Source organism: Macrotis lagotis, chromosome 4 (assembly GCF_037893015.1).
Source record: "Macrotis lagotis isolate mMagLag1 chromosome 4, bilby.v1.9.chrom.fasta, whole genome shotgun sequence".
NCBI classification, from domain to species: Eukaryota; Metazoa; Chordata; class Mammalia; order Peramelemorphia; family Peramelidae; genus Macrotis; species Macrotis lagotis.
This window is the reverse complement of record NC_133661.1, coordinates 11,715,649-12,004,006: the sequence shown is the minus strand read 5'-3', so window position 1 is coordinate 12,004,006 and position 288,358 is coordinate 11,715,649. Positions and strand designations below refer to the sequence as shown.

Below are 288,358 nucleotides of genomic sequence, written 5' to 3'. Positions count from 1 at the left end.
AAAGCAAGAACTCCTGCTCTCAGGGAGCTCCCACTCTAAGGCTGGGGGGGGGGTACAAGGGATACAGGAAGGTGTAGTGGCGAGTCAGTTGGAAAGGTCTGGGGAGGTCTCCAGGGTTCAGCAGCAGAGGGCACGGCCAGGCCTCTTCCTTAGGGTCAATGGCATGGATAAAATCATTCAGGTTGCTGAGACTGAACCATTTGGCAGCATCTAGGACTTTCCTTTCTGGGTCTCAGGAGCAGTGCAGTGGCCCCTGTGGGAGCCTGGCTCCCTCCCAAGGTCTTGGGGTCTGAGGGGAGGTGGGGTGGTGAGGGCCTGTCTGATCCATTTGTCTCTCCTCAGGGTCTCTCTACCTTAAGTGGTCTGGCTTGCTTCCCCAGTGGGTGGCAGTTGCCAGTCGGTGGTGATGACTGGACTCTTTGCCACAATTGCTTTTGCCCTGATGATGCCTCTAAGGGCTGGGCAGGTCCAGTGGTCTGGGCCTCTCCTCACAGCTTCCTCTGCTTATCTTCTGTTGGTGCATTTGTCCAGTCAGGAGGTCTGGCCCTCTATTCGCTACAATGATGGGCAGAGGGGCTGCCATAGAAGCAGGTGTGCTGGTTTGGAGGACATTGCTATTCCAAGGACTTTAGATCTGGGAGATGGAACCCTGGCCCTCTCCTGTTTTCCCATGAGGGTTGACTCTCACCTTATTTCTCATGGGGTCCTCAGCCATGTCAGAGCCCACTGCCAACTCCTCTGTGGCTGTGAAAGGGCATTCTGACTTTGACCTTCACCTCCATCAGTGGCATTGCCATCCCTCCATGGTCACCAGGTTTTAGGGAACAATTTCCCACAGTGAGGCTAGTCCCCACATTGGGATGGGGAGCCCTCCCTGGGAGGCCTGTAAGCTAGGCTGCCTGGCCATTGGTGGGCATGATGGGGTGGGCATGTCCTTAGGGGGCTGGGCTGGATTCGCCAGCCACTGAAGTCCTTTTGATTTTAAAGTTCTGTGCTAATCCTGAGGGGTGCCAGGGACATCGGCAGGATTTGGAGTCTGTGGGTCTGGGTTAGGATGCTGCCTCTGAGGGAGGCCTTGGGGAGTCTCACTGAACTTTACTTTCCGGTGACACTCTGTGATTTTGTGACTCACTGCAGATTGGCACTTACAGAGTTCTTCTATGCCAGGCATCCTGTGAGGGGCTGCAGATGCAAAGACAAACAGTCCCTGGCCCCATGGGAGACCTGCGTTCAGATGCTCCCTCCTTGGGTCCAAATTAGCTGTGCTTCTAGACAGATCACCCAACCTTTCTGGGTCCTGGGTAACTCCATAGGATGAAGTGGCAGTGAAGATGCCAACTATCTTGGTAAAGGGGTTTTTCTTATATACTGATGAAATCTCAGGTTCACCCCAGGTTTTAATGCTTAGGGAGGACGTCCATGGTGAATTGAGAACTAATGACTGACCCAGGTTAAGGCCAAGCTTGAATTCTGGACTGTGACTCAGCTTCGGCTCTACTAAGCAGAGGACCAAGGTACTCTCCTCAACTTTGTGTTCTGCTGAAAGTGAAGGCTTCTGGGAGAGCCCTGTCCTGGTCCCCCTCCTCAGTTACCCAGAGTCAAGGGGAAGCTTAGACTGGGAGGGTGGGCTCCTTTTGGCCTCTCCTCAGGTGCCCTCCCCGCCAGAACCTCGCTGCCCCATGCCCTTGGCTGGCACTTGCCTCCTGCTCCCAGAAGTCTTCATATAGATTTTCTATCATAGGCAACCATGTTGTTCCTCTCCTCTCAATAAATTTTGTTTTTTATAACCTTGGGGCCTATGCTATTGATGTTTATGTAATGAAGGAGTGAAAAAAAGTTGGGGGTGGTCTTGGAGTCTCTCAGCCTTTCTAGTTTGGACTCAAAGATGACTCCTCTTTTCAAGGGAAGAACTGAGAAGTCAGACAGTAAGCACCTACTGTATGCTGGGCCCAGGAGAGGTGATTGTCTCTTGTTAATATAACAAACCCCAGGCCTTTTAGGAGAGCCAAATGGAGGTTCTTAGTCAGCCCGAGAAAGCAGGAGGTGGAAGAGAACAAGGATTAATCCTCAGAGAGCTGGAATACCAATTATCTTAGATACTTCAGCTGGTTGGACACAGTGGGGGATGGGGAGAGTTTTAATGCATTTAGGTTTTTTTTTTTTTACTTTTTTTTTGGAGAGAGCCCCTTCCCTCCTATACTGGAGTCCTGGAACAAGAGACTGGGGGCTGAGGCTGCCCAGAGCCACTGATGGGGGGGGGGGGGTGGCCTGGTGTCTTGTAGTGGCTCTAAGGATGGGAGGGCCAAGGGTGCCCGAAGTCACTAATGGGGGATGGCCTGGTGTCCTGTAGTGGTCCTAAGGATGGGGGGGGCAAGACTGCCCAGAGCCACTGATGAGGGAGGGTCTGGTCTCCTGCGGTCCCCGGGGGAGTTGGGGGCCAAGGTTGCCTGGAGCCATTGAAGGGGGTTTGGCCTGGTCTCCTTTCAGTCCCCAGGGAGTCAGGCTGGGGGTCTTGGCAGCAGCCCCAGGGCCCCCAGATTTCAAGGAGAGCTCACTCCAGGCTGGCCTCCCCCTCTGCAACGGATGTTGGCTAAGTCAGCCCACACTGGGCCTGTCAAAATAGAAGCAGAGTGTGGCAAATGGGATTAGGGAGGGATAATGGAACCTTAGAAATTTCCAAGAAAAGCTAATAAAATCAGACTAGGCCGGGCCCTGTCTGCATCTCATTAGCCACTCTCTCTCCCGGCCCATGGGGGGGGAATGGGGAGGGGGGGAGCAGAGCCTGCGGGCTCCAGATGGGAAGCAGCCTTTCCTGGGGTTTTCTTTTCATTCTCCAGGCAGCAGCCCCACACCAAAAACATGCATTTCCTGGCCCAGCTGAGATTTGGGACCTTGGTTTTCAATCCTCTCTTTTGCTACTTTAGTCTGGTTGGATCCTGAATATTCCAACAGGGGAGAGTCAACGTCTGGGTTGACTCTGAGCTCACTGCCTTTTGCTTCGCCTGGATGGTGCAGTGGATACAACCCGGAGTTCAAATCCAGCCTCAGACACTTCTGGGCATCGCTTATCCTTTGTCTGTCTCAGTTTCTTCATCTGTAAAATGGGGATGATAAAGGGGCACCTGCCTCCTGGGTCACATAAAAAGTGTTTATAAATGCCAGTGCTGCTTATTGCTATGGCCTCTTCCTAGGCTTCTGGATGAAGGCGTCCTGATGGATATTCTCCAGTCTCTCCTCCAGTGTGTGCTGACTCTTATGTAATTCTCTTAAAAATGGTTTTTATGATAAATTGATAGATTTAGAGTTGGGAGGGACCTTAGAAGTCACCCAATCCAAGCCTTTTGTTCTACAGGAGGGAACTGGGACACAGAATAGTTAAGGGACTTGCCCCAGGTCACACAATCTGAGGGTTGTTGTCTTTTATTTTTAGGATAAAGTATAAACTCATTAGTCTAGCTTCAAAGCTTTCCACAATCTTCTTCTCAAGTCTTATCTCCTCCAACTTCACAAACCCCCAATTTTCCTCCTCCAGGTACCATTAAAGATGGGTGCAAATCTAGCTGCAGCCTCTGGGGAAGTCACTTAATCTGTACTGGCTTCAGTTTCTTCATCTATAAAATAGTGTGTATCTTTCAGGGTTGTTGTGAGGAGTAAATGAAGGAATATTTGAAATATTACCAAAATGTTTATATTATTATTATTTCTTACTCCCTAGCAATAGAATCATGCCCTCATTTACCACCTCCACACCTGTGCTCATACAGACTCCTAGGAGAGGCCTGGATTCCCGTTTCACCTCTTTTCCAGGTCCTAAGAGGAGCTGGAAGTTCCCTCAGCAGCTAGAAGAGTGAATTGACACAGGAGGCTTCGAATGACATCATTGAGAAGAATATAAATGTGGGTCTTGACTCCTCCTGGAGGACAGGTCTCATTGATGTAGGCCAGCTCCAGGGTGAGCTAGTAAACTAAGAATCTTATTGGGGGTGACTCTTATGGGCTCCCATCTTTTTGTGTTGGCCTAGAAAAAGAAATCTCCACTGGGGAGTGGGGGAAGTGAAATTTTTCTTTTTTCCATCTTTTTCTGGCAAAATTCTGAGATACAGTAGGTGAGGGGGAAGAAGGGGCAGGTTTCACAATCATGAAAATGAATAAAAAGGAAAAACTGTGTCAGAAGTTGACCTGGACAGATACACACTTACCCATTCAGTCCAAATTCCAACTTTTGCCTTCTTCCTGCCCTTCTGTTTCCTTCCACCTCCAGCAAAGGTCCAAGACCAAAGACCTGAGACCATCTATCACTATCTAGGGCTTTAGATTTGGAGTTAGAAGGACCTGAGTTCAATTCCTGCCTTAGACACTTACTAGCTATCTAATCCTGGGCTAGTTTTTTAAAGCATTTATGCCCCAGTTTCCTCATTTATGAAATGAAATGGTTGAACTTGATGACTAAGGTCCCTTCTAGTTCAAATTCTGGGATTTGAGAGTGGACTTTTCTTTTGATTTATGCAAACCAATAGGGTTAATGACTTACTCAAGGTCACACAGCTAGGCAATTATTAAGTGTTTGAGACTGAATTTGAACTCGGGTCCTCTTGACTCTCTACCCACTGTGCCACCTAGAGAGTGGACTTTCTAATCCAACAAGATGGCAGCTGCTGGCTCTATCCACTGTGTCACCTAGACTCTGAAGATGGAGATCCACTGGATGGCCAAGGCCTATATCACGGTCAGTGAGGCTGTCTCTCCACCAGTGGAAACTGTGACTGACATGGGTGATAGAACTGGACATGATTGATAGGGAGAAGAGAAGATTTGTTTCTAAGCAATAGAAGAACCATCATGTAAGAGATGGATTGGCTTGGTTCTCTTTGACTCCAATGGGAAGAATCTTGAGTGGGGGGAGGAGGTTGCAGTTTTAATATTGGGTCAAATCATCCTCATAATGAGAGCCATCCAAAAGCAGATGAATCATTTGGAGATGAGCTCCTTGGAGGTCTTTCAAGTACAGCCTGGTGAGCATTTATTCTGGGGAAGGGTTGGAACAGAGGGCCTCTGAGACCCTTTGAGGCCCTACTCATTCTCTGATTCTGGGAATCTAGGAAGGGCCAGCAGGGCTTCTCTTTGGATCCCAGTGGCTGCTGTATCGAGGTGGAATGCTCTCTATCTCTGGGATTTGGAATTATGCTCAGCTCCATTCTGAGACCATCTGTCTGTCTTCATTAATTAATTAATTAGTTTGTTAATTAATAAATAAATTCATGCATTCACCCCACAAACATCTGCTCTCTGTTGGCTTGCTGGTTCAGGCTGTAGGGATATGCTGAATTTGATAAGGAGATCCTTGCGTTCTTGGAGCTTCAAGGCCATCAAAGGATAAAGCACCCAACAGGAGCCAATGTGCCATGATAATCAGGACATTAGAAAGGTATGAGCCAAAGTGTTTTGGGAGGCCTGGAGGTAGGGAAGGGAAGGCTGTTACTGCCCCTGGCAGGATTAGCCCATCTCCATTTGCTCCATCTCTCTGAGTCTTATTGAGCCTACTATTAAAAGAAAGGAGGAAATGAATTTCCTCAAAATGGAGGCAGCGAATCCCTTCCCCTTAGGATCGTTGCCTAGGGTAGGGATGAAACTCAGAGCTCTTGTTTCATAGATAAAGAAACCAAAGGTCAGAAAAGCAATGATTTGCCCAGTGTCTCATTGTGAGAGGTGTAGCTGGGGCTTGATATACTATTGCCCAGCTGGTCCAACCTCCACACCGAGAGAGTCCTTTTTGGACAACCTCAGGCTCTGGCTGAAGATCTCCAAGGAGGGGAGTCCACCAACTCTCAAGGTCACCTATCCCATGCTGGGATGAGACTTATTAAGAAGCTTTTTTTTTGTTGTTAAGCCTCAGTTGTTCTCTGGAGAATTTCTGTCCAGGTTCTGCCCTCTGGGGCTACGAAGAATGAAGCAGCTCCCTCCTTCTCATTGGTGTCCGCCTTCTCAATTTCCATGTATGTTCCTGCCGGCACCTCCATCTCTTCCCTCACTCCGCTGCCCAGACTCTGGCCTGGGTCTCCTAGCTCTGAAAGGGAAGCTTGCATCTGATTTTGCTGGAACCTGCCTTCACATCTTTTCTTAGTCACCTCCACACTGTGTCCCATCCATACTCCCTTTCTAGTTCCCCATTATGAGATGTCTTCTTCTTGAAGGCGGGGGCCGTTTTCCTTGTTTGTATTTGTAACTCCAATAGGTGGTGCAGTGGATAGAGCACTGGCCTCGGATTCGGGAGGACAGGAGTTTGAATCCAGCCTCAGACACTTGCCACTTTCTAACCATGTGACCTTGGGTGAGTCACTCAACCCTGATTGCCCCATGTTCAGGGCCATCTCCAGTCATCTTGATTCTTATCTGATCTCTGGACCCAGTGCCTAGCACCCCCCCCCCCACTCAAAACCAATTCACATACTTGTCATGGCATCATCTCTCTGATGTCATGGTCTTATTCAAAAAATGAAGGACAAGCATTATTATTGAACACAGTGCCTTTATAGAGCAACTACTAAATAATGCTCTCTTTATCTCTCTTTATCTACTCTTCTGTTCATCCAGCTATCTATTGATATCAATCACCTCCCTGTCCTTCTATACATTGATGTTTCTATCTATTGCTTAATCTATCAACTCATCTCTATCTCTGATCCTCCATCTAGCCACTCAACCACCCATCTATCTATGCTTCTATCACTCTATCTGCTCATCTCAATCTCTGGTCAACCATCCGACTACTCACCTACCCATCCATCTATCCAATTATTAATCTGTCTATTCACCTCCATCTCTATCTATTTGTCTTCTATCTCTTTCCAACTATTCATCTATCTCTCCATCTATAAATCTATTTATCACAGCCCATCAATTCATCTGTCTTTATCCATGGATTCATTTTTATATCCATTCATGTATTCATCAACCTATCACTTCTATGTCTATCTGGCTCTGTCTACCTCTTTGTCCAAACTGGTTCATCTGCCCTCAAATACAGTAGTCTTTCCATTTGCCTTGATCTTCCTTTGCTAACTAGATGAGAGTTGAATGCTAAGCGCGGTGGTTTCTATGGTACCAAAGGACTGCCTGTTCTGGGAGCATCCTGAAGCAAAGGCTGGACACTCTGCCCCATTATGGCTATGGCTATTGTGATTGCAGATGTGGAATTTGACTCAAGTATCGATGGAGTTGGTTGGTTTGTGTCTTAAAATGCTTTACTCAACTTTTCCCTTGGAGTCTTTACCCAGCTGAATGACTTCATGGCCCAATGGAAGCAGCAAAGGGGATGTGGTGATGCCAAGGATGCTGTTGACAGAGGCTGATGTAGCCACTAATGAGTTAGCAGGAAGTCCCTGGGGCAACTGGGTCATTATTGTCATCTTTATTTCACAGGTGAGGGAGCTGAAAGCCCAGAGAGGTGACGTGGCCTCTCCAAAGGCACCAGCAACTTAGGCAAAAAGTTGAGACTGAGATGAATCACCATTTATGCCTGTTCTTAACAGATCTCTGCCCCTGCCACCCACCCCCATCTTTGGTTTACAGAGCCTTAGCCTTGCAGGGGTGGAGAGCAATTAGTCTTCCCAAGAAATCTTCCCAAGAGGAAAGTGATGCTAGACATGGAGGAGAGACAGAGAGAGAGAGAGAGACAGACAGACAGACAGAGAGATAAAGACAGATCAGAGACAGACAGAGAGAGACAGACAGAGAGATAAAGACAGATCAGAGAGAGACAGAGAGAGGAACAGAGAGAGGGAAACACACACAAACACAGACACACAGAGAGAGAGATGAGAGAGAAAGAGAGAGAGAGAGAGAGAGAGAGAGAGAGAGAGAGAGAGAGAGAGAGAGAGAGAGAGAGAGAGAGAGAGAGAGAGAGAGAATGAGAGAATCACATCTAGGGATGGGGGTGAAGAGCCAAAGAACCAAGATGGCAACTGAGGTCTTCTGTCCATGACCTCATGACTGCCTGGCTTCTTTGGGTCTGTGTTGGCTTGTGCCTAGTCCCAGGAGGGCATGACCACAGCATGGTTGTTAGCCCAGGGATGTACATAGGCTTGGCATGTGGCCCTCTTGGGGAGGCGAGGTATGGGTATGAGCCCAGCTAGGGGCCAGTGAGTCCCAGCTTTGACAGCACCACTAATGGCATGACATCATGCCCCAGAGGGTCTTGTTATCCAGACTGCTCAGCTACAGTCCCTCTGGGCACCTTTTCCTTGGAGATTAAGGCACAGCAGAGTCAGTTCTGGGAACTCCACGGTCCTGGTCTCTGATTAGGGCCCCAGCTCCTCTGACTATGCACCCAGGTTTCCTGGCCAGCCAGAATCCTTCCTGCGTATCCAGGAACAGTTAGTGCTCACATTTCTGGGAAAGTTTACTCAGTGGTTCCCTTCCAACAACCCTGGAAGAGAAAGAGGACAGGTATTCCCCCCTCCCCATTTTACAAATAAGGAAACTGAGAAGGGGCTTGTCTATAGGTACCTAACTAGTAAATGTCAGAGTCAGGACTCAGGTATGAGGCATGTAGCTCATTGTTCTGGGAGACCAGCATTTATTAGAGTGCCCTTATTCCCCAGGATGACCTTGCTCCTCCCTTCTCTGTGCTCTCCTGATGAAGGCAAGGACTTCAACGCCCATGACTCAAGTAGGTCTAACTCATCTTCGTACAGAAATTATACAGACAGACTCTTAGAGCTGGAAAGGACTTCACGGCAGAAACAGATTTATGATTTATGGCTAAAACCATGTACTTTTCAAAACTTTTCCATGCTTAGAACATTACTGGATATTGGACCTTAGGATTCAGAGCTGCCTGAGACCTTAGAGACATTCCAGTTCATTGTCCCCATTGCCCAGAAAGGACAAAAGAGATTTTGGAGAGACAAGCTATGTATATATTCGATGGGAAGTAATCTCAGAGGAAAGGGACTCATAGTGGCGGTGGGGAGGCCTGAAAAAGCCTCCAGCTGAAGGTGGGACATGAGATGGCTCTTTAAGGAAGCCAGGGAAGCCTGGAGGGTTATAAGTGGCAAAGCTCTCTTCAGTTGCCAGCTGTATTATTATTTGACTCGCCCATGGTCACATAGGCAGGTTTTACTCTTGCATCTCTTGCTCTTCAGTGTCCGTCCTTGCCTTTGTTTCTAAGAATCTTGAGTTTCCCATCAGGAAAAAGAAAGGAAAGTTTTGTGTTTAAAAACCTAGTCAAGGGAAAGCATTGTATTCCCAACAGCCCTGTCCCCAAACTGTCCTCCCCCTTGAACTTCAGCCCTGGGTATCTAAGACCCTTTTAAAGCCAGCACTGAGGCTTTCATTGAAACATAATCTCTAGGAACATTAAACCCAAAATGTTCCCTCCACAAACCTGCATGGGGATACTGTAGTGGATAGAGAACCAAAATGGTCTAGTTTCAAGCCCTGACTCTGACACCAATTGACTTTGTGACCCTGGACAAGTCACTTACTTAACTTTGAAGTGCCTGAAGTTGCCAGGCGTTAATTTGGGTGGGCAGAGGGGGGGGGTCCTTGACCAGGATCTTTGTCCTAGGAAATTGGGGAAGAATTTTCATAAAGATGTACAATTTGGAGCTCTCCATGGTACACCTACTGTACCCACTGTGTGCCCCCCCCGCCAATTAAATAGGGATTGGCACAAAGCCAGAGCCAACTGGCAAATATTGTTACCGTGTCCGGGAGCCAGGGGTGGGGTTAGAGGAGGCAAGGTGTTAAGCTGTTTTTCACTTCTGTCGGACTCTTTGTAACACCATTTGTTTGTTTTTAATGGACTAGGAACTGAGACAAACAGGGTTAAGTGACTTTTTCAGGGTCACATAGCCAGTGAATGTCTGAGACTGAATTTCAACTCAGGTCCTTCTGATGCCAGGCCTGATGTTCTATCCTGCTCTGAAGAAGCACAGAGGAGGGCAAAGATGAGGAATAGCACCAAAGCCGACTCAGCCATTCTACCCCAGCACAATCAGACTTACTGACCATCAGAACAGGAAGTGACCTGGACAGGAATTCTTAGTCTGGGATACACTGCTCTCTGCCAAGTCTGTGGGTAGATATTGGGGCATCCATGAACTTGAAAGGGATAAAAAACCTCAAAAAAACCCAAGCCTCCCCCCCAAACCCAACCCAATGCATCTTGGTGTTCATTAACCTCTAACAGAAATCTAGCATTTCCTTCAATAATGTAAAAACATGATCTTAGAAAACCATAGGTTTCACTCTAATATCAAAGGGGTCCATGACCCAGAAGACAATTCAGACCCCCTCCTTGAACTTCCAAGAGATCTTTCAGGCCAGCCTCATCATTTTTATATGGGAAGAAACTAAGGTTTGAGGAAAGGCAGTGACTTGACCAAGATCATACAGCTCTTAGGTTGCAGAGTCAATTAAAGTCCTCCAATGCTAAGTGCATATGCTTTCCACAACACTGGACCAGAGCAGACAGCAGGGAGCCAGGATGACCTGCCTGCCAGTTGGCATACCCCACAAATGAGAGCTCGTCTCCTCATTGTATGATGGCACTGAGCCCCTGGGCATATTTTATCATCTATTATGTAGCAGAGACTTAGAACCAAACAAAAAACCCTGCCTGGCAAATTACCATCCTCTGATGGAACCTGGATTCGATCCCTATTTAGAGGCTACAAAGAGATGAAGTCCCTATCTCATGTCATTACCCTGCACCAATGCCCCATTTAGCTTGTAGGGATCTAGGGCATCCCTGATAGTTTTCTAAATTCAGGGGCTCTGAGACAAACACAAGTGGCCCGGGACCCCAGAGCTGCTTACTTTTTCCAGCTCAGAAGTAGGTTTGTTTTTTAAATCTATCATTCATTCTTTTATTTCTAACTGGATTTCCTTTATTTATTTATCTACCTATCAATTAATTTATTTGTTTGTTTATTCTATGTCACTTGTGGTCTCCCAACCTCCAGGGGCCAGGGACCTGGCGAGCTGGTTTTTCATGAAATCTCTCCATATTAAGGGATACAGGCAGGCAGGATGGACAGAAAGGTATATGGTTCATAGCTCTAATAATGACTGGAATCAATGTCCAATCAAAGGTGAACTAATTGCATGTCTTGCTTTTTGGGTATTGGATGGACAAGATGTCCCCAAGAGGTTCCCATTCAGTTTGAAAATCCAGTGATTCTGTTTTCTTTCTTCATCCCTCAAAGAACAGACATAGAGCTGGGAAGTGAAGAAGAGAGTGTCACGGTGGAGTTGACATTCTTTTAAAAGGTTCACTAAATCACAGTTAGTACTGCCCAGCCACCAATTAATGTGTATGTGTTTTTGTATGTGTGTTTGTGTGTGTGGTGTGTGTCTGTGTATATGTGTATGTCTGTGTGTGTATGTGTGCGCATATGGGAGTGGATTTCATTATCTCAGAGTTCAAGCCCTTTGGTGCTGAGTCACACATGGTTAGAAGCACCCAAGGGCTCGCCATCTAGGTCTCAGCTAGGTCACTTGTAGTCAGTCTGCTCAGGAAGCTTTGTGCTTGCCAACCAACCTCCACTTAGAGGAAAACCTGAGAATCCTACCCCCTCCCCAAACCATCTTCCTGCTATCCATCCTGTTGATGTGCCCTCCAGACCACTGGACTGCCAGGGGTCATGTTCCCCTCACTAGAAGCTTATCCCATTCAGTTTTAGAACCTAAGCCTTGGGATCTTCACTTGTCCTGGTGGGTTCATGAAGGTGCAAGGGCCAGTCCCAGATGGGATGCACAGTCCACTTCAGACATCTTCCTACCTTCTCTCTGGCTTTTTATTTCTTCATCTGGGAACTGTAAGCAAATAAATATTGGCATTGCTCCTGAATTAGACCTGTTAGTATGTGACTTTTTAGATCAAAACATTTTTATCTGGTCAACACTTCCCTGTGTTTGCTGTCTGGTTTTATTAGATATAAGTCTCTTGAATTCCGGAATGTCTTCCCTTTGGTATATATATTCCTAGGATATAGGAATCAATTTCTATAGAAATATCCTTCCTAACTCCCTCCCTCCCTCCCTCCCTTCTCTCTTTTCTTTCTTCCTTCCTCCCTCCCTCCTTCCTTCCTTCCTTCCTTCCTTCCTTCCTTCCTTCCTCCCTCCCTCCCTCCCTCCCTCCCTCCCTCCCTTCCTTCCTTCCTTCCTTCCTTCCTTCCTTCCTTCCTTCCTTCCTTCCTCCCTCCCTCCCTCCCTTCCTTCTTTCTTTCCTTCCTTCCTTCCTAGATCATAAAATATGAAAGGCCTATTAGAAGACATCTAGCCCTTATTTTTACAGAACTTATTTTACTCACTCATTTTACAGAAGAGAAAACTGAGGTCCTGAGAAGCTCCATGATTTGCTCAGGGTTACACACCCCAGAATTGTCAGAGACAGGACATGAATCCCAGAGTAAGAATGGTTTCATGAGGATCCACAGTCACTACATGAAAGGAAGTTCCTGGTACCAAGATTACACTAAGTCAGAAACTTGCCACAGCTTAGGCTTTGAATCACAGAGGCCTCCATGGTCAACAAATTCAACCCACACCTGAAAAATAATCCTCTATGTCCTCAGACCACAAATGACAAGATGATAAAGAGAAGAAATGACTTTTTCCTTCAAATATGTTACTAAGAATCTTGGGACAAATTGAACAGAAAATGAAGTCATGTCTGATTTTAACCTTTGGCTTCTGGAGTGATGGTCAGAAAATCTATTTTTACTCTACATTTCTTATAATTGGTTTAGCAGCTGGGTCAGTCAGTTTTAAAAAGAAAACACTGAATTGGTGGGCCAGTATATTTTTCTCATTTTTAACCCTTTGCATAGCATCCAGGATTAAGGAGATGCCTTTCCACTGAACCCAACTCTGCTCAGACCACATGTGAAACCTTATGTTCACTTATGGGCACAACAGACTTGAAGGACATTGATATACTGAGGAAGGTTCAGAGGATGGTAATAGACTGGGAAAGAGCCCTGAACCCATGTCCTATGAGAACTGATTGAAACATCCAGATATAGTTACCCTGGAGAAGACTTGAGGGAAATGCCTTCAAGTATTTGAAGGGTTGGCATCCGGAAGAAGGATTAACCTTGTTTAGATTGGCACCAAAGAATAGAACAAGGAACAATAGGTGGGGAGTTGTGGAAAGTCACATTTGGGCTCAATGTAAAGAAAAAGTGTTAAACATTAAGAACCAGCCCAAAGTGATCCAGACCATCCTCAGAGACAGCATCTCCCAATCCCATTATGGATTGTGCATTAGAGGAAAGATAACCATTTGTTCATAACAGTGCAGAGAGAATTGCTGTTCAGGCATGGGCTGCAGTTCCTTTCATCTCTGAGATCCTATGAGTCTGATTCTCTCTTCTTATGTCTTTGTGTCCAAATTCAAGATGTGACTTTGTTGAAGAAAAAATGTCAGAGAGGATCTAAGCAGTAACAGTGTCAAATTTTCTTCCCTTCCCTTCCCTTCCCTCCTCTTCCCTCCCCTCCTCTTCCTTTCCCTTTCCCTCTCTCCTCTTCTCTCCTACATTCTTTCTTTTTCATCCTTTCTCATCTCATTTGATCTTGTTTTACCATCTCATCTTGTCATTTTGGTTCAACATCTCATCTCGTCTTGTTTGTCTCATTTCTTATCTTGTTTCATCTTAATCTAACACCTCTCCAAGCATGAACTGATATTAACTTTTATCTCACCAGCTCACTGAAAGCCTTCCTGTCTAAAGCCCTCCTGTGAAATCATAGTTGAAGCCAAAGAAAACTTTATCTTGGGTTCAGTTTGTGGCCCATCTGCAGATATGCGTCATACTGACACTGAGGGGAAGGTCCACCCAAGTGCTTCCAAATGTCTACCTCTTAGAGACAGAACTTTAGAATGGTTAACTGCCTAATGAAAAGGAAACTACTTGTGGATGCATCTGAATGAGGCTATAGAAATAGTAATGAACTTAATCTATTCTTGTGGCTTGCTAGAACTCTATTGAATAAAAATATGCAAAATCACGGTTGACCCCAGACTCTTCTGCTTGGGGAAGCCAACTGGGAATCAAGGTTCCTTCTTGAGAGCAGATGTGGAACTCCACATTCCCCAGTAGTGCATTCCCACTGAGAGGGGGCCAACAGTATGGCTCTGCCAGGGGACCAGCATTAGTCCTTTAGAAAGTTAGAAGACAGTTCATTCAGCTCTTAATAAATGAGGTTTGAGGGAAATGGACTAGGGGCCAGGGTCAGTGGGTTTAAAAAATTTCTTTAAATTTTATTTTTTCAACAATTGAGAATTTATTTTTTTCTCTCTCTTATGCTGGCCTCTATCACCCCATTTGAAAAACAAAGGAAAACAAAACCTTTATAATTAATTTATCTAGTCAAGCAAGCAAATGCCATCATTGACCCTGGCAAAATACATGCCTCATCCTACATCTTGAATCCATCACCCCTGGATCCCTGTCGATTCTCTGGAATCAAGATGAGTCATTGGACTGATCAGAGACATAAGTCTTTCAAAAGGGTTTGTCTTTACAGTGCTGTCATTGTATAAATTGTTCTCCTGGTTCCATTGATTTCACTCTGTATTCGTTCATACCAGTCTTCCTAAGTTTCTCTGAGACCATTATATTTGATCATTTCTTATGTCTCAATACATTTATATGCTATAATTTGTTCAACCACATCTCAATTTATAAGCAGTCCTTTAGTCTCATTCTTTGTTGCTTTGATAGAAACCATGTGAACGCTTCCTGCCATTTCCTTTGGCTTTTGGACTCATGGGAATTTCTTTGGGAAGGAGTCGAAACAAGTGCCAAGTTGTTTTTCTCCCATCCTCTCAATTCATAGAACCGCAGGATGTGAGCAATGGAAGGGGCTTTAGAGCTTATAAGCATCTAGAACTGGGACATTTAGCCAATATTACCCAAATTGCCCAGTGTTGGGACACTTCCTTAGGAGAGTGGCTAGAGCTCCATCTCTGGAGTCCGAAGGACCTAAGTTCAATTCTGGCCTCAGATACTTGCCACTTACTTAAGTGACCTAGGGCAAGTCACTTAACCCTGATTGCCTGGCATCCAGAGCCATCTCCAGTCATTCTGATCTACATCTGGCACTGGACCCAGATGACTCCAGAGGACAACATGAGGCTGGTGCCCTAGCACAGCAGCCCCTCACTCACATCCCATTCTCGGGTATGTCATGATATTCCCTGGTGTCCCAGTCTTCTTTGGGAATGAAACTCAAATAACACCATCATCATTATCATTATTTCAGAATCAGAACTTGTACTCAGGTATTTTAAACTGTATTTATAACACTGTATATTACTGCCTCCTCATATTATATTATGGTGTTTCATCGCATAAATTACCATTATTTGTTTAATCATAACCCATTTGTGGACATTTAGAATTTGGGGCGGTTATTGTATGGAATGCTGCTATAAAAATCTTTGAACATAGCTTTCAGGGTGCATCACAAACAATACTGAAGCAAAAGATAAGGCTATTTTTGTAAATGTTCTATGCTTTTCCCCTCAAAAAATTCTATCCTTTTGCAAGGATAAAAACCATGAGTTTGCCTATTCTACAACCTTGTCCACATTAAGTTACATTGCTTTTAAATGTGGTTTTGGGCATTATTTTTTACTAATTTGACAGGTGTAAAGTGAGAACTCCTGGTTTCTTGATTTGTACTCTTTGGTTATTAGTGAGTTTGAGAACTTTAAAAAGTAGTCATCAACAATGCACACTTCCTCTTCTGAAAGTTGTCTGGTGCCTTTCATCATTTTCCTATTATGGACCTAACTGCGAATCAAATGCTCTCTCTATTTGCATCGCTCTGGCGACCATCCATGTGGTATCCAACCATGCTTATTTTCTGTCCTTTTCTTGATTAAATCCTCGCCCGTCTAAAGATCTGAACAGTTGCCTAGCCATTCCCTCTGCACATGTTCAGAACCATCTCAAGGACACTCACTGTCTGACTTGGGTAGGGTCTTTGCCAAGGTTGAAGAAGTGGATGGGATCCAGGAGTGCCCTTAGGCTGCTTAGGAGTAAAGACTTGCAGGGCTCCTCCCTGGATGCATACTAGTGGAAACAGCCATTGCATCTCAAAGCCTCCGCTTTGGTCAGGCCCAGACCTGGGCCCCACATGGAAGCCTGCAAGCTGACCATAAAGAACAGATGGACGCCCCCTTGGATTCCAACCTGCAAGCAATTAGCAAAGACAGGACTCTAGGAAGCCTTTGAGAAATAGGACCAAATTGGGGGAGAATGGGTCTTAAAGGGACAAAGTTTTTGCTGCAGGTTAGACTTGGGGGAGCAGCTTCTCCCCAGCTGATGAGTAGAAAGAGGATGCTGCCTGGGTGTTCTTTCTCCTGTTTTTTTTTTTTTTTATTACAGTGAACTCATACTCTAGGGAAAACTCAGGGTCTGAATTGAAATGTTGTCTAAAGTCATTCAGTTAAGAGTTTAAAGAAACTTTTGTTCATGGAAATTGCTCTGCTGTCCTGCCCCACTGGCCTCCACAGACATTGCCGGTGCTCTCCCTTCCCCAGATCAGAATCAGAGTGAAATCTAATCTCAGTAGATGGATTGTTTAGCAATTTTGAAGGAACCAGGCATCATCTGGAAGCTGCACACTCTAGTGTTAAGTTTCTCTTCACTTTAACAATGCTGTTTTATATTCTGGCTTCATAAATCAAAAAAGAAAATACTTGTCATTGCAGCTTCTAGAAGATTTGTCAGTCACACAGGAAACAAAACCCAACTCACCTTCCTGGAAACAGTTGAATACAAGTGGTGTTTAATAAAGAGAAGCATCTTTTGTAAGCAGCACCCCGGCCCCACAGGAGACTGGGAAGCGGCCGTGAACTAGCTGGAGCAGGGCTCCATGTGAGGGAGGACTCCATGCAGAACCAAAGGATTTTTCAAAGGAGGGGAGGAAGGTTCAAGGAGGACAGGCTGGATACTGGAGGACGAAGGGAGGAAAGGAGGGAGAGAGATGGGACTCAGGGAGGAAAGACTGAGAGTCAGAGGAGGAAAAGAAGGGAGGAGAGTATGAGAAGTAGAGACATGGAGGAGGAGAAGGAAAATGAAGAAGAAAAGAAAAGGAATGGAACCTAAGGAGGAGAGCTGGGGGTACTGGTGGTTAGAGATAGAGGAAGATACCCCAGGGGAGACCATTCTCATAATTTCCTAAGCCATCATGACGTCTCTCTCACAATTAGACCCAAATGGGACCTAGGCTTCTTCTTTTGTATTTGAGACAATTTCTCCCAAAATATCTTCTTTTCTTAGTCCTTAGTAAGATGGAAGAGATGATTTTCATGGAATTGATGCAGTAACAATTCTTAATAGCTCCATGATGTTTTTCCATCTTCGAAATGCTTTACGGCAATGAGCAATTCTTACTGGGAGAGGGACTCCAGTCATCATTAATTTAGAAAAGGGAAACTGGGATAGACAATTGTTCTAAGTGTTTGAGTATACGTGGGCCAGAGTATCCCCTATGAAGAATGTGTAGACATACTGGACACAGCACCTTGGAGAGCACCCTGTGCCAGTTTACCATGCATAGGCTAAGATTTCAGGTGGTTCCTTGTTCCAGAATTCCTGAAGGGAGGGGCCAATTTGCTATCTAACCGGCATTTATTCGTCACCTGCTATACTAAAACGCTCCATCTGCCCCCCTGGTGTCTCTACAGCCACACCTCGAACTCTCTTTCAAAGCCCTTGCAGTTTAAACTTTGACCTCCTCACTTAAAGGAAACTGCTCTCTCTGAGTTTTCCACACCTACCTAATCACACATCTAATGACCCCATCCTTTCCCTCCTATGGCTGCATTGGTTGTGGTTGGCTGCCTGCTCTTTCTTAGTTACCCTCCTCTCTCTGGATTTTCACAGTGCTTACTCTTTTGGGGTTCTCCTCCTCCCTGTCTCACCTCTCCTTTTTAGTTTCCTTTGCTGACTGTTCAACTCATATCACTTGTGGGTGACCCTCCAGGCTTTTCCTCTTTCTCCACCATTCCTTGGCGATTGCATCAATTTTCATGGTCTCAGTGATCATCTTTATGCACTTTATGGTCCCCAGATATTACGAAGCAATCGATCAAAGAGCAATTATTTAAAACCTACTATGTGTCAGATATAAAGTATGACTAATCCTGCTTTAGAGGAATTTATATTCTATTCTTGACTTGCTTATTGTCACCAGAGGCAGGAGGTAGAAACTGCAGGGTTGGGGAGGAGGAGGGGAGGCTTCCTTAGGTGTGGTAGTGTAAACAGCATCATGCCCAGGGTTGATGGTTGGTGGCGTGATTTGGACCAAGATCCAGTGTGTTGAACACTTCCTCACTCCTTAGTAATGACTGCTTGGACCCAGGGCAGAATTCTAGGGCTGACTCAATTAACTGGAGGATGGGAGAATGGGCATGGTCTGGTCTGGGCTCTGGAGAGCACAGTTCAGGGGAAGAGACACAGTTCCATGTGTCCATGGAAGGAGACCTCAGATGGATGAAATCTTAAGGGATTTGGCCATTCACCACTTAATCTTATTCTCTATCACTCTCCAATACATTGGACACAACTGGGTCAAGAGACAAGATAGTGTCAAATCCACACAAAGCAGGATGCCATGGAATGAATCCTGGATCTGATGTGAGAGCACCTGGGACCGAATCTTGCCTTTGATTCTTATTAGAATGACGGGAGTCATTTAATCTCTATACTTCAAAGTACTCATCCATAAATTGAGGAGGTTGGATGAGGTGGGTTCTACTTTCCTTTCAGTTCTCAATCTATAATCACTTCATTTTCTGGGCTTCAATTTTATCTTCTTTAAAATGGTGATAAGACTCATTGCAACACTTACCTCCCAGGGATAACATAAGGTTTAGAAAGTCTATAAAGTTCTCTGCAGACTTTGAAGGGCTCTAGACATGTCAAAAGATGTGCCTGGCCTTAATCCTGAGCTCCCAAGGGTGGCCTGGATTTGAATGGACCTTTGGCTGAAACAGAGGGATTGAGCAGCACCCATTCTCCCAGGGAGGTGCACTCCGACTGCCATGGCTCCTTCCAGGCTAGAATGTTGGTGACTCCTTTCAGCATTTGTTTCTGATTTAGGAACTTTAATAAGTCTGGAAACATCTGTGTTGGATACTTGAGGACAGATTTGCAGCCTCTGGGAGGCTCTGGGAAGACTCCAGCCCAGCTCCTTGGGGGGCTGCTGAGCCTGTGCATCTGGCCCTGGCTCTCAGATGGGGAGATTTCCATGGTGGGGATGGGACAGGGGCCTGGTCAGGAAGCTTACAATGGAGATGCAAAGCAGAATTTCAGGGGAACTGGCCTGGGGGTGGGGTGGGGAGGGGGATAACTGAGTCTGAGCCTGGTGTGGTTGTAGATAATGAAGCCTTCTTTCCTTAAAACTCTAAGTAGGAAGAAGACCCTGGATGAGGGCATGGGGATATGTCTCTTTATCTCCCTTCCCTCCCTTGCCTTCTTTCTTTCCCTTCTTCCCTCCTCTCCTTGTCTGTGTGTCTCTATCTCTCTGTCTCTGACTCTCTCTCTGTGTCTGTCTGTCTGTCTGTCTCTGTCTCTCTCTTTCTCTGTCTCTCTCTCCTCTCTCTCTCTCTCTCTCTCTCTCTCTCTCTCTCTCTGTCTGTGTCTGTCTCTCTAATCTCTTCCACCCTCCCTGAAGAGAATAGAACCCATCCCACCAGTAACTGTGAAAGTAAAACTGAGAGATGCCCAACACATCACAAATTCCCAACTCAATGAAAGTCAAACCAGAAGGCCCAGTTAGCAGGGAACACAGAGCAAAGAGATCTTGGGGTCACAGAACTATCCCTTAAACCAAGTGTTATGGGTGACAGAGAAAGATTGTTGGAAATTAGTTCTCACTGATTCCTAGAAGTGACTTGAATGCATTTTAGTCCTGAAGAGAAAAAAACCAATCAACAAAAACTCCTGAATAAGTGTCCAAAGTGGGTGAAGGTGTATGGTCTGGGACATGAATGTGAGAGTTGTCAGAGTCAACATAGGACATAGAATGTCAGAGCTGGTGTGAAGGGGTGGGGAGAACTGGTGGGAATGTGGCCATTTAGATGTTCAAGCATATGGTGTCAGAACTGAAAGGGCCCTAAGACAGAACATGTGAGAAGGTAGAATGGTCGAGGTAGAAGGGACCTCAGAATGTGGAATGAGTGAGAACTCGAGGGCCCCACTCAGCAGCCGAACCCTTACTTTGAGTTGGTCACTCGACTATGTACTGAGTCTATGACCTCTAGGAGCATGGATTCTGTTGAGGACCAACAGCATGGATACAGGCTACAGATGCAAAATATGGATCTGCTAATTTGGGGCAAGGACCAGGTGCCAAGGACCTGGTACCAAGTCTTTCATCCATCACTTGCTACCTGCCCATGTGGCCTTGGGCTCATTCCCTTTGGACTTGGCTTCCTCATCTCTCAGATAAGAGGATAGATCTCTGTAGGGGTCTTCACCTGGGGTCTGTGAACAGATTTGAAAAATAGTTTGAGAGCTGAATTTCAGTAAAGTTGGTTTCTTCTTCAATGCTGTGTATTTTATTTTATTACTGTGACCCACTGCTCTGAGGAGGGGGTCCATAAGCTTCACCAGAGTGACTGGCCAAGGTTGTCTGTGATACAAAAAAGGTAAAGAACCCTTGTTTTAAGGTTCTTCTCAGCTCTAAGTCTACAAGTCTTATTTTCCAACTAAGGAAACTGAAGACCTCTGCCCCAAGCCCCCAAGTCATACAGCTAGACCAGAACTTTAGAGTTCTGGACTCTGGGCTGGTTTGGGACTCTCTCCTCCTCTGTCCTTTCCCCGACTTCTTGGTGGATTTTTATGTGGAGAAGATCTAGGTAAAGAGTGAGACCTAGACCCGACATCAAGTGGGTTCCCTCCTCCCCCAGGACTTTGGAATTGGGTCAGGGATCCCTCTGGCTGCTTCTCTGAAGGCCAGCTAGCAGCAGAGCCTCCATAGCCTAATGATTTTCATGAGGGTCTTGGTTTTCCCGGCATGGAGCTCTCCTCCTGATGTGTTTGATCTGGGAAGTGGGAGGCTGCTCCCCAAATGGCCAGCACATGTTCAGCCTGGCTGTCCTCTGGGGTACAGGAAGAGGCCTCTCTGGAGTTAACCACAGTAAAGCTCATCTCTTTTCAAGTCCCTTTCAAAAGTTCCTTTGTCCTCCAGGAGACTTCCTGGGGAAGGATTCTTGGGGGTGCTGGGGGCAGATACCTTGAGGATGCTATCAGCAATAAGGAAAGGTAGAGGCTGGTGTAAAAATCCTACCAAGCAGGTAGGGGCTGCTGCTCTTGGGGGCCTGTCTATTTTTTCCAAAGGTCTTGCTTCAGAATAAATTTCTTTAATCAATACACATTTATTGTCTGCTCTTCTGTGAAGGGCAATAGGTTTGAGCAGAGAACCAAGGAGAGACTTCAGAGAACAAGATCAAGGAATAGACATTTATTAAGTGCCTACTATGGACCAGGAAGTATACTAAGCTCTGGGCAAACAAAGAAGGAATATAAGATGTGACCAGGGCAGCACTGGGGCTCTTAGGGGCCTAAGTGGACAGAGCACTGGATTGGAGGCAAGAAGATCTGAGTTCAGGTCCAACTTCAAATGTACTAGCTGTGTGACTCTGGGCAAGTCCTGCCTCAGTTTCCTGATCTGCAAAAGGGGGATAATAATATCTCCCTCCCAGCATTGTTGTGAGGATCAAATGAGGGAATATTTGTAAACCCTCATATAAATGATATTATAATGATAATATGTGATAAGCATGGTAAGGATAAAAATGTTTGAAAGGAAGGGAAGATGGCTTGATCTCTGGTGAGGTATGGGTGAGCAGATAGAAGGACACCATGTTTCCCTAATATTCACATGATGTCAAGAGAAACCAGGGCATATTGGCAGCATTGCTGGAGGGAACATCCAGATTGATAAATTCAAAGATCCGTTAGATCTTATAAGTGGCAAATTATGAGGTCTTATAATGAAAGGATACAAAAATGAAAGCTGTAATAATACCTGGCTTCAGGAAGCTTACATTTAAAGTCCATGGAGGGGTTATTGGAGCAGGAAATAGGGATTCTGGCTGCTTCCAGAAGGCTTAGTTCCTTGAGGGAGGGGACTGTATTTTTAACTTTTTTGTGTATCCCCGCTATACAGTAAAAGCTTAATAAATGATAATTGCCTATTTTACACTCAGGTTGCTACAGGCAGTCAGCCATAACTTACTACTCTGGGATCTCATTTGCTGCCTTCTCTTTTTTTTCTTATTTTATTTTCTCTTTGCAAGGTAGTATGTGACTTGCCTAAGGTCACACAACTAAGTAAGTATTAAGTGTCTGAGGCTAGATTTAAACTCAGGTCCTCTTGATTCCAGGGCCGCTGTTCTATCCACTGTATCACCCAACTGCCTCTGCCTTCACTTTCTTTTTTTTTTAAATTTATTTTTATTAAAGATATTATTTGAGTTTTACAATTTTCCCCCAATCTTGCTTCCCTCCCCCCACCCCCACCCCACAGATAGCACTCTGTCAATCTTTACTTTGTTTCCATGTTGTACCTTGATCCAAATTGGGTGTGAAGAGAGAGAAATCATAACCTTAAAGAGAACAGAATTCTAAGAGGCAACAATATCAGACAATAAGCTATCTGGTTTTTTTTTCTAAATTAAAGGGAATAGTCCTTGCACTTTGTTCAAACTCCACAGCTCCTTATCTGGATACAGATGGCACTCTCCTTTGCAGACAGCCCAAAATTGTTCCCAATTGTTGCACTGATGGAATGAGCGAATCCATCAAGGTTGATCATCACCCCTATGTTGCTGTTAGGGTGTACAGTGTTTTTCTGGTTCTGCTCATCTCACTCAGCATCAGTTCATGCAAATCCCTCCAGGCTTCCCTGAAATCCCGTCCCTCCTGGTTTCTAACAGAACAATAGTGTTCCATGACATACATATACCACAGTTTGCTAAACCATTCCCCAATGGAAGGACATTTACTGGATTTCCAATTCTTTGCCACCACAAACAGGGCTGCTATAAATATTTTTGTACAAGTAATGTTTTTACCCTTTTTCCTCATCTCTTCGGGGTATAGACCCAGTAGTGGTATTGCTGGGTCAAAGGGTATGCACATTTTTGTTGCCCTTTGGGCATAGTTCCAAATAGCTCTCCAGAAGGGTTGGATGAGTTCACAGCTCCACCAACAGTGTAATAGTGTCCCAGATTTCCCACATCCCTTCCAACAATGATCATTATCCTTCCTGGTCATACTGGCCAATCTGAGAGGTATGAGGTGGTACCTCAGAGAAGCTTTAATTTGCATTTCTCTAATAATTAATGATTTAGAGCATTTTTTTCATATGGCTATGGATTGCTTTGATCTCCTCATCTGTAAATTGCCTTTGCATATCCTTTGACCATTTGTCGATTGGGGAATGGCTTTTTGTTTTAAAAATATGACTTAGTTCTCTGTATATTTTAGAAATGAGTCCTTTGTCAGAATCATTAGTTGTAAAGATTGTTTCCCAATTTACTACTTTTCTTTTGATTTTGATTACATTGGTTTTACCTGTGCAAAACCTTTTTAATTTAATGTAATCGAAATCATCTAATTGGTTTTTAGTGATGTTCTCCAGCTCTTCCTTAGTCATAAACTGTTCCCCTTTCCATAGATCTGACAGGTAGACTAGTCCTTGATCTTCTAGTTTGCTTATAGTATTGTTTTTTATGTCTAAATCCTGTAGCCATTTGGATCTTATCTTGGTAAAGGGTGTGAGGTGTTGGGCTAATCCAAGTTTCTTCCATACTAACTTCCAATTTTCCCAACAGTTTTTTATAAAAAGAGGGAGTTTTTATCCCAATGGCCGGACTCTTTAGGTTTATCAAACAGCAGATTACTATAATCCTCTCCTGCTTTTACACCTAGTCTATTCCACTGGTCCACCACTCTATTTCTTAGCCAATACCAAACAGTTTTGATGACTGATGCTTTATAATATAATTTCTGATCGGGTAGTGCTAAGCCACCTTCGTTTGTACTTTTTTTCATTAAGCTCCTGGCAATTCTTGACTTTTTATTTCTCCATATGAATTTACTTACAATTTTTCTAACTCATTAAAGTAATTTTTTGGAATTTTGATTGGTAGGGCACTAAACAGGTAGTTTAGTGTTGGTAGAATTGTCATTTTTATTATATTAGCTCTCCCTGTCCATGAGCAGTTGATGTTTGCCCAGTTATTTAAATCTGATTTAATTTGTGTGAGAAGTGTTTTATAATTGTTTTCAAAAAAGATTCTGAGTCTGTCTTGGCAAATAGACTCCCAAATATTTTACACTGTCTGAGGTTACTTTGAATGGGATTTCTCTTTCTAGCTCTTCCTGCTGTTTCTTGCTAGACATATATAGAAAAGTTGAGGATTTATGAGGGTTTATTTTATCACCTGCAACTTTGCTAAAATTGCTCATTGTTTCCAGTAGTTTCTTGGATGATTTCTTGGGATTCTCTAGGTAGACCATCATGTCATCTGCGAAGAGTGAGAGTTTTGTCTCTTCCTTCCCAATTCTAATTCCTTCAATTTCTTTTTCTTCTCTAATTGCTGATGCTAACATTTCTAATACAATATTGAATAGTAGTGGAGATAATGGGCACCCTTGTTTCACCCCTGATCTTATTGGGAATGCCTCTAGCCTCTCCCCATTGAGTATAATGCTTGTTGATGGTTTCAGATAGATACTGCTAATTATTTTAAGGAACAGTCCATTTATTCCTACACTCTCTAGTGTTTTTAATAGGAATGGATGCTGTATTTTGTCAAAAGCTTTTCCAGCATCTATTGATATCATCATATGATTTCTGATAGGTTTGTTGTTGATATAATTAAGTATACTAACAGTTTTCCTAATATTGAACCAACCCTGCATTTGCTAAGATTTTATTTAGGATTTTTGCATCTATATTCATCAGGGAAATAGGTCTATAATTTTCTTTCTCTGTTTTAACTCTTCCTGGTTTAGGTAACAGTACCATATTGGTTTCATAGAAAGAGTTAGGCAGAGTTCCATCTTTCCCTATTTTTCCAAAGAGTTTATATAGGATTGGAACCAATTGTTCCTTAAATGTTTGGTAGAATTCACTTGTGAATCCATCAGGCCCTGGAGATTTTTTTAAGGGAGTTCAATAATGGCTTGTTGAATTTCTTTTTCTGAGATAGGGTTGTTTAGGTATTTACTCTTCTTCATTTAACCTGGGCAACTTATATTTTTGTAAATATTCATCCATTTCACTGCCTTCACTTTCTTGATGCTCTGCCTGTAAATGTTCACTTGGAGCCTCCTGAGGCTATGACTGGACATAACCAGGCACCTCTGGCTTCCCACACACATCCAGGGGAAAAAATACATTTCAATTTAATCTAGGCAGCATTTATTTAGGACCTCCTATACTAAAGGCAGAAGGAATATTAAGTATTGCTATATAAACCCTGTCATCATGAGGCTTATATTTTTTCTCCTTTTAAGATTTTATTTATTTTGAATTTTACAATTATTCCCTCCCCCGCAACAGAAGGGATTTTTGTCTTTACTTTGTTTCCATGTTGTACATTGATCCAAATTGAGTGTGATGAGAGAGAAATCATGTCCTTAAGGAAGAAATATAAAGTATAAGAGATAGTAAGATCAGACAATAAGATAGCAGGTTTTTTCTAAATTTAAGGTAATAGTCCTTGGTCTTTGTTCAAACTCCAGAGTTCTTTCTCTGAATACAGATGGGATTCTCCATCGCAGACAGCCCCCAAATTGTCCCTGACTATTGCACTGATGGAATGAGTGTGTCCATCGAGGTTGATCATCGCTCCCATGTTGCTGTTAGGGTATACAGTGTTCCTCTGGTTCTGCTCATCTCACTCAGCATCAGTTCATGCAAATCCCTCCAGGCTTCCCTGAATTCCCATCCCTCTGGGTTTCTAACAGAACAATAGTGTTCCATGACATACATATACCGCAATTTGTTAAGCCATTCCTCAATTGAAGGACATTTACCCAGTTTCCAATTCTTTGCCACCACAAACAGAGCTGCTATGAATATTTTTGTACAAGTGATGTTTTTACCCTTTTCACAATCTCTTCAGGGTATAGACCCAGTAGTCGTATTTCTGGATCAAAGGGGTTGCACATTTTTGTTACCCTTTGGGCATAATTCCAAATTTCTCTCCAGAAAGGTTGGATGAGTTCACAGCTCCACCAATAATATATTAGTGTCCCAGATTTCCCACATCCCTTCCAACATTGATTATTGTCCTTTATGGTCATATTGGACAGTCTGAGAGGTGTGAGATGGTACCTCAGAGATGCTTTAATTTGCATTTCTCTAATAAGTAGTGATTTAGAGCAATTTTTCATATAACTATGGATCGCTTTGATTTCAAGAGGCTTACATTTAATGGGGACAAAGACAGGTATCTAAATAAATGGGAAGCAAAGCCTTGTATTGTCTCCAAATTATTATTCCAATGCCTCCCTCTCCTCATGGTGTGCAAGTGACACTGCATTCTTGAAAGCTGTCTGAAGAGTTCATAGCCGGGTTCTACCATATTGGAAAGCCTGGACCTGCTATTAGACTGACACTGTTTCTCTAGAACCAATAACTGAAGGGAGGTACCTCACCAGTAGACTGGGCAAAGTTATTTTGGTACTTGGCATCTCTTAAGGCAAAGAAAACTTAACAATGGCCCCAATCTTATGTGGTCACCTGTCTCTTTTGCAGTGATACTGATGGCGCTTCACAAAGGAGACTAGAAATGCCAAGACCCAAACGGAAAACTATGATCACATTTCAGTCGGAAGGTTGTTACTCTAGAAGTGATATACACGTCCAATGACGAAAGGCTCGACATACTGTTGAAGTTGTATACTATCAGTCTTCCTGTTCTTCCGATAAACAAAACCAGCCAGAGGGATCATAGCTGAATGAAAGATAGCTCAGAGGCTCGCCTTTGAGAAGCCGAGAAAGGAGCTGGTAGAGTGAGTTTGGTTGCCCTCCCAGAGGCCATGAGAAGCAATATTGCGTAACGTATTTGCTTTTTGCACATTGCAGTACTATATAATACTAATAAGTATAATAAGTACCCTACTAACGAGTATGATAATGATAATACTAGGGATAAGACCTGCAAGAAAATATCTGCAACCCATCTATGCATCAATATTAGTTCCTGGGGATGAAGTGACAGGGAAGTTCTCTGGTTAAGATCCTCCAAATCAAATCAATTTACACTCATTCAGTGACTTCAAATGACAACTGGGAGAAGATGAGGTTGAGGAGAAATATGTAGAAAAGTTAGATCATCAGACCAACGACTCATCAGGTTGTGAGGTTCTTGGGGACAGGGACTCTGTTTAGCTTTCTTTCTATTCCCCAAGTTTCAAACACAGTAGTGTCATTTTGGTCTTCCGTGATAATGAAGGACAAAAACCAACTAACTGTCCCCAAAGTTAAGCTGAATGTGTGTCAAACAGTAATCACTTAATAAATTATTGTTGATTTGGTTATGAGAAGTCACTCTTTTTTTTAGGCTTTTGCAAGGCAAATGGGGTTAAGTGGCTTGCCCAAGGCCACACGGCTAGGTAATTATTAAGTGTCTGAGACCGGATTTGAACCCAGGTACTCCTGACTTCAGGGCCGGTGCTTTATCCACTGTGCCACCTAGCCGCCCCAAGAAGTCACTCTTAGAAATTACACAGAAACTTCCTGCTGTGATATAACATACACATCTCCTTTAAGACAAGGAAACAAGCCAACTCCTAGGTACAAGACGTGAAAAGTGCCAAATAATATCATATAGAATGAAACAGGTTTTCGCAGACAGAAGAAGACTTGCTATCAACGTCCACACATGATCCCTGAGGTATCTGTCAGTATGCAATCAGACCACCAACATGTCAGAGCTACTATCAAAATTTATAAAAACAAGAAGGAATAATAACAATAATGATAAAAAAGACATAAAGTACAAGTAAAATAATAGACCACTGAATATTTTATTCAAATAATTGAAATTTTAAAATGGGGAAATGGACAACAGAACTGATATCATTATTCGTTTTAATGATGATAATGATGATAAATAATTTAACCAATGTAAATTAGCTTTTTCAAAGAGACCAAAAGAGCTTAGAAAAAGGTTTGATCCATAAACATATGACTTATATGGAGAGATGAGTTCCAGAGGCGCTGCCAGGTTGGAATATAAACTTGTCTTTAAAATCTTTTGGAGAAGCATGATTGATGATTATGACCAGCATGGTGTAATAAATCAGAGAAGCAGTGAAGAGTAAAGCAATCTCAAGAAAGCTTGGAGAGACATCCAACTACACAAAGTCATCCCAAGGGCATTCAAGTCCAAGGCAGTAGCTAGCCAGATGCTGCTCAGCTGAGGCCATGGGACCAGTAAACTGTGTCCATCTTTGTCCTCCAGTTTGCTGAGATTTAGTTAAGGATGCTGAACTCTGAACAAGGAAGTAGGCTCCACATTCCCACAGTGACTGGTTCATGCACCCACTCTAGCATGCTCCAAGGGCAATTCTCTTTTTGATTTATAGGGTCTCCAAAGCAAGGGAGGAATGGGGGGCACAAAGTACAAATACGTACCAGGTTTGGAGCAAGAGGTTTCATTTTTATCTAGGAAAAAAGATGAATAGAACAGGACCTAGTAACATGCTATTAGTAAAATTATATTAGCATGTTTCCATCAGGCTAGAATTGAAGCAAGTTTCACACTTCCTATTAAACTTAAAATGCAGAATGAGACATATATATATATATATATACATATATATATATATGTATATATATTTTAGGTTTTTGTTAAGTAGCTTGCCCAAGGCCACACAGCTAGGTAATTATTAAGTGTCTGAGGTCAGATTTGAACCCAGGTACTCCTGACTCCAAGGCTGGTGCTTTATCCACTACGCCACCTAGCCGCCCTGGACATATATTTTTAAATGTGGCCAAAGTAGAATTTGTTTTGTTTTATTGCATATTTTTGTTAAGAGAATTTTCATTGTTTTTGCTCACTGTGGGATGAATGGGAGAAAAAAATATATGTTTGTTAAATGGAAATTAGTAAAAAAGAAATTTAGAGGTTAAGATTTAAATCCTGTTGAGACATTTGTGACTAGTTTCCTTTTCAGAGTTGCAAATTAGCCGTTTTACATTTTACTTCTTCTAAACACTGTCTTGACCACACCAAGTGGGTTCCTTCTTTCTGATGGCTTTTCTTTGTATGGGCACTCCTTTTGGGCTTCAGGAATTCTGATTGTGCTGTTGGACACTTGAGATGGGGAAGATGCCAGCTGCCATTTAGATCTCTCAAGTTTCTGTACCTAAGGAAAGACAACAGAACTAGGTGGAGGCCCCATTCTAGGCGTAGGCTTGCCAAGGAGTTCATGGTTCAGTAGGAATTGTAGTTTGTCCTTCATTTTTTTTGCAAGGCAATGGGGTTAAGTGGCTTGCCCAAGACCACACAACTATGTGATTATTAAGTGTCTGAGGCCAGATTTAAACTCAGATCCTCCTGACTCCCAGAGCTGATGCTCTATCCACTGCACCACCTAGCTGTCCCTTGTCCTTCATTCTTGAATAGGACCAATGACATCACAAGGCTGATGATCTGCCCATGAATTACATTTTAAAGAGGCAGAGCTATGCGAAGTTGTCAGCCTCACTCTCATACTGCACCCAACCCTCTGGATGGATGCCTCAGGGTTCTCATACTTTGAAGCCAGCAGGAGGAAGAAGTCCAAGGCACAATGATCACCTCTATTGAGTTCCAACATAGCAGTCAATTAAAAGACTGTCACTAGACAGGACAAATTCTTGGATCAGGAAGAAGCTGGAGGATAAAGTATGTGTGTGTGTGTGTGGGGGGGTGAAGAATGGACTATGCAACCTCATACATGCCCAGAAACAGACCCACTTTACTACACTTCCATTTTAGTGCCTAAAGTTCTGACTGTGCCCTAAGGGAATCTCTAAAAGGGGAACAAAAGAGTATGGAAGCAGAAGGAGGACCAACTGAAGAAAAATAGGAAAAGGTGTGTAGAAGTCATTTTAATAAATTATTTTCTCCATCAGCCTTGGATCCAACATCACCATTCATTAAATGCTTAGGCAGGAGGAGGAAACATCACTCATGAGACTAAGGACAAGAAAAGCAGCTGTACTGGGCCAATGTTAGACAGAGGAGGAGATATAATTGTGGAGGCATTGAAGGATCAATTATACAAAGTATTTGATGGAGGGGAAGATGGAAAAAGTCATGGAAAACATCTTAGACCTTATTCATTCTCCAGAAGGGTGAGTCTGAGAATGTCAATAACTCCTGATCAACAGGGTTATTCTCATCTCTGCACACCAGTAACTGATACATGGATTGGGATAATCTCAATGAGGATGGATATCAGTCGGAAACAAACCAGATTCTTCACTTGATGTACACAAAGGGGGATGTCTTTACCATCTCAACCTAACTGAAAAGAACACAGAACATCCAATCCCATATATCAGTAACCAGTAAGTGTTTGTTAAGGACCTGCTACATTTTTCTCACTCTCAGAGAACCTCATGTTCTCTGTCATTACCCACACCAAATGGGCTCATTCTTGCCTGGGTAAATAATATGTAAATAAATGATTAGGTACACATAAGGTGTATTAGTGTAAGGGGAAGGAAGTCTTAGAGGGGATGTTCCAGCAGCTGGGAAAGACTAGGAAAGGTCTTCTGCAGAAGGTGAGGTTTGGGGTGAAAACTGGAGAATCCAAGAAGCAGAAGTGAGGAAAGAGAGAATTGCCAGCACAAGAGACAGTCAATGAAGAGATATAGAGTTGGGAGATAGAGAGATGGTCAGGAGGAGGCCTGTATAGCTGGATCATCATGGACTTGGAGGAGAGGAGGAATAAGCTGACACAGACTGTTCATAAGATGGTCACTTTGGCAGCTGAGTGGTGGAGACAAACCAGAAGACACTCCACAGTAGTGTTACAGAAGGAGGGATGGATGAGAGGCATTGTGAATGCAAAATGACAAGCCTTTACAACAGATTGGATATAGAGCACAGGTTTGAGAGAGGAACAGCAAAGTTTGCAAGCCAGGTGATGATAGCTTTGTCTTCAATGGCAAAAGAAGCTCTCAGAAAAGAGGAGTATTTGCAGGTGGGGGGAAGATAAGAAGTTCTGTTTGGTGTGTGTTGAGTTTGAGATACCTATGGGATGTCCCATTTGAGATGTCCAAAAAGGATTTACTAATATGAATCTGGATATCAGGACAGAGGTTAGGAGTGTGTGTGTGTAGATCTGAGAATTAACTGCACAGAGCTGATAATTGAATGGGAGATGACGAGATCACCAAGGGAAATGGTTCTGAGAAGAGTAGGAAAGAGTCCAGGACAGAACCTTGGGGGACACTCCTAGCTAGGGGGCATGCCCTAGATGAAGATTCAGCAAAGTAGCCTGAGATGGAGAGGTCAAGCAGGTAGAAGGAGGACCAGGAGAGAACAATGGCATAAAAATAAAAAAATTCAATCTGAAGGGGGAGAGAGGATCCAAGAAAAGGTAACTGACAATGTCAAATGATGCAAAGAGTTTGAGAATGAAAATCAAGAAAAGGAGATAATTAGATAATTAAGAGATCATTGAAAATAGTTTCAGCTCAATGGGAATGGGTCTTTGAATCAGCCACATCTGGATTCAAATTGTCTCCCAAAGTGTTCATGGTGTGACCTTAGTAGGTCACTTAACTCTATGGGTGTCCACATTTATAGGTGACCTAAGTCATTCCCTCCACCTAGGACACATGCATTGGAATATAATTTCCACTGGCAAGACTAGAATTCTTGGCTTCTTCCCGGGTCATGAGGATGATTCTCCAAGAGGCCAGGGGCACAGGGACAGTAAAGTAGTGTAATGGACAGAGTACTGGCCTTGGAATCAGGAGGACCTGAGATCAAATCTGGCCTCAGATACTTGATACTAGCTGTGTCATCTTGGGCAAGTTACTTAACCCCACTGTCTCGCAAAAAATAAAAAAAAAAAACCCAACAACCAAAATGAAACCAAGAGACCAGAGGCAGTGAGGAGCTAGAAAGCAGGCAAGCACAGAGGAGTCCGGGTGACCCAGGCCACCAGGGCAGTCCCAAAGCAGGACCACAGAGAGCTGATCAATGATTTGACTGAGAAAATGGAGAGGAGAGGAGATGGGTGCTGGCGATTCAGAGTAAAGACAGGAGAATGGGGATACAACTGATTGTGAGTGGGATTTGACTCCATCATTGGTGCTACTGTTAACATCAGTGACCACAGTGTCCAGTCAGGTTAACTGGAACCTGAAGCTGGAAGCCAAGTCTGATTGGTGGTACATTGCTCCTGGACTCATAATTCAGACAGATAATACTGTATCTCTTCCTCTTTTACCTTTCCCCTTTTACCTGAGGGGCATAAGGCTAACTCAGTTTTAAAATTCTATAAATTGTTCATAATTCCTCATAACACGAGCATTTTAATGGCAGCTTCCTCTAAATAAAATGACTAATCCTGTTGATTATTTGGGTAAATCATAATCTGGGAAAAGGGAGTTGCAAAGGAGAAGAACAGACAGTACACCATTCATTAAAGACCTTCTATGTTATAGAGAGTGGATACAAAGAGACTTGAGATAGCGTCTGCTTTTGAGGAGTTTACAATCTCATGAGGGAGGCAATATTAAGCAATTACCTATAATCAAACTCTACACAGGATAGAGGGGAAATAATCAACGGCAGGAAGGTAGGGTTTTAGATGGGATTTGAGGGTGAGCCTTCCCAGCATGAGGACCAGCCTGGGAGAATGTCCGGAGTCAGAAGAGGGAAAGATGGCTCATGGAATACCTGTGGTTGTGAACCCTCAGTAAATCATGATAGACTGGGGACTTGATTGTACAATGAAAGGAAATTATGTTGATTTTTTAAATTGAATAAATGTTCCCACCCTTTGGGTAGAAATGCCATGCTACTGGAATGGAGGTTCAACTGGCAGGTTATCGTTTTCATTGCTTTGTTCCTCCTGCTGGAACCATTTTTCTCCTGAAGAGGTAGAGTTGAGGGTGGTGATTAGAGGGTGGGTCAGCCCCGGTGGAAGGAGAAAGGTGGTGTCTTGACCAGGTCAGGAATATCCACCATCCAAGGTTGGGTGCCAGAGGAGGCTCTCATTCTCAACCAAATAGAGCTCCAAAGTGAACCTTCTCAGATAAAGGCTACCTGGAACATGAGGGGGCTGAACTAGAGGGTCTCTTGAGCTTTTTCCAGCTCTGGCTATGATCTATGCTCTGCAGTATTTGGGGGAGGAAATTTTAAGACCTGCCAACACAAGGGATTTCTGCATCTAAAGGTGGGTGGACCTGTTAATATTTAATTACATGAGCTGTGGAAAGAAAATGTTATATAACAGAAATAACTAACACTTGTTAGTGTTTTGAAGTTTGCAAAGAACTTTTTATACATTATCTCTCTTGAACTTCACAAAAACACTGGGAGATTGGTACCATGAGTATTCCTGCCCCTTTTGATGGATGAGAAAAACTTAGTCTTAGAGACTAAGAGACCTGTCTTAAGTGCCAAATGTGGGATTCAAACAAAGGCCTGTTAGATGGATTGCTTGACTGACCAATCATGCCCTAATTGATGATGAGGAGTGGATCACGAGAGGAAGTAATGAATGCCTGATATTTTATACTGACCTATTTGAACAAGCTATACTTTGGGGTAACCCCTTGGTGGGTCACCCACTGAGTTGCAAACAGAAGTGTATCTAATACTCCTGCATGTGGCCACAAGGGTCAGAGGACTGACAGATATCCCTTAGGTTTCTGTCCTGCATGGCTAGGAAGATGGAGGCTTACTTGCCTGAGCTCATACACAATGCTTGATCTACCCCTTCCAAGTCTGGCCCTGGAATATTTCTCCTGTGCCCATCTCCCTCACCTTTGCCTTATGGAATCCGTTATTTCCTTCAAGAATCAGTTTAATGGCCATCCACCCTCTCCCCATCCCCACCCACACTCCTATCAGCTGCTTCTTCTTCCTTTCTCTCTAAGGATACTTTTTATCTATGATCTATCTATTTTGTGTCTCTGTGTATCTCTCTCTCTCTCACTCTCTCTCTCTCTCTCTCTCTCTATCTATCTATCTATCTATCTATCTATCTATCTATCTATCTATCTATCTATATCTATCTGTATGTCTAGCATCTATCTTCTATCTATCTCTATTTCTCTATCTAGCAATGCATCTCTCTCTCTCTCTCTATCTCTATCTCTCTCTCTACATACATACATAGACAAGGCCCCCTTCTCTCACTAGAATGCTAGTTCATTGGCGATAGGGACATTTTCTTTTTCTTTGTATATCATCGATGGACTGGCATACGGGGGCAAGTCCTTGAAGCATGTGCAGATATTCCTTGCCCGGCTCCAATTCAAACAACCACATGGAAATTTGAGGGGAGCTGGTTTCTGGACATGCGTGACTGAGAGGGCTTGGACTGTGTGATGATGATCTCTTGTAATTGTCTACAGAGGAGAACTGATGATTCAAGATTGCTGAGCTGAACCTTGTGTGCATGCAAAAGGGACATTCCGCCCATCTGTTTTTCTTTCTGTCTCTGTCTCCCTCTCTGTCTGTCTCTGTTTGGTTGTCTGTCTGTTGCTGTCACTCTCTTTCTCAACTTAGAAACTGGAAATCCATCTTAAGCTGCCTTCCCAAGAACCATGTGAAGGAAAGGTGGCTGGCTGTCCCTGCCTTCCATCAGAGCCATGGCACCTGTGAGCATATGGCTACTTTTGTCCCTTTGTGTTTGCTTGTTTTTTTAAATCTTGAGGAAATGATACTCTTGACCTGAATGGCAACAGACCTCGCAGTGCCCACCAGGGAGACAGTAGCTAGTGTCAGTGCCAACCTTGGGAGCAAAAGGGCCCAAGGAGAACAAACAAATACAGAGCAACAGACTTTGCTGAGGAAATATAGCTTAAGAGAACATCATCTCTCATGGTGGAGAGATGTGGACTTTTGGAGTCCACAAAGAAATACATTTAAGGGCAACCTCATGAGGACCCTTTAAAAACAAGTATTCTGTTGGAAGAAATATGAATGCTTGGCCAGTTTTGTTCTCTCCACATGTGCCATTGCACTATGATTTAGCACAGGCTTGCCTCATGAATATTGAATGGGGGAATAGTATATGCTAGATTTGGGGGTGAAATGGTTTGCATCATCTCCTTTCTACATATCCTTTCTTTGTGAATATCTTTTCTAGAAGCTAATTAAACTGGCCGTCAGATTGTTGATGAGGAGCACACTAGTGGGGGCTCAAGAGTGGGTGTGCCAGAAACTCAGTTAGTCAGCATTTATTAAGTGCCTGTTTTTGCCAAGAATTGTGATAAGTGCTAAGAGTACAAAGAAAGGCAAAACAGAGATGCTTATGGTTATTCTAGACCCTGAGAGAAGAAAGTAACAAACAGTGCAAGCTCCCAACTGGGGAGGGGGAATAAGCCCCTGGGGGGACTAGCTTTGAATCCTCAGGGTTTAACACAGTGCTTGGGAAGGGATTAATACATGCTTGATGATGAATTGATTAGAGGGCTTTGTACCACTTGGGATGCTATGGAAATGGTGGCTGTTATGAATATGGAGAGCTTTATAAAGACAGTCCTTTGCATTGGGTCCCAGGGGGAGCGGTTAGGCGTGGGCCCAAGGGTTTGTCATTTTCACAGGCCTAGACAGCTAAGGGTAGAAATAATTGCCCAGGATTCAAACACTGGGGATTTTTCTATAAAAACGAACCCTCGAAGACCATATGTTGTCATTTTTATCATGTCCCATCTGGGGACCACATTTAGGAAGGACATTGATGAGCACCAGAACATCTAAGGGAGGGCAATTAGGAGAAGAAGGGGCAGAGAGCATGTCAATTCAAGGACTGCTGATGGAATGGGGGATCATTAGCTTAGAGAAGAGGAGGCTCAGTGGGGGGACACGAGGATCCCTTCAGGTATCTGAAGAAGGCTTATCAAGTGGGAAAGAATTGGACCCCAGAGAACAGATGAGTGGGGACTGTAAAAAGGCAGATTGAGGCTGGATGTCAGGAAAATGTTAGCAATTAGAGCTAGCTACAGTGGGAGGATTTGAGTTACTGGAATGCACGGATGCCACTGAGCATTCCCCATTTTCAAGGATTTTCTATATGTTCTACACTGCGCTGGGGATTTGTCATTATTCAGTTGGGCCTGACTCTTCATGAATCCATTTGGGGTTTTCTTGACAAAGATATGGGAAAAGTTAGCCATTTATTTCTCTAGCTCATTATACAGATTTGGAGACTGAGACCAACAGGGTGAAGTGACTTGCCCAGGGTCACAAAGCTTGTAAGTGTCTGAGGTCAGATTTGTATTTAGGAAGAGGAGTCTAGACACTAGATATTTAAATGTGCCTAGTTATGTGTTAGACTAGATATCCTATGAGATTCCCTCAAAACACTATTGTTATATAAATCAATTCAGTGATTATCAGTTTCAGACATGTTAATAGCACCATACAATATGGAACAAAATTTGAAATAAAAACTCGATGTAAACTGATGCCCTTGGTCATTAGTGTGTCACTGATGAGTTCAACTTTTCTCAATGGCTGCTTAATGAAATCTCGGCTCTCCTTTTCACTCTTAGGAAAACTTAGACTGTTCTTGAACCTCCCTTTTTCAAGGCTCCCAGGCTTTTAACAATCCAAACCCTTGACCTAGCCATGAATTTTTTTTTAGGTTTTTGCAAGGCAATGGGGTTAAGTGGCTTGCCCAAGGCCACACAGCTAGGTAATTATTAAGTGTCTGAGGCTGGATTTGAACTCAGGTGCTCCTGACTCCAGGGCCAATGCTCTATCCACTGTGCCACCTAGCTGCCCCAGCTGTGAATTCTTGAACTTGTTCTTTGGATATTCTTGAATCTTTTGAATTAATTCATTGGATTTTAGTAAGTCCACAAGCACCTATCAAATGCTTCCTATAGGCTACACACCAAGCTCCTGGAGCTGAGAAAGCTCTGGGTTCAAAATATCCTTTTAATGCTTCCTAGATGGGTGACCCTTGGCAAATCACCCTTAGAACTTGCTTGATATATTGTCTTTCCGAGGATATTGATGGAAAAACACTTGGTTACCCTTAAAAGAGTCCCTGAACTTCAAATCTTTCCCTTTATCTTTCCCTTTTAGTGATCTCTAAGCATTAGGACCCTCTCCCAGAAGAATTAACTTGATTCTAACTCTTTTACCCTATTCCTTTTGCTCTTAGCTCTTTCCTCTTCTAGGTCAGAAGAGGATGGAAAAAAGATAATCCCACATCTCCCTTCTTGCCAATTTATGAAAGGGCTATTTCCAAACTTGTAATGATTTCCTTTCAGTCAGGAAAAAGTGATCTTAGCCACAAAATTACCAATGACTCAAATGCCCTTCTCTTTCCTTTATCAATATGGAAGGAGCCTGGAACTGTCACTTGGCTAAGGCCCAGGATTCCCTCTAAATCTTTGGACACTTAAAGCTTTCTTAAAGGACTGGTGGCTCTCTGAATATTCATAGTGCATTTCAAAAGAACAAAATACAGTAGATTTTAGATAGGCTATACCATAGGTGCATAATGGTACATTTACATGACATTTAAGGCTGACAATACACTTTTCAAATGTTATCCAAAAGGGAAATAGGTTGCCTCAAGAGAGATAGTGAGTTCCCATGCACTGGAGGCTTTCACAGTGTCCTACAACCATGGAGTTAGAATTTGGAGGGACTTTAGAGACAAAATAGTCCAACATTCTCATTTTAGAGATGAGAAACTCAAGACTTCAGAGGTGAAGGGTCACCCAATGTCTAAGGTCACCCACATAATAAAAGTGACCCAGGCCCACTGACTCCAAATTCATTCTATCATGCCATACTTCCTCCCAAGTACGTGCTGCATGGTCACCTTTGGGATACTTGTAGAGAAAATTCCCGTTTTAATTGTCACATCCCCAGTGTCTGGGATGCAGTGATGTATTTTGAATTAATTGAGTTGAATGGAATATAATTAAATTAAGTCAAATCAGTTGGGTCTAGGTTGGTGAGGCTGCCTGGTAAAATAGATTCTGAATGAGGAAGATATGGGTTCAAAGCCTCCCTCAGACACTTAGTGGTTGTGTGAACTTGGGAAAGTCACTTGTTTCCTTATTTGTAAGATGAAAGGGTTGAGTTCCTTTCAGTTCTAAGTCTATGATTCTATGACTAGCCGGCCTCTGAGGTCCCTTCCAATTAGAAAAGGTTCTAGCACTTTTTATAGTATTTTGAGATTGGCAAAGCACCTCACCAACATCATCTCATTTGATCCATACAACCTCAGGAGGTGGGTGTTATCATCAAATAAGGAAACTGAGGCAGATAAAGGTTAAGTGACTTGTTCAGGGCCACCTAGATAATTGGAAGCTGGATTTGAACTTAGATCTTCCTGATTCTAGGTCTACGACCTACCCCTGTACCATCCAGCTGCCCTAACTCATGAAATCTGAGATCTTGAAGTTTTGAATCCTTAAGCTCATCAGGATGGGTTTTTCCTTCACTGGTTTAGAGCATTAGCCATCCACCTCTTCTCATTTCATCTCATATTCTTCTCTCTATTCTTCCTTCAATTCTACCCAGAGGACTTCCTTCCTTTCCAGAGGAATCATTTTCTGGGTTCGCAGTGCCCTGCTGCTCAACTGACTCCCCACTCTCCTATTCTGTGCTTGGGGTTCACCCCTTTTCTCCATCATTTATATCTTTTCTAAACTCACAGATGGTTTAAAATAGCTCACCTTTCAGGCTCACACCTCTAGGTTTTGACCCCTTGCTTCTCAGCATATCTTGAACCAAATCGAAAGACATCTTGGCATGAGGTTGCAGTGCCAATGAGATCCCTCCTATTTTTAAGATATCATATTTCCATTCCATGGAAGCCATTGGTACTGGACCTTAGAGTTGGCGAGTGGGCCAGCCATTGCAAGTTTAGACAGTCAGGAAAGAGCCCCGAGGCAATAGTTGGCTGATCTGAGTTTGAATTCCAGCTGGGTCACTCACTAGTTGTGGCACCTTGGGAAGGTCACTACTTACCACTTTGCTGTAGTCCCTAGCTATAAAATGAGGTGTTTGGACTATGTCTAAGCTTTGAATGATAAAGCAATCCTGTGATGGCTACTGGGAAAGGGGTGGTACTCTACTCCTCCATAGCCTCACTCATTCTCCTTGCAACTTTCTGAACCAAAGACTTTCTCTGGCTACTCTTTCCCTCTTTGGGCTGCTGTTGAAAAATAAACTTCCCAATGGTAGAGACTTTCTCAATTTCGTTTTTATGTCCTGAGGAATTGGCCAGGGGGCAGTGAATGGAGCATTGGACCTGGAGTCAGGAAGATCTGAGTTTAAATCTGACCTCAGATACTTATAAGTAGTGTGACCTTGGGCAAGTCCTTTCATAGTTTTCTCCTCCATAAAATGGGGAGAAGGAAATGGCAAGCCACTAGTATCTTTGCCAAACAAAGGCTGGTGAGGCTGCCTGGTAGAATAGATTTGGAATGAGGAAGATCTGGGTTCAAAGCCTCCCTCAGACACTTAGTGGTTGTGTGAACTTCGGAAAGTCACTTAATTTCTCTAGGTTTCAGACAGAGTCAGACATGACTAAAAATAATAAAAGTTTAAGCGTGCCTCAAGCTTCTATTCTCTACTCATTATCCATTATCTATTCTCTACTCATTTATCTTCCTATAGCCATGTTACCCCATCCTATTCAATAACCTCCAGGAATTCCCTATCACCTCTGATGATGAGGATGAGGATGATGATCATGAAGGGCCATCTCCAGTCATACTGATCCATATCTAGTCACTGAACTCACCTGACTCTGGAGGAGAAAGTGAGACTGGTGGCCTAGCATAGCATGCTTTCACTCAAATTTAATTCATTTGAAGTCATGATCTCCTTTGAGAACAAAGGACATATATCATCATCATCATCATCACCTATAGGATCAAATGTCAAAATGCTCTATTATTGTTCAAAAGCCCCTCACCACTTGGCTCTGCCTATGTTACATCTTTTTTCCCTTCTAACCAGGGATGATTAGACCCTCCATTTCCAGACTCAGGCATTTCTTTGGGGTGTCTCCCAGTCTTGGGATTCTCTTCCTCTCCTTCTCTATCCCTTGACTTCCCTGTTTTCCTTCAAGTCTCAGCTAAAAGCCTTTCCCAATTGTTATTCATTTAGAGTCTTCCCTCTTTTGATTATTTTTGATTTATTCTATGTTGTGACTGTACCTGTGAGGATGGAAGAGTTGTCTTCTTGGTTGGGGTGCATACTTGCCTAGACTGGACCTGGGGATGATTCATTCCCTTGGTGAATAGGGTAGTGGGTGGGGTTGGCAGCTGCCATAGGACAGGTGTGAAGTGTACAATTGGACTCAGTTGGTGCCAGAATTTTCCAAATCTGCCAAGGGATGAAGAAATGGAAATACCAAGCAGCCCCTAGCCCTAATTTTAATGGCAGGGATGGAAGGTGAAGGATCATGGGTGGGGTTCTCAGAGCCAGTGTAAGTAGTACCAGACAAAGTCAGGAGTTAGATGGGAAGAGGGCTCCTGAGCCCCAGGATGCCATATAGGCTACCATCACAGGATGAACTTAGAGATATAGTAGGAAAAAAAATTCATGTTCCATGATACTGATTGATCTATGTAGCCATAGACTGTGAGACTAATCTTATGTCACCCACAAAGACTTCACCTTCATGTTTAAGAGTTCCCAGATCTCTTTATCTGAGCCCAATCTGTTGACTTTCCCTCTCTCTCTCTCTCTGGTCCCCCTTGCCAAACTCTGCTCCTCATTCATGTCATGACCCCCCTTTCCAACCCCTCCATCTCTCCTGGGCCATCTCCCTAGCCCCTCTTCCCATCTTGAGCCTTTGGTGAACCACTTCAGCTCTACATTGTCCTCTTATCATGGTGCTGACCCAGGCTCCGCTGAGCCCCATCATGAATCACTCTCACTGTTCATCACCTTCACTGCTCTACAGTTTCTACTGAGCAAAGGTGGAGAAAATCACACAACTGATCTGCCTGGGTCTGCTACAACTTATATCACATGCCCTCAACTGGTCCTTGCTACAGTCCTCCCATACCTCCCTTCTCACCTCACTCTCCATAGTAGCTCTTCCAAAGCTTTCCATGCTTCCTCAAACCTTTCATGGCTCCCCCTTGCCCTACTCTCTCATTTGAGAACCTTGTTTCACATTTTACAGAAAAATTTTAGACCATTTGCTTTTAGTTCCTTCTTGTCCCCTTTTCTTCATCTCCCTTCTCTCAGATGCCTTTTGCCCTTCTCTCCTTCCCTCCTGTTTCACCCTTACTCTTAACCAAAATCAATCCTTCCACCTGCTCATCTATCCCATCTCTTCCAACAGCAAGATTGTCCCTCAAACATCTTTTACTTACCTTCAATCTTTCCCTATCTATTGGCTCCTTCCCTACTCCCTACAAATATGTCCATATTTCCCCCATCCTGAAAAATCCTCACGTGATCCTTGCATCTCTGCTATCATCCTGTATCTCTTCTCCCCTTTGTGGCTAAACTTTTCTTAATGCCTCCACTGTGTCTTCTCTTACTCTCTTTTTTTACCCCTTACAATCAGAATTTGGATCTATTGTTCCACCAATTCTACCCTCTCCAAAATTACCAAAGGCATCATCTTAATTGCCAAATCAATGACCTTTTTTCAACTCAATATTCATTAGCCTTGACCTCTCCCCATCTCTGCTTACTTTCCCCTATCATCCTCCCCTTCCCTCTTCCTCCCTCCCTTTCTCCTTCCTTCCCTCCCTTTCTCTCTCTCTCTCTCTCTCTCTCTCTCTCTCTCTCTCTCTCTCTCTCTCTCTCTCTTTCCCTCCTCCTTTCTCTCTGAGTTCTTTGAGGGTGCAGTCTACTGTTTTCCCTCTTTGTGTCACAAGTTCTTAGCATAGGCCCTTTTAAAAAATGAAGGACAAACAGCAACAAAATGCTTAATAAATGTGTGTTGACTAACTATGTAAGACACAGAGGGTCTGAGAGGGACAATCACTGAGTGTGAGCCAAAGTTTCCAATGTGGAAACTTTCTACCAGTGTTCATCAGCACCTTTTCTGTAGTTAAGGGTCTCAGAGAACCAGCTGACACACTAAGCAGGAGATGGGCCAGAGAAAAGATCTGAGACTCCCAGATCTGGTGCCATCCATTTTTTCATCCACTTCCTACAAAGCCCCATCATCATCTCTCCTGGTCCATAGAGGCTTGTCATTAGTGTTGGGTTTGTGGATTCTTCATGGAAAGTAGATTATAATAATAATAATCACCATCCCAATAGAGAAAAGTGTGTTCTAACTCATCAGGAACATGCAATTCCTGGTCAGCTCACTTCCCTGTACTTCCCTGCCTGCATTAGATGAGGAGAGGAAGAATCCAGGCCACATTTTAGCTGATAACTTTTGAAAGAAATAATCTCTTCCTGGGGCCAACAGCCTTTTAACTGCTAGCTCATTGAACTGCTGCCAGAGGATGATTGCTGGGCTCAGCTACCACTGGGGACTGCAAGCCCTTCTGTTTTCTCCTGTAAAGAAAGGCAGATACTCACATGTATCCTCTTCCCCTCAATGACTGAAGTCAGTGCCTGGAGCCTTGCTACTGGGCACTGCCACCTGGCTGAGACCCCTGACCTTAAGCGGATTTGATCCTAGGCCTGGGGGATTCCATCTCACTCTATCCACTCAGAACTTGGCAGTGTTTGGAAGCAGTTTGGGAAACCCCAGCAACATGACCTTCACCCCCTTAGGGCTTCAGCATCCCCATGGGCAAAATGAAGGGGGTCAGCCTGGATCCCTTCCAGATCTGGATCACAGATAAATGAATGAATGACAAAGCTTTCATGAAATGTCTATTAATCATTATTTAACTATCTGTGTATCTATCTGTAGATCTCTCTATCCTTCCATCCGTCCATCCATCATCCATCCATCCACCCACCCATCCATCCATCCATCATCCATCCATCCATCCATCATCCACCCATCCATCCATCCATCCATCCATCCATCATCCATCTATCCATCATCCATCCATCCATCCATCCATCCATCCATCCATCATCCATCTATCCATCATCCATCATCCATCCATCCATCCATCATCCACCCATCCATCCATCCATCCATCCATCCATCCATCCATCCATCATCCATCTATCCATTCATCCATCCATCATCCATCTATCCATCATCCATCCATCATCCATCCATCCATCATCCATCTATCCATCATCCATCCATCCATCTATCATCCACCCATCCATCCAGTCATCCATCCATCCATCCATTCATCCATGAGAACTTTATTGGGCTAATGGGAAGATGGCTTGAGGGGATATGAATGTGATGATGTCCAGGATTCCAGTCCAGTAAGTGGATGGAATGGGCTAAGAAGGCTGGCTTGCACTCTGAAGGTCACCAGTTCACAGTTGCTCAAATGAGTGGATTCATTTCCCAAATGAGAGAGGGCATGGATTCTGGAGGTCCAGGTTGCTATGACTTACATCCACTGAAGAAGGCTCTGGTTAGGCTGGTGAAGGAGGTCAGGAGGAGGAGGGGGTAGTTGCATGGGATATGAAGATGAAGCATAGAGTTAGAGAGTTGGTGCCTGAAGAAGTCTTAGAAATCAGCCTCCTCATTGGACAAGAAATTGAACTGACTCTAGCTCTTGTCCTTCTATCCTTTCCACTGAATGACACAGCCTCCAATCCCATGATTCTATCCTATGATTCGATTCTCACTTTGGGCCTTCATTTTTCTCCACCACCTGGTTGACCATTCATGATCATGACATCTTTCTGGAGGGAAGCATTGAGTCTGGTCAATGACACAGGCCACACACTTTCCATTTCCAGGGGATCTTTCAGCATGAACTGATCTAAGTTCTAGTAATAGACACCAAGTCGGAGGAGACTGTTTCTGCCCAGCGTCCACCCCACCCCCAGCTTTCTTGCCTGGTTCCCAGACCAATGGAGGCTACATGCTGGGGTTGAGCATCTGTTCTCCCAAATGTTCTGGTGTCAGACTGACTGGAGAGGGTTTCTCAGGAGGAGGGCTTCTCCATTCTAGGAGGACCAAGGGGGAAGGAGAGGAACTGAATGGGTTGGAGAAAGTCCTCTTGATGGTTTTTCTCAAGGCAATTTCCTCCCAGCCTTTGTTTTCTGTCTCTCTGCCTGCCTCCCTTCACTGTGGGCAGATGGCAGGATACTGGAGGTGTTAACCAGCTACAAGAAACAAGATGAGCCAAACAGAAGGAACATGTATAAACATTGCTGGGGCTTCTCTCTATTCACCAAGAGGCAGTTTTCTCCCTTACAGGATGTTTAAAGTTTCCATGCATTTAAGCTGAGAGAGAGAGACAGACAGAGACAGAGAGGGATAGAGACAGAGAGAGTGAAAAGGAGAAGAAGAAGAAGAAGAAGAAGAAGAAGAAGAAGAAGAAGAAGAAGAAGAAGAAGAAGGAGGAGGAGGAGGAGGAGGAGGAGGAGGAGGAGGAGGAGGAGGAGGAAGAGGAGGAGGAGGAGGAGAAGGAGAAGAAGAGGAAAAAGAGAAGAGGAAGAAGAAGAAAGGAGGAGGAGGAGGAGGAGGAAAGAGAGAGGGAGAGAGAGAGAGAAAAGAAGAAGATGGAGAAGGAAGAGAAGGAGAAGGAGAAAGGAGAAGGGAAGGAGGGGAGAAGGAGAAGGAAGGAACGTGCAGTGTTCTTCCTCTTGACTGGGTCCAGGATCCCATGGGAATTCTATTTCAGATAAGAACCCAAGTGAAGGTCTTCGAGTTGCTCCCCAGCTGCTGTGGGTTCACCAAGGAGGTGGGTGCTACCCCCTGGCACTGCCAGTCAACACGGCAGGGACTGGGTTCAGAAAGATCATTTCAAGTGGAGCTGTGGCTAACCACAGTGGCCTCGTGATCTGCCGGGCAGTCAGATGTCAGGGGTGACTGCAAACAAGTTCATTTTCCCACAGTCAAGACACAGAAGAAAAGGGGCCCAGAACCGCCCGTCTGAAGAGATCCCAGTTCCCCTGTCAGTCTCCTCTCCTTGTGACTTTCTTCCAGAGTCCCTAAGAAGCAGGCCTGGCTGATTTGTTATTTCATTGGCCTCACCTCTCCTCTCCTATGGTTTTTCATAAACACAAGGGCCTCAATCCATTAGCCCATTATTTTAACCCAGCTCACTTCTGAGAGAGAGAGAGAGAGAGAGAGAGAGAGAGAGAGAGAGAGAGAGAGAGAGAGAGAGAGAGAGAAAGGGAGGAAGAAAGGAAGGAAGGAAGGGAAAAAAAGAGCATGAAGGAAAGAGAAAGAGGGAAAAAGAGAGAGATAGAGAGACAGAGGAGGGAGAGATTCAGTTGCCCACACATACATACACCACATAAAAAGTTAACTCCAGAAAGGCATCAAGAACCCCAGAATTTGAGCCATCATCAGGTTATTCCTCCAGGAGGCCATCTGGGTCCTGGTTTTAGGCTGGTAGGCCTGGAGCTGTCTTTGCCTTCTCTGTCTTTGTCTGTCTGTTGGTTTATCTGTCTCTCCTCCTTCTCCTCTCAGTCTCTCAGTCTCTCTTGTCTCTCTCTTAGATGACTATGTTTCCCTTCCTGATCTAAAGTGAGGTGACCTTGTTCTCTCCCTTGTAATGACAGTTCTTCTTCCACCCCCAATGGGGACCTGTGGGAAACAGAGGGAAGGCCAGAGAAGCCCGGGGTCTCAGATAAGAACATATGATTTGGAGGACTGAAGATCCAAGATAAAGGGTGGGCCAGCAGTCCCCAATCAAGCTATCTTCTCCCCCTCCCCATCTTCTCTTTGCTTTACCATCTCCTACCTCTCAGGATGTGGTTTGGATCTGACTTTTCTGAGGGTTCTTGGGCATCCTTGTGGCAGCCAAGCCCTCCTGCTGACCTTGCCTGGGTAGCATGATGCTTCAGTCCTGGGGGGCCCATGGTGGACTCTGCATGGCTTGGGGCTATGTGGTAGAGAGAGGTGACATCACCCATCCTGGAGGGTCTGCTCTGGAGACAGCTCACACTCTGCACGTCCGAGGTGGAACCTGGCTGGGAGACAAGAACAACTCTGGCTTCTCATAAATATCTGCTCCCGGTCCCCTGGGACTCCCATACTGGGGGCTCCGAGTCCACCCTTGGCCCATGGAGACTCATCTGTGTTTCCCAATCTGATCACTCACATTTTACGGCAGCTCCTGAGCCTCCCAGCTCATGATCTCATAGTCAAGACATGTGGTCGGTGAGGAAGGGAATGGAGGAGGGAATGACCCAGCCGGCCCTGGGGGAGAGTCTGCACTAATCAATCAGCCCCCCTGCTGGTCTCCAGGAGCAGGAATCTGGCTCTCCAATCACAGGCAGTGACTTGTCCTGGGTCACTGAAATCAAGGGGGTTTCATCAAATCCCCAGTGTGAATGGTAGACTATAGAAGAGATTTATCCTGTTTATCCAAACCTCTCTCTCCCTCCCCTTCTTCCCCCCACCCTCTGCTTCCAAGGATGTAGTGATAAATGTGCAGAGACTAATGGAGTCTGGAATCCCAGCATCCCAGAACAAAAAGCTCCACTGGCCCTGGCCTAGAAGGCCAAATAAGAATGAAAATGAAAACGATGAGAATAGAATCTGTCCAGTTCATTTCTCTTCTCTTTTTTTATGTTTTTTTTTGTAAGTCACTGGGGTTAAGTGACTTACCCAAGGCCACACAGCTAGGTAATGATTAAGTGTCTGAGTCTGGATTTGAACTCAGGTCCTCCTGACTCCAGGGCCAGTGCTCTATCTACTGCACCATCTAGCTGTCCCTGTCCAATTCATTTCTGCAGCACCTCTGGAAGAGCCCCCGTCTGTCCTCTGCCATGGCCCCCACCCAGGGGCAGACCCTCATCACCTCATATTTGGACCATTGTAGTAGCTGCCAGGAGAATCATCTCTCCCTACTCTCCAGCTCTGACCATGTCACCTCCCCTAGTCAATAAACTCCAAAGATCTCCTATCACTTCCAGGATCAGACAAAATCCTCTGTCATTCCAAAGCCCTTCATTTCCTGGCCCCCTCCTCCTTTCCAACTTTCCAACACCTTATTGCCCTCACTGACAGCCGCTCTTCAAAGGGGATACCTCCTCCTCCTCCTCCATCTCTTGGCTCTGGGAGTGTTCTCTGGAACCCTCTCCCTCCTCATCTCCATGTTTGACCATCCTTCAAGTCCCAGCTAAAACCTGCCTTTCCCAATCCCTCTTCATGCTGGTGCCTTCCTCTCTAGATTGTTTCCTATCTTTCCTCTAGATGCTTATTTGTACAGAGTCATTTGCATCTTGTTTCCCCTTCCCCTTCCCCAATGACCGTGAGCACCTCATGGATGAGGGGATGTTTTCACCTTTTGTGTATTTTCCAGCTCTTGTCTCAGGGCTGAATGACCTGACTAGTAAGAATGATAGCATTAATGGTGACCATTTCTATGGATTTGAAAAGGAAGGGGTTTATGTGGAGGTCCTCCTCTCAGGTGGTCCCTTCTTTTATCTTCTGGACATCAAGGGCCAAGTGCGAGAATTCTCTAGAAAGTAATTTTCAGAACTTCCAGAACATGACACCAGCTACGCCATCTACTTTAGCTGTCTTGGGGGACACACCTAATTGTTAGGAGTTTCCCCTCATCAGTTCTGATTTATCTTTTGTAAGTTCCATTATTTGCTCTTGGTTATCTTTTGGGACCTGGACATCATTCCAGGATCCAGTGCTCTGAGGGACTTCCAACCTCCTCAGTTTTGTTAGATGAGGAGACTGAGACTCAGAAAGGTGAATTTCATACAATGGCAAACACCAGCAGAAGGATTTGAACCCAGGACCTCAAACCACTGAGCCAATTGTACTGTTCCCCTCCAAGGCAGCTGCAGATAGTCTTGAAATGCAATATTCATGTTGCCCCTAATTCTGTTGGCATCCAGGCTCCCCATGCCTAGTACCTTCATCTAGGCCTCAGGTGGCATGAGATTTTGCACACACACACACACACACACATAAATATAAATATATAAATTCCACACTTTTTCTTATTTTGTTAAATCCAATCCAGAGGACTTTTTCTGAAACTTGTCTTGGCCAGGGTTTCCCCTTGTTCCTTCCCATCACCTGCATGAGTGATGCCCAGGGTTGGCTGCTCTTAAGCCGATGGGTTGGTGATGGAACCCAACTCCCACCAAAGCTCTGCCTGTGCCCCTGTACTCCAGTACTATTGCCAATGGCCAACAGCCGATGTAAGTGCCCCTAAGAAGTGTGACATGGCACAGCCAGACCTACTCCATGGACTCTCTTGGCTCTGTGAGCACACCCGACTCTACCAAGAGCATTGGTCCCCAGGGTCTCTCCTGAGGCTGCTTTCATGTTCATCTTCATCTTCTGCAGCTCACTCTGCCCAGTACTTGGAACCCTCCTCACGAGTCATGGTGCCCTTCCTTCTCATGGCCCTTTGCTGGGCACTCTCCAGCTTCTCCTTGTCCCTCAGTGGTCAGAATTGAACTCTCCAGACTCCCCAAGGCAGAGAACTGAAGGGCTCTTGTGCCCTTCCCAGAACCTGCATCCTCTTTGTGCCAGTCTCCCTTCCCCCCAGGTCACAGGAGCTTTTTCAGTGGCCACATCACATTGCTGACTCATGGAGCTTGCCATCTACTCTAACCCCCAGATCTTTTTCAGAACCACTGCTTTGACGTCATGAAGGTGATTTTTGCTACTTAGGTGGGAGGTTTTTGCATTTATCCTCCCATATCCTCATCCCATGACTCTAGGAATCCCCAACTTCCTTTAAGACTTAACTTCTGGGGGCAGCTAGGTGACACAAGCCTTGGAATCAGGAGGACCTAAGTTCAAATCTGACCTCAGACACTTCATAAATGCCTAGCTGTGTGACCTTGAACAAGTCACTTAACCCCTTAAATAAATAAAATTGCTTTTTTTTTTAAATAAAAGACAGCTTCTTTCTTGGTCCCCACAGTTACTGAAGCCTTTTTCTCAAAGGTTACTCCATGTATCTAATTATAAACAAGGTGACTCTATCCTTATAATGGGGACTCCTGGGGGGTGGCAGGGCTACCCTTCTTTGTATTCCCAAGGTCCTGGGGCTTGTGTGGCACAGTGACTGTTTAATCAGTGTTTGTTCATTGACTGATCACCCCTATTGAAACTAATCTTATTAGTTGGAACCCTCTGGATCTTGGCTTTTGACTTCCACTGTTTTCAGTCTTTCTCCTAGCTCTGTGTATCATCTTCAGATTTCATGAACAAGCTAACTACATCCTTATCCAAATCACTAATAAACATGTTAAATTATGTGGAACAAGCACAGACGCAAGGGACCGCCACTGGAGGCCTCCTGCCACGCTGACACTGTACCGCCGACATCTCCAATATGAGTATGGTTGTCCAATTCCTTCTGAACCCATTAGGTTCATCTAGCTGTCCTGTTCCACAAGGAGGAGACACTTTATCCAAAGATTGCTACAAATCCAGGTAAATTTGGTCTGGAGCATTTTCATCTTTACTTGTTTGTAATCTTTTTAAAAAATGAGTTTAGTCTGGCACCATCTGTTTTTTTTTTTTTTTTTTTTTGCAAGACAATGGGGTTAAGTGGCTTGCCCAAGGCCACACAGCTAGGTAATATTAAGTGTCTGAGGCCGGATTTGAACTCAGGCCCTCCTGACTCCAGGGCCAGTGCTCTATCCACTGTGCCACCTAGCCGCCCCTCATGATCTGTTCTTAATGATAATATGAGCGACACTTTATACTCTCTGGCTCTAGAAATAGGAGCATCACCTTGTTTGACAAACATAATCTCATTTGGGCCCCATAATATCAAGGAGCTCATATTATTCTCATTTTACAGAAGAGGAAACTGAGGCAGGCATCAGTCAAGCAACTCAACTGAGGCCACGTAGCTGGTAAGCGTCTGAGGCAGAATTTGGACTTGGGTCTTCCAGCCTCCCGGCTCAGTGCTCCATCCACTGTTCCACGGAGCTGCCTTCTTGTCAAAGTCAGACCAACTCTTGGGAATTACTGTTTGCCTTGTCCATGTTCACCAGTCCCTGCAGTGATTCACCCGAGAGTTTTTCTTGGAATTCAAGTCATTGGTCTATTGTTTGCAGACTGTTCTCAGCCCTTTTCTGAAAACTGGGACACTGTTTTGCCGACCCCAATGTCACAGAGCCTCTCCGACCTTCCATGATTCGTCGACCTTCGCTGACTGAGGCTCAACAGTACCATCTGTTCTTTCTTTCAGAACTCGGGGAAGAGTTCAGTTAGTCCAGGGTCCTTGTCTAAAGCCACAAAGTGACTCGGGGCAGAATCAGGATGGGAAGCCAGGGCCTCTGACCCAGCGGTCTTGAACCTTTACTCTCTCACCTAAGGCTTGGCCCATGGAGTCTACAGAACATATGTTAAGGGAGGAGAAGTTTGAAACATCAAAATGAACATGAGCAGCCTGAGGTCAATTAGCTGAGAAGACAAGCCCAGTGGAAAGATTCCCCGGCCTCTCTCTGGTCTGCAGCTGGCTTCTGAGCAGGCCCAAATGTTGAGTCAATGTTGGCCGACTCCCCCAAGGGCTTTTAGGGGAAGAGAATCTTCCTAATGGTACAATGTGGTCCGATTTCTGATTCTTGCCATTCCTTGGGAGAGGAAGAAGCTGAGAATCCCTTCCCAACGGACCTACAAAGGAACGGTAATCCTCTGAGCTAAAAATATCATTGCAGAGATAAATGCACTGTTTATGAACAAATCTAATTGTTCCTTTCCAAATGACCCTGGCTCAGCCTGAGACCCTCCACTCCTTTCCTTCCATAAGTCTGCTCTGCTATCCTCCAGGCCTGGAAGGCTCTCTGGGAATTCCCAGGTTTCTCCTAGACCCAGCCCAAGGCTGGTCTTCAACATGAGTCTTGCTTGCCCCCATCAGTGCACCTTCCCAAAATGGCTCATTTTGCATGTTACACAAAGCTCTTACATCACATGCTGTCCCTGCCATTAGAATGTTCCAGAATGCCAAGAGACGCTTTCCATTTTCTCTTTAATTGGCACCATTTAGCTTCATGCCTAAGCAAGTCCTGCTTGTTGATAACCTTGGACCCTCTAGTACCCCTCCCCCCCCCAGTTTATAAAGGAGGCATCCAAGGTCCAGAGAGGGGAAGGAATTTGCCCAAAGGGCTCTTCCCACTGTGCCCTTCTGTGGGGGACAGACAAGACTGTATGTGTTCTCTCTTGGGACAGACCCAGAACTTATCAACTAAAACCACAAACATTTATTCAACAATCATTTATCAAGTACCTAAGATGAGGCAGGCATGAAGTTTTGGGCTGAGTCCACAGAGATTAAAAAAGAGATGGTACCTGCCCTCAAGGAGCTTATATTCTAATAGGGGAAATTATCTTCCCTATACAGGAGAGAGGCAAGGGGAGAGAGTTTGAGTCTAGAGAGGTAGAAAGGGGCAGGAATGCATGTGCTGGGATGGTCTGTGGAAGAAAGGTAGATGGATGGCTATTTGGGAGGGCAGGCTGAAGCAGGCTCTGGGGTCTAGGAGCCGCCAGTAGACAGAGTGGGCAGAGGGAGCTGGTGTCCCAGTTACCAATTCATTTGATCAGAGCTTTGAAGATGAATGGATAATTGAGTGCCTTGGATGATTGGAATGGTCTCGCTGACCATTTTACCATTTAGGTAGAAATCGTGAGGGGTCATCACTGGCTTCTGAATAAGTTGGAGTGCCTCTCCTGGGTGTCAGAGGGAGAATGGACATCCAGATTGCCACCCACATGACTTGGCTAGAGCTGATGGGGAGAGGGGTAGCGGTGAACTTGGAGAAGTCAAAGGGAACCCACAACCTATAAAAAACACAAGAATTGTAATCCACTGAGTTGAAAATCTCTGGGTGGAGATACATACATTGCTCATGGCCAAATTCAATGTGTTTTTAAAATTATCCCTCACCATCCTGGGTGAGTTTCAGTGAAATCAGAAAGCAACTGGGAGAAGGATGGAAAGGAATAATCTCAGGGAGAAGAAGGCCTAATTCTGGTCCAAAGGAAAGAAACTTTGGAGGTCCTCACTATGGGGTGGAGACATTGCAGCAACTGAGAGTCAGTTTCGAAGGCTGTTAAGAGATCAGGGAGGGTCTGAGATGCCTTCAAAGAAGGAGGAAACTGAGTCTGAAGGTTGGAAATATCTCCTGTGATCTTGGGACACACATTGATCTCTCTGAGACCACCTGACAAGCTCTTGGCACCCACCTGGTCCACAATAGGCTCTTTGTACATGTTCATTGGTGGATCACACGGGGTTGCACCGTGATCATGGAACCACCAAACCTCACAAGGAGACTTGCTATGAGTGTGATTGATTTTTCTCAAGGGGTATGGCTGCTCCATCCTTGGACAAATATCACCTGGTAGGAATCACTGATGATGTTTCTGTGGATCAGGGAATGGATCGGAGCTGGGTTCCCACTGGGAAACTTTCCCCATCCATGCAAATAAGCAACTTGTCTTGTAATTTAGGGACTTAAAGAATGGGAATCCCAACAATTAAAGAGTGTGTGTGGACAATGTAGGAATTATGTTATTCTTAACCACCCTGGGCTCCTTTTGAGTCACTCTACCCTCACCATGAGAAGCATGCAAGGCAATGGGGGATGTGAGGGATAGTTCATCAAATCAGGACTCAGAGGTCTTGCATTCAAATTCCAGCTTGATCTTATACTCTCTGTGAACCCTTGGAGGAGTCACATTTCATCCCTCAGTTCTTTTCATTTATCTAATGGGAGGGAAGAGGTTCTATGACTTCTGGGCTGTCTTCCAGCTTCAAACCCACTCTGATCACATCAGAGGCCCTCCAGTTCCTGAACAAGAATCTCTTTATAATAGTGTGGACATATATCCTCCCCATGTACAACCTAAAGATGCCTCCTTTTGCCCTCCTTCCTCTCTTCTTCTAGTGTCCATCATTTCTCACACTTCCCTTTGTTTTAGCTGAAAAACTCCCATCCTCTAGGATGGCTTCTTTGGCCCAAATCCACATTTCTAGTCCTTCTTCCCATTGTTTCTGGCTGTATCCCCAGTCCTCTGGGATCAAGAAGAACCTGTTTGGGGGGCAGCTAGGTGGCACAGTGGATAGATAGAGCACCAGCTCTGGGGTCAGGAGGGCCCGAGTTTGAATTTGACACCAGACACTTAATAACTACCTAGTGGTGTGACCTTGGGCAAGTCACTTAACTCCATTGCCTTAAATAGCTAAATAAACAAACAAACAAACAAACAAACAAACAAATAAAGAGCAACCTGAGGGGCAGCTAGGTGGCGCAGTGGATAGAGCACTGGCCATGAAGTCAGGAATACCTGAGTTCAAATGCAGCCTCAGACACTTAATAACGACCTAGTAGTGTGGCCTTGGGCAAGTCACTTAACCTCATTGCCTTGGAAATTAAAAAAAAAAGAGCAAAATAGAATTAGGTTAAAATATACACATTTAAGAACAACTTGATTGGTCCTTCCTCCATATGACAGCCCTCTTTGGACACTGGGAGGATGGCCTATGCCTTCCCTGTACCCCATCTTATCTTTTTCAGCAACAAAGAGCAAAAGTGATACAAGGGATTGGCATAAATGACTTGGGGTTGACTTAGGAATGGACCCTGAGGGACTGATCAGTTCCTCAATGTCCTTCTGAAAATGGGAGCTAACCCAATCCATCCCCAGAGTGGTCCAGCACAACTGGGTCTACACTGGTAACTCTGGCCCTCTCCTCCACCCCCTACCCCCCAACTAGTAGAGATGAATGAGAGGCTCAGGAGATCAATACCTGGAACATCCATTGAACCCAACATGTTGCTCCTCAGGAAGAGGCTGCTATTCTTTTCTCTTTCACTAGGTTCTCCCTCATTATATTTGTTTTCCTAGGACATGGTGGAACGGAAGCTCTTAGAGGAGAATAGGGGCCAGGCTTCCATGGCCCCAGATTTCCTGGGTGGATGCTGGGAGAAAGACAAGGTCCCTGAGGATCAGAAGGGGCTAGTCTGAGGGTGATCCCAGGACACTGCACAGAATCAGGGATCAAGGGTCCAGGAGGAAAGAATCTGGTTGTTCCCCCATCAGACATTTATGAAATACCCATTGTATACAGCATATACAAGCATTGTCCTTAGCCATGGGGGCTCAAATAAAGGCAAAAACACAGTTTCCCATGTGTCCCTCAAGCAGAGGAGAATCAAATGATTTTTCAATCTAGTTCTAATTCAGAGATGGAAAAGGCACCTCCCTCCATCACCCCAAATGTTGAAAAGTAGCCTTGTCATCCAGAAAGCCTTCCTTCCATCTATGGGGATCTCCCAAGCTCTCCTTTGGGTCTCGGAGGGGGCCCTGGGTCTAAGCAGAGAACATCTTGTTCCTGATTGCAGGACCCCCAATCCTTCACACACCAGAGGGTCCCTCTCTACCAAGTCACTCACTTTTCAGACTTGTCTTGAGAGGCTGATGAAGCCCAGGGCCAGACTCTTCCCTCCCAAGACTTCTCTCAATAGCTTTGAAACTTTTCTAGAAAAACCTCTAGAAATCGTCCCTCCCTCTCTCATCCTCCTTCCTTTCCTGCCCTGTCCTGCCTTTTTCTCTCTCTCTCTGTCTCTCCTCTTCTTTCTCTTCTTTTTATGTCTGTCTCTGTTCATCTCTTCTCCCTACTCTCCTCTTCTCTCTCCCTCTTCCTCTGTTTCCTGTCCTCCCCCCACTCTTTCTCTGTCTGCATGTTTCTGTCTCTGTCTCTGTCTATCTCTGTCTCTCTCCTTTCTCTCTGTCTGTCTCTTCTTTCTCTTTCTCTGTCTCTCTCACTTCTCTGTTTGTCTTTCTCTGTCTCTCTGCCTCTATCTCTGTTCCTGTCTGTCTGTCTTTCTCTGTCTTTGTCTGTCTCTCTCTCTGTATCTCTCTGTCTTTGCCTCTCTATCTGTATCTCTCTCTCCTTTCTCTCTCTTTCCTCTATCCTCTCTTTCTCTGTCTGTCTCTGTCACTGTCTGTCTCTCTCTCTGTCTCTTGCTGTCTCTCTCTGTCTGTCTCTGTCTGTCTCTTGCTGTCTCTCTCTGTCTCTCTCTGTCTCTGTCTCTGTCTCTGTCTCTCTCTCTCTCTCTCTCTCTCTCTCTCTCTCTCTCTCCCCCCCCCCGGCCCTACTCTTCCCTACTAGAACATTCTGCTCCATCTTCTCGCCCCAGTACCACATGTTCCTCTCCCCTTGTGTTGCTGCTCGGAAGCTGCCATCCTCCAAGATGGCATCTTTGGCCCAAATCTGTCTCTCTGGTGCTTCTTGGCACTGTTCCTGGTTGTCCCCACGGGGGCCAGAACTAGATTAATGCTCCCCCTCCACTGGACATCCCTTCAAACCCTTGGGGGCTGCTCTCCTCCCTTGTGAGGCTTCTCTGTTGCAGACTCTCTCCATTCCTTCAACCAATTCAATGGAATGCTGTGCTATTTGTGAAGCAGGCACAGCAGTGGCTGGTGCCTCATGAGCCCTTAATAAAGGACTGAATAAATACATTAGATGCTTGTCCCCCCCCCCCCCCACCAAGTGCCTGAGGTCTGATCCTCTGCCCTGGTCCTGGGCCCTCCTTGAGATGCTCTCCACTTTGTCCAAGGTCTCTCTAAAACGGGGTTCTTTGAACTGAGCACACACCTCACCATGGGCTGGTTGGGACTCACCCAGCCCAGAGGTCACAGAACCTCTCCTCTTTTGCACTGGAAGCTCCTCCCTCTGTGTGTGTGTGTGTGTGTGTGTGTGTGTGTGTGTGTGTGGTTCAAGCTCCCATGGGCTGCCCGCTGCACAGCCCTGTCTTACAAGTGTATTTTACATGTGTATTTACCTTACATCCCCATTTGGACCACAAGGTCCTTGAAGGCCAGACCCAACAACACTTTCCTAGCAGAGCACATCACGCAATCTGTGCTTTCTAAATGAAAGAAGGGAAAGTCCAGAAATGACTCCTAGGATTGATTCCTAATCAGACCCCCCAAAGCGTTTCTGTCATGAGCAGATAGACCCCCACCCTTGTCCTGGTTTGTCATGTCCCCCTGTTGAGGTACTTTGGTTAGATAGCTCAGTATTTGGGGGTACATCAAAAGGATTTGGTTTTTGTCTTTTTCTTTTTTAGTGCCTGGGGGGAGAGGAAAATAAATATTTTCTAGTGGAAAAAAATAGAATTTAATAAAACAATGAGAATGGTCAGATTTTAATTATGGAGATCATTGAATATACTTGCATCCTTTTGGGGGGCTTCAGGTGGGGTCCAAGGAGGGCTGTATTGGTTGATTTTTGAAAAACTTTTTCTTTGTTAAAGAGAAAGAAAGGAGTTGCTTCTTGAGGGTGGGGTGTGAGGGCCTATCGGGAAATGACTATGATGTAGAAACAAAAGGCACCAATCAAACTTATTTTTTTTTAAATGTATAAAAGAAAGGAAATAGCCGCCCTTTCCCTTTACATAATATTTGTCAATTTTGCAGCCAAATGGAATGTCTTGGTGATGAAATTCAGAACCATTGTGGGCCTGGCTTGTGGGTTCCCTTTGGTTCTCCATCAAGGGTCCCCCCATCCACAGGATGTTCCCAAGCACCCAGTGTGGTTCTGGGAGTTAGCTGCCAGATGTTAAGAATCACAGTGAATTAGACATCTCCCCAGGGAGGACCAGGCTCCAGATGTGGAAGGGCGCTAGTGATTCCAGTGAAGGTCGGCAAGAACTCAAGTTTGACATGTTCCTTCTCTTGATCTGCCTTCTCTGGACAGGATGCTGTGGGCCCAGGCTTGTTTTCCTGTCTGTTCAGTCCATCTTTGGTCAAAGCTCACCCTGTCTGGGCCATGATGGACCTGGGAGAGCTGGACAGAACTGCCTTTTGTGGGGATGGGAAAGCATGTCCCACTGGCCAGTCTTAGGGATGGCAGGCCCCTGGAGCAGTGCTGGGGTCAAACTCAAATGGAAATTAGGAAAATGGGAAAATATACATAAAGATCCCTGGGGACCACATATTGACTTAGAAAACTACATATTATTTATATCCTTTTGTATTTTTATTTATTCTGTTAGAGGTTTCCCAACTACACTTTAATCTGGTTTGGATGCTGAGGAATGGGCTGTCCTCTGGCCTGGAGGATAGCCATATGAGAACAGGAGCAAAGAAAGTGGAAAACTCCCTCATGCCTGCCATTCAGTGGCTTCCTAAGGCCTGGGAAGCCTGCATACCTGGACCTCATAAGATGCCAAAGTTCAGAGAGGCCCTGAGTTGGAATCACAAAGCCTGGGCTGGTGGTCCTGCTCCTACCATGTGGTTCCCATGGGATCTTGGATGAGTCCTCTCTGCTTCATCTTGCAATGGGGTACTTGGCCCGAAGTATCTCTAAGGCCCACTTCAGCTCTGACCCGCAAGCTTAGGGAGCTTGGAACTCTTTGTCATTTCTCTCAACCTCAGTTTCCTGCTGTTAAATCAAGATGCTAACCTAGACTCTTCCAGACCTTCGTTTGTGATTCTGTGATCCTCTTTGATGGACTGAGCAGGTCCTACTTGAGGGCCTGCCAAGGGGCAGAGTTGTCCTCACTGCTATTCCTGTGACAGTGGCTTCCGAAGGTCTCTGATCAAACGCAGCTCCCAACTTCCCACATCTTCCACCACTCACAAGAGGCCTTCAGTCAAAAATAAATATGTATCAAATGCCTACTATATGCCAGAATCCCACAAAGAACTAGGGGTGCAAAAAGAGGCAAAAGACAGTCCCTACCCTCAAGCAGTCTGGAGTTTAACACACAAATATATACATCTATAGACAGGACAAAGAGGAAATAAGGAGCAGAGAGAAGACCCTAAAAGAGAGGAGTTGGGAAAGGCTTCCTGTAAATGATGGGGATTTAGGTAGGACGCCAGGGAGGTCAGGAGGCAGAGATGAGAAGGGAGAGTTTTCCAGGCACGGTGGATGGCCAGAGAGCTGGCCTGGACTGAGAGGAGGGTCTCGTTCATGGACCAGTCAGGAGATCAGTCACTGGACTGTAGAAGATGTGTTGTATAAGGAGGTTGGAAAAGGAGAAGGGGACTAGGTTGTGACGGCTTTGATGCCAAACACATTGTTTCCTATTAGCTCCTGGAGGTAATAGGGAGCCTCTGGCGTTTACTGAGTAGGGGGGTGACATGGTAGAATTGCACTTTTGGAAAATCCCTTTGGTGACTGAATGGAGGAAGAATGGGAGTGAGGAGAGACCTGAGGCTCCCCAGCAGGTTATGACAATACTCCAGAGATGTGATGATGAGGACCTGGACCAGGGGTAGTGTGAGAGCAGAGAAAGGAGCAGATTCAAAAGCTGATGCAAAGGCAGAATCAACAGGCCCTGATTCCAGGATGACTGATAGGTTGTGAGCCTGAAGACTGAGAAGATGGTGGTGTTGCCTTTGATAGTAATAGAGAAGGTCAATGGAGGCAGCAGGGTGGAGGGTGTGATAGGGAGGGCTCGCAAGGTGCTTTACCAATAGTATCTCCTTTGATTCTCACAACAACCCTGGGAGGTAGATACTCTTATCCTCATTTTACAGATGAGGAAACTGAGGCAGACAGAAGATGTAACTTGACCTACGTCACACAGCTATGAAAAATCTGAGATTAGAGGTCTTACTGACTCAATGGCCAGGAGTCTGTCCATAGAGTCATCATAGATTTAGAACTGAAAGATGATCCAGAGACAAATGAATTCAACCCCTTCTTTTTGTAGATAGGCAATAGACCCAGAAAGGTTAAAGGACTTGGCCGGAGACACCCAGGTGTCCATATGTGTGCACTGCATTGGTGATCCTGAGCACTGTGATTTAAGACAAGCAGAAATAGTAACTTTTTTTATTTTGAATATATATGCTTTAATAATATAGCAGTTACATTTATAAAGAAGTTCAATTTTTTATTTAATATTTATTTATTCTCATTTTGTACAAACAATGTTTTTATACATTAATAAAATATTCTTGTTTAAGAGTAAATTAAATACCCCCTCCCCCCCCAAATTATAGACTTGCTTGAGCGATAAAAGTACAGGGGAGAGAAAAAAATTAAAATTAAAATAAAAGATAATAGTAATAATTGTAGGTATGGCCAGGTGGCGCAATGGACAGAGCACCAGCCCTGGAGCCAGGAGTACCTGAGCGCACATCCAGCCCCATACACCCAACAATCACCCAGCCATGTGACATGCAAGCCACCCCAACCCCACTGCCCTGCAAAAACCAAAAAAAAAAAAGGGGGGAAAAAGACCCAAAATAAAATAAAATAGTAATAATAGTAGGGGGCAGCTGGGTGGCAGACAGAGCACTGGCCCTTTAGCCAGGAGCACCCTGGTCCAAATCTGGCCTCAGACACCCAAGGATCACCCTGCTATGAGGCCCCAGGCAGGCCACCCAGCTCCATTTGCCCTGCACCCCCCCCCCCAAAAATAATAAAAAAAATAAAAAATGTGCTTCATTCTGTGTTCCAATACCACCAGCTCTGTCGCAGGTGGATCACATTCTTTATGATAAGTCCATCACAAAAGTTACTTCCATATTTTTCCACTGTTGCCATTGCTGATCACAACTCCCTCCTTTCTTATTTCTCCACCACCATGTACTATATTTTCTCTCTCCTTTCACTCTGACTCTGCTGTAGGGCAGCTGAGTGGCGCAGCAGACAGATCCCTGGCCCTGGGGCCAGGAGGCCCTGAGCTCCCCACCCCACCCCTTAGGCCCAGCATCCACCTGGCGCTATGGTCCAGGACAGGCCATCCAATCCCAGCCCCTTGCAAGAAAAAAGAAAATGTGTTATATCTGACCACTCTCCCACCATGGTCCATCCTCTCCTCCATCACTCACATCCCCCACTTCCTCCTGTCCCCCCATCTCCTTCTTACTCCAGATGTCTATACCCCATTGAGTATATTTGCTGTTTCTCTCCTAGCCATCTCTGATGAGAGCAAAGGTTCCCTCATTCCCCCTTGCCTCCCCCCTTCCATATCATTGCAATAGCTCATTGTAATAAAGAAAAATCTTGTTATATGAAATATCTTGGCTTATTCCCCCTCTCCTTTTTCTTTCTCCCATTACATTTCCCTTTTTTAGAAATAGTAACTTTTAAAGAGGCACATGATATTCTTGTAAACAAAGTGGCCAACTCCACCCATCTGGGCAAGATTCTTGTAGGTCTTTCATAGAACAACGTGACCTTGGATTTTCCATTTGGATGTGAGTTTTTTGTTTTTGTCTTTGTATTCCCAGAACTTAGCACATGGCCTTGTACATGGGAGGTGCCAAATACATGTTTGTTGACTTTTTTGACTATCTTTAGATAGCTGCTCTTCCCAGTTCACTCATACCAGGCAAACTATCTTTACTTTCAAATAAAGATCCATCAGGTTGTCAAGAGGGTGAATGATGTCTATCAAAAGAAAGCTTACCTACCATTCTGTAGGATCTGCAGGTATTTTGGGATAGTCTAGCCCTTGTCCATTCCTCCCTTTTATATCCCTTCAAGGAAGCATTCTCAGGAGGTGGTGGGGCAAGGGGATAGGACACTGTTCTGGGAGGCCAGGTGGTCTGGTTTTAGACATTTAATTGCTCTATCATCCAGGCAAATTGCCTAACCTTTGTGAGTCTCTTTCCCCACTTGTAAAATGGCTTTTCCAACTTTTAAAGCCTGCCCTGGGTCTGTCCAAACTACGAGAATGGATGGATTGGTTCTATGGGTGGTCCATTCAGCTGAACTCCCTCATCTGAGTAATAACTTTTCATCTGCTTGGCTTCTCCATGTGTATAGTTGGGTGATCATGAGTTCTGGTTAGAAGACTCTGCAGTTATCCAGGACTTGGTTCAATTAATGTGGTGTCTTCCACTGACAGAAACATCTGGAGACCCTCATTCCTACAGTCAGCTGCAAGGATGCCCACCAATTGTAGAACGGTTGAACAAGTTGTGTATATAATTGTGATGGGATGGTTCTGATTTTAGAAAAAAGGGAAGGACTTGGATGAAATAATGAAGAGCAAAATGAGCAGAAGCAAGAGAACATTGTATACAGTATCAGCCATATCATTTTAAGAATGATTTTGAGTGAATATTAGAATTGAATATTAGAAATGCCCAAGTTAACTATAAAGCACATATGAAGAAAGGTGATCTCTGCATCTAGTGAAAGAACTGATAAATATAAGTATATAAAAATAATTTTACATATACCTATTTGATCTCGAAGGTGGGGTGGGAGAGAAGAAAAAAAACTTTATAGAATAATTTTGTCCCATATTTGAAGGGAATAGAAAGTTGTACATAGTTTTTTATTGTACCATGGAAATACTTTTATTTCATAAATTAAAAGAAGAAACATTTAAGAGTCTGAGTGGTTAAGCCCTTAGCTGAAGGCTAGGCAATTCTTTGAACATGATGTGACCAGAACAGAGTAAAATGAGACCTTTACCACCCTGGTAACCGTACAATATCACCCCTTTCTATACTGCCTAAGATGTCATGCACTTCTCCGGTTTCCATATCACACCCTTACAATACAACTGAAACCCTAGATCTTTATTCAGATAAATCAGAGCCTGACAACACTCTACCCCACACATCCTGAACTTTGTGAAATGAGTGAACTTAGTGAACTTTTTGACCCCAAATGACTTTCTATTTACCCTCATTAAGTTTCATCTTCTTTGATTCTGCTTGTTATCTAGACTGTTATCTAGACTTTTGGACCCTGACTCTGTGTTCAGGTGTGTTAGCTCCTTCCAACAAAAATGGATGAACGTACTCTTTATGTTTTTTAATCCAATCACTGGTAAGAATGTTGGATGCTTCCCAGATCAGGATCAATCACATATCCTTAGAGCTCTCTGTAGCAATACCCTCCCTTCTCCCCCCCCCCCAAGAACCTTACTCATTGCATGACTCTGTATGTCACTTCACCTCTGCCTACCTCAGCTTCTTCTTCTGTAAAATGGATATAATAACAGTATCTATTTCCCATGGTTGTTGTTGAAGATCTAATGAGATAATATTGACAAAGCACTTTGCAAAGCTCAAAATGTTCTACAAATGTTAGCTATCTTTATTTTGAGTGACATCCTTTCTCTGTGCATCAGTTTCCTCGACTATAAAATGAGGGTTTGGACTCAATGATTCTGAAGTCTCTTCCAAGTCTAAATCAACAGTTCTGTGCAATATCTATTAAGCATCTTGAACACAATGGTGGTCAGCGACCATGTTGATGATTTAATATTCTGAGGCCTCAAAGGATGTAACCAGAGAAGGGTCTCCCCAAGGTCATGATTATCTTGTTATTTCTCTTTGGCTTGTGGCATTTAATTTTCCTCGATTGGAAAGACTTTGCTTCCCACAGGTATTCCAGTGAAGACTGAAGCCTTCCTATTGACATTGAAAAGAAGGCAGTGAGCATGTGGGAGTCCATCCAGTTCTACCCTTCTCTGATGAAACTCATTCCTTCTTGGGCACTTTCCTACTAGCTAGGTGTTCCTCAGACCTGGGACTGGAGTGACTGTATTGTAGTTTGGACAATTCTATTTCTGACTCCAGCAGATCCTAGCAGGAGAACATGGAGGTCACTGAATTGGGAAACAGACTGGTCAAGTAACTTGGCCCAGGCTACATTCCTGGTGAGCCACACAAGCAGGATTCATATCTGGAAGGGACCTGAGAGGCACTGGTGTCCAAGCCTTCCATTTTGTTGGGTAGGCTAATGAGTGTTTGAGGCAGTATTGCAACTCAGACCTTTCTGGCTCTTAGTTCAGGGTCCCATCCATGAACATGGAGATTTCAGAAGCTGCTGCTGCTGAGATCTCTTCCCACCCTCTACCTCCAGGGGCCAGGATGTGATGAGCAAGCTTTGGGACTTTGGGGCTGTCACAAAACCTTCAACTAGACTGTTTGAGGGAACCACAGGACTCGTCTGGGCTGTTGGAAGAATTGAGTCACGGCTTTGACTCCTGAGGAATTGAGCCCCCCACCTCGACTCTTCAGGTTTCACTTTGAGTTGGGACTTCACTCTCATTCTTGAATCCACCCCCTCCCTCTGTTTGTTTCTATGACCCTGAACTCTTGGATCTCCTCCCTTTTGGGTCCTTCCTCTGTCTCTCTGTCTTCCTGTCCTTTGCATGGTGCTATTGAGGATTAAGCAGTGAACCTTGAGAACCACTTGCCATTTTTGTCCATGGCTGTAAATGGTTTTGAAATCCTTGAGAATAGATGATTTTCAATTCTCTCTGAACCCCCAGTATGCCTATCACCTGAGAGAGCTTGAACAGGCTTCACATCCTCTCTGGGCCTTAGTTTCCTCATCTGTAAAATGAGGGAGACCCTGGGACAGCGAATGTTCCCTCAGACTCCATCTTGAGTCTTCCATCACCTTGTAACCAACTAAGAATGGGGACTTGCCCTTTTTTTTAGGTTTTTGCAAGGCAAATGGGGTTAAGTGGCTTGCCCAAGGCCACACAGCTAGGTAATTATTAAGTGTCTGAGACTGGATTTGAACCCAGGTACTCCTGACTCCAGGTCAGGTGCTTTATCCACTACACTACCTAGCCGCCCCAGGACTTGCCCTTTTGTCTTTATCTCCAACACCCTAGTGCACTGCCTGGAGTTTAGGGAACCCCTGGGACCAGGGCAAAGCAGAAGCTGCTAGAAATCTAAGTGTTTACTGGTGGGAGAAAATGAGTCCAAGGTTTTAGAGGTTCCCAGAGCTACCTTAGTCTCTATATCTGAGCTTGGCAGGCTTCTGGAGACTGGAGAGGCTCTGGGATGACAATATTTGAGTTTAAGGACCCTAGCTCCTTTCAATGTCTATTCTCTTGATAAGGACCACTCTGTGATGAGCAGTGACAGAGAAGAGAGAAGTCATGAGCCACAGCATCAGCCAGCTACATGTTGGCCAAGCTCCAATGATCTTCTCCCATCAAAGGGCAAACAGGGCCCTTATAATTGACTGTCTGCTTTGCTGTGAGTTGAATGGTTTCTCATCTGGTTGAGCCCTAGCTTTTGACTTCTGCTCCTTCAATGGGAATTCTTTTTGAAGGCATTGTCCAGGTTTTCTTTTTGTTTCCAATTGAATTGTCAGTCAGAATCAGAGGAGGATTCTGAGTTGGATGGCATCATCTAATGGAGCCCTGCTATTTCATGGATGGGGAAGTCAAGGCTCTTAAAAGGAGCCTCTCAAAGTCACAAAAATATTAGGCAGTACAGATAGCTAGGATTGGAACCCAGGTCCTCTCATGAATACACCCACAGAGCAGTGAATATACCCATCTGCTCATCAATTTTCATCCCATTTGCTCTTGCCCACATCCTTGTCTGGTCAGAGATCTCTGAGAACCTTTTTCCACTGGTCTTTTTGAATTGTTCTTCATCAATCATATATAGCAGCTGATTTAGACTATTCCCTTGAAAGGATGAAAGAATGAAAGACAACTCCAGTTCTTCATAGACTTGGATACTAGCCGACTTTAAAAAGTTACTTATTTACAAAACATTAATCTCTCTTCAAGAACGGGTTTGCGGTCACTAAAAGTATTGAAAAATTTCCCAAAGGTCATCCATTTTGCTCTCTGTTTCCTGTTGAATTCTGGACCCAGATCGGTATGTCCACCTCAGCATCTATAAATCAGGGATTCGGTAAAATGAAACTGAAAACCAAGAATCCTGAGATTGCGTCTCCTTAGTTTCTCATACTATCATCTTCAGTCATTGTCATTTGGAATGTGATGAGGAATTGCATGTAAACTCTTAAATCATAGGATGACAGAGGATCTGAGAAGTCCTTGAGGTCAATTCTAGAATTTAGTAGAGAAAGAAACTGAGGTTTGGAGAAGTTATATGACCTCCTGAAGATTATAAAACTCTCCCCTGTACCTCTTGTTATAGAGGTGGCTGCTGGAGGTTCAGAATGGGGCACATGTCAACATGTTGGTTTGCTTGGCTTAACATATTTCTTGAAACAAGAGTGATTCTAGGAGTTATGGGGAAGGAATGGTGATGTCATAAAGGACAGCCATTAAACATCAGAAAGATCCTTCACTAAGGGACAGGTGGGCTCAGATGCCAGTTTCCTGACCCAGATTCCAAAACTCTTTCCATGATGATGCCATCTTTACTCCATGTGGTTTCAATTTTGTTCACCATCATCTATTCTGCACCCCTGTGATAGTAAAACAACAAGAAGAGAAACTTCTGGATAAGTACTTTATGGAAGATCCAGAGAAAAACACAAGATGATGATGCTAATGATGATGCTAATGATGATCTAGAAGGATTATCAACAATCTGGCTGTTCCGATGTAACCATGCCATTTTTCTGCTCAGTACACTTCTCTGTCTCCCTATTGCTGCTGAGATGAAGTAATGCTAATAACAACCACTTAGCCAGCATTTGAAGATTTATAAAATGCTTTAGTACATTATCCTATCTGGTCTTCATAACAACATTGGGAGGTAAGAGTTATTATCACCCTCCCTTCTTTTTTTTTAGTTTTTGCAAGGCAATGGGGTTAAGTGGCTTGATCAAGGTCACATAGCCCTTTTTTAAATATGGGAACTAAAGCTGAGAAAGTTGGTATCATTTACACAAGGTTACACAGGTAGCAATGGCACACACACACTCATTCACTTACATATAGGCTTTCCCCAGTAGAGTATAAACTCCTTATGAACAAGGATTATTTCAATTTTGTCTTTTTATTCCCAGCACCCAGGATAGTGCCTGGAACATAGTAGGACCTAATGTAGGCTAGCTTACTAATTAGAGTGAAAATTACTTTCTATCATATGTTAAATAATAATTTGATTATATATTATGCTTTTTCATTTCTTTCCATTGACCTTGATTGAACTCTGATTTCATGAATATTTACATTCTGCACTGATTCATGGCCCAGGGGATAGAGCTTGAGTCTGGAATCAGAAAGACCTGAGTTCAAATTTGACTGTATACTCTTATAAGCTGTATGACCTTGGGTAAATCACTTAACCTCAGTTTCCTCATCTGTATAAGAAGGATAATAAAATCACTTACCTCCCAGGGTTGTTTTGAAGATAAAATGAAATAATATTTATAAAACATTTTGCCAATCTTATAAAACCTATATAGGTAATATCATCACCATCATTACCACCACTACCATCATCATCAACAACAATCATCACCACCACCATCATCATCATCATCATCATCTTTTTTTGGTTTTTGCAAGGTAATGGAGTTAAGTGGCTTGCCCAAGGCCACACAGCTTAGTAATTATTAAGTGTCTGAGGATGGATTTGAACTCAGGTCCTCCTGACTCCAGGGCTAGTGCTCTATCCACTGTGCACCTAGCTGCCCCCATCATCATCATCATCTGGTATTTATCTCTCAATCTTCTATAGAGTATTTATCTGGAAGTCTCTCCTTGTTGCTTTAATACCTCATGGGTGCCAAGTACTGAATTGATTTGTCTATCTCTTGTTCTTCATCTTTGGTACATGACAAATCAACTTTTCCATTTCCACATCTCTTTGGTAATTTATTTCATGCCTCTCCTTCTGGGGTGGCATGTCACAGTCTTCTTCCACCCATTAAACTCTTACATTGCTTATTGTGTTATTATTTTAACTCATCACAGGTCATGAGGTCCCATGAGCTTCAGTCAAATAATGGAAATGGGAGAAGATTAATGGGAGAAAGGGAGACTAAACAGAGAACCTATTGAACAGGTGAGAAGTGTGAGATCATTGATAGAAATTTCCCAAGCCAGAATGCTTCCTTCCAGGAATACGCTTATGTCTTTGTTGTGTTTTCAGTTTTATGATAATTCTTTTTCTAATACAACATAGTTGCAGATACTTAAATTATTTTGTTTAGTAAGATTTAATTAAGAATTTGATGAATAAGAAAATTGATTTTTTCCTCTCATTGTGAATCCATTGGAGAAAAAAAGAAAAAAAATTCTTGTTAGAAATGCATATAGTAACATAAAATGAATTCCCATATGGGTCATGTAAAATTATTTATCTTATTCTGCACATCAAATCCATTATTTCTGTGTCAGGAGGTAGCAACCTTGTGTTGTCATTTGTCACCTGTAGCTGTGTTTGGTTTTTGTGCTGATCAGAGTCGCTGTGCCTTTCCAAGTTTGTCTTTTAAATGATGTTGTTATCATAGAAATCCTTCTGGTCTTGCTCACTTCATTCTATGTAGGAATCTTCTCAGGAACACCGATCCTTCCATCACTTCTCATAGTATTCTATTACATTCATCGATACTCTCCATTTGTTCAGCCATTCCGTGAAGGGTCCCTTTCAGTTCCCAGTTCTTCACTGCTAAATGTTTGCTCTTCTTTCATGAAGAAGACAATGACATCGGGGAAGTGATGCCACGACAAGCTTGTGAATCAGATTGGGTGGAGGAAGGGGTGCTGTGCTAAGTCACCAGCCTCATTTTCCCCTTCAGTGACCACCTAGGTCCAGTGGCCAGAGAGGAATCAAGATATCCCGGATTTGAGGCAGTCAGGTTAAATGACTGCCCAAGTTTACACAGCTACTAAGTATCAGAGGCTGGATTTGAACTCCTGTCCTGATTCCAAGGCCAGTGCTCTATCCACTGTGCCATCTAGCTGCTGAACATATTTTTGTACATAGATATTCTTTTCTTTTCTTTGATTTCTTTGGGTCATAGGCCCAGTAATGGTGCTGCTGGTATTTAGTAACTTTACTTTAGCATATTTCTAGTTTACTTTGTAGAATGGCTAGAACACAAGTTCCACACATTAGTGTCTGTTTTCCTGTAGTCCCTCCAATATTTGTCATTTACCATTTTTTCCAACTTTGCCAGTTTGATGGATGTGAGGTGGAATCTTAGAGTTGCTTTAACTTGTATTTCTCCAGTTATTAGTGATTTGGAACTTGATTTCCTGTGAAAACTGCCCAATTTACAATAATCAGCTAGGAATGACTAAGCAATTCTTTACAATACAATGATCCAAGACAATTCTGAAGGCTTTACAGTGAAAAAATACAGTACAACCTCCAGAGAAAGATCTTGTGCACCCTAAAGTAGATCAAACAATACTTAAAAACATTTATTTTTCTTCTTTTTTTTGGTCTGCATTTTCCTTGGAGATATGGGAAAATATGTTTTTAATGACTGTGTATGCATGATCTATATAAAATTGCTTGCCCCCTCAAAGCAGGGGAAAGGGAGGAAAAAGGCAGAAATTTTGAAAGGCACAATTAAAAAAATAATGTTAACAGTTTTTGTTTACATGTATTTGAGAAAAAATAAAATGAAAATTAAACAAACAGCCCCCCCATAGTCTTTGATTGTTATTAGTTGGGGAATAGTCCTGGGAAACTTTTAAGATGCACATTAGCGAAGTAGGTGAAGCCCACACACGTGCCTCGTTGCCTACTTGCTCAAGTACGTTTGGCGGTCCAGTAGAATGTGAGCCTTGCCTCGTGAGATCAAGAATGATTTTGTTTTTATATTACCAAATACTTAGCCCAATTACTTAATGATTAGTCACTTAAGGAATCCATGTTGAGTTGAACTGAGGGGAATTTTCCAACTCAGTCACTGAAATGAGTAGGTAAAAGTGGGAACGAGTGAAACAAAGATAATTATTTACCTGCCAGGGCTGAATAAATGGAAAGGGAACTCTCTGAATAAAAATGTCACTGGAGCAGATGACTGGTGATTCTTTGTGATTTCATGACAAAGCCAGTTTATCCTGAATAAAAACACTGCTTTATCCCTTTTCACTGCTCACAAGTCTTCATTTCCCATGTCTTACCTAATTCCCCCAGTAGAGCTTCATCCCCACCAAAACAGCCACCATTTATACAGCAAACAAAGGTTTGTAAAATGCTTTGCGTGTTAACTCAGTTCTCACCACAGCTTTGGAATGTTTATTCTACTATTACAGATGAAGAAACTGAGACTGAGGGAGCTTAAGAAACTTGCCAAGGGTCACAGCTAGTAAAAACTGGAATGGAAATTTGAATGAAGGTGTTCCTGACTTCAAGTCTGGTGCTACCCAGCATTCTCCTCTACATGTCGAATCTATCCTACTGGAGGCTTTGTATCTCCAGTTCTTTGTACATAGAAAGAACCTCATAAAGGCCTGGTGAATTGGCTTGAGTTCATAGTGGGAAGATCATGTTGGAACTGTGGCCCAATAGTTAATGAATCCAGGAGTTAGATTGGAAGTCAGGACCCTAGGTTCAGATTTATGAAAAGAGATGCCTTTTGTTTTGATCTGGAGCTTGTAGGTGTGACCCCTAGAAGTAAGATGGCAGCTAGTTCTGGGTGGCACAGTGTAGTGGGTACTCTGGAAAGGAGAGTCGAAGGGGTCCAGGGTCTCAAGTCATACTGGGGCAGTACCAGAAACAACATGCTAGGGAAATCTGAAGGAAGATTATATTAACCAAGCACATTGGTTCTCTGTCAGTAAGCTTTGAAAAAGTGTAATTGTTTTCACTTGCAGTGGGCGCATTGCAGTCTTTGTAGACAAAGCAAATAACACTCAAGAGGAAGATGGTGTGGGTGGGTGATGCATTTCAAGGAAGGCCAGCCCTTCTCAGACAGGGGAGGGGGTGAAACCTGGGTGGTGGTGAGCAGGGCTGTGATTTCGCACCCTCTTCCCCTGGGGAAGGGACTCCAAGGATCTTTTTACAAAAGAGTTGCTCTTCTGCAAACACACGGAGCATTACAGAGCAGTCGAGTCCATAGCCGATCCCAGGAAGAAATGACCCCCAGGACACTGGGCGATCTGAAGAGGGCTGGGCCAGCACTCACCAACTCCAGGTGAACTTCTTTGTCCAGTGGAAGAGCTGCACTCTTCTATTGCGGATGACAATTTTCCTTCACTTGAAAGAAAGGCAGGGCAAGTATGAGCACTCAGATTATTGAGAGTGAAGCAGGCTCCCAGAAAGAGTTGGTAGCTAACCTTTAGCTAGGCTTTTTAGATTTACAAAGCACTCTACAGGGATTATCTCTGCTGAACCTCACAGCAACCTTTGTGGTAGGAAGGTGCTATTATTGCTCCCATTTAAGTGAGGGGGAAATTGAGGCAAACTTAGGGAACTTGCCCAGAGTCACACAACTAAGAAGTGTCTGAGGCAGGATTTGAACTCCAAGTTTTCCTGACTCCAAGCCTGGCACTCTGTCTACTATATTAATTAGCTACATCATCAATCCATCCATCCATTCATCATCCTTCAATCATCCTTCCATCATCCATCCACTCATTATCCATCCATCCATCATCCACCCATGCATCCATTCATCATCCTTCCATCATCCATCCATCCATCCATCATCCATCCATCTATCCATCCATCCATCCATCATCCATCCATCCATCATCCATCCATCCATCCATCCATCCATCCATCCATCCATCCATCCATCATCCATTCATCATCCTTCCACCATCCATCCATCCATCATCCATCCATCCATTCATCATCCTTCCACCATCCATTCATTCATCATCCATCTATCCATCCATCCATCCATTTCCCCCATTAGTCTGTAAACTCTTTACAGTCTGCCTTTGCCTTTGTATCCCTAGTGATTAGACCCAGTACAATTGGGTGCTTAAGTGTTTTGATTTGACTCTTCTTGTGCCCCCCAAAACTGTGTTTGGTGTTGCATGTAGTAAGGATAGCCTTGGCCACAGTGCTGTGGGTCTGAGTTCTGTCTCTGACATAGTCTTGGTCATCTGCTTGGGGCAGTATATAGAGTGACTCTTACAATGATGTGATTGGGCATCCTGAGGTTGCCATTGATTCTCTAAGAATGTGCCCCAGTAGAAGGAAAGAAACTGAACCATGTAAGTTAACTGAAGCAGGGATCATTCTCCAGTCACCAAAGTGTGGGTTGGCATTATTTTGGATGTGGGCGTTAGGGCGATAGCTTGGAGGTCTAAATTTACAGATTCACAAAACAGAAAATCATAGAATTTTAGAGCTGGAAAAGACTAACTTTTTGGAGAGCTTCTTGTTCATGCCTTAGGCTGCACGATTAATTCTTCCTTTGTTTTTGCTGTTTCCCAGGAAGACAGCAGAGTTAGGAGACTTGGGTTCCTCTTGTCTTGTTTCTAGGGTAGTGGCAGGCTTGAAGTCAGAGGACCTGGGGCCAATTTCAATTCTTCCACATGAGTTGAGTGACTGATCAAATCACTTCCTTTCAGACCCTCGGTTTCTTCAGGTGTCAAATGAGGACACCAGAACAGCCACAGATGCTAAGGTCCCTTTTATTTCCAAATCTACAATTCTAAGGTGTTGATCTGTTCCATGGGGAGAGCTTCCAGTAAGGGATCAGTCACCACCACTACTACTACTACTACTACTACTACTACTCTACTACTACTACTACTGCTGCTATTACTACTATTCCTCCTCCTCCTCCTTCTATCACCAGCACCACTACTACTATTACTCTTACTACTGCTACTACTCTATTACTATTACTACTCCTCCTCCTATCACCACCACCACTGACTACTACTACTACTACTACTACTACTACTACTACTACTACTACTACTACTACTACTACTACTGTAGACCCCATTCATCTGTAAGCCTTTAGTGATACACTTTGGCCATGCCCTCCCATAAATTCACCATGGGACATCTACCCAATATGCTAAAGGTCTTCCTCCCCTTCCCTGACATCCTAAGAACAACATCTCCTTTGCTCTCAGGATGTGACAAGCTCATTTTCCTTATCAGTAATAGGTTTCTCTGATGACATCTTTAATTGAACGTCTCTGTGAAGCTCCCCATTTGTGTTGGGCCTCAGTCACCCCCGCCCATCGTGGGCCTCTCTTTCCTCTGCCCTTTGGGTGAGCCTTGACTTCATTTCTTCACAGATGGTGGTGTTCCATGACTCATAGGCATCCAACGTCATCGGGAGAATATTGGGGCTTGAAGGGAGGGGTGGGCGTTTGTTTCAGGGAAAAGCTTGGGGTCATTAAATGCACTTGGGGAAAGGATGTAAACGTTAACGATCCCTCTCCTGGCTGAGGGGTTGGACCTCACTCTTTGCAGTTAACAAGGTGGTGGGTGGTTATGGGATGGGAAAGATGGCATTTCGTGGATGGCGGGATGACTCAATGGAGTATTGGGGTTTTTTTTGGCACAGGAAATTATCTGGCCTGGTTTTACAACTGTTTTTTTTTTCTATTTTTTTTAAAACCACTTTCTCCTTTCAGAAATGTCAAAGGTGAAAAAAAGTCACCCTCCTGCCATAACACATGTGTCACCCTCTTGGCCTATGCAAGTCATGGAGATCACCAAGGTCACTGTGTTCTTTCTCCCTCGTCTCAAAGTTTGATGCTAGCAGAGGCCAATAGCCCCATTGACCAAGGCTAGCTGGGCAAACCTCTACCACAGAATATTTGTGTGATCATTAACCACTTGACCTTTCAGGGGTCCAGGAAACTCTCAAGTTGGAGATCTTCACCTTTAGTTCTCATGGACTTCTCTGTTTGGGGAAGTCTATGGATCCTTTTTGGAATGATTTTTGAATCCATAAGTCTCACAGAATTACAAAAGAAACCAAACATATTAGAATTCAGCTATTAAAATAGCAAAAGAAAAGCCACAGGCTCTGGGTTAAGAGGTACAGATCATAGAACAGAAGTTCCCAAGGCGCTGCTAGGTTTCATTATTAGACATAATTTGCCTGTCTGGGAATCCCAAATGACCCAAATGGCAGGAATCAATTGGTCAATAAGCTTTGGAAGAGTACTTACTGTATTTCACTTGCTATGCTAAGGGTTGAAATCATAGAGAAATTGCCTCCATCCCCTCTTCCCTAATGAATAAAACATTTATTTAGCCCTTTTTTTGTGAGGGGTGGTTCAGGAGTAAGGCACACCTGCATCTGTCCCAGTGGGTCCTGATCCGGATGCCACAAAACACCACAACTTTGATGCTGCTCCTGAGAGCTGTTTTAGTTACCCTGATCAATGAGGAAGCCCCCCACCCCTGAGATTTCTTCTAGGGCTATGGATCTGCACATTCACGTTCATATCCAGTGGGCAGAGGCCGGCACCCTCGGGTCAGGACTCAGGAGCAAGGAGTCCAGGCTGCACTGAAGCTTCTTACTTCAGTTTCAGGGAATTTTGCTGTCCTTCATGTGAGGGGGTCAGCTACAAGGCCAAAAAGGAGGATAGGGAGGAAAGAGATGCCGTGTGTGAAGATGATGTCATTAGAAGCGGAACCCAATTTCCTTTTTCCCTTTTGGCAGATCATTATCATTGACACAAAACAGGTGTGGAGGTTCCTTCCGGATATTCAGTTATCGCAAGGATGACTTGGTGGGTCCCTGGTTAAAGAGGCAGGCTTAGCACTGACTCTCATTTCACTCCCCAGCCACCCCTCTCTCCAGTGTTGCTGGGAATGAGCAAACATCCCAAACCCCTTACACACAAGCTAGGATCCAGCCAAAAGTCCATAAATGACACTCCATCTCTAATCTTCATACCTCTGCCCAGGGTAGCCCCCATGTCTGAAATAAACTTATTTCTTCTCCATTTCCCCTTGTGGGAGCCCTAGCGACCAAGGCTCAGCTTGGGTACCAAGTCCTTTCCCACCCCAGAAGCTTTTGTTTCCTGTCAGTAGAACGCAAGCCAGTTGAGAGCAGGGATTGTTTACTTTCATCCTTATACGCACAGTGCCTAGGCAAGTTCCCACCCTAACTAGCAGCCTAATGAATGCTTTCTGAATTGCACTCCATCAGATGACTAAATGGCCATGTTCTCTATCTAAACCAATCAATTAATAAAGCACCCAATATGTGCCAAATCCCGTGGGTACAGAGAACGAAACAATTTCTGCTCACATAGAGTTTATATTAAAATGTAATACATTTATAACCAGATGCAAAATAAAGCACGCACATGTGTGTGCAATGTAGACTAGACAGTTGGGGGGTGGGGTTCTTGGAGCTGGAAGATGAGGAAAGGCTTCATGAAGAAGGGTGGTATCTGAGCTACACCCTAAAGGAAGAGAGGGAAGGAGGGAAGGAATTCCAGATCTGGGGGATGGTCTGTGGAGACATGAAGACGGCCTGGATCAGGAGCAGAGGGAAGGCCGGTCTGACCTGAGACACTGGAAGGATGCTCTTTGACACCATGAAGAGGGCAGGGGTTCTCAGCAAAGACTCCATGTCTGTGTTAGGGAGTTATGAACTTGGATGGGAACAATTACATCTTTATTGTGATAGAATTGTTTCTTTTGGTCATCCTCTGTACTTTATTTTAGCCATTTACAAGCATTATTTCAGGAACAGTTGTGTTAGACTGCCAGAGGGGTTCATGGTACACAATGTGGACTTCAGGGGGAAGGAGGATGAGGTTCAGTTCTGGACATGGTGAGTTTAAGATGTCTTTGGGACTGCCATTTTGAAAGGTTAAATAGATAATTGTTGATCTGGGACTATAGCGTGTCTGGGAACGACATGTGGATGTGGGGGTTATTAGCAATGGGAATCGACATTGTAGAGGGCTCAGGACAGCACCCTGGAGAATACCCACAGCTGTTGTGCTTGTTTGTCCTTCCTTAGGTTTATCTGGCATTTATATTGCACTTTGGGGCAGCTAGGTAGTGTAGTAGATAGACCCTAGGGCCTGGAATTAGGAAGGCCTGATTTCAAATCTAACTAGGCAACCTTGGTTTAGTCACTTCACTCTGCTTTCCTCAGTTTCTCATCTGTAAAATGGGCTGGAGAAGGAAATGAGGAACCACTCCAGTATCTCTGTCAAGAAAACGCTAGAAGGGGGTCACAAAGAGTCAGACACAACTGAATGACAACAACATTTTAAGGTTTGCAAAGAGTTTTATAAATATTTATTTGATCCTCACAACATCCCTAGGAGGTAGGGATAGTACAGATGGGGAAACTGAGGCAAACAGAAATTGAGTAACATGCCCAGGGTCAGTCACCCAACCAGTAAGTACCTGAGGTAGGATTTGAACTCAGGTCTTCCTGATTCCAGACCCTGTGCTTTATCTTTTGTGATTCTACCACCCACTGATTCTCCCTGTTGCAGGGAGAAAGGAACTAACAGGATGACTCTAAATCACTGTTACTGATCCCTTACATTACAAAACAACTCGAAAGGAGTCATCAAAATCATTTATTTTTGGATATGTTCTTATGAATCATAATGTAATAAGTTATCCCAATATCCACCAAACAAGAAAGAATGGCGTAGAGAGGGCTCAGCAGATAGGGTGGTGTTGAAAGACCCTGGGCTCATCACTTGTCTGTGTCTTGGCCTCTTCCCTAAGAACTATTTGTCATTGATAACATCTGTTAAAATCAACTGTTTTATGGTGAGGAAGGGGTTCCCATATCAGGACTTTTTCACACTGATGAAATCACAGATATCCTCATTCACTAAATATGCAGCAAAATACTTAAGCCTTCCTGTTTTCATCGTTCCATCCTGTTGAATATATTAAATTTCCATTTTTTCAGCATGTGGGAAAAGCTATTTTTATCAAGAAGGTACCATGATAAATTTACACAGACTAGTTGTTAAAATAACCCATCCAAGGCCCTGTAGGATGGACTTCATGGCAGACAAGTTTTAGTGCCCAGTCACGGCATACCTTGCCACAGGTTACTTATATGTTATCATGAGCTCTCCAAAGAAGAGAAACTCCTTCAAGTCTGACTCTTGGTGACTTTGGGTTTTTCTTGGCACAGATACTGAAGGGATTTGCAATTTCCTTCTCCAGCTCATTTTACAGGTGAGGAAACAGAGGAAAACAGGTGAAGATCAGGGTCACACAGTAAGTGTCTTCCTGAGCTCAGGAAGGCGAGTCTTACAGTCTCTAGGACCAGCTTTCTTTCAATTGTGCCAACTATCGAATGTATTGAAATTAATGAAAATTTAAAATTATCTAAAATTTATTAAACGTGTAAAATTCATTACATGCTATATAACCATTCATTGTGCAGCATTGATGGGAGTCATCTTTGGGGCAATAATCTTGTTTAAAAGGAGATATATAAAAATGCACAAAACCACAGATTTTCCTTTAATTTTTTCCATTTTATAGTCAGGTTTAATTATTTCCCAGGCTACAATTCTGTGGGACTTGAAAAGAAGAATTAAAATGTAATGTGTCTGTACGTTTTAGACCAAAGGAAAAAATCATGGTATTTTGAGCCACAACCAGGAAAGACTTCAATGTCCCCACCCCAGACAGGCTCACAAAGTGAACCTGAAAAGCAGCTATATCCAAAGGAGTGCAGACTTAGGGGTCTCACCGGTTTCTAAACCAAAGTATTACGAGAAGAAAGTCTGGGGCTGGAATAAATTCCTGCTAAGGTTTTCCTTTTTCTCATTGAAGACAATTCTATGGTTATGGAGAGACCCCCCATCTCTGTTCCGCTTGGTTGCTATCTTGTCACCCCCAAGTAGCCACCTTGGTCATTGAGAGAAACAATGAAATATGAAAGATGGGAGCAGCTTCCCTTCCAACAGAGTAGTTAAAATACTTATGCCATTTTCTATTCAACATGGGAAATGGGAATAAATGAAAAACAACTTTCTTGTAATTTTTATTTTATAAAGAAGAATATATAATGAGGAACAAAGAATAGGCTCAAATTTTTTGGGGTAAAATTATCTCCCAACTAGAGGAAAAAAAGTCAAAGTGATGTGAGCACTACAGATGAGGTTTTAGGGCCTCCATGACGCATAGGGCGGACTCTAGGCACCCATCAAAGTTGGACCGAGTGAAGCTGTCACCTCCACACACAAGCAAGGGGCTGTGATGAAGAGTCATTTGTCCTGGACAGTTGGGGATGGACTTTATCACCTACCAAAACAGAGCAGACAGAAGAGAGAAAGAAGATAAAGGCCAAGCCAATGGGTGCCAAAATGGGAGTGAAAGGGAGTCCTTTCTTGTGACTTCCCATTCTACCTACCATGAGCCGGGAGCTTGAGATATGATGATGGAAAAGGATTCTCACAACGTATGGGGCTGTTCATTCATTCATCCATGCATAGATTTCTATTCACGTTTAGATTTTCCCCATCCTTAAACATCCTTTATTTGATCCTGCCATCTTCTCAAATTATCGGCAACATCTCGCTTCCCTTTTTTGTCTTAATCAATAAAAGCATAAATGAAGCACCTACTCACAGTCTTAATGGGGGACCCTCAGTGGGGAGTCACTTCATTTTACTGAGGGGGAGGGGAACATGCTCAGATTTGTGCTTTAGCATAGAACGGAAAGGGGAGAGTCCTGAGGTAGACCTACCCAACAGCAGCTACTGGGGTGGCCCAAAAGCAGAGTGGTGGGGGTCGATGCTAGGTCTATGCTAGGAAGGGGCTGCAACAGAGGGGAGAGGGGGCATGTTCAGGGGCACTGCAGGGGGTGAAACCCACCGGAGGTAAAACCTGCCAGAGGTGAAACCCCCAGAGGTGCTGCAGGTGACACTGGGGCCTTGGCACCAGGTTAGACGTGGGAGTCGGAAAGGTGGAAGCACCCGGGGGACCCCTCTAAGAGAAATGGGTTGAACTAAAGAGTCTTTTAGTCTCCTCCAGCCCTAAATCTACTGTGACTTGAACCCAGCTCTCAAGAAGGGCACCGTGGTACAGGGGAAGAATTACTGGCTTCAGGATCAAATAGCCCGGCACCTGCCTCTGATGCAGATGACCACGCTGGCCAGGCTGCGAGGTCGCTGTGTGACCCAGTCGTCTTCTGTTCTGATCAGCCACCCACCACTTTGATGATGTGGCTGGTGGCCACCGCTGGCCATGTTTCACCATTGCCTTTTGACACTGTTCTTCTGTGACTCTGGGCAGGTCCCCGAACTCCCTGAACTTGTCAAGAGCTGTGGCGTGTAGAACAGCACCACGTGGCACTGACAGAGAGCTCAAGAGTTCATGAAGCAGTCGACTCATATGGATCTGACACAGGACAATGGACGCAGAAATCCATCTGCCTAGATCCCTCCTTAGCTACTTCTTATCTGGGAGACCTGATGATCTGCTGTGTGACTTGGTATCCGTAGCTGTAAGAGGAAGAGGAGGTTGAATTGGTCTTGAAGTTCCTTCCAGCTCTGGCTCTGTGGTTCTCTAAGATATTTCAGGCTTGATTAGTCTACTTTTACAGATGGGAAAACTTGAGCCTCAGGGAGGCAAGGGACTTGTCCAAGGTCATACAACCTACATTTGAATCTTGCTCTCTCCTCATTCTTAGCCCAGAAGTCTTCTTACTAAGGTGGTACAGTAACTGGCACACTGGGCCTGGAGTTGGGAATACCTGGGCTCAAATGTGGTTTCACACTTCACTTACCTGGACAAAGCACTTCACCTCTGCTTTCCTCATCTTCATATTTAAAATGGGAATAACGATAATATCTGGGTTGCTGTGAGCACCGAGTACGTAACAAACTTTAAGGTGAAATATGATGCTGGTTCTTTTGATTGATCACAATCATCATGCTCATTGTCACACTGACTCCCAGATACAAGCAAGGTTCAGAGGATGAAAACATTGAACTTTGGGTTCCAGAAGGGCCATGTCATAGGACCAGGGGTCTGGAGCTGGGAGGGGACTCAAGGTGAGGAAACCAAGGACAAAGGGGGGAGTCACTTGCCAAGTTCCACAGGTAGCAGCACATAGCTGAGCTGGGACTTGAAGCAAGATCCCCAGTGAGCATCCAGGGTTCTTTCCCCTCTACTGAATGGAAGACTTTTTCATGCTTTGCTCAGAGGAAGAAGCTCCATCACTCCACTGCTTCCAGAAGCCCAAAGATGAAGTGCCTCCAAGTGATAGAAAACTTAAAAAGACCAGACCAGCTCCTGAGCTGTCCCTGGACTCGAGTGCAGAAGTGACTACTGGTTCCCACCTCCGGTAACCTCGGACTGTGTTGGTGGCCACTCATCCAGCAACCTCAACTATGTAAAACACATCAGAGTATTTGGACAAGCAGAGCAGGCACAATTTATATTCAGAAGTAAACAGAATGCAAAAATAGTGCATGGAAGTGAGTGTGAGAAATCAGGGCAACCAAGCCCCAAGTACACAAGAATGTGCTCAGGTTTTCTCGGAATTTCAGAGTTGGAAGGGGGAGCCCTCCCAGGTTGAGTTGTTCAACTCCTGACCCCAAAGGAGGCTCCAATAAGTGGTCATCTGGTCTTGGCCTGAAGACGCCCAGGAATGGGAAATCCATCCGATGAGCTGGCGGAGGATGACATCAAACTACACCAGTCCCTGAAGAGTCTGTCCAGGCTTGGGCTTCACTTGTTGGACTTTTGGAGGAGTTGTCCCTCAGGAAGTGAAGAGAAAGTGGAGGAGAGTAGAGGGAAGGCTGTGATTGCAGCCCGGCCCCAGATCAACCTATACGTCACAAAGCCACAGTTTTTCATGATAACACAGTTCTGGACCCTATGTTCAACCACAGTGATGAGACACAGACTGAAAACTGTTGGCTTAAGAGAGATGTCCGAAGGAAAAAAAAAACCTATAGGAATCCTGCTTGCCCTGGCTGACCTGGGCTCCCACCAGTACTGTCCAGGAATGGTTCTGGATTGGAGAAGACCCTGAGAAGGGGCTCCCTGGTGGACAGTTGGGGGAGAAGCAAGATGACTGGGCTGATGACTGTCTTTTTCAGCTCTGTACCTAGCAAACAACAGACACCTCACAAATCCCAGGGGCCTTCAGGGGACAAAGGGGCTCCTCCCTGTCCTGCAGGCTTGTCTCTCTGTGAAGAGGCCCTGATGGAATTCCCAAGGTATTTATTCTTACTTCTGGTATATGCCTGTTTACAAAAAAGGGGAGTAATGTAAATCTGCAGAGCAGGGAGCAGAGCAGATGCTGATGTCAATGTGTGTTTACATGTTTAGAGATAGGGAATGGAGCCTGTCTCTGGAAGAGGATGGAGCCACAGATTCATGTCAACAGTGCCAACAAGGCTACCAGGGAGCAGACTCCCCAGACAGGAAGCAGGGCCAGGGAGGCCAGAGGAAGGAGTGCTGGGGAATTCAGCCTTTTAAAGAGTGGAAAGCCTATCTTATAATCATTTGAGGTCAGACAGTTATAATGCCCCTTGCCCTGGGGGCATGTTGCCCATGTCCTGTTGCCCCTTGTTTGGAATCCTTCTGGGCTGGAAGGAAATGGAATCTGAATGGCCCCAGCTCACTTAACTCATCCAAATGCAGTTTGCTGAGAGACAGCTGATGGTCAGAAAGCTTGCAGAGTTTAACTCTGAACTCCTTCCCCATCTCTTTCCAACAGGAAGCTGCATGTTGGCAGCTAAAAGATGTAGGAGAGGGGATTCACACCCTCTGACTTTCAAGGTCCCTGATAGCTGGCTCCTCAGGCCAGTAGGAGTGGGCTTCTCTCACATCTCAAAGTCTCCCATGTTCACTTGTCAAAGGAATTCTAATGTTCCCCTTGTCCAGAGGCAGCCGGGCTTCCTGCAGCCACCTCTGCCACATCCTGCCAGCTGGGCTCTGGGGCCAGGTGCCAGGTTCAAATTGTGCCTTTGGCACTCTTTTCCAGTGGGACACTGGACAAGTCCTTATTCCCCCAGGTCTCAGTTTTCTCATGTGTGAAATAAGAAGGCTGCACCAGATGGTCTATGAGGTCCCTTCCCCCAAAGATCTGCATTCATAGGCCTGGCCCCATCAAGCGAAGTCTTCCTGAACACTTCCTTTTTTCCCTTTGAATGGGGCTAGAATGGAGGATGAGAGAGGGAGAGGATGCTGCCCACACACTTGCAAGTTTTCTTGGAGAAACATCAGCCCTAACTTTGTTTTTCTATTTTCAAATCATTTTTCTTTCTTTCTTTCTCTCTCTTTCTTTCTTTCTTTCTTTCTTTCTTTCTTTCTTTCTTTCTTTCTTTCTTTCTTTCTTTCTTTCTTTCTTTCTCCTTCTCTCTTTCTCTTTCTTTCTCTCTTTAAATGGGGTTAACTGACTTGCCAAAGATTACACAGCTAGATAATTATAAAGTGTCTGAGGTGAGATTTGAACTCAGGTCTTCTTGACTCCCAGGCCTAGGCTCTATCCACTGTGCCACCTAGCTGTCCCTACACCAATTTCTTTTTGGGCATCTCAAATTTGATGTCCTGTAGACAACAGACTCAATATATCCCGAAACACAACTCATTTTATTTCTCCTCCCAAATCCCCTTCTTTTCTCTGATTTTCTACTACTGTCAAGGACATCCCTCCCACTAGCCTCCCTGTTACCCAAGCCCTCCACCTTGGGGCTTATCCTTAACTGCTCACTTGATTGGATCAGGAATCCACTCTGTTATCAAAGGTTGTCCTCATATCTTCATAACATCTCTCATATACAATCCCTTTTTTTTTTCATCTAGTCCCCAGATTGGAGCAGGCATTTCAGGTCTTCCAGAGTTTGGTGACTAGAAACACCTCTTTCATGATCACTGGGGTTTTAGCTCCTCAGCTGGAGCATTTGCAGGGCCTAGAAGGTGATCCCCTCACTTCTCAAGCTTGTCAAGGCTGAGCTCACTGGGTTCTCCAGGTCTCCCTGTGTACTTTTTCCTCACTCAGAATCCTTTTAATGTACCTCTCCATCTACATGCTATATTCTCTGGGAAGAATGGAAGCTCCTTGGTTGCCTTGGTCTTGTCTCCTCTCCCACTAGCACCCAACTTGGAGTCTTAGATCTAGAAAAGAACTCAAAACTATGAACAGCTATATCACCGATTGTTCCAAAGCACTAAAAATGAATGAAATTCAAGGGCAAGGACTTCACATTCTGTAAAGTGGCAAAGATAAGAAAGGATAGAAATGGTTTTGTGTGGGAGGGATGAAGGAAGACAGGTGCCCACACTCTGTTTGGTGCACTGTTCTGGAAGGCAGTTTGGAATCAGGTCCCTCAGGCCAGAGATGCCACAGCTGGCCAACTCCCCCAAGGGGGTAAAGGCAAAGAGTTCCCTTAGGCCCCCACAGAGTCACTACTAATTTTTTTTTGGTAGAAAACAAGGCTGATGCCCAGTACCTGGGGAAATGGCTGAACAGATAGTGGAGCATGAATGTGATGGAAGATTGTAGAGCTGCAAGAGATACTGGATTTGGAGAATAAAGACAAGAGTGAGAAGAATTCTGTACCTTGATGCAGAGGAAAGTAAGTAGAATCAGGAAAAACAAAAGGACAATGAGGCAACAAAGTAGGCGGAGAAACTAAACTGATGAGCAGTGTTGCAGCAGAAAGGGGCTTCCATGGAGAAGGAGAGAAGGTACCCTGGGTCTGGCCCACGGGGCCAGATCATTGATTTGGATGAATTCCCTTTTTGTCTTCCTTCTTTTGTTCTTTGTTACAAGCATTAGCTCATTGGAAGGGGGGGGGAGATAATATTTGGAAAGGAAGGTACTGTAAAACCAAAGAGACAATGATTAAAACACAAGATATCGTGTGGACTCCCAGACGTTGTGCAGGGGAAGCTAATGCTCTGCTCTCGGTCACTACTGAGTTGGGGAATGATGTCATAGAATTACTAGCAAGCTGGATACCCCAGAGTGGATCCATGCAACAGTGGGAACCCTTTCCCTACTGGATTTGGGGTTAGAGGAAGGAACATGCATTTATTAAGCATCTACTGTTTGCCAGGCACTGTTCTAAGCATTTTACAAACATCTCATTTGTTCCTCCCAACAACCAGGAGGAAGGTCTGTGATGATCCCTGTTTTACAGATGAGGAAACTAAGGCAGGCAGAGAGGTGAAATGTCTTGCTTGGGGTCATTCAGCTAATTAGTGTTTGGGGCTGGATTTGAACTCAGTTCTTCTAACAATCTAGTTGTTGTACTCTATTCCCCATGCTACCCAGCTGCCTCTAATCCAGAAGATCTGGGGTAGAATCCTGACTCTATGACCTAATTCTTGTATGACTCTGGCCATGGCATTTCTGCTCTGTAAAATGATTTCTACTATCATTGGATGCCCTGAATTCTCTCATTGGGCCCCGTCTATCCACTAGACTTAATTTCTGGATGGCAAGAATTGATGGTCCCTGATTCAACTCAACTCATCTGCACCTATTCAAATAACACGTGGGAAAATTGGATGAGAAGCAGGGTGGGAGAGATGCTTGCTGTTGTGGTTTTTTCTATTGTGATTTATAGTTGACCTCTATCCCAAGGGGCAAATTTTGAAGCTTAGAGTCTTTGTTGAAAGGGGAGTTAGTGGTTATCCAGTCTGATAGATGACAGATAGGTTGGGCCTTGCTGAAGACCACTCCTCTCTACCATGAGAGGAGAAGACCCCAGGTAGACCATTCCATTCCTTGGCAGGTTAATAAAGGAAAACCTCTTTTTTTTGCTCATAGGAAATGGGACCTTGATTTCCAGTAGATAGAAACCTCCACTTCCTAGGCCAAAGCTCTGGAACTGTGACAAAGATCTGGAGCTACTTATGAGTCAGGAAGTGAGCTCTGGGGGGAAAAAGCCAGCCTCCAAGTCAAAGAGATGGCTCAAATTTCTCTTCTGATATAGAGTAGGAAGACACCTTGGGCAAGTCTTTTCCTTCTCCCTCCTAGGTACATCTCCAGGTAGATCTCACCTAGGAATATTTGAGGGAGCTATAATCTTGGGTCTGGCTAATCCTTAAATGTAAGGTCTCATTCCTACTGGAAAGCTCTTGGGGAGAGCAAGAGAAGTGGTCCTCTGATCTGAGGCCTGGCAGCCTCTCTGAAGGACAATACGCTCAGCATACATAGACTTTGTGATGACACCACCCAGGGTGTTTCCATACAGATTTTCTATGTATATATATTGAGGAGATTCCCAGCAAAGCCTAGGTCAGGGGGCTTTCTCTACTCTGTAAACCAATTTTAGGTTTCTTTTATCTTTCTGTTCCCTAGGTCAGTGCACCCTCTTGGCCTCTGAGCTGGGGATTTCCCTTGATGGATCCATTCCTTCCTTCATTCAAGGAATCTTTACTAGGTACTTGCCCGTGCCAGGATGACGGGTGAGGTTTCAAAGTCAAAAGCAAGGCAGTCCCTGACTCTGAGGAGCTTCTATCCATCTATCTCTTCCAAAAGTGCTTAGGTATTACTTCACAGAATCATAGATAACATCTGGAAGGGATCTCCTGAGGTCCAATCCCCTCATTTAACCAGGACACTGGGGTCCAGAGAGCAGAGGGTCATGACCAAGTTTGGGTAGCTGGGGAGAGGGGCAGGGCTGACTTCCAAGTCAGGTCCTCTGGTTCCACATCCAACCTTCCTTCCCTTGTAGTACCTTTGGGGACATTCTATTCTTTTTCATGGGCTGTTGTGGTCAGTGCTGAGTATTTTATTTTGTGTTTCCCAATGTCTGGCATTTGTTTGTTGACTGACAAAATGGGCATAAAGAAAGCCTGGCTCCCTTGAGCTCTCCCAGCATGGACTAGGCTACCTTGGGAGATGGTGAGTGTCCCTTTTGGGGAGAATGTTGAGCAAAGATGGAAGAACACTTGTTGCAGATGCCCTAGAGCACATTCTTGGTCCCCTATGGGTTGGCCAAGGTGGCGACCAATAAACACCACACTGCTTAGACTCCGATGTTCACCAATTTCAGTGTCCTCTTCAAGGCAGCAAAGATCAACTTCAGTGAGATTTTCTTCTAGATTACTAAGCCCATTAACTGGGGAGTTCTCTAGCCCTCCTTTCACCCCCACTATTCCTCTGAGATGGCAGCAGGGGGGTGCAGTGGAGAGAGCACTGACCTTGGAATCAAGAGGACTGGAGTTCGAATCCAGCCTGTGACACTGTGTGACCTCAGGCAGTCACTTCTCCCTGATTGCCTCACATCCAGGGCCACCTCCAGTCCTCCTGATTTCTATCTGGCCACTGGACCCAGATGACTCTGGAGAAGAAAATGAGGCTGATGACTCAGCACAGCCCCCCCCCCTCAAATCCAGTTCACTTGCTTGTCATGGAATCACCTCCCTGATGTGATCTTCTTTGAAAATGAAGGACAAACTCTTAAGTCTGAACTGGAAAAGAATGCATGGTCTATGGGTGGAAGGGATGCTTTTGGCTGAAGGGTATCCTGGGTACTCTCAACTTCCCAAGAACCTTCCTGTCTCCAGGATAGGTTAATAACCATTTACAACTAATGTTATGACCTTAATGATATCAAAAAGCTTTTCTATAACTGGTGATTTACCCCGTCCATCAATCCATCCATCCTGCAGGAACACAGAAAATGGACACCTCCCTTCTCTTTTCACCTTCTGGACCAGTAATCCAGGCGCAACATGCAGTCCTACTTGAGACACTGATAACTGACTGGCCTCCATTCACTAAGTCTGAGTCATAAAGATCACTTCAGCCCTGTCTACCTCACTTTCCTTATTAATCAAATGGGGGTGGTGGTAATAGCCCCTACTGTTGGGAGGATTCAATGAGACAGTTGAAAAGGGCTTAGTACAGTCCCTCATAAATGGTTGTTCCTTCCTTTGCTCCCTCTGTCTCTCCCTGGCTTCTTCTGCCCTTCCCCATCTATCCCCAAAGTCACAGGGCACTTTAAAGCTCTTGTATCTCCCTCCTCTTAGAATGGCAGGGGCTCCCTTTGTTGCTCATACATGTGCCTGCCAACACAAGCTTTTCCTCTCATTCATTTGTCTCTTCCATCAACTCTTTGTTTATCTTGTATAAATCTAGCTGTTGTCTCATTGATTTTTCCATTAGAATGTAGGCTTTTTGAGAGCAGGATCTGTTAGCATCTGGCACATGAAAGCTTCATAAATGATTCCTGACTGTCTGACATTTGAGGTCTGTGTGGCCCCATAACCACATTGGGAGTGGGTACTAGAGGAAAGACAAGTGACTTTACCCCAGTTCCTTAGCTAGTAAGTGTCAGAGAAGAGACTTGGACTTTGGTGTCCAGATTTCATCTACAGGGCCATGCTGCCCTCCTCTAGGTACCCACCTTGCCCTCTCCTGACCCAGCCTCTGTGACCTCAGCTCCCTTCACTGCAGGACTGGCAGGAGGAGACCGCTTCCCTGGCCTCTGCAGGCAGGGCTTCTGAGTGACCAGCTGGTGGTGCTGGACATATCTCAGCCCCACTTCTGTCTCTGGGCAGAGTGATAGGGCATTGTTTGATTCCCGCCTGCCCATGGTCCTGATAGTAAACATCAGAGCAAGCTTGGGGCTTTAAGAATGTCAGTATGGGGCAGAACCCTGAGTGATGTCTGCAGGATAGATGGTAGTCCTTCCCCAGGTAGAGAAGCTTCTCTCCCACAAACTCAGGATTTTAGTTTCCAGAGAGCCCAGTGACCATTTGGCCCTGTCCATCCATAGGGAGGAACTCCTAGGACCCTGTCAGGCAAGTGATGGAGAGGGACTCTTCTTTTCCAGGAAGCTCCTGACCTTGGGGATGCTTCTCATGACTAGGGAAGAGTCTTTTCTTGAAGAAGAGCCTCCTGCCCTCCTATACCTTCCAATCATTGCTTGCCATTTTGCCACAAAGAATGGAACTTTACTTTGGGTTGTCATTTTCTAGACCCACATCTGAAATATCTCTTGCTTCAGCTTTCTCTGCCCTGGGACTCCAAACTTTGAACGTCTACTTAAGTGTCTCCTGAAGAGAGGTCAGCGAGATGGGGTGGGAAATGTGTTGTCGCGTAGCTGTGGCTTTCCTGTGGGACTCTAGAAAGTCACTTGCTCTCCTTTTGGACCTGACAATGCACCTGTGGCCCCAGGATTCTGGTGTGTTTAGTTTTAACCACCCAGCTGTAAAGAGAAACTGGAAAGATTTGGATTTGGAGTCGGAAGACTTGTTGTGAATTGTGGGGCTGCCATCTGCTATCTGGGAGTCCACGGGGAAGACCCTTAGTTTCTCTGAGCCTCATGTTCTTCATGTGAATAATAAAGGAATGAACTTTCTTTAGGTCTAAAGCTATGATCCCTCATCTCTACGGGACAAGAAAACCTGCCCAGCATGGAAGGAGAAGATTGGGTAAAATGAATACATTCTCTAGGCCATAGGGAATCAGTCTCCCAGTAATAAACAGAGGTTTTGCCAATGGATGGGAACCATGGGATGACGCTCCTTCTCACCTGTGAGTATGTCCAGTGGTGGCATATGGTGCTGGCTGGCATGGGAAGTCCTGGTAGGATGCTGCCCACCTGCTGCAGGATCACCTCCTGTACATCCTCCACACTTTTCTCCAGATTCTCCAGTCCAAAGGCAGTGGTGGTATGGACAACCACTGAGGGTCCGGCATCAGCTGCATCTGTGGGAAGATGAGAACCCAAAAGGGGACCCTAAGATGGACAGCACAGAAACTGCTTAGCTTCATTCAACAGCCACAAAGCCCTGGGAGTGAGTCTGAGGGAGACAAAGCTCAGAAGAAAGTTCTGGAAGTCAACGTGCAGGGTCCCCTTGAAAGACAGGTGTCTCTTTATCTCTCGCTGCCCTAGGAGAGACAACAAGAGTCACTGTTTTATGTCCTGATGCTGCTATTAGAATGTTATGTTGACGGCTAATGAAAAATTACAATTGTCTACTTTAGGGTTTGTTTTTTTAAAAAAAGAGCTGATATTACAAGCAATTTAAAACTTGGAAAAATACTTTTCTGACATTATCTCATGCAGGTCTTAGCCCTAGTTTAGAGATGGAAACTGAGGTTCATTCAGCCAGGGCCTGTTGACATACCATGGATATTCTTTGGGTCCAGTCCCTGAATTGGGACTGAATGGACCTATGTATTTATCCAGTCCATATCTTTCCGTCTTTTCTATAAGGGTGGTACAGCTATATCAGATCTGGGCTGTGTGACCGTGGATACAAGATTTCCCCTTTATTTCCACATCTGGAAAGCAAGGGGCTTGGACTAGCTGGTCCCAAAGCTAGCTTATGGCTCCAAAGATGTGATTCTAGGATCCTTTGGAACAATTGGCTAAAATTCAACCAACCTGTGTCTGGAGCAATCCCTAGACTGATTGTCTAGTAATTCTGTGCAAAAAAAGGAAATGAACTTTCCTGGAGCAATCTGTGATCTCACTGAAACCACCTGGGTCTCCTTTTTTTTCACCACCCCTTTAATAAAACATTCTAGAATCTTGCCAGAATTTGAAGCCATGTTCACTGACCTTGCTTTGGAAGACTCCACTTCTATTTTTTGATTTTTAATTAAAATAATTTTCCCTTTACCCTCTCCTATCTTCTTCTCAGTCTCACTTTCCATTTTTTCTCCCATGATCCTTCAAAGATCACTGGTGATGGTTCAAGAATTTCATCTGGCAAAGGATGTCTTTCATTTAGGCAGGTACTTGGATTAATCAAGTTTAGATGATGACTCTCTTTTCATTTGCCCATTTAATCTGAGTTTTTAATTCTCTATTAGCCAATTTTTTAACCTTTTCCAATCCAAAAGGTTCTTCTTGGCAGAGCAAAAAGAGGCACTAGTAAAATTGTGTTCCTTCCTCTTTTCTTGATCATTATTCCACCTTCCCAAAGCAGGGGGGTGGCCCTACTCTTTCCATAGTAGCTCCCCCTTCCTCACCAACATTTTAGTTTTTCTTTGCTTTCCCGGACAACCTTGAGTTCTCTTGACCCTGTTTTTATGGGGCCTTTCTGCACTCTTATAGTCCTTCTTGCTTCATCAAATTTGCATGTATTTTTTTTAAGAATCAAGGGCAGGGGAAGGGCAGTGCTAAGATGGCAGAGTAAAGGGAGCATTTTCCCCTAAGGTATCCCAATCTGCCTTTCTAAAACAACTTTTAAAAAAAGCATCAGATTGAATGCTAAGCAGCATTATAACAACAGCCATACAAAGTTAGAGTAAAATTTTCCAGGATAACTTAGGACAGAAAGACAGTAGCATGGGGAAGGGGCTGGAAGTCAGGCCTGTACAATGGAAATAGTACAGGCTGTGAGCCTTGGAGGTGGTTACCATGGTGGCAGCAGTGGCAGTGATCAGAAACAGGAAGGGTAGGAGGAGATCTCAGGCTGCTCCTGGGCAAGCACTGGCCACAGGTCTGGGCTCCATCTGGTAATTGGACTGTCCTTTCATAGTGAAGAGGTGGTCATGAGAGAGCAGCATCCCTACCTGAGTAAGACTGAAGTGCAGATGGAGAGGGCAGTGCTCACGCCTCTCCCTAGATCACACCGTCTTGGAAACACCGAGAAATTCAGACTCCCAGAACTGGTTGTGAAAACAGTTGTATGAAAAAGCCTGAAGCTGCAACCCCTCCCCCACCTCCTCACTTCCAGGATAAGCAGAGCCCAAAGTCCAGGAAGAGATGGGAAAAATGACCCAGCAACAGAAAAAAAAAAGGACTTACCATAAAAATCTACTAAGGTGACAGAGAAACTCAAGACGCAAACTCAGAAGAAAACAATGTCTTGAAACATATGCAAACAAAACCTCAAAGAAAAATGTGGACTGGCTACAGGCTAAACGAAAATGCTTAGAGGAGGTAAGGAACAAAATTAAAAAAAATAAGAGCAAAAATGATTTTAAAAAATAACCAAGAAGAAATATTGGGAAAAAAGAGTGATGGAAGAAAATTAGGGACAAAAATACTGAAGAAAATAAGTGCTTTAAAATCATAATTGGCCAAATGGACCTCCATGAAGAAAATAATTACTTAAAAAATTAGATTTGGTTGAGTGGAAGCTAATGACTCTATGAGACATCAAGAAACAATTAAACATAATTAAACATTATTTTAAAAATCGAGAAAAATGAAATATTTCATTAGAGAAACAACTGACTTAATACATAAAACAACTGACTTAATAAAAATAGTAACTAGTTGTATGAAAATGATCAAAAACCCCCGATAAAACATTGGAAACCAAAAACCGGAAAAGCCGAAATGGTCATTATGGAAATAAATTTGTACTACCAAAGCAAATGAAATTAAAGTATGAAGAGTTGTTTTGCTAAATTCTATGTTAAAAAACCGACAATCTAAATAAAATGGGTGAAAATTTACAAAAATATTAATTACCCAGATTAAAAAAGAAACAGAATACCTAAATAATCCTATGTCATAAAAAGAAATTGGACAAGCCACAAATAGGAGAAAAATAACGTCTACAACTCAGGACCAGCTAAATTTATAAGCAAATTCTAGCAATCATTTAAAGAACAATGAATTAAAATACTATAAAAACTAATTTAAAAAGTAGGTGAAAGGGGCGGCTAGGTGGCGCAGTGGATCAAGCACCAGCCCTGGAGTCAGGAGAACCTGGGTTCAAATCTGATCTCAGACACTTAATAATTACCTAGCTGTGTGGCCTTGGGCAAGCCACTTAACCCCATTTGCCTTGCAAAAACCTTAAAAAAAAAGTAGGTGAAGAAGAAACCTTACTAAATTCTATGACATAAATAGTAGATAATGCAGAGGATAGAATGTTAGCTCATCTGTACCATGGAGATACAGTAGCACCAGCCTTCCAGCATTGTTGTGGCACTCAAATAGAATAATAATCATTGTAAAGTGCTTACCTTTACATTAATAATTGATAATTTGCAAAGTGTTTGGCTTACAAAAGCACGATAACTATATTACTTATGTAATTAGCTATTCCTAAAACAGAGCAAGCAAAAATAGAGAAAGACAATAATAGCCTAATTTCCCTAATACATATTGATACAAAAGAATTTAAATAAAATACATACAACAAAATAATACAAAAATTGTATATTATGATCAGGTTAGATTTATATTAGGAATCCAAGACTGGTTCAATATTATGAAAACTATCAGCATAACTGATCATTATCAATAACAAAAATAGCAAAAACAATATCATTCTATCAATGGATGCAAAAAAGTTTTTAAACAAACTACAACAAACATTTTAATTAAAAACACTAGAAATCAAAGGAATAAATTGAGTTTTTCTGAAAATGCTAGGAAGTATCTGTCAAAACTAAGAGCAAGTGTGTCATCTCAAACTAGAAGAGTGTGTAAAAACTGGGGCACTAATCCATTGTTATTGGAGCTGTGAACTGATCTAACCATTCCTGCAGAACAATTTGGAGCTATGCCCAAAGGGCTATAACATTGCATACCTTTTGACTAGCAATACCAATATTAGCGATCAAAGGAAAAGAAGAAGGGCCTACATGTACAAAAATATTTGTAGCAGCTCTTTTTGTGGAAAAAGAACTGGAAATTGAGAGGATACTCAGTAATTGTGGAATGGTTGAAAAGAGTTTTACCATATGATTATGATAGAATAGTATTATGCTATAAGAAATGATGAGCAGTATGGTTTCAGAAACACCTGGTAAACCTTATATGAACTGATGCAAAGTGAAGTACACAGAACTAGGAGAACACTGTACACAGTATCAGCAATATTGCAATAATTCATCCATCTCAATTCCAAAGTAAAGCTATCTACCTCAGAAAGAACTGATATACTCTGACTGCGAATTGAAATGTTCTCCCCCCAATTTCTTCACTTTTTCTTTTTTTTTTTAATTCAACATGGTTAATGTGGAAATATAACTTGCATGGCTTCACAAGTATAATGAGCATTCTAATTTTTTGTATTCTCAATGGGTGGAGGGAGGAAGAGAATTTGGAATTCAAAATAAAAAAAAATCAAAGAAGATTCATTTGAACAACCATATCATCCTCTTTAGACAATTCCCCTTTTCCTTGTCATATGAATTGTTTCTCTGTATAGTTTAAGAATTTAAAAGAATTCTGTCTATTTTTTGCTTTGAGTATTTGAACTCTGCTCTCCTCAAATCTAGGAAACATTTCAGGATGTGACTATTTTCCTTCTCCAGGATTCTTGTCATTTTTATCCAGGTGATTTTTTTTTTAATGTGAACAAGAAGCAGCGCCAGAAGAAAATTTTCTTTCAATGGTTATGCCATGTTTTTATAAAATGAAATTATCATTAAGAAAATAAAGAAGGTAAAGGTTGAACTTTTGTCATACATGCATAAGGGGAGAGAGAGACACACACACACATACACAGAGACAGACTGATAGAGACAGAGAGAGAGGGGAGGAGGGAGGAAGGGAGGGAGAGGGAGAGGGAGAGGGAGAGGGAGAGGGAGAGGGAGAGGGAGAGGGAGAGGGAGAGGGAGAGGGAGAGGGAGAGAGGGAGAGGGAGAGGGAGAGGGAGAGGGAGAGGGAGAGAGAGAGGGAGAGGGAGAGGGAGAGGGAGAGGGAGAGAGAGGGAGAGAGGGAGAGGGAGAGAGGGAGAGGGAGAGAGAGGGAGAGAGAGGGAGAGAGAAAGAGAGAGAAGAGAAGAGAAGAGAAGAGAAGAGAAGAGAGAAGAGAAGGTTAGAAAAGAGAAGAGAAGAGAGCAAGAGTTTTTTCAGCAGATGTTCAGGTAATTGAAATCTCCTATTATCACTTCCTCAGGTCTCCATGCCAAATTGGTGCTTAGTTTACCAAACTCTTCATTCCTTTCTGTCTACTCTATTATAATATTTCTTTTTTCTTCTATAGATCATTTAGTCAATCAAGCAATCATCTCCCAAGTGTGTTCTGCCATCTTCCTCCCTCTGACTCTTTGCTTTTCTCATAAATATATCTTCTTGGTATATAATGATATTGATTTCTTCCTCATTTTCCTTAAAAAAGGGTAATCCTTTTGAATAAGGAATGGGCTTTCAAATCTACCATATCAGAGTCATTTTTGGTCCCAGAGGGGCCTTCTAAAGTCTCAAAGGTAACTATAAGGTGGAATCTGTTGTTTCCAGTGTCTTTTCTGTGTGATACATATTTTGGGCTCCCTAAACTTGGTCACCAATATATCTCAGCAGACATGTGGAAAGAGAAGGCAATGATGGTGTAGGAGAGAGCAGACACTGACCAAGCCAAAGTGAGGAGGTAGAGAAGCTTGGCCATTGCTCAGGGGACCAGGCAGTTGGTTAGTTTGGCACATGAGGCAGAGTGTGGCTAAGTAGTAGTGGAAGATAAATACAAAGTCGACTTGGCATCAAAGAAGAGAAAATCTTGACTACCAGGCTGAGGGCTTGGATTTTACCCAGGAAACAATTAGCTTCTGAGCAGGGGAATGAGATAATCAGAGCTGGGCCTTAAGAAAATAAATCTGGCAGCCGCGTGTAGGATGCCTTGGGGGTGGTGATGGTGTCAAGAGCTGCCCAAGGAAACCCAGTTTAGAGATTATGGAAGAAATTTGGTGGAGCGATGATCATTTAGGGCCTGGACTAGGGTGGTGGGAGTGGAAACAAAGGAACACATGTCAAATCGAAGGACTGGGAGGTTGAGCTCACGTGGGAGGAGGATGGCAGAGGGAGGAGTCAAAGACATCCCAGATCTCATATCCAATATGGGTATAGGTGATAAGTGCATGGTTGTTCTAGGACTAGACAGAAATTGGATGGAGGAGGGAGATGGTTTTGAGGGGGAAGATCTGGTTTAGATGTGATGAGCTTGACAAATGGAAAAAACATGGCGAACACAGCAATTGAAGTGATTCGTTCTTCCCATGTCACATGTAAAAATGGAGTCCAAAGTAGAATATTGAGAGGAAATTTCTCCTGCTTAGAGGAAAAAGTCTGAAGTTGGAAAACGAAGGCAGCAGATGTGTGGTCGGTGAAAGAGAGGATGACTGAGGAAACAAAGTTTTGATCTTCTAAGTATATCAGTTCATTAAGCAATGAATGGCAGCTTTCCACCAAATCCCTAGCTTAGATCTGAACCCCGCCCCCCAATATGGGGGAGAGACAGATTTTTCTACATTAAATCAATTAATCAAATAAACATCATCAATTAAAACTAAACAGTACAATATTAGGTAATTTGAATTCTAATTGGATAAAAGATTAGGGACTTTCTTTTAGGAGGTGAATAACAAAAATATATTCCCTGAACTCAGAAAAGGAGGTGTCTCACTCTCTCAAGTGTCTGTAAATCATTAAAGGAACATGGAAACAATAACTGATCATTCAATATGGGGCCAGTTTTTAGCTAAGATACATAGTTTGCTTGAGATGTAAATTCGTGCAAAAACTCCTTGTATTGATCTTTGGCGCTGATGGCTTTCTGGTCAGCATAACCCCAGTCCTAGGTTCAAGGTTTCTAAGCAGCAGCTGGAGGGGTTCATCTCCCAGCCATCAGGACTAGGTTCAAACAAGAAAATAAGGGTTTCTCCCAATTCCCACAATTCAGTAAAGTTTCCTCCTAGGACAGAAATTGGATTAGCCTTACAATTGACCAGAAAAAGGAACTTAGTGAGCTCCAGAATTGAGTCACACGATGAAGTTGGGGTGGCTCACTCACTTCCCACCATCAACCACTTGCTGCCTGAATTCCCTCAGATGAAATCCTGAGCAACTGTCACCAATCATGGTGGTTTCACCCAACTAATAAGAGAACCTCCTTCCTCTTAGTCACTGTGAGGGATTATAGGAGCAGAATGCTTCCCATACAGTCAACACACAGGCACTGTTGGTTGGTGGCATTTAATTTTCTTTGTTCTTCCTGGAAGAGATAAGTTTACTTCATATTGCTGTGATATAAAACAAACCATTAGTAAACTTATTTATATATTTTTTTTAAAATAAAGAAAGATGTTCCAGAACCCTGCTGGGTTCCACAGCCATTTAGTTGTATGGCCCATGGACCTGCAGTTGGATCTATAGCAAACTTTTATACTAGCAATTAAAAACTGCCAAAGCACATTACAAATATGATTTCATTGTAATCCCACAAAGAAACCAGGGATATAAGAACCATTATTATCTCCATTTTACAGATGAGAAAATTGAGGGCAGACAGAGGTTAAATGACTTGCTCAGGGACACATAGTAAAGGTCTTAGGCCGGCATGATGACCCTGAACAGGAAGAAAATGGAAATATATACTCAAGAAAGTAGGGAGGAAGATGGCAACTTTTGGTAAGATATCCACCAACCACTCACCCCGCCAAAAACACTCTAAGATCCCTAGCCTTTAAATAAGACCACCATAAGAACAGCTGCATTTATCTGCAAAGCCCTTTGTACATGTGATCCCATGTGATATTCTAGTTTGAGAGAGGCAATTAAAGGAAATTAATAAGGGCTATGGAAAGAAAGATAAAAAATTAATTGGAAAATGAATAATCCTAAAGAATAAGTGGGTCAAAGAACAAATCATCGAAACAATCAATTTCATTTTTTTAAAAAATGTTTTATTTATTTAAGGCAATGGGGTTAAGTGACTTTCCCAAGGTCTCATAGCTAGGCAATTATTAAGATTTGAACTCAGGTCCTCCTGACTCCAGGGCCAGTGGTCTATCTACTGTGCCAACTAGCTACCCCAAATCAGTTTCATTCTTAAAGAGAAAGACAATAATAGGACAATACACCAAAATTTATGGGAGGGGAAATTTATATTTTTAAATGCTTACATCAATAAAATAGAGGAAGAGGAGATCAATGAATTGGACATGCAACTGAAAACAACTAGAAAAGGGACATATTAAGCAAACAATTTAAAATTCCCAATTAAACACCACATTGAGAATCCTGAAAAGTCAAAAGAGATTAATAAGATTGATAGAAAATCACTGAACTAATAAATAAAATTTGGAGCTTGCTTTATGGAAAAAACACAATAAAATAGATAAATTAATCTGATTTAAAAAAGGAAAGAAGAAAAACCAAATTACCAGTATCAAAAACGAAAGAGGCATATGCACTACAAATGAAAAGGAAATGAAAACAATTATTAGGATCTATTTTGCCTAATTACATACCAATAAATCTGACAGACTAAGTGAAATCAAGGAATAGTTAGAAAATATAAAATCTCCCAGATTTAAAAAAAAGAGGAAATGGAATATTTAAATAATTCCTTCTTAGAAAAAGAAAATGAACCAGCCATCAGTGAACTCCAGATGTGTTCACAAATAAATTCCACCAAACATTTAAAGAACAGCTAATACCAATACTATATAAACTATTTGAAAAAATAGGTGAATAAATACAACCAAAATCCTCTTATGACACAATTATGATGCTAATACTTAAACCAGGGAGAGCAAAAAAAGAAAAAGAATATTATAGACGAATTTTTCTAATAATATTGATGTGAGCATTTTAAATAGATTATAAAAATATAGCACAAGAATCATACATTATGACCAATGGGATTTATTCCAGAAATGTAGGGCTGTTTCAATATTAGGGAAATTATCAGTATAATTGATTATATCAATAACCCGACCAATATAAATCATATGATTATCTTAGTAGTTGCAGAAAAAGCTTTTGACAAAATACAGTACCTATTCCTATTAAAAACACTTAAGAGCATAAGAAAAATAGAGATTTCCTTAAAATCATAAATAGTATTTATCTAAAACAACCAGTATGCCTTATTTGTAATGGGTTTAAGCTAAGAGTCTTTCCAGTAAGATCAAGAGTGAAGCAAGGATACCCATTATCTTTTTTTTAATATTGTTCTTGAAATGTTAGTTATAGAAATAGGACAAGAAAATTGAAGGAATTAGAGTAAGCATTAAGTGGTTAAGCGACCTTATGCAATATTCTGACCTCATTGGCCTCAGTTTTCTTCATTTCTAAAATGAGGGCATTGGATTAAATCAGGGTTCTTAACAAAGGTATGTGAATTTTGTAAAAAAAAAAAAAAACCACAACCCTTTTTATATATAACTGGTTTTCTTTGCAATCTAATTTTGTTTCATACATTTTAAAACATTATTAAGGGAAATCCATATGCTTCACCAGACTACCAAAAGCATGTATGACATATAAAAGAGATGAAGAACTGTGGAACTCTCATCTCCCTTCCACCTTAAGAGATACTAGAAAAGGAAGGAAATTAATCTAAAATAAAAGAAAATATTCACCTGTGTAATAACAAAAGCCAAGAAGCTTGGTTATGGAAAACGTCTGCCAAAAGAAACCACCTTCTCAAAGGATATGAACAGGTAGTTTTCTGACAAAAGAAATCAAAGGTATTTACAGTTGTATGAAAAAAAAAATGCCCCAAATTACAACTGATTAGAGAAATTCAAATTAAAACAACTTTGACATCTTGACTTAGACCTACTAGTTGTTTAATATTAACACAAAAGAAAATGTTGAATGTTGGAGGAGATGTGGGAAAATTGGGATACTAATACATTGCTGGTGGAGTTGTGAATTGATCCAACCCTTCTGGAGTATAATTTGAAACTATGTCCAAAGGGATATCAAACTGCATACCCTTTGATCTAGCAAAATTTATTACAAAATATTTTTGTATTTTTACAAAATATTACAAAAATGTATTACAAAAATATTTATAGCAACTCTTTTGAGTTGCTATATGACAAAGAATTGGAGATTAAGGAGATGGTTGAACAAGTTGTAATATATGGTTATAGTGGAACATTTATTTTATTAATAAGAAATGACGAACAAGATGATTTTAGAAAAATTTGGAGAGGCTTACATGATCTGATGCAAAATGAAGTGAGCATAACCAGGGCAACACTGTACACAGTAATAGCAATATTGTATGATGAACAACTGCGATTGACTTAGCTATTACTAGGAGTACAATGATACAAGATAATCCCTGAGGACCCTTCCCTTACCCCCCTTCCCTTCTCTTCCCATCTTTTCTTCCCTTCCCTTTCCATCTCCTCTTTCCTTCTATTACCTTCGCTTTCCCTTCCTTCTTCCCTCCCTCTTCCCTTCCTCCTTCCTCCTTTCCTTCCTCCCTCCCTCCCTCCCTCCCTCCCTCCCTTCCTTCCTTCCTTCCTTCCTTCCTTCCTTCCTTCCTTCCTTCCTTCCTACCATCCTTCCTTCTTTCCTTCCTTCCATCTTTCCTCCCTTCCTCCCCCCTTCCTTCTTCCTTTCTTCCATCTTCCCTTCCTCCTTCCTTTTCCTTCCTACTGACTGTGTGACTGTGGGACACTCCCTTAACATCTCAGTGTTCTAGACCACTCTCTGCAGAGTTGCATGCAAGGAAGGTCTCTGGGAGTTTCCTATATCAAAAAGGAATAGGTGCAGCCCCATGGTATTGAGTCAATAGGGATCCCCCAAGGAGATCTGGAGGCTTTTCCTCCTCCATCCCTGAGCTCTGTGAATCCAAAGAATGGGGAAACCCGTGCTGTTCCAGCTCTGGGCTCTTGGATGAGCTTGAGGTCTTAGTCCATGAATAGGTTGGATCATCAAACCACATGATTTACTAGCTAAAAAAAGCAGCACTCCTATGAACAGAATTTTTCTGGTTTTGTTTTGGCCTCCTGTCATGGGCATAGTGTGCTGACTTATGAACTCAGTGTCTACATCGATAAACTTAATGACAGCTGACATGTGTGGTTTCAGGGATTTGTGTTTTCAAATTCCGAGCAGAAGGATGTTTTAAACCAGATGCCTATGTATATGCTGGGTTGGTCGTGTTTAAGATGCACACACACAGAATATGTTCTGTAAACAACTCTATACATGCTCTATCCCCCAAATAGAAATCTCCTCTCCAGAGATAAACACAATTGCAAAATCACAGGCAGAATATGCCCACAGACTCAAACATGCTATTGACTGAAGACAAACTGTGGGCTCCCATCCCACCCACTGCTGTCAGGGCTCGGCAGAGGTGTTTCACCGCAGGCCCTTGACACACAATAAACACATGTAAACTTAACCAAGTGGAGGAAATAATCTGACATAAACAATGGAAAAATTGTTCTCAGAGGATCATGCTCAGCCTTCTGCAGGAAACTGAGAAGGGGAATGTTAACATCCAAGTATAGTCCAATTGGCCCCAGTGAGAGCATTCCATTGCTGGCAGGGGCCATGACTCTTGGTATTTGGGCAATGGAGTCTAAGACCTGAGTTTGAATTCTGAGAAGGGATGATGTCTCAAGTCAGGCATGAGAAAATAGCCAGAGTAGAGTTTATTCCTGACCACTATCTCCTTCCTAGAGACTCTTTCCTCCCAGGGTTTTCCTGACCTATGTCTTTCCTGGTTCTTCTCCAACATGGGTGACCAGTCTATCTCAGTCTCTCTTCCTGGATCTTCATATAAGACATACTAACTGTGGGTGTCTTCCAAAGTTCCTTTCTGGGTCACCTTCACCTCTCTCTCTCTCTTGGTGATCAGATCAGCTTCTGTAAGTTTATTTATTATCTCTGCAGGTGACTCTTTTCCTATATATTTAGTTCCAACAACTACCTAGCAGATTATTAACCCAGACATTCCCTGAGCATTTGAAACGCAATGGATCCAAAACAAAGCTCCTCATCCTCCTTGTATGTCCACCCCTTAAACTCCTTCTCTGATATAGACTTGACTATTTCTATTAAGGTAAACAACATCCTCCAGGTTCACATTCTTGTATTCACTGTCAACTCCTCATTCTCTCTCATTGCATCTATTCTGTCTGTTGGATCTTGTTCTTTCTGCTGTGTTCATGGCATGTCTCACATTGCAGACTCTTTTCACTCACAACCATGATGTAGGTTTTGACCATCGTGGCCTCTCACTCTCACTCCTGCAATAGAGTCCTCATTGTTTTCATCATTCTTCTATTCTAATCCACCTTCTGTACAACAGATAAAATGAATTTCCCAAAGCACAGGTCTTTGGAAAGAGCAGTAAGAATTTCATGAAGGATTCTTTGCTAGAGAATCTAAATGTGCATCCTTTAAAATATTGATAAAAGAGGGGGAAAAGTTGAGAGAAAAATAGGTAAAAAACCCCTGAAATTAAGAGAAATTGATTCTCATGGAAATGAAACCTTTTAAAATTATGTCTGACTAATAATGATTGATAATATTTAGGGAGAAGGTACAATGGGGTCACCTTTTCTGTAAATCTCATCCCCTATAATGTATTCTTTTGTAGGCTCTGATTTGGATTCAAAATATTTAGGATCCTATGAACCATTGGGCCATGTTGAAACATCATCACGTTGTGCATCACGTTGTGATGTGAGAGCAGGTGGTCTTAAGCTGGCATCTGAGAATGTTCTTTGACAAATATTTTCAGTGGGGTGTAGTGGTACAGTCCCTGCTCCTAGGTGGAGATGGAGGCTGGCAGATCTCTTGAGCTGTATGTAGTAAGCTGTGTTTCCCAAGTATCTGTACTAATTCAGATATCAACAATGGTGAGCCCTCAGGATTCAGAGGTCACCAGGCTGTCTAAGGAGATTCTCAGATGGAGAGGGTTGAAACTTCCACACTGATCTGGATGGAGAGCAGGCTTGGGAGAAGCCATTGTATTTCCAACCAGAGGGAGGAAGGGAGACAGAAGTTTTAAAAATATAAAAAATTTATATAACTTTCTTAATTATATATATTTATATTATATATCTATTTAAAAGGAATAGTAAATTGTACTATTGTATTTACAGTTTCTTGCATAATTATCTTTTTATTTTGCTATATTATGGAAATGTTTTTAGCCCATAAATTGAAAATAACTAATTAATAAAAAATTAACAACATAAACATGTGATAACAGATTTTTAATATTGTTGATTTCCTTTATAATCCTGTGTATTTTATTTCATACATTTAAAAATATTCTTGTGCCATAGGGTCCACAGGTTTCACTTCACTGAGTCCCCAAGAGGACAAAGGATCCCCAAAGGTGAAAAGATCTAGAAGAGAGCTTAGAACTCATATAGTCTAATGCTTTCAGTTTAAAGTGGAGGAAAAGTGAGGCCAAGAGAAGAAAGTAACTTGTCCAAGGCCACATAGCTAAGAAGTGGCCAAGCAGGATTAGAAGTCAGATCTCCTACTCTAGACCGAATACTATTTCTTTTGATTCTATCACACTGGTTTTTAACATGGCAGGTTTTGATTTTATTCAATGGAAAACATACATTTTTGCCAGTTTTCTTATATTTAAAATTTTGATGGTAGGGAGGTGTTAATAATAGTGTTAATAATATATTAATAATATCCATAAGGAAAGGAAGGCTATGACATCATACTTGCTTAACTTGTTGCTTCAGAGGTAAAACCATCTAATGATCCTTCCTCAATTTCTTTCTCCGCTCTCTTGGTTTATTCAATCTCCCTACACGTGGCTTAAAGAAAGCCAAATCATGTGACTCTTAAAGTTTGTTTTCCATTCTCCTTGCTGGGGCAAGGCTGTCCTTCTTTCCATCATATTGTGGGGAAGGATAAATGCCTTTTAACTATTTTTCCTCTTTGCTTAATCCTGAGGATTTTGTTTTCAGTGAAAAGAACTGGTTTCCAGTGAGACTGAATGCACCCAAGTCTAATTTTTAGTGAATACTTTTTTCCATAGTGACGACCTCCCACATTTTATGAAAACATCCATTTATCCTGGGGACATGGGGAGAGTTCCAGTCCCATTATAGTTTGTTAGAATAAAAGAAGCAGGCCTCAGTGGCTATAGAATGGGGCTCACCCAGCCAAATCCTGAAGTGCAGAAGGCTCACCCTTGGCTTGGGTTTCATTTTTAGAATTTTGCTAGAGTGTTTCTCAAGTGCTTTTGTTGCATTGGGGTCCTACCATGCCTGGCTAGAATGAGATCCATAGGCTCTCCCCACCTCAAAGGATCCCCCACCTGGCTCATTCTAACCATTTCATTTTATATAGTTATTTTGGCCAACTCAGCATTAAGTCCAATATAAAACTGTGTGTGTGAAGTGGGATTTATGGCTGGAGACATTTCCTGAAGTGGGCAGGGTTTCCCTCTGGAGAAAGCATCTGGTTTGGCGATCTGGACATTGCTCTGGGCTATGATCACATATCTGGATTTTGGTTTTGATTTGTAGCCAGTCAAAAGAATTTTATGAATGGCCTGGAGTAAGATTTCACTGACTGGCCCAACTTAGAGACCTGTTCTAGTCCATGGGGAATATAGAGACCCTCTCATCCTGAATATTGTGAAAGCAAGGGACTAATCAGATGCTGAAGTTTCCATATTTATTATGCCATCAAAATATCTTTGCTCTTTGCCACAGAAGGAAACCTATCAGTTTGTCCAGACTCTTTTCATTTTTTCCCTTTTCAGCACAATCAATGAAATCCCTACCCTGGGATTTTTTGACACTATAATGGAAACCAATGGAAGTTGGGAATTCTGGGAGAAGTTCTCAAGCAAAAAGGTTTATGTTCCTTATGAATTCTTTAACTAGTGTTGAGGAAGGCGTGGAAAAGTGAGCCAGCAGGCACCTTCTCCTCAAGGACAGGCAGCATTCTGCTGAGCACCAAAAGTCCCCAGGATCTTTGTCCATTGAATCTGTTTTGGGAAAGGCCAAACTTTATTTTCAATTTAGGCATACTACTTTCTCACAAACACAAACCTGGAATATTTTATCCTGAAGAATTTCCCAAGTCGCACAGACCTACCATAAATATTAATAGAATTTCAATAGGTTCTTGTTGGACCTTAGTGTTTAATATTCATAAGTCTTATGCAGCTAATTCAGTATAATGCATGGATATGTGCTTTCTCCCCATTCTAGAATGAGGAAATATACACAACTGGCAAAAGGAGTAATTGAGGAGAACTGGGAGCCATGTAATGATGTACTGAAGGCACCTTAGCCAAAGGTAGTAAACCAGAGAAGTCTTCAAGTGAGATTATCTCTTCAAGGAAAGATTCTGGACCCACTAAAAATGCAAGCTGATATAAAGCCATCACGACATCCCAAGGTCAGGAGCTAGAAGACCCTGGAGTCCTTGACACCCAGAGGTGACTTGCCCCAGATCAACCAGATCATCCACCACAAGATCTGAGGTCTGGAGCTGAAAGGATCTCAGAGAGAAGGAAACTGAAACCCAGGTCACACAGGCACTGCAGTGAGATTTGAACCCAGGTTCTATGCTCCTGAGCCAATGCTTTTTTTTTCCTGACACACTCTGTGAAAGCCAGCAAGGATATTTCTCATGTATGTTCCTGGAGCTCAGGTATTTGTTTTCAAATTAATTTGAGGGTTTTTAAGCAATTCATGTTTTATGACCACTTCTTCTGCGTATGAAGTAACTGTGAAAAAACCCCTACAACCTGAACCACATTGTTCAAAATGGGATTTGTGAGTCTGCTGTGATACAGGGCAGAAGTGGTTTAGAGATCAATGTTTTGTGAGTTTAACAAAATAACTGTGTATATTATAATTTGGTGATTCAATTCAATCCCAGAAATATTCAGAAAGTGCCCACTAGGTGTTGCGTGCTGGGAATATGAATTTATATTGGAAAGACTTTAGTTGGAGACAATTTATAGTCTTTGGAGGTTTAATTTTGGAGTGGGGAGATAGAAAAGTGAATATAAGATAATTTCAGTAGGAATGAAAACTTAAGAGTGTTTAAAAATCAAAACACCTACCATTTTATTTATTTTTTATTTTATTTTGCTTTTTGCAAGGCAATGGGGTTAAGTGACTTGACTTAACTGTGACTTAAGGTCACACAGCTAAGTAAGTATTGAATGTCTGAGGTCAAATTTGAACTCAGGTCCTCCTGACTCCAGGGCCAGTGCTCTATCCACTGAGCCAACCTAGTTGCCCCTTGCCTACCATTTTACTATGGGTCTAAACCAAACTTTTGGGACATGTCTATATATCATGTGCTCAAACTTCTCTATCAGAGATTCTATCTGAACAGAGGTGAGATGTTTGACTCTTAGGATCCCCAGGAATGGGTACTAGCTCTTGGACAAAGGTGATAGAGGATCCTCAGGAGCTGAGGGATCATGTCAGAAGGACAAATGTCCTGCTAGTTCCTTCCAAATGTAGTGTAGCTCAGAGACTAAAGGTCATTGAGAAATATGGAATTCATCAGTCTCCTTTCTTGCTGTCCAACTTCCCAATTTGGGGGGTATTGATAGGGTTCATCAATGTCCAATTCTGATAGGCAAGAGGAAGGACGGTTGAGGATCAGTATGGAAATTAAGGGTCTCAGCTGGAGCCCAGTTGATCTTTAAACAAGTATTAGAAAGTCCTATTTTCCACAGGAGAAAACAGTGGAGTCTTTTGAAGTGCAACCCTGGAGACTGAGGTCATTCCAGGATCTGCCTCATTAGGAGCAGATGGATCCTCCCAAGGGGCCACCAATGGCACCAGAATTGGAAGAACACTTGCTGTTACCAGTGGGAAGATCACCTCTAGTCCTGAGCTGAGTGACTAGGGCTGCTGACTCCCATCTCAATGGGCTTTCCCATTACTTCCAGAGTAATAATCATCACAATTATCAATAAAACATCAATCTTACTTTAAATGTCTTAAGGGAGGCACTAACAGATACCTCATTGACTTTGGAGATGACTAATCTGCTGACTCCATATTGCTCTTCCTTGACTGCTAAGTAGGAGACCGACATATTTATGTAAATTCTGACGGAAAGATGGATGGCCTAATGTGAGGCAACAGGTCTAAGTTTCAAGGTGGGGGGCATGGGTTCAAAGTTCTGCCTTTGATGCCAATTTTGGGCAAATAATTGAATTCTCCATCTAAGTATCTTCATCTGAGAACAATAACACTTGCATGACTGAATATATAAATTGATCCTTTGCTTAAAGGATGCCATGGGGTCAATCTGTGTCTATACCAATGCCATTAAAGGTGCAAGCCCACTCCAAAGGCCACCTGAGATCCCCCAACTGCTGGAGGTGGACCCAAGTCCAGGATATGAACTCTCTTCCACACTGCTTCTTGAGTCATTGATGATCCTAGACCAACATATTTATTAAATACAGTGGATTAATCAAGTCTTGTGTGTGCCTTCTAAAGGTAGTGAACTGCACTGGACACTCACCTGGATAAGGCTGGACCAGGATCTCCCTGATGTAGGGAAGTCCCAGGTGGGAAAACTCCCTCTGCCATTGCAGATTGCCACCTTCTCTACAATAGAGAGGCTGAGAGAGCAGCCTCAAGGATTGGGAGACTTAGGGACTTCTACAGGTTTGCTCCATGGTGATGAATGTGAGAGGCAGGACATGAAACGAAAGTCTGGCGGTCTGGTAGTTAGCTCGCTATTCACTCTACCACACTGCCTTTCCTACTTGGCAGGCCTCTATACAAATGCAACAAATTCATTCAATTTATTCACTTGTAGGAGCATGATACATACTGAGGGAATTGACTCAGCCTTTCTTTTGACCTTCCCTCATTGCCTGGTTCTGAATACAAAAATAAGCAAATTATCTTTAGGTAGAGACAAAACATATGATAAAGTTCAGAACCACAAATAAATAAATGAGTAAGAAGTTGGGTTAAGTGATGCCCATTTGCCAGGAAACAGAGGGGAGGAAGAGGAGGAGGAAGCTGAGAGGAGACAATGCCCCTGGAGGACAAGCAAATCCTGCTCAGGTGGGTCACTCGTCAGGTAGGTGAGTGACCCAGACAAGGCTCTAACTGCTCATCTTCATATTTCCTTTGGGGCAGTGGCACCCTTCCCTTGCAACTGATTGTGGTATCCATTGGCACCCCTGGGAGGCCACCAGCTTCTCCATGGGTGTTTCCCTGTCCCACATTGATCTCCCATGAGCCTTGAATCCCTCATTCCATCTGAGAAAAAAAATCTGTCTTTCATAGATCTTCCTGTTGCTAAGGGACCATGCATTCATTCAACGAGCCTTTATTAAGATACCATGCATGTCAGGATAATGCTGGGGATACAAAGACAAAACAAAAGATAAAGTCTGTCCATAAGGAGCTTACATACTATTGAAGGGAATTTTTTAAATCTGAGTTCATGACTTCATTGGAACAGGTTGATTCCTGATGAAGAAACTCCCTCTGCCTGCACAGTTCACCAACTGTTCTCCAACTTATAGTCATGGAGAATGGCCTAGAGCCCTCAAAGGTAATGACTGGTCACACAGACAACACATTTGAATGTGAACCTTCTGTCTTTGAGGCCTATTTTCTATCTACTAAAGCTATGCTGCCTCTAGACCAAGTCTTCTCCAGACTTGTTATGCCTAATCTTGGAGAAAGCAATAGGCTCTGAGAACACCAAACTTCAATTTCTGGCATAGGGGACACTCTTCAAAGGAAAGTCGAGACTATGTTGAGAGGAGGTGGTTGTGAGTGGGCTGGCCCTCAGAAAAAGCCCACAGGAATAGTAGCATAGAATAGTCACCACAGAAGGAGGTCATTGGGTCAGGTGCTGAGACCCTTTGACAATGGTGGACAGCCTACATTCACATCATGTAAGGAGACCCATGGGAAGTGGACCATGCATGAGGAGTGATCTACTCATGGGGGATTTATACAGAGACTGAAGAGAAAGTCCAGGATGGGTGGACAGAGATGGGGTGCCCCTTGCTTTGCTGAGAGGAGTGCCCTCATCAATAAAATCATGGATGTGGACGGTCACTTTTGAGTTATCCTCTAGTTGACAAATCTTTGATGAGAAGCCGGGAGCAGTGAAGTCATCTAGTAAGTAATGATGATTATAATAATGGTAATAATGATAGCCGAATACTCTATAGTTTTCCAAAGCACTTTTGCATTCCTCTGAGTCTCATAACAATCCTGTGACATCTCTCTTTATAGATAAAGAAATTAAGGCTCACAGAGATTCAATCCCTTGTCAAGGTTACTGAGAGTCAGAATTTGAACTCAGATCTTTTGATTTCCATTTAATTCAGTAAATCTGCAATTCAACAAATATTTATTATGTACCTACATGAGTAGGGTACCATGGAAGAACCCCTTGGAAAGGGTTCACTCTTTCTGTCCTGGTATGTTTTCCAAGGATGCCAAAACAAAGTGTTGTCAGAGGGATGAGCAAAATGCTGAGTTCTGAAATTTACTCTCAACAGAAGGTGTAAAGGCCACAGAAGGAAGACTAGCTTTGCCTCTGAAACTTGTCTAAATCTAAAATGGGCATTGCCACCAGATGGCAAGCCCCTTGGCTGGCCTCAGAGTTCTGCCCACATACACAGCCACCTTTCTGGAAGGCACTCTGTAGAACTGGGTCCTAAACTCCTTAGTTCATCCCGTTGGAGGGATTCACAAGCAATAGTTTTCGTTGGGATTAGCTTGGGGTTGAAGGAGCCCAGCCCCAGCAGTTACTGTCTCACCTCCATCACAGGACTCTAGCATGGAAGAACTCACTGCTAGTAAACAGGCATGTGGCTCCAATGATGAAGAAATACACTTAAAGCTTCCTTTTTCCAACACTTAGTTTTTCTCTTTAAAGTGGAGCAGAGATACTTTTCTGCATCACAAAATTTCAGCTATTAAAAACTGGCCAATCATCCCCAGATGCTTCAACCAGTTGGCATATGATATGGTCTGCCCTCTAACCATCCTGGCCATCCTGAGTCACCCAGAAACCATCAGGGCTAGATGGCTGATGAACTGTCAACAGTCATGTCATTCACTTGACCCGCCCCCCTCCCCCGATGCCTGGGATACCCAGATAATGCTCATAAATAGAGATGTGGTCAGTCACTTGGCTTTGAGGAGCTGAGAGTCACCAACTGCAGTCCTTCTGGTGCAATGGAGGACCACCGACCTTAACATTTACCTTGCCCTTGTCTGCCTCTGAATGTTTCCTGGCCCCAGCATCTGCCCTGCTGCTAGGCTCTGCAATCTCCAGGCACTAACATCTGACTTGCTGCTGCTGCCCACAGACTCCTGGGTCTTGCTGTTAGCCCTGCTGGAGCACCTTTAGGATTTCTGGCTCTTGCTATCTCACCTTCAACTAAACTTACTTCTGTCTTTTTTCTCTTCCAATTCAAGTGTGGGATTCTTGACAGCAGGGACTGTCTCAACTTTTTCTCCTCGTATCTCCATCCTTGTCACTCATTCATTCATTCATTCATCTTTGTTCCTATAGAAGCTAGCTTTGTAGAAACCTGCATACAGCAGACAATTAAAAACTTTGTTAAACCGGCTAACCTGGGACAACTGGCTGCCGGTTTCAAACTGGATCCAGTTACAAGGGACTGCCTTGTCAGCACACATGTTTTCTCTTAGCCCTCTCCCTTGGAGCCTGACAGGCATGTGAAAGAACAAAACTTTTAAATCCCGGAGTAAGAGATGGATGGCAGCAGCTCCTTCCCTATGATGAAGATGTTCCCCTGGCCTGAAGGCATCAAACCCAGGTGACCAGATGTGGCAGAGAATGATATCACAGAATGGATTTCCGAGCCTGGGGAATTATTAATTCTCCAATGATGTCAGAGCCAACTTGGCCCTGGGGATTAGGAAGCCTTGTGAAGCTTGGGACCACCTTATGGTATCTCACCCAGAGAACTGCATGCCAGGCTCTCTAGACAGGTTGAACAAGTGTCAGTTATTGTGGCTATTGGTGTTTCTTATATTATAATGACAGTGTCTAATACAGGGCATTGCACTTTCAAGTGTCTGTGGAATGGGTAACCAAATTCATTCAATTGAGCAAGCATTAACCAAACCCCTATTACATATCAGGTACTAAGTCAGACCCTGGGCTACATAGACGCTAATTAAATAGTTCTGTAATAGTTCAGGCAAGAAGTGAGAAGGGCCTGAAATAGGGTGGGGGACAATGAGAGGTCTCTTTCTACAAAGGAGGTTAGAAATGTCTTGTTTGGTGGAGCCAAAATGACGGTTCAAAGCTAGGAAGTTCTTGGAGCTTTTCCATAATCAACTTTAAATGAAGCTTCTAAACAGACCTTGGAGTTCCAACCCACAAAAACAAGTTCTAAACTCAAGACATCATGAAGGAACTTCAGTAAAAGTCTGTCTCATGGGGGTAAAGGGGAGTACAGACCAGCATAGCAAGAGAGCTGGAAAGCCAGTGGGAGGTTCTTAGCCACAGTGCAACTCAGTTCTGGGCTAAGCAAGCCAGTGGTGCAGCAGGCCCTAGGCAAGGGTAAGTCAGGGATCAGACCCCACTGTGCTCCAGGAACACAGCAAAATTTTCTTTCTTTTTTTAATTTTAATCTTTCTTTAAAGCAATGGGGTTAAGTGACTTGCCCAAGGCCACATAGCTAGGCAATTATTAAGTGTCTGAGGTCACATTTGAACTCAGGTCCTCCAGATTCCAGAGCTGGTGCTCTATCAACTGTGCCACCTATCTACTCCTCAATTTTCATAGTGAGCAATGCCCCCCCCTCCAGGTGGTAACCATAAAAACTACTAGTCTGATAGGGAAGATAAAAATGCCTTCTCACAAGAGGAAATTAGTGACAAAATATCTATATGGAGGGGTTTTTGAAATGGTCTCAAATCCCAAAAGACCTCTTAGAAGAGCTCATAAAGGAATTTTAAACCCAAAGAAGAAAGGAAGAAGGAAAATGGAGAAAAGAAATGAAAATCATTCTGGAGAATTATGAAAAATTGACTGAAGAAAACTATTATTTGAAAGTAAAATTGGCCAAATGGAAAAAGAAATAAATTCTTTCAAAAAGAAAAATGGCCAACTGGAAAAGAAATCTAACTCATCAAAAAATAAAATTAATCAACTGGAAAAGGAAACATAAAAGCTAACTGAAGAAAATAAAACCTAAAAATTAGAAATGGATAAATAGAAACTAAAGACTCTATAAGTCACCAGGATTCCATCAAACAAAACTAAAAGACTGAAAAAATAGACAAAAATTTAAACTACCTTTTAGGAAACATGACCGACCTGGAAAATAGATCCAGGAGACATAATTTATGAATAATTGGTCCACTTGAAAAGCACAATCAGAAAAAGAGCCTGGATAATATCTTTCAGGAAATTATCATACAAAAATACCCTAATGTTCTAGAAAAAGAAGATAAACTAGTACTTGAAAGAATCCATTAATCACCCTAGAAAGATTCCCTAAAATAAAAACTCCAAGGAATTTTATATCCAAATTTCAGAATTTCAGAATTTTCAGCTAAAGAAGAAAATATTGCAAAGCAGTCAGAAAGAAGCAATTTAAATAACAGGGAATCATGGTCAGGATTGCACAATACTTATCGGTTTCAACATTCAAGGAATGGAGGACTTGGAATATGATATTCTGGAGGGCAAAGGATCTTGGGTTACAATCAAGAATCACATCCCCTGCAAAATTCAGTATATTCTTTCAGGGGAAAAGATGGATTTTCAACAAAATAGAGGACTTTCAAATTTACCTGATGAAAATACCAGGACTGAACAGAAAATCTGATCTCCAAAGAAGACTTAAGAGATGTGTAAAAAGAGAAACAGAAAGGGGAAAAATATTAGTCAATAAGACTAAATTGTTTACATCCATACATGGGAAGATAATACTTGTAACTCTTGAGAAATGTATTTATCTTAGGACAGTTGAAAGGGGCATATTTAGACAGAGGATGTGTACAGAAATTGATTGTGATGTGATTGAACTTTTAACTCTTAAATGTTGTATTTCTATTGACACAGTTGGAGGGAAGGTACTTGAAGAGAGGGTATGAATATAAATTGATTATAATTTGATGATGCTTATGGGTCTTGAGAATTGTGTTTCTAATGGGATAGTTGATGGGACAGTATTGGTCAGAGGGTATCAGCATGAAGTAATTATGATGTGATGAAACTTATAAATCAATCAATCAATAAATAGTACTATCAGGACAGATAAAAGAAGTATATCCACTCTGTCCAAGTATATTTCTTTTATCTGTCCTGATAGAAGAGAGGTATAAAATAATTAAGACATAAAAAGATGATTATTCTAGGAGAAGAAGTCATTAGAAGACAAATAATGCTACATGAAGAGGCACAAAAGTCCTACTATAGTAGGGAAAGAAGGGAGGGTGTGACCCCTGAGTAAATCTTACTCTCAACAGATTTAGCTTAAAGAGGGAATATCATACATTCCCAATTGGGTTAAGAAGTTTATCCTACCCTACAGAGAAGTAGGGGAAAAGGGGAAAGAAAAAGGAAGGTAAGACTCATAAAAAGGGAAGGGGAAAGTAAAAGGTAAAGTTAAAGTAAAAAAAAAGTAAGTAAAAGAGGAAAAGGAAAAGAAAATGGAAGAGGGTTGATAGAAGGGAGGGCAATTAGAATCAAAACACTGGTGAGGAGGGATAAGGGGAAAGGAGAAAGAAGAGTACAAAGAGGGGGTATATAGGATGAAGGGAAATACGGAATTACTTATCTTACCTGTGAATGTGAACGGAATGAACTCTCCCATAAAACAGAAACACATAGCACAGTAGATTCAAAACCAGAGTTCTACAATACATTGTTTACAAGAAACACATTTGAAGCAAAGAGATACACACAGGGTAGAGGTAAAAAGTCTGGAGCAGAATATATTATGCTTCTGCTAAAGTTAAACAGGGGTCGCAATCCTGATCTCAGACAAAGCAAATGCAAAAATAGATCTAATCAAAAGGGATAAGAAAGGAGAAAGAAATTGTAAGGCTAAGGTTAAGTAGTAGATGTATTTGTGAAATTTTGTGAACTATTCCTTATAATGCCCATTGGTCATTATAGTCTGAATATGGCTAAACAGGCTATGATATGAATCTTATGGAGCACCATTGTTCTGAAAGAAATCCTGAGGGACCTGACTTCAGAAGAGCATGGGAAAACTCGGAGGCGATTGTACACATTAACAGCAACTCTGTAAGATGGTAACTATGGAAGCAATTTCTCTTGGTGGTTTGGTGATCAAGAATAAAGAGACCTAGTCAAGAAAATGCTATCCACATCCAGAGAGGAAATTATGGATTCTAAATGCAAAGCAAAGCATACTACGTTCACTTTTAAAAAACTTAAAAAGCGGCATCTGGAGGTGATCTTCAGAAACTCAATGGTAACTCTTCTTTGGAGCTTCAAGGACTCCTCATCTCATCATCTGTGGGATCACAGACCTAAAGCACAAGTTCTAGTGTGTGTGTGTGTGTGTGTGTGTGTGTGTGATAGATCCCTCTGGCAGTCTATGGAGGACTAAGCAACTCTCAGAATAATTTTTAAAAATGAATAGATATGATTGCAAAGGAAAACAATTATATGAAATACAGTTAATTACATTTTTTCAATAACTTCAGGTTAAGAACCTCGGTTCTGGGGTCAGGGACCTCACATTTTCTAGATGAGAAAACTGAGGCCCAGGAAGGTAAATGGCCTGATAAGGCTACGTAGACAGTAAGTGTTGCAGTCTGGGTTTAATCCCAGGTCCTTGTATATATATTCTTATATACAAAATAGGCATCTGCAAAGCAAATTCAAAATTAACGCAATTTAATTTTTTTTTGACAGGAGGCCTGAATTGCTAGGAAGATTAGGAAAGGCCTTATAGGAAGCAGTGCGATCCAAACATGACCTGCACAAAGAAACAGAGACTGGAAAGGGCCCAGAGTCTCAAATGCCTCTCTCTGGTTCAAGGTCCAATTTTGTTATTTGATGACTGGGTTCAGCTTTTCAGGGAATGTTATTTTGGGTTGTAGCTTGATCTTCTTTGAATTTTAGACAATACTCTACTCTTTGATTATCTTCATTAAATTTTTACAATTGTAAAATAACCATTGGATTGCTCTGACTAGAATGCCTTCACATTTGATGGTCTTTCTATGGGTTCTATGCAAAAATCATTGCCTGGTACTGAAATTATAAAATTTAATCATGATACTCCATGAGCTTTGGAATGTAGAGTTTTTTTCCCCTGAGAACAATCTGTGGATTTGATAAGTCATTGCTCTGGCTACTCTAGCATTGAGGCAGCTTTTCTCATGCTATTTTTCCATTAATATGGTATTTAGGTATTTTGTTTTCCTTCTGAGGGAACCTCTGTGCATGATCTCTTCAAATGGTTTTGATTTGTATAGAACTAGTGAGGCAGTATGGCATAGGGAATGAGATGCCAGCATAGGCTTTGGGTTCAATTCCTATTTCTGATTGGAGCTATGTAACCTTGGTCAAGTCACTTAATCTCTATATGTCTTCCTTTCCTAGCTGTATAATGAAGTGGTTGGGCGTAAATATCCCTTCTATATTTAAATATGATTCCCACTAATTCAATTCAATTTTTGGGTAATTTTGTGTCTCAAAATGCTGTTCTCTTTTTCAGATTCTCTGTTTCTTTTGAGAACATGTCCTCTCTGTTTTAGGTGTATGTTTTAGGTGAGATGGAGGGGTTGATAATTACTGGGGTTTTAGTGATTTTCAGGAAAGTTTCAGATCCCTTTCTGTTGTGGTATTTACTGCTTTCAATGGGGTGCTCTGCACATCTTAGGACAGGTTAGACCTGATACCCATCTCTGACATCACTTTAGGGTCAATCCAGGGATCTCTGAGGCTGAAGATAATGTGTTGGTCAGTCCCACTCATGCTGATGCCTCCTCCTTCCTGAAGGCTGTAAGCATCAGTGAAGATGGACTTAAAAGAATCACTTGTAAAATGAAGCTTCAGAATGGCACTTTCTTATTTACATGGCAAGGAGGGCAAAGCTGGTCAAGAGTTTGTAAAAATCACCCAATAGAAATGTTGCCGGGGGTTCTAATGTTGCAGAAGTCTCTTTTGTAAATCAGATGTGATCCCTGACAACTGTCTTGTGACCATGGGTCTAGCAGTGAGTCGAGTTCATATGCCATAACTGAGTGTGGGTATGGCAAAGTTAGAGAAACATAAAGAAAAAAAATCAGACAAACGTCTGGAAGGGCTAATCACAGACCTAGGTCCATGTGCCTTCTAAGAAAACATGTGAATCTAGGAATGATCACCATATGTCATTGAAGAAAACAAGCTATCTGGAGATGGAGATGCAGAATGAGAGGGGCAGCTGTTGTTGCTGGGGGCTCAAAAAAGGAAAATAAAAGGTAAGTGTAGGAGAGAGTGAAGACATGCAGAAGCAATTTGGACCTGGTATGAGCCCTATGAGCAAGGAAGGTTTGGTCCTCTTCTCTTGTTGAAGGGGAATCTAGGAAGGCATTCTAGGTCTAGAAGACTATACCTTTGAGGCAAAGTGGGCAGAAGGTTCCAGAAGCGTGCTCAGGGTAATGCCATAAATGGAGAAGGCTGGGGGAGATCAGGTCCACCCAAATGGTGAAGTGTACTTAACTTTTGAACAATGACATCTAGGGCAGGACAAGAAGATTGGGGAAGCAGAGGTCTACCGGAATGGTTACCGGGAGGTCTCTTGGAAGGGAAACTGTCTAGTGTTTGTGCTTGGGTGAGTTCTTGTGTTTTTTGTTGGGCTTTCTTTAGGCCTGTCCCCAGGCGGGCCCAACTGTGTCCTGAAAGATAGCTACCCTGCTACATGCTCCTGTCCAGGTGGAGGGACGCCACCATGCCTTTGGAAGCAATTTACTTTAACTGTTTCTGACAACTCTCCAGAGAGGCAGGTAGAGAAAGGGCTTTGTGGGATGTAATGTTTGTCCTTCATTCTCGAGGAAGATCACATCAGGAGGTGAGACCATGACAAGCACATGAATTGATTTGGGGCTATACTACGTCAGCAGCCTCATTTTCTCCTCCAGAAGTATCTGGGTCCAGTGGCCAAATATGAATAAGGACAATTGGCGATGGCCCTGGATGTGAGGCAGCCAGGCTTAAGTGACCTGCTCAAGGTTACATAGCTACTGAGTGTCAAGTGCCTGGGGCTGGATTCAAATTCCTGTCCTCTTGATGCCAAGGCCAGTGCTCTATCCACTGTGCCACCTAGGAAGACCCTGAGTAGTGGACTGTAGTCAGCCAAGCCATGGACTTGAGGGGACTCCCATTCAGGAGCACACAGAACCAGACAGTGCTTTAGGGAGCACCCAGGTTGATCTGGCTTCAGTGACATCCATTCATTTGACAATTTGTCAGCCCGAATGCTTGCAGGGGAATGAAGAGTTCTCAGAGGCAGGCACTGTTTTCTGGCTTTTCCAGGAGGAGACCATGGTATAATTATGACAAACTTCCCAAGATTGAACCTGGTCCCTGTGAGCCTGAGGTTTCATGAAGAAGCCACCTATCCCCCTCATGGCGGGGGGGGGGGTTCTTTCCTCTCCACCTCTGCCACCCTCAGAATTAGGAGTCTTCTGTAGTCACGGCATCGTGCTCCATCCCTCATTACAACCTGAAAACCCAGAGACCTGGGCCTGGACCCAGAGGTAGCAGGGAGCCATCGCCCCATCCTTGATCGGTCTCGGTATCTTCAGAACTTGCTTTTCTCCATCATGTTAAGGTTTGCTGAGCACTGGATATCCATGGTCTCACTGGATCTTCATGACAGCCTGGCAATAGAGCTGCTATTATAATGCCCTTTTACAGAAACGGAGTCTGATAAAGGTTATCTTTGTCTCTGCCACCACTTTGGGGTCAATCCTGGAATCCCGGAGTCCTTGACCAAGGTCACAGAGCTAAAAAACAGCTACGGGAGGATCTGAACTCCAGGCTTTCGGACTCCAGAGATAACACTCGATGTCCACTAGACCCAGCTCCATTTTTGGCTGTTGGTCTGTTGGCTTTTCAAGCCCTTACTTGCCATTTCCTGATGCCCGATGACCCATCCTCATTGGTTTGTTTTTAGTTCTCCCTGGATCATCACAAGAGTGGCTGATAGCCTGACCCCTTTCTGTGGACAGTTCCCCGCCTTGTCTCTGCCTGGCAGAGGTCAGACACCGACTGGACATTTGAGAGGCGGGTAGAATCCAGAATTCACCCAAAGTGTGTACAAGAATGACATTCCCAGGGAAAACCCAAACCAGAACCTAGCTTGAGTCATTACTAATGGCTACAAGTAACATTTGAAGTGGCTGCTCCCTAGGGTCACTTCCTCGGGTCAGAGAGGGTGCCAAGGGGCCAGGAGGAGCTCCCTGCCTCTCCCCTGCTTGCTTTTTTCTTTGATGCCTTTTTGAGTAAAAGTAAGCATCCTTTATCTTCTATACTGCTAAGCACACCAGCATCCCATGAACATGCTTGGTCCAGGCCAAGGGAGTTTTAAGTTATGAGTAACATTTTTCTATGATCATGCACTCTGATAAAGAAACCACCCTTGCCGGTCAGTAATCATCTGACAATGTCCTGGCCAAGCTGACTCAATTCTTTGGCCTCTATGGAACCATCCTAGTTCTGCCAGGACAGCACACATGGAAATGAAGTGTCCTTGGGATATTTCTCACTCATCGATGGGCATAACAGTTTAGTCAAAGAAAATAGCATCTGTGGGATCACAAACCTGTGAACCTGACCTTCCCCTAGAGATGCATAATGAATCAGCCAAGCTTTTCCTAGCAAGTCAATTCTCACCTACTGGGGAAAGGGTGGGGCATAGGGTTCCCAGTCTGGGCCCTTACTCAGCATCATACCTCTCGGTTTTAGGGTTTAGTAACACTTTATATGTAAGAATCCTATCCACCCCCACCCTGAAAATTAAATAAATAAACATCTCAAATTGAATTAGGCTGAACATTTTTCTTCACATAGTGAAGTCTCATTCCTTATTTCAAGAAGCTTGTTCAGGGGAAAAATCAGCATGATGGTGGGGTTGTGGGGGAGGGAGAAAGAAAGTGAAAACTGAGAGTTACATTGAAATGGAGATGGAGCCACATTTAAGCAAGAGGACTTGGGCAGTTTCTTGGAAGAGAAATATTTTGATGTTTCAAATGTTCTGACACTGTTTTCATGAACTCAATAATGTAAACCAGGTGGTGAATGATTTTTAGAAAAAAAACAAAAACAAAACCAACTTCCCCAGTTCCATGGCACATTTTGTGACAGTCATGAATGTGACATGAAATTTCATCCCCTTTGGCTTGGAGTTAAGTGGAGGCTCTGTTCGGAATGGCAACACATAATTAAGGGACATTTTCCACAACCTACGGCCATCATTGTCATAGTATTTAAGAGAAATAATGGAACCACTGACCTATGTCTCGCTTCCTATTATCGATGGAGATGAAGCATATATAGGGATTGTTGGGGATGTACTTGGCAGCCCAGGGGACATCAATCTGTGTGCCAGCTTCATAAAACAGACCCAGAGCGAAACGGCAGGAATAGCGTACGGATGCCAGCTGTTGCTTCTGACTCTCACTAATTACTGTGGGAAAAAAAGGAAAAAAATTATTTTTCTTTCAATCGATCCAACTTAAAATACCTTATATCCTCTGAGTAAAGATGAATACAACAGATCTCAAAACCAGTGCCCCGAGTTTCTGTCCACTCTGTCTCATGACAAATATAGAAAAGGAACTTTAAGATGCTGTTGCCTCCAGTTTCTTTGCTGCATTATTTTTCAGAGATCTTCTAGACAATGAGAAATGCATCACCTGTCAATTTGCAATGTCTAAGCCCCACAGCAAAGCCCCTAGACTACCTTTTTTTTATTTTTGCAAGGCAATAGGCTTAAGTGACTTGTCCAAGGTCATGCACTTAAGCAAGCATTTGATTCGAACTCAGGTCCTCCTGACCCCAGGACCAGAACTCTACCACTACACCCCCCCAGCTGCCCCCAGACTACCTTTCTTGCCCCAGGTATGTACAGCCTCTAGGAGACCTCCATGGTGATACATAGGATACCTAATTTCCTGTTTCTGTGTCCTAATTCATAAAGACGCTTCTACCTCATCTCTGACCATTCAAATTGACCCAGCACTGAGACTATTGGCTTCATGGAGATTCTGATGAAGCAAAAGGGGCTTCCCCTTCTTGAGATCTTATCTGGAGTCTCTCTGTACCTTTCTTGGCCACCAATCACATGAGGAAAACATTGTTTCCTAGAAAAAAAGCATTGAGCTTGGAGTCAGAAATCCCAGTTCTAGCATCTATGATTCGAGTGACTTCAGTTTCCTCCTTTATCAAAAGAAGGGTTTGAATAAAAGCTGTCTTAAATTCCTGACTGCCAGGGCCTTCTTCCTCAAGCCTGGATAAGCATGTCAGCTTACAGATGCCTCAGGAGATAAGGACGATTCATGGCAGTCTTTGTAACACAATCCTGGACCAGAACTGGTGCTTAATAAGTGTTTGCTGACTGGTTGATGACCTGATGACATCCAGGCCCTGCCACTGATTTTTTACATGCCTTTGGGCAAGGATCTCTTCCCTTTTCTGGTTTCTGCTCCAATAATGGCAGGGTCAGGGATAGGAAAACCATTTACCTGCCTCTTAAAAATGCTTTTTATATTTTGAAACAAAGTTTTACTGCATTTAGAAATATAAAGACCTTCTTAGTTCCAGGACTGAATAAAGGGAGAGCCTAGGTTAGTCCTCAGGCCTAGTTATCTTATTCCCCCCCCCCATTCTAAAGTCTCCTTCATTTTTGAATACAATGAGAAGACATATCTTCTCTCTCCTAAACCTGCCTCCCTTGTGACAACAATGGCCAAACTACCAGCCTTAGGAAGGGAATCAGAAAGGGGCCAAGGTCCTGGTCCATGAAAGGTTGAAAAAAGATTGAGACTCTGCACTGGACTCCTAGACTTCTCCATCCCTTGGACCTCCTGTGTGGCAGCTCCTTCTATTCATCCTACCCTCATTTCTTCTCCAGGCCCACTGAACATCATATGGCAGGTACTGGAAATCCTTGACTCTCCTGGCTACCCTCTTTCCACATTCTCTAGCTCATTAGTGTCTTCCCAGCCTTTGGTCTCTTTTGGCTCATGGGGCTTGAGGATGGTTATTCTCTTAGCCATTTACTCTTTATTTGTGTGATGTCCAATTCCATCATTCTGACCTTGGTTTTAATGGGTAATGATACATCAAGAAAGACAAAGGAGGCCATGGTGGGGAGATCAAGACTGTGTCAAACTGATACAGTTCAAGGTCTGGTAGGAGCTTTCATCACCTCACATTTGGACTACTGCTGTCATCTGCTTGGAGAGAAATAGGGGCAAGGAGTCTCTGCTCACTCCAGACCATTCTCCATTGAGATATCCAATTGATCTTCCTAAAGAATAGCTCTGATCATGCACCCAATAAACTCTAATGGCTCCCTTTTACCTCCAGGATCAAAAGAGAATCGTCTGGCTTCCAAAACTCTTCACAGCTTGGTCCTTCCTACCATTTTTTTCTTTACGTACTCTATTTTTGAGCTCTTTTTTCTTCACATACTCTATAATAGATGACATCAACTTCTTGGCTGTTCCTCACCAAGACCTTCATCTCCTAACTTGTTGCACTTAATCTGGCTGTCCCCCATGCCTAGAATTCTCTTCTTTCTCTCTGCCTCTTGCTGCCTTCAAATATTTGATAAAAATTCACCTTTTTCAGGGGCAGCTAGGTGGCACAGTGGATAAAGCACCGGCCTTGGAGTCAGGAGGACCCAGGTTCAAACCCGGTCTCAGACACTTAATAATTACCTAGCTGTGTGGCCTTGGGCAAGCCACTTAACCCCATTTGTCTTGTAAAAACCTAAAAAAAATTCACCTTCTTCAAGAGCTTCTCTTATTCCCCTTGTGTGCTTCCCTCTATTGGCTATTCCCAATTTAGTCAAGATAGAGCTTGTTTGTACAAAGTGGACCAATTGTCAGCAACTGGATTGGAAGTTCCATGAGAACAGGAACTTTGCATACCCAAATGCTTAGATCATTATTTGGAACCTATTAGATGATTAATCAGAATTTCTTGATGTGCTTAGGATGAGGTTTGACCAGGACAAAGGACAATGGGACGGACTAGCAACCCTTTGTAGGCCTGGACACAAGGACTCTTTTACTGTGTCTTTAGCACTGATAGTCCAGAGACTGGGGGTCAAAAGTACCAGCTCCTAGGGGTGACTAGGTGGTGCAATGGATAAAGCACTGGCCCTGGAGTCAGGAGGACCTGAGTTCAAATCCGGTCTCAGACACTTAATATTTACCTAGCTGTGTGGCCTTGGGCAAGCCACTTAACCCCATTTGCCTTGCAAAAAAAAACCCTAAAAAAAAAGTACCAGCTCCCCTTGGCCTGAACATTCTCACTGGAGTATCCCCTGACCCTTTGGGTCAGAAGTCCTAGGGTCAGAGAGCATCTCTTCCACTAACGAGTTTGGTGAGTCACCTAGAAGCCTCTCAAGGCTTCCGGATGCTCACGTGTATGATGGGGAGCTAGATTCACTTTCTGCTAAGATATTCTCTGGCTCTACATTCTGTCATTTTTCTGAGTACATTCTGAGTATTCAGTTCAACAAATATTTCATCACTGCTCACGATATGTAAGGTACAGCCAGATGCCAGAGCTACAGAGATAAATACCAGCCTGTTCCTGGCCTCCAAGAGCAGTCACCCTACTGAGAACACAGAATGGGCCCTGTCACCAAGCAGAGAAGGCCAAGGGCAGCTTGGGATTGGGGGGGGGGTTTAAAATGCACTAGTGTATATTTCAGCTAATCTTTATAACTGATGGAAAAATACATAAAAATTATATAGCAGATAGTAGATGTATTAGATAGTATATGACAGACAGCACAGAGGAGTGATCCAGAAGAGGCCTCCTAGCTAGGAAGATACAAAGTCAAATGCCATTTCTGTCATCAACTATTGGTTGAAGAGCCTGGGCAAATCTTTCAGCCCTGGTACAGCAAGAAACATGAGAAGGCTAAAATGGCAGAGAAGGGGTCAATCCATATTGGAAGAGGTAATGTTTTTAGCTGGAAAATCCATGCTAAAAATCTAAAAAATACAGTGTATTTCACTATCAGAAGGAAACCACTGCCATTGAGAAAAAGTTTACTTTTCTGTTCATTGATTTGTTATTATTTTTACTAGATACTTGCTTAAAAGTTGCAACTTCTGTTTAAAATATGAAGATATGATATCAGATATGTCATCCCAACCGTGACATTCTTTCTTTCTGTTGCTTTCTCTCTGTTTGTTGCTATGTCTATCTGTTTTTTTCTTTGGACTGTCCAGTCTGCAACCAGAACTTTGTACTTCTAGGGGCTGGTGTTTTATTTTGGTGCCCTAGATATAGGGGTAACTTTAGAAAGTCTGCTACAAGTGGGAGAACTGGGAACCCCTGATACTGTGCTAATAAAACTTTAAAAAACACAAAGAAAAGAAAAAAGTGAAAGAATGGAATATTCACATCTACATTAAATAAATATAAACCCATAAATTCACATCTAAGGCCTCCCAAGATGATCACTGTGGTTTTGGCAGAGAATATAAAGATCGTATTCTCTTTGGATAAGCAACATCCACAGAACCACTCATTAAATTCCCCTGTTCCAGTGCTCACGATAAAAGTGCTGTACTAGGCTCTTCTGGTTAAAGGTGGGAAGATTATATAAAGTAGATAGAAACTAAAAAAGCAGAAAAGGAACATTTTCTTTTCATCTGAACTGTTGTCTCCTAGGTTGCCAGGGTCAAGGATTCTCTGTACCTTGCTGGGTTGGTCTTAAGACAGCAGACAATCAATAGGGTAGACTTTAATTCCTTCCACTTGAGAAGCTCCTCCAGAGCTTGTGTATCATTGGCCTGTAAGGTTGCCTCAATGGGGTAGCAAGGCAGAACTCTGGTTCATCTTTTGAAAACCAAACTTTTAGAGATTTTGCATGAAATACAAGTCACAGAACATCACAGACTTGGAAGAATAGAATTTGAAGAACATTCAAGGGTCAGTGGAAAGGTGTGTGGTAGTAGGGAAATGGCCATCATATGTTAGAAACAAAACATTACACAAGAGAAACAGTATCGTGGATGATATTAGAAATCTCGTAGTCCAGTCATATGGTAGGATCCATGAACGATATGTAAGGCCTATGGTATTATGCTCCATCATAAGATCTGGAAGATGGCCCCTAATACAAAACTCCTATGGTGGATTTTCTAGAGGACATGAGTCAGAGTTGCACAGGATGGGCAGGAATGAATGAATGATGACCAATATTGATATGATCACTCCAATATCCCAGAAGGACTTTTATACATTGAGCCTAATGTCTTTTGGTAAAGTGGAAAGAGTGCTTGCTATGAAATAGAGGACCTAGTTATTCCCAGCTCTTTGTGTTGGGTGATTCACTGGACCTCTTCTTGAAGAAGAACAAAATGATATCATTGTGTTGGAGACAAATTACAAGTGTGTTCAACTGTGGCTGATCAGATCAATATGAGCTTGAGATACTCTACCACAGGTTGGGCACAAATAATCCATGTGAACCCCTGTGGGAGGGGGGTGTTCTTCTACACTCATGTATCTCACATTTTCTTCAAGCTGTTTCTACTCTGCCTTGCTCATAGGGCCCAGCATCCTCTCTGATGAGGGCACGTCATGCCGGGCAGTCTCAATCCACTTGATCTCGCCAAGATTCATCTATACAAAGGCAGGATAGTGAGGGGCAAGGGATGAGATAAGATAACTTCTAATAGTTTGTTCTGGTCACTCCGTATTCCTACATAATATTTTGCAGTACTATCATATTTGAACACATTTTATTTTTTCAGAATCCAGGAATACATGAGATTGATATTAAAAATGAATAAGGTTAGTCAAACTCAAAACCCAAGTCTCTTGCTCTCTCACATGAAATTTGGAAAAATAAGTAGACATCTGAGTCAAGTTTAGGTGCTCTCTGACTTTTTCTTGCTCTATTAATCAAGCACAGATGGTATTTTTTCCCTCTCAGGGTGTCTCTTTGTTGATCTGCCATTTACATTGAGGCCTTCATTAATTCATTGGCACTCAAGCCTTCAGAGCTTGCATGAAAGAGAGAAGTTTTCAGTCTAGGACAATGTGTACCTTTAAACTAAATGGCAATGGGCTGATTATGACAGAGAATTTCCATGTTTTGGTGGTTTATGTCTGAAAATGAAGTGCTATTGAAGCATAATGCCTAAAATCACAAAATATAGAATTTCATCCTATTTTAATAAAACTTGTTATTTTCAAATAACACTGTGAAGAAAAAAAATCATCTTAAGTCAATGGTTTTTTTACAGGGTACAGAAGAGACCAAGATTCATCCCAAAGATATTTACTTTTCATAAGAAAGCAATAAAACTGTGGTAGAAAAACGCTGACAGGATCTCAACAGGCCTACCTAGCAGATATGATAAACAGATTTCTGGTGATTTCCAGGGATCCAGGGAGGAGCTTCCTAAAGCATGGCCTGGACAAATGTACTTGTTTGATCATAAACCCAGTCTGACTTCCCTTGTCCCGAGATCATGCAACTACTGATCTGAGCTATGGAATGCATAGCAAAGAATTTATAACTAAACAAAAGAGATTAAGTAGGTAGGATAGTTGTCATAGGGTCCATGTACTTTGCTATAATCCAGCCAAACTGATCCAGTCTGATAAACAGTTACTTGGTGCTATGCATAAAATCTTATTTTAAATGTGGGGATATGAAGACAAAATGAAAAATAAAATCTTCCTATGAAGCTTTTACATTTCTGCTTATAGAAATGATCCTCAACTTCTCATTCAGCACCTACAGATTCTAACTTACTTCTAACATACATGATTTACCTACAATCGAAAGCACCACATTGAAACTGGAGAAGATATTATTTGTGTGTTCCTAGGCAAGTCACTTCACCAGAATTACCTCCCAAAAAATGAAGGAGAAAGGATGAGTGAAGAATACCAGATGTGAATCCACTGGCAGAAGTGAAAAGCAATTGCTAATGGCAGGGAAAGAAACATATAAGGGCCAGCATTTTTATAAGACTTTACTGGTTTGCAAAATACTTTACAACTATGATCTCATTTGATCTTTATACCAATCTTGGGAGGTAGATGCTATTATTGGCCAGTTACTAAGTGACGAAGGTTCTTCTGAATCCAGGTCTGGTATTCTGTCCACTCTGGTGTCACTTAGATGGTGAAACAAGCAAGTTAGTAATAAGATATGCAAAGGGACAAAATCCTAGCTATTATCTAGAGAAATGTTGGCTTGTTACAAAAAGCAAATAGGGGTTAAGTGGAAGTAATTGCTTAAGTGATTAAATAGGAGAAAATTCATGGAATAGCCATGTGCATCCAAAGTGCAATCCTAATTACAAAGGGAGGACACTAGGAGGATGTTTGGGTATTGCTGCTGTAGTCTGAGGCAGGGAGGGAGGGAGGGAGGGAGGGAGGGAGAGAGAGAGAGAGAGAATGAGAATGTATGAGTGCATGAGTGCATATGTGTGTGTGGCTGTGTGTGTGTGTGTGTGTATGTTTGTGTGTGAAAATTCAGTGAAAAGTGGGAGTCCTACTTGGCTGCATAGCTGGAGATTTGGCCTCAGGAAGAACAGGTCCTCCAAAGTTGTCTGGCAGCAGCATGAGGCAATGTCTTAGGATCTCCTGAAGCTTAGATGGTTCGGAAGGGATGTTGTACATTGGTATCATAGAGATGAAGAAAGAGTGCAGCACAGCTTATTATTACAAAACAAAATTCACTTAACTTCCCTGGTCCTCCATTTTTTCATTTGTAAATGATGGTGTTGGATGAAATGCCTCCAGATTCCTTTCCAGTTTCAAATCCTTGAATCCTGTGACTCATCCTTCTGACAGCCCCTCTCTGAGAAACGTGGGAAGGAGAGAAGCCCAGAGCCAAGGTCTGGTCTCTCTGCAAGGGGTGCGGGGCTGGCCAGTGGGGACATCATGGAGAGTCAGGAACAGTGGGAGAGACTGCCGGGCTTCTTGGAGAAGGAAGCCAGGCCCATCACTGGATGGTCAGATACAGACACTGTCCTAAAGTCACAAGGGGATGAGTCTCTTCTCCAACCAGATCAACCTGCTTTCCCTGAGCTAAGAGAATTGGGGTTAAGGTCAAGGTTGGAGAGTACCTATTCTTATTTTAGATGCATTCCATGGCTAACAAAAAGCAAAGAAGGTCAGGCCATGTGTGGAAAAATGATTTGGTCTAGAAAATGTGCTCCAGTGGGCTGAGGACATCTCCCATTCTTCCATTTGGATTGGACAGCAGCACCTGTTCTGCTTGGAGTCCAGTCCACCAGCACCAGAGAACTTCAATTCCCAACCTATGGGAGGCCAGTGATATGATATTCAAACAACACCCATCATTCCAAGGATGGACACAGTTCATAGATACAACCACCAGGAGCTCGTCCTGGATGTTTCTGTGTCCCTTGGCTCTCTCTGGGAAGAAATGCTCTCCCACAGATCTCCCACAGCTTCAACCCCTCTTCAGCCTCTTTGGGCTTCTCTTTTTGTGTGGTCTTCCCTATCAGAAGAGAAGCTTCTTGAGGACAGAACTTGCTTATGTTTGTCTAGAACAAAGCCTGGCTCAGAGGTAGCACTTCATGCCAGAAGCCTGGACTACAGGGAGGGCATTGTTCTTGTGCTGGGGATATGACCTGCAGGGGTGAAAGAGGAACTCACAAGGACAAAATGCTAGAAAAAGTTGTTATTGGCAGAAAGAAAAGCTGGATATGGAGTCAGACAATACCTGGTAATCATTCTGTCCTTCAGTCTCAGTTTACTCATCTGTAAAATGGGGACAAAATGCCAGAATGGAGATGAAGCACAGGGTAGTGTGCCTCATACTCAAGTCCAGCCTCAAACACATCCTGGATGAGCCCATAGAAGAATCATTAGCCCCTCTGTGGGACAGGGAAGATGTACAGCTCAGGGTCTTAGACATGAAGTCTTGAATTTCAATCCTTCCTCAGACATACCCTGGCAGTGTGACCCCATCCATTGGGCCATGCTTCCCACTCTTCAGTGCTTTGCCAACCTTAAGACAATATAGAGACTCAGTCATTGCTGAAGAAGGGGTTTACATCTTAGAAAAACCAACAACCCAATAACAACCATCCAAACAAAAGTTCTCTCATTTTGCTGAATTTTGCTGAATCTCAGGGAGTCTCTCCAAGGCCCTGGATTCTTATGGGCATTCACAGGCAAGAGATCAAACCAATACAGCACTGACTCTCAGGCCTCATCCAGTCTAGGTCATTCCAAGGGGAAGGAAGGATTATCAAGTGTGGTTGCCCAAGTCTGGCATGGGGGGTGGATGATGGTGTTGTGTGGCTGTGGGGTGAACCCATTCAACTCCCTCATGGAAGAAACCCCACAACCAGGGGAAAGGCATAAGAGAGACTAGAGAGAGGGCGTCGGAAACGTCTTGGTCTCGGCAGGGAAGAGAAGCTGCTGATCTCTCCCTCTGTGGGAGTCTGCTCTGCTGACTCAGAAAGGGGCTGAGAGTTCAGTCACAGTCAAACTGAGAGCTCACCATTTGTGTGAACAATACCTGCGAGTTTGCAAAGAGCTTTCATGTGTTTTCCATCATTGATCCAAACCATGGCTGGGGAGACAGGACAGGTATCATTTCCTTCTTTTTGTTTTAGACAGATGAAGAAACGGGGGCACTGAGAAATGACTTGTCTCATCACCCACAAAACCAAGAGAAGGATACTAGCATCTCCAAAGCTTGTCCCAGCTCTGACAATATGAAGTCTTGCATCAAGGAGCCAGAATTTGAACCCAGCTCTCACTCCTAATCCTGTGTGGTTTTGATGACATCATCCTCTGTTGGTTAGAAGAGGTTGATGGGGGAAGCTTGTGCCCCTGGATTTTTATATCTGACATGTGGCAATTGTGTGTGATGGGTTAGAATGAATGATGACAACCTACCATGTGTTTGGCACTGAGGGGCTCTCCAGGGACTCCCCTTCTAGTGGGGGAGACAATACACAAGAATGGTGTCAGTCATTGGTTTTAGGTTTGGGGTCCTTGGCTGTCCCCATGAGGATCTGAAGAGAGATGGGGTCAATGTGAGAGAGGTGGTTATATTGATTGACCTCTGCTGAGGCGTCCTTGGAGATGAGTCAGAGACTGCTGACACCAGCAAATCACAACATCCTTGTGAATCTCAGTTTCCTTATTTGTAAATGAAAGCTTTTGAGGAGATCTGAGGTTGGACCCAGTGCTGGACTCAGAGTCAGAGCCCTGGGGGATCACCCCCCCCCAGATCTACCCCTCATCTCCTGGGCAACTTGGGACAAGTCCCTTCCCTTCTCAGGGCTCCAAAGTGAGAGGTTCTAAGCTTTCGAGGTCCCAATAAATGATTCTATAAAAGGCAGCTTGGGGGTTCCAGGGCTAGACTCAGAAACACGAGTTCAAATCCAGCTTTGGAAAATTCTTAGCTTGTGATCTTAGGCACGGCATTCCTCCTGTGGTTGCCTCATCTTCTTCAACTACAAATGAGGATAATCATTGTACTTACCTCCCAGGGTTAATATGAGATCAAATGAGACAATCATGGTAAAGTGCTCACTTCAGTAGCACATTCGCTAATATTGGAAAGATACAGAGGAGATTAGCAAGGCCCCTGTGCAAGGATGCCATGCAAATTTGTGAAGAGATAATAATGGTAAAGTGTTTAACACAGAGATTAGTGTATAATAGGTGCTAAACAACTATTTATTCCCTGCCTTCCTCACCTAGAACACCCTCCTCCATTTTATCATTGGTTTCTCTTTCTGTATGGCCAGTTATAAGCACAGTGACTGGTAAGCAGTAGGTACTAAATGTGTGCTTATTTCCTTCTTTCCACATCTGGAATGCTCTCCCTCCTCCATTAGCCATCCCTGATTCTCCTGGTCTCCTCTCCTCTTCCAAGGCCTTCTGTTTCCTTTGGGTCTCTTCTTCCAAGGGGTCACTTCATTTATCATTGGGTTCTCTCTCTGTATCATTAGGGACCAGCACAGTGCCCGGTGGTCAGTTGAATGACTGCCTGCCTGACTCCAACAGGGTCGTTCTTTGGGAACATGATATGTTTCCACATGATATGTCTCTAAATATGCTATGACTTACTGAGTCATTGGCGGGGGGACCCAGAAGCAGTGTTTCCCTCCCAGTGGCCCTGGTGGGCACATTCCTCTCCCTGCTATATGGACCTGGGGAAGGATTTGGTGGGCAATCTCAGCTCCAGGCTGCTTGCTCTTGGGGGTACTGTATGGTAAAAGAAAAGAGGCACTGACTTTTTTCAGGTCTTTCCCTATGATTTATGTCTTACTGGGCAATTTTTGAGATTATTTCCCCAGCTCATTTGGCCTCAGTTTAATTGTGGGGTCTGATAATTGTACCTCCTCAGACACCGAGTCCAACAGGAGCGGGCGCGTTTACGTTGAGAAGGAAACGCTGTGGTTAAACTGTAGCGGAGGTATTTTTAGAGCGGTTACCATGTTAACCGGGCTTCACAAAACCTGGTGCTGGCAGGAGAGGCAGCCAGTGTGGTACCCGGCCAACATCACCAGGACCCAAAGGCCAAGCCTGTCAGCTGATTCACCAGGGACCCCGAAGCCCATCCAACCTGCCCTGGGGCCCTGATTATTTCAGGGCTGCAGGAGCAGAAACACTGTCCCCTGTGAGCAGGTAACAGCTGCCAGGGAGGCACTGCCTAATCCCTGATACTCAGGGAAAGGCTAATACAGTTAGTTGGCCCTAAAAGACCATGTCCTGCTTTGTTAATCAGTCTATTTTTCTAAACTAACTCTGACCTGGAGTCAGGAAGACCTGGGTTCAAATCTAGCCTCAGCCACTTTCTAGCTGTGTGATCCTGAGCAAGTCATCACTTTTCACTCTGTGTGCCTCAGTATCCTCATTTGTCAAATAAGTTGGAGAATGAACTGGCAAACCACTCTAGTATCTTTGCCAAGAAAACCCCAAATGGGCCAGGAGAGGCTGAACATGACTGAAACGAATGAACAACAACATCCCAGCCCTCCAGGTTGACAGTCTTTCTTTTCTCTCAGTTACCTCACATTTTCAATCTGTTACCAAATCTGGTCATTTCTAGCTCTATCAGATCTCTTGTATACATCTATTTCCCCTCCCTGGGATAGGCTCTCATGTCCTCACAGCTAGACCATAAGAGCAGTTAGCATGGGGGTGGTGGGGCTCTCTGCCCCAAGTCTCAAGAAACTGCTGCCCTGGGGAGGCTAGGTGGCACAGTGGATAGAGCACCAGCCCTGGAGTCAGGAGTTTGAAGCTGAGTTCAAATCCAACCTTAGACACTTAATAATTACCTAGCTGTGTGACCTTGGGCAAGCCACTTAACCCTATTGCCTTACAACCCCCCCCCCAAAAAAAAGAAAAGAAACTGCTGTCCACCCTCACTGCCAATGTAAGCTTTCTAAAGTATTGGAATGGCCATGTTATCCCCATCCCCTTCACAATAAATCCTAGTGTAAGAATCAGAGGTGAGATTTGAACCCAAGTCCCTTGACTTCAGAATGTTTTCCACAGCAATAGCCTGCCTTTCAGTTAGGGTTTCCTGGAAGAGATGGCAGTTAAGGTGGGCAGGAAAGGACAGGGAAGATCTCAAATGACAGACATGGCCAGGGGAATCACTGCAAACATACACAGCAATGTTTTTTAATGATATATTTGCACCCTAAAGGGACCCTCCCCACACAACAAGTGCCTCCCTCTTAGTCTGGTGTGATTACCACCTCTAGTTTAAGATGGCATGGATGACTGGGCATCCTTTCCTCATCAGTCACCAGCAGCTCAGAATTACTGCTTAAAGGTCAAAATAATTTCCAGTCTTCTCTCTTTTTAACTGAAATATGAAAAGGGGTGGACATGGTGTATTTATGTTCCACCATTAGGAAAGGATGAATGGACATTAAAAATCACAGCATAAACACATTTCACAGAGCATGGTCAGTTATGACAAGGGGCCGGGCACCTGCCCAGCACAGCCTCTCCTGCCGATATTCATAGAGGCGCACACTTTTCACTGCCAGAAATTGAAGTCGTATTTTTTACTTGGAAACTCACATGGCTCAGCTGCGAAATGAAATAGTCTTTAGGAGAAAGGGTCATCGAGTGGTTGACTTTTTTTTTAAAACATTAAATATAGCCATCTAATGGTGTTGGTGCTGGTGGGGTTACTTTGTAAGTGGGAGATATATAGTGTGAAACCTAAATCCTTGAAGACTTTAGTCCCTTCAGACTCTGAACCAAGACTGAACCCAGGGGGCTAAAAAGAGAAAAAAAGAAGAGGGAACCTTTACCTGGGGGCTAGGAGAGAGAAAATGTCAGTTCTTCTCAAAGGGCCTCAGTGTGCTTTGAGCAAGTAATGGGACACTCAAGCCATCCGCCTTCCAGAATGATGCTTGGCTAGGTTCACTCCTGCTCATTCTCTGCATTTATACTTGGGCACCATTTAATAACTGATGAAGTCTCTCCCAACTCAGAGATTCGTCATGAGCAGAAAAATAACAAGACCTCACAAAGGCAGGGAGTATATTTTAGAATGAAAAAAGATCACAGTTTAATGGGTTAAAACTTGGGTTCTCCCCCCCCCCCCCCCGCACAAAGGCTATATTAAAGGCCTTACTAAAAAGATGAACAGTCTTTTCTAAAAGCAAACTTTTAGAAAAAGTATGAACCTTTCTTACAAGGATCTCCCTAAAGTACAAAGAGATGGCTCTGGACCATAAAAGTTCCTGCCCTTAGGGAGTAGACGCTGCCAACCTGGAGGGATTTTGAGTCAAGGCTCAGGGACAAATCCTGAGCTTACATTCCAAGGACAAGTCCTAGAGCAGATCAGACAACATCAGTAGTGGAGAATGGGCCATTTGGGTCAATGACAACTAATAGATGTAGAAGCACAGGGATCTTCAGAACTGTGTGTATGGGGAGGGGTAGAGAGGGATGGGGTAGGGTCCCAGTGGATGAAATCTAAAATCTCTGAACTAGAGGAATAGCTAACCCTCCACCTTAACCTGGATGGCAGATTGTCCAGAGAGCCCATGTAGTAGCATCTTCTCTGTAGTTTCTTTGAGGGACAATCATAAAAATAGGGATGAGCTTATTCAGAAGTTTTCCGTTACACTGATGTGCAATGCTGATTTTCTTTTAAACTTAGGCTTCTGATTTCATTGGCTAGGGAACTTTTCCTGCCCGGGCAGATCAGCAACAGTTTTATATATAAATGATTTTAATCATCAGGTCAGGGTAGCAAGGTCTTAATGAAGGATTAAGGTTACATTTAGGAAAAAATCTTCCTTAAAATCAGACATGTTTGTGCAGATGGGGCAATACAGAAGTTGGAGAAATGAATGGAGGACTGTCAGAAGAAGACAGAGAAGCTGTTGCTTGCAGATGACCTAGGCATCTTCTCTTGAATTTAAAGAGTAGGCTAATGATGTGTCTCTAGTCACTTAGTCACAAACCTCATTGATGTGGCTCCAGTGATTGTTTTGGTGAGGATGGTGGAGACAAATCCGGCTAAGTCTCTCAATTTCCTCTTGTCCTGAACTATTGCCACCAAATGCAGCACTCTGTATAGATAGCGACTCCTATCCTAATCCCAATAGGCCAAATAATGAAATCTCTGAGGTCGGGTGCACCCTGGTTGGAGGTAGGGCACTTGGAAGAAATACGCTCCTTTCTAGTGTCCTGGCCCGAAACTTGGCTAGTTCTTAGATCTTTTCTTTCTTGATCAACAATGATGTTTATAGAAAGAAAAGAAAGAAGCCCAAATCTCAAAGAAACAACCTCTTCCTTCTTCACCCCTCTTTTCACCTAAAGACAATAATGATCCTTATTTCCATTTCAATGTCACTGACTAGATAGTGGCCAGAAAGTCAAAAGAATCATCCAGAGGAAGACTTCAGGAAGAGAACGAAGCAGAGCAGCCAAGACACTCCCAAGGATTCCTCCAAGACTATATACAAGGCAGTTGGTCAGGGCCATAGTGGTGACCTTGCCTGTCCTCAGGAGATTATGGTCCTACAGAGGGCAAAGACACATATGAAAATAATGATGATACAAGGACTGTTGAGAGGCTGGAAGAGATTCTTAACTGCAGAGGGTGGATGGTGGATGGTTGTTGGGGTGAGCCTTCTCCTTTCCTACATTTCCAGCCATGAGAACTTGCCCTGTTTTGCTCTCCTTTGCCTCAAGGGCTTATCTCAGTTAGGTCTAGGGGTTTGCATATAAAATTATATTAAAGTTCTCTATTTATAGGTATTCCTGTTTATGGAAGCTTGAACTTGTTTGAGAGCAGGATCATAGTACATCTTTATTGCATTGTAAAAAATTGGAATGGAATCACTGTCCCTTCTCCCTTCCCCCAGTGCCTCAGGCTAGGTGTGGCAATGGTGTCTCTCTTCTCTAGAAAGGGATCAAAATCTCTTCTCTACCCTCTGTCATGAATAATCACATTCCACAAGGCTCTGGCAGTCACTGAATTTTGCTTACAATCAGACACAGAACATAACTGAAAATGGTGGGTTTGGGGAGGAAAGGATGGAACTCTTCCAAAGGTAAATGATAAAAATGAGCACTGACCACTTTGGCTCAGGATGGGCAGGGAGAACCCTATCTCTCCTGTATCTTCCTCTTCTAATTGAGAAATCTTTCCAGTTTCAAGGGCTGCTTCCTTTCCCCTTCATCTCTCCAGCATCCTGGAGGAAGAAGGCAGGGAAACTTGGGTCTAACAATTAGATGCCAATTGACCATTTGAGCAGCACTTTCCCTTGTATGGTGCAAAATGGAGAATATGCTTTTTTCCCCATTTCATTCTAAGTTGGTTTTATTTCCCCTGAAGCCTTCAAAGTCAAGATTAAATGAGTCAGGGTCTAGATTTGCTCAGTAATGCTGTTCTAATGAGGAGACCAGAAAGCTAGGGCTACCTTAAGTTTAGAGGAAACACTGCCTAAGCCCTCCTGAAGGAGACCACACAACCACAGACAGGTCTCGGATGCCATATTACACAAGCGAGGCACAGAACAAAGGGGCTAAAAAGGAACTGAGTAGGTGGAATAAGGGAAGACTTCCAGAAGGAGAAGATAATGGATCTGGGTTCTAAGGGATGCATAGAAATTCAACAGGTCAAGAGTGAAAGGGAAGGTATTCCAGTCACTGGGAGAGAAATATGAAGGGTGCTCTTTAAAAAGGGTGTTGGAAAGGGAGTCAAAGTCTTATCTTTGGGGACACATTTCAGAATTCTAAATGTAAGTTAATTGGAAAATAGGATTCAATATAAAAAAATAATTCTATCTGATTGTTCAAGAAGCATCACTTATTATAAAAGAAGGCCCATCAATACTGATGCAGTTTAAATTTGATAGAGAAAAGTCAATCAAAGCAAGACTTAAAACAAAATAAGAAAGGATTCCATGGTTTTGGGGTGGGGGGACTTCACATGGCCAGCCCAAATCCCTTCTTTTAAAGAGGAGCAAGCTAAGATGCAAAGAGATTTTCATTTGCAGATTGTGTCCTGCTGTGAAGGGTTCCCACGCCGTTAGCTAGGCAGGATTCAAATACCATTTGGGGGGTGTTTAGCATGATCATTCTTAATGCAACATCAATTTGAAACTTAACTTAATTAACCTCATTTCTCATTTGAGATCCCCAACCAGCCAAGAGAGTTCATGCAGCAGTGCTACTCAAGGACATCAGAAATGCACGTCTACACAGCTGGTGGGGAGAGAGAAGCGCCCGCATAGATATTAGATGAATCACGGTGCCTTTGCTTCTTCTGCAAGGCCATCACATCTATGAATCATTAATTTCGGCTTTTAATGATTTAAACAGAGTCCAATAGCTTTTATGAGTCATGAGGGCTTCTGAGTCAAATAGTGAATTCATGATATAGCTTTCCTCCTTTTCCCACTGAGATGGAGGTCTAGATTTGCAGACCCCTATCCTCTCAACCTTTGGAATAGCTTCATTGCTAGTGTTTTTCAAAGGGCTTTACGTGGTTTTGGAGTAGAGTGGCCTTTTGTTTAAGGATTATTTCTGAATGTTTTTAATTTGGAAAGAGGTTGGAGATGGCAGCTAACTTCTAGCTGGGGCTGGGGCTGGGGCTGGCCCTGCCAGTGAGTAAGGAGGTAGGCCCCTTAAGCATCAGGAGCTATCAGTCTGCCAGAGGTCCAAAAATCCCCAACATAACTGATGTCATGTTCTCCGACATTTTAAGTGTATTTTGGACTTATCGTATGTTAATGTTTTAAAGAAAATAATATTTCTCTATTAAGTATTAGCCTATAAACTGCTTCAGGGTATGATCTAATCTCACTTACCTTTGAATCCACTCCAGCCAGGGCTATTTAATAAATATTTGTTGACCTGAAGAAAAAATATTTTTAAAGGTTTGTAGTATTTGGAGGATTTATTTCACATAAGTGAGAGTGAGAGATCAGTGACGGATAGACCATGTGCTCTACTGGCAGTCAAGATTTGGATTCAAACCCTGGGAATGACCTTTAGGAGCTGGGGGACTTTGGGAAAAATACTTAACCTTTGGCTCTCAGTTTCCTCATCCACAAAGTAGGGTCAATAACACTTCTTCAAGGACGTCAATGAGGAAAACATTTTTTAAACTTTTCAGTTGCCTATAAATGTCAGTTTGGATCACCTCAGACATTGGAAAGAGATGTCCTGCTAAATGCTCTAAGTCATTGCATAGAATCTACTTTCTAAAATTAATCAGATTTATGTCATACATAAGCCTGAGCATGTCACTCCCCTGCTCAAGAATCATTAGTGACTCCCTCTTGCCTCATTTTAAATTTAAAACCCTTCATAATTTGCTCTTAGCTCCCTTTTCTAGACTGCTTTCACACAACTCCCTTTTATGAGCTGTTATGTTCCAACCAAACTGGTCATATGCTGCTCCCTGAATGCCTCCCTCACCTCCATCTTTCACAGTTGCTAGACTTCTTAGCTCAGCTCTGATGTCACCTCCTATAGGAATCATCTGCCATCTCCAGTCATCCTGATCCATCTCTGGAGGAGAAAGTGGGGCTGGTGACTTAGTACAGCCCCCCTCACTCAAATCCAATTCATGTGCTTGTCATGGCATCATCTCATTGATGTCATGATCTTCTTTGAGAATGAAGGACAAACATTATTATTATCTTAGTAGCTAGTAAGCCCTTCTTCCTCATATTATTTTATATTTACTTATCCATGGACTGGTGCATCTTCCCAGATGAAAGCAAGTGGCTTAAGAGCAGGACTTTTTTTTTTACTGTTGTTTTGTCATTATGTCATGGAACATTGTGTCATTGATCTTGTATGTCACTTAATAAGACTTACTGAATTAGTTAATTCAGGTTAAATTCCATCTCCCACCTATGCTGAATGTGTGATTTTCAGATCTTCCATTTTTTTGGACTTCATTTTCCTCACATGTAAAATGATGAGGTTAGAAATGTTGTTTTCTGAAATCCCTTCCAACTCATAACAACTTAAGTTTCCAAGGTTGTGACCCCATTGAGCCCATCTCTGTATTGTCTCAGTATACCTATAGTTAGCATGCAGACCTATCAAATTACACTGATGAGGACACATGTCAAAAGATTCCAACTTGTGCCTTATATGGAGATTGGACTTTTGCTTTGACAAAGGTCAAAGCCTGTGCTTGTCTTCCTTGGTAGTAATTAGTCAAAATAAAATTTTAAAAGTAAGCTAAACTAAGGAAAAGGTAGGAGGGTTGATGCATCAGATCTTTGATATCCCATTCAGTAAGATGTGTGGAGTTCAACATTATGTAATTTATATGAATAACAAAACCTAAGAATCTTTGCTGCCATTTTATAGGATGTGTTCATCTTTATCTCCTTTGGGTCATACTTTAGTTTGGTTCTTGGAAAGATTTTATGACTATTTCCATTATTGAAGAAATTTGACTTTCTCAGAGGGTTGTTGGTGGAGTCCAGATCTTCTAAGTAGTCATAGAATTTATGACAGCTTCCCCTGCCCCCAAGGCAAGGAACAAGAAACTGAACTTGGAAGTGACTTTAGAATTGTGGGTGTCTATTGATGGACTAGGATCCATGCCATAGGTAACCCTCACTCTAACTCTGGTGTAAACTATGATGTGGGCAAAGGCAGTCTGAGAATCTGAGAATTTAGAGGTGACCTCTTCCAGCACCAGTCAAGACCCAGAAGGGAAGAAACTTGTCTAATTTTATTCAGCAGCTTAAAGATAGTATGAGGTTCCTGATTCCAACATTCTCACCTTCTTTGTATTTTTTTCCTTCCTGGTCCCTACTGATTCCTTCTCTTTGGGTCCTCTTCCTATTTCCTCCTGTTTCCTTCTGTACCCAAGACAAAATTTTCCACTGCCTATCAATGTCAAAGCCTTATATAATCATCATAAAGGAGTGAGCAGTTTCCAGGCTTTCAACTGTAACTTTTAGCAAAATTAACCTCAGCTGAACCATGATATCGTAAAGACAATATATCCTTCATTTACAGCACCGATTTTGGGGAAGGCAGGAAAATATTTAAAAAGCAAGAAGCTCATGCTTGTTTTTCAAAGGACTAAAGAAGGAAAATTTTAGTTATAATGCTAGTCTAACGGTCTTTTCCTTCATTATAATTCATTCAACTTTGAATGACATATTTGTTTTCTGATTTCTGTGTACTCTTCTTATTGGACCTAACATGAACAGAGCATTAAAAAATGCAAGTTAGCACATAACTCCCAGTCACTGACAAGATCAAGGCTTTTTGCACATAACTGCTTCTCCCCCACACTCTTTAGCTTCCAGCTAAAGCAGCCCATGAACATGGCAAATGACATTCTAGGTCTACCACCTCTGAGCATTTGCATGACTTTTTTCTTCCTGGAGTGTGCTCTCTTTTCCTATTTACCTCACTTTCCCATAAGAAACCTTTCTGAGCTACCTAGTTGTCAGTGTTCTTGCCCTCTTCAAATACTACTACTAGTCCTTTGGTATGAAGAGGACCACATCAACCAACCAAATGATTAGAGGTGTGAGTTGTACAATTACATTTATTATAGTGAAGGGTATGCTGTGCAAGGTCTCCTTCTTGCTTGTCTTTATCAGAATTGTTCCTTCCCAAGGTCTGATTTATAGGAAACAAGATGGTCTGGAGATGGTCTGATATTGTGAGAGTCTCTTTGCCTTAAAAGGTTTCAATTCTTCCCATATCAGCAAAGTAAATCAACAATGCAGGACAAGCACAGTCTGTGTTATGTGGCACTAGAATTCGACAAACAGGTACATCCTAACCTGTCTCTTGATGGACCAATTGTGAGTACAGTCCTTCCTCTTAGACTTTCCATCTTTCAGTTATGAGCTCCTCTCCATATGATATAATTGGCAATAATTTTACCACTAGGCAATGTCAACTTGCCATTCATTATAAGGTTCTACTGCTCTGCTCTTAGTACCCTCCAGAGAGCTAGATCTCACCAGATGTGTGCTGTCCAAGGTGTGGGTCCCTCTTTCAGGGGCAAACTCATATTAAGGTGTCCCTGCTCTTGACAAAGAAAAGAAAACTCTCCCCAGGGCTCCTGCTGGCTTCTTTGTTACTTCAATGTACACCTGGTGTCATCCATCTCTGTCACTCCTGATTCGGAACTTTGAACTTGACTCCCTATCTTCTTTTTTTAATTAATATTTGTTTTCCAACTATATACAATAGTAGTTTTTTTTGGTAAGGTTTTTAATTTTACAATTTCCCTCCATCCTCTCACAAAAGGCAGTCTAATAATCTTTACATTGATCGAAATTGAATGTGTTGAGAGAGAAATCATATTCTTGAGGAGAAAATAAAATATTAGAGATAGCAAAATTATGTAGTACATGAGACACTTTTTAAAAACAATTGAAGGTAATAGACTTTAGTCTTTGTTTTAACTCCACAGTTCTTTCTCTGGATACAGATGTCATTCTTCATTGCAGATACCCTAAAATTGCCTTGATTATTGCAATGGAATGAGCAAGTCCATTAAGGTTGATCATCACCCCCATGTTGCTGTTAGGGTGTACAATGTCCTTCTGGTTCTGCTCATCTTGCTCAACATCAGTCCATGCAAATCCTTCCAGGCTTCTCTGAAATCTCATCCTTCTTTGTTTCTAATAGAACAGTAGTATTCCATAATGTTCATATACCACAATTTGTTCAGCCATTCCCCAACTGATGGACATTCACTCGATTTCCAATTCTTTTCCACCACAAACAGGGCTGTACAAGTGATGTTTCTACCCTTTTGCATGATCTCTTCAGAGTATAGCCCCAGTAGTGGTATTGCTGGATCAAAGGGGATGCACATTTTTATTGTCCTCTGGGCATAATTCCAGATTGCTTTCCAGAAAGGTTGGATGAGTTCACATAGACTCTCTTTCAGTTGATTGGGGGCAACAGAGGTCATTGTCTGTCCCTTTGGAAAGTCATTTACCTATCTCTCAGGATGGACTGACCCATGTTCAACTGCTGTTCACATGGAATCCTTATACACTTTGACTTTCAAAGTTCTGGTTTGAGTATTTGCTACCACCTCTTCAGATATCCTGCAGGACATAAAGCTCTTTGAGGACAGTCTCTACTCCTTATTTTGTTTTATACCTTCCCCCTGGGCACAATGCCCTGCTACAGAATTAATAAATCAATCAACAAGCATTTTTCAAGGACCCTGCATGTGACAAGTTTACCTGGACTGTTGTTTTCTGGGTTTTTCCTCTCCCTGCTGTTTGGTTCAGGGAAGCTCCAGAGGCTAGAAGGGATCTTCTATTTTCCTTGTCTCCTATGCCTAGGGTGAAGCTGTTCCTTATAAAAAGCCCTGCTTTATCAAGTGTTAAACAGTCAGAGAGAGTTAAGAGCTTGGTGAGGTTTGAGTGATTCCATTTTTTTCCTTATAAGAAAAAAACAGACCCTTTGCTGCAAAGGAAGCCATCCCAAGGATCACGGATCTGTGCCTTCTTCTCTATTGGAAGATGGAGAAAATCATTTCCATCTTGAGATGGAAGACGTTTCTTCCCTCCCTTGTTTCAGAAGACATCTGACATTGCAGGTTCAATTTCCTGCCTGAAAGCATCTCTTGGCTCCCAGTGACCTGGAAGCGGCTCTTTAGGATTCACAATCCACATGATGCTGAAGGCCTAGTCTGACCACCTGTGAGGCCAGTTTCTGCCATCAGCTAAGCCCAGCTAAACTGAGATTTAGGAAAAGATGTCCTCCCTGGGATCAGCAGGAGGATCAGGCTCCCATCATTCATTCATTCACCTCCCAGTATCTCCTGAGCCTCCATGTTCTCACCCTTAGATGCCTAAAAGGGTCATTCCAAATCCACATTGATGAACATAAGCCTACATGAGTAGGGGAGAAGGGGATTCATTCTAGGACCATTCTAACATTAGCTAACATTTCTATATCACTTGGAATCATTGGACATCATGGATAAAGAGCTGGCCTTGGAGCAGGGAGGGCCTGGCTGCATGATCCTTGGCAAGTCATCGAATCTCTCAGAAGATGATTGACTTTAAGACATTCCGCTAAGAACACGAGTTGCAGAACTTGTAAGATGCCAAGCTACAGTGGGAGAGTTTCCTCATCTGGGAATTCCATATACCAGTGAAATCATAGGCCAGGTTTATTCCCATTCCTTTGCTCACATCATCTCACAAAATCAACAAGTGTGGGAGATGGAAAGGTCCTCAGTGGTCTGATAAAAGTGAGTACCTAACCTCTCTCCCTTTCTTTAATGACTTGACTTTTACCCTTTGCTACTTAGATATTTTCAGTCATGTCAGACTCTTCATGATCTTTTTTTGGGGTTCTGTTGGACATTTTTTTATTTCAGCTTATTTTATAGATGAGGAAACAGGCAAACAGGGTGAAGTGACTTATCTAGGATCATACATCTGGAAATTATAGGAATCTGGTTTTGAACTCAGGTCTTCCTGACTCCAGGTCCAAAACTTTTATCTATTGTGCCACCCAGAGGCCCAACTTTACCCCTACTTGACCTCTGTAGAGTTCTACTATTAATAAAAGCCTACAAAGCAGCCAGAGCTTCTTTCTCATTGCCATCTTTCAATGTTTACATTCTCTATGACCTAGAAGAAAAACACATTGATGTGTGTGCATGTTGTCTTCTTTATTGGAATGTAAGCTACTTGAGGACAAGACCTATTTTGCCTTTCTTTGTATGTCTAGATCCTACATAGGAGGTGATTAATAAAAGTTTAATAAATCAGGTGACTTTTTGACTCTAAGGAAACCACCTTACATGCTATGAAGTCTGGTTTTACAGAAGATGCAGATGACGCAGTGAATTAGAAAAGCAAATTTTGTTAGGAAAAGAGGACTTATGGGCAATTAGACAAATACTTATATGGAAAAGGGCATTTGAAGAAAGTGGAATTTGGGATGCTCTGTAATAATGACAGAGAATAGAGAATCAATATGGAGAGTCAGGAAGGCATTCAAATGTTTGCTTCTTGAGAACTTTGATATGTATCTCACAGGAAACACTTAGTAAATTCTTGTGAATTGTTTAGTTGACCTGGTAAGTAAATAGTAACTGGGAAAATCATTTGACCCCTTCATATCCTGGGCAAACTTGTTAAGTGATAGGAGCAATCACCTGCATCAGAAGAGGAAGCTTCTACACTAGAATTTCCTGATTGTGTAATTGCAGGTGTGGACTTGGTCCAAAAAATGTCAGTCTCCTTTTTTTAAAAAAAAAATAAGGGAAGAAGGGAAGAGAGTCCTTATGGGAAATCATTGGAAATCATTTTGATGCTCAAAAACCCTAAATCTGAAGTGATTTCTATAAAAATTGAACCGTCAAAGGCATATATAGGAGAAGCAGCAAAGATCAAAAACATCATGGGATGGTTGCAAGAGTCTTGGATCTGGAATCAAAGAAACTGGTACAAATTGTTGCATGAGTATCATCACCTTTGTGACTCTCTATACAATGGTTCCTTTGTCTATACAATGGGGTGGTGGTGTGGTAATATTACTTCAGAGAATTTTTAATGTATCTTCTAGTTTGAAATCCTATGATTTTGTAATGAAAGGAGTCATTCCTGAGTTAACAACTCTACAGTAATTATAGTAACTTTAAAGATGTCTGACAACTCTTTCCTTATAGTCACTGACAAATGGAGGACACCAACTGCCTCAGACTAAGTGACTGGAAATATAAGAGAATTGGCTATTTGAGTCCCATGAATTTTATTCTCAGGACTTCTGGAACTTTTTTGAGGGCAAAGGTCAAAACTTCATTCCTTTTTAATTTTTCATGTTTTTAAGAATTTTGCATTTTGTGTTTATGAGCCAGATTCTCATCCTATGTAGTTTGATGAGAATTTCCGCCAGGGAGGTTTCTGAATTCTTTCATCAATTTCCCTTATGGGAATTCTCTTGAAGCTCTATAGGATGAGAATCTGGCCTTTCTAAGACTTTATGATATGTTTGTATAGGGGAGTGGGAGCAAGGTTAAGTTATTCATGTTTGACTTCTGTTGGATTTTTCTTGGGGAAATGTACTTTCTGAATGGAGTTTAAAAAATTTCTTAATGGCTGGAATCTTAAGTACTGGAATCTAACAGTAAAAATGTATAGAATTTATTATGATGAAACTTGATTTGAGGAATGTCTTTGCAGGCAATATTTTCAAAACCTCTTAAAAATGGTATTTCCTTTTCTATGTACCCTACGATTAGTGTGGTGTAATACATCGTAATTCATTTGGAATTTGGATTTAAAAAGCCTTTAATTAATGAAGTGATTCCTTTTAAAATGACAGAATGGCACATTTATAGGGAATTTTAATCAGTAAATCTTTACACAGAGCAGCTGTAAATAGTCTACTATGGTAATTTGACAGACAAATTAACAAATGGTGTAAGAGACTGAAAGATAATACAACGGGTTTCACAGAAAGGTCAAGATGCCAAGAGGCTGAATAAAAGAGGCCTCTTGTCCAATGAGGAGCCCTTGAAAGATGCTCCTGAAACATGAGCTGCAGCCTGCCAAGGGCCAAGCTGCTCTGAAAGTGCTTCAGACTATGTCAGCCACAACCTCAAGATACAGATGGAAGACCCAGAACAAAGAAAACACATGGAAAGGTAGCCCTCCTCCTTTCTGCTCTGGGGAGTTTCAAGCTTAACTCCCATTCCTCATTGTAACTTTCCTTCCTCAAGCCCTGCCCAGCTCTCTGGGCCTCTCTTAGGCACTTATCTACCATCTGATAAGCAATTATTGACCACCCACATGTGCTAGGAATTGGGCTGGGGGTCACAAAGACAAAGGATGAAACAATTCCTTCTTTAAAAGGATGCCATCTCCTGGAGTTGGTAGTCTATGCTAACTGCTTCTTAGATGTTTCTCACAGGTGTCTACTGAAAATGTCTCCAAATGGATACATCCTGTTTATGTAAACTCATTGCCCCTTTGACCTTCTCCATTATTGCTGAAGGTGCCGCCATGCTTCTAGTCACCTTGCTACTGGGGTTGTCCTCAAGTATCTAATAAGTTGTCAACTTTTGAGAAATGCTCCAGTGTCTTTCTAATTCATCTTTTCTTTATCAGACAGTCTCCATTCTAGTTCAGGCTCATATCATTTCTCACCTGAACAAATATTGTAAGAACTTTCCAGTTGCTGGCTTTTCTAGACATTTCCCCATTTTCTAATTTCTCCCCATCATAACTGCCAAACCGATATTCCTAATGAGCAGAGCTGACCATGACCACCCTCCTCCAAAATCTTTAACGGTTATCCTTGCCTTTAGGATAAAGGACAAAATACAATCTGATTTTCACTCACCTTTCCAGTCTTAATTCATGTATTTTCATTTCAAATCAAATGGGTAAAGCTTAGTAGGGAATGTTTTCTCTTCCATTTCCAGGACTGCCTATGTTGAAAGCCCTAGCTTCCTCATCTGAACACAGCTCAGGTTACCCTGATCCTTGAGGAATCTCCTCTTCTCCATTTTGTAGAGTTCCTGACCTTCTGAAAGTCCTTTGCATTTGGTATTTATGAATTCTCCAAAGGCAAGGGCCATTTTTGGTCTTTCTTTGTATTTTTGTGCTGTCTTTCGGAGTATAATGCCCAAAACACACATGATAAATGTTTGTGACTTAACACGTTGTTTCGTGCAAATTGATGGCAGGGACCAATTGGATTTGTTTTTGGAGCCTTCTTGTTCAGCCTAGAATCTTTGAATGGTTGTGGGAGGGAATCAAATCCTTAGTTCTGCTTTTCTTCCAGTCTTCAGCACATGGTAGGTGCTTAGGCTAAATTTATTGAATTTATTGAATTCTTTGTTGAACTCCTAAAGTCTTTCTGATCTCTCTGCAATCTAATTCTCATTCTAGTACCTTCCCTGAGTTGGTTGCCTCTGATGTATCTGGTCCATATCTTGTCCAGACAGAGCATGTTTTCTCTTGCCATCAGACAGTGAGCTCCTTGAGAGCAGAGACTCATTTTACCTTTTATTTTCCACGTTATCTCAGCACCTAGCATAGCACCTGGACTTCCACAAGGCTTTCCTGACTCCCTGACTGTCTTTGGTTTGCAGGAGCCTACAGGCCGAGGTTTCCTGTCAAGCAGGTCTCCCTGTTTTTAGGGCACAGATATAAATTTAGCTCTAGTGCAAGTCTGACATCCTTGGCTCACTTTGTATTCATGCGTTACATAATTGTTCATGTTCCCCCTGAGATTCTGTTATCTCAAATAGAATTCTTTGTGCTTTTTCAAAGACATGAAGCATGTGCACAAAATAGAAGCTGAGCCAATGACTGGGATCCATGAGAGAATCACTGAGGACAGAGACACTGAGTCTCTTCTCCTCTGATTGCATTCTGAAGGTCTAATAATAGTTATGGTGATGACGAGAAGGATCCCTAGCATTTGGAGAACACTTCCAAGTTTGTTGAAGTCTTTACCAACATGATCTCATGTGATCCAGACAACAAACCCCAGAGGAAGGCATTTGACAAATGAGGAGACTGAGGTAACTAGGTCACATGACTTGCCTGGGTCTAGGCAGCTAGGTGGACCAAATTTGAAACTGGGTCCTCTTGTCTCCAAGATGGATAATGCAGACCCCAAAGCACAGTTCAGATGCCAGGATAATCTTTCAGAGTCTACTCCCTTCCCTCCCTACTCCCACCTTCTCTGCTTCCCCCCTTCTCTGCTTCTCTCATTCTATGGAATTATTTTATATTTGCTTAAACCTGCATGTGTTGTGTCTTGCCAGAAGAAGGCAGGTTCTTTGAGGGCAGGTACTCCCATTTACCCTCTATATCCCCAGTGCCAGCCCACAGAAGGCACTTAATGTTTGTTCAGTTGGGAAAAAATGAATGGAAGGTCTAAGGTTCATCACCCACATATAGCATAGAAGTACATCGGCTTTCATGTGCAATGGATTTGTTTGATATTCTTTATATTCATTTTATTGAAGAGGAAACCAGGGGACAGACTCATCCATGATTTTTTTCTACATGGGCATCACAGAACCCACCTCCACCAATGCAGGTTGATACCTTGCCTGCAAACTAGAGAGCTTTGAGGACTCCATGGTCCAGTGAGAAGCAGGTCAGTGACTCACCCAGGGTCATACAACTGGTATGGGCAAAAGCAGGACTCAAACCTAGGTCCTCCTGACTCCATGGTCAGTTTATTATCCACTGTGCCATACATCCTCTCAAATTCTGTTCTTAGTGGGTTCTTTAGGATAGTCATAGAACATTCCCTCCTAGAGCCTTTACAAAGCACACATTTCTTTGCTCCTTAAAAGAAACAACCACACTTCCTGATTAAAGCCAACTCATGAAGGTTTATCCACAACATTCCTGCAGTGGTTGCACTACATTACAGGTGAGGACACTGAAGCACACAGCAGTTTGGTGATTTGAACAGTTCTACATTAATTAAATGTGAAAGATAAGTCTCAAGCTTATTTTCTTTCAAATATTGTACTTTTCCTCTCTCTTGTATCTCCTTGGATTTCCAATGCCACCATTGAATGTACCTGCTATGTCATAGGACATGGATAATTTAGTGACTTTGAGAATTAATTGCAAAATGCTTTTGAAAAGAGTTGGGTCAATTCATGATCCATCAAAAGGACACCAAGGTGCCTGCTTTCCCACAGCTCTCCAATAATTGTCATTTTCTAATTTTTCTCTTTGTCAATCTGATGGGAGTGAAGTGAAATCTAAGAATTATTTTAATTTACATTTCTCTTTTAATTAGTACTTTGAAGTATTTTTTGATATGGTACTTGAACGCTTGTATCTCTTCTCTTGAGAATGCTTTCCTCTCTTAAAACCAACAAAACATGGACAGCTAGATGGCTCAGTGGATAGAGTACTCAGGTCAAGAGGACCTGAGTTGAAGTTTAGCCTCAGATACTTAATAATTGCCTAGTTGTGTGACCTTGGGCAAGTCACTTAGCCCCATTGCCGTAAATATATTTTAAAAAATCCCAACAAAACTTCATCCAGGTCCTGTATTTTTCTGATTTAAATCCCCCTCTAAATTCTTAAAGGCATTAGGATTCTAAAAAAGTACCCTCTTCTTTCCCCCATTCCTATGACATCAAAAGGACTTCCTTATTTAACCCTTTCAAAATCATATACTTTTGTATGTATCTTTGAACTCTTAAATATACTCAAGATTTCAACAATTCTATTCAGTTCTAGTCTAGTCTTCAGGATTGCTTGAAAATCCTTTGTTCTATTAAAGATCCATCCACCACTCCCTTCCTCCTTAGATCTACACTCAGTTCTGTAGGATAATTATTCTAGGTTATAGGTTATCTTTTACCTTCTGGAATATACTGCAGGAATTTTCTTCTGTGGAGTAATTGTTGCCAAGTTTCGCATGACATTGATTATATTTCCTTAATACTTGAACTCATTCCATCTTATAACTTGTGGTATCATTTTATTTAAAAACTTTGAATTTTTGCTGTGATATCCTGGGTGTTTCCAATTTGAAGATTCTTTTGGGAAGTGACCAATGTATTCTATTTCTACTTTATCTTATGTTCTATTAGATCTGGTTGAATTTCTTCTATTATTTACTGAAATGTTATCTCAGTTTTTTGTTTGATTGTGCTTTTTAGGGTGTTCAGCAATTTAAAAAATATCTATCCTCAACCTATTTTCCAGGTGAGTTGTAGTTTGATAGTAGATACTTTATTTCCTACCATCTTTTTCAGTCTTTTGGCTTTGTTTTAATACTCCTGTCTCATGGAATCATGAATTCTGTTTTTCAAGGAGATAAGAAGGCATATTAAGGTCTTCTACTTTCAGTTCTTAGCTATCACAGGGAGGGGGGTTCTTACTTTCATCTTAGTTATTGGCATTAAGTCCCATTTAACCATAGTTGTTCTGCTCTTTTTAATTAACCAAAGATGATTTTCCTTGGCAGTGAAAAACAGAAGTGATGGTTCTCTTTCCACTTGTGAGTTATCAATGTTCTATCTGCCCCCACTCTGTTCCATCCCTTCCTTGATACCCCCTCTGTCTTCCAAGGGAGCCAAACAAGGCCCTTCAATTGTCCTGAGCTTTCCTTGCCAGCCTCAGTTCATTGTGAGGATGAGCAGTCCTCATCCTAGGGCTGTGTCATGGAGGTGGGCACTGAACCTGAGAACAGGAAGGCCTGGGATCCATTCTGATACTTATTGCATGACCATGGGTCAATCGCCTCATTTCTCTAACCCTTAGCCCCCTCATCTGTGAAAAGGGGGAAAACTGTTATCTGTTGTGGCAATCTCCTAGGGTTGTTATAAGAACCAAATAAGATGTGTAAAGCATACTGAAAATTTGAAATTTCCATATAATGATGATGATGATGATGATGATGATGGTTCCATCTTCTGTTCATGACTTTCTAAAGTCTAAGCTGCTTGGTAACTTCTATGAGCTTCCACATGACTGTCTTCAGACCACTCCCCTTTCTTCTCTTTGTTGGAGTAAATCCTTGAGTTTGTAGCTTTTTGAAAATCCCTCTTTTGGAGCTTTGGGCTCCTCTTCTAGTTTGGCTCCATTTTTCTACTTCTTTTCCATTTGGAAGACATGGAAGCTTGGTTTTCCGGTACAAAAGATCTAGAAGTCAAAGCCACCCAGACTGAGGAGATGGAAGGAGGGGGTGGAGTGTGAGAAGGTGAGCAGAAGACTAGATTGGGAATCACAGTCAGCTGTCTTTCTAACCCTTTATATTCCTTTCCCTTTGAGGTCTCAGTTTTTCCTTGATAAAATGAGGGATTAGAATGGATGATTGCTAAGGGGCTTTCCTGCTCCTCATTTTACAGTGTTTGGGATCCTTCAAGACAGGGACATGGTACTTACTATTGGGCACCCTCTGGAAAGTCAATCTACTTGAGCCTTAGTTTCTCCATCTGTAAAACATGGAGGCTGGACCAGGGACTCAGAGATACTTTATCAGCTCTAAATCAATAGTCCCCTGACCATGCCCAATTATAAGTTCCTCCAAAGGATGGATTTTTCATTGTTTGTATTGGAATTTCTAGTACCTGTTACCTAATAGGTGTTTAATAAATGATGACTTATTAATTGATCTCTTTCATATTTGATCAATCCACAGCCAATAGAATAGTTTCAAGTACAAAGAAGGCTCTGAATGAATTCATTGATGTTGATGACAAAGCAACTAAAGGACAAGGATTTTGCCTTTATTTTGTCTTTCAAATCTCCTACTTGGTTCAGGGTTCTAGTAAAAACAGATAATCCCCCTGACTAAAGAATCTTTCAGAAGGAACTAACAGAACACTCCATTTCTTGATATCACAATGTATGTTTTCCTTGAACCACTTCCAGTATAACTTTCCTGCTTCTAGTATATTGTGAGGAGGAAGAAAACGGACCCTGCAAAAAAACCAAAAAACCATATACACAGAATCCTCCAGTTTGTTTTTCTACTAAACTTTGTGATTTAGTTCAGGTAGATAATTTCAAAACCATATACATGATCTTTGGTAAATCCCTATAAACAGATGTAGCAATCCTAGTGGTTTTTTTTCCTTTCTAAGGAACTGGAAATGAGGTTTTAAATGGCCACGACTTCTGCTAACAAACATCTGCTGCTCAAGTGGGTTCCCTTGACACTCCACTCCAGACCCTACCATTGTGAAGATTAACTACTTTAATCCATTATCAGGAAGTATTAACTTGTGAGAGAATTGACCAAGGGCACCTGCTCACTAATTGAATCGACACCTGTGGCCCTGGAGTTAGCAATTCTGTGGTGGTAATGGACTTTGGTTCACCCATGTGGTCTCACTGAAGAACAGAACCTTTACAGGAAGAAATACTGTTTTTTTTTTTTTTTTTGCAAGGCAATGGGATAAAGTGCCTTGCCCAAGGTCACACAACTAGGCAATTATTGAGTATCTGAGGTCAAATTTGAACTCAGGTCTTCCTGACTCCAGGGCCAGTGCTCTATCTACTGCACTATTGAGCTGCCTTGGAAGGAATGTTTTTTCATCAAAAACAGGCTTGTCCAGGATGCAAGAGACACCATTTGTATAAAAGTTACTCACTTGTTCTACAGCTAATGATTGTGCTGCTGTTTAACCACTTGATCAAAATATTATTAAATTCTTATTATATGCAAAGCACTGGAGAAGAGTGAATGAAATTTTAAGACACATTCTAAAGGGGAAGATAGCATGGGTGCATGGAGATGTATAAGATACAGACAAAGTGGATGAAAGGTCACTCTGCAGGACAGAGTTCTTGAACTGAGGGGTTTTGTTATTCTTTTGTTTTTAAGGCAGGGCTCCTGGTGCAGTGGATAGAGGGTTCAAATCCAGTCTTTGAAATTCAGTGACTGTGTGACCCTGGGCAAGTCACTGAACTTCTGGCTTTCTCAATTTCCTCATCTGTAAAATGGGGACAACAACAGCATCCCCACGTGGAATAGAGTAAGAGCTTAATAATGCGGATCTGCTTCCCTTCACCTCTGTAGGAAAAAATTCTTACTGGCCCTCTCCCTCTTCTTCCCCTCCCTCTACAGCCCCCGCCCCCCGCCATTCTCTCTGTCTATCTCTGTCTCTCCATCTCTTGTCTCTTTTTCTGTCTCTCTGTCCCTGTCTGTCTCTCTCTGTCTCTGTCTGTCTTTTTCTCTGTCTCTCTGTCTCTCTTTGTCTCTCCCTCTCTCTGTCTCTTTCTCTGGTCTCTCTCTCTTTACAATAATCTAAATTTTTCACTATCTTCCCCCTCCCCCTTTTCCAGAAAGTCAGTCCATAGCAAAAACAATATTTTTAAAGAAACAAAAAGGAAATCCAAAAATCAGCAAAGCTGCTCATCACATTGAAAATCCATGGTGGGCATGATGCCTGTGGACCCTGCAGCACTACAAAGAGATGGGGTGGGGGGCTATGACTCGATGGTGGGTGACACGTGCTGGCCCACCCAGCTCCTGTCCTGGGGCCCACACCCCCATTAAACTTGGGAGTATGAGACCTGTTGGTGCAGGGCTGCAGTAGATGGGACTGGTCTGGCCGACTCCTCGGGGATGTGGCATCCTCATCCATTAAACTTCACAAACCGGTCTATTGCGCATCTGATCAGTATACATTGATCCCAGAGCCAGAGAGCCTCCAGGCCAACAGAGAAATTGATTTTCTGGAAGCAGAGTTGGGGCTCAGACCCTAGCGCTGGGCCGGGTGGAGCCAGGAAGGAGCCTGAAGAGGAGTCTGTGATAAAAAAGGATGTGACTGGCTTCTTGCATGAGACAGATCACCAGCTGCTGGAGACCCTCCTCCTTCTCCCAGTTAGGGCAACCCTTTCTGGGTCAACTGGGTCTGGACTCGATTTCTTCACCAGATTGCATACTGGCCCTGAACAAGAGCCCTGCTCCCCTAGACTTTTCCGACCCTCCAGCGGGTAGTTGCCATGGATTTCCTGTCCGTCTTTTTCTTCCCAGGTTTTTCATCTCATCTTCCCAGCAGGGAGGCAGCTCATGCCAGTCTCTGGGCCTTCACCCTACTCAGTTGTCTTACCCAGGTCATGTCCATAGAGGAAAACTAACTGGAGATCTCAATTCTTCCCATCCAATCTCGGGGCCTCCGTGAGGTCCGTCCTCCAGACACCGGAGGCCCTTGCCTCCCATCTCTCTCTCTTAGAATCCTGTTTTCTTTCCAGGGCAGCTAATGGGCATCTTCAGCAAGAGGGCTCTCTTGACTCACCCTCCCCTTCTTCCCGCCAACTGCCTGTTTTGAGGGCACCTTGTATAGTAGGTTTCCCTGATAGAATGGGAACTCTTTGAGGAGTCATGGGTAATTTCATTTTTTATTTTTTTATTACATAGCCAGAGAATTTAATTATGGTGAAGTCAGACAGAGAAACATTCTGGTGGCCCAAGATTTAGGTTGAACATCTCTCTGCTCCTATTGCCTTTTTTCCATCACTTACTAGGTTTTTTCCCCCTTGTCTGAATATCTGGAGAAGAGAGTTGGGAGTCATTAGACATGATGAGAACCAGATACTACTTGGCTTCTATTGTAAAACAAGTCCTGACTGGTTAAGAATGGGGAAGCCGTATCTGCATCTTTAGTCTGTGCACAGTTAGCAAACTGTTCCCTTTACAACAAAGATGAATACGCAAAGACACAGAGCTCAACCAAGGTAACTAACTACTGATGCTGAAAACTGGGAAATGAATACAAGAACAGACATGGAGATGGTTTGTTGCTAATTCCTAAAGCAAACATAAAATCAATGACCATTCAACGAAATCAAGGGAGCCTAGAAACCTATTTAGAGAAAAAAAAAATTGATCTCTTTGTCAAGAGGAGAGATTTACCAAACAAGGGTAACACAGATTTAAAACATAATTTTATTTGTAAGATTTTATAAGACCATGATGGCAGATTATATACACCACCACCTCATGAAACAGTGAGAAGCACTGGAAGCCAAGGCAAGTTTTCAAAAAGCTTGGGGAGAGACCCAGCTTAGCAGAATTGTTCCAAAGGTAGTGGGATGAAACTAGAAGGGCAATCAATAGGAAAAAATGGAAAAGGTTGCAAGGATTTTATAATGAACTCTTTCTCCCACTAATCATGAGCAGTTCACACATCTGGACTTCAATGTTACGGTGTCTGCTGCCCTACTGAAGGGGACAGAAAATGACAAAGGCAGTTGAACAAGAGGAAATGTTAATGGAAGAGGTCTGTTGTCAGAAACAACACAACAGAAGAATATTGAGATCATCTTACAAAATATCTGAATGAGGAAGACACCAAAGATTTGGAAACAATCTCAGACATTAGAATATCAATAAAATTGACTCAGAAAATATACATTTCTATAGCCCTGTATGCCTACTTTTCCAATGCTCCAAAAATTTTATGAGAATAATTTACACATCCATTGGGTGCATCCTTGCTAAGAAGAAGCAATTAGGTCAGACCATTTTAATGATACAATCAGCTGAAGAACAATTGAAACAGAAAAATCACTTATGTTTTATTGATTACAAAATTACCCTTGGTTTGGTAGAGAAAAATGGTGCTTTAAAGGGTCTCCTCCATTGAGAAGTTTCCCTTGGATCTCTCAAAAGCATATAAGGTTCCACTATTGTTCCATTATAAACCAGGAGGGATGGGAATTCAGGGAAGCCTGGAAGGATTTGCATGAACTGATGCTGAGTGAGATAAGCAGAACCAGAAGAACATTGTACACCCTAACATCAATATGGGGTGGTGGTCAACCTTGATGGACTTGCTCATTCCATCAGAACAACAATAAGGGACAATCTGGGGCTGTCTGCAATGGAGAACACCATCTGTATCCAGAGAAAGAACTGTGGAGTTTGAGCAAAGACCAAAGACTATTACCTTAAATTTAGGGGAAAAAACATTATCTTATTATGTAATTTTGCTATCTCTTATACTTTATGTTTCTTCCTTAAGGATATGATTTCTCTCTCATCACATTCAATTTAGATCAATGTAAACCATGGAAACAATGTAAAGACTAACAGACTGCCTTCTGTGGGGGTGGGGGGGAGGGAAGCAAGAATAGGGGAAAAATTGTAAAACTCAAAATAAATAAAATCTTTCTTTCAAAAAAGCAAAAAGGCATATAAGGTTCCTTAAATGTTGTTACCAATATAATTTTGTCTAATGGCCTTCTTCCTAATATCATAATCATAAAACTAATGTGTATGCTCACTACCAGAGTGGAGAGTGTCTAGCAAGGAACCCAAATGGGAGAGGGGCATCCCTGTAGTACTTGGCCTTTTCATCTCATAGATCCCTTCTCAGATGAGGTCTTGAAATGCATAAAATTTAAATACATAGGATTACAAAGGAAAACAATTACATTGAAATACAGTTATCAAAATAGGAAAACAAAAAACAAGTTTTCAGTTTAGGTTAAGGATCCTACCATGAAGACAAAGTCCTCCATACATATGCCTGCTTTCAGGTGACATTGTACTGAATGTATCAAGCCCTAGAACACTGAAGAGTCTACTGAATGAGATCCAGAATCAGACAAGAGTTTGGCCAGATCAGGGACTTAGATTTAATTCAATTATTACTATAAATAATAATAATAATAATAATAATACCTGCCATTTCTATAGATCTCTTTGTAAATATTGTCTCATTTGAGTTTCGCCACAATCCTATGAGATTGGTGCTATTATTATTCCCATTACAGATGAAGGAACTGAGACAGAAAGAGATGAAGTGATTGCACAGGATCCCATAGCTTGCTGGGGCAAGATTCAGATTTCATCCACTCTATCCACTGTACCACCTAACTCTAAACTATGCCATACCAACATTTATTAAGAATTCATTATTTTCCTTCTAAACCCTCCCTGTGCCTTGCTTTCCCTAGAGATTTAGAGGGCATCACCATTCACCCAGCCCCTCAGGTTCACAACCTGGTTATCCTCTGGACTCCTCACTATCTCTCAACACCCCCTCCCCATATCCAGTATAGTAAAAGTGCCCACCATTTCATCTCTGTCCTTCTCTCTTCTGTACCCACCTCAGCCCTGGACTATTGAAGTGGCAGTGGTGGGCAGGGGAAAAGGGAGGGTTCAGCCTGCTTCAAGTTTCTCTACACTCCAATTCATTCACTTACCAAAGGGAATTTTTTTTTGCAAGGCAATGGGGTTAAGTGGCTTGCCCAAGGCCACGCAGCTAGGTAATTATTAAGTGTCTGAGGCTGTACTTGAACTCAGGTACTCCTGACTCCAGGGCTGGTGCTCTATCCACTGTGCCACCTAGCCACCCCCAAAGGGATTTTCTTAAAGAGGACATTAGGCCATGCCATTCCCTGCTCAATAACCTCAAATGACCTGTTTGCTGTTCAAAGCCTTTCGTAAGACGACCCTTCCTACCTTTCCAATCTTCTAACATACACTCTTCAATCCAGAGACGCTGGCCTGGTTGTCACTTGAACAAGACAGGTCATCTCTTGGCTCTGAGAATGTTCTCTAGCTGTTCCCATGCCTTGAACACTCTCTCTCCCTGACTTTGTTTAAATCACACTAATATCTCAAAAACTGCAGAAAGCTTCCCCAATCCCTCTTCATTCCAGGGCCTTCCCTCTTGTAATTATATCCTATTTATCCTGTATAGCTCACTTTGTATATATTTCTTTTCCTCATCTTCCTCCATTAAACTTGAAGCTCCTTGAGGTCAGGGACTGTCTTTTGCCTCTTCTTGTATTGCCAGTGCTTAAACAGTTCCTCACACGTAGTAGATGCTTCCTAGATGTTTATCGATTGATTTCCATGTGCAGAGTTTGGTCTTGGAAATAGAAAGATGACAAAAATGAAACAGGTCTCTCCTCACTGCTTGCCCTTTCCCCTCCACTGGAGATTATATTCTACATTCAAATGAAAAGAAATGAGTTCAGCTGGTGTGAAGATAGGAGATAGTTTCATAAAAATGAGGAATGAATTGTGTTCCTTTGCCTTCAGAACCAAACAAATACCCCTGATGATGCTCCAGGGAGGAGCCACTGTAACCTGAAATGACTTCATGTTTGTAAGAGATTTTCTTCTATGGAACAGTTTTTTAAATTTATAAATTACATTCATGATTTTCCTTTAAAAAATTGCTTTAAAAAAATAAGCTGTCCAGGATGCTTTGAGTTCATTGTCTAAAATCACAAGTCTACATGTCACTACATTTGACCAGGTAAGGTACATGCCCACAAGCAAAATGGAGAAAGGAGACTTCTCTTATTGCTAGACCAATGGCGCACCTGGTCTATCAGAATGTGGTCTTGGATGGGTGATGTTCAGGGAAAATGAGCTGGGCATAGAACTGACCAAGCCAAGAGGAAGAGGATGGCCTTTGGGAGGCTGAGGAGAGATTTTAGTGAGTCTGCACTTCACATCATAACAAAGTTTCAGATTTTAAACAAATATCCTACTGATGCTGGATGTGTATGAGTCATGGAAAGAGAGTCTGACCAATTCATGCTGAGGGTCATTCAAATGGTGCTGATGAGGTATGTGGTGGGCATGATTGGTCTGAAATTTGACTCTTGATCCAGAGTTGGAAAGAGGAAGCGGTGGAAAGAATGTCCCATGAGAGATAGGTGACCCCAAATGAAGTCAGTTGTGAGAAGAGAGTAAGGGAAAAGTGGTGGCTGGCCAAGTTACACAGTGGATGGTTGTGAGCAACAGAGGGCGGCCCTGGTCATGTGGGATGGTCCTCTGGGGAAAAACTACAGGATGAGGTGAACAAGAGTGACAAAAAGCAGGAGGGTAGGGATGGGCAGAAATAACATCACTGGAGGGACTGTTCGCATCCACAGGATCGCTGATTCAACCCCAGTAAAGGGAGCTAGGCAGTTCTCTTGTCACTGCTTACCTTTGGTTCTCTCTTTCAAGTTTTCCAGTCTTTAAAAAAAGACCTTCACTTCACATGCTACCTTCCAGCCCATTTTTCTTATTTCGGGGGGGGGGAGTAAGTAAATACAAATGATAATACATAAAGCCCCTCAAATCAAAAATCTCAGAGAGGGGAGGGTGGCTCAGTGGAGTTGTAATTTAAACAGAACTTTTCTGTACCTCAATTTGTTCCTTAATTTGACACTATTTTTTATCTGGTCATAGAAATGCAGCAAGTAAAGACCTGGCCAACAATGACCCTCATTCCAAACTGTGGTGGCCTGGCATTCAGTAAGCACTTAATAAATGCTTGCTGATTGATGGGTCAGCCTGGCATGCAGTAGGCACCTATGATCATTTCCCAACATTCTTCTCATCTCCTTTTCTTTTGGTCTCCGTATTCTCTGAGTCTTGCACAATTCCTCAAACATAAAGGGACTTAAATCTTGTTGGGCCAGGCTAGTCCCCCAGCACAGGAAGAGTGTCCAATGGCCCCAATGTCTGCTCCAGGCCTCTGTGTGAAGGCTTTTTTTCCTAAATGCTGGCTCAATGGATGCTGCATTGCAAACACAGGCTCCAGGCACCCGTGATTCTGGTTAAAGAGCTAGGTGGGCAAAGGAACAAGCCAAGCCCATCTTGCATCAGGGGCTCTGGAATGCTTGCCCAGAAAAGATGGAAGGCCATGACAGGAGGAGGAAGGGCAGGTTCCAGACACTGGAATTCACATCCATGTGAATGGACACATCTATGGACACATCTATTCATACACACACATATCTGTCTACAGGGACACACACATGTGTAAACAGTGTATCACACACACACACACACACACACACACAAAGAAAGAGCTGACTTTTTGATAAGGAAAAAGGACGAAAGAGAACCTTCTGGAGGTGACTCAGTCACTCCATCCTAAGCCACAGAGACCTTGACCATTTGGTAGTGTGGAGAGTGCTGGCTATGGAATTAGAGCTGGGTTCAAATCCTGAGTCTTATGTTATATAACATCAGGCTGGTGAAGACTGTCCATATCACCTGGGGCAGGTAAGTGGGGAGGAACAGACCATCCTTGGAGGGATGTGTTTAGCCTTGGATGCCTCTTTTAGGAAGGGAATGAATACATTGGAGAGGGTCTGGGATGGGCTGCTGGGGCAGCATCAGTGGCATTTGAGGTTTGGTCAAGGGACATGGGGAGGTTGAGCCAGAAGAAGAGAAGACTAAGCAAGATGCTAAGACTTGAAAGGCCATCAAGAAGGAGCCCCCTGAAAGCAGAATCAGGAACAGTTGGGAGACCTGTAATGTGGCCAGTTGAGGCTTGATGGCAGGAAGAGTTTCTTAAGACAAGAGTCACATCATGGCAGAACAGGCAGCTTTGGGAAATGGAAATGCCTCTCCTGGGCAGCTTTTTGAATAAAGTCAGGATAAGTTCTATGCCCAGCCTGGGACAGCCAGGGCTTGTGACACTTTGCTATACACACCAACAAGCCAATCACTACACAATTGTTTATTTTACAATAAATGATATTTTGTACATTTTAAATTTTAAAAAAATCTGAATTTAGGGAATGTCAAAAAAAGAACATTTCCACAGACAAATTAAACCACAAAAAGAGACTATGTAAAAATCTGAATCTCTATTACTTACAACTTGCCTTAAAATACAAATATATATATATATATATATATATATATATTATATATATATAATATATATATATATATATATATATACATATTATACACATCTACATCCATACATTGTGGTAACATGCTATTTTCAAAGCTGTCCTGCCTGATTGTGTTTCCTTCTGAACTACCTTCTGTTCTTTTCTGGGCACTTAAAATACTTTGACACTCTTTGCTTTTTGGGGGGGTCTGATGGGGATGACCCACCCTGGGACTAGCTTTCACTTCCCTCCCCCTAACCCATACAAAATAGAAAACATGATCCTCTCAACAAATGAACATAGATAGGTGAACCAATCCATACACTGACCTGTCCAGAGAGTTATAACAAATTCTGCACCTTGACTCAGGAGGAGAGTAGCATGGCTTCCTTAAATGAAATATTTCAGACCAAACGCAAAATAACCAAAGGCTGGACTGGATGGCCTTTCATGCGCATTCTCAATTTATACCAAAGGTCAATGGCCTAAAGTCTGTAGCACCATGAGGAATGAGGAGCTGGTGTGGGCCACCGTTCTACCAGGACATTGGCTAGGGAGGAGGTCATTCATACTGTAAATGGACGTCTCCAAGTCTAACAACAAGTAGCAGTACAATGAGAGCCCAGGGCCAGAAAACACTGGACAAAGGAAGAATGGAGAGAGCGGGGAGGAGGAGTCCAACATCCATGACATCAATGCTGTGGTCACTGAATTTTCTTCTGCTCTGTTGGGCCATGCCATCCTCCCCCATGTCTCCCTAGGATACAGAGTGGTCTGTACAAGAAGTTCTGAAGCCAGGTGAAGGATCATCAGCTTCCCTGGAGCCTAAGGGTCTCTGCCTCCAGTTCTCCCCTTGGCTCATGGGTTATCTGGCACTGGAATTGGGGGGGAGGGTCCCCCAAGGCCTCAGTCATTAACATCATGTTCCTGAAAGGTTTGCAGAGGAGGAAAGAAACTAATACTTCTAACACCTCGCCCCCTTCTCTGCCTCCCCCACCTCACCCCCTCATCAGAACAGATGGTTGAGAAGCATTAGTTGTTTTGTGTTTAGTTTGAAATATTTCATTGCAAAATAAACAATTCTATAACAGATTTTTGACTTGTGAGTGTGTGCATGAAAGTGTTATGGATTCTTAAGCTTGCCCCCTCCCCCTACTGCACCCCCATCAAAGGAGTCTCCACTCAATAAGAGACTTATTGCACTGAAGTCCAAACTACCAGAAGGTCAGAGGATTTCAGAACTAGGAGGGATCTAGAGCTCACTCAGGACAAAGGCTTTATTTTACATGCAAGGACACTGAGGCACAGAGAGGGGAAGCAACTTGCCCCAGGTCACAGAATCAGCAACTATCAGGTCTGGCACTGGAGCCAATACTTCAACTCCAGACTCTTTCCTCCCCCCCCCCCACTTAGGGGACTATCTGAATGCCTGTCTGGCTGCTGAGGCCCCCCGCTAGGCTGGTTGACAGATGCTCCAGTGATGGTGTGCTCCTCCCATGGAAGGGAGTCCTGACAGAGATGGTTTAAATTGGCGATACGTTTTTATTTAGGACACACTGTGGGCAAGGCTTAGTGCTGGACAGCAGCACCCTAACAGTGTGGGGGAAAACACTCTCTGGTTCCCAACATCTTGGATGCTATCATTCAATCAGATAGACCACATGCATTATTATGTGTCTACTGTGTACCAAGTCCTCTACTCTCGATTGCCATTGTAGTGTGACAGGTGCTTTGCCTATATTATTTTATTTGAGAGGCAGAATAAATAGCTTCCTGAAGAGAAAGCTGGGCCAAGTCAGGAAGACCTTGGTTGACACTGCAGCCCCGCACTTTTGAGACTCTCTGATTGCTTCATGGACCCCTCATTCAAGTGGCTCTTTGCCAACTTTTCATCTCTTTTCACGCCTGCCAGGGCTTTCACTTCCACCTTTCCCATCTGGCTCTGGCTGAGAGCCCCGAGGACTTCCTCATCTCTCATCACTCCTGTTCACATGAGGAGGTGGTTCTGGTCAAGACTACCCCCTCCACATCCATTCTACTTCACTTTCTCTAGGACTTTGTCCCCTCCCTCATTCATCTTCCATCTCTCCCTTTCCATCTACTCCTCCCCTTCTGCCAACAACATGCCTGCATCTCCTCCATTCTTTTTTTTCTTTAGGATTTTGCAAGGTAAATGTGGTTAAGTGGCTTGCCCAAGGCCACACAGCTAGCTGATTATTAAATGTTTGAGGCTGAGGCTGGATTTGAACTCAGGGACTCCTGACTCCAGGGCCGGTGCTCTATCCACTGTGCCACCTAGCCGCCCCCATCCCCTCCATTCTTGAAAACCCCTCACTTGACCCACTCAGCTCATCTCTCCCTTGTCTTCTCAGCCTCTGCTTTGCCTCGCTTTCATGGCTCTCATTGGTGCTTCTACTTCTTCTCCTCTCTTCATATCAGTCCTCCTCAGTCTGACTTCCAGCCTCTCCAACCTTCATCACTTTCTCCAAAGTTACCAGTGATCTCCTGACTAGCAGACCCGATGGCCTTTCTCTAACTCCTCATTCTTCCTGACTGCTCTGGAGCCTTGGCCACTATCCATCACCATCTTCTCCTTGATATCCTCTTCTCTCCGAGTCTTCATCCTAGTTCTCCTGCTACCTCTCTCATTGGTCTTTCCTGCCAATATGTGCTAACCATGGCTGTCCCCAAAAGCTCTGTTCTGGGTCCTCTTCTCTTTGGCCTCTAGACTATTTCACTCAGTCATCTCATCAGCTCTCATGGATTTAATGATCATTTCAACACAGATGATTCTTAGACCTATTGACTTAGCCAGTTCTAGCTTTTCTTTGATCCTCTAGTTTCACATCTTCGGCTTCCCATCTCAAATTTGATGCCAGAAGTTATCTTAAACTCAATAGACTCCAAATTGAACTCATTATCTTTCCCCTAAAACTCTCTTGAGAAGGCCACTCTCAGGGTCAGAGGATGAAGAGCTACCAGAGGTCTTGGAGGTTGAGGGGCAAAGGTGTGTTACATACAACCACTGCCAAAGAAGTAAAGGAGAAGGAGGAAGCATTTGTAGGTTGATGAGATCAAGGGGAATTTCATGAGGGAGGATATGTAGGGCTGGGATGAGTGGTGGATGGAGGATGATGGACAAGGAGGTCCCAGCCAATAGTGTAACCAAAGGCATGTAAATCACAGGATCTTAGATCTGGAACAAGAAGGGGCCTCAAAGTCCCATTGCCTCATTTTACAGATGAGGGACCAGAATGGGGAATGATGAGCCTCAGACCCAGGTCCACTGACTTCAAGGCTAGTCCCTACCATTGCACTATAGGCTGAGCAGTGGGACCCAAGCCAGATGGACTAGGGGTTGTCAGAGGCCTTTATGACTGGGCTGAGCTCTGTGGCAACCAGGGAGCCCAAGGATGGCAGACACACAAGCTTGGAAGTTTGAGCTGCTGATCAGGTTAAGTCAAGCACCCAAAATGAGACTTCCTGGGAATGCAGACTCATTAGGCTGCCTGCCTTTGGGGGTGGGTTGGGGATGGTAGTTGAGGACTGGCCCAGGATACAAACAGAGCAAAAGCTTCCAAGATGGGCAGTAGTGGGACTGGGTCTATAGGACTTCCAACTAGGCTAACATGAGGAGATCTAAACTTGGAAAAGTGAAAAGGAAGGAAAGGAAAGAAGAGAAGAGGGGAGAAGAAGAGACAAAAAGAAAGAAAAGAGAGGAGAGGAGAGGGTAAGGGAAGAGAGGCAAATCAAGGGAAGGGAAAGGAAGGACAAGGAAAGGGAAGAAAGACCCAGAAACCCTGTCCTCCTCCCTCATAAGCTGGCTCTTGTCCAGGAGGCACCATGGCCCAGCTATGGTTGAGGGAGCAGCAGTGTCTTTTATGGTTGAGATTCTGAGAACTGATACCAAGGAGGATATCAGACCAGATCAACTGACCCCTGCCCCTGGTGCAAGGTCAAGATTGTTCCCCTTCTTTTTCCCTAGGGCTGTAAAATAATGAGGTGGAGCAAGTCAATTGAGGTCAACCTTAATGATCCATAATCTGTCAAACATGAGGAATGCCAGGGTAAGTATTATGCTCTCCAACCAAATGCAGTTACAATTAGCCAGCTGCTGAAGAGAGAATGGGGAGTCAGATGCAAACCTTCATAGACTCATAGGTCCAAGGACATAAAGCAAGAAAGCACCTAAGAAACCCTTGAGTCCAATCTCCTCCACCAGGGAGGGCATGGGATTTGTCCAGAGTCCCTAAGTTGTGAAGTGCCTTCCTGATTCAAGGTCCAGTGCTTTGCCCACTTTGTCTTTGAAGGTCACCAGATACAGCCAAGGTCTGCCACTTACTCCACATTGCATCCAAATGGAAGTATGGTAGGGGAGATGGAATGATGGCCACTGAAGGGACATGGAAGTTGTGACTCAAGATATCGAAACATGAAAAAGAGAGAAAAGATTCAAGCAGCAGCTGGCATGGTTCAGCCTTTGGGGTCATGGGGCTCTTGGGGAGAGCCATCTGTAAACATTCATTTAGCAGCTACAGCTTTAAATTTGAAATCTTTGTCCATTGTGCTATGAGGAGACATGGTCCTTGGGGACTTGGATCACATCCATCTTGACATTTGTGCCATAAAATAAACCAGAAAAAAAACAATTCCTATATGATAGGTTTACAGGTACCTCCATGGAGAGGCAGAGAATGGAAATGATGCAGTTGTATCTACAGGACATCCAAAGGCAACAGGAAATCAGACAGCCAACAAGCACCAAAAAATCATTGATGTAAGGGCACCATGCTAAGTGCTGGTCATACAAAGAAAGCAGAAACAGTCCCTGCTCTCAGGATTTATGACCTAATAGAAGAGAAGGGCTACAAATAACAGAGGGCAAGGGGAGGGAGTCTTAGAGAATGGGGGGCACCAGGACATGGAGTCATTAAATACTGCATTGCCCCTGAGGAGCATTTGCAGAGGAGTTAACCATGGAAATAGTTTCAACTTATTTGCAAAACTCTATTGCAGAAGATAAAGAGGTTGAGAAATTTTCAGTTAATTAACATATGTATTAATATTCATATCTCCAGCCAAAGATGTCCATTAGGGAGGTTGGCAAAAAAAAGTACATATGATTCAGGAGTAAGAAGCAAGACAGCATGTGGACTATGCTGAGGTCCCATATTTATTACTCATGAATAGTTTTTTGAGAAGAGAGTTGGGAAGTTGTGAATATGAGGAACTCAAAAGAAAATGTTTAAAAATTATATTGATTATATTCTAAAATAGAAAATGACAAGTTATTGATCTGGGAGTTATTCCCTAATAAGCCACTTGTGCAATCAGACCACTAACCTGTTGGAACGAAGATCAAAGTCAATAGCAAATTGGGAATACAGATGAGATCAATGAGCATTGCAATGGAGGCAATCAAGCTGTTTAAACAAGCTGGTTATGGGGTGGGGGAAAGGTAAATGGATAAAAGAACAGATACTGATACAGCCCAATTCCATTTCCTAAGTAAATTTAACTAATGTCAATTGAGCTCCACAAAGAAGATGCCAAAAAGCATAGAAACCAACTGAGATTAAAGTAAGAACCCAATCGTTTGTTAAACTGAGATTCTGGGCAACTAAGACAATAGAAATTGAGGATGAAAATTCCTTTGTAAATTCTTATGCAAGAGAATATTAGGAGATTATGAGTGGACTCATTTCATAAAAGAGCCAGAAATTTTAGAAGGAGAAGCAAGGTTTTTAGAAAGCTTCATAGGAGACCCATCTAAGCAAAGTCATCTCAAATATTTTAAAGGATGAAAGAAGAAGGAAGAAGATGCACAAACTAGAAAAGGAAAAGATCTGGGAAGACTTCTTAACTCATGGTGTACCATATTTAGATTCTAATGTTGTAGTCCCCAATGAGGAAAGAAAAAATACATCAAAGAATTCAATTAAACTCAAAAGGAATTTTTTAAGTGCTCATCCTATAGAAGGGACTATATTAGAGAGCTAGAAAGAAAAAAAATGAACAATTTTGGAAGCTTATGCTCCATGGGGATGGGAATATATGTCTAGACCAGTTCATGCAGAAAAAAACCCCCATGAAAAATAGACAGAGTTGTTAAAGGTGGGGGAGCAGGGCAAGTCACATCCCAGGAGGTGGCTCTTGGGTCCATCCCCTGTTGCTGGGAGGGTGATGGCACACTTCATCCTTTGGAACTGCAGAAGGTCACTGGGCTGAAGCAGATCCCATGTTTGCTGGTCACAAAAATGATGGATGGGTGTAAGAAGCACAAACTTGCTCTATGCTTACTGTTTTTTAACTACAAAACACATCTTTGATCTGGTACAGCAAATAGTCACAGGGAACTTCTCTGGATATTTCAAAATCTCCTAGCAGCTGGAGAACAGAATATAGGGCCGACTATGGAAACCCTAGGATAAAATGCAGCTCTAGACATTTACAAGCTGTCTAGCTATCTTTTATTCTTATTCAAATGATAGAAGATTCCACGAAAAATGTAACAATAGGGATCTATAACTTTGTTCAATGACTCTTGGACTATTAGTACAGTATCTACACAACAGAGATATCTGGAAGCAGAAAGCTATGGCACCATATCTCCCCAAAGGCACTAAATAGTTGTGTGACTGTCAAGTCAGGTAACACCTCTGAGCCTCAGTTTCCTCATTGGTAAAATTGGGTAAATAACAGCACTGGGCACTTGAGTTGATGTAAGGACCAAATGAAATAACCCATGTCCAGTGCTCTGTAAACCATAAGATGCTCCACAAGAACTGGCTATAGTATTATTATTAGTTGTTGTTGTCTCAATCTCATCTTATTTGTTGAAATTCTTCTTAAAATAATCCTGAGGCAAGTCATTGTTGCTGTTAATTTTATTATACATTTAAGGTTCTGAAAAAAACTATGGTATAAGTAGATAAAACAAATGCACCTAAAACAAGGGTGGATGAATAAAAGTATGGGCATGTTAGTTCACCCTTTTGTAAGTCCACCAAGAGCATCTTCAGCATGATTCCTGTAGTAGAAAGGGAGTCAAGACTGATACATCCTCATCCTGTTTTCATGTGATTCTGACTGCCTCTGCTGGGTTTCATCTCAATATTTGTAAAGTATTTGGTCCCATATACCTTCAATATTATCAATATTTGGTACAGTGACATACAGAGGTGTATTGGGAATTGTTGATAATCAGCTCTCCAAAAAATATAAAATGCACACACAAAACATCTTTATGTTTAATCCGTATTATAAGTATTTCTTCATTTCTTAGCCAAGACAATCAATAAAACAATAAATCAAGCCCTGACTTGCAGTGTCAGGGCTGAATTCAGAGATGTCCAATGCAAACACAGAAACTGCAACAACTATGAGCTGGTTCCAGCTCACCCCCGTATCTATTAAACATGCTGCTCCTAAGTTTTTACTGATCAATGTAATGTTTTGGTGCTTGTGGGATGCTTACATTTTCTTCAGTTTCTGGGGGTGATTTGACATCATAAATTCCTCTATTTTTATAAGCACTCCATTTTCTTTCAAAATTTCTTTGTCAAGATACAGTTGGATGAATTCATGTGGCTGTTGCCCAAGAAGGGCATTTTGATTCAATTACTTGATCATGCCCATAGACTCTATTCCTTTACATGGATCTGTTATCGAACAATAGAGATGTCTCCTTGTTCCTAGAGTTTTCTTCTGGATTTCTGTCTTGTTTGTCACATGTTCTGAAAAAGTCTAGAATCCTTTTCCTCCTTTTTGTAGAGAACATGTTACAATTTCTCTTAAAACTTCCTTGGGGGATAGGCCATGTGTTTTGTTCTAATTTTGTCTTCTTTTGCTGAGGCACTTTACAAATCTATACAGGACCATTTTTGCAGATTTCTTGGTGTAATGTAATTGCTTGAAATATGTTCTTGCTCATTACCTTTGATTTCCGAATTTCAGTCAGTTTAATATATTTAGTCACATTTTTCTCTTTGATAGGATGATAATAGAGGCATTTTGTCTAGAGAAGACAAAGGTATATAATGCCTTTGTAAATGCTGGCTTCATATTTTACTCTGATTTGATCAACATTTCAATTCAATCCTTTTAGTCTCTATTTTTCCTTAATGGATATAAGAAACACTTTATGTTTATGCAATGCAAATGACATTTTGATAACATTACAGAAAGATTTCAGGACATGAAGAGCTACTTAAAATACGATATTTTGGAGTCATATAGCTTACAGAAAGATTTCAGGACATAAAGATCTATTTAAAGTGATTTTTTTCAGGAGTCATTATAGCTTACTGTCATTCATATACATTCAAAGTGATTAATGTTTTGATTTGACTTCCTCTCAGTATGAAAGTCATATTTACTTCTATTTAGGAGAGATGGTAATGGATAATAGCTATTATTGTTGTTTTTATGATTTTAGGATCTAAGGTAAATAAGTTTTTATTTCCCCGTGGTCAAATTGGTAGAAGTAAGTCAAAAGAAGTAGAGTCAAAAGCTATGAATTGGTATGAAAACCATTTCCAGGATGCTCTCCATTGACCATGGTTGCTGTGCTGCTCTTCTCACTATCCTACACAGATTCTAGACTATAATGTGCCAGCCCAGGTTCTTTTGATGGTTTTATTCTCATAGTCTTGTCATCTAACCCATCAGTGGGTTTCTTCCCACCAGTATCCTGAAATTCCCATCTATGGCTGAATGCATGCACCAGGGTCAGGGAGGGGTCCATTTCTAAATCTTTCCCAAGGAGCTCAGCTTGTGAAATGCTAAGCTTCCTGATCATTCTTGGGGTAGCAGAGCCTATCTATATCTCCATGTATTATTTATTCCAGTTTGAGGGTTGTAATTTCAAGAACCAAAATGTTGATAGAAATTTGCATATTATTGAAATGGCATGATTTATTGATGAGACACACTATTAAATAATAGAGGTGATGCTTGCAGCAGTTAGAGAGCTAATGTATAATTTAAAGCACCAAACAACCTTATGAACAAGGATGGAAATTACATATTAGTTGTTCCCTAAGAAGCCTGACATGTAGAAGTGAGAAGGTTAACTTGGCTGGAAGTGTTGGGTACTTGGGACAGACAGTGAAAAACTACTGGGCAATCAGTGCCATTGTTGGGTGGTCTCTGGAGGTGCCAATCAAACTGTGTGAAAGAAGAAGGCAGTTGACAGTCCTTCTTCCTTGCCTAGTCATGCCCATTTACAGATTCTGAATGAGAGAAGGAAGCTGAGCAAAGTCGTGTTTTTAAAAAAATTAAATTTGTCCTGATGCTTGTGTCTATCAAAGAGAAAAATCAAGAGGAGAGAAGAGGGATGGTTGTTGAGTCATTCACTGTCATTCAATAGACATTTATTAGGTGCCTACTCTATGCAATACATTGTTTTTGATGCTAGAGGAGATAGAAAGTTTTATAGCAAGACAGTGACTCTACTTCTTTGGAGCTAATAGTCCAGGAGCAGGGCAGGAAACAAACCCAATTAATTATAAGGCAGAGGAGTTATGTGATGCATATATAGAGAAGACCCCATGGACAACTCCGTGAGAGTGAAAGGAGAAGGTGGTTATGACTTGGGGGAGCAGGGAAGCAGAGCTATGGAGCAGAGAGCATTTCTTTGTAACACAAACTTTCTGCGGGCCTCAACCTGAGCTGGCGTGTTATTTCTAGGCAATAGCTCCTGGCTTCAGGCACCAGGGAGGGAAGTATGCTCGGCATTATGCAAGATGATCTCCTGAATACACTTCCTGTAAAAGTCTGGGAGGCTATGTACTCTAAGTGGTGGAGATGGGTCAGAATGAGTCCATGCAGCTGTGACTCTGCTCACCTAGGCAGGACCAAGGAATGTGAAGGCAGAAAAGTCCTCCTGAAGCCTGGGTGAGGTTTCTCAATTCAATTTAATTCTAAAATATTTATTTAGCACTGACTTAGTACTTTCCTTTGGTTATGGAGTTGGGGATCATGGGGGGCATTTCCTATCTAAGAGGGCTGGGATCGCAGAAGTGACCAAGCACAAGGCCCTGAGGGTTGGGCTCTACCTTTTCTGACTCCAAGTGGACAATCCCATGGTTCAACTGTGCTGTCACTGAGGATGCTACGATAAAAGTGAAAGAGCTTGACCTCACAGGTGGAAGTCTAAGAGACTCAATGATTCCTAGGTATAGTGTGTAAAAAGGAGATAAGAGGCAATTGTAAGAGGCAGACAGCATCACCCCTCAGGGGAATGGAGGGAAGGCTTCCTGGAGGTGTCTCAGCCTAGCTGCATGGAGGGGAACCATCCCTGGCCACGAGCTCATCCCTTGCCCACAAGGTCAGTGGTCTCCTAGCAGGGTGGGGAATCTTGGGTGTTGAAAAGCTGAGAGCCTCTTGTGGAAAAGGATGGTGATCTCCTCCAAGCTGATCTGTTCCATGAATGACAAGTGATCACAGCGTAACAAGTATCGGAGCACCTCAGTAATTCTTCACAAGTCTTTATTCTTATTTCTCCAATTGGAGAGACTCTTCCAGCACCTTACTCTCATTATCTCCTGGGAACTTCCCAACAGGCAAACCTGGGACTTACTTTAGAGACTCCAACCCCTCCATTGGCTAGGCCACACCCAGAAGTGAATGCAGGGGACAGACAGGGTGGCAGTCACCTTTAAGCTGGAGCCCACCCTCCCTATGAGTCCAGGGATGGAGAGTGGGAGAATGTCCTTGAGTTTGGGGTTCTGGTCTATGGGGGGCCTTCCTCTACTTTCTCAGTAAATATACTTTGGTAAAAACTAATTGACTTAATTGGGTAAATGATATTGGGAATCACTGAATAGAGTTTGTGAGAAACTCTAGACCTAGAGCCCTGGGGGAGTAGGAGCTAGCAATGCTTCAGAATCATTAGGTATTTTTACTTTACAGAGGAAACTGAGGAAGAGAACTAAGTGGAATCTGTAGATTTGGATTTCATCTGGTTCTTGCCATTACTCTATGACAAGATCTTTAATGAATGCCAATGAAAAAGTGAGAATGACAAATACTACTAATGATTTTTGACCGAAGGCCTGCTATTACTAACTTAGTGCAGAGATGCGACTAGCAGGATGTTTTGAGTGCAGCAGCTTCTGTTCTTTATCACTTACTTCTCCTAAGGGAGAAGGAAACCCACCTTCATGAGATAGTAGAAATAAGGGTAAGGAATGCTGGCTTTGGAGTCCAAAGACCTGACTTTGAATTCTGCTCTTGGAGACTGCTACCTATAGAACCTTGGGTAAGTCACAACCTGGGTTCGAATCTTCTCCCCTGTAAGAAGAGGTCCCTTCCAAATCTGTCTTTAGGAGTTGAGACCACCTCAAGTGATGGAGTGGAGTTCACCTACCTCAATGCCACCTTCTGCTTTATAGAGTTTCTGAAGGATATGAGCCAGGAAAGCTACTAGTAACCTTCTTCTAACTCAGCATAGAGAGAGGGGAACATTCCAGAACTATCAACTGACATGACTGGTGACTTCCCACTTAGGATATGCTTCCTGTTGGCCTCCATACTCCATGCCATAACTCCCAGCCCATCCCAGCTATTTGGGGGAGACTCCCCCAAAGCCCGGGGTGTCTCTATTTCTGATAGAGAGACTTGCTACCAGTAAGGACACCAAGGATGCAGGAAGAACAGGTAGACTTGGGCTGGGATTCATGCCATGCAGAAGAGATGTTTTTTTCCTACCTTGAGAGCAAGAACTTGGGGGCTTCATTGCAGGGCACTGTGGTTATTCTCTGCTTCAGGAGACCTTCTGAATGCTGTTCTCTGGGAAAGCCCCACTGACCTTGCTCTACCTGCAGCCTGCTCCTCTGTCCTTGGATGGGTCAAATAGGTGTTCTGGGGATGGCCAGCTTAGGATTCTCCTTTCAGGTCTGGGTCAGAAAGGTCCACAATGGGGAATACTTGTCTAAGGTCCACTTGAAAGATCTCAATCTACATGAATAAATCACTTATGGTTCTTTCAAGTGCCCATAGGCATTTATCTGCTTAAGTTTCCATAGGCACCAGGTGACATGCAGCCATTTTAATGCCTTTTTGCTTCAGGGGCAGAAGTCACTGCATAGATGAGGCAGAGGAAGAACTGTATGAGAAAAGCCAAAGGCTCATTGATTGAGAGTTCTGAATAATATTAACTAGTATTTAGTTATTATTGGAAGCTATATAGTCAATAGTCACAGCACTCCTTCAAGGTGGTAGCAATTATCCTCGTTTTATAGAAGAGGAAACTGAGGCAAACAGAGGTTAGGTAACTAGCCCAGGGTCTCACATCAGATGTATATTTGAGGAAGAACTGAGGTCTTCTTGACTTGTCATCTAGTCTTCTATATGTAGTACTATGCTGCCCACAGCTTTGAGTTAATTTTTAAAATGTGAAATAGCTAACAAAACCACCTTCATTCTCAGGTAGCTCTCTGCTTCCTGGCTCTAGGAAGATTCAGCGAATAAGGAGTAGCTACTTATATCGTGTTTCTGGGCACCTTCTTACACCTTGTCACTTGGCCTAGGGATGGGTGGAAGTGGGGTAGAAGAAGCTTCATAATGTGTCACCAATGCATCAGCTATGGAGTCAGAGACTCAGGTTCCAAGTTCATCTCAAACATGCCACTTCCCATAGGTGATTTCCCTCAGCTAGCTACTTCATCTTTCTAGGCATCAGCTCTTAGCTGCCAAAAGAAGGATAAGAAGTACAGCTCCCCAGGGGCAGCTAGGTGGCGTAGTGGATAAAGCACCAGCCCTGGAGTCAAGAGTACCTGGGTTCAAATCCGGTCTCAGACACTTAATAATTGCCTAGCTGTGTGGCCTTGGGCAAGCCACTTAACCCCATTTGCCTTGCAAAAACCTAAAAAAAAAGTACAGCTCCCCTAAGGATGTTTGAGGTTCCTTCCCATTCTGACTCTGACTCCCCCCACCTCTATCTTCTACCAAAAGCCCCTGATGAAAGAATAGATCTGGGAAGGGGTGGCACGGGAGATAAGGAAGCCAGGAGCAGGAGCAGGGAAGGACCTTCTCGATTCAAAACTGTTACAAGGATAGCATGGAGCCATCACATCACGTGCTGTTTCAAACAGAACGGACGAGCTGTCTCTGAGGAATAGCTTTTCCTGGAAGTAACTCCTGGAAAAGCAACTGGAGTTGATTCTATTACATGTGGCCCAAGTGGACCACAGGCAGTGGATGACTAAGCAGGAGATGGGGCCCACTCCTCTTTTCCTCATGAGACTGTGAATCTACCCTACTCCTGTTCTAGCAAGTAAATAGTGGCTCTTGCCCATTGTTCTGGCTCCTTGCCAAGATGGGCTCCATCTTGTTTTCTTTGTCTTTGCCAGATCATTGACCATAACAGGAAACAGTTTTCTTTAGCTCCTTCCCTGCCAGGACCCTGGGCCAGTCACATCTTGATTTCTATTTACCCTTTTCCTTACCATCTTTTCTCTGCATCTCATATTTGGAGCTGGTTGGGTACATGAGCTCATGCCAGGAAAGCCCAATGAGCCATGTAAAAGAAAAATGCTATGTTATAAGCAGGAATGTTGGTGGGTCTATACTGGAGACTCTTGGAAACACCTACTTTCAAGTGATGGCAATTTTTATTAAAGGACTTTTTAACATAGAACTATTTTTTAAATAAAGAATCAGCCTTTAGACTCTAAGTTCTATACTTTGTCCACTGATGCCTCTTATGGACCAGATGATTGGAATCCCTGCCTTGGAAGTGAATCCACTCTTGGGTCAAACTTCTTTTCACTTCACTAACTGGGGACTTCAAGAGAGAAGGAAGGTCCTTCATCTATCAAATGTGGGGGGCCAGGGGAGTGACACCTAGTTATTTGCCGAAGCCTATTTGCCCCGCCTGCCCCCATGCCCACAGGACCATTAGGTCATCTCCCAGGATGCTTGCTCAGCTCAGGGATCCTACAAAATGGAAGCAGGAAATATGGTGTCTTGCATGGCTCCAAACTCTGGGGCCGACTTCTTAGGGCCTTTCTGAATAACACAAATGACTTTTTGCTTTTCTCAAGCTCTCTGAGTCATGCTTCCTTCTTAGATCTACATGGCGGCTTTCCACCAAACAGTACGGTAAGCCAGAACAGAAAACAAACAACTCCTATAACAAATTCCACCTTTTTAAAACAAAAATGCTCAGCTCAGGCCATGATCTTTAAGTCTCTGGTGAATTAGCAAGGGGTTCCCAGACCTCCTCCATGACCCAAGAAATCTAGCCATGGAATTCTGTGGCATTTCTACTGTTGATGGGCCCCTTGAGATATAATTCTACTTTGTGGGAGGAACCCCACAATTAGCTGCAGCCTCTGTGGGCAGGCAGATAGAACGGCAGCGTCTGCAAAGAGTTGGGGAATTTATGGAGTGAAGAAGAGGCAATAAAGCAGCAGAATATCATCCTAGGAAATGTTAGATCAGAAGCCAAAGCATCCATGATCCTCTGGGGAAGAGAACATTGCTAGAGGGTGGAGGCCATAATGAAGGGAACAATGTGATCCAGAGAGCAGGAATGTGTGTCTTCTCAGCTGCAGGTGCCCATTAATAATGCTGATTGGGATAGGGGTCTCTGCCTTGGTATCTGCCCTATGCTGTCACTGCTGCCGGGTCTCTCAGTGTGGAAACTCCCTTCACTGATGCAAATTGGTAATTCCTTTGTAATGTACTATCTTAAAGAATAGCCTGGAGAACAGCGAGAATAGATGACTTACTGGGAGATGACCTAAGACATTACATTGAATCACATTAGGTTTTCTCCTGAGAAACAGCTTGGTGGAGAGAGTCAGTCTTGATATCAAGAAATCTGGGTTCAAATCCTGCCTTGGATACTTACTAGTTGTGGGTCTCCAAGCAGCTCTGGTGGGTCTGTGCATTACAAATCAACTTCTGGTGGGCCTCCAAGGTTGGAGTTTTCACACCTAATGAAACCCAGCCTCATGCCAGAGCATCTCATGATGTTTAGCTCAATGTCTTGAGGTCATTACAAATCCTGACTGTCCTCCAACACATTAGCTATGTTCCTCTACTTCAGCTCACCAGCTCAATGGGTAAGTCATCACAGATAGCCACTCCTATCTGGGACTCCTAGATTCTTAAGCGATTTCCTGAAAAGCTGAGATTGAACCTTTTCACATGACTCTTTGATTCTGGTAACTCAATGAATTCCAAAAATGCAGAAGAATATTGACAGTGGATCCATACTTACTCATCTTTCCTCACAAAAAATAGCAGCAATCATTCAAAAAGCATCTGGGAAACCCATTCTTTGTTCTAGAATCTATGTTAGATATTGAGGATGGTCAGGCAGACTGTCAACTAGCATTTCCTTAGCACTTTGTTCAGTAAAGGGCAAGAGACACAAAGAGAGGAAATAAGATTTTCCCTGCTCTCAAGGAACTCCAGTTCTAAGAGGGGAGAGAGCAAGATGCAAAAAATGGTACATGTATGATCTTTTTCCATCTCAATTGACACTTTATTGATAAGGTACAGTCCCCACAAGATGGTATTAATGGGAGAAGAGAGAAGGGTATGATGCAATGGATGGTATATACCCCACAAGATCAGGATGGTGTTCAAGAGAGCAAAGAGAAGGCTATGGATGCAATGGATGATATGGACCCCACAAAATCAAGAAGGTGTTCATGGAAGAAGAGTATGCATGCAATGGATGGAATGGACCCCATAAGATCAAGGTGGTATACATGGGAGTAGAGAGAAGAGTATGTATGCAATGGATGGTATAGACCTTAACAATATGGAAACTGAGAAGATATGGGGGAGGGGCAGTGAATGAGAGGGACAAGCTGAGAATGACTAAGTGATTGTGAACTTGGGTAACCAAAATGATGGAGAATAAGGAAGCTAAAGGGAGAGGAGAGTTTGTAGGGCAAGGGAATGAGTTTTCTTCTGGACATATTGTATATGAGATGTTCATATAACATACAGCAGCAGGGACTCTATCCAACACTTCATTAGAATCTGGAGAAATTATAGACCTACTTGCCCTGGTCAACCAATACAGTAACCCAATTTAAAAAGATTAGGTTGGAGCAGCATGACCAGTTCTTGATGAAGATAGGCAGGTTCTGGTAGTCACATCTTCATTTGCCAGGTAACCACCAATAATCTTTAACAATGCATTCAATCAATCAAAAAGCATCTGTTAAGTGCTTACTGTATACCAGACCCTGTTTTAAGGACTGAGAAAAATAGAAAGACAAAAATAGCATCTCCTCTCAAGGACTCACAGCCCAGTGGAGAAGACAACATGTGCATATTTAAGTGCCTACAAGATGAATACAGTGCAGACTGGGGTAGGAGGAGAGGTGTCTTGAAGATGGTGGACCTTGAGTTGAATCCTGAAATCCCCTTGAGTCAGGGATTCTGAGAGGCAAGGGGGAAGAAGAACATCTCAGGCTTGGGGAGCCAGGACAATGACACAGAGGTGTAGACCAGTGGGGTGGGGAGGGGAGGGATGTCAGGGTTCCTTGAAGGCAGGACTTGTTCCTGCTCTCCTTTGGATCTTGGAGCTTAGGACACTTCCAGACAAATGCTAGAACACCCAAACTTTGCTGAGTAGGGAGATGACATGCTCAGATCCACACTTCTGCAAGGTTGCTTTGGTAGCTGTGTGCAAGACGATTTGGAGAGAGGAGACAGGAGGGACAGAGGCCAATTGGGAGGTTTTTGCAATAGAACAGGTGCCTGTTCAATAGCTTTTCACAAGTCATTCCTTGATTAATTCATCAGGACCATGGCAATACAGGCTGGCCAGAGGGTACTTGAATGAGCGTGAGTGGGGAAGGCCACATGTTCAGTGATGTTATTATTTTTTAAGAAGAGAATGCCATCATAATTATTCCAGTATTATTTTTAGAGAGATATAAGAACATCAGAGGTTCACTGTTCAGAAGAAACATATGGTGTCAGGCTTTTTTTTTTAAGGAGAGGAGGGGGGAGAAAAGGGAGTATTAGGGAGGAAATCAGGGAAAGGGTAAAGAAGGGGGAGGAATGCGTTTCAAAACTTGGAGTTGCACACAATATTTTTTTTTCTATTAAAAAGATGCATTTTTATGCCTCCTCTTTTCCCATAGTCCTGGCCTAGGATGAAAGTCTGGCCTGATGCTAATCATGATCATGTTGGTCAGTGGAGCCACTTGCTGTTCCAGCTAGACCAGAAACAAAGCCTCGTCACCAAACCCACCACTTTTTATTGGGAACTTCAGAGAACCCAACTCGTTAATTCCAAAGCATGGGGAGTGAGGCCATCGGCTGTGCCCTCTGTATTGTATGGCCGTGGGCAGGCCACGTGTACCTCTGTTCCCCAACAGTCTTTACTCCACAGGAGCGACCTTAATCCATTTCAGTTAGAGTCAACAATGCCCCAGGACACCATTAAGAAATTCCAGGTTTCCAGGGATAGTTGAAAAGGAAGACAAATTGTTGTATGTATCCTCTGGCTGCCCCTGCTGCCTCAAGAAGGACAAATAAAGTTCACGGCCATGGAGAGGATGATGTACCGCTGACTTCTTCCCAGCAAGTCTTGTGCTGTTCAGCCAGTTCTCAGGATGCTAGAATTTTGATTGGAGCTCTGGATTTCTCTAGACTTTTCCCACATGGAGGTGAATAGAATGAAGAATTGGAATATGCACGATTCCTCATTTCCATCATCAAAAATAATTAGTTAATCAATCAGTCAGCAAATGTTTAGTAAGTACTTACTCTAAATCCAAGATGGATGGGTGGGTCATTTTATATTGACAAAGGAAGTTTGTTCAATTATCACTGTAAGTTGATGACCATCAGATCTGCTTGTCTGTATGTAACCTTTCTCCTGACCTGAGTACTACATCTTCAATTGCTTAATGCAAATCTTGAAAAGGATGCCCCACAGACATTTTAAACTCATCTTGTTTCAAAATGAACTCATCATCCCCCTACCAAGTCTTCTCTTTTTCTTAACTTTGCTATTACTGTGGAGGGTACCATGTCCAATTTGATGTCAAGGCCTATGCATGCCACCTCTCTCTAGTATACTCCCTTCTCTTCTCTTCTAGGGTCCCTCTCTGGGATCACCCCCCCACCTCACCCTGGACCATTGCGATAACTACTAGGGGGTGTCTGCCTGTTTCAAGTGTCTCCTCCTTTCAGTCTATCCTTCACTCAGCTGTCAAATGAATCGTTTGAAAGTGAAAGTCTGACTATTAATGGTCCTTCCTGATTAAAATGGTCTTATTTCTATTTTCTAAGTAGTCCTCAGTAGAATGTAAGTTCTATAAGCACAGGGATTGCTTCATCTTACACTAGGTCCCCAGTGTCTAAGCACCATATCCTGCACAACTTAGGAAATGCTTCCTGACTGATTATTTGCATGAACCCCTACATATAACATAAGTTCCTTGAGGGCATGGATATTTCTTTGTGGGCTTCTTATCTCAAACACTTAGGACAGTAAGTCCTTACTAAGAGCTTGAGTTGGATGGTCCTGAAGAAAGCCTCTCCAGGATATGTGAAAGACCCTTTCTGCCTTTGGCCAGTCTGCTGCTTGGCATTCTAGTTGCCACATACCCCCTCTCATACTGGATTAGGGGTGTCTTGTCAGAGCTTGAAGGGGCATAGTTTCTGTGATGCTCCCTGGGTTCCTCATCAAGACCATGAGAAGGTTGCACCCAAGGATGCTCAGGTCCCAGGAATTCATGGAAAGTTGCATCTAGCAACTCAAAAGGAATTGGGGGCCCAAACAGGTTTTCATTTTGGCAATAAACCACTATTTCTGAGACCTCTGATCTTCCCATATGCTTATAAATGAAAGCCTAGCAAAACGAAAGATAAGAATAGCATTTAGATTGATATCATCAGCAAGGGAAATAAGAAGTGTTAAATCAACCAACAACTCTTTATTTTTTGAATGTTGCTTTAAAAACTATTTATAAGCTGTCCCTAGAAGTGTACAAATCCAAGAACAAAAGGGCACTTAAGAAAACAGTTTATAGCCAAAGTTTTGATGGAGTTGAATCTTAACTATATTTTATCATTTTATTTGTACATCAGTGCAGGAGAGTGACTTGCCAGCTTATGAAATCAGGATAATGGCTACAATGGGTATGGTCCTTTAAGGTTTGCACAGTGCTCTATGTCTATGGTCAGACAAACCAGAGTCTGAATACTGCATTGGAAGTTCTAATAGAGTGACCCTGGAGAGTTCATTTGCCTTTTCTCTGCCTCACTCTCCTCCTCTTTAAGATAGGAGACAAAACAGTGAACTATCTAATAGGTTTCTCATGAAGATCAATTGAGATAGCAAAGGAGATGGCTTTGCAAACCTTTAAGAGGCATAGAAATGAGAGTTATTCTTTATATCTCATTTGATAAGCAAATCTTGTAATGATGGGGCTGTGGTCTTGTACAATTGTAGAATGAATTTTTCAGCTCATTCAGTAATCAAGGAGACAGTTCATAAATAAGTCCATCATTTAGGGAACTAAACCTATTTGAGACAGGAGGTGAAGAATACCCAAGATAGTCCTTGGGATAGATAAAGAGATCATGAAAGAGAGCAGTGGTCTCAGTTAATCACCCACAGTCACAACAGAGCCATCTGACCCAATTCACTCAGTCAAAAAACCCTTACAACATAGAGCCAATGTGGCTAATGATGGCCACCCATTGGAATTTGTGTGAGCCTCAGAGGAGGCCCTAGAACCTAGGGGGGGAAGTGTCTTTCAAGGCCAACTAGTCTAAGTCATTCTACTCAAAGAATACCTGCTACAGAAAGATGAACTAATGGTTATCTAGGATTCCCCTGAGAAGGGAAGGAAGGGAAAACCTCCCATTTCCCCTCAGGCTCATTTCAAAACTTGCAGGGGATGAAGAGGTAGAGAAATTTCATGAAGAACTTGCCAAGACCCTCCAAATTAAATTATCTATCCTTTAATATACAATGAGTTCAGATCAAAAGGGGAAGAGGTGAGGATGTTAAGACTATATTGCAGAATATGGATCAAAGATAGTGTTGATGAAAAATAGGATGTGGATAGAAGAAAGGACATAGACACAGATTATTATACTTTCATACAGAAGCTTTAGCGATGCAAATCAAATGCAGTAAGAAGCCAATCTAAAAACATGAATTATTTGTCAATTTAGAATAAAAATATATAGATGAACATGGATTCATTTAAATATTTTGAGTATCACCTTATACAAAGTCATTTCAAGAGAATTTAGTCTCTTGAAAATATTACCAGGTCTTGTTCTACATACACATTTGGATTTCAAACCTTTTGTCCTTATGAGTATTAAATGATAATCATAAAAGAGAAAAGGCTTCAGATCAGAAGCATCACTTGCTATTGAGACAGGGATGTCTTGCCCCTCTTTTTAAAATAATTATTTGCATGTGTATATATTTTCACAAAGATATGTATATGCATATGTCTACACTCATACATTTGTATTTGTATATATTTGTAAAGAAAGGTTCTCCACATGTTGCCTGAGCCTTAATTCATAATATTTATCATATATTCCAAATTCTAACAAAAATGAACAACTGGTTTTTCTCTGATATCATCCCAAATTTATACCTCTATGCCCTTGAAAGTCTAAACTACACTCCTACTATTCTGCCTTTTTAAGAAAACAAAATAAAAAAACTAAACTTCTCTCCTTTCAAGGTCTAACTTTAAGACTGCTTCCTCTATGAAGCCTTACCCCAAAATCTCAGTGGAAATGTCATCTCTCCTTCTTCAGATGTGCCTAGGATGTAGGAGCGTGTGTGTGAAAAGCATTGTAGGTAGGATAAAGGTCAGTTGGTCCTTTCTTAAGGGGATTTATTCTCTGAAGGGTCAGGAGGGACAATCTATTATACTCATAACACATGGCCAAACTGAACAGATAAAGGAGGTAATATTTACAGAATGGTGGTGTTTTAGAGATGGAAGGAGATCAGAAGTCATCCAGTTCACCTGGTACTGGAATGATTATCTTCTCTATGACCCGAATGGGAACTTTTCCTGGTTCCTCTGTGTTTGCCTGTTGATGCACCTCCTAAGCTATGAGCTTTAATATCATAAATTGTTCTAGATGGTGTTAAATTCTAAACCTTTGAAGACAAATCTGTGATTTCAAAAGGCCATCTATTCAGTTCCCAAGATTGGAGCCAGAGATGCCTTACAGTTTTGCCTACTTCCCTACATTTTTGTCTGCCCGTTTCTTTCCTTCTAGGACCTAACCACTTTTGTGCCAAATGACAGCTTTCTGTTCCCATTCTAAACCCACCTTGGCCTTTCCTAAAATGTGCTGATTTGTGGGAGAGCAGAATAGTGAATGAGGACCCTGAGGTTCTGCAGTGGGGCACTGAGCAAATTTTTTTTTCTAGAAGGGATTTCAGAAGCAAGTCTACAGAAAATGCAAGATATTCGAGGTTATCTTGTCCTTCTTCCTAAGGGATGCAGTGGAAGGCACTTGATGGGCCTGAGACAGACCACCATACTTCATTAAATAATTGAAATATTAGGGTAAATGAAAAGGTAGTTTCTTTCCCATATTAAATCCTCATCTGGGTTTTTCCTATTAAGAAGTCACTTGAATGAAAAACCATAGAGAAAGGAAACTTTCTATTGTCTTATGACATCGCCAGGACACTGTCCCTGGGTCCCTAATCACAGGTTATTCTACAAGCTCTGATTTTCTCTCAACATACTTTCCTCTTGGTAACAGCATCAGCTCCCAAGGTTTCAACCATTGCACCATGGAGATGATGAGCAAATGTACATGGCAGTCCTCATCTCTTGCTTGAGCTTCAGGTCCACATTTCCAAGGACCTATGGAGTTTCTTCATGCAAGCAAGGAATGCAAAGATCTAACATTTATAGAACACTTTAAGGATTTTCAAAATATTTTAAATGTTAGTTCATTCAATATAAATTGCTTCTAAATTTCTGATGGAGGAACAAAGAAAAGCAAGAACAATTTAATATCCAAAGAGAAGAATAAACCAACCACCAACAAATCAAAAATGAAGCATCAATATATAGCTTTTAAAACAAATGCATTTAGGGAGCAGCAAGGTGCCTCAGGTGATAGAGCACCAGCCCTAGGGTTAGAAGAACCTGAGTTCAAATCCAGATCAGCTATTTAATAATTACCTAGCAGTGTGACTTTGGGCAAGTCACTTAACCCCACTGCCTTGCAAAAAAATGAAAAAAAAAACCCAAACAAGTGTATTTAATTCACAGATCCCTTGATTTAATTCACAGATCCCTCATGCAGAGAAACACAAAATGACATTTGATTCTTCTTCTATAGAGAAATTTTTAAAGTGTTTCAATCAACATTTAAATGTCCACTCTATATGAGGCATTGTACTCAGTGTTGGGGCCACAAAAAAGACAGCTACCCGATTTCTTCTCCCAAGAAGCTCACAATCTACTGAGGAGATATAATGAAGAAAAAATCTAAATATTGGCTTTATAGAAATATATGTACATATATGGGTATGTGTGTGTCTATGTTTCCATATCTATCTATAAGTGGCAAATGAATCATAATTTCACAGGGAAGACTGAAGAATGGGAAAGGGGAGAAGGGGAACACAAGAAAAAAGGCCTCCTCTGAGGAAGGTAAGACCTGAGTTGAGTTCTAAAGGAAGCCAGAGAAGCCCTAAAATAGACAGTGCAAAGAAATGGAATATTGAGTTTGAGGAACAATAAAGAAGAGCAATATTGTTAGATTATAACATGCTTAGGATGGGGAATAAGGTGTGAGAAGACTAATAGGATAGGAGGGGGCTAGGCTATGATGGGCTTTGAAAGTCAAACAAAAGATTTTGTATTTAATTCTGGAAATGACAAGTAGTCACTGAGTTTGAGTAGGGGCATGTGAATATGTGTGTGTGTGTGTGTGTGTGTGATGGCATCAGTCATCACATTGGGAAGATTACTTTGGCAGTTGAGTAAAGGATAGATCTGAGGTGGGTTACTGTCATAAGTAGAGGGCCAGGTAAAGGTGGCAGCTGTGTGAGTAGAACATATAGCACAAATGAATGAAAGAATAAGCAAAGCATTCATTCACTGCTTTCTGGGCAAAGCACTTGGAATACAAGAGACAAGAGAGAGTCCCTCCTATTAAGATGCTCTTATGAAGGTAGAAATGAGGAGGCTTGGCACCAGATGGTATCTATGGGGTTGAGCCAGACCCAGCCCAACTTCATTTTCCAGCCATAAACAGTAAAGGTGTTTTATTCTTTCTCCTCTAATGAATCTTGACCCTTGAAACAGACATACTCAATAGAGAAAACAAATTCCCAAATATTTGGCAGTTTTCAACATTTGTATTAAAGATATGTACATGAACTTGATTTCATTTGTTACAAATCAAAGCTATTCATAAAAGACCAAATCAGACCTGGAGATACAAAAACCAAAAGGATCTGAGCACAGTGGATGAATGGTTCATTCCTTTGCAACCATGCTCACTCAACTCAAAAGCCTTCTTTTTTAGTTTAAAAACATTTTTCAAGCTGAAATTATCCGTGGTCAAGCAAGAGCCTGAAGCAAATTTTTACAGCAGAGTACCAAACCTCTTAAAATTCCATTTACGAGGGAGATGCTGTCAGAGAGTGAATTAAAGCAGGCTCCAGGATGGCCGACTCTCTTATCCAGGGTGAACTTTTGTGGAGAACACAATGCTATCCCTCCCAAAGGATTCGTCACCATGATTTCTTCCAGTCAGGGCCAAGGAGCAGGTCCCTCCATCTACCACTTTGTGGTATCCCAAAGGTTCTTGGAAAGAAGGACTGGCTTCTTTTATACCTTCTTCTTACAGGAGGCCAGCATTCATAACAGGGCTTTTAAATAAGGACAGCCTGAGGGTAAGAACTTAGCTGGAAAAACGAAACACCACCACCATCAACTCTTCCAATAAATCCACATCTATTTTTTTAAAGGGGGAACAACATCTTTAGAATTTTTTGAGGATGATCAGTGGAAATCTGACCCTTCAATGGGGAATCTATTTTTCTCAAAGAGAGAATATAGCATTATCACATGCCAACACACAGACTATTACTCCAGAAGATCTGGTAGATGAATAACTCACAGAATCTCAGGTCTGGAAGAGACTTCGGTGACCAGAGTCCAACACTTCCCTAAACAAATCACAGAAACTTAAAACACAGGATCTGAGAGCTAGAAGGCATCTTTGCCACCATCTCATATTCCCCAAGGAATCCCCAATAATGTTCTCCAGATTCTGTTTGAAGAACTCTACTGAGAATGAACCTTGTCAGTCAGTCCATAGACACTTGTCAAATACCTACTATGTGAGACACTGTGGTAAGGATGGAAATGCAAAATGAGGCCAACGACAGACCCTGCCCTCAAAGAACTTACAATCTAATTGGGGAGACAAGCAAACAAAGATTTTCAAACAAGACATATACATCATCAATGCAAAGTAAGTAAGAGAGGGGAGGCACTAGAATTAAGAAGGGTTAGAAAAATGAGAAGAGTGTTTAAGAAGCCAGGAAAGTCAGTAGGCAGAGATGAGGATGGAGAGCATTCCAGGGATGTGGGACAGTCAGAGAGAATGATCAAAGCCAAGACATAGGGAATCTTATTCCAGGAACAGCAAGAAGACTGGTGTTACTGGATTCTAGCAGTCATGGGGGAGTTAGGTGTGAGAAGACTGCAAAGGGAGGAGGGGACTAGGTTATGAAGGGCTTTGAACAGAGCATTTTGTATTTGATCCTGGAGACAACAGGGAGCCACTGGAGGGTGTGTGTGTGTGTGTGTGTGTGTGTGTGTGTGTGTGTGTGTGTATGTGTGTGTGTGTGATGATCTGACCTGTGTTTTAGAAAAATCCCTTAGGGGGTCAGAGTGAAGGATGGACTGGAGGGATCACAGAATTCAACAGCTATTGCAAAAGATGAAGCACTAGGATGATGGTAGTATCAGAGGAGGGAAGGGGATGTATTTGTATTTGAGATGATGCAGAGGTGACATCAACAAGCCTTGGTCTCATACTGAATATGGGAGCATAAGTCTGAGGGAACTAGGAAGACCGATGGTATCCTCAACAGTATGAGGGAAGATTGGTATTACGGTTGGGTAGTCCATTCTGCTCTGGGACAGCTTCTACTGACTGGAAGTTTTCCCTCATAAGACTGGGGGCCTCTGCATTTTCCATCACCTGGTTCTTTTCTGCAGGGCCAAATGGTAACCATCAGATCAAGTCTCTTCCATACAACAGCCTTCCAAACCCATAAGTACAGTTATCTTATCCCCTGAGTCTTCTGTTCTGCACACTAAAGATGTCCAGTTCCTTCAACAATCCTTGTATGATATGGACTCAAAGACCTTCACAATTGCATTTGCAATAAAAACAAATTAGATTGAAATAGAGTTCAAAAAAAGAAGAAAAGCAAGCCATACAGATCATGCTAAGGGTCCCTGCTCTGAATGCTGTCCAGATGACCAATGTACTTAATTATTTAGTTAATTATACACAACTTTATTCCAGTTGTGACCTGACCAACATAGAATAGTCAGTCAACTAATCTTTATTAGGAGGCAAAGGGCCAGGACTGGAGTCAGAAAGATCCAAAATCAAATCTAGCCTCAGATACTCACTAACTAGGCATGTCATTTCACCCTGTTTGCCTCAGTTTCCTCTTCTGTAAAATGAGCTGGGGAAGGAAATGGCAAATCACTCCATTAGCTTTGCCAAGAAAACCTCAAATGGGGTCACTGAGAATTGGAAATGACTGAAAAAACTGAACAAGAAACATAAAATTATGTTACTGATTTTTCTTTTTATGTCAAAGTGTAGACTTTACATTTTGAATTTCAACTAGATTTAACTCGATGCTCTTGCCTGATAAGCTCCTGACTCCTCCATCTATTTCCCTTACTTTGTGTCATCTTCATTTTTTTTTGAACATTTTGTCATTCATGTCTTGATCTATGTCATCATAACAGGAAGACTTGGGATCCTCCACTTGAGAGCACCAGCCACAGTGACACTGAAGTGCTAATGTCTTGTGGGATTCTGGCCACCCTCCATTTCTGACATCATCACCTCTCCCATATCTTTGTCTACAATAACCAAAGTCCTCTCTCTACAGATGCCCCTCAAGGGCTAACTCCTGCCTTGGCTTCCCAACTTGTGCTCCTCTGTTTTGAAAACCTAAGCTGACTGGTAAGTTCCCCTAGATCCGCATTAGTTCCTTTGGTCTAATCTCACTTTTCCTCCTCACTTGCGCTGCTCTGCTTTGCATCTTCAGCTTCATTCCTGAGCAGCTTCCATATTCCCTGGACTAATTTACTCTATAACATTTTATTCCATGGAATCCAACGTATGTCCCAGTTCTACTCTTGGAATGCACCGCAGACTCCCAGAGCCTTTTCTTTCTCTGTACTAACTCCAGGGTGGAACGGCCACTTTCTCCAACATTCCCAGCATGGCCCTAACTCACTTAACTTCAACTTACCTGCAATTCATGTCATCCCCTTCCCGATGTCATAGTCCTCTTCAAGAAGGAAAAACAACAAAACCCCAGTAAGCAAATGAGTGAGAATCAGATAGAAAGTAGCGTTTCCCCTTGACTGTTCCTCCTCTTCTTGAAGGGCGAATCCTTTCAGACTTTCCCCAGTTTTGCCCCAGAGTAGCCCATTATGCTTAGGGGAGGATTCGCTGTTAGAAAATGCTTCTTATACTAGGTCTGAATTGGTTTCTCTGCTTGCTCTTCCCAATCCTGCTCGTTCTCTCCTTGGGGCCATGAAGTACTCGCCTCTCTTTCACATGATGGCCCTTCAAGAAATACTTGAAGATAATTCTTATGTTCCATTGATGTCTTCTTTTCTCAAGGTTCAATCTCATGGGCCCTTCCATTGATCTGTCAGTTTTTACTATGCTCACTTCCCTGCTTACTCAGTCAACTTTCTGCTTCACTGATTAGGAGTTTAATACAAATCTAGCCCTGAATCCATGGACCTAGGATGACCAAAATAAAAACTGAAAAGACAAGGCCATCACATGACATGTAAGGAATTGCCCTATCATGCCTCCCATCTCTGATGATCCACCTTCAAAAGTTGAGGGGGTGGGTGGAATACGTGCCCTTGAAAACCCCTTTCATTTCTCAGTCTATGATTCTATCATCATAGATACATCCTCTGAATAACAACCTGGCTCAATTACAATTGCATGTCAAACCCCAATGATAACCTTTTCCCAGGGCAAAATGTCTTCTAGGTTTCTAAGTTTCTAGATCTTTCCTAGGCCACCTTTCTCTTGGCCATCCCAAATGGAAAGACTAGTGGTTTGAAACTAAGTGAACAAAATAGCTAGTTCAATTTTCCTTCAGTCTAATTAGGAGGAGAAAAATAGGATGAGAAAATGTTGTTAAAAATCCCCTTCTGGCATCCCATAAAGCACTCTGAGCTCTGGAGCCTCAGAGAGAGCAATATCCAAAAGAAGTATGAGGACAAAGAGTCTTCCTTTGAGATGTCACCCAAGCACTCATGGTTCTTTTTTACAAAGCCTAAGCAGCTGCCTTTTGGCCAGATTCCTGTGCCCTCATCTGCTTCTACCTTTGAAAATATTTAGAAAGCAGCTAGATGGCCTGGCAGAGCTGAGTCAGGAAGATCTACAGGAAGACCCCTCTTGGGCTCAGTGTCCTCAGCTGTAAAATGGAGATAATAGCTGTGCTCACCTTCCAAGATTGTGTGGTGAGAAGCAGTTGCAATAACATGAAATATTCTTTGCAATGTTTGAAGCACTATGCAAAAGTTATCCATATTGTTATTATCATGAGTGCTATCATCCTCATCATCATTATTAGTGATGATAGTATTGTTATATTGATCTCTTAATTTTTTATGGTTTGTTAAGTCATCAGAGGTGGATTTGTGTGTGTATGGACAGGGTGGGGTGGGGGGGGGAAGGGAGGGAGTTTTCTTCTCCATTTATGTACCAGCACTATTTAGTGACAGGTATCATTGGCCTTGGAGGCTTAACAAGGGCCACTTCTCTTCCTCTTTCAAAGGAAGAAGGATATGTGGCTGGCTCCATTTTTAAGCTCATATTGGCTTTCCACCTTCCCAAATATGGCAGATAGGTCCAAAATAAAAACTAACTGGTTTTGAGAGTACCTATGTTTCTACTTTGGGAAGCCACCAACTGACATTTCCCCCAGACCATCTCCACATTCTGACTCTGTTTCCTATTCAGGCAATCATCTGCTTCATAGATTGCTCATTTTTCACTGAGACCATAGCTATTGTATCAGTATAATCAATGTAAACAGGAAGCAAACCATTCCTTCCCTGTGCCTCAGTTTCATCATATATAAAAAGGGGGAAATTATAATACCCAACTCCCAGAGTTGTTGTAAAGGTCAAATGATATAAGAGCTGCCAGTTACTTTGCAAACCTTAAAGCGCTGTATAAATATCAGCAATTCTAATCATTAATTTGAGCAGAGTATTATCAGTCAGCTTTGTTGAACAGGTTGGTTTGTGGTTTTACATCATTTATAGATGCTGCTAATTTCTCCTTTTTTTGACATTCAGAATTGCCTTGCACACTCTAGGCAACAGCTTCAATATCGAGAGCACGTTTGACTTTTTGAGCCCTTCAATTAGGTCCTCATCTTTGATGTTGGTCTTCTTGTCACAGGTTTGATGACTCATCTACTCCATAAGCATAAAAACATTTAGAAACAAGGAGGGGTCTGAATAGTGATGGAATTCTAGAATTTCCAAATTGGAAGGGACCTCAGTGCCATTGTTTGGCCAACACTCAAGAAGAAATGCCCACTAACAAGAGGTTATCCAATCTCTGCTTGAAGACCACCGAAGAAGGGACACCCACCACCTTGGACAGCTCTGGAAGTTAGAGCTCTAAGAAGACTTTTAAGTTCTTTCTGGCATCAAGGTCACATTTACCTCTTTGCTAATCTAACCCAAAGTTTCTGATTTTTCCCTCTGGGCAAATATAGCCCCTCCTTCATCTGAAAGACTTTTGAATATTTGAAGGCAATCCCCATGATTCACCAGAGTCTTTTTTCAGGCTAAATAAGTTTAGGTCCCAGAACCAGTTCTCATATGACATGCTCTCAAGTGACTTCACCATCCTCTGGACATGGTTCATCACTGTTATTCTTCAACCAAGGCACCAAGTACGTGGCAGAATTTTCCAGTTAAGATCTGATGAGAGCAGAGTATAAAGAAACCATCGTCTTTCTGCTCTGGAAACTTTGTCTCTGCCTATGTAGTCCAAGATCACATTAGCTAATGGTTAATGGCTGCCACTGCCTAATTCTATTAAGTCCAGAAGTGTAAAAAAACTAAGTAGAAATAGGGATCATTAAAATGTACAGAAGGATTCCTGCAGGTGCATATTGACTTAGAAAACCACATATTAACCTTATCTATGTTATCTATGTTTTATTCACTTTATTAAATATTTTTCAATGACATTTTAATCTGGTTTTAGCTGTGCTTGGAGTACTTGAGTCTAATGCAACCAGTCACATTTGATTCCTTTGATCTAAGCCAATTCTCCCACTTCTCAGAGAAGGAAAGTGAGGCCCAAAGAAGTGACATGGTCAAGATGACCCAGTTTGTTAGATTCTTAAACTCCAAATGCAAGAAACTTTTCCTTTGATCTCCTTGCTCTCCACATTCATGTTGCTGCCATATGAATCTTCTTTAAACATAACTTTAGTAATGCCTCTCCCATTGCTTGTAAATCTTCCATGGTTCTCCATCACTCCACCCTCACCACAAATCCAAATTTCTTTGCTTGGTAATCAAAGTCTTCTATGGTTTACCCTCCTTGTGTTTCCCTACCAACTTCTCAGCTTAATCTGGAAGTACTTTCCTATGCACGATGTTCCAGCCACACTGGCTGCCCAGCTCTTTAGTGTGCTTTGTCCACCCTGTTCCCTTAGCATGCCCAGTTCTCACACTCTTCAGGACTGGGCTCAAAGGACATCTTGTCCACAAAATTCATTTCAAATCCCCGATTTCTATAAGAGGCTTGCTTCTCTGGAAAGTTCTCTTCTGGCCATAGCCTCCATATCTTAGTGAACATCTTGCTCTTCATCCTCTTCAGACATGTTACAATTTCTTTTCACTCCAGGTTTTTTGTAGCTTCCAAGTGAAAACCTCAGACTGAGTCTTTGTCTTTGCATGCCTTTCATAGAGCTAAGCATACCTTGGCATCCAACCGGGGCCAGCAGACATGACTGGAGCTTGTGTTTTAAGTTGGAAGCAAGTAAAGACTGGCCAAAAAGGAAGCAAGCTAAACAAAACCAAACAAGATCCAAGTAACAAAATGTTCTCAAGCAAAGACCCTGGATCTTGATCTTGGAGCCATGGGGACCAACCCAACTGCAACTGGAATGGGCTGGCTGAGATCTCATGCTTGGCTGTTCATTGCTCTAGAATGGAAATGGTCACTTCTTTATGTTTCCCTCTCATGGGACCCTTGTCCTTTCAAGTTGCAGGATCCAAGTATGACATAAAATATAAGTTTGCCTTGGTAATCATAATCTGTATCTTCAAGTTTGAGTTAAATTTTGTAAATGTTGTACAACTATCAGTTCTTTATCTGGAGGAAATATTTTAAAATGGGGCTAAAAGTTCAAACTAATCTTTTGTTGAAAAGAACACCATGGCTGCCATTATCTCTTAGAAGATTTTTTTTTAGGTTTTTGCAAGGCAAATGGGGTTAAGTGGCTTGCCCAAGGCCACACAGCTAGGTAATTATTAAGTGTTTGAGACTGGATTTGAACCCAGGTACTCCTGACTTCAGGGCCGGTGCTTTATCCACTATGCCACCTAGCCGCCCTTTTTTTTTAGGTTCTTACAAGATTTTTAATGACCCCTGAACTGCTTCTGGTTTATTAGAAGGTGGGCAATTCCACTCCACAAGTATTTATCAAGTATCTACTACATGCAAAGCACTATGCTATGTGCTGGGGAGATAGAATGATTAAGAGAGTCAATTTAGCAAGCATTTATTTGGCACCCAATGTTCCCAGGTGACAAGCAATAGTGACTAGATTTGTTGGCTCCAGTCTGCCTTTGATACATAAGGGCAGGTTTGGTAAATGCTGGAGGTCTCTGACCTCTCAGTAGATCCCAGTACTCTGGTTGTAGACAAGGTCTTGGTCTACTTAGATAGAGTTTCCTTATAACTATAGAATTAGCAGGTCTTGATATATCTGACATTTTTTTTATCTAGTATCTCATTAGATGGCAGAATTAAAAGACAAAAATGGAAAATGGGAGCCTGATCACTTGTTGCCATGGTCTTCACAAGATGGAGTGTCATCAATTGACACTCACTGAGTGAGCACTGAAAATATCAAATTGAAAATAAAGTGAAGCTCATATCAATTCCATTCAAGGCAATTTCAGTGGGATGAATACTATGGGCTCAGCCCCCAATGTGCCTCCAAAACCAGGCATTAGCAGTAAAAATCAACTTTCCCTGAAGTCAGTATCAGGTGCCTTCCAGGCCATCTTCCTTCTGATAAGACCTCCATGTCCTGGATATATTTGGGATGCCCTTGTTGTCTTCTCCCTTAGAATGGGAGCTCCCTGTGGATAAGGGCTATGTTCTGTCTTTGTAGCCACAATGGGTCAATGCTTGGGAATAGATGATTGCAGACTGACTGAGTCCCCAAGCTTGTTGTTCCCTTCTCTGAGGCCAATTTCTGGACTATGTTGGCAACTCCACTGCTCTGGACCTCTGGACCCAAAGACCTGTAAAGCTGGCTCCCATGAATTTGGAAATCCTTCAGCTGCTTTTAAGGTTCATAATCCTTTCCATTTCGTGCCTAAAATCAAAGTTGTCCTGAGGCACAAGCTCAGGATTTGAAGATAATCTCCTATTCTCACCAATGCTAGGTGGCTTGTGAACAGAGGCCTCACAGAATTAGGGATAAGGACTACCCCTCCCAATGTAGGGCATAATTCTAGAGAGATGCCTGGGGGCTCTGACCAGCTCAATGACTTGTTCAGGGTCACAGAGACAGGAAGATCAGAGAAGGCTGGACTGGAAGCCAGCTCTTCCTCCATCTGAGGCTGGCTCTCCAATCGGGCCAGGCCACCCCAATATTGCAGGTTACCTGCTGGATGTTTATCTTCCCCATTGGAAAGTAAACTCAGAAACTATTTTACATAGTCCCGGGGGCAGAGTATGGCAACAACTACGGCAACCACCACAACTGTCACAACATAGAACTAATCATTATACTGTATTTTAGGGTAGGAAACTTTTACATGTTACCTTATTTGATCTTCACAAGAGCCCTTTGGGGAAAGGCACAATTATTGTAAATGAAGAAACTGAGGCTGAGAGATCCTAGCATGTGGTAGGTACTCAGATATTTCACAGGATGAGGGGGTCACATTTTGAGCTAGAGGGGATCTCAGAGGCTACTGAGCCCACCCTCTTCACGTTATGGATGAGGAAGGGCAGGGACTTGACCAAGTTCCCACAGTTAGTGTCAGAACTGGGACTGGAACCCAGACAGTTTCTAAGTTGAACACAAATGAGATAGCATGGAAGAGGGCTGGGCTTGGAACCAGGAAGACCAAGGTGTCTGGTAACTCACCTTTTGACCCCTCAGTGGTTCAGTCATACCCAAGGACCCCAAGCCACTAACCTCCCCTCCATAGCTTCGATTTTTCCATGTCTACTTTATACCTTAGCTTGTCTCTGGCCCTGTCTCTCCACTCAATAGCTTGACCCTTGAGCTTGAGTCCTTATCAGCTCTTCTGAGATTCCAACCCAGCCTCTGGTCTCCTTTGGAGGTGAATGGGCTGCCCAGCTCCTTCTACCTGCACAGGGGCCACCTTCTATACCAGGTCTTTCTCAGTTTCCCCAGATTTTGATGCTCCCCTCCATTACTTTCACATTCTGGGCATGCTCCAAACTCTTGAAGGTCTTCAAGGTTGCCTCATTTCAGTATCCCCAGAGGCTAGCACAAGCATATAGCTGAAGCTTGATAAAACCTGCTGTAATGAACTGAACAAAACATCACCTGGTTCCTTCTGACTCCCCACTCTAAAATACATTTTTAACAACTATGTCTATAAATATGCTTGTAATATATTGAAAAACCAGCTTTTCCATGGCCCTTCTTTAAATCCCATCGAACAGATCCTCATGTCAAAGGCAGACTTCATCGGCTGATTCTTAGCAGAATCAGCGACCCAAGAGAGAGCCCTTCCAAAGCTTTAGGGCTAAAGATTGCCCAAGCTAAAACAAATGTTGATTTCCTACAAAGGTATCATGGCACTTGCCAGAAGCTTGAAGGGATCTGCCTAGACCTTCCAGATAAACCTCCTCATTCTGTGTTTGCCAGGATGACGAATGCTAATAAAACATGCAAACTGACAGCTGCAGCCTCAGCCGAAGGAGGCAGGCTTCCTTGAGTTACATAAGAGCCTGGTTCGGGGGGCCAAGAGTGGCAGCATCTTCTTTGGACTAGGATAGCTCCAATGCTTCCAGCCTCTGCCACATTTCCTGCTCCCCCCAAAAGAAGGGAGGTTTTCGCTTCAAGAGGAGCCAAGGGCTGGAAGTAGGAAAAGACCATAAATCACAGAGATGTCTTCAGTCAAGGAGAAGCCCGGAACAGATGAATTGACAACCCTAGACATCAGGGACCCCTTCATGCCTCACTTTCCTTCTCCAGAAAATGAGAATAGAAGTGAAAGGTCCTTTTTAAGCTCTCAACCTAGGAGTGACCCTTCTTTGCCAATAGAATGAAGGGTCACTTGACAATGGAAGCAGGTGGTATGGTGCAGGTAGAGGGGCATGAGATTAACTGGCAAAAGGCCAGGATTAGAATTCGGGCCCTGCCTTTTACTACCAGCATCACCCTGGACAAATCATTTCATTTCTGTGGGCCTCAGTTTCTTCATCTGTAAAATTGAGGGATTTGATTAGTTGATCTCCTAGGTCTCTTTCCTTGTTCCAAATCTCTGATGGTCTGTGTAGTGTCTTGGAGAGCTGGCTCTGGGTCCTAGTCTCACCTCTTAAACTAGCAGGACACTATTGTCCTCACTGGACATCTGTTTTCTCATCAGTAAAATAGGATATTAGTGACAGTCACTGTTGTGAGGTTCAAAAGAGACAACATATGCATAGCTTGTAAACCTTAAAGTTGTGGAAATGACTTGGAATGATGATCCTCACCATGATGGACACACGAGGCCTCTCCCATAATCAAACTTACCCATTGACTGGGTAAAGTCACTGACATGGAATAATGAGTCACAAAATGGGAACATTCAGGAAGGAAAACAGAGCTTGAGAGATATCTGCCCTGTCTCCCTCCTTTAGGCAGCTGATGGCCAAAATTCGCTTGGTCCCAACCACTCTTGTGCAGGACCCCCATGCTCTCAGCCTGGACTCTGGCAATGGCTCCAGTGCCCTTGCTGCCTCCCATCTCTCTCTTCTTCGTGTTGACCTCCTCTCACTGCCAAAGTAATATTCCTCAAGCATGGGTCTGACCACTTCATTCTTCAGTCCCATAACTGATAATGGCCCTATTGTCTCCAGGGTCAAATAGATACCTGTGTTTGGTAATCAAAGCCCTTGATGCCTGTTCATTCCCCATTTCTTTCTGGAGTCCTTTTACATTCTTCTACTCCTAAATAGTCTGTCTCTTAGAAGCCTTCCTCTTCTTCAGAGGTCAGTTCAAGGGTCCCATGAAACCTTTACTGATCCCCCCAATTGATCTCACATTTGTTTGAGTATATATTTTATATATTTTCTACACATTTGGGTGTGAACATATTGTCTCCCCTGAAAGAATGTGAGCCTCCTGAGAGTAGTGTCTGGAACACAAAAGGCACTTAGTAAACACTTAGGAATGGCTGATAGCATGGTCACTCTGCACTGGCACCAACATAGATTCTAGAAATAGGCTTTGAGTTTGACCAGATGGTGGACTCGGTCCATCAGACGACTGAATTCAGAGAAACTCATCCCCAGAGATTGGATGAGGAAGCTGAAAGAAGCTGGAAGGCCAGGAGAGAATGGTGCCCACCCCTTGGAAAAGGAGAAGGCAACACCCTTCTTGGAAGGTCCCTCCAGGGTCAGGAATGTGACCAGAAAATGCAGTAACTGTTTGTCCAAGTGAGGCAGGCCTGGCCCCAACCTCCTCTGCTTCAACCAATCCCAGTGTTTACCTGGAGACAATGCTAAAATCAGACTGTGGTCAACTCTTCTCCAGAATGCAATGCCCTCATTATCTTCATTTTTTTCCTTACAAGGACATGTTTTCCCATCCTTTTATTCATTTCCATCATTCTTCTCTAAACTCAAGCCAGTTTCTACTCATCCCTTTTAGTGAGCCATAAATAAAACTGGACCTAATACCCCAAGGAGGACTGCCTGATGTGGAATATGGTGGAAGGGTAACTTTCCAGCCTCGCACATCATATCCTTTGAATTCCTCAAAATCTCCCAATGGTGCTTCCCCTGCACCCCACCATTCCCTCATGGCAGGCCTACATTTGATATGTGTGGTCAACACAGTGTCTTCCAGGCCAAGCCAGTCCTTCCTGCTCCTCCTCTCTGTCTTTCTATGGTTCATTTTTTTGTTCTGGGCTAATCCTTAGAGAATTTCACCCTTATTTCTGTAAATCTATTCTTTTTAATTCACCAAAACCATTTAAACATTTTGTCTTCCAGAGAAATAGCAAACTCATCTAATTTGGTATTTATAAATTTGATCATTGTTTTCTGTTTCTGATCCAAACCTGGTTTTGTTTCTTATTACTGAAGAGCCAGAATTAACCCACTCTTCTCTTCTGAGTTTCCTCTACTGCAACATAGGAATACTCACAATAATCATCTTATAGACTTCTTGGGAAAATGAAAAGAGATAATGATATCTGGAAAGAACTCTGCAAAATTTTAAGTGCTATAAAGGTATTATTATTAATATACTTATTGTTTTTGTTAGTGGTGGCTAGTGATTGAAGACTGAAACTAAATCAATGGTGACTTGTCAGAGTAAATTTCTAAGTTAGTTGTTTCCCCAAACTCCTGGAAAAAGACCCAAAGTGAACTCTGCCAACTTATCCAGGAAAAGATCCTATTGAATTTGAAAGAAAATGGCCAGAATATGCGTCTCTCTTATCTTTTCCAAGTGGTCAAGGTTGGGTTGTGGATTGAGACAAAGCAGACCTGGTACAAGGTAGGCTTCCCAGAGCTGTATGGTCACTTCCCAAGACCTGATGATCAGTAGCTGACTGGTGTTTAATAGTTTCCCCTAACTTTACCCCAGGGATTTCCCAAGCCCTGTCTTATCATTCTGATGAGATGGGCATGGTACATGTGCTCTTCCAGCCTGTGCAGACCTCTCCTCTCCATGATATCCCAAAAATGTTGGCCAACAACTGTCTACCATCTTCACTCTCCTGGGCCACATGCTAAAGTACCCAGGTTCACTTGATGACATGCAGGTAGTGTTTTTGGTATTCATTAATAATTCATTTCCTTGTCTCCTCCTATGCTTTATACTCTGGTTACTCAAATGATTTACTCCATTTTTTATTTTATAATTTCTTTTTTTTTTAGTATTTTATAATTTCTGCATCTCCTTTTACTCCTTTTTTTGCTCTTTCTTTTTCTCTGTTCAGAGCTAAAGATCCAACATACAACATTTTATAAACAAAGACTTAGTCCTTTTGTACTAAGTCATTTTATTCCAAATTAAGCTACGTTAGTAGCCTATTAGACAAAAATGACTTAAAATCTCATTGAAGATTAACTAATTTTGTTATTCAAGAAAAATAAGGGATAGTGTATTATATAGAACTTTTCTTCATTTACTCAGACCAAAGTAGTTTAGTTTTAATTGTTAATCACTGATGAAATCCAAAGCAATTTATTATCAAATATAATTTTTAGCAAGAAAAAATATGCCTGACCTATTGGCCTAGGCTGCAGAGTGCCAAACCCACTGCTGAAATTGCCTATAAAACTCCCTGTGACTTGTGATCAGACTAAATGTCACTTGGATATGTTTTAAAAAAATTAAAATATATCACAACGCAGATAATGTTAATTTGTGGTTTTTCTAAGTTAGTATGACATCCTTAGAGATCTGGTTCTATTTGAGTGTGATACTTTTGGTTTAGGGTATGATTCTTGCTATTGATGAGAGAGGTCCTCAGTTCAAATCCCCAAAAGGTCAGAACTATTTTTCTTTTTTTTTTAGGAAGCTATGCAGCATAATCAATAAGCCTCATGCCCGAATTCTGTCTCAAGCACATACTAGCTGTGTGCATCTGGGCAAATCACTCCACCTCCTTGTCTCAGTTTCCTTATCTGTAAAATGATAATAATAGCACCTCCTTCCCAGAATTATTGTAAAGATAAAATGAGATAATAATTATAAAGAGCTTAGGGGCAGCTAGGTGGTGTAGTGGATAGAGCACAGCCCTGGAGTCAGGAGGACCTGAGTTCAAATCCAGCCTCAGACATTTAGTAATTGCCTAGCTGTGTGGCCTTGGGTAAGTCACTTAATTCCATTGCCTTAAATAAATAAAAACCAGCAACAACAAAAATGAAAACAAGGAATCCCAAGAGAGCAAAGAATTCTTTAAAATGACTAGATTAATTTCTCAATGCATACTTTCCAAATGAAGCTGATCTAAGTAATTTCAGGATGTCTGGTCTTTTTTATTCTCCTAAGCAGGAGCTTCTAGGAGATGAATGGGAAAGAAATAGGCTCCCAAAGAGAGAGTCTTAGTGATCACAGTAACAATAAATTACAAAGTGAGATGAGATTGCTAAGGCAGCAAGTTTTTAATGTCCAAAGAGTCCACTAATTTATGGCATGTGGAAAAACTTTAGGAGTTATTTAGCTCCCCCTAAAAATAACTAATCTGCTTGAATTCCATAATAAAAATTGACTTGGTAATCTAAAACAGCAAGGCAAAGTAGGGGTGAGGGACTGGGTTCAAATCCTGATTATGTTACTTTTTTATTCTTTGAGTATCCTGGGACAAGAAAGGGAATATCACCTCTATTCCCTTCAGTTTCTACATCTGTAAAATGGGGCTAATGGTAATTGCCCTTTCTGCCTCATAAGGCCATTGTGAGGAAAGGGGCCCTAAAACACATTCAGTCTACAAATGAACACAGAAAATCTCAGTCCTGTCTTACCTCATCTCACTTCATAAGTTTGTAATTATTGTAACTGTTCTACATAAACAAATTTAAGCCATAGAATAAAAGCTGCCTGTAAATTATAAGACAAAGGTGAAAGAGAAAGAAACCCTGGCTGGTTCAAGGCTCTGTCCTGGTTCCTTCCCATAGACTCTTGGGAGCCTGGATTTAGAGCTGGGACACCTAGTCCCTGATCACCTATATCAGCATCCATTGATTAAGCCCCTACAGCAGATCTAGTGCTCTATGCTGCATTGGGGCTATACGGGCAAGAGTAAAGAATGGCTGCCCCAAAGCAATCCTGAACAAACATTTATTAATTGTCCACTGTATGCCTGTCTCTGTTCTGGAGTTGGGGATACAGGGACGAAGCGACTAGGTCCCTGCTCTGAAGAAGCTTATTTTCTCCCCCAGTCTAAACCTGTTATTTACAGATAAGGAACAAGAGATCCTCCAGAGGGGCTGGGCCTATGGGTGCCAACAAGATGCCCAAACCCAGTGTTCTGGCCACTGTACCTTGGTAAGGGAAGAAGACAAAATTCAGATCCTGTTTTGAGATAAGAAACAGATGGGAAACTACCTACTTATTTGCATACTCCTCTGTTCTTTTTTTGGGGGGGGGAGCAATCCGGGTGAAGTGACTTGCCCAGGGTCACACAGCTTCTAAATATGGTTAGTAATCTGGGAAAAGTATTTGGTGATCACTGGCTGTCAAGACAGAAAAGGGGAAAAATCCTGGAGCTGTGGATAAAACTGTCCTTTCCTTATGATATCTCTACATTTCTTATGACTTATTAAGCACTTGCTCTGGCCCTATCCCTATGCTGGGGAGGGGAGGGGCAATCAGCCCACCCTTCATATGCTGATTTGTTTTTGTACAGTGGGGGGACAGCACTAAGGGATTGCTGATCTACATGTGGAATAATCAAAACTGCTTTTTAAAAAGGGAACCACAACATCCCACAATGTAAATGTGTCAAGAAAGGTAAAGGCAAAAAGCTCAGAGGAATTTGAGGAAGGAAGAAAGAAAGGAAGGAAGGAAGGAAGGAAGGAAGGAAGGAAGGAAGGAAGGAAGGAAGGAAGGAAGGAAGGAAGGAAGGAAGGAAAGAAGGGAGGGAAGAAGGAGAGAAGGAGGGAGGGAAGGAAGAAATGAAGGAAGGGGAGGGAGGAAAGGAAAGAGGGAAGGGAGGGAGAGAAGGAAGGATGGAAGGATAATTTGGAGCTGTGTGACATTTGTAACATGTCCCAGTACACTTCTCTTCCTCTCTTCTCACACAGAACTTCACCACAGAGATGGCAATGTGTGAGGCAGGGACCTTAAACATTTTGAAGTTATTTCCTTGGAAATGTGAAGTCAGTGGGATAGTTTTTTACCCTGAAGGACCATGTAGAACCCTGGCAGGGCAGGGGCAAGATTCAGAGCCTGAACCATGTTCATTCAACAGAGTCTTGTCTTCTGGCTTTGAAATTAAACTCAAAGGAAGAAGACTAAGCTTTGCCATGACAGAGTAGGATAATTGGAGAAGTATGTGTGAAACATGTATCTAAGACCAACAAAAAGATAAGGTGAAAAAAGGAAAGGCTAAGTGTGGTGGGAAAGTGTTACTTTTTTATTTTAACTGTCACAGGAAATGGTTTAAAAGTAAAAAGTAAATTAAAAAAACTGGCAGAACAGGAATTATAATGACTTCAGATTTGGACAGTAGCTGAACTGGTTTTGGGGTCAAGCTAAGACAGTAAGGGAAGGCATTCGGGGTTGGTGGATCATACAGCACGCCCCTAGGTTTGTAAAGCTATAAAGCCATGAAGCCCAGGCCTGTGATGTCTGAGGCCAAGGCCCTTTCTCACCAGCAGGGTGACCCACTGCCTCACTTTGCAGACTGTCTCTGAAGCTAAGGAAGGGAAAGAGTCTACAGAGATGGACGGTTGTCCATGACAGACCCTCTAAGTATAAAAGGGAGGAAGAATTCTGAGAGAGAGGAAAGGAAACCTCTACAGATTCCTAACAAAAATTTATAGTGAAGGAAAGTTTTCCCTAAGAATTTGCTTCATGAGAGATGAGCCAAGAGACCCAACAAGAGGAAGTATGGTGAAGACCCTGATGATTATGGAACTGGAAGGAATTAAACTCTAGAAAGATAATTGCAGATACTCAAACAAATAGAGGTAAAGAGTTTGACATGAGCATCAGATCAGCACATAAAACAGATTCAATTTGAAGACACACAGCCAAGCCTGATGAAAAAATCTTCTGGCAAGACTACTGTATAATTCAGGACTATTGATTATTTTCAGAAAAGATGTGATTTATATAAATGTATAATGATACATATGAATGCCTTTGAAAGGTCATGGTGAGTAGGAAAGGGATGGAAAGAACAGAAAAGGGCAAAAGTTGTCATGGTTTTCAAAAAGGGAGGAGAACAGTCTCAGAGTAAATTTGACTCTGGTTCTGAAAAACATCTTATTAAGGGGATGGTACCTGAGCATCTAGAGAAGGAAGCACAATCACAAAGAACCCACGAGATTCCATCAAGGGCATGCCAGACCACATGATCATCATTCCTTTTTCATGAGAGGGTAATGAGAGGAACAAAGCAGTCATGTCACACCCAGTTACCTGGTGACTGCTTTTTCTCTAGATTTTAGTAGAGCATTTGACAAAATTTCTGATGCGATTCTTGATAATGAAATGGGAAAATGTGGGCTAGAAAGTAAGTGTCATGGGTTTAGAACAGTCTCTTTTTAGAGGAAAGTTTCCAGTGGGTTGGGGAAGGAGCCATGTTCTGCATCTCTCAGTGGCTTCAATAGAGGCAGAAATCAATCCGTCAACAAACCTTGATAAAGCATCGCCTGTAGGCTGGTTGTGTTGTATTAAGGGTCTACCACATAAAGACCAAAGAATCATGCCATCAGGCACAAAGCCATGGAAGGCTTACCAAGTTTGAAGATGGTATGAAACTTTGAGAGAGAGTTCATGTGTTGGATTAGAGTCCAAAGCTAAAACAATCATAAAAGGCCAGAACATTGAGCCATGTCCCATTCCTCCCTTGTCCTTGGAGCTGTGGCCTAAGGAACTTCCCCTCCACTACTACAGATGGACATCCTCTCTACAACTCACAGTCTGAAAGGACTGTTTGATCTGCCAAGGGAATCATATAAGTCAGTATGTTTCAAAGGAGGACTTGAACCCAGATCTTGATAATAAGCCCATGCTTCTGATCTAAAAAGATAAAATCTAATAATATATATATATATAATCTAATAAGGATAGATATATAGGTTTATACTTCGATTTTAAATCCTCAATCTCATTAGGGCAAGAAGGGGCGGGGACTGCTAGAGAGCAGCTCTTCTGAAAAAAGATCTGGAGTTTTCAGTAGATGCCCATCAGTGGACTGAGTCTAACTCAGTATGAACCACAGATTATTACAGAATGTGGCATAGGAGTAGTTATTAAATATTGGTACTCAAGAAGCTGGCACAGTCCTAGGTCACAGGAAGTGCTTGCTACCTGATCACATGAGGTGTTCCAATGAGATAAGAACTGTAATGTGCTTTAAAAACCTTAAATCCAACTATTATCAGTATGAATAGTAATAGTGATAGCTAGGTAGTGCAGTAGATAGTGTGCAAACCTGGAGTTAGGAAACTAAGTTCAAATCCAGCTTTAGACATTTACCATTTGAGTAACTTTAAGCAAATCACTTCACCCTGTTTGCCTCAGTTTCTTCATCTGTAAAACGAATTGGAGAAGGAAATGACAAACCACTCTAGTAACAGTTGCTAAGAGAATTCTGAGTGGGGATTCAGACAATATTCCCAAGAATCCGACATGATGAAAAACAACCAAACCACCACAACAAATAGTTATGGTGGTGTTGATGATAGTAGAAGTGATTATAGTTATAGTCAAAGTAGTGGTTCAGAAGGATTAGATGAAAGGGCGAAGAATCAGAATCTTCAATGACTGAAATGAATGCCAAAGTGTCACTGAGTCTTCCTTCCAAGAAAGAATCAGTGTGATGGAAGGTTCAGAGGCACATTGGTACAAACTGTATGTGATCCAGAATCCCCTCTACTTCAGACTGGTAAGTGGTTATGCAGTCTATGTTCGAAGGGAAAGGATTAAAAGTCTCCAAGTATTATTTTTAGGTCCTCTAACCTCTAGGAAATTTTTTCTGAGATCAGAGCAAAATCTGTCTCTCTGAATCGTTCACCCATTGCTTGGAGGTCTGTCCTTTAAGGCCAAGCAGAATAAATCAAATCTTTCTTCCTCATCAAACTCCTTCACATACTTGAAAACAGTTTTGGTCCCTTCAGAGCTCAAGTCTTCTCTGCTCTAGGCTAAGTATCCCTAGTTCCTTTGGTGGATCTTCATATTCATCTATTCATTTTCACTTCATCATCCTCACTACCTCCTCCCAAATCTCTCCAGCTTGTGTTCCTTCCTAATGTAGTAAGATTTGGGAGGGACCCAGTCAGGATGCACTGCTGGGGAAATGATCAACAGGGTTTCATTATTTACTAGTAATTGCTGTCATGTTGTTTGAACAAAAACAAAAGCAAGTGATGGTGGGGGGGGGGAGTCAAACAGCTTTCTCCTTTTGCTGTCTCTCTCAACTTCTCTTCCCATTCCTGAGATTACTGATCAGATAGATGGTAGGATAAGTCCTAATAATTTATATGGATTGATCGCCACAAATGAAAAGACAGTGGAACAAAACAGTTGAACAGGGAAAAGAGGGAGTGAACACAAAAGTTCAGAAAGAAATGGAACCATTGCTACAAGAGTAGAAAGAGAAGAATCTGGCAGAAGAGTTTTGAGAAGAGATCCAAGAAGAGCCCAATTTTTGAATGGCCTCTGGTTCTTTCTAGTGCAGCCTGAATGAGAGGAAGAGTTATTTAATAATCAGCTAATAGAACTGACCAAGGGAGCAGATGAGTGCTTCAAGGCCATGGCTGAGAATGAAGCAAACCTCCCTTGCTGAGGAGAGGCTTACTAATCACAGCGGTTCTAATAGATGAGTCTCCACCTCGGTTAAGGGGGATGGCACTGCAGAGGTAATGGAGGAGGTTCACAGAATGGGCTAAGAGAGCTGAAGGCCTCTCTGCAGGTGAAATGTTTATGAACTACAAATATTCCATGGGATGGAGAAGGGGCCTAAAAGACTGATGAACAGAGCTGGTTGTAGCCAAGGGGAAGCAGACTCACTCTTAGGAGTAACTGAGACATGATAAATAATAGGGAACAGTATGGAGCAACACCTGGAAGGGAGCAGGGAAGACCACCACCCGAAGGGGAGCACCAAAGAATGAGGGAGTCGAAAGCAGGAGGATGACAGCAGTTAAAGACACAAGCCGAGAGGAGAGATCCTTCTTCTGGTTATTGGTGGGTCCTGGTCATGTGTGTTCTCTGAGAGAGAGGAGCAAGAATTCATGCAAACCTTCTCAGAGTGGGCTGGCCACAGAACTTCCCATGCATGGATGCACAACATAAGATTCCTATACAAGTTTACTCTTCCTAAGGAGTGCATATGAATCTGTGAGAGAGGGAGCTCAAGGTAAGTAGAGGGATATGCTTGGATTACTTGTTTGTTTTTGTCTTCGATATGGAGTTAGCATGTACTATGGCAGAGAAGGGACTGGTGGGTTATATATTAGTGAGGATTCTGACCCACAATGTCCATAGAATTCAAAGTACAACTAGAAGTCACTATGAATGGGCATTTGACCCTAGATTGAAATATGCGTGGCCAGAATATAATACCACAGCTGGGCTTGAGCAGAAAACAGCCTAGTGGTTAGTCCTGTCACTCTGCTAGCCTTGGCTATGATGCCTCCCTCATTGCAGCCCTAAGATTGCATTATCTTGTACTCCTGGGTCTCCTCTGATGAGAGAGTGGAGGGGAGTCCTCTTCCTGGAGCCTCCATGCAAGGACTGGGTCCAGGGGAGCCATGTCTTCACTTCCCAAATGGACTCCTCTGGAATTCCCTATCTTTTCCCTTCCCACCCTTTGCAGTTTCCTTTTATATGAAGTCTTCCCCTATTGGATTTTAAGCTTCTTGGGGGCAGGGACTGTGACTTCAGCTGAGCCCCCTGTCTTGAACATGGTAAGCTGATTAACTGATGCATAATAATCTTGCATTTACAATTGCTTTACAATCCAGAGGAACTGCTTTCTAGATGATCTTCCTTCTTTTTGTACTTGAAAATTTGATTTTTGAACCCAAGTAAAATACATAATAATTTTGATTCCTATTAAATTTCACTTTAAAATTAATTTACTACTCTAGTTCAGATGGATCCAACTTATACAGTTAAAAAAAAAAGTAAATGAGCCTAGTATGAAAATGCCCTTCCTTGGGAGAATGGCTAAATATATTGTGTCATATGAATGTAATAGAATGTTAATGAATGATAAGAAACAATGGTTCCAAGAAGTAAACAGAAAAGCATGGGAATAGAGATATGAACAGATACAGAGTGAAACAGGGAGAAAACAATGGAAGTGGAAATCAACACTGACTACACCAATGAAAGTGGAAAGAAAAACGTCCACCAAGAAAAGAGAACAAGAAAATACACGTCTCTCTTCTTTGAAGAGTAGGGAAACACAGGCATGAAACCCATGCATATTGTTACTCAATTTTGCTGAACTTTCTCTGCTTTCCTTTGTTATTCCCTATTACATGGATGGCTCAGGAGGTGGGAGAGAGGCAAAGGGTATATTTGGAAATGAAGGTGATAGAAAAATAGATATTACTACATTAAAAAAAAAAACAACATTGATTTTTTCTTTGTTCTAACCCTGCTTATTCCAGCAAATGCTAAAGAGACCACAGTCTGAAGCAAAGAATGAAGGAAGGAAAACAATGAAGGTGAAGGATGCATTCGTGACTCTTCATGTCAGCCAGGCTTCTCCACTATCCTGGGAAACTGGACGACTCAGACCCCTCAGACTGGTATATGGTGAGTAAAGAGCCCTGAGATCATGGCTTCATTGCCAACTTACTATATGTCTTTTAAAAGCTTAATGTGTCTAACTCAATCAAGATTTGGGGGAGATTTTCATTTATGAAAAAGGAAACCAGAATGTGATCTGACATAGTCTGATTCTGCTTCTAAGACAATTTTCTTATCTTCAGCTGAATTTTATTCAACTTAAAATGCCAAATCATAAAATTCTTCCTCAACCAGTGGCTGCCTAAATTTATTTTTCAGCTTTTTTTGTGCACATCACATGCATCTGAACAGAAAGAACATTAGCCCAAATGTGCTTGACCTTTTTCAGAGGAAAATATTTTATTTTTGCTCAATACCATTTACCTTCTGGGTCAAATGTTTCTAATAGCCAGAACTGAACTAATTTCTGCAATAACTGTGGGCTTCAAAACAGGTGCAGGAACAGGGCCTCTTTGACATGCATTTAAGAGCAGGAGGAGGACATCAGGGAAAAGTCTGAACATGTTTCTAGGAAACAATTTGGCAGCAAGGACAGTCATTGCTGATTCTGAGAGAAGAGCCGGATGGTGGCCCATGACCAAGGGGTGGGACTATGGGCTCCGTGATTTGTTCTTCTAAAACACTGGAACCAATTTCATTCCACTCACCAAAACATGTCTTTCCTTAGAACAAGGTATGAACACAGAGAGAGCAAAGCAAAGTATCCAGCTTCAAGTGGGAACTCCACTGCATGAAGGGGAAGGAGGGATCTATGGCAGCAATTAATCATAATCAATTTGGAAGGATAGAAGGCTGTTGGATGAATGAAATGACATGACAAAGGCAGTAAACTGGAATTGATTGGAGATCTCAGCCATATTCTGTGGACCTTATAGAAAAACAGCAAGCCAGTTTGGAATTGAGATGCACAGGTCTAGTCAACAAGGTGAGGGAAGCAAGTCTAGTTACCTTCCTTAGAGAGAAAGTCTAGGGTGGAGGAAAGGAGTCTGTCTCCACTCTGTCCCTTCCCCCACCTTGACCTCATGAGCTTTAAGGAGTGAAGATTTTGGGGGGAGGCTAGGTGGCGCAGTGGATAGAACACTGGCCTTGGAGTCAGGAGTATCTGAGTTCAAATCCGGCCTCAGACACTTACTAATTACCTAGCTGTGTGGCCTTGGGCAAGCCACTTAACCCCACTGCCTTGAAAAATCTAAAAAAAAAAAAAATAGGAATGAAGATTTTAACTGGTCATCAGTATTTCAGGAGCTCCCTACAAACTGCAGTGATCAAAAGCAGTATGGGATATATCAGGAGTCAAGGACAAATTAGAAGTGTTGAGGAAAGGCAGTTTCAAGGTGGTAGAAGGAGCCCAGAAGAAAGGAGAAACTTCATGGAGATTACATAGAAGTAACCCCATGCCTGAATCTATGCTTCCTTAGACTCTGTATGTGCTGGGGGGAGTATACCTCCAGTTAGAGGCAGGGGGATATGTGTACCAATAATTTTTATTATACCATAGTAGTACATTCCTAAAAGTTAACTAAATCTGCCTGGCTAATTGATATTAACTGTTAATCAATAGGGGAAGTAACCAAAGCAGGTTCATGGGTCCCAGGTTTAGGAACCTCAACCTCTTGGCCCTTAGCTCCAAGTAACCTGGGTAAGAAGGAGACTGATAAGCTCTATCACTGAGATGCATATATGATATTACTGACATAGGATTTACCCATTTGCTTTAATGTCTTGGTTTATTTGAGTGTATTGAACCTCAATGCTCTATCCTTTACCCTTTTTTTCTAGGTATTCTTCTAAGTTCCCTTTTATCTCCTCCATTGGAGCTAAAGCTCCCTATGGGTAGATTGGTCCAAATACTTATTTGTCTCTAGACACACTTAACATGTTTGCTGGCACACAATCAGCTCAACATCATTCAGCACACCTTCCATGCCCAGCCCCAGAAACTTCCTGGTCATCATCCGCCTCCTGGTCTCCATCTCATGGGCTTCCTTGTGCTATCCATTGTACCAGATGGCCTGTTCAAAACAAGAAGAATCACTGCCAGCTGGCATTTCCTTGAATTTCTTCACTTTGACTTTAAGAAGATAAGGAACAAATCCAATCTTTGTTTTATTCCATAGCCTACATCAGTTCTAAATGAAGAATAGAGCCCTATATTCAAATCCTGCCTCTGACACCTATTAATCACAAGTCACTTAACCTCCCTGGGTCTCCAGCAATTGCCTAAGGCTGACAAGAGAGAGAGAGTGGAGGTTCCATCATCCTACAAAGATTAAGTAGTGATCAATAGCTAATGTGTTTACAGCACCTTACATAGTGCTTACACCTCTGTATATGATCTCACTGGATCTTAACAACAGCCCTGAAGCCAATTCATAGATGAAGTAACTGGAGATGAGAGGAGTTGAGTGACTTGACCAGGGTAACACAGTCTTTGGGAAGAATTTGAACGCCAATAGAGTCCTCTCCACTATATCATGATGCAAGGAGAGTCTCTTTTGTCTTCCACTTAGATGTGCACTGAAGGTAGCAGAAGCCCAACCCAGAACTCAATGCTGCTAGAGGTCCTGGAGTGAGATAGTTGACTTGAGTGCATTGGATAAAGGGCTGTGGAAGACTGAAGAGATATGGGAAAAAATTTTACCCAATTCATCAATAGTGGGATTGTGTAAGGCTCTCTTCCCCACAACAATCTGCAAGGTGACAAGTGTCAAACTCAATGTATTTGTTAACTGATGCTCTCTAGATGAGCCCTTTACCATGTGCCATGAACATGGAGATCCCTTGAACTGCCACAATCACCTCTTAAGTTGGTGTCCCTGTCTCAAGACTCTCCACTTTAGTGTCAATGCCACAAAGCTGCCCACTTCCTACAGCATAGCTCAGACAATGCCATGCTGCAAATGAATTAACACCCTTTCAAAATAACTCCTCTATAAGGAATTCAAGATCTGGTCCAACAAACTTTTCAGGCACATTATCTTATTAGCTTCCTGCTAAAGGGAACTTATCAATGTTCTCCACATGTGACACTCCCTATTTCCAATGTTCTCCCTCTCTGCCTTCTTCTATTAGAAACCTTGATTTCTTTCAAGATGCTGTTCTTCTCTGTCTTCCACACAAAGCCCTTTGTGATTTCTTCAGCCTCTAGTACCTTCCCCTCAACAACAGCATAGCTATTCAGTATATGGCAATTATGTACAGATTGTTCTGCCTTAACATAATAAATGAAACCCTCTGGAGGACAGGGACGGTTTTATTCTTATTTTTGCAGTCCAAGTATTCTGCACAAAGGTCATTTTATTCATTTCAGAAATCTCTGTGATGGAGAAATGGATGGATGGATGGATGAAAGGATCCCAGAGACCATGTCATCTAACTGAAGATCATCTACTTTCAAGCTTTGCTCACAGAGATGGCATGAGCTTAGAAGCAGTCCATCTCAGTTTGGGGAAATGTTCTTTCTGGCATTTTAAAATCCCCCCCCCTTTTCTTTACAACTTCCATCCACTGCTTCCCTTTGTGGTCACAGAGAAGCCTTCTTCCAAGAAAGCCCTTGAAAACAGCTCTCAGAGTAGCATTCCCTTCAGTAGGCTTAGTACCAGCTTTTTTCAATCGATTTAGCTTATCTATACCCTTCCTGAACATCCTTCCAAGCCTAGAACTAACCTACACTCTAGGGATATAGATGGAGTCTGATGAGGCTGAGGCTAGGGAGACTATGGCTTTGTGACTCTTGGCTGCCCAGAAGTTCTTGTGGTCACTAGATGGCATTCTCTTTGTTGGCTGCCATATTCTGTTGTTGTGGTACCCTGAACCCCCCCCCCCCACCAACAGATCTGCTTGCCTCTTTCTCCCTTTACTATGGGGAGTTAATAACATCATCAACTCGGAGCTTTTAAGGCTCTCTGTGAAAGGCTCACAATCCTAATAAAACTGATGAATCATGACTTGCAGCCTCAGCAGGTAAAATGAGTGCCATGAAACTAACTAGCGATGGCCACGCTGTGTGGAAGAATAATGGTGTGTGTTTACTGTTAGCCATCAGTCAAGTCCAGAAGGTATGGGATGAAATATGAAATCTAATTAAGCACTACCGCACTTTCTGAGGTCTGATCTTCACACACACACACACACACACACACACACAGACACACACACACAGACACACAATTTTCTTGAAGTTTTTGTCTCCAGCAATTTAAAAATGAGAAAATAGACAATGCTCTTAATGACATCTTTTACCAAAAAGGGCTAAGTAGCTTTAAACAAATCAATAAAATGAGCAGGATGGCAGGCTTGCATTAACATAGGTATTAAACCTTCTATTTTATAATCCTCTGTTCTCAAGAAATCCCCCTATCTTGGGCAAGACATATTCTCCTTATTTAGAGTGCGTGATTTATGGCTGACATTCCCCACAGCTTTTATGAAAAGGCATTTTTAGCTGTCCCAAGTGTGTTGCTAACATCTGCACTGATGAAAGAATTGTAAAGAATAAAATTCACAAAGGATTACTGCTATCAGATTTTTAAAAGAGCAGCAATACATTATAATTTGATGTACTGATAGTTTTTGAAGTCCTGTCCAATGTAAACTTCAAAAGCTGATAATGAATATTTAATTCTAACACAACACACAAAGAAAGTTCAAAATCGCTGGCCACTAGGAAATTAAATCCATTAAGGGGAGAACTAGATTTCAAAGGATCTCTACTGTAGAGTTGTGACATTTCACAAGCAAAATTTTGAGCAGTAATTATATGTGTAAATTGAATTCCTCCTGTAAGTGGCTAACTGTGGGTCCCAGTGGCAATTGAGATGACCTTAGAAGAACGCAATCAGCCAGAAGCAATTGCAATTAGCCAGTGGAGGGGTAACAGTTGCAGCTGCCATAGGAAATAGCCATCCTTTGAAAGCTCAAGTATTATTCTTGAATAGCCTGGGCTACAGCGACGGACTATTTCTACCATGAAGCCCCTTAAATTGTCTTCCATTCTCAGTCACCAGCTGTGTTTCTATGGGACCTGCAAAAACAGCCAATTCCACTAGAGAAAAGACAGTAGGCATTTGAGTAGGGAGGAAAATGGAAAGTTCTATCTGAAATCAAGTGAACTGGCCTCTCTTGTGTTCCTCAGACAGGGGCTCATGGAACTGGGAAGGGACCAGAGAACAGAGATTTAGACATCCAAACCTAGCCAAGAGCAGCTTATCACATTTAGGTTAAAGGCAGAAATGAGCCTTATTAGAAGGAAAACAATGACTTGCAGAAGAAAGCCTTTCTGCTTGGGAGAGTCATTTGCACAGGATACCTAGAGTATTTGTTGACTCCTAAAAAGCAATTCTAAGATGTCAGATCATCATGAATATACAGGGCTCTTTTGGGAGAATCTTCCAGAAAAGGGATTGGGAACATAGGGACCTCAAGGAGGAAATTTGTATATGTTGGGGAAAATAGGCAGAAGGAGACTGAATAGAGAGTAGAAGTTAAAAAATTAGGCTGAAATCTTTGGGTGCTAATGTGTGTGTATTTTGTTCCCAAAATTTGGCAATAGGAGTGATGAATCTCCTGTGAGAGAAAAAATATCTTTCTTTTTGTTTTTCCTGTTCTGATGACAAGTTGTGTATGACTACTCTTCAAGTTGGTAAAGCCCATTCTTCTTAGAAGGAAGAGGAGAAACTTTATCTTAGGCCTATAGTTAAAGCCAACATCAGTGGTCACGGGTGAGGTAGAGGAGGGGGAAGATTCATTTATTGGTTACCTAGTAAATGCCAGGATCACAAATATTATTTCATTTGATCCTCACAATGATCTTGTGAAATATTATTATCCCCATTTTACAGTTGGGGAAAGTGAGGCAGAAGCAAGTTAAAGGACTTGCCCAGAGTCATATAGCCAGTAAGTAGCTGAGGCTGGCTTGAACTCAGTTCATCCTGACTCCAGGCCTAGTTCTTTACCTACTAAATCAACTCAGTGCCCCTTATTTGTAGTAATTGTTTACTAAATGACACAAGAGGAAGAATACGGAGGAGAAGCCCCTCTAGAGATGTGTTTACACAGAGAAATGTAAAGGAGTGGGAGAAGAAACAGTAAAGACGTCGGTAAAGCTTGACGATGACAGAATCACCGAGGGATGGAATCAGTAGCATGGCGGGCTCTTCAAGGCCCTGGAATAGCGCAAGTCAGTGGCCTCACTGGAGACGGAAGGGATTAGATGAGCTTTACAGAGCTCCAGGAGGGTCACAACTAGACAACTCCAAGAGGTTGCCAGTTAGGTTTGGAAGGTCTGTAAGTGGATGCCCACTTACACAGGGCCATGGACGAATCTATTCCTACTCTGATAAATTGGTCACATTCTCCTTATTTTCACAAGTGACTGTTCTAAGAAATTCCTCAGGATACAACCATTTGGCACACACATGCCTTTCAAAGTTTTTAATGTAAATGAATATTCAAAATGTTATTGAGTAAGGGGTCCCAGCCACTTTATATTATGTGAAAAATGCTGGATTGGATTCAGATTCACAGGTTCCTTGCAGGGTTTTCTCCTAGTAGATGATATATAGAAGTGAAATACATTCCCCGGACCCTAGAAAGCTACATTTTAGTAACCAATCAACTGTCTTAGAAAACAGAGAAGACATCTGAACAGACCTCCAACACCATGGTCATAATGTGCATATGTGGGGGAAAATATTCATGAAAACTTTAGTAAAATTTCAATGACCAAACTAAAACACATAAACAATTTAAATTATGTCCATTAAAAAATGACTGGATCATTTATACGAAGCACTTGGTAGCTGATTATTGTTCTTTGTTCTTGAAAAGGACTAAAATGACATCACTCTGTTGGAGTCAAGGCGGAGTGTGCCTGACTGTGGTTGATCAGACCACTATGAGCTCAGAATGTTCTACCGCAGGTCAGGCACAAATAGACCAGGAAGATTTGGGATGGAGATGTCTCTAGATTTGTACAACTACCATTTTCCTTGTGCTGCTGCAATTTTGCTTTGCTCAGGACCCAAAACCCTCTTTAATGCTGGTATACCAGACTAGGGGGTCTTGTGTCAGCATCTCCCATATCTCACAATCGATTAGATAAAAGTTCTTCAGTGAGATCATTTCACTTTAGCAAGTGCTCTTGGACTATTTCTTCTGACTTAAGCGTTTGCCTTGTGTGAATTCTCTGTAAAGTATTTTTAGGTAAACGTATGTTTGCCAGTTGAACAACCTGGCCAGTCCACTGGAGTTTGTCTTTCTCTCTCTCTGCAAGTAGAGTTTGAAAGCTTGGCAGTTCAGCTGGAGAAAAGACCTCAGTGTCTGGTACCTTCTCCTGCCAGCTGATCTGCAGAATCTTCCTGAGACAATTGAAATGGAATCAATTCAGTTTCCTGGCATGATGCTGGTAGACTGGTCCAGGTTTAACAAGTATAGAAATGAGGTCAGACACTGGTTCTGAAGACCTTCAATTTGGTTATCAGTCTAATACCTCTTCTCTCCCACATTTTCCTTCTTAGACACCCCATGCATACACTGATTTAGCTCTGATAATGTGTATATCAATCTCATTATCAGTGTGTACATCCCTGGAAAGTGAATTTATCCACAGTGTTCAATATTTTTCTAGTTGATATAATTGGTGGTTTCATGTATGGATTGTGTGGTACTGGTTGGTGGAAAAACCTGTGTTTTCTTGGTGTTAATTGTGAGGCCAGAATTAGCATAAGCATCATTTGCTAGCATTTGCTAAACTTCTAAATCCCAATTAAGCTCTAAAATAATCAATCATCTGATTTCCTAAGCATGCGGATGGCCTATGTGGAAACCTCTCAGACAACATAGACTTTACAGGGCTTATGAAGGTGCACTATAGTTACACCACTAGGATTTACACTCAGGCCCTCCTGACTCCAGTCTACCTTCCTATTCCCTCTTGTTGTTTCATCAGTTAGTCATGTCTGACTCTTCATGTACCCATTTGGGGTTTTCTTCACAAAGATCCTAGAGTAGTTTGGCATTTCATTCTCTATTTCATTTTATAGATGAGGAAACTAAGCCAAGGTTAGGGAACTTGCCCAAGGTCACACAGCCAGTAAGTGTCTGAGGCCAGATTTGAATTTGGATCCTCCAGACCCCAGGACCTATCCATTGTGCCACCAAGCTGCCCTCTATACCTTTATTATTTCCCATGATGTCTTTGTTTCTGCCCCAAAACATCTATAAATGGAGGGGATGTGTTCCGATGAGCTCCTGCATTACTAGCAGTGGGAATATTTTGACTCTTTAGTCCTTCAGAATATAGATTCTTTCCCCACCTCAAATCAGGGAGACCTCTCTTCTCTCCAGTAGATAACTCAATTAATAAATACTTAGCATTAGCCATGCCCTGCATGAGGTCTGTCCCATTCACAGATGCCAGCTCAGGTATAGAGCTCCACTGAGTAGCAAGATGGATTATGGCCTAGCCTCAAGAGCAATTCTATGAAAGCTGTAATTCCTACTCTAGAGTAAGCCCTAAGAAGGAGACAGCCTTCCCCCTCTTTCCCAATTCACTCATGCTGGCTAACTGAGCCTGGCTTCCTAGGCCACAACAGATTCAACTGACAAATTTAAATGGGATGGGTAATGCCATCAGGCAAGACATCACGGAGCACCCTTCTAGGAAGGGAAGTTGGTATGCCAGCCAAAGAGGACACAAGAAATGGAGTCCTGAGGAAGAAAATACTTGGTACACACTAAATTAGTAACTGACACAGTGACTCCCAGTGATCTAGAAAAGGTCACATTATATGAAGCATAATCTGCCTTAGAAAGGAATTTAGAAAACTTAGAAAATGATAACTTCATGAAAATAAGAAAATCCAAGTTTGGAAATCAACAATGCTGTTCAAACAAATGCATCTTTAGGGCCTCCTATGATAAGACATTGGGAGAGTTATAAGGAGCCATTGGGGCCCCAAGTGCAAAGAGTGCTGGCTTTCGAAGTCAGGAAGACCTGAGTTCATATTCAGCCTGTCTGCCTCTATTTCCTCAAATGTAAAATGGGGATAAAAACAGCATATGTTAGCTAGGGCTGTGAGGATTCTATGTGATAATATAAATTTACATGAGAGAGGAGTGTAGCATTTTGCAAAGTCCATATAGGATAATGAATTGGGATAATAATAATTAATAAATCAATACTCTCTTTCTCCCTAAATGGGATGCATGTGAGATGACGAGGTTCCTACTGCTAAGGAGTTTACAGCAATTTAAAACATGTCTCTGTGTTTGTGTGTAGGGAAGAAGAGGGGGAACAAGTGTGGATAAATAAATGAAGAAATAAAGCATTCATCAATGAATTGCTATACATGAAGAGAAAAGTAGGACAGTCAGGAGCTCCCACTTTAAGGGATTAGATATGAAAAAGGCACAAATGAAGCAAAAGAAATACTTAGAAAGTTCACAAGAGGAAGGGCTTTGTTATTATGTTTGTTTTTTTCTCGACTGGGAGGATCATGGAAGCCATCATGGAGAAGGAGTATTTGACCCAGATCTAGAAGGCAGTGAGGTTCTGCCTGGAGGAGCAGGAGTAAAGGTCACTGAACCCTTCCAGCTGACCCCTGACAAAAGCCCATTTAGGAAGGCTGTGATGAGGTGCTCACTAGCTGGTGAGGAACTGCTACATTGCTGGACAGCTCCAATTGTTAGGTTTCCCCTTACACTGAAGTGAAACTTGCAGATCTACATAGCTATCCAACGTCTATCTAGGCATCTGCCTTTTCCACCCATCCATCCTAGTTCTGTCGTCCCAGATCAAGAGAATAAATGGAACTCCTCTTTTGTCCATACGATAATCTATCAACTAGGGATGAAGAACATTTCAGGGAGTGAGACTTTGCCAGGGCCAGGGAGATGGTTGGATATGGAGGGGAGGAGGGGGAGAAGAGGGGGAGGCCAGGAAGGGATTTGGAATGTTAAGTACAGAATCTGATCCTGGAAGCAATAGGGAGCAGTTGGAGGTTACTGAGTGAGGGGAAGGAGGCGATATTGTCAGACCTGTACTTGAGAAGGGTCAATATGACAGCTGAATGGAGGATGAGCCAGATCGAGGGAGGGAGGAGAATCCTGAGGTAGGGAGACCCCTAAGCAGTCTAATGCTATAGCCTAGGCATGAGGTGATGATGGGGTCTGCTCCAGAGTGGTGGCACACAAACAGTCATGGCAGCAAAAGGAGTGCTCACTTTTGGAGGAATAACTACAAGCTATAGCATGGAAATATAATGGAATATTACTGCAACATAAAAATTATCAAGTGGATGGCTTTAGAGAAAACTGGGGGAAATTCTATGAACTGAGAGAGAATGAGATGAACAGAATCAGGAGATCAATTTATACAATAACAACATTCAATAAGAAAAACAGCTTTGAAAACTGATCAAGCAAGGACAAATTAGGATTTTCTTAAGACCAAAGCTGAAACTAGTTGCTCACTCCAGATACAAATTCAGATTGTATGTTTGGGGCATGACCAATGAGGGAATTTGTTTTGTTTTCCTCATAGATTATTTATTATTTATCCATGTATCAATTTACTATTCCATTGTTACTGCTGAAATTCAAAGGGAAGGGAATGAGAGGAAGAGACAATTAATTAAAAAATAAAATTTAAAAATAATTATTTCAACAAATATTTATATGGAATGGTCTCTAGTCATGTCACATCCCATTGATCCCATCTTAGCACTCCATAGTTATGATCTGGTCACACCTCTAGTATGGAGTTTCAGTGACTGTTGATGTATCCAAAGATTATATTAGTTAGCTATTCTGGAACAAAGGACACCATTAACTTGAACTGAGCCTAATGAAAACTTCAGCTCCTATTTAAGGTAAATGCCATCTTCCTATCTCCTCAGTCTTGGATCAGTCTTGGATTTGATAGGCTTCTTTTGGACTATTCTTGGCTGGTGATACCTAGTCCCTTTCTGCTACTCTGAATGATTTGCAACTGAAATCTTATGATTCAGGAGCATTACAAGATTTGAACCAGGCAGCATTCCTAGCATTAAAATGTTTAAAGAAAGTTGGGCTTTTGTTTCAGGGTTTAGAACGTTGGTTTTAGTAACAAAAAAGTCCAAGTTTTTTTTAAGCTTAAGTTCTTAAAGATAAAGTTCCTAAAGGTCTGGGCTATTTTCTTCCTTCTATTTAATTAAATAGCTCACTTTGTGAGAACATAATTAATCTTTTACATCAGATATCATTACCTGTCCTCTACAAATACATAAACAAATATACAAAGACATATAATGGGTCGTTTATTCAACTGCATGTCAAAGTCTATTCAACAAACGTTATTCATCCACTTGTGTTTTCCTGTGTGAATGGTTGGGCCAGCATCTTCAGAAGGATAATTGATTTCATTTAGGAGGCTCATTTAATGAACACATGCCTACAAAGGTCATAATTTCTTTGTTCTAAGTGTCCATAGACCATCCATTTAATAATCTGTTATAGAATTTCTTTGGAGGAATCAACAACAAGCTTATTAATTTACAGTTTGAAAGATCTACCTTCCTCCCTCCTTTAAAAATAAGTATAATGTTCCCTTAGCATTTCTGTTCTTCAGTTTTTTTTCAAATATTGCTGACAGTAATTTGGCAGTAACAAGTGACCTTCTTGGAAGCTCCTTGACTCTTCCTTCTCCCCATTACCACAAGACTTTGCTGCTAATTCTACCTCTGCCTGTACTTCAGCTCTCTTCTCTCCATCTCAGTTCAGGCTCTCATGCCCTCACCTGACCTAGGATAAAATCTTTCCAATCGTTTTCCTTGCATCTAGCCATTCACTCTCCAGGGCAGCCCTTGCATAGCTGCAGAAAGTCAGATGCCTCATTACCCAGAAGGATCAGAAGGTCCTAAGAGTCTCTCAGACAAATGAACCTCAGCATTTCATGCTGCCCTTCCTAGCCTGGCCCCTTGCCAGAGAGGCTGGCCCATCCATGACTTCCCCTCATGCACCCAACATTCCAGCCCAACTGGTCTGTCTCTCTGCTGCTTCCTGTGAATCTCATTCCATCTCCTGCCTCCACGCCCAGGCTGGCTTCTTGCCTGGAATGCATGCACTCCTTCCATACCTCTGCCAGGAGGAATTCCTCCATCCCTGCAAGTCTTGCCACCTCCTCCAGGAGACCTGACCTCATTCTACCTCTTGGTATATGCTCTGCCTCTTACCCAAAATTACTGTATTTATCTCTGTACATTTTGCCTTTCCTCATTGGAACATAAGCTTTTTGAAGGCTAGGGGCTCATTCATATCACTCTATCCTGCCCCACTTATAAATGTGCTTGACGTGTTGTGAAAATTTAAAACATGCTGCTGACCTGATGAAATGTGGCAGGGAAAGAAGACTTGAATGCAGTGAAGGCATCAGGTGCTTTCAAATCATTTCCTCACTGATAATTAACTTTAATCCTTTGTTCAAAACTTTTGCTCACTTCTGCCCATTTCCAAGATTATTCTTCTGGGTCAGTAAAAGGTCCTGCTTTGATAACTATTATCATCATACCTTCCATATCAAGAAGCAATCCTATCCCTTCTTTCTTCTTTTTTTCCTACAACCTAGCTTTCAAAGTTGTTTTAATTGTCCTTGACATTTGTGATAGGCTGAGATCATTCTATGTTTTAACTTTTCCAAACTATTCCCTTAGACCAAACCACTCCTCTGCATTTATCCTGAATGCCTAGTTCCTGTTTCTATCTTTTGTAAATGTGCTTTTAAAATCTTAATTAAATAATGAGCTCACTATGTGGCCACATTGATGTCTTTAGACATATTCTCATGTTTTCCTCAATGGAACTGAGTCGTCAGAATTTTTGTTCTTGAAAGCCTGAGTATCCAACTTGCATAAATTTACCTTGAGTAAAATTCTCTGACTTCCTGAAAATGTTTTTCTCCTAAAGTCTAGAGCACATATTAGGTTCAATGTCCTGTTCTTTGTCTACTGTAAATTCAGAAGTCACACAAACAAAGGCATGAAGTTGAGAGACTGAAGGATGCTCTCAGCAGTCTCACTACAGTACAACAAAGACATATGAAGATGATTGGGATGACACAGTATTGGAATATCAGGTTGGAGAATTCAGATTCTCTTTTGAACACAAATTGAAAGAACTGAAATGCTTAGACTGAAGTAGGCAAGATGAGGAGGGAGGTGGAATAGTCAACTTTAAATACCTGAAAAGTATTCATATGGCCTTTCAGAGAGATACTAACTCTGTCACTTTATTCAGGAGGAAATAGGAGGCCATTGAGGGATTTAGAGCTTAGCAGTAATGTGGTGAGATCTGGGAATTAAGGAAGACTACTAGGGAGAATGCCTCATTATCCAGCAATGCTGGATATATGATACCTCACTGAATTCAAAACCCATCAGTGTATGGAGCTATTCCAGGGTCAGTCCCAAGCATGTCAGACATAATTCCAGTCCCTGAGGAACTCATGGTTCAAGAGAGGTCCCATTTGATGTGGTCCAACCATAAAAGTAGACATAAACAAGCAAACATTTAACAAATGAGCATTTTCTCCTTCAAGGATCTCAGTTCTAGCAGCATGTAATTAATCTTGATATCATCCAATGAAAAAGAAAAGGGAAGGGCACTAAACCTCATGTTAGAGAAACAATTCAACCATGATAGAATTTGGCCTAAATTACCTAATTGTATAAGATAAAGAGAGAAATTAAAGAAAAAGGCAGAAAGAACAAAGAAAAGGAAGAAAGAAAGAAAAGGAAGAAGACAAGGAAGAAAGTAAAAAGGAAGAAAGAAAAGAAAAAAGGAAGGAAGAAAGAAAGGGAGGAAGGAAGATAGAAAGGAAGAAACAAAGAGAGAGGGAGGGAGAGAGGGAGGAAGATAGGAAGGAAGGAAGGAAGGAAGGAAGGAAGGAAGGAAGGAAGGAAGGAAGGAAGGAAGGAAGGAAGGAAGGAAGGAAGGAAAGGAAAGCTCCTAGAGTTCCCAAGGAGCTGTCTATTGTACCAGTGTTCCCCTGCATTCCACACAGTGAATCCCCTCAAGGTCTATGGAAAGCTCTGGATTAGTTTTATTTTTGTAGACTGTAGAGGAGTTGCATGGTAAATAAAGAAAATAAAATTGAAAGAGAACCCAAGAAACTATTAATTGTAGAGGGGTTCTGGGTATAAAACACAAAAACACTCACATACACAAACACATGTTGCCTCCAATGTAGCATTCTGACTATCTGTATCAGGATAAAATAGAGCAACTATGTAGACCAGAGATTGTTTATTCCTGGCTTGGCTTTTTTACCCTATTGTTTTGCATTGCTTGGTTAGGACTAATTCAACCAGCACTGTGTATCATGGATAGGTCAGGATATAAAGAGTCACCTGTCACTTGGAGCTCAGGTCACCAGTCAGGTTGGCTTTCCCTTCTGTGGGATTTGTGATTTGCTATTTCTTTCCTCACAAGAATCCCCTTTTTATGATCTCCAAGAGTTAGGGTTGGCAATGAGCTTATGGATCAAACAATTTTGAGTTGAAAGTGACCTTGGTGAACAGAGGTCATGGGATGACAGTCACAAAACTGGATGGGATCTCAAGAGATCTCCAATTCATTCCTGTTACTTTACAAAGGGGGAATAAGCCCTGATGACATTGAGTGATTTGCCCAAGTAAATGATGGAGTGTGAGTGAATGACCTCTTGCTTCAGCATGGCAGCATTTGAGCTAAGGTCCTCTGACTGCCCAGAGAGTTTAGTGGAAACATCGCAGATCAAGCAAACTCTTGGACAAAGGAAACAGCTAATATGTTATTAAGAGACCCTCAGACTGTACTTCATTCTCCTCTCTCAGTCAGCCCCAGGATGCAGACTACTTCTATCCCCCACAGAGATGGCTAAGGCAGAGAATGCCTCCTTTGACATGGAGTTCCCACCTGATCAGTCACTCCAAGACTTTCACAATCACCTCATTCTCTTTCTGTTATGGCATGTTGTTGATTGACTGTGCCCCTTAAGGTAAATGCCAATCTGAGACCCAAGAAGCTAAAGCTAGGAGAATCTCCAGGCATCTTCCTTAGGACATTCATCATTATTTTTCTTTTTACTCTAGTTCCTCCTGTTGTGACATCCAGTCTTGCAAGATTGGTGAGGAATGAGATTCTTCCTGAGTTCTTATGGAATCCCAGGCTGGGAAAGCTTCCATGACATCCTAAACCCAGTATTCTTCCCATAACTGAAAAAGGGTAAGTGACTTACATAGATTCTTACAATCTCATTAACAACAGAGCCAGAAATCAAAACTAAGTTTTATGAATATGCATATACAATAAAAAGGCATCTGCCTAACCTCTAACCTCTCTATTGACTTTAAATCTTGATTTCCAACTGCCTTTCAGACATCTTGAACTGGATGTCCAGTAGATATCTAAAACTCATGTCCCAGACACAACTTATCTTTCCCACAAACCTCCCTACCCAACTTCCTACCCCACATTGTCCCCACTGACCTTCTCTATTTCTATCAAGGGTAACATCACCTTCTCAGTCCTTCATGCTCACAACCTAATAATCATCCTGGATTCCTCACTCTTTGTCTAAACCCCCTCTGCTGCATCTCTGCTCCCTGCCCCTCCCCCACATCTAAGTTGTTGCCAAGACCTGTCCACGTCATCTTCACAGGCTCTCTTGAAAATACCTCCTTCTTTCCTTTGACATTGCTCCCACTGTGGAGCAGAACCTAGTCATATTATGCCTGGACTATTGCAATGGCAGCTGGAGGGGCTGCCTGACATGAATTTCTCCTCACTCCAGTCCATCCTTTATCCTTCAGCCATTAAAGTGATTTTTCTAAAGAGCATTTTCCTAAAAGATCTGACCATGTCATTCTTTAAACTCCAGTGATTCTCTATTACCTCCAGGATCAAATAGAAAATGCTCTGCTTAACATTCAAAGCCCTTCATAACCAGCTGTCCTCCTACTTTTCTAGTCTTATAACACTTTATTCCCCACCATGTACTCTTCCATCCAAAGACTTCTTGACTTTCCACAAAGACCCTAGATTTCTTGACTATGAATATTTTCTCCAGCTATCCCCCATATCAGGGGTACTTACCCGCCCCCCCCAGCCTGCTGATCTCATGGTTTCCTTTAATTCCTCTCTAAAATCTCAACTTTTGTAGGAAGTCACCAAGCTCTCTTAATTTCAGTGCCTCTGTTAATTGTACATAGCTTATTTTGTATTAATTTGTTTGAATGTTCTCTCCCCTATTAAACTTTAAGCTCCTTGAAGGCAGGGACAGTCTTTTACCACTCTTTGTACATAGTAGGCAATTAATAAATATTTATTTTAAAGAGTTCAGGTCAGTCTTTGTACATCCTACAGGGAGAAACTGGTTTCTACTCATAACAATTCCCATTTCTCCCTCAGTTGAAAGAGCCTGTTGAAATAGGACTAAGGAGATCCCAGTGGAGGTTGAGGCTTCAAGTCTAAAGACATCTTATAAGGAGGCAAAACAATCCCTATTCATGTATGTTTCAGTAAAATGGGAAAAGAATGCTTTTGGTTCATGTGGTTGCCTCTACCATTCATATTTATTGCACAGTGCTGAGAATTTGGGGGCTAGAACAGAGTTGGGAACAAAGAGAACTCTGCCTTTCTGATTATCCAAAAGGAGTCCCTTCCCACCTCAGGGTGAGGTCCTACACTTTGAAAAACTGTATCAAATCAAGGAATAATGTTCAAAGTGAGATCCAAAATCACTTTAATGTTTCTGGTATAGTTCTTCACAGTGAATTTAAAAACCCCCAGCATGAATGAAGATGTTTATTTCTCACTGAATGTTTTTGTATGCCTTTGCACACAAACCTATCTATAAATTTGCCTGAATATAAAAGGAATTGAAGTATAATGTTATCAAGCAGCAGATAATCTCTAGCCCTATTTTCAATTGGATTACTTAGAAAACCACAGAGAATCAGCAAAGAAACTAGAGACAATTGTTTCAGTAAAGTAGTAAGAGAAAAAAATTCTATGTAACAATAATAAAATTCAGGAAGGACCATTAGAAAGGAGAGTCCCATTCAAAAGTATTATAAAATAATTGAGAGATTTGTGAGTTAATTTACTAAGACACACTTGAATATTACTATAATTACAAAATAATAAATGAATGTTCATTGTAAGAATGTAACAAATTATGTCTCTATCTAAATTCTTTAGCACAATTAGCACTATACCAATCAAATCACCAAGGAGATCTACTTTAGAGAGCTAGACAAAATTAATCAGCATTAATCAATCTACAAACATTTGTGCAAGGTACTGTGCTAAGCACTGGGGGATACAAAGAAAGATAAAATATTTCCTTCCTTCAAGATATCTAGGGGCAGTTAGGTGGTGCAGTGGATAAAGCACTGGCCCTGGAGTCAGGAGTACCTGGGTTCAAATCTGGTCTCAGACACTTAAGAATTACCTAGCTGTGTGGCCTTGGGCAAGCCACTTAACTCCATTGCCTTGCAAAAACCTAAAAAAAAAGTTATCTAACATAGACTCTACTGGGAGAGATAGCATGCAAACAATTATGGATAAACTATATATACAGTGTAAACTGGAGGACATCTTGGAGGGAAGAAATAGAATTTAAGAGAAGCATGGAAAAATCCATTTGAAGGAAAAATCTTTTTTAAAAGTAGGAATAAAAGGAATATTGAAACATCTCTCAATCAATCAATTCATCAATCAACAAACATTTATTGAACAATGTTCTTTGTCAGATGCTTGAGATATCAAAGCAAAGAATGAAATAATCATCACTTGGCCTGTTTACCAAGGTCATCGGGGGAAAAGAAAAAAACTTGTTATGTTCTAAGATATTTATACAAGTTCTCTTTATGGTTGCAAAGAAATTGGGGACTGACTTTTTGTTCTTCCAAATGAATCTGTTATTTTTTCTAGTTCAATAAGATTTTTTGAGTAACTTAATTAGGATGGCATTGAATATAGATTAGCCTAGATAAAATGGCATATGTGGGTTTATTTTATATCCTGTGACTTTGCTAGAGATTATTGTTTCAACTAGCGTTTTAATCGAATCTCTAGAATTTTTTAAGTATATCATCTGTATATGGAGATGAGTTATATTACCTCATTGTTCTTCAATTTCTTTTTTTCTCTCATTGCTATTGCTAGCATTTCTAATATAGTTTTGAATAATATTAGTGATAACAGGCATCCTTTTTTTCCAATTCTGTTCTTATTGAGAAGACTTCTAGGCTATTACCATTACAAATAATCCTCACTGATGGTTTTAGATAGATGCTTCTTATAATTTGAAGGAAAAAAATCCATTTATACCTGTGCTTTCAAGTGCTTTTAATAGGAATTAGCATTTTGTTTTGTCAAATGCTTTTTCTGCATCTATTGATATAATCATTATATTTTTGTTACCTTTGTTATCAACATTTTTCCTTATAAAATCATTTTTGTATTCTTGAAATAATCCTACTTGGTCACAATGTATAATTTTTGTGATAGATTGTTGCAGTCTTCTAGCTTGTATTTTGTTTAGAATTTTTACATCTATATTCATTAGTGAAATAGAAATTTTTTTTCTTTTGTTTTTGTTCTTTCTGGTTTAAGTATCAGTACCTTAGTTGTTCATACAAAGAGTCTTTGCTTATTATTCCATTCAATATAGAACTAATTGATCTTTATATGTTTAGTACAATTAACTTGTAAATCCATCTGCTCTTGATGCTTTCTATTTAGGAAGCTCATTTCTGGCTTATTCAATTTTTTTTAAATAGGCTTATTTAGACATTCCACCTCTTTGGTTAATCTAGGCAGTTTATATTTTTCTAAGTATTCTTCCATTCCACTTGTTAAATTTTTTGGCCAAAATAACTCCTAAAAATTGCTTCATCTTCATTAGTGGTAAAATCACTCTTCATTTTTGATACTAGTGATTTGTTTTTATTCTTTCTTTTAAAAAATTCATTAACCAATAGTTTATCTATTTTATTTTTTCCATAAAACCAACTGATTAATTAAGCAATTTTCTTATATTCAATTTTATTAATCTTATCTTCAATTTTTTAGGATTCTCAATTTGGTGTTTAATGGAGAATTTTAAATTTTGTTGTTCCTTTTTTAGTTTTTTTATTTTAATTTTTTAATTTTTAATTTTAATTAATTTAATTAATACTGAATTTGTCTATTTTATTTATGTAAGCATCTGGATATTTAAATTTTTTTGATTATTACTTTTGCTGCATCCCACAGATTTTAGTATGTTGTCTCATTATCACATTCTTTAATAAAATTAAAAATGACTTATTTTTTATGACTTTATGACTTACTCTTTAACCCAGTCATTCTGTAAGATTAGGTTATTTAGTCTCCAGGGGACCTAGGTGGTACAGTGAACAGAGTACTGGCCTCGGAGGTGGGAGTTTGATTCCAACATCAGACACTTGACACTTACTAGTTGTGTGACCCTGGGCAAGTCACTTAAATCTGAATGTTTCACATCCAGGGACAACTACTGTCATCATTATTCATATCTAGCCACTGGACCCAGATGGCTCCAGAGGAAAAAGTGAGGCTGGTGACTTAACAAAGCAACCCCTCCCTCAAACTCAATTCATGTGTTTGTCATGGCATCACCTCCCTGTTATCATACTTTTTTTGAGAATGAAGGACAAACATCATCATTTAGTCTCCAAAATGTTTCTCTAGTTCCTTACTAAATATAAATTTTATTACATTGTGATCTGAAAATTATATATTTAACATTTTTCTGCATTTAATTCTAAAAATCTTTTATGCCCTAATATGTAGTCAATTTTTATAAAGGTGCCATGTACCACTGAGAAAATGGTATATTCCTTTCTATTTCAATTCAACTATCTCTAGATATCTATCATATTTAGCTTATCTAAGATTCTATCCATATTTTTGACTTCTTTCTTTTTTTTATATTTTTGTTAAATTTACCTTTTCCTGAGAAGGTAAAGTTAAAGCTTTCCACTATTATAGTTTTACTATCTATTTTGACCTATAATTCATTTTGCTTTGCCTTTAAAAATCTGGGTGCTATGACCTTTGGTGCACTTAGATTTAATTTGATATTGTTTTATTATGTATGGGACTTTTGCCATAATACAGTTTTCCCATTGTCTCTTTTAATTAAATTTATATTAGCTTTTTCTTTGTCTGAGATCATGATTGCCGACCTTTCCTTTTTTTTTCTATTAGCTGAAACATAATACTCTAGTACTTTATTTTTATTCTATGTGTAACTGTCATTAAAAACATTTTTTTCATGGGTGTACAGACTGTTCACTGCTGAGGAGGGGAGGGGGAGTGGAAAAGGAGAATGGTGGAAAAATATGTACCTTATGAATATGCACGTGGATGAGTGCTGAAAGGCTTTCATGACAAGTAACACATCAAAATAAAATATCAAAAAAAAGAAAAATTCAAATTATTCTGTTTCAGCACTATAACCCATAAAAGGCCTATGTTAATGATCTTTGCCAGCTAATAGTGACACTCCCTCCCAAATTATCATGTAGATATGAATATGTGTATATGTCATCTTCCTAATAGGATGTAAGCTCCTTGATAGCAAGGGATTGTCTAATTGTTTGTTTCTGAATTCACGATGTCTAACATAGTGCCTTTCACATAATAGGTACTAATAAATTCTGTCTTATTTATGGGTAAAAGATGTATTTCTTTTAAACTTCACGTTATCAGATTCCAGTTTTAATTCATTCTGTTATCCATTTCTATTTCATGAGTTGGTTAATCCCATTCATATTCAAAGTTATAATGATTAGTTGTGTATTTCTCTCCATTCTAGTTTTTCTTCACCTTTATCCTTCCCTCGCTCTTTTTATCCTATCCCTCTTAGATGTCTAATTTACTTCCAACCATTGCTTCTCTAATTCTCACTCCTAGGAGTTTCTGATTTATGTTTTTATCCTTGTCCTCCTATTTCTTAATTGATGCCCTTCTAAGAGTCTTTCCCTTGTACAATCTCTCTGCTCATAGAACTCTGCAAATTAAGAAGACTTTTATATCCTCCTGGCTGTATATGTTATTCCCTCTGTAAGTCAGTTCTTATGAGAATAAGGTTCTAGTCCTACCAGCCCTCAATTCCCCCCCCCACCTTTCACTGTAACAGTTCTTTCATACACTCCTTGTTTGTATAATTGTCTAATTTTACCCCTCTCTCTATCCAATTTTAATTTTTAGAATCATTCCATTATATTCATCTAAACCCCAAGCCTTCTATTTATATATGCTCTTTCAAACTGCCTAAGTAATGATAATATTTTTTAAAATTACGATAATGTTTTCTTATATAAGACATAAACAGTTTGGCCTTATTAAATCTCTTATAATTTGATCTTTCATGTTTACTTTATTTTGTTTCTCCTGATTCTTATTGGTCTGGTCTTTTCTTCATGAATATCTGACAATTCTTTAATTCATTAAAAATCCATTTTTTGCCATTAAGAATTACTCTCAGCTTTGCTGGGTAAATTATTCTTGGGTTGTAAACCCAGTCTCTTTCCTCTTTGGAATATTGTGTTCTATGCCCTCTGGTCTTTTAATGTAGAAGCTGCTAAATCTTGTGTTATCCTGAATGTAGCTCCACAGTATTTAAATTGAGCTATTCCATTAGTTCCTTGTAGTATTTTCTCTGTGATCTGGGTTTTGTTCTTCAGTATTTGGTTCAATAAACATTCATTACAGATGGAAAAGTCAAAATAAGAACCATTCAATAAGAAACAAAGGGGCACTGGAAGTCCTGAACAAGAATCAACCCAGACCTCTTTTCAAAAATATTTAGAGAATTGAGTCATTTATAAGAATACAAATCATTCCCCCAAACTGAGAAATGGTCAAAGGATGTGAACAGGTAGTTTTCAGATAAAGAAATTAAAGCTACCTTATAGTCATATGAAAAAATGTTCTAAATCATTGTTGATTAGAGAAACACAAATTAAAATGACTCTGAGGTACTACCTCACACCTCACACTTTGCAGATATCAGACTGGTGAAAATCACAAAAATGAAAAATGATCAGCATTGGAGGCAATGTGGGAAAACTGGGACACTAGGTACTGTTAGTAGAGTTGTGAACTGATGCAATCATTCTGGAGAACCATTTGGAACTATGCCCAAAGGGCAATAAAACTATGCATTGATCCGGCAACTAAGTTGGTATCCCAAAGAGATCATGAAAGGGGAAAAAACCCACACATACTACTCTTTTGTAGTGACAAAGAATTGGCAAATGAAGGGACACTTATCAATTGGAGAATGGCTGAACAACTTATGGAATATGAATGTGATGGAGTACTATTGTTCTGTAAAAAATCATGAGTAGGAAGACTTCAGAAAAGTCTGGAAAGACTTTCATGAAATGATGTTGAGGGAAGCAAGCAGAAGCAGGAGAACATTGTAGGCAATTACAGCAACACTGGGTGATGATCATCTCTGGGGGACTTAGCTCCTTTCAGCTAAGGTGACAAAGGACAATTCTAAAAGACTTGTTTTGGAAAATGCCATCCTCCTCCAGAGAAAAATCTATGGAGTCTGAATCCAGACCAAAGCATTTTATTTTCACTTTTTTAAAACTTGTTTTATGTTTTTTCCTTTTTTTCATGTCCCCCCCCCTTAATTTTGATGCTTCTCTCACAAAAAGACTAATACAGACATGTTAAACTCAATTGCAGATGTATAACCTATAGCAGATTGCTAGTGTCATGGGGAAGAGGGAGGGAAGGGAGTAAAATAGAAAAATATGGAACCCAAAAACTTATAAAAATAAGGATGTTGAAAACTATCTTAGCCTATAATTGAAAAATAAAATAAAATAACATTAAAAAAATAAATAAAAGGCAACAAGTAGAATCACCATGCAAAAAAAAAAAATAATACCTAAAGAAAGAATCAATCCCAGACCATCTAGTACAAACAGAGAAGAACCCAGGCTTTTGGTGACACCACATAGATTCTGCCTGTGCCCTGGTTCCATGGTCCATATAACTATTGGCATGTTTTAAACCAGGAAAAATACACAATTCATTCTCTAGAGTCCTGGATGATCCTACTCAGAAGTAGGTGTCACATCCAATAATGGAAGTTAAATGGAAGTGAAGATGCCACAAATCATTGGGAAAAGACCCATGCAGAGAACAGGTAATGCTTTATGCTGAACAGAGTAGATATTGTATTTGACTTGGAATCAGGAAGACCTGAGTTCAAATCCTGCCTGTGACATTCTCTATATCCTTCGGTGTTCTCATTTGTCTAAAGGGGTTAAAAATGGCATCTACTTGTCAAAGTTATGAAGATCAAAAATGCATTATGATTCTTTAAAAATGCCAACTATTATTATTTTTATGAGGAAATGATAGGATAAGAATGTTTTAGGAAATCTCAAGTGATATATAGGATGGTTTAGGAAAAGAGAGATTAGAAGCTTGTAGACAAAATTAATGTATGCAAGATTAGAAGGAAAGCAGAAATCTGGGAAACATTTGTTATAGTCATCTCTCTGCTAAAGGCTCATTTCTCAAATAAATAGATATTTGATTCAAATTTATAAGAATACAACTCCCCAATTGAAAAATGGTCAAAGGATATGAACAGGAAGCTTTTCAGTCAAAGAAATCAAAGCTATCTTTAGTCATATGAAAAAAAGACTCCAAATCATTATTGATGAGAGAAATACAAATTAAAACAACTTTGCTATCATCTCACACCATAAGATTAGCCAATGTGACAGAAAAGGAAAATGAGCAATGTTGGAAGGAATGTGGGAAAAACAGAACACTAATATACTGTTGGTAGAGTCGTGAACTAATACAAACATTCTGGAGAATAATTTGGAACTGTGTCCAAAGGCTATAAAATTATGCAAATCCTTTGACTTAACAATACTATTATGAGGGCAATATCCCAAAGAGATTAAAAATATAAGGGAAAAGGAGCCAGCACACAAAAATATTTTTAGCAGCTTTTTTGGTGGCAAAGAATTAGAAATTGAGGGGCTGCCCATCGTTGGAAAATGGTTGAATAAGTTGTGGCACAAGACTGCAATGGAATAAGATATGATGAGCGGGTGGATTTCAGAAAACCCTGGAAAGACTTACCATGAATTGATGCTGAGGGAATCAAGCAGAACCATATAATATATGGTTCTCAATATATACATACATACATACATATATATATATATATATATATATATATATAGTAAAACAATATTGTACAATGATCAATTATGAATGACTTATTTTCAGCATACAAAGATCCAAGATGATCCAAAGTACTCATGATAAAAAATCTTATCTACCTTCAGAGAGAACTGGTGGAGTCTGTACATGGATCACAGCATACTTTTTTCACTTTTTTTATGTGTGCTTTTTTTCTTTTGGTCTGAATCTTCTTTCAGAACATGACTAATATAGTAATATGTTTTGCCTGATTGAAGACATATAACCTCTATCAAATTCCTTATTGTCTCAGGGAGAGAGCAAGTAAGGGACAGAGATAGAGAAAAATCTAGAACTCCAAATTTTAAAAAAAGAATGTTAAAATTGCCTTTACATATAATTGGATAAAAATAAAATATTATTTAAAAATAAAATAGAAGAAGGAAGAAGTAGAAGGAAAAAGAAGAAAGAAACAAAGAAACAAAGAAAGAAAAGAAGGAAGGAGGAGGAAGAAGAAGAAGAAGACAAAGAAGAAGAAAAGCAGCATGCAGAGCATTAGAGCATTTAGAAAAACTTTATATAATCCATGAACCAAGTTATGAAGGTATGGATAAAATGGTGGAAAAGAGAGGAAAATAATTGCTGGATCTGAGAAATCAGATGTGAAAGAAGGTATGAGGGGACTTACTAATTAACTGGATAAAAAGGATAAAGAAGATGAATCTCTCTGAATTACTACATATGTGACCTTGAGCATATCACTAATGCTCTGTGGGTCTTAGGCCTCTATTATAAACCAAACAGTATGACCTTGAGGTATTCATTGGGTCTCAGTTTCCTTACTTCTAGGAGGGTATTGGACTTGGTAGCTTCTGAGGTCCCTGCGAGATGGTTAGATGATACAGTAGATGTAGCACCAGACCTGAAGTCAGGAAGATTCATCTTCCTAGACTCAAGTCTGGCCTCAGACACTTCCTAGCTGGGTGACCCTGGGCAAGTCACTTCACCCTGTCTACCTCAGTTTCCTCCTATATAAAATGAGCTGCAGGAGGAAATAGAAAACCAGTATCTCTGCCAAAAAAACCAGCCCAAATGGTGTCATGGAGAGTCAGATATGACAGAAATGACTCATCAGCAGCTAAGGTGGCTCTAAATCTGTGAACCCATGATTCTTTCCAGCTCCAAGTCTTATCCTCCATGGTCCTATGACTATTGATTTACAGAGTGGTCACACCCCAGACAACACGAGAACACTGTCTCCAGTATTTTTAAGGGCTTAGTCTGTGCTAGCCCATGAGCAGGACACCACCCTTGAAGGACATGAGCCACAGACCTGCCCTCCTTGGCTCCTTCAGTGATTAAGGCCCCTGAGTCACGTCCATCAACCAGTCAGTTGACAAGTATTTAAGAAGAGTTTATGATGTGGGAGGCACTAGCCATGCAAAAGAAGGCAAGAACTGCCCCAGACTCAAGGAACTGGTTTATCCCAAAGATCTCTGGGAGTCTGTGCTAGGTTGGGGAGAGTTGTGGGGGGGGAGGGAGATCGTGTGTGATATGGTCAGACTCAAGCTTACACAATGACTTTGGCAGCTGCACCAGAAGCATTTAGAGGAATAGCTGGAGATGGGAAGACCAAGGGAAAGGAGATGGCAAGAGCCTCTACTGGGACTAGAGCACAGTTGAAGAGATGGAAAGGATAGGGTTTGTCCCAAATTGAATCTAAAGGGAGGACAATCACACTGAGGGGTTGAGAAAGTGGGCATTTCCATCTGGTCAGTAATGGGAATGTCTGGAATCAGGTAGATTTGGAGCAAAGTCAAGAACCTGAGATGGCTCTAAGGTGTCCAGACTGAAAGGTCCCACATACATTTTATGATGCAGGTTGGGAGATCAGGAGAGAGATGAGGGGAGAATCAAGTACACAGATGACCAATGACTCCCAGGAGATCACCAATAAATCAAAGGCATTCAGCAAGTGCCTGTGGTGGGGCCAGGGAGGGGGCTAGGCACTGGAGACAGACATGCAAACAAAGGAACAATCCCTGTTCTCAAGAATATGAAGAGAAAAGAGAAGGAGGTCCAGCACCAAGCTTCGGGACGGGGATGACCACAGTAATATTTGGACACAACATGGATGAAGCTCCATCAGAGAAGATGCAAAAGGAGTGGTTAAACTGGTAGAAGAATAATTAGAATTAGAAGAAGAAGAAGAAGAAGAAGAAGAAGAAGAAGAAGAAGAAGAAGAAGAAGAAGAAGAAAGAGAGAGACAGAGAGAGATATACAGACAGCAGGCAGAGTGATGAAGACAGAGACAGAGGAAGAGACAGAAACAGAAACAGACAGATAGAGACACATAGACACAGAAATAGAGAGAGACAGATGGAGACACAGAGAGACAGAGAAAGACATACATTAACACATACACACAGACCCAGAGACAGAGAGAGAGAGAGAGAGAGAGAGAGAGAGAGAGAGAGAAACAGAGAGAAAGAAACACACACACATACACACAGAGACAGAGAAGTAGCTAGGTGGTACAGGAGATTGAGGACTACCATAATCATCAGGACCTGAGTACAAATCCAGCCTCAGACACTTAATACTTACTAGCTGTGTGACCCTGGGTAAGTCATTGCCTTGCCAGAATAAAGTATGTGTGTGTATTTATGTGTGACAGAGAGAGAGAGAGAGTAGTGTCACAACCTGGAGATGAAAGAGTATATAAAATACCCAAAATAAATTAACCTTGTGCTGAATTCTCCTTGAAAGTTAGTTATGAATCGATTCTAGTGCATTTGTCAGGTTTTCATAAATTGTAGGATCCTATTTTTGATTGATCACATTATGTGGGCTAGCATGAAGAACACTAGATTAGAATGGTCAGCAATGCTGGCCCTGAAGGCAGTGATCAGATGGAGGTTTTCCAGATGACAATGGGCTGAGTCTGGGGCTGAGCAGCTGCCACCTAAAGAGCAATGAAGGACACAAAGGGTTGCAAACGGCCCCAAGGCCATGCCTTTCGATTCTGCAGTGACCCACGGACCAAATGGCAGGAGTTGGGTGGAAGGCAATGGGTCCTAAGAGCCACAGTCTCTGGCCCATCTAGAAATCGCCTTCAAGTTGAAAGAACTGAAGTTTTCGTTTTCACTTCAAAACAAGAAGTGAAAGGAAAGCTGGCTCTCCCATTGGTTCAGGAGGAGAAGAAAAGAAATACAGAGATGACTATTATATGCCCCAAAGCATAAAGAAATACTACTTTGGGAGACATTTGGCTATCACTTGCTCTGAAGGACTCACAATAAGTAATAGCCAGGAAAATAAGCAGAACTCTTGTGTGAACATGATTAAATAGGAAGAAGAGGAATTCCACATTGCAGACGTCTGAAGCTGCAATGTCTTCAATCTAAGGGCAGCACAGGGAAGGCTACTTAAGAACTGCTGGGAAATATGGAGAAGCAGCAAGGAAGGAATGAGGCCAAAGGCAGAGAGACTCCAAAGAAGCTTCAGGCCCAAAGGGCTGAGGAGCCTGGAGGTCTTCATACTGTACCTCTTGCACTATCTCTGGATCTTTAGGATCAAAGAAAGGCTGAAGAGGATATGGAAGGAGATCAGGGGTCTTCTAAGGGGCATCTGTCAGGGACCATGCTGACCTGCTCTGCTGGGGCTTCTAGCCTCGACTCCTGGTCATTTTACAAATGTTCATTCTTCCTAGATGACCCTGGATGTGAGGCTATCACACCAGAAGACTATGAGAGCCACAATGGGACAGATCGGACTTTAGAAAACTTTTATTTACACCAAGCATAGATTTCATTGGGGGAACTGTTAAATAGTGATATAGATGGATCTAAGAGGGGATCCAGTGGCCAGCCCATGGAAATATCAAGCTATTGATCCTGGCCCAGCTTTGTCTGCAGAAGGGGCCAGGGAGAAGGCAGATGACCTGGGGTCAGTAACAGCTTGCTTCAGTAGCAAACTCTTCTAGGACACAGTAGGTTTATCTGTCAGTTGGCTACGAATGAAGTTGGTTTCTTCCAGGGCAACAGAATATTAAAGTCTTCTCCTTGGCCCATAGGGACGCTATCAGCAGCACTTGAAAAAGTCTCACAATAAAGGTTTTGGGGTATGTCTGTCTCCCATTCCTCATCATCACGGAAAGCTATGATATGGAAGAGGGTGGAGGGAAGAACAAATTCAAACTCTGCCATGGGTGAAGTAGCTTCACTACCGTATCCCAAAGGTTAACATGACCAGACTTAACAATGTAGTGAATGCTATTCAGTCTGTTAAGAGGGAGGGAGGTACATGGAGAGGGGAGAAGAGTCAAGTGAAATGGGGGCAAGAAGTGGCAGAGAAACACATTATTGGGAGACTTCCCATGCCCAAACACTGGAAGAAAAGGGTCACTAGGGATTTCTTTGCCCAAGGGTGATAGGCTCCTTACCTTGGAAGTCTGTAAGTGAAAGCCAGTTATATTATCCAGGAGGTTCCCTGAATTCTGGGATTCTGATTCTTTAGGGAGAGCTGGGAGAGCAAGCTGCAAGCCCCACCTGGTGGCTGGCACAGACATGGCACCTGTAGCAGGTGCTCCCAACCCCCTCCTCCCTCTCTTCCCCCCCACCCCAGTCCTCCAGGTGCTAATAAAGGAGACACTGCTTTTGGGGCCTCCAGCTGCCTTTGTGGATTAAAGTGATTCACAAATGAAAAACTAGAAGAGTAAAAGTAAGAAAAATATAGGTTATGAAGTATTTTCATTTCAATTTAACTCCAAAGGGCCCTATTTGATCAGTTTAATACTCATATTGTGATAAGAGTCTTTCAAATATTCTCTTCTATGAAACAAAAACCCTGGGAGATAGGAGCATGATTATCCTGGCTTTACAGAGAAGGAAACTGAGGCAGACAAAGTTAATTATTTGCTCTGGATCTCATAGCTAATGAGCATCTAGAGATGAATTTGATCTCGTCTTCTTGTCTCATTCCCAGCAGCCCTTCCACTGATGCATTAAGTACCACTATTAATATTGGAAAATGGAAATGGGTTGTAATATGGACATTTAACCAATGGAAATCAATTGCCATAGCAAGAAGAGAAAAAAGAGACTAGAAGGTGTATTGGCCAACCCCAAACCTGATCTCTGTGCCGAACCATGGAAGGCATTGGTTTAAAATAGAAACTTTTTTTGTGGAATCTTACAGAAAAGGATGGCTCTATCCTGTCTACCTCCCCTCTCTGGGCCTTTGCCCTGGTTGTTCCTTATGCCTGGAATTCCCTCCCTCTTTAGATCTTCTACAGTTCATTCACATATCACAACTGAAGCCTTTCCTGAATCATCCAACTTCTAGTACCTTCCTTATTTCTCAAACTATCTGAAGCTCCTCCAGATCTTTCATTACATTTTTAGACCTAGACCCATTTCTTCTAGGTATTTCTAGAAAAATCTTTTAGTAACTACTTGTGATTTTTAATCTTTCTTTCTCCTTCTTTGGCAGAATCTTTAAAATTATAAAAAGTTTGGATTTGTTGGTTCAGTCATTTTTGGTCATTTCTGACTCTTAATGCTCCCATTTGAGATCTTTCTTGGCAAAGATACTGGAGTGATTTTACCATTTCCTTCTCCAGCTCATTTTACAGATAGGAAAACAGGCAGAGCAAAGTGACTTGCCCAGGGCTAAACAGCTTGTAAGGGTCTGAGGCTGGATTTGAATTCGGGTCTTCCTGACTCCAGGCCTAGTGCTTTAACCACTGCAGCACCTAACTGTCCTCCCTCCACCCCATTATTTGATTTTGTTCCTCTTTGTGCCAAGGGGCTGGGGCTGTGTCCTGGGGCTGCCTATGATCACTGCCTGTTGCTACTCACTGGGGCTTTCTGAAGAAAGCCCTCCCCCCTTGCTAACTGAATAAAAGAGCCTTGCAGAATCTGCTCTCATTGGGAGGTAAGCTTGCATTGACTATGGCTTTTCATTTCTTCAGGACACTACACCTCTCCTGGTACAGCCCCATGGGTCATCAATGCTTCTCTTGATCACATCATGCTATGGTTCATATTAAAGTTATAGACCAATAATACCTGGAGATTCACCTTGCTTCCCCACAAATGCTTTTCTCAATATTACATTTTTGCAGATTTTTTTCTGAGGTGATATATGAATACACTGTCAACGTTGCTCTTATCATCAATAGTGTTATTAATAGTAATTAATATGAATAGTAATAATGATGAGCTACGATAACGAGGGATGGAAGGACAGGCCAAAACAGAGAGGAGGTACACCTCTGATCTTGGCTGGTCAAGAGTTTGAGTTAGCCCTCAGGTCAGAGAAGTATAAAAGATGACAAAAAACTGAGGAGTCCAGGTGAGATGGGAGCTTCCTAAATGATGAATGAATAGAGAAAGTCAGGAAATCAGCCCTGAAAGAAAAGACTAGAGGAACAAGGTGGAGCTAACTTGAGCAGGTGGGGAAATTAAAAAAAAACAGTCTTGATAAGTAAATAACAGAATCCAAAAGTCTTAAAAATGTGGTGAGCAGCTGGGGTAATTCTCTAGACTATTGGATGTGTCTCAAGGATCACACATTGGTGCAAAATAGTATTGGAGCCTTCCATTCTCAAGAGGACCTCCTGATGTGAAAGTTGGGGTTCCTGATCTGGTATCTAGGAACTTGCTGCTATTGTTTCAGATCTGGATAACTAAATTTGACCATAACTAGTTTCCTTGATGGTACTCCAAATTTTCTTTTGTGTATTTAAAAATGTGCCCTTCTGAGAAGGGTCCAGAGGCAGGTCTATGACATGGAAATGGTGAAATTGGAGCTTGGAAATGGTGAGATTGGAATCTGGGGCATATGTTAACAATGCTCATAAAAGTAATATTTCTATAGCAATTGTATGCCATTTTATATGCCAGTATACAAACTTCTCCAATATGACTGCATTTGACCCTCACAAAGAGAGCAAAATACTAAAGGGTATTATCATCTCTGTTCTGCAAGTGAGGAAACTGAGATTCTGTTTGGTTCACTGACTTCCTATGGTCACACAGTAAGTCAAGGTCAGAACTGAAACCTTGGTCTCCTCAGATTCAAGGTCCAGGACCACTGCCACAGTACCGGGGGTATCAGCAAGTTCAAGACTTTCCTCCTCTGGACCTTTCTAGGGAAGAGGTGGAGAGACTTTTCTGAATTCATGCCCAAACAAATATTAACTAGTTATATTAGGTATCTATATTCCTCAAAAAATATGGCAAATAAAAGAGAGAGAAGTGTCGAAGAATTCTCAGTAATCTAAAAGGTCAAGAGTTGCTTTTCTGTTTAAATGCTTTAAAAGGGAAGATAGTCAGAATTTTAAATATAGATTTATTTGACAAAGAAAAAATATTATTTGTTGATTAAAAACATTTTCTTCAGGTCCTGTTTTTGAAGTTTAGTAAATAATTTTATTTTTCCTTTAAAAATTTCCACCCATGTTTAGAAACTATCTCTGTGAAACTTATTTCGGGAAAATGCATGATAAAAGATCTAGCCAACTTTCCCAGCTCTTTAAAAGTCTGGAAGGAATTCTCTCCAAATAAGAATTTTCAAATAATACTCAAATGTATGATTTTTTTTCCCCAAAGGTCTACAGATATGGTAAAATGGAGTCAATGTCCTTGGCCTCTAATAATCCCAGACCCAGATGTGCTTATAGAGGAGATAGAGATGTTATTCAAATCTCAGGTGAGAAAAGTAGCCAAATGAGACCAAGTGTCCATGGAAGAGATCTCCCCTGGAGACAACATGTTGGGGAGGGGGTAGTGGTAAGGAATTGATTCATAAGGTATCTGAATTCAGGGAAGATTCCATTGATTGCTTTGAGCAAATGAATATATCAAATAGATTTCATTTGCTCTTTACTGTCCATCTGGCAAAGTTCAATCAATTGGTCAATTCATAAGAATTAAATAAAGGCCTACCAGGGATAAGGATTGTGTGGGGAGCTGGGGATACAGAGAATAAACCATCTCTATCTTCAAGAAATCAAGGAAGGAGTAGAGTAGTTACAAAAAAGTAGCTTAGTATGAAAACATTTATAAAGTAAACACTTACAATATGCCAAATCCTGTGTTGGGTATACATAGAGAAAAAGATTGAAGGGTACCTCCCTTCAAACTAAGATTCTAGTAGAAACTCTCCACAATCTTTGCTAATCTAGCCAGATTACTTAATTTTCTTCTGTAATATATTTCAAGCAAATTGACATTTTCCCCTACCTTCTAAAAGACATATGCCTTCTCAAAATTAATTCCTTTGAAAGAAATTGAACCATCCATAAATGAATTCCTAAAGTGGTTAAAAAAAAACCAAACTCTTCAGAACCAGAAGCACCTACAATTGAGTTTTATCAAACATTCAAAGAAAAATGAATTTTAAAATCTTTGATAATAAGAAAAGAAGATATTATTCTAATCTCTTTCTATAGTACAAATAAAGTCTTAATACCTAAACTAGGGAGAGACAAAACAGAGCAAGAAAACTATAGATCAATATTATGGATGCAAACATTTTAAACAATGTTAACAAGTAGGCTACAACATCATGTTAGAAAGATTATATACTCTAACCATTTTGAATTCATGCCAAGAATGCATGGTTGGTTTTTGAGGCTATTTCCTATACCTAGGATATCCTCTTCCCCAACTTTTTCCATTTAGGACCCATCTTTAAAAGTCCAACTCAAAATCTACTTCTTCCATGAAATCTTTTCTTTCTCTGGACTAATTACTACCAACTTTTCACCTCAGCTTTACTTGGAGCTTTAGTAAAAATAACTGTAATGTGCTTGCCCTGAAGTACTGTGGATAACTACCAGTTGGTACCTTACTTCCTATGACAATGTTAGAGCTTTGAATGAAAAAGTCATTTAGCAAGTATTTATTAAGCACCAGTGTTGGTTAGTTATGAGGAATGAAAATACAAAAAATGAAGCAGCACCTGCCCTCAAAGAGCTTACTTTGTATCAGGCAATAAAATTTTATTCCAGACAGTGATTTAGCTAAACTTGTAGTCTCTCCTTGTGACCAGAAGGTGCTTGGCTGTTAATCAGTTCATTATCCTTTAGCTCAATCTTCCATTTTTCTTGGATAAAAAGTCATACCAGTCTACCCTTAATGATACCATCATCCTTAATAGAATTGAGTCCCAGAGTAAGAAGAGACAACACTAAGGTTACACTGTTTGTTTTTATTGCATTATTTTAAGCTATTCTATCTCTTAATAATTAAATCCAGTGTGTTTTTGTCCTTCCTGAAATGTGTACAGATTTGAACACTGGGGATAAATCCCCTTTCTGGCTAATCTGACTATGTCATCATCATTGCCGCCACCACCATCATCATCATCAACATCATCATCATTTTTAACAGAATTCTCATCAATAAATCCTTCAACATACATTTAAGTGATTATAATAGCACAGTGCTAAACACTGAGAAAACATGAAAGGAAAAAACTAGCCCTGACTCAAGGAGCTCACATTCTAATGTGGGTGGAGGAGGGAGACAACATATAACAATGATGTACATACAAGATAAATACAGGGCAAATTTGAAGTAGTCACAGGAGTAAGGGATTAGCAGGGAGAAGGCCTGGGAAGATTTCTTTCAGAATATGGGGCTTGATCTGAATTTTAAAGGAAGTGAGAGGACCAGGATGCAGAGAAGAATATATTCGAGGCATGGGAGACAGCCATTTAAAAGGCCCAGTGTAGGTTATGAAACGACAAAAGGAGTCTAATATCACTGGATCTTAGAGTACCTGTAGGGGAGTAAAGTGAGAGAAGCCTGGAAAGGTGGGAAGGAGGTAGTCTTTAAGTAGTTTTAGATGCCAAAAAAGAGCCTTTTCTATTTGATCCTGGAGTTTCCTGGAAGGAGGTGAGGCGGGAAGACATGATCAGACCTTTACTTTAGGAAGATTACCACAGTAGATGAGTGGAGACAGACTGGAATGAGAAGAGACCTGAGGGAGGGAGATCAGCTGGAAGACTCCAGTATAGGTAAAAGAGGAGGAGAGACTTTTAGAGAGTAGAGGCTGTGTGAGAGGAGAGATACTGTGAAGATTTAAAGCAAAAGGTTCAACAAGAGACTGGCTATCAAGGCCTGCTCTGATCTTGCTCATGGTAGTTGGTGCCTTTGGTAGTGACAGGAAAGGTAACAAGGAGGAGAACCTGGGAGGAAGGATGAGAAATTTTGTTTTGGCCAGAGACACCTTTGAAATACCCAGACACCTAAGAGGAATTTGAGGATTCACAAATGGACCAGGATCAGATATAAAGACCTGGGAATCATCTGTAGAGAGATGACAATCCCTATCACCCAGTTGGTAGAGATAGGGCTTTGGATGAAACCCAGCATTCAAGGGCAAGACTGATGAGAAGAGCCAGATGCAAAGGAGGGTCAGCCAAGCAGAGAGGGAACCAGGAAAGAACCATGCCACAAAATCCTGGAGAAAAGAGAGTATCCAGGAGAAAAGAGTAGCTAACAATGTCAAAGCTCTAGAGAAGACCAGAAGAAAAAGGACAGTAGAAAGTTCATCAGATTTGTCAGCTGACAACCTTCAGTTTTCAGCAGTTTCAGTTCAAAGATGAGGTTAGAAGCCAGTGAGAAGAGAAGTGGCGGCCTCCAGTATAGACAGTCTTTTCAGGGGAAGGACCACAAAGGGAAGGGACAACCACTCTTGGGGATCTGGAATCACAGTTTGAGGTTGAAATGAGAAGGACAAGGTTTTGGGAAACAATCAACAGAGAGGGAGGGAGATGGAAGACGAGAGAGAGAGAGAGAGAGAGAGAGAGAGAGAGAGAGAGAGAGAGAGAGAGAGAGAGAGAGAGAGCAAACAGAAGGGCCAGTTTGCTGGGGAAGGGGCAAGGGAAGAAGGGAATAGGTATGTGGTCTAGGGCTTTTCTGGTCAGTCATAGCATGCTGAACTTTAGTGCTCCTAATGTTGTCTTAGAGGTCCAAGCCACACTTCTGGATCCAGTCTCCAGTCTCCAGCCTTGCTCCCAAGGCCCAGCCCAGCCATACCAGCCCTTTTACCCCTTGGTCCAATTGTTTCTCTTTATAGCTTCAGAATTTTACCCTTGACAGATTCCTGTCTTGGGCTGAACATCTGAAGAAAAGAATGTAAGGATCTTGAGGGCAGGGATGGTGTGCTGTGAATGTCCAACACTTAACATAGTGACTGGACCAATGCTTGTGAACCCTATCCAGGCTTTGACATCTGTTCTCCCCAAATCAAGGGTCCAGTGAACACAACCCACCAGTCACCCATGCCTCAGGACTTGGCTAATGTCTCATGGGCTCAGGAACACAATGGAGATTGCGATAATGAAATGTCAACTTCCCTTTTTAAGTTTCAAAAGCAGAAATGGCCCTGATGTACTTCTCCTCATGCATGCAAAATTGAAAGTGGGTCCGCACAGAATCTAATTTTAAATGTTAATTTTAAGTTTTTTGCATAACTTAAAAAAGTTCCAGACACCTGCCAACAATTACAAAGTGTAATGCCGTCATATTTGAACCATTTACCTGACGCTTACAAGGCTGGAAATGTGGCAACATCATCATCAAGAATTATTCATAATGAAAATACTTCTGAACAAAACAAAAACCTATTTTGTCTTCATTTTAATAGAATTCCTCATACAATTAGAATGCCAAGCTGATAGTGTCTTGGATTAAAAAAAAAACAAAAAATGTGTGCTTTGGAAAACTTGAGAGCAAAGCAATCATGAATCAAGTCAGCACCAAAAGTATGGACCATGGCTCCAAATAGATTTCTGGTTTTTCTTACCAGGGAAAATATAGTTTAGGGCCATATAAATGTGACTTTTTTTTTAGTCTGGGCATACGATCTCACTGGCATATGGAAATCCTAGATAAGGAAGTTCTCTCAATGCCCGTCTGCATCTTCTCTTCAAGCTGTAGCCTTTGAGAACTGTATGGGCACCAGGTGGTTCAGTGACTTGGTCAAGTAATACATCCAAGAACTACTAGAGAGGAGACTTGAACCCAGGTCTTCCTGGGCCAATGCAGATTTCTATCCTCTACACCATGCCCACAGAGGCAATAACAATCATAAATGTGGCTATCCTATCATTGTAACTGCATATATCTAAATCCTAGACCCAAGAGAGAATGGAGAATATTGGGGAGGAATCATCATAGGATCTGGATCAGGACATGTGGGTCAAAATCTGACACACTTACCAGTTACTCCCAGCCCCCAAGTCCAATCCATTGCCCAAACCTACCAATTCCACCTTTGTAACATCTCTCGCCTGTGACCCCTCCCCTCCTTTGTTTGTGCTGCCACTTTTGGGGCAGACCCTCGTCACCTCCTACCTGAACCACTGCAGTGGCTGCTACAAGAACTGCCTACCTTGAGGTCTCCCCGCTCCAAGCCATCTACCTTTCAGCCAACAAAGTGGCTTTCCTAAAGTACAGGTCCACCCCACCCCTCACCTTCCATTCAATAAACTCCAACAGCTCTCTAGCACCTTCAGGGTCAAATAGAAAATCCTGCTCCCTTCCTTCCTTGCCTGTCTTTATCCCTGCTCTCCTCCACATACATGGGCTACCCTTATTTTTATTTCACAACATGTCTTGATTGAGTATTTTCACTGACCACCAGTCTCACTTCTGGCCTTCCACTACAGCCTGGATGACTCTGCCTTGTGGCTTCTCTTGATTCCCATACATCCCTGCAAAAATTCCACCTGTTCTAGGAAGTCCTTCGCAATCCCTCAGTACCCTTCTCTGTGATTACATCCAATTTATCCTATAGTAACTTGTTATATTCCCCATTAGACTATGAGCTCTTTGAGGGCAGGACTGGCTGTGTTCCCAATACAAATTAAGTAGTCACTAGAACATAGTAGAGCTTGTCTATGTGATCCTGAATAATTTTTAATTTCTCTGTGAGTCAGGTTCTTCAACAACCCTCTTTAAAGCTGTGAAGAAAGCAAATAGCTAGCCTTCAGGTCCTTCAAGAGTCAGAAAAGAATCTAAGGGTCACTTAGTGTAAGTTCCCATCTCATACAAGGATCCATCCCCCCAAAATGCCTCTCCCCGAGGTGTTCATGCTCTGACTGCCCACAGCCACTAAGGAGGGGGGCTAGGTCCATGACAATGCATTTCACTTCATTGTGGGGTGCATGCCCCCCTCACAGCTGTTCTGCTCCCATAGCTCCACTGGTGGTTTCCAAGAAACACAGAGTACAAAGGGGGGGGGAACTAAAATCAAGTGTACTTGAGGAGAATCTCCTCCAGGACATCCCCACATGCCTGTTTTACAGAGAAAGAAACTGAGGCAGGCAGCAGTCCAGGGTTGCATCAGGCAGGATTTGGACTCAGGTCCTTCTGACTACGAGTTCAGTGTTCTGTGAATTCTGGTGCCTTTCTTTGCTTTACCAACAGATGCTTTTATGTTGTTATGAAGAGCTAATACTATCAGCCATCAAGTACTAAAGAAAGATAGATTATGATTTTATGATTGAATGATTCCTCTGCTTGGCCAGATCCACTGCTGCCTCTCCCCCCTCTGGGCTTTTGGTCCTGGGGTGTCTGGCCAGAACCACTGGTTTGATGGGGGGTCTAGAGCATCCATGCTCCTTTCTCTTCCAATTCCACCTGACTTTCCTCTCTGACTTTATAACCTTCTGCCTGCTGCCTCTATTGGAAGAAAAGCCCCTCAAAGGTAGAGGCAGTCTTTTTGGCTTGGATATTTATCCCCAGCCCTTAGCCCAAGGACTGGCATGCTGCAGGTGCTTAATTAATATTTACCTATCTGTCTGGTCACTGTCCTCTTTAGTGCCCTTTCTGTCTCCTTCCATTTTCATCCTTGAAGATCCTGGGGATGGCTATCTTGCAACGCTTCCTGTGATCTGTCTTTGGCCTCCCCTGCTTCCCTCAGCACTGTCCCTCCCCTCCCCAACCTTCCAAATATTTCACCAGAGTTGATGCCCTCCTGGCTAGTTTGGCCAGAAATTGAGATATTTGACAAAACCCACTCTGCGTCTTTTTCATATTTCTTTTTAGGTTTTTGCAAGGCAAATGGGGTTAAGTGGCTTACCCAAAGCCACACAGCTAGGTAATTATTAAGTGTCTGAGGCCACATTTGAACTCAGGTACGCCTGACTCCAGGGCCGGTGCTCTATCCACTATGCCACCTAGCTGCTCCTTTTTTTCATATTCTTGCTGAGACAACTGATTTACATCAGTGAGAAATAAAGAGTGAGTGGACCAAAGGTAGCAAACAGAGTCACACATCGTCTACAACACTCCCAAGAATTCTCCAAACCAGATGATAATGGAATTGAGAAATATTTAACAAAATAGATATAAAATTAAACAGACAATAGAAACATGTTGTTTTCTAGTCACCCAGGTGCCATTTCTATGGAGTCTGTCACCATTGGTATAGAGGTTGTATGGAATCTACCAGTCCTGGGCTGCTTCTCATTTCATGTTTATGAACCAGAATTTCCCATTTTTCCCATTTTTCTCATTTTGATCTTTTTTCTTGTTTTTCCATTGAAGTCATTAATTCATGTTAAGCAGCTATTTCATATTAAGCACCTACTCTGTGTCTAAGCCTGGGGATACAATCCATGCTCTGAAGGATCTTATGGTTTCCTGGGGAGACCCTGTGCAATCAGTTGTGGACAAAATGGTCAGAGAAAGAATCAAGGGAAGATAATCTAGAAGCAAAGCATCAAAGTACAGCAAGGTCTTCAGGATATAGGAGAATATGTTGAGTAGATTTGGACAATTTTATCAAGTTCTGTGTATCCTCAGCAAAACCATGTTGGCACAGAAGCTGCAATTCTTGGCATAGGGAGCTTTGTTTTTTCAATTAGCACGAGGTGGCATAGTGGATAGAGCACAGGCCCTGGAGTCAGGAGGACCTGAGTTCAAATCCGGCCTCAGACACTTAATAATTACCTATCTGTGTGACCTTAGGCAAATCACTTAACCCCATTGCCTTGCAAAAGCCAAAAAAAAAAAAAATTAACACTAGGATATTTGGTGACCAAATATGCAAGTATGACAACATTATAAACTAAAAGCCCCCTGAAGGCAAGGATTGTGTCTCATAGTTTGGCTCCCTCATGGTGGAATCTCTCAGGCACTTCAGAATTGCAAAGGTCTGTGATTTCATCTGCAAAACAAAGCCACATCTGATGCTTTCTGAGACCCCTCCAGGTCTTACAATGAGTTGTGACTTCCTGTCTTCCCAATATTAAGACCCCTTGCTGACTTTCAGATACACTTAGTTAGATTGGTCCTAGACAAAAATGGGGAGACTCAGAGTCCTTACATTGTTGTAGGCTTGGCCAGAGTTTTCCCTTTGTTGGTGAATCCTTTGAGATCCCAGTGAGTTCCATACTGAGATTGTGGATTGAACTACATAGGACTAAACTTTATTTTCAGTTTCTTTACAAGGAATTCCACTGATAAAATCTTTTCTCAGAACATTAACCTGAAGACCCAGAATCCCATATGCAAAGGCTGATCTCCAGAATCAAGTAGACATCCCTTTAAATAAATATACTCAAGGAAGAGTTGTTTAAGGGAGCTGACTAGAAACAGCTGGGCTCTGCTGCCAGATTCAAAATCCACAGCTATTCTGAGACATAGCAAGATATAACAAACATTGTCAACTCATTAACCCTTCAGAAAGATGGCTTGGCTGGAGCCAAGATGGGATGGCCAACCTTTATCTCTTCCAAAACCTCACACCATGCATCCTTCAGGAGGCTCCTAGGAAAGGCAAGGGAAAGAAAGAGGGGCTGAAATAATACCTTCAACAAAATTTCTCCCACCCAAGGGAAAAATACCATCTACTCAAATTATGCAATTTTACTTTAAAAAAGACAAAAAACCTTTCCCTGTTTATTTACTATTGAGCATGGGCAGATGCAGCCTATTTTCAACATGATTCAAATCATGTTTTAGCATTTAAAACACATCTAGATTTTGGAAAGTCTTTCTAAGCTCTATTGTGTCCTCTCTTCTTTTCTAGGGCAAGTAAGACTCCTCTAATTCCATTGAATAGCAAATATTCTTGACAAGAAAGTCTCCTGAAGGATTACTGGCCTTCCTCTCACCTGGGAATCTTTCAGATAAGAGTAATCAGTTCTTCCAGATGGGCCTCAAAGTCAGAGGTGGTGTACTTTCCAGAGTTCTGGGGCTAATCTCAAGAAAATCAAGAAAAGCTAGTTAAAAACAAATTATGATTTCATTTTGTTCTTGCTTCCATAAACAATATCACGAACTTCTCTCTCATGTGGTAACACATGCTGTGTCCGCCAGAAACAGGAAACCCTAAAGCACAGTTTCTGGGGGTACAAAGACTCTATGAAGACAAAATGAAGTAAAGAGTTGATGCAATTATCTGAAAAATTCTGGCAAAAATACTTCTTTGAGAAAAAGGAAACAAAATACAGAATGATTATCTATACTGATTGCATGACCTGAAGATGGTGTAAATGCTGCTCTAGTGTTTATCTCTGCAACAAGAATAAAAAAATTCCTCAAGCTGGAGGCAGGGCAAATAAAGGAAAAATAAATATGAGTGGTGCATGGAAGCAGGCAGATTTTAGTAAGTTAGAATGGGGTTGTCCATCTCCTTGGGTGCCCTGCTCTCCCCTCCTGTTCCTTACCAACCCCAGGATACTATTTTCAGCAAGGAGACAATTAATCTCAGAGCACTAAATCCAGACTAGCACTCCAGAAATTTCTGTGTAATCAAGCTGAAATATGATGCTTGAGGCAATGTAGACCCCTTCAATCAAAGTTCAGTCTTTGAGGGCCATTCATTTCTAATAATCACTGCACAAATCCATGAACAAGCTAGGATATCATCTGTGAAAAGAACCACAGGTTTGGGCATCCCTTCCACCAATGCAGAATGCAAACCCATCGAGGGCCATGTGGGCAAGCTCCAGAGCCTTGCCCAAAGCTAAGAGGCCCCCTACCCAAGGGCCCCCAGTTGGCAAGGGTCAGAGCCAGCACTCACATGCAGACTCCAAGCCTCACATGCTCTGCAGAACACCACTCTTTGCTTTCAAATATTCATCAATCTGTCATGACCTTCAAATTTTCTTAATACTAACAAGCCTTTGAGAACATCCCTCCTGGCAATGAATAAGATCCATGTGCAAAGCTCAGTGGGTGCCACCAAGAGGAGACCTCCAGCATGTGATCTTTAGTGTGCAAAACTAGAGCAGATCCTCTATCTGTTCAAATATAAAGAAGCTTTCCATTTGAGGGGAAGCACTTCATTTCAACAGTGAAGCATGAGCATGGAAAGCTCCTCGCTGGGAGGGGCCATTCCATTTTTGTGTCTGTATTCCCCACCCCCATAACAGTGTCTGTCATGTTGATGGAGACCCTTCTAGGGTGGACCTCTGTGTGTGTGTGTGTGTGTGTGTGTGTGTGTGTGCGTGCATGCATATAAATATACATGTAGATTATATTTATAAATATATATTCATACACATAGAAATCCATATATAAATATAGATATGGATCTGTGTGCCCATGTGTAGGTATGTACATGTCTACACATGTAGGGGTATGTGTATATTTGTGGGTGAATTAGACTGAAAACTTTCTTGTGACATCTCCTATAGCTTCTTAAACAGGCTGCATAGACTACTTTAGGAACTCGTATTAAGTTTGGTGAGGAAGGGAAGGCAGTTTACTAGGAATATTTAAACACATTTCAAATGCAAAATACCAGCTTCTACCAAATCTCCACACCCACTAGAAGTCCCTGTGATGGCCAAGATTTATGGCTGCTCATTCCTTTTTCACTGAATGTGAAGTCTAAATCTTGGGAGCAGGTTCAGGGTGGGGTTAAAAGTAGAGAGCAAATGCTCACAAAATCATTTATTCATAAGCTTTATCTGTTTTATTAAAGAGGGGGAGCTAGGACTTGAATGATTTCATCTAACTACTAAGATGACTCTGTGTGCATCTAAGCGGCCCCTTCCAATGGTGGGCCATCCCTTCAGTTCATGTTGATTTTGGCTGATTCTGGCTTTTCTCAATGAAAACAGATCATTGGCAAGGGCCCAACATGGAGTTCTTAAACACAATGAACCAACCTCCAATTCCCACACAGCCCCTAAGAACATTGCTGCATGGTGAAGAAATGACCTGCCCTGACCCACATCTTCCAACCCAATGGCCCTTGACTGGTAGCAACAAACTGGGAAGCATGGGGCTTCCTCTGGACTTTTCTGAAACTTCCTCTGGGGACATAATGAAGTAGCCTTGGCCTGCAGAGTCTGCATCAGACTGTCCCACAGTGCTCATACTCCTGGGGTAAATTATGAATGAGGGGAGTGGGAAGGGGAAGACGGTTAGCGAAGGATTATGGTGCCAGGTCCAGGAACATTCTGGGGAAGAGGCAGCTGTTGAACCTGATGAGTTAAATCCAGAGAGAATTCATTAGGGCCAAGTACCCCATTAGAGTCTGAGGGGTAGAAGGACAAAAATGAGACCATCCCTACTCCCATGGGGCTCCTAGTTTACTGGGCCAACTGAAGAGGCATCCTCCCAGATACTGAGTTGCTGTATGACCCTGTGGGCCTTAGGATCCTCATCTGTAAAATGGAGACAAGAAAAGCCCTTACCTCCCAGGGCTGAGGTGAGAAGGATCAGATAACATAAAGGAACTGCTCTGGTTATTTGTTTTGTGAGCTCAGAGGTCCCTGAGAGCTCAACCCAATCCAATCAGTGTCTAGACCCCTGCCCTGCAGACCACTGTCCTTTGTGCTGGGGACATAGGATCAAAAGGAAGCAGCCCCTTCTCTGCAAGAGCTTGTAACACTTGGAAGGGGGATGAGGGAAGGGCTGGCAACATATCTGTCAATAACTAAATGAGAAAACTGCTAAATCCAAAGTAAAAACCAAGTAAGTACACAGGAATGGCTTGGTGTGGGTGGGGTGTGAGATGAGAAGACCTCTTGCTGGAAGGAAAGTGCCAAAGCAGAGGCTTGAAGGAAGGAAAGGATGCTAAGAGGCTGAGATGCAAGAGAACATTCTGGGCACCAAGGGAGGCAGCAGACAGAGGTTATTACCTATGATGATGCAGCTAAGAAGTTGCTGAGGTAGGATTTGAACTCAGATCTTCCTCATTTTGAGCTGAGTACTCTATCCACTGAGCCACTGGCTACCTTAAATTACATAAGCCATTCTAGTCTTCCCAGCATGGCCTGGTGGCAAAGGAGCTGTTTGGAGCCCTTGGGTCAAATCCAAGTTTTATTACTTAGTACTTGTACAATCTGAGGTGGTGCCTTGGCCGTTCCAATTCCAAGCCTTGGTTTCTCCATCTGTACTCAATCCTGCTGAGTCTAGAGCTCCACACATGGGAGCAGGTGCTTAGAGAATTCTGGTTGGCTGACTGGCTGGGGGTATTTGACTCCATGCTCCAATGCCCCCACCCCACCCCATTCTAAAACTGAGGCTTCTTAGGTGAAAATAGGAGGGGGCTAGTGAACAAGTCCCAGCTGGAGAAACCTCTGAATGGGCTTTTTTCAAGTCAGAAACACCAGGGATCAGAAAACAAAACAAATTAAAACAAAACATTATTTTGAAACTAAGTTGAACAGTCTTGAGACTTCTTCTGGTTGCATCAGTTCATGTATTTCTTTCCAGGTTTTTCTAAAAGTATCCTACTCGTTATATCTTATAGCACAATCATATTCCATCAATCATATACACAACTTGTTCAGCCATTTCCCAATCAAGAGCTGTTGCTCAGTCATTCAATTGTGGCCAATACATTTTGATCCATGGACCCCAGGCCCTTCTGTCCTCCTCCATCTCAACAAGTCCATCCAAGACCACATTCACCATGTTCACCTCATCCTCTACTGTCCCCTTCTCTTCTTGCTTGGGTCTTTTCCAATCTCATCTCATTATGTGGCCAAAGTATTTAAGCTTCAGTATTTGACCTTCTAGTGAATAGGTTGAATTAATTTTAAATGTTGACAAATTTTACCTCCTTGTTGTCCAAAGGCCTCTCAAAAGTTCCCAGCACCACAATGTGAAAGTGTAAATTTCCTCATAGTCCAGCTCTAACAACCACACATTGCTCCTGGAAATACCCATAGCTTTGACTATAAGGACCTTTGATGGCAAGGTGAGGCCTCTGCTTTTTAGTCTACTGTCCCCATTTACCATAGCTTTCCTTCCAAGGAATAAGTGGCTTTTAATGTCATGGATGGTCATCATCTGCAGGGACCTTTGAGTCCCAGAATACAAAACCTGACACTGCTTCCATTTCTTCTCTCTCTATTGGCCAGAAAGTGATGGAACCAGTTGATAAGATCTTAGTTTATTTGATGTTAAGCTCCAAGTCAGCTTGACACTGTCTTCTTCCACCCTCAACAAGAGGGTTTTTAAATTCTTCTTCACTTTCTGCCAGCACCTAGTATGCTTCTGAAAATCACCTTTCCATTTCAGCCCTATAGCTCCCCTCCCATTCCCTCAGTGACTCTTAATCCTGTTTATTAGCTATTGAGAGTTAGAGGCCTCCTAATGGACATCCAGGTGCCATATTCATACCCCCATTTCTCTCTTGAGCACCTTCACCAGTTGATGATGAAGAAGACATTTAGGACCAGCCTCCATTCCCCATCTATAAAATGGAAATATTAAAAGCACCCACTTCACAGTGTTGTGAAAATCAAATGAGATCACATTTGTAAAATGTTTTGCAAACTTTAAAGTACTAGCCATTATAGAAAAATACTCAGTACAAATCATACACGATATTGATACTTTAAATATATCACTTTTTTTAAAGAGCAGCACCATGTAATAGACAGAGGGCTGGGAGCCCAGCCAGCCCCATCACTGACGAGCCATGTGGCACTGGGCAATCATCCATTTTACCATCTCCAGGTCTCATTTTCCTCCTCTGAAAAATTCAGAGAACCACCACACCCACCTCACAGGGCTGTTGTGAAGATCAAATGAGATAATATACATAAAGTGCTTTGCGGATATTAAATTCTCTATTATTATTATTTTTTATTAGTAGCAGCAGCAGCATCATAGCATTTTTATCCACAAAATGTAAATAGCAAAATGAGCCAAATGCAAAGCTCTGGGACACATAAAAATGAAAGGAGAAGGAATATTACAGCAAACAGCATGTTGACAAGTCTCTCCATGAAGGCTCCCTGAAAATCTGAGCTATAAGTGAGAGCTGACTAGGCAAAAAAATCTTAAGCTTCCAGAAGTTAATGTTCAGTCCCAGAATTCCAATTGATTCATGTTTGGAGACATGGCAAGGCTTCAGAAGTCTTCTTTGTTTTCAACTCATTTACCTAGAGGACTCTATTGAGGATGGATTAGAGGGACTCAGTTATTCCTCTAACTTAGATTTGGAGATTCCAAATCATTCTGCCTTTTCAGTTTGAATCTGCTAACAACATGAAGACTGTTTCTGTTCCAGGGAAAACCTTGTTGTTAGCATATGTGATGGGATGGCGTGTCAGAAACGACATGGGATGGGATGGCGTGTCAGAACCTACCTGGATTGGGATGGCGTGTCAGAACATATCTGGGATAGGATGGCGTGTCAGAAACGACATGGTGATGGGATGACATGTAAGAAATGACATGGGATGGGGACGGGATGGCGTGTCAGAAACGACATGGGACAGGATGGCGTGTCAGAAATGACATGGTGATGGGATGACGTGTCAGAAACGACATGGGATGGGAAGGCGTGTCAGAAACGACATGGGGTGGGATGGTGTGTCAGAAACGACATGGGGTAAGAATGGCGTGTCAGAAACGACATGGGGTGGGATGGCGTGTCAGAAAAGACATGGGATGGGATGGCGTGTCAGAAACGACATGGGGTCAGATGGCGTGTCAGAAACGACATGGGGTAAGAATGGCGTGTCAGAAACGACATGGGATGGGAAGGCGTGTCAGAAAAGACATGGGATGGGATGGCGTGTCAGAAACGACATGGGGTGGGATGGCGTGTTAGAAACGACACGGGATGGGATGGCGTGTCAGAAGCGACATGGGATGGGAAGGCGTGTCAGAAATGACATGGGATGGTATGGCGTGTCAGAAACGACATGGGGTCAGAATGGCGTGTTAGAAACGACATGGCATGGGATGGCGTGTCAGAAACGACATTGGATGGGAAGGGATAGGGTTAGCGTGTCAGAAAAGACATGGGGTCGGAATGGCGTGTCAGGAAATACATGGGATGGGATGGCGTGTCAGAAACGACGGGAAGGGTTAGGGTTAGTGTGTCAGAAAAGACATGGGGTCGGAATGGCGTGTCAGAAAAGACATGGGGTCAGAATGGCGTGTCAGAAAAGACATGGGATGGGATGGCGTGTCAGAAACGACATGGGGTCAGAACGGCGTGTCAGAAACGACATGGGGTGGGATGGCGTGTCAGAAACGACATGGGGTGGGATGGCGTGTTAGAAACGACACGGGATGGGATGGCGTGTCAGAAGCGACATGGGATGGGAAGGCGTGTCAGAAATGACATGGGATGGTATGGCGTGTCAGAAACGACATGGGGTCAGAATGGCGTGTTAGAAACGACATGGCATGGGATGGCGTGTCAGAAACGACGGGAAGGGTTAGGGTTAGTGTGTCAGAAAAGACATGGGGTCGGAATGGCGTGTCAGAAAAGACATGGGGTCGGAATGGCGTGTCAGGAAATACATGGGATGGGATGGCGTGTCAGAAACGACGGGAAGGGTTAGGGTTAGTGTGTCAGAAAAGACATGGGGTCGGAATGGCGTGTCAGAAAAGACATGGGGTCAGAATGGCGTGTCAGAAAAGACATGGGATGGGATGGCGTGTCAGAAACGACATGGGGTCAGAACGGCGTGTCAGAAACGACATGGGGTGGGATGGCGTGTCAGAAACGACATGGGATGGGAAGGGTTAGGGTTAGCGTGTCAGAAAAGACATGGGGTCGGAATGGCGTGTCAGAAAAGACATGGGGTCAGAATGGCGTGTCAGAAAAGACATGGGATGGGATGGCGTGTCAGAAACGACATGGGGTCAGAATGGCGTGTCAGAAACAACATGGGGTGGGATGGCGTGTCAGAAACGACATGGGTCAGAATGGCGTGTACAAAAATACATGGGATGGGATGGCGTGTCAGAAACGACACGGCTCGGGATGGTGTGTCAGAAACGACATGGGATGGGAAGGCGTGTCAGAAACGACATGGGGTCAGAATGGCGTGTCAGAAAATACATGGGATGGGATGGCGTGTCAGAAACGACATGGGATGGGATAGCATGTCAGAAATGACATGGGATGGGATGGCGTGTCAGAAACGACATGGGATGGGATGGCGTGTCAGACATATTATATGTCTACATATTCATACATAGATGGACACATCTATGTATTTTGGATAATATTGGGTCTTGTGTGTGTGTGTGTGTGTGTGTGTGTGTATAAATGTAACCATTAAAAGACTATCGAGCATCACTGAAGCCTTTGAGACATTACTACAATTTCAGACCATGGAATGGTTCAAAATTGTCCTGATAATTCAAAGTCTTCAGCAATACACCAATGAAACCAGCACCAGTGACCTTGCCTTGGAGTAGAGCTAGTAACCCTCCGCCAAAACAGCACCAGTGACCATCCCCTGAAGCAGCACTAGTGACCCTCCCCTGGAGTGGTCTCAATGACCTTCCCCTGGAGCAGACCAATGGCCCTCCCCAGAGCAGAGCTAGGGACCTTCCCTTGGAGTACAGCTAGTGACCCTCCTGTGCCTAGGGAGCTGGGTCCCTCCTCAGAGCCTTTCAACCCTATGTTCTCCTATGACAGTTTCTGCTCTCAGGATTTCTTGAATGCCTCTTGGGTCCTCCAGAGAACAGGGGTTTCTCCCACTAGACCTGATCTGAATCCATCCCTCCTTGGCCAAGATAACACAGTGATGTCTGAAGCTGGCTTTGAACGTGGGTCCTCCTGATTCCCTGAAGGACCCAGCTGCCCACCTAAGCCACTACCACAGACAGTGCCCTCTGGGAGCCCACTCTCCCATGGAGGAGGAGGAGGTACAATCAATGACATGGAGCTAATAAAGGAATTGAGCAGTGCCATCTAGTTGAGAGTGAAGCTGAGATGGCAACACTGACCACAACCAGCTAAGCCCACAGCATCCAGAGGGTCTTGGGATAGGCATCAAACACAGATGGGCGACCCCTCCTCCCAGCGAAGCTGCTGTGATTATGAGACATTTGGTGACCAAATGACAATTACCAAGGTGGGGGGGCAGGGAGGAAGAGGGGATGTATTGTAGCCTGGGGTCTATTCCCAGCTTCCCCCAAGGAAAGTTTCTCTCTGGAAGCTGTTTTTCAGTTTCAAACCCAGTTTCTTTTTTCCTGAGAACATATTTTCTCTACAAAGATCTCTCTGCAGACCCATCTTCTGACTCCAAAGGCCCAGTGACATTGGCATGAGTCAAGCCTGGGAAGGGCTCATCAGTCACTGCCTCTGCCCTCTATCTCCCCAGAATGTGACTGTGCCCCATAATAAATGATGCCATGGCCAAACTGGGGGAACCTCTAAGATACAAAGGCAGAGCCAAGTGAGTTAAACTAGGAAAACAATTTCTACAATATTTATCTACTTCACAGAAGAAACAACCTGGTTGAGCCCCAAATGCCAGACACATGCCCTTGGCCTCCTGAGGAGCCTCCCATTCACTGTTCCTCACACATCGAGGGGAAGAACCAAAAATGCTGAGACACAGTTCCCAGTATGGCCAATATGGGAATTGTTCTTGCTGGACAAGGAATGTTTATGAAGAAGCTTTTGTTTTGTTTTGTTTTGTTTTCTGGGTTCATTGGTTTATTATGAGTGTATTTAATGGACAGGGGGAAAGACAAATTATAAATGTATGTAAAAATAAATAAATGTCTTTAAAAATATCAGTTCATTTTTACGGGAGCTACTACTTGTCAATGGGGCAAGAACAGAGGGAGCCAACAATCAGCATGTGCTGCAAGGGCAGTCTCTGCACTTCCATGATGGTTCCAGCATGGCTGAGCCAGGGTCTCTTAATGTGGAGAATTTCCCTCATCTTTAAGGCCAGAGAGTGGCTAATCAATCATGAACAAGGATGGATGGACAAGAGAGTGGATGAAAGAATTTTAATCCTTATCCTTTCAACGGTCATTGGTTGGGTTAGGTTGGGTCTGGTCCTATACACACAGCGAGATACCAAAATGGATCAGGGAATTTCAAAGAACACTAGCAAGTCTGTGGGGCCCTGAAACCTCTACTGAGACCAGGAGGCAGAACTCCCTTTAGCTCCACTAAAGGTCATCATCCCAAAGAACATTCTGGAAGAAGAGACTTACAGTTCTTGATGTCACCTTGGAGTTGAAGGATTTGGGGAACAGGCATCGTGAGGATGAGGATATCAAACTGTTCGCTGCCTCCCACTTCCTTATGGACTTCCCACGTGTCATCTTTAAGGTAGATTTCTGTTACACAGTGCCCATAGCAGACTTCCACCCCTGGGATAGAGAGGAAATGGTTTAGAACTTCAGGAAGAGAGAAAAGGGCCAGCTCCAAACTCCCCTCTCAATACACACTGTCACACTGGTTCTCCCCTGCATGATCTAAAATGGGGAGTAGAGGGTAGAGGGGGCACCTTCATCCAAAAACGACTGGGTTGGTCCATGGAGTCATAGGACAGCAGGCAAAATGTGGATCTCTTCCTAAACTTATTCACCCACGTCCTTCCCCAATTCTGAAGATAAGATTTAGGATGTACTTTGTTCCCCCATCATGGTGGTTATCAGGATCTATGTGCCAGCCATGGTACCATGCCAGACTGGGGAGATAAATCTAGTTTGTACCACTAAAGAGCTTATGGCATCAGGGGAAGATTCTGTGCACATATCAGGACATGGAAAATACCTTGAGCAAGCCAGGGAGGACACCAGCAGCTGGCATAGCAGAGGGCACATGAGAGGTCATGGAGGGCTTCCTGTACCAGGGAGAACTTGAGGAGGAGAGGCTAAAGGGCATCAGAGAAGTAAGGCCAGCCAGGGCAAAGACTTGAAGATGGGAGATGGTGGGTGACATGTGAGGACGAGCAAGAAGGTTCAATCACAGAGTGCTTAACAAAGGTCTTCTTCCTCCAGAAACATGCAGGGCACTTGGGAGAGAGAAGGGATTTCATCTTTTTTCTTTTTTCCTGGTGCAGTGGATAAAGTGCTGGGTCTCAGTCAAGAAGACTCATCTTCCTGAGTTCAAATTCAGTCTTGCTAGCTGTGAGACCCTGGGCAAGTCACTCTACCCTGTTTGCCTCCCTTACTCATCTATTAAATGGGATAGAGAAAGAAATGGCAAACCACTCCAGTATCTTTGCCAAGAAAATCCCTCCTGACTGATAAAGTTGGGCGTGACTGATAAAGGACTTAACAACAACAACATGGATGGTCCCAGCTAACAAAAGCCTATTTTGTTGTATTCTGGAGGGCAAGAATGTAAACTCTGGAAATTCTAGATGCTAAAGACAGAAATGACTGGTTCATTACTTCCCAAGTGCTAGACATAGGAACTGTCCCATGATGAAGTCGGATGGCATGTTATACACCACTCTGGCATTCCTGACCTACAAATGAAGTGTGAGCTGGGTCAGGGGTTAGTGGCACATTTACTGTACACTTTTGGTCCCATGTACCCACTATTAGGAGGCAACGTGGGAGAGAGGCCAAGAAAACCTAGCCTTTGAGGCAGGTGGTCTCTGTTGTGCTCCTTACTTTGTCTCTCGCTCACTGTATTGATAGAAATTAGTTGTATTAATAGAAATACTGTCCCTCTCTAGACCTCAATCTGTAATATGTAATATGAAGGGCCTGCACAAGACAATTGCTCCTTCCAGCCCAGAATCTTATGAACCTTGAGGAGAAGCCAAGCTGGGTAGAGGAAAAAAGGAGGATGATGAAGGCTGATGAAAGCCATCAGGGAAGATAAAGGTGGTACTGATTTCAGAAGTGGTACCTGGGAGTGGTACATGACGTCTTCAGAATGTAGACAAATCAAGAGTGAGCTAAGGCCAAGATGTGACAGTTCCTTAGGGCCTCTTGGATCACAAATCCCAAGAGACTTACTTCAACATAAGCAGTGGTGGGAATACATCAGTAGAACAAAAAGTAGTTCCCCAAATCTCCCACACACTTCTATTCCCATTATATATATATATATATATATATATATATATGCATATACATATGTATATATATGCATATATATGTGTATATATATGCATATATATGTGTATATATATGCATATATATATATTCCCAAGAAATAATGAAAAAACCCAGACATGCAAAATATTTTTGTGTTTACATAATTTATGAGAAAAAATGGGAGAAAAATGGTGTACCAAAGACTGTCCAAGAACAGTTAAGGAATAGTAGCAAATTTTAATCTTACAACTTCCCCTCAACCTCCCTGTGATAGAAAGCAATTTGATTGATGTAATAATACCTGATTCTTTTAAATAATATTTCACAATTGAAGAGATTCCTTGAGGTGCCATGAAGTGGCTGTCCCCTTCTTTTACCACAATTCCTTCAATGGAAGACGTGAGTGGCTTCAAAACACCGTGTTTTAAGAGCTCGTCATAAAAACTGAAATGAATAAACACAGAAATTGTCAGCTGGGTCCTAGAGAGCTAGAAAATGGTAGATTGATCTCTTTGGAATGTCCAAAGCTTCTTGAAGGCAGGGACTGGTTCTCTGGGGTCTTTTTACCCATGCTTGTTGAATGTAGATGGAATGCCCAAAGATGATAGCTGACCTTTCCCAAATCCATTCATAGTGAAAAAGGGCTTTCCAGACAGGAAGCTGCCAGGGTGGCACAGGGGACCCCTCCCCAATCTTGTGTGCCTGAGTTGAGCATGGTAAGAGCTTAAGAATCCACAATGAACAGAAGGCCTTTTTCCTCAGGATCTGAGGGAAGGGGGTGGGGGGACTTGCACAAGGGGATAGTACTATCACCACATGTAAGCATCAATATGAATGGTCTTGGGGATGACAGAATACAGGACCCTCAAAGCCCTGGGAAACACCACCATATGTTACTATATGTTTAGTAACATAAATATATGTTTTATATTTATCTGATATAAATATATATGTATATATAGTAATATATACTATAAGTTTAACAACCGTCTCTTTGGGGGGAAAATGTGTTTACTTATTAATCTGTGTCACTGACAATCAGCAGATAGCCCCATCAGGTCCTGGTTCGTAGGTTTGCCCATTTCTGAGGTGGGAACACTCTGACTGGAGCTGTCCATGGTGGGTCTCCAAGGACACACTCTGGGCCAGGCAGAGGACAGACCCAGGCTGGTAGTGGAGGAGGGAGGGATCCTTGGGAGCATTAAGAGTAAGGCCCTGTCCTGGTCACACCTCCGTCTGCCAGGACAGAAGTGTGGGGGGTGTGATGGGGCCTGCAGGATCGCCTGCCCTCCTGGGGTGGGGTGTTCTCCTGACCCGAGGTCATACACTTTGAAGATGAGATGGTTGATCAAATTTCTCCCACTTCTAAATGTCACTGATTTGGCCTTTTGGTGACCCATTCCAAGAGGTCTGTGGAGGCAGCCTCCCAAAGGGTCAGCCCATTTCCGGCTGGCCGGACCCGGGGTGCATGGAGAGCACCTCTGCCCTGAGGGGCAGGGGGAAGCCACCGCATTGCTTCCCCCCTGCCCACCCAGCCTCCAGCAGATTTGCCCGGCGCCTTCCGGCCGGAGAGGGCAGAAAGGCCAAAGGCCGGACAGTTCACCAGGCCCGGCCCAACCCTGGCCAGATCCGCTTCGTCCCTTCTTCACGCGCAGTCTTTGCCCATGGGGGTATGAGTTCCGAGATGGCAGAGACTGGCTCTGTCCTATCTTTGGCTCTCCAGGGCCCAGGGTAGGCGCTGGCAGGCAGTAGGTGCTTACTAGAGGTCTGCGCCCTTCGGGAGGCCTTCCTCTGACTTGCTCACCTGTGATGCTGCTGGTGGTGAGGAGGGGAGCAGGTGATGTACTGGGCCCCCAGGTCCGCCCCGCACCGGGGGTTGTGGGGGCTCCGGACCGTGGTCATTCTTCCTCCTGGAAGGGAAGGAGGGGCAACGCCGGGCTGACGGGTCTCTATGGGCGGGGGGCGGGCTGACTGATGGGTCTTTATTGGGGGGAATGGGCTGATGGATCATTTGTGGGGGTGGGGACGGGCCGATGGATCTCGGGGGGCGGGGGACGGGCTGACTGATGGGTCTTTATGGGGGTGGGGGCCGGGAGGGGTACAAAGTTGTCTAAGCTCAAATGCGGGGCTTTCAGGATGACGTCATCAGCTCGGGACTTGCCCTCAAACTGTTTTAACTCAAAGTTTGGGGTTTGGGGAGCCCATGATCAGCTCGAGTGGGCGGGGAACGGGGGTGCTGAGCCCCACTTGTGCCCTTAGTGCCCCACGCGCGATGCCCCCGCGGCCAGGCGCCCCCGGGGGCCCTTCCTCGCAGCCCGGGCTGCCAGTCGGCAAGCCCCGCCCCCAGGGCGGCGCCACCCCGGGGCCCTGGTCTGCGCATGCCCAGAGGGCGCTTCCTGCGGTGACATCACCGGTTTAGCGGAATAAAGGCCGAAGCTGGCGCCGAGGGGGCGGAGCCGGCGAGCTGGGGAGGCGGAGGCGGTGCCCCGGCGCGCACGCGCGTCTGCCCCTTCCCTTCCGGGCTGGCCACGTGCCCCGCGGCTCCCGGACCCGGGGGCCCCGGGGGGGGGGGGGGTGGCCGCGCATGCGCTCCTAGGGCCCGGGGGAGGGAGCTCGCACACACCTGCGCCGCGCGCCCGCTCCCACACCGCCAAGCTCACCGGGCGTCCCCGCCTCAGCAGCGCCGCGCACAGGCCTCCCGTGAGCCCCGCGCCCACCACCAGCACGCGGAGCATGGCGACTCTGTTCCCTTCCCCTGCGGCGCCCCGGCGCGCTCCCTGACCCCCGACCCCGAGGCCGCCTCCCCCCTGGGGTCACCGCGCCTGCGCGCCCGACGCCCCACAGGCCCGCGGGGAGCTTCCGGCCCGGAGGGGGCGGGGCTCGCGCTCCTTCCGGGGCCGCCAGGGAAGCCGGAAGCGGCCGGGGCTCGCCCCCCCCCCCCCCCCCGGGCCGCGGACCCTCCCCCACCCCGGCCGGGGCCTGCCCCGGGGTCGGGTCTCGCCGCCGGAGCGGAGGCCTGGAGCGGGGTCTGCCGGGCCGGGCCGGGGTCTGCCGGGCCGTGGGCTGCAGTGACCTGCCGCAGGCCGCGCAGCTACGTCCTTGTGAAGCGCCTGAGGCCGGATCTGAACCCAGGCCCGGCGCTCCCCCACCGCACCGCCGAGCCGCCCCTGGGCTTCTCCGTGGCGGGGAGGGGGCAGTCGGAGCGGGCGTGCCCACCCTGGCACGGCGGGCCGCTCCATAGAGGCGGGGGGCCGCGGGCGAGGGTTAGGATGATTCGAGTTGAGAATCACCCGCCTGGGAAACCAAGTCCGTGGACCCCGGGGGGCGCGGCGGGTCCGGGCAGGGGGGCCCGCGGTCGGGGCCATGGGCCCTTTGCTTCCGTTTGAACACTATTTCTTCCATCTTTGACTGCTTCCTGTTGCACATCTACCCCTCTCTTTCAGGGCATCCATTACTTTGGAGTGTACGTGTTATTGAATTATCCTCATTAAAATTCCCTAATTAGGTTCACATTTCTATTGCTTTTTCTTCCTCTAATTCTTCTATTGACTTTAATAACTCTGGAGATTTTGGTGGCTGATGTACCATTCATTTTGGTGAAGTATTTTCTCCCAATTTTAGGATGTTCACATTGCTTTCTATTATACCATAATATCAATTCTTTTTTTTACTGAAATTCCTTTACCATCGTTTATTTACCATCGTTTATTCATTTATTTCAGTTTTCTTTTTTTTTTCTTAGGAGATTTCCCACGAGATGTATTATTTTCTTTCCCCTCTTTGCTTTTGTTTGACTCATATTTTTCTTTTACGTTGGGACCACATTTCTCACCATTTGAAAGAAGTGAAAGAGAACCAGAATTAGAAACATCCTGTCCATTAACTCTCTTACTGGAAATCTTTCATATAGATTTGAGGTGGGCATCAAAACATGGATGAATAATCACTGCTGTTCTCTCTGTTCCTGGCAGAAGCAAGAAGCAAAAGGAAAAGATTTGGAACAATCATTTGAGGGATTGTTTTGCCAAGCTAAGACAGAATTTTCAAACCTTAGTTGAAGTTCTCCATTGCTAATGGGTAAAATTGGTTCAGTTCGAGGACTCTGGAACAAGAGTTGAAGGTGAGGATTTACAGGTCAGGAAGACAGAAAGTCCATGAAATAAGGGATTCTAAGCTAGTCTATTTAAATTGAGAATTTGGAGGCAATTGGTCAGTCAGTAAACAACTCCTATGTGGCGAGCTCTGGATAAGGCTCTGGAGAAACGACCGCAAAAGTGCCTACGTGGTGCTTACAATATCTGAAGAGAGCATGGACACATAGGTGCATACAAAATTAGCACAAGGCAGTATTGGGCAATGGAGGACAGGAAAGTCAACTGAGGTGGAGGATGCTCTTGAATTGAGCTTTTGAAGAGCAGCGAGGTTAGAGGGGAGAAGATAAGAATGGAAATGAGTCAAGTTGAATGCCAGAAGAGATGATAAATTGGTTCAGATTGACCACAAAAGTGGAAGAAGTGGAAGTGGGCAGTTGCCTGTCAGAACAATGCCAGCATTTTGGATCTTGGAGATGGTGCAGTTCTGAGAGATTGTGGGATCCAAGGTGTGGCCATTCTAAGTGAGATGTCAGATGGATGGAAAGGGAGGTTATTGAAGTGAAGGAGATTGAGGAATTGTGTCAACAATGAGGAGATGGCAACACCTATATTGAAATATCTGAGGATAATGGCTAGGGATGTGATGGGGGGAGGAGATATGGCAGGCACTAAAGTCATTGAAAAAATTGGGAATATTCCCTCGAGGTCATTAAGTGCCACTACATGGATAAACCTGAAAGAAAGAAAAGGAAAGGAGAGATTTCTAGAAGGGATATGGTGCCCTTAGGTTCCTGGTAATTCAAGGGGTAGAAGGAATGTTGTTGGAAGGTCTGAATATAGCCACAGAATAGGGATTTCAAAGCTCACCAGTGAAATTTTAAGAAGTAGTGATAGGTAAACCAGGTTAAGTAATACAGAAGGATTAGGTGTAATTGAAATAAGGGTGAGGATTTGGGAAGCAGTCTTGTTAACCTGTTACCAATTCGCACTCTACAGAAATCTCTCTTTAAGCTTACAAGTGATTCCTCAGTTATCCTGCCTAGGGGCTTTCTCAATACTGTTCTTTTATCTTCCTGAATATTTGGCTTCATTGAAAGACACGCCTTTCTTGTTGCATTGCCCTAACCACCTCTATCACTTCATTTTCATGATTCTGCCTTGCTCTCTTTAAATTTGCCTTTGACTACTATTTCTCTATCCTCTTCACTTGTTCCTGTTTTTCCTCCTTTTTCCTAAGTACTGGCATCTTTCTAAGATTCTGTTCTTAAGTCCTGTTCCCTTTGCTTTCCATCTCTGTTTTCACAAGCTAAAATCTAATTTTCTTGGTTCCTGAGACTGCTTACCCCCCCTGGATTCTGAACTCAAATCCCTGGTTAGCTTTTCCCTTCTTTTTCTGCAACCATATCTGAATTCATGATTCTCACACCTGCTCAGTCTTTCCCTTCCTTAACCCAATGACTGCATCCTCCCAACCACAAGAGTTTCCAAGGGTCATAATCATAAAATAAAAGAACATACAAATTCAGAAATCTTTATAGGAGAAAACTGCTAGTAAAAACTAAGTTTCTAAACTAATCTTTAGAATTTCCCATAGCTACTTCAGCTTTTATGTGCTATTTTTTCCTCCTAGGCTATAAGCCAGAGACAAAAAAAGCTGTGATACTCTTCTTGACCTCACCCTTGCAAGATACTTGGACAGTTTTGTGCTAATTCAGAATTCACAGATGCTAGTAGAGCCCTAGCCCACTTCACATCTAAACAAGATCATAACCTGCCTAGCCAGTAGCAATCTAGCTTTTGATTTATGACTTTTGGTGAAGGAGAATTCTTCCAGAATTTTGGTGTTGTTATTCAGTCATTTCAGTGGTATGACTCCACAAGACCCCATTTGGAGTTTTCTTGGCAACCACTGGAGCAGTTTGCCATTTTCTTAGCTAACTCATCTTACAAATAAGGAACTAAGACAACTAGGACAGGGTTAAATGACTTTCCTAGTGTCACAGTAAGTTTTCAGAGGTCAGATTTGAACTCAGGGCTTCCTTACTCTTAAGTCTGGTACTCTGTCTATTCATGGTGCCACTTCATTGCCTGGAGACCCTTCACCATCCTAATCATCTTCTAGGTGCTCTTTAGCTTATAAAGTGTCCATCCTGAATTGCAATACCTGGGATCTGACCAGAGTAGAATCCAAAAGAGTTCCCATCTCCCTAATCCTCTACCTTCTGACTCACTTTTGGGACTCCCCATCGTCCTGTCAAATGATTGATCTTTATTCAGACAAATTGTTCTCTAGTCACATGTCCAACCTCATATGTACTTGTGAAGTTGGTTTTTCAAATCCAATATTAAGACTTGACATTTAGGGCAGCTAGGTGGCACAGTGGATAGAGCACGCTAGCTCATATCTGTGAATGAATGTCATTTATTAAATGCTTATTAAATAATTTCCAGAGCACTGTAATTATTGGGGATACCAACAGAAAAGCAAGGCAATACCCAATCAAAAAGAATTCACTGTTTCCTGGGAAAGCATCACAGAGAGTAAAGATTCGGTTTCAAGGCATATGGAAAGACCCATTGATCCTTAGGGTAAAGCATTTGGGCAGAGGGGAAGACCTACGAATCCAGTTTGTCTGGAGTGTTAGTGGTGGGTGTGGCTGAAGATGAGAGGATGTACAGATACACCTTTACTTAGTGTAAGTTTTATTGATAAAATATATATTCATTCTTTCTGTTGAATCATTTGACAATGCAAAGGACGTTGGTGGCAAGAGCTTTCTTTTCCTGGTCTCCCATAGATGTCCCATAGAGGCCATAGTGACTCCTTCTCACATGATCATTTTCAAATGTTTCAGTCAAAATCTAGGGAAAGTATATCATCCTTTTGACTTCCCAGTATAGAAACATTATAAAAACACAGATGAACTGAGTTGGAAATGAACCGCTCTTGATAAAGCTTTGATGATTGTGAATACTGCTTCCATATACACTAACCTTTTCTCTACTATGACATTTCAGAATTGGTTCCAGGACTCAGGGTCAACCTTCACCTATAATTGGAGATTCAATTCTCTTCTCTTTCATGAAAATTAGGACAGCATCTGCCTCTTTCCAGTTCTGTGGTATTGCTTCTCTTTGTTATGGTCTTTGAAGATCATTGATGATGGCTCCCATTTACCTCCAGATTTGTTCAGATACCTGTGGACAGAGTTCATCTGGCAGTTCACTTAACTTGAACACCTCTCTTCCTTTTTATCTTGAGTATTTTTCAGTCCTATTAGTGACTTTAATTCTGTCCTTAATTCAGAAATCATTGCTGTGGGTAGAGAAAGCCAAAGGAGTTTTCCAACTCTGCCTTCTCTCTGATATCACCCCTCTGAGTGGTCTAGATCAAACTAGATAGCTCATTCTGCATTCCCAGGCTCATTTTCAGCCAAGTCAGAAGCTTTATGATTACTTAATAGGCTTTTGGGTTCCCACCCATATTCCTCCACAATTGTCTAACTAATTCTGATCTTCCATCTTCTCACTGAGAAGGAATTCTCATTCACAATCCAATTTCTCTCCAATTCTCTCTCTGTTCTTTGAAATCTGTCTTGAAAAATTGAGGGAGTCTGTGAGGACATACTGTCCCCTTAGAAGAAAGTTACTGAAACATAAGCAACAAGATTGTTAGGATTCATTGTAGAGAAGGAAATTCAACACAGCAGGACTGTGAATAGGAGAAAATAGGAAGTTCTTCCTGGTAATAAGAAAGGGATTTAGAAGTACCCATTTATCAGTCTCTTATCTCTTGCCAAAAAGGAAATATTTGTTTATTTATTAAGGATTTATGCAGTGTTTGATTTGTAGGCATGTCCTTTTAAGCACAAATACTCTGAGCAATTAATCTGAGTAACTTATGGTACAAGGTCCTAGGAAATATTTAGGATCTAAAAGAAATATACTGCTGACTATCTAGAAAGTGAACTAAAGTTGCAAGGTATGTTTTTGTTGTTATTGTTTTTTGCAGGTAAGCATCTGAGGCTGAATTTGGGCTCTGGTCCTCCTTACTCCTGAGTCAGTGCTCTATCCACTGCACCACTTAGCTGCCCTTGGAAGATAGGTATTTTTAATCAGACACTTAACTTGTTTTATCATAATACAATTACATTATGATAGAATACCATTATTTCTAGAATGCATCATTTTTCTGCCCTATATGCCTATGAAGATTATTATTCTTGTTAAAAATTCCATTAAAATCCTCTGTTACAATGAGGTGATGCTTCCTTGTGATGTGGTTCTGACTTGCCCCTTAAAAGCTCTGCCAACTAAGTTCAAGGTCCAGCCAGTCCTTACAAATGGGAAACATTTGGATGGCAGATGTGATGGTGGGCATTGTCTCTTGCCAGAGAAACAATTTGCTTGAATTCAATAAGGCACCTTATCATCTTAGCTCCAGAAATCATACTGCAGTGGTAGAAGGACCAAGACCCCCATAGATGGATTAGACAGTCGACTAGAACACTAAGATCAAATCTTCCCACAATTCTCTTTGTATGTGGGCTGGAAGCAAGACTTGACCCAGTTCTTCCTCAACCCAAAGCTAGCTCTGTCTTTACTCAATTCTGTCCTCCTCCCTTTCCTCCCTTGCCTAACTGTTCTATACTAGTCCTTCTCCCTCCCCTCCCCTCCCCTCCAGTAGCTTTCTGTTTGGAAGCAATGATGGCCTCGTTGAAGAACTTCCTTCGACTTCATGCTCCCCATCAGTGACTGCTAGAAGAGGGGGGGGCCTTCATGGGAGGAGAACTTGCCTTTCAGTTCTCCTGGGTCCAAATCCCAAAGCTGCTACCCCACACTTGTGTGACCTAGGGTCAGCTGCTTAATTTTTCTATGCCTCAGTTTTCTCACTTGTAAAATTCAGGAATGTTTTCTAACTTTGGGCCAATTGTTATTCTTTAACAAATAAAGGTCAGAATCTAATCAAGACTATATCAGTTGCCAGGGAAAATTGTCAGAGACTGGCTCCCAGTTGCCATGGATATGAACAGTATATTCTTGTCCTTACTTTGGTGTTCAAGTGCTGTAGATGTAGGGCAGAAAGAAATTCGCCAGCTTAGCCAACAGTCTTGAAGGCTCAGGCAGGCCCAGGCCTAGGGCCACTGGCCCTGATTACCCTCAGAAGATATGACATGTTCCTTGGAATCATTGTTGGGCAGACCAGCCTGACTACCTGCCATTGGCTTCTCCTTAGGTATAGGAAGAGTAGAACCCCTGATTTTATAAAGATTTTTATCTTATGGCATTGATGTTACCCCGGGTCCCAGGTCTCCCAGAAAAACACCAGGGTTACACAATGCCATATTTCCTAAATTCTGATTTTTGTACAGAAATATGCATCAATCAAGGCAACTTCTTGAACATATAATTAAATGTCAATTTTAATACTTCTAGAAGACTATTTATACCAGTATATTCATAGATCAAAACATTTTATTAGATCATATTTTGGTTTGGAAAATCTGACTTCTTCATAGGACCTCTCATTGCCCTGTGGTGGAAAAATTAGAGCTCAGTCATGGTTTTCACTTCTGGCAGGAAGATACCATTTGGTGGGATGTTTGTGAGAAAAGGAAAACCTTCCTGAGTTGGATTCATCTGGGCAAAAGGCAAAAAAGTTTAAATCAGAGAATATTGCTGAAGGAATGCTCTAGCCTTACTTTTAATAAGTTCACACATTAATATGACCTAGATCAGCAAAGCATCACCAAATGGAAGTCTTAGGGGACCTGCTTTAATAAATCCATACGAATGGCTTGCAATCTATTGAATAGTATAAAGAACGCCAGATTTGGAGTTCAAATACCTTGATTTAATTGCAATGGGTCCCTCTATAATCTAGTAACCTTCCTTCATTTTCTGTAAAATAGGGATAAACAGTGGATAGCGTGTTGGCTCTCCAGTCAAGAAGAAGGGAGTTCAACTGTGGCCTCAGAAACATCCTATCTGTGTAAGTCACCAAACCCTGTGCGCCTCAGTTTCCTCATTTTTAATCTCATCTGGAGAAAGGACAAATCACTGTACTGTTTTTGCCTAGAAAACCCCAAATGAGGTCACAAAGAGTCAGAAATAACTGAAATGACTGAACAATCACTTCCGTGTCTATAGAAGAGGGGGTTGATTACATGAAGGTTTAAAAAAACAACACACTGCTAAGCTCCCACTTAGTGGAATCTGAATTCAAGGGCTTTTGCTGTATTTGATGGTATAATGTTGTGTCATATACCTTCCCAATTGCCTTATGAATATTTTCCTCATTTGATCCTCATAACAAGCCAGGGAGTGGGTGTTTTCAACCCCATTTTACAGGTGAGGAAACTGAGGTAAAGAAGAGATGAGTGGTGTGTCTCAGGCCAGATTGGAATCTGAGGTCTTCCTGACTCCAGGCTCGGGGCTCTGGACACCCCTTAGCAAAGGCAAAAGGTTCCCTGGGAATTAGATTCTGTTCACATGGCTTTTTCAGCTGTCCAGAATGACTCAGGTCACCAACCTTAATACTAGCAAATCTTTCCTTGTTGGCAGATCCCAATGCAGTGCCTTTTGACACTGGTGCTTTGACTTTGTTCTTGGGACAATACATTGGTTTCTTTGATCCAGTTGAGCCATAAATCTGGAAGCAAAAATGAATGTTGTAAGTTGTCTGTTGGGGAAACTGCCTCAGGACTGGAGACAAGATCCCAAAGGATGGATCCCGCCAAGTGTTTGGGGCTTTTCAGTGGAAAGATTACATCTATAGGCTTCACACATCCCTAGACCAAGCTCTGGAAGCTGGAAGTTCATTGCTGTGGGCACTCTCTCTACCCATGCAGGTCACAGTCCTTGTCTGTCTCAGTGAGTCCACTATATAATGCCTACCACCCCCCAGCAGCTGCAGGGAGCTCCCAGAGAGCCCTCACTCACTTGATTTCCTCTGAATGCCCCAGTGCTTCCCATAAATGTACTGACCGCTGAGGGGGTTGGGGAAAGTTAGGTGTGGAGGAGAAGGGGTTTCTGGATGGATTTATTTGTGGCTAAAAGTAGGAGAGAAAGAGGCAAGTGTCTGAGAGCAGATTAAATACAATGGTTAGCTTCTCAGAAAGCACTGGGAGAGAGAAACTAGACTTCAAATTCTAAAATGAGTGAGGCTAACAGGTTGAACTTTTCCAAATTTCCTTCTTTGGGAATGATAGGAAGATAATGGCACATTAGAGCCTGAAGGAACTCAGATCCTTCTCCCCCCCCCCCCCCCCCCCCCGCCCCAAGCACTTCAGTCAAGTTCTCAAAATGCATGAGTAACCACAGCAGCCAACCTAAGAGAATCTTCTGGTAACAAATCTTGTCAAGGACTTCACAAAAAGACTTCTAGAACCCTACAGAAGAATGGAGTGAAAGATAAGCTGATGTAATGGAGATAGTACTCAACAAAATCAGATTCCTGTTGGATGTAAATCAGATGACCAGCTTTCAAAGAAAGGAGCCTTGTGGATAGAGCACCAGGCCTGGAGTCAGGAGTACCTGGGTTCAAATCTGACCTCAGACACTTAATAATGACCTAGCTGTGTGGCCTTGGGCAAGCCACTTAACCCCATTGCCTTGCCAAAAAAAAAAGGGAACCTTTTCCCAGCCCAGCCCAGCCCAGCCTATAGGCAGCCTGGGCCTCAGTCACAATGGAAAGCAAAGTCAGACAGTTACTTTTAAAGTCAGTCCGAGTCTTAGCCACTGAACTCAGAATCAAAGTAGCCCAACCATCTAGGAGTTTGAGAATGGTGTTGGACCCAAGCACAAATCCCCATCCAGAAACGAAGGCTAAAGAAAACAGGTTTTTAAAATGCTGACTCAATGACAAAACATCTTGTACTGAAAAAAAAACTTGAGGATCAACCCCAAAGAAGAAAATAATATGCATCAAGTCAAAGTAGAGTCTCAGAAAAAAAAAGTCCTAAACACAAGGACTAGAAGTGAAACAGAAATGAACTGAGAGACAAAAATGGAATAGCTAGGGAACAGAAAAATGACAAGGATAATAAATAGTTTAGGATAGAGGGTGATAAATCTCAAACATCTCATTCAAGAAAGTTGGGATGATTTTAACAAATCAAGGAAGTCCCCAAGACAGTAAGAAATATTAACAAAAAAATAGATTTGGAAAACGCAGATAGAAAACAGGTGAAAGTGTGATAATCCAAAAATCTCTGAAGTACCTGAAACTAAGGAGAAAAAGCAAAAAAAAAAAATCATTGGAAGAGGGAGTATGGAAAACAAAAGAAGTGAGAGCAAAAGTTCCTAATGGAGAGTGGAGCAAGATGAAAATAAGAGGGACAAGATAACATGTTATATCATCATGTTATAGATCACAAGCATTATACAAATCTCTCATCACCTTTTTATTTTCAAGAGAAAGGAGGAAAGATAGGAAAAATGCAAGAGAATATTATGAAGGAGGACATAACAATTGTAACTGTGATCATGAATAAAATGAATTCCCCTATAAAGAAAAAAAAGGATAGAATAGATTAGAAGGCCAAATCTAAAAATAAAGAAACAGAGATTCACATTTATAAATGAAATAGGTTGAAGAATTTATTATGCTTCAGGTGAATTTAAACAAAGCAGGTGCGCAGTCTTGATTTTACAAAAACTGCAATAAAAATAGACAATAAAAAACAAATTATACTATGGTAAAGACACTAGAGATAATGAATCAATATCAACACTAAATATGTATGTTATGCATATATAAAAACATACATCACATATGTATATATCTCTACATACACATGCCAAAATTGCTAAAGGAAAAATTCACAGAGAAATAGACTATAATAATGGGTGACTTCAGAGTATCTGTTTCAGATTTAAATAGAAATTAAATGATCTCTATCTGGTAGAACACCAATTGGAAACACAATAGGATAATTGTGATATAAGAATCAAAGAACTGATTAATGATTTTAATTGAAAATACAAAGCAAACACAATTTGTAAGGAAATAAACTAAAACATTTCTTTGAAGAAACTAGTAAAAATAAAATTAGTTAATATGATTTTCCAAAAGAAGGAAACAAAACAAAAAAAAGAGTTCATAAGAAATAAAGGAAATGATCAGAAATCATGCCAACAAAATGGATAACACAGTGTTACTACACTTTACAATTCTTCCCTATCCCCTATCTTTTAAATAAGTGACATTGACCTTTCTATTCATTATATCAAGAAGACCCTTTATCTCTTGGCATTTTTTTCTGACCATTCCCCATGCCTGAAATGCCCTTCCCTCTTATTGCTATCCCCCTAACTTCACTGGTTTCCTTCATATTCAAGCTAAAACCCCCACTTTTTGCAGAAAGCCTTGCCCAATCCTTCTTAATTTTAGTGCCTCCTTTTGTTAAATTACTCCTATTGATTCTTTCTATATGTTGTTTATACTTATATTTGTTTACTTGGTGTCTCCCTAAATTATGTGCTCCTCAAAGACAGAGACTGTCTTTTGTATTTCTTTGAATCTCTGCATTTAGCATAGAGCCTGGTTAAATATTTGGTGGCTAACTTAGGTAAAAATTTACAAAAATATAAAATGCCCAGAATAACGAAATAAATTATTTACATAGGTTAGCATAAAAAAAAGAATATTAAGCCCTAAGTGAGCTCCTGGAAATAGTGGATAGGACCAGGAAAAGATGGATTTTCAAGTGAATTATATTTGTTATTTAAAGAAAAAATAATTCTGGTTTTTAATTTTTTAAACCATGTGCAGAAATGGGAAAAAAATCCTTTCTATTATAAAAATGTGGTCTTGATACCAAACAAGAGGGAGACAAAGCAGAGTGCTATAGATTAGAATTCCTAATAAACATTTGATGCAAAAACATTAAATAAAATATCAACAAATAGTCTATTGCAATATATTAACATTATTCTATATTTAGACTAGGTTGGATTCATATCAAGTAAGCAAAGTTGACTTAAACAATAGAGATCACGTAAATAAAAAATTTAAACCAGACATTTCAATAAATAGATGTTTAAAAGCTTTTTGACAAAATTCTTCACTGAATCTGCCACCAAACCCAAAGGCATAGGAACAAATGGACTTTCCTTTAACATGGTTAAGTAATAATTATTTAAAGGTTAGAGTAAATATATGTTTTGCAAAAAAAAAAATTAATGTCTTTACAGTAAGATTAGGGCCTAGATTTTTAAAAAACGTTGCCTCCTATCATTGCTGCTATTTAATATTCATAGATCTAGAATGCTATCTATAGAAATAATAAAAACTGAGCAAATAAGTCATAAACATTACAAAATATGCTTTTTTCCATTATATATGATTGATTTAGATCAAAAATCCTAAACTGAACTGAAATTAATAAAAAATAAGTTGTATGATATAAAATAAATCCAAATCCATCATTTCTGGATATTATTAACTAAACCTAGTAGGAAGCTGTCAAAAGAAAATTGATTCAGAATAACTGCAGAATATACAGAATACTTGAGAGTCTGTCTACTTTATTGATACTATGGAATGTAAAACATTTGTTATAAAAAATGATGACAGACTTAAATAATTGGAAAATAGTAATTAGTCCATAGAGAAGTTGTGCTAATATGATACAGATTATGATGTTATCTAAATTAATTTATTCAGTACCATGCTAATCTAACTAATAAAGAATTTTTATAGAGCTAGGAAAATAAAACTATTCTTGTGGAAGAAGAGTCAAGAATTTTGAGAAAAATAATAAAAAAAAAGTTAGTGGTATAAGGTCTTAAGTATATTATAAGACAGTAATCATCAAAATAATTTGGTACTTAAAAAAATAGAAAGGTCAATCAATGAAACAGATGAAGTATACTTTATATAGCAGCGAATGAATATAGTAGTCTAGTGTCTGATGAACCCAAAGTCCCTAATTACTGTAGCAAGGATTAAATCATTTGACAAAAGCTGCTGGAAAAATTGGAAAGCAAACTGGTAGAAACTAGGTCTAGACCAGCATATGAGATACATGCCAAGAAAAACTTCAAATAAGTATTTGATTAAGACAAAAGGGGTGATATCTTAAATTAGTGGTGGCTAGGGTCCATGACCAAAAAAGGATTAAAGAAAATAAAATGAATCATTTTGATCATAATAAACTTTGTCACAAAAATAATGTTAAAATTAGAGGGAAAATGAGTATCTAAAGAAAAAAATCAGCATTGTCTTTCTGATAAAACTTTCAGATCTAAGATGCATAAACAACTGGTTCAAATTTATAAGAATAATAGCTATTCTTTAATAGATAAGTAGTCAAAGTATATGAACTGGAAATTTTGAAAATAAGACAATAAGTCCACCATACTTTTTAACATTAAAGAGAAAAGAAGGAAAAAATCCATATTTATAAAATTTTTATAGCAACTCTTTTTGTATTAACAAAGATCTGAAGACAAAGTATGCCCATCTGTTGAGGAATAACTAAACAGATTATAGTATGTATGGTATGTGAATGTAATGGAATCCTATTATACTACAAGAAATGATGAAATGGATGGATTCAGAGACACCTGGTAAAACTAATATGAACTAAATGGAGTGAGAAGAATCAGAATAATTTATGCAATAACAGTATTATAACTACAAAAAATTTGAGAGATTTGAGAACTGATTAATGCAATAGTCAATTACAATTTCAGAAGGTATATAATGAAGATTTCTACTCACCTCTTGATAAATGTGATGGACTCAAGATGAATAACATACATTTTTGGTCAATATGGGAATTTGTTTTACTTGACAGTGTTTTGTTTATAGAGGAGGGTAGGGAGGAATTGAATTAGTATAGCAAAAAAACAAAAAAAATCAAAAGGTCATGGGACATTTTTTTAATGGAGAGAAAAGAACAGAAAGATGCTTTGAAAGCTGTAGGTTGATTTTTTTCAAAATTGTTTTTAAATTTTGGGGTTTTTTTTGCAAGACAGTGGGGTTAAGTGACTTGCCCAAGGTCACATGGCTAGTAAGTATCAAGTGTCTGAGACAGGATTTGAACTCAGGTCCTTCTGACTCCAGGGCTGGTACTTTACACTGCACCACCTAACTGCCCCCCCCACCTTTAGTATTCTTAAAAAGAAATTATGTATAAACTATACATAATAGAAACCTGAAGTTTCATGTACAATCCTTTTTCCTGTTTTATATAGTTATAGACAAAGGCCTATTTGATGTTTGTTCTAGATAAAAAATTTTAAAAATAATTTAAAAATTTTCTTCCCCCTCTTTCAGTGTGAAATGATATCATAATGGGGCTACTCCAGTGAAGATTATAAGGTTAGACTGAAGATGGTTACATCTTAGGGGCTTATAGGATTCCTTATGGAAAAAAAATCTTATTAACAATTCAGGTAAGATTTAATTTAAATTGAGATGCTGTCTCAGACCTGAAGTATTTGTCTATCAAAAGAAAAAAAAATCTTGTTAGAACAAGGATTTTGTAGTAAAATAAACATGAAAAACCAAAATCTTTCATATTTCTAAATGGAAATGGGGGAGTCATTTAGGACTGACTTCTTGTCCTCAGAATAACTTGAGAGGGACAGTGAACATATTGGGGACTGTATTGCCTTCCCTTAGCCCCAGGACACTTTGCTTCCTAAGTGCAGATCTTTCAGATGCCTTTCTCCTTTGTCATTGAGTGGAGCAGTGGGTTCCTGCCTTCCTTGATCACCCTCCTATAGTTACAGCCTCCTCAGTGAAGATGCTGCTGGAGACTGGTACTGAGTCCCACTGGCTTTTCTTCCCTGAGCTCTTTCCCAGACTTCTTTCTGTGGTTCTAGTTGTAGTTCCTCACTGGGTGTCATCTTTTTCAAATAATTAAGAAATCTTGACTGCTAACTAGCAACACACAAGGCCCTAGGCTTTAATTAAGGACATGAAATATGCACTCAGATCTAGAGGCTGCAGTTGTTGTTCAGTCATGTCTGACTCTTGTGACCCAGGGACCTGGCACACCTGGCCCTTCTCCACTATCTCTCAAAGGCTGTCCAAGTTCATGCTCATTCTTTCCATGGCTCTCTAATCCATTCTATGCTCTGTTGTCCCTTTCTCCCTTTACCTTTAATCTTTTTTCAACATCGGGTCTTTTTCAGTGAATCTGTCTTCTCCTTATGTGATCAAAATATTTAGACTTCACATCAAAACTGTTTGGTATTGGCTAAGAAATAGAGTGGTGGACCAGTGGAATAGACTAGGTGTAAAAGCAGGAGAGGATTATAGTAATCTGCTGTTATAAACCTAAAGAGTCTGGCCATTGGGATAAAGACTCCCTCTTTGATAAAAACTGCTGGGATAATTGGAAGTTAGTATGGAAGAAACTTAGATTAGACCAACACCTCACACCCTTTACCAAGATAAGATCCAAATGGTTACAGGACATAGACATAACAAACAATACTATAAGCAAATTAGAAGATCAAGGACTAGTCTACCTGTCAGATCTATGGAAAGGGGAGCAGTTTGTGACTAAGGAAGAGTTGGAGAACATCACTAAAAACCAATTAGATGATTTTGATTACATTAAATTAAAAAGGTTTTGCACAGATAAAACCAATGTAATCAAGATCAAAAGAAGAGATAAGGAAAAAGGGTAAAAACATTACTTGTACAAAAATATTTATAGCAGCCCTGTTTGTGGTGGCAAAGAATTGGAAATCCAGTAAATGTCCTTCAATTGGGGAATGGTTTAGCAAACTGTGGTATATGTATGTCATGGAACACCATTGTTCTATTAGAAACCAGGAGGGACGGGATTTCAGGGAAACCTGGAGGGATTTGCATGAACTGATGCTGAGTGAGATGAGCAGAACCAGAAAAACACTGTACACCCTAACAGCAACATGGGAGTGATGTTCAACCTTGAAGGACTTGCTCATTCCATCAGCGCAACAACTGGGAACAATTTTAGGCTGTCTGCAAAGGAGAGTGTCATCTGTATCCAGATAAGGAGCTGTGGAGTTTGAACAACGTACAAGGACTATCCACTTTAATTCGGAAAAAAAAAAACCCCAGATGTCTTATTGTTTGATCTGGTTACCTCTGAGAATTCTGTTCTCTTTAAGGATATGATTTCTCTCTCATCACACCCAATTTGGATCAAGGTACAACATGGAAACAAAGTAAAGACTGAAGGAGTGCTATCTGTGGGGTGGGCGTGGGGGGAGGGAAGCAAGATTGGGGGAAAACTGTAAAACTCAAATAATATCTTTAATAAAAAAATATTTAGATTTCAGCTTCAGTATTTTTTTTATTTTGGGGAAATGGGGTTAAGTGACACAGTTAGGTAATCAAGTGTCTGGGGTCAGATTTGAACTCAGGTCCTCTAGACTACAGGGTGGGTGCGCTATCCACTGTACCTCCTAGCTGCCCCTCAGTATTTGTTTTTTTTTCCAGTGAATAGTATGAGTTGATTTTTTAAAGAATTGACTGATTTGACCTTATGTCTCTCCAAGGGAATCTTAAGTCTTCTCCAGCACCACAACTCTAAAGCATTAGTTCCGTGATCCTAAGTTTTCTTTATAGTTCAACTCTCCCAGTCACAAATTACTTCTGGAAAAACCACAGTTTTTGACTACATGAATCTTTGTTGGTAAGGTGATGCCTCTTATTTTTAGATATAGGATGTAGAAGACTGAATAAACAGCAGGGGAAGTGAGGGGAAGCGAACCTAGTTTCTCCTAAGGGATCCGATAGAAGTAAGATAGGCAGATGAAACCTTAAGGCTTTGGTAAAAGGATCGGTTAATAGAGGAGGAGAGAGGACCTCGAGTCCATATAGGAAAAGAGAACTCATGGAATTAGGTAGAAAAAACAGAAAAGTCGATCAGAGTGATGCTAATGAAAGCAGTTGTGAAGACCCGCTGACCAGTGGAGTGTCTAGCCTCCTTGAGAAATCACTGTTTCACAAATAGTGACACTAATGCTACCCCCATTTTCCACATCCACAGAGGATAATGGTAGTCCTGTGGAGCCTGGAACCTGATGCTAGAATTTCACAGACTTGTAATTTTTGAACTTTGACCTCTAGAATTCTAGTTAAAATCCAAGTTGGCAGATGATTCCTTTGGTCTTGGCCTAACCTTTCCAACTTCCTGGCAGTGTCCCTGTGAGAATTACAAAAGGTGGCTCATACTGGTGAGAGAGGTCAGAGAATTGTGGATGACAAGACTAGAACAGAAATATCGGGTTCAGTTCAGCCAAAGATGGTTCCACTGTATCATTCAGAATATTAAAATATTAATATTAAAATATTCAGTCTCGCTTAAGGAAGTCCTTATAGGTCTTGAAGTGATCGTAACTCTGATTAATATTAAATCATGAAATGTAGCATCCTCGGATGATGAGCCACCTAGATGTACAAGCAACTGACCCCTGCCATTCCTCATCTACACAGCAGAGTCAGCTGCTTAAGCTGACACCTAACCCGCCTCCTCCTTCTCTGGGTCTTTGGGCCTCTGATTCTGGCTTTCCATGATTATTGGGTGTTTGATGAGCTTTTGAGATTGGCAACATCATATAGAGCATTTCCCTTGAGGGGAAAATGCCTGGAGCTTCAACAGCTGAGTTTGGTAATATGACAGTTTGCAAATTAATAACTGCCTCTCAGTAATGCCGTACTAAGCCACAAACTCCCAGGAATTTAGTTTTGCAAAGTTGGCCCATTGGTTGGTTCCTTAACTAGAACTTGTTATAGTTTACTTTTGATCTTAATGAGATGAAGCCTGATTTCTTGCCCTTAGATCTCTTTGAATGTCCTCTACAAAACAGATCTAAGAAGCTTGAGAGCTCTGATCTTCACCAATCACATTTACCTTTTTCATAACAAATCCAGGCATTTAGTTCTTTAGGCTTCATTCAGTCCTGAGCTTCAGACAAGAGGCTTTCTGGTTCAATGCTGGCAAAATGTTGAGGCCATCTCCATGTTTTCCTTCAGCTCAGAGGCCTGTTGTATTTTTACAGCATGACTTGCTGACGTCAGCCAGCATTTGGATCTCTAACCTTCCCAACCACAGTTTAGCCTTCCTTCTGGCAGATGTGGGATACAATGTGGAGCTAGGGAACAGCGGGGGGACCAGGACCCACTCCTTCTGATCAGTAGATTCTGATCCGTTGTGGGCTTTCAGGTATGCAATAGAGAAAACTCATGGCCAGGTTGCCTTAGAAATGGAGTCAACATTTTCTAACCTTAAAAGAGACAAGAATATGGTATTCCATCTTTCACTGGCCTAATATTGTAAAACCTTGGCCAAAAGGAATGGCTCTAACTTGAAAATTTGTACAATTTGTACAATTGTACAATTTCTACAATTTCTACAACTTGTATTCTCATCCTGAGGTTCAGCATTTCTAATATTTTCTTACATCACTGTTTTCATCCTCCATGGATTTGCCTTTAACTTGCTGCTACATATTACCTTTCAAAATCCAACCTGGGACCATAGGATGAGAAATTTTATTCACCTTCAAAGAGAGAATCGAAACATACTGTTTTTCACTATATTTTTATTGCTTTTTTGCAACATGGTTAATCTAGAGATATGTTTTACATGCCTTAATATGTGGGATGGGTATTACATTGCTCATCTTCTTTAAGTTGGCAGAGAGGTTGGAGGAAGAGAAAGAATTTGGAACTCAAAATTTAAAAATAAAATAATATCTAAACTGGTCAGTTTTCTGTTCTGTCGGTCTCTTCAGACAACTCCCTTTTTTTCTTCTTCATTATAATTGTTTTCTTTCTATATTCTAAATTTCTTTCTTGAGTCATGGGCTCTCTTCTTTTATATAATTTTATGTCTATTATTCTTTCTCTGAACACTTTAAAATTACTATCTCAAGAAGAGGATGCATCTCTGACTTCTTCCCCTTCTTTTTCTGTCTCAATATCTAACCTGAAATGAATGGTTCTCCCCTAAAGTATCCCAACCCTTTAACTCAATAACCAATTCCTCTTTGTGGGTGAGAATCAGTTCTAAAAGAAAAGTTCCCCTCATTTGTTCTTCTAATTTTTGAACGCTGGAATTACTAAAATTAGACAAAAAATTATTAGTTACTCCAATTGATATTCAGGTAATTTGTCTCCTTTTATAAATAAATTATACCAATTTACTGTACTCTTCATGTATTTTCTCCTTCTGATAGTTTATATTATGCATCAGTGCGTCTCTCTCTCTCTGTTGTCTCTGTCTCTGTGTCTTTTATCTGTCTCTGTCTCTGTCTCTGTCTGTCTATCTCTTTCTCAGTCTCTGACCTAGTATTTTAACATTTTGACCAAAAGGAACAGTTCTAACTTGATAATAACTACAATTTGTTTTCTCATGCTGAGCAGTGCTCCTAATATCTTATATTCCTGTTTCTGGCTTATATCACTGTTCATCTTCCCTGATTTCCCTTTACTTTAGCCTGCTGCTACATATTCTCCACAATTCTCACATATACCCAAATATTTTATTCCATGATTCCCTCCTCTGGTTCCTGTATTCATCCACATGAATTTATCTACTTATTAATATTACCTTTTCCATTATATCACTCTTCAAATAAGCTATATCCTTCTAAAGCCATATCCTAGTTAGAGGGCTTATGCTACCAAATCTCCACAACATTATGAGGGCAAATTTGCATTCTGATTTTGGGATGGCCACTTAATGTTTTTAAAAAATTATTATTTTTAAAATTGTAAATTGTCAATAACCTAAGAACAAGAAAGAAGCTTATGTAAGAAACTGGGTACAGTTATGTATTGTTAAGTTTGAAGAAGACTATGTATTATTATATTAATTATATGGTATGATGTGATACCACACCATATTATAACCATGCAATATCATATCACATTGTATTATATTGTATCACATCTATTATGTGTTGTTGTTGCAATAACCCCTAGGTGGTGGTAGAGACTTCAATATCAACTCATCATTTATTTCTTTTGAATTCTCTTCTTTTCTTTGTAATGTTTCAGGGATCTTAGTAATGCTGATTTTTCACAAAAAGAATGAAAACTTAAAGTCCTTAGGCTAGAGAAAAAATATTTTTCTACCATTGGACAGACACTGGATATTCTGTAAAGGTCTAAATGGTCACTATATTTCCTTTGACCCAAGCCATCTATAATAAAGGACCAGAATTCAATAAAAAAAATTAGCTAATCTTAATGTAGATTTAAAAATTCATCAATGTACTTACAACAAATAAAAAAGAATCAAAAGGAAACTCAAGAAGGTAATCTATATTGGCTCGTCCTATAAAAGGAAGAGGGAAAATATTGGATAAATTTACAAGCTCCCAGGAGCCACATGGAGTAGATAGAGTCAGGAAAGTTCTGTCCAAGCAGACAGTTCCCCAAGATCATCAAGGAACAAGGCAAGACCCTCATGTTCAAGAGTTCTTCATGTAATGGTGAGCAGCATCCTTCATTGGCAACCAGGTCCCACTGTTCACTAGGAAATCCACATCCTTTCCCTACTCTTAGCATTGCACTTCAAGGATGCTGGACTTCTTTCCCACTTGGATCTTAGGATCTTTCAACCTCTTTTTAGGCTGGAAATAAATAGACTTTCCAAAAATCCATGAGATTGATAAAGGACACACACACACACACACACACACATACATACACACAAACACAGACACACAGACACAATTCAACCAGGCAGTAACAAAACCACTATTAGTTTGTGTTCTCCTATATATTTTGTCATTTACTTCTGTGCATTCAAAGAACTTTTTTTTTAAGTATCTGTCACCAATCACCACTGCACTGCCTTCACACCCCTTCCCCAAGCCCTTCCTTGAACAAATGTATATGATGCAGCAGAACAAATGCCTACCTGGGCCTTGCTGGACAACCATTCTTGTTAGGCATCTTGGATCCCTCAGCTCTCTGTCAAGAGCAGGGAGCCATGATTCATCAGCATTTAAAGCCACTACCTTACATTTTAGCATACTTTGTACATTTGTCTAGAGGCATTTGTGACTGTTGGCTTTATTTTGGGATTTGGCTTCTGGAAGTTTCTGACCTCTTCCATTTTTAAAAAATATGATTTGGATACTTTCTGTGGTATCTACTTTAGTGGATAGATGTGGGCTGTTTTTAATTTTTTTGATTTTTGATTTTAATTATTTTTATTTTTTTTAATTTTCTTCCTTTTCTGGTTAAAACCAGACCCTATACCAGTAAATTCTTGCCATCCTTTGTTGGGTATACTCTATTCCTGACCACAAATATGTTATTCCTATGTTAATGATTTATTTCACCTGCCCAAATCTCCCTTCTCTTCTGAAACTCTTCCATTTTTGTTTCTTTTCAAGATTTTTTATATTCCAATACCTTAGATTAACATGTGAGGTAATCTTGTGTTCTCAGAATCTATAACAATGGATTTGGGCTCTGCCCAGCTGGGAAGGCTTCAAGTACTGTCTGAACATCAATTTTTTTCACTGGTCATTGTCATGCAAGTCTTTCCATGTTTTTCTAAAATCAACCTCCTCATCATTTCTTATAGCATAGTAACATTCCATCGCAATCATATCACAACTTGTTCCCTAATTTATGGGTATTCCCTCAATTTCCAGTTCTTTGTCACTTCAAAGAGAACTACTTTAAATATCTTAGAATACAAACATAATTTTCCTTTTCCCCAACATGCCCTAAGTAACAGGCTTACTAATGGTTTTGCTTGGGTTAAATTGCATTACTTTGTCATTTTGGGAGCCTAATTCCAGATTGCTTTTTTTTTAGGTTTTTGCAAGACAAATGGGGTTAAGTGGCTTGCCCAAGGCCACACAGCTAGGTAATTATTAAGTGTCTGAGACCAGATTTGAACCCAGGTACTCCTGACTCCAGGGCCAGTGCTTTATCCACTGCACCACCTAGATGCCCCCCAGATTGCTTTTTAAAATAGTTGGTTCACTTCATAGTTTTCCAACAGAACATTAGAGTCCCAATTTTTCCATATCCCTTCCAACCTTTGTCATTTTCTAGTTCCAGGATTTCGTCCAATCTGATAAGTGTGAGATGGTATCTCAAATTTGTTTTAGTTTGTATTTCTTTAATTGATAATGATTTAGAATGTTTTTCATATGATTACATATAGCTTTGATTTCTTCATTCAACTATTGACAGTGCATATCCTTTGGCCATTTATCAACTAAAGTATGACTTGTTTTCTTATAAATCTAGCAAAGTTGTCTTTATATTTGAAATATGAGACCTTTATCTAAAATACAGTCTATAAAAATCTTTCCTCAATTTTCTGCTTTCCTTTTAATCTTGGTTAAATTAATTTTATTTATACAAAACCTTGTTAATTAGCTATGATCAAAATTGTTCACTTTATATCTCACAATGATTTTTATCTCTTTTTTATTCATAAAATTTTCCCTTTTTCCACTAAGTCTGATAGGTAATATGTTCCATGTCTTCAAATTTTCTTGTAAGAATTTTCTTTACATATATAGGTCATTCTCTTGGTAAATGGTCTAAGAAAGGAATGTCCAACCTTACTTTTTTTTTAGACTTTTTCAAGGCAATGGGGTTAAGTGGCTTGCCCAAGGCTACACAGCTAGGTAATTATTAAGTGTCTGAGGTCGAATTTGAACCCAGGTACTCCTGACTCCAAGGCCAGTGCTCTATTCACTGCACCACCTAGCCGCCCCTCCAACCTTATTTTAAAAGTTTTTATTGAAACAATAGACAATATATTTTGATTTGTCTTTTTAGTGAGAACTCTGTGGTAGGCTGGCTTTGTTTATTAAAGCATTTAGTAAACTCACAGGGGGTCCACATAAAATCATATCATGTGTTCACATGCAGCCCACCGGCGCATTTTGGACAGCCCTGGTCTTAAGATATTGGTCTATAGCTTTGACCATTGCTCATAGTGTACTCCATTCATCTACCTTAAACATGCTCATCCATTCCCTATTTAATGATCACTTTCTTGAATTTGAGTTACTTATTTTTCTTCACTTCTTAATCCCAACTTCATCACCTGAAAATTTGTTTTGCTTCTAGCTATTCCTTCCCATGTTTTCATTTTCCTTTGTACTGAACTCCCATGTTTGTTTATATTGCATTTAATGTCGTTTTATCCCAAACTCTGTGTGTGTGTGTGTGTGTTCCCTTATCTGTTTCAGATAAGAGAGTGAGATTCTTCCAATATTCTCCCCACTCCTTCCTCCATATTTATATCTACTTCTCATATACCCCAATTATGAGAAATAGTAAGTCCCTCCTCTTCTTTACACTAGGGTATATCTTTTCCCTTCCCTACTCTTTCCTCTCTTAAAGCCCCCAGAATACAACTCATCTATCTCCAACTCTTCTATTTTTCTCACTTTAACCCTCTCCTTATTCTTTGAAGGGATCATTGTTTCTTTGCCTCTTGTGCGAATGTTTACATTTCATCATTATATAGAGCCCTTCTCATTCCTTAAGTTTCTCTTGAATCTTTATGTTTGTATTTTAAAAGTTTCTGTTTAGCTCTCATCTTTTTATCAGCACACTTCTTCAAAGTCCTCGATTCCGTTAAAATCCATTTTTTCCCTTTAGGATTATAATCATCTCTGCAGGACAAGTTGTTTTGGGCTGAAAGCCTGTTATTTTTCCTTTTGATTTATTCTATTCTGAGATCTCTTGATTTATAGAAGGAACTGCTGGTTTTATGGGAGCCTCTTATGGTTCCTTGAATAGCTTCATTCTGGAAACAAGTACTGCTTTTTCTTTGACAAGAGAACTTTGGAGTTATGATATGCCTGAAATTTTTGCCTTTGGAGAGATAATTGGTGAATTCTTAGTATTTTCATTCATGATACTCAAAATATTATTCCCACTTTTTAAAAAAAACATAAGCCAGTGATTTCAACATCAGATAACCTATTTTTTTCTACTTTTCAGTTTTTAAAAATATTGCTCTAATGGTTCTTTCTATCCTAATTTTTCATGGAGACCATTCCTTGGGTAAAGATTACCACCCTCTCTTCTAAACTAGTCTTCTGATTCTTTTCTCCTGAGCTTAAAAATTGCTTTTAATCTCTTGCTTCATTTCCTTATCCATTACATGTGGTCCCTGTAGAAATATCAGTTTTTTCTTTTCCTTTTCTGTTGGATCTCTCAATTGACAGTAATTTTTATTGGTCAGGATCTTCTTTGTTTTACTCATCTCCTGAGGTATAATGTTGATGTCACTTATTGTCTAGGATGCCCCTGATGAAAATCTGGGGAGGAATCAATTGGCTTTCCACATATTAGATTTTCTATATTTGTAATCATTAACATGACTTTTAGCCAAAAAGCATCATTGGAATGGCATTATTGCTATCTATGTCTCTCTTTTAGAGAACAGCACTACAGATGATCAGGAAGTTGGGTCAAAGGAATAGAGCTGAAATTGGGGGAGGTGATCAGGCTAGATCACATTTAGAATGTTGCATCATTTCTGTAGCAATAATATCATTTCAATGATGTTATTGGCTAAAAATCATGGAATAACATAACATTAAAAGAGTTAAAGTATTAGATGATCCAAAGGGCAATGGAGCAAGCCATGGTGAGGATAATTAGTCTGTGGTAGATTATGAAAGAAGGGGAAGGAAGAATACTATCAAAGAAAGGGGCAGGGGAAAAAAATGGCCAGAGAGCCCTCATGCTGCATGTTTACTTTTAAGGTTTTGTAAGAACAGGGAGGAGGCCTCCACGTCTGTGGAGAATTCCTAGGATGTCAGGAATCAAAATCAAACAAGATGGGGACACAGGGGAGTTCCTATTCCTTGTCCAAGTGGAGGATTTAGGGTTATGGGGGGATTGAGGCACCTGCAATAATGCACCCTCACAGACTCAGCTGCACTAATGTGTTCCATGATCTTATAGATCTTGATATTTTCCTTTGTAAGCTTTCTTAGGCTGCTTCATATCAGTGTATTTTTTCCTCCCCAGTTGATCTCAATACCTTCAATGTTAGGGACATCCCAACTTCTTTTCTTGCCAATCAGGAGCTATCTAATAAGTTGCTACCAATTCAGTAGAACCATAATACCACAACACACTGACAATAGTTGTCTTTTTCCCCTTCTATTTAGCTGTGATTTTTCCAGTTATTGAAATGATATAACAGTGAAATGTGTCATATTTTCTCTCTCCTTTGCAGTTTTGTTGAAATGGCAACATATGACCTTTCAGACACAATTGATTTTATTGGAAGGAAAACTGGACAAAGGGAAATGTATTATATAGACCATTCCTAAGACACTACTATTGGTAGGCTAGGAATGAATGTTGCGTTTTCTGTGTTGATGATGGAAGTGTTTGATAAACTCAGGGCTGAGCTAATGTGTCTCTTTATGAAAGAAAGGCCTCTTTGGAAGGGTCATAGCTCTTTCCCTGCCTGGTAGCCCTGGACTGAGCATAGATGGCCACCATTCACCAGTTAGCACCCCTCCCAGGGTTGACTCCCAGTCAAAAGATCATTAATAGAGAGTTTTGTCAGATGCCCCACCCCATTGATATCAATAATGGTGAATGCCTTAGAAACAAAGCATTATTGAATTTTAGATTTGAGGGGGGGGGACCTCAGATTCCATCCAGTCCAACCTATCCCTGAAAGGCATCTTCAGTATAACCAGTGGGACAGACAATCCTTAAGCCCCAACTGGAAGACCTCCCTCTGCAATTTTCTGAGACAGTCCATCTTCCCATTAGCAACCTTGCCTGATTTTAGCTCTAAACCTGCTTCTCTGAATCTCCTGTGCATTGCTTCAGGTTCTCTTTGGGGCTAGGGAGAACAGATCCAAATCTCCTTCCAACTTGGAAAATTGGAAGGTGGTTACTAAGGTCCTTCTTCCTCCTCCAGGGTGTCTCTCTTTTAGGTCAAATCTCACCTATTCTTCAACTGATCCTCACAGGACATGGCCTCAAGACCCTTCCCCATTCAGGATATTTTCCCTCCACATGTTCTGCAAGTTGTAAATATTCCTTCAAACCTGGGAACCCATAACTGAATATATTGTATCAGGGGACAGGTCAGAATATAGGAAAACTATTATTTCCTGCTTTGATTTTTTTTAAACTCTAGTAGGAAGGAAAGGGAATAAACATTTATGAAGTACCTGCTGTATGCCGGGCCCCGGTAAGTCCTTTTTCAAATATTACCTCCTTTGATCCTCCCATTAACTCTGGGAGATAGATACTATTATCATTTCCATCTTACATTTGAAGAAACTGAGGCAGAGATGAAGTGACTCACCCAAGCTCACATAGCTAGTAAGTGTCTAAGACCAGATTTGAACTTGGGTCTCCCTGATTCCAGGTCCATCAGTCTGACCACTGTCTCACTTAGTCTATGACCTCATATTTCTTCCTAACTGATTTTAGCTTATTAGATTTTAAATCGAAAGAGAGCATATGTCTACGATGAACTCCCTAAAATCTTAAGTGGGATGTTATCAATTTTCTCATAAGTTGCATCCAGGGTCTTTGGATGGGAAACAGGACAAATATGCATCTTGAATTCACCATACTCACACCTACAGAGAACCGAACCATTCCTAAGTCACAAGAATAGGGAACATTTTGAGGGTGCTTTATAATTTATAAAGTCACCAACAACCCTGTAAAATAAATGTTATCATTATCCTCATTTTAGATGAACATCCTGAGACTGAGAATGATACAGTAATTTGGTCAGGATCACATAGCTAGTAAGTGACTGAGGCAATATTTGAACTCTGGTCTTCCTAACTTAAAGCTTATACTGCCTAGCTGCTCCTAGTCATCCTAGAAGAGAATCTACCCTAATTTAAAGAATTCTAGGAGAGGTTTATGACATTTTCAAATGATGTTTTCCTGTGTAAAGCAATCACACATTGGGAAAGATTTCTGTTATGTCTAACGTAGTTTGTCACATTTCTCTTGGAAGCCATTTTTCTTGTTCACAGAAAACAGCTTCTCACCATTCTCTGAACCAACCTTCATCTTATATCTGAGTCTTATCAGATGCCCCCCAGTCTTCTTATTTCTAGCCATAATTATTCAAGGAACTAAAACGATTTAATTCAACATCAATTAGAGATTGGAATCTTCATTCAGCCCTGAAGATGCAAATACGATTGCTTTTGTCAGCTTTTCTTTCTCCTAAATTTTAAAATCCTTTTTTTAATCACTTTACCTCAAGTCTTGTCCTTGTTGTTCCCATCACTTGTTGGTAGCAGACCCCAAAAGTGAATGTAGCACCCGACCACTTAGTGCTGACAGAAACTTCTGAGATGGTGAGGTCCAGCTTGTTCACAGGGTGCTGACACCATCACAGCTTTATCTGTGCTGAATCATCTGGCCAGCAAAGGGGGAAGAACAATTGGAAGTCTGGCTCTCCCAATGGGACTCCATGGTGTATCATCTGATGATTACTCACTAATCTCTAGCTTCTTCTCTTTCAACTTTCATAGCATTTTCTACCTTTCCAAGGCTTGCTCAGAGAATCAAAACCTTTTCCACATTTAGCTCCAGTTATCACCGTTAAGTAAACAAAAAGTCCTCTAATTAAAATGGCATATGCTTTAAAGACATTGCTCAGGGTATGCTAGTCTTGCTGTATGAGTAATTTTAATATCTAAAATTGAAGGGATTCCAAGCCAAGGCTAGTCATCACAAATCAACAAAACATTTGATTGGCAGGGTAGTCCATGAGATTTGGAGTTCGAAAGATCTGAATTCAAATCTTATTTTATATATTTTAGTAGCTGTGTGACTCTGGCCAAGTCAATTAACTAACTTTGAGATAATCCACTTAGCTGTGAAAGTGATAAATATAGAGTGAGTGATTTTCCTACCTAACTGTGATTTTCTAAATAAAGGAAATTTAAATTAATTTTACAGGTAATTTATGGCAAATGAGAATTTATGGGTAATACCTTATTTCAACAACATATTGGGACAAAGCTTTGCAATAGGCAGCACTCAGACTCTGTTTGCCACAGCTTTTGGTTTATGCTGTGTGGAATTGACTACTTAGGTTTAAATATGGTGAGAAGGATGATGTGGATGAAGAGAATTCACAGTTTTTTCTTTATGGACTTGCTTTAAAAACTATGCTTTGCTTTATCCCAACAAATCAACTTCCCAATAAGTCTCTTTCCTTTTTACTTTCCTTTGGGGGAAAAAAAAATTAAAAACCAAGCCATCTACTACAGGGATTGCAACCATTTCCTATTTCCAACTGATTGGTTTAACTCTGGTCATCACATTTTGGAAGCATACTTGTAATCTGTGAGGATTCCAGAGGGCAGCCAGCAGGGGAGACATTCCTGTCTGGGCTAATGTCATTTGGGGTGAGTCAAAAAAAACTGGAGTTAGAGTTAGGAGAGGCCTGAGGACTGGACTTATATTCCATTTTCTTTAGAGGGCAAAATTTAAAATAATGGGTAAGCAGTCACACAGAGACAGATGTAGGTGAGGTGTAGGACAAAAACCTTCACAATTAGATATCTCAAGATAAAGAAGATGGATTACATTCAAAAAACTTTGCAAGTAATGCTGGAGGGCCATCTCTCAGGGTTGTCAATGGATGGCTTGTGTCTAAGGTCCAACTGAGATTCTATGGCCTAAGTAGAAGCTGCATTTTTTTTCAACATTACTTTGAGGTAATGCTGCCAATCCTTTCTGCTCCAAATTTATATGCCTTTACATATTGTTTTTTGATTCAAATGTAGCTCTAGGATTTTTAAGCCTTTATAATTCTTTAGCTGAATCCATATTATACCACTTCACTTTGCCTTCTGACTCCTATGGTCCAGTCAGATGGCCCATCTTGTTCTTTACCAAATATGCCTTAGCTCTCCTTGAACCTTTGTATAATTCTGTCCTCCTAGGTTCAGGCAGTTCCTCATCCTCATCTCTGCCTCTGAGACTCTCAGGTTTTCCTATCAATCTGCTGAAGTGCCAGCCACCATCTAGATGAAGCTGCCCTCCTTCCCACTGCCAGTTCCCCAAACAGCTGTGGGATCACACCGTGTACCCCTCAATGTGTCCCTATGGTCTCCATAGAAATTGAAGCTCTCTGAGACAGGAATGGTTTTCTCTTTGTCTTGGTGACTCTAACCCTAGACCAGACCCTGATATATACCAAGTGTGACTTGATGGATCGATGATCTGACTGATTGATTGTGCCTAGCACTGGGGTTTGGGGTCCAAAGGAGATGGACATTTTAGTGACTTTCTTCATTTGGCAATTTCCACTTGCTCTCTCACAGACATGCCACCCAGATGTGCTGCTCTTTCAATAATCCTCTCAATGTCGACTCTTTCCATCTTTGGTCATCCATCTTTGCCAATTTTGTCCACTCATTTAGTCAATTCATATTCTCATGGCTGAACCCTTTGGCATGTTTTGAAGCTACCTGGAAGTAAATACTGTATACAGGACCTTGTTTGATATGCTGAGGTACTGGATAATTTTTTTTTTGGCTCAAAACATTTTTGTTTCTTAGAAATTTTCTAATTTAAGCATCACTATGAAGTTTCACAACTTGAAATGGAATTAAATGTGAACACATTTTCCCTGCAGAGTTACTTCAATGTGTATTTATCACAAAACCCAGCAGGTACTTCGGTTCAGAACATGATACACTGGATCCAGGTAGGATTCTTCCAGTCCCTTGGAACCCCCCCCCCCCTTCATTTAGTCTGAGCTTTCTTTTCTTGCTGCCTCCCCAGCTCTGGAAAGGGTATTAGCCTTCTCTGGCCTTGTCTTGACTCCTCATCTTGATTCAGGTTCTGAAGGGCAATGAAGCTGTGATTTGCCTGGGCCAAGGTCCCCGGCTCTGTTCTCTGTAACCAGGCCCTTGAAATTGAAGAACGACCTACCTCTGGCAAGAGCTTCCCAGCCATGTCAGATGGTACGTGCCAACTACTTGTGCCCACCCCTCATCTTGGTGACATGCATCTAAATCAATGTCCTCAACAAATGACCCCCAGCTAGTTGGGCTTCTAAGACCCCCCACACCCCTCTAGCCAGGAAGATCCTCAGGCTCTTGCCTCTTCAGGTCCCTGTTTGGTCATGACCAGGAAGCACTCTTGGGAATAGCCTTGTTCAACCCAACTTGGGTTCAAACCAACTGTTCCTCTTTGGTCTTCATGCAGAGAAAACCCTGAGGACTGCAGGAGGCCTTTGGTCCTGCATGGGTCTAGGGCTCAGAGGGAATGCATTTCAGCCCCCATGATCTGACTGGTCTCTTCTCTGAAAGCACCAAAAGCCTTTCAGACGCACAGAATGCAGTACTCTGATGATGAGAAGTGCCTCATGGACACAGGGACACAAGTGCTCCCCTTATAGCATCACATGGAGGATCAGTCATATAAATAATAGTGGTTATTATTGTGCAGCCACTGAGCTAATTAAACGGTTGACAATTTCCACATCTAATCCTCATTTGAGCCACATTTGAATCTGAGAGGGAGGTGCTATTATGTCCTTTTCACAAATGAGGAAATAGGGGCAAACAAGCATTAAATGACTTGCCCAGGGTCAGCAGTTAGTATGTATCCGAGGATGGTTTTGAACTCAGGTCTTCCTGACCCAGACCTAATGCTCTATCCAACATTTCACCTTGCTCCCAGGCTTACTGTGTGTGTGTGTGTGTGTGTGTGAGACTCAGTTCTGCCACACTTATCCAGTGAGACAATAGATTAAGTGGTCTCTTCCAGCACCAAATCTATGACCATATCACCCCTGGAACTCAATAGATAGAACACGATACCAATAGCGTGGATTCCTAAATCCAAGGAGGATTAACAACAGCTGCATTTTGTTGTTAAATTAAAAACCAATTTTAAAAATCCAAATCTATAAAGACAACTTTGTAAGACTGAGGAGATGATCTTTTGCATTATGGTGGGTGACCTCACCTCATGACTATTTTTTAAAATTTCATTTTAGGATTATGACTTGGGGGATTTTAGAGCTTTTGACTGGGGAAATCCAGACTTGAATATGATGCACTTTAACCAGGTAAAGGACTAAAGTGCTAGGTGAAGGAGAGAATGTCACCTTACTGCATAAGAACAGATTTTGGTGCCACAAAGGTTGAGCCTGAGGCTTCAATTTAGATTGGGGCAAATGAGCTAGAGCTTGACTAGAAGTAGGGAAGGAGCCCTGGCCCTCAGCTGGGCTGCTCCTGGGACAGCCTGGCCCACCTCACTAAGCTGCCCTTTCTTCCTAATGGGTGCAGACCATAGCCTTTCCTAGCATTGCCCTGGAAAATAGCCAGAGGCTGTTTGTTATTTTGTAACTCAAGTCAGACTGTTCTTGTGCTTTCCTGAATTAGGATATGAGAGAGCACTGGAAATCATTCACTCGGGCCTTCTCAGATGCCTGCTTGAGTCACGACACCTCGCCTCTGATCCTGTGACCCTGACAGATCATGAACCTCTTGGGCCTTTACAATCTCCCAATCTGTATAAAGAGGGGACCTGAGCAATTCCCTTTAAGCAATCCTTTTTTAACTCCAGTTGTGACTGTATATGGGCAATATTGTATTAGGAGCAAGGAGGCAAAATTTAAGCTAGTCTTTGCCTTTGAAACCAAGAAATACAATTTAAAATGATAAGACTATAAAGGAGAACATAATAGCCTAGTACAAATGTGTTAATTTAGTAAGGTTTTTCAGGCATATTATTATCTTTTATTATGAAGGATACTTTAGCATATCCTTCTCAGATTTAATACTTAAACTCAACATTAATCTAGAAAAGAAATGGAGAAAGACCTTTTTCAGAAACCTATTTTCTACATGTTCTAAAGCCATAGGAGGTCATATCACTTGTGTATTAATTTCAACCTTAAAATTCACATGGTTCCTTCAGTTTCCCAGGACAAGATGAGAGGACTAAATACTGACTCCTGCAGCTAGCAAGAGAGTTCCATTTGTCAATGACTTGAGTTAACTCAATTCTTCTATTTTTTTGACCTGTCCCTATTTTTGAATAGAGTTTTTTCCCATAAAATGATGGTCCCTCTCCAGAGCTTTGCTTTTGGGTACCCAGTCTTAGGGTACTTCCTACTTAAAGAATGAAATCCTGAAACAAATTAACCTTCCTAAGCTAGACGGTGGAATTGCTCATATTGGATGAAAGAAGCTAGGTCTACTGAGCCAACCCAGGCCAGAATGCCTTACCTTCCTAATCCACAAACTTGAGAGGTTGGACTGTTATTGAAAGCAAGTTGTGCATCTGATCATGTTGGAAAATTTGGTGGAAAATTCTCCTGCTCACAAGTGATGCTCCATCTTCTCTCTATAGGAAGTCTAAACATTTGGGATCCAAGTTCCTTTGTAGAAGAATCTAAATTTCAGTTTTATTTCTAAAGAATTTTAATCTCTCTGCTGTCATAACTTTTTACCAATAAAAAATTATTTCTTTTTTAGAGAGGCCTTGTTCCAGAGCTCATTTAAAATCAGTTCATTTCATCTTGCAAAGAAATAGAGGCTTCTAAGATATGTCTTCCTATGAAATCATTTATTTATCCTTCTTTTGATTCAGAGTATTCCTCCATTGTACATTGTACAATGTGGCAGATATGCACATGCCCACTGCAACTTGGAATAGTGGGAAAGACTTTGTGGAAAGCCCAGAAGATGTCAGAAATTTACTGCCTCAAATCACGAACCTCATTTATCACAAAAGGATTTCTTACTTCAATCATTTGGATTTCATTTGGGGAATGGATGCACTTTGGGAAATTTACTTTGAAATCATTCATATGATCAAAAATCAGTATAAGATGCTCTGACAAGGTGCTCTAATGATCTGTTGTAAGGCTATTAAAATATCATTTTTTTTAGAACAAAGCATCTTGGACCTTTTTTCCCTCCTGTAATGTATTAGACCTAGCACATTTTATTGATTCATTTTAATATCCTGAAATAACCTCAAAGTGATTAGGGAGAGTATGGGAAGATTCATAAAATTCTTCGAGTAGAAAGAGGATTGTCAGCTTAAGTTATGATTTCCACTCTGTTTCTTAATAGTCATTTTTATTTCCCCAAAAATCTGGCAAAAGGGACTGTGATGACAACAGAATTTCCTGAGTGTGGGATTGAGGATAAAAATTGGCACAGAAGACCCTGGGAGTTGTAGCAAGGAAGACCAAGTTCTGTTCTTGGTTTGGGAGACCTGATGTCCATCTCCAATCAAACAGCACAAAGAACAAAATAAAAAGTAGAATAAAATGGCACAGTAGCACCTTCTTTCTTCTGGAGGCAGCACTCTGGGCTTCCACCAGACCCTGATGCTTCTTTACCTTTGTCTCCCTG

The 288,358-nt window shown here is 42.0% G+C and overlaps 1 protein-coding gene, 2 long non-coding RNA genes, 1 other non-coding gene and 1 pseudogene across 7 annotated transcripts; 4 read left to right on the top strand and 1 right to left on the bottom strand.

Annotated features, from left to right (window-relative positions):
* Window positions 1–46,000: 46,000 nt before the first annotated feature.
* RNLS (renalase, FAD dependent amine oxidase) lies at window positions 46,001–255,682 on the bottom strand. Of its 3 annotated transcripts, none has more exons than XM_074232246.1 (7): window positions 255,532–255,682; window positions 254,713–254,818; window positions 253,210–253,352; window positions 251,064–251,222; window positions 116,903–117,076; window positions 87,293–87,468; window positions 46,001–46,258 (listed from the first exon to the last, which is right to left on the bottom strand). In XM_074232246.1, exons 1-7 carry the CDS (start codon window positions 255,641–255,643, stop codon window positions 46,016–46,018), a joined length of 1,113 nt encoding a protein of 370 aa, XP_074088347.1. In that variant the 5' UTR covers window positions 255,644–255,682; the 3' UTR covers window positions 46,001–46,015. The 3 variants fall into 3 exon arrangements, with proteins under 3 accessions (XP_074088347.1, XP_074088349.1, XP_074088348.1); XM_074232248.1 differs by lacking the exon at window positions 46,001–46,258 and adding an exon at window positions 76,812–77,084 and having other exon boundaries at window positions 255,532–255,677; XM_074232247.1 differs by lacking the exons at window positions 46,001–46,258; window positions 255,532–255,682 and adding exons at window positions 76,812–77,084; window positions 255,156–255,303.
* On the top strand, window positions 65,495–85,622 carry LOC141520604 (uncharacterized). Of its 2 annotated transcripts, XR_012477677.1 has the most exons (5): window positions 65,495–65,696; window positions 66,863–66,953; window positions 82,227–82,375; window positions 84,109–84,295; window positions 85,425–85,622. It is a non-coding gene; the product is annotated as an uncharacterized LOC141520604 (long non-coding RNA). The 2 variants fall into 2 exon arrangements; XR_012477676.1 differs by lacking the exons at window positions 84,109–84,295; window positions 85,425–85,622 and having other exon boundaries at window positions 82,227–82,643.
* Window positions 127,176–127,282, top strand: LOC141523120 (U6 spliceosomal RNA). Its single transcript, XR_012478335.1, has one exon. It is a non-coding gene; the product is annotated as a U6 spliceosomal RNA (small nuclear RNA).
* Window positions 255,683–256,014: 332 nt separating the features above from the next.
* Window positions 256,015–260,946, top strand: LOC141520602 (uncharacterized). Its single transcript, XR_012477675.1, has 2 exons — window positions 256,015–256,371; window positions 256,880–260,946. It is a non-coding gene; the product is annotated as an uncharacterized LOC141520602 (long non-coding RNA).
* A 2,548-nt stretch (window positions 260,947–263,494) lies between these two features.
* Window positions 263,495–287,835, top strand: LOC141522605 (gastric triacylglycerol lipase-like; annotated as a pseudogene).
* The last annotated feature ends 523 nt before the right edge of the window (window positions 287,836–288,358 follow it).

Coding starts and splice junctions, on each gene's coding strand:
- RNLS (XM_074232246.1), bottom strand. CDS start 255,643: ATGCTCCGCGTGCTGGTGGTGGGCGCGGGGCTCACGGGAGGCCTGTGC. Junction 254,819..255,531: donor GGAGCGGGCGCGCGGCGCAG/GTGTGTGCGAGC, acceptor CTTCCCTTCCAG/GAGGAAGAATGACCACGGTC. Junction 251,223..253,209: donor ATATTATTTAAAAGAATCAG/GTATTATTACAT, acceptor TCTCTATCCCAG/GGGTGGAAGTCTGCTATGGG.